Source organism: Peromyscus leucopus, chromosome 23 (genome assembly GCF_004664715.2).
Source record: "Peromyscus leucopus breed LL Stock chromosome 23, UCI_PerLeu_2.1, whole genome shotgun sequence".
NCBI classification, from domain to species: Eukaryota; Metazoa; Chordata; class Mammalia; order Rodentia; family Cricetidae; genus Peromyscus; species Peromyscus leucopus.
This window is the reverse complement of record NC_051082.1, coordinates 25,237,057-25,478,799: the sequence shown is the minus strand read 5'-3', so window position 1 is coordinate 25,478,799 and position 241,743 is coordinate 25,237,057. Positions and strand designations below refer to the sequence as shown.

General features: G+C 49.5%; 4 protein-coding genes across 13 annotated transcripts; 2 read left to right on the top strand and 2 right to left on the bottom strand.

Annotated features, from left to right (window-relative positions):
• Positions 1-9,904: 9,904 nt before the first annotated feature.
• On the top strand, positions 9,905-18,623 carry Ncf1 (neutrophil cytosolic factor 1). Its single transcript, XM_028870218.2, has 11 exons — positions 9,905-10,032; positions 11,800-11,880; positions 12,827-12,902; positions 13,035-13,200; positions 13,719-13,774; positions 14,146-14,268; positions 14,564-14,671; positions 16,625-16,742; positions 17,427-17,534; positions 18,069-18,214; positions 18,397-18,623. The coding sequence occupies exons 1-11, from the start codon at positions 9,961-9,963 to the stop codon at positions 18,513-18,515; spliced, it is 1,173 nt and encodes a 390-aa protein (XP_028726051.1). The 5' UTR covers positions 9,905-9,960; the 3' UTR covers positions 18,516-18,623.
• Positions 18,624-22,361: 3,738 nt separating this feature from the next.
• LOC114693652 (general transcription factor II-I repeat domain-containing protein 2) lies at positions 22,362-62,827 on the bottom strand. Of its 8 annotated transcripts, none has more exons than XM_037198284.1 (17): positions 62,436-62,826; positions 62,182-62,269; positions 55,542-55,639; positions 53,478-53,616; positions 51,145-51,264; positions 47,522-47,705; positions 47,156-47,184; positions 44,980-45,034; positions 43,864-43,907; positions 41,947-42,024; positions 37,968-38,044; positions 35,347-35,425; positions 33,011-33,088; positions 29,254-29,337; positions 27,622-27,805; positions 27,186-27,214; positions 22,362-24,342 (listed from the first exon to the last, which is right to left on the bottom strand). In XM_037198284.1, the coding sequence occupies exons 3-17, from the start codon at positions 55,632-55,634 to the stop codon at positions 22,766-22,768; spliced, it is 2,850 nt and encodes a 949-aa protein (XP_037054179.1). In that variant the 5' UTR covers positions 55,635-55,639; positions 62,182-62,269; positions 62,436-62,826; the 3' UTR covers positions 22,362-22,765. The 8 variants fall into 8 exon arrangements, with proteins under 8 accessions (XP_037054179.1, XP_037054181.1, XP_037054183.1 ...); XM_037198286.1 differs by having other exon boundaries at positions 35,347-35,409; positions 37,968-38,024; positions 62,436-62,825; XM_037198288.1 differs by lacking the exon at positions 33,011-33,088 and having other exon boundaries at positions 62,436-62,827.
• Positions 62,828-66,864: 4,037 nt separating this feature from the next.
• Positions 66,865-98,952, top strand: Rcc1l (RCC1 like). Of its 3 annotated transcripts, none has more exons than XM_028870132.2 (11): positions 66,870-67,872; positions 72,524-72,653; positions 75,778-75,906; positions 76,765-76,831; positions 78,287-78,338; positions 79,677-79,761; positions 81,187-81,368; positions 87,553-87,640; positions 89,225-89,398; positions 91,425-91,510; positions 98,046-98,952. In XM_028870132.2, the coding sequence occupies exons 1-11, from the start codon at positions 67,321-67,323 to the stop codon at positions 98,121-98,123; spliced, it is 1,623 nt and encodes a 540-aa protein (XP_028725965.1). In that variant the 5' UTR covers positions 66,870-67,320; the 3' UTR covers positions 98,124-98,952. The 3 variants fall into 3 exon arrangements, with proteins under 3 accessions (XP_037054178.1, XP_028725965.1, XP_028725966.1); XM_028870133.2 differs by lacking the exon at positions 66,870-67,872 and adding an exon at positions 70,378-70,490; XM_037198283.1 differs by lacking the exons at positions 91,425-91,510; positions 98,046-98,952 and adding an exon at positions 90,229-90,462 and having other exon boundaries at positions 66,865-67,872.
• Positions 98,953-102,716: 3,764 nt separating this feature from the next.
• Castor2 (cytosolic arginine sensor for mTORC1 subunit 2) lies at positions 102,717-145,591 on the bottom strand. The gene is made up of 9 exons (XM_028870134.2): positions 145,127-145,591; positions 119,517-119,587; positions 112,333-112,526; positions 111,986-112,118; positions 111,476-111,599; positions 109,920-110,030; positions 109,512-109,594; positions 108,872-108,966; positions 102,717-108,748 (listed from the first exon to the last, which is right to left on the bottom strand). The coding sequence occupies exons 1-9, from the start codon at positions 145,237-145,239 to the stop codon at positions 108,683-108,685; spliced, it is 990 nt and encodes a 329-aa protein (XP_028725967.1). The 5' UTR covers positions 145,240-145,591; the 3' UTR covers positions 102,717-108,682.
• Positions 145,592-241,743: the final 96,152 nt, after the last annotated feature.

Genomic DNA, 241,743 nt, shown 5'->3' with positions numbered 1-241,743 from the left:
TGCTCCCCTGAGTGTTGCTTTCAGGGGCGCACGCACCCCTTCAGCGCCCACCTCCTTCCCACCAGACCCTCCTCTCAGCTTCTGCCACCGGCGCCAAGGCTGGCGGTCATGCTCACTTTGGGGACATTACCCATGTCATAGCACACAACAGAACTGTCCCTGGGCCAGACCCGGCTTGTTGACAAGTAGGTGGCGTAATGGCTTCCTGTGCTGGGGGCCTGGTAGATGATGAGCACCGTGGTGGTCGGGGTGGAGAGGGTCGTGGGCACCAGTTCTCATGGCTGGGGGTGTGGTCCGTTAGTAGACGCATGGAAGCCTGAGTTCAGTTCCAGCCCTGCGTAGGCCAGGTGTGGTGTATGGCAGTGGGGGGTGGGGCCGGGTCTCTGTGACTTAGTAAGTTCAAGGCCAGTCTGGGTTAAATTAGACTTGGTCTCATTTAAAAAAGAAAGAAAAGCTTGGTGGCATGCACTGTCGTATTGGAGCTCAGGAGGCTGACACAGAGTTGACCCTCAGGTTGCTCTGCTGTCTAAGTGACCTGACCCTTAGGTGGCCCCTCCCCTGCCCCCCTCCCCCATATCTTGTGGTCTGGTTTTGAGGAAGGCCCAGTGCCGAAAGCTCCCCTGACACAATGCCGATTTGTAAAGTGTTTCCTGCGGCCGAGGGAACGAAAAACAAACCTCGATATGTATTAGTTTCAGCTTGTGCACCATGTCCAGGCAGCTCCCCTCGTGATCGTGTGAGAGAAGGGCAGAGGCCCCCCCCTCCCACGTCCAGAAGCTTCGGTGTCTCCAGCTGGGGGATGTACTGTGCGCTGCCGGCCCCCCGGAACTGCCGCTAACGGTCACGAAGAATTTCTCCGTGTAAAGGGCTGCGTAGAGGCCAGCTGGTGCAGCCGAGCGTGGCAGAGCAGGCCTGAGATCCCGGCACTCAGAGTGTGGGCAGGAGACCAGGGCCCGGCTGTGCCTCCAAAACAACAAAACAAAAATTCAGCACGTGTTCACAATATCAGATTGAAAGCCAGGTTAAGTGGTCCATGCCTGTCAGGAGACCATGGCCGAAGAATCAGAGTTCAAGGTCATCCTGGGCTAGTTTTTTTGAGACCTTGTCTCAAAAAAAAAAAAAAAAAACCCAGTACTAAGATGCTTTGAGCTGAGCATGGTTGGAGAGGCCTGTGATTCCAGCCCTCCAGCCCTCCAGCCCTGTGGGAGGCAGAGGCGAAAGTCCAGGGGCCCCATACTCGGGCCTGCAGCATGTTGGAATCTAACACCTTGGTGACTGCTTATCCATCCCACTGAGTAGTGGCCTCTGCCCTTTGGAGACAGTCTGGTGGGTTCTTGTGTGCATTGTGCAGAGACAATATGTCCCATTCCTGATCTGTACCCCTCCCAGTCATATTCTGAGGGAAAGGCGTTTGTGTAGCCCACTCTGTGCTGTAGGGGATCCTCTCTCTCCCCTGTCCTGGGGCTCCCCTTGGGAACAGCAGACCTCTGCCCCTGTGGGTGACTGCAGGCATTCTCCTGGCTACAAAGATCTGGGAATGCTTACTGCCATGGGGCTTTTGCCTTGGCTGAGCATGCACCCCGAGACAGAGCTGGGGAGCAGGCTTAGGTCTGGGACACAGAGCCTCAGCCAACGTAAGAGAACTCAACACTACAGACCTAGCCATAGCTTCTGCAGTTGGTTTTTTAATGTGTATGGGTGTTATGCCTATGTGGATGTCTGCGCTGAGTGTCCCTGGTGCCCACCAAGGCCAGAAGAGGGCATTGAATCAGTCCTGTGGGACTAGAGTATGCTGGGAATTGAACCCAGGTCTTCTGGAAGAGCAGTCAGTGCTCTCAATCATGGAGCTATCTCTCCAGTCCTTCTCACCCGCCATTTCACCTGACAAGCAAGGCTCACTTCTAGCCTGGGTCCGGGGTGCCAGGCGGGCCGACACACCTGCTCTAGTTTAAGACCCAGGGCTAGGTGGCGCACGCCTTAAATCCCAGCACTCTGAGAGGCAGAGGCAGGAGGATCTCTGAGTTTCAGGACAGCTAGGGCTGTTACACACAGAGAAGCCCTGTCTGGAAACTGCTGCCCCACCCAAGGGGTGTGGAAAACTGGGTGCCTAGGACCCACATGGTGGAAGGAGAGAACCCCTAGTTTTCCTCAGACCTCCATGCTATTACATGCATGTGCTTTGCCCCCCACCCAATAAATGTAAAATGAAAAAAAAAAAAAAAACTGTTGGCTGGGGATGTGGTTCAGTTGGTAGAATACTTGTTGAGCATACACAAAGCTGTGGGTTCTATCCCCACATAAACTAGGTAGGCATGGTGAGACCTTGCCGTTCAAACCGTTACCATCCTGGAGCACACAACCAGCGCTTCTGGTGACCATTGGGGAAGGGACAGATCTTGTCACAGAGCTCATGGGGTGACAGGGAGGCAGGGTGCCCCAGTACACTCACTCCCACGTGACAGTTGAGGGTGGGATGTGGCTCATTTGGTAGAGTGCTCATGAAACGAGGCAGTCCCAGCACTCAGAAGGTACTCAGAAGATTCATCCCCAGGCCAGCCTGGGGTACATGAAACCCAGTCACAAAGCCATCTGCTTAGCTCCGTTTTATATGTAATGTTTAGGAAGATGAGGCTGAGGGATGACTGACTTGACCCAGGGTACACAGTATAGGTAGAACCCATTACCGTAAGGTAATTCCTTATCACACTGGGCGGTGGTGGTGCACGTCTTCAATCCCAGTACTCAGGAGGCAGGGGCAGGCGGATCTCTGAGTTCGAGGCCAGCCTGGTCTACAAAGCGAGATCCAAATAGCCACCCTGACTCCTGGCCTGGGCACTCACCCCCTCCACCACCTCCCCCAATGCCAGTCGGCTCCAATATGACCACTGCTTGCTAATGGCCAGCACTTGCCAGGCCTCACCCTCGACCTTGTTTGCAGCTCACAGCGGTCCGTCCATACAGTGGGTAAAATGGCTGTGAGAGCTTGAGTAACATTGCCAAGGGACACACTAGAAGCCGAGTCTGAGCTCCAAATAGTCTGATGAGTCAAGCTGCAGGACAAAATGCCCACAGCCTGAGTCTATTGGAACCCTGGTGGGGACCTGGGGAGCAGGGAGTCCCCAGTGTTGGAGCTGAGGGGTGTCCTGAGCTGGACTCTCCAGCTACTGGATGCTCTGCGGAGGCCTCACACCCCTCCCCCACCAGCAGAAGGCATCTCTCACCCCATGCTGCCTAGCAAGGAGTCTCCAAGTAGGCAGAGAGTTGGAAAGCCACATTTCCATGAGCCTGCTCATCCAGCCTCAGAGCCCCAACCATGAAACCCTGTCCACGCTCCCAGGGGTCCTGGGAAAGCTGAAGGTCACTGGTCACTCAGCAAGAAGCAGCAGGAGGCTGGGTGGTGGTGGCTCACGCCTTTTATCCCAGCACTCAGGAGGCAGAGCCAGGTGGATCTCTCTGAGTTCGAGGCCAGCCTGGTCTACAGAGCGAGATCCAGGACAGACACCAAAACTATATAGAGAAACCCTGTTTCAAAAAACAAAAACAAGTAAACAAACAAAAAAGCAGGAACTAATGATGAAGGCAGGTTTGTTTCAATCTGGGGAAGCCCCATGTTCCCTCTGATGGAAGGTCCGTGAGGCCACCTCCTTATCCTCATCCCCGACAGCAAGCAATTTTTCATGATGTCTTGTTTGCCTAGACGTGGGGATTTCCTGGTTAAGGAAATGGCCAGCCTGGCCTCAGGTCGAGGGGAAAGCCAAGTGGCTGAGGGCAGTGGAGCCTGTCGGGTGACAGACCAAAGTCCTAGGGCCAGAGCAGGAAGCCCTGAGGCCTCTGCCTGGCCTGATGGGAAAAACTCCTTTGAGACTTATGCCTGCTAACTCCCTGGAATTGTGTCCTCATTCGTTCATTCATTCATTCATTCATTCATGTCACTCCATGGCCAATGATTAAAGGATATGGGCCCAAGGGGCCGGAGAGAGGGCTCAGCACTTAAGAGAGCTTGCCATTTTTCCAGAGGGCCTGAGTTCAATTCCCAGCACCCACCTGTAGCTCCAGGTCCAGGGAACCTGGTGCCCTTTTCTGGCCTCTGTGGGCACTAGCACACTAGTGGCATGCATGCATTCATTCATTCATACATACACACACACACACACACACACACACACACACACAAGTAAAAATAAATCCTTAGCTGCGGATGGTAATACACACCTTTAATCCCACCACTCGGGAGGCAGAGGCAGGCAGATCTCTGTGAGTTCAAGGCCAGCCTGGTCTACGAAGTGAGTTCTAGGACAGCCAGGACTGTTACACAGAGAAAACCTATCTTGAAAAAAAAACAGTAAAAATAAACAAATCTTCATTAATAAACAATATGGGTCTGAGTTTAATTCCAGCTATAACCACCTATGTATTTCTCTGAGCCTCAATTCCCTCATCTGTGAAGTGGGGGAATAGTCCCTACCCCTCAAAAGACTTGTCATGAGATGTGATCTTAAGCGTAAAACACATCCAAGTGCCAGGTGTAGTACACACACTTGTAACATCAACCCTTGGGAGGCTGAGCAGGGGGAGGCTAGCCTGGGCTACAGAAACCTTGTCTCAAGTCTGAGGCTGTCATTTTGTTAGTAGAGTGCTTGTCTGTTGCACATGAAGCCCGGGGTTCCAATCCCAGTCCACTTAAACTGAACAAGATGTGTACGCTTCTAATTCAAGCTCTCAGGAGGTGGAGGCAGGAGGGTCAGGAGTTCAAGGATATCCTTAGCTAAGCAGAGTGTGAGGCCCCCTGGGGCTGCAGGAAACCATCTCTAGAGAAGATCCAGGAGGGGCGGACACAGACCCTCAGGAGACTAATCCTCACTGCCGACTTGACTGGATTTACAGTGGCCGTGGGCGTAGACCACTGGCTGTTTTGAGAAAAGTTGAACTGAGGTTGGAAGACCCACCCTGAATGTGGACAGCACCATCATCCCATATGTAGCTGTAAGTTTTCTCAGGTCTTGCCCGGCCCCGTGGTCCCTCAGCCGATTACAAAATAATCATTCAGAGGCTTAATATCATTTCCAAACTGTATGGCCTATGGCAGGCTTCTTGCTTGCTAGCCCTTATAGTTTAAATCAACCCATAACTATTAATCTATGTGTTGTCACATGTTCTGTGGCTTTACCTGCATCCCATTACATGTTGCTCCTAGGATGGCAGTCTGGCGTCTCTCCTACTCTGCCTCTCTTTCCTGTCTCTCTTCTTAGATTTCCTGCCTGCCTCTAAGCTGCCTTGCCATAGGCCAAAGCAGCTTACTTTTTTTTTTTTTTTTTTCCGGTGCTGAAGACCGAACCCAGGGCCTTGCGCTTGCTAGGCAAGTGCTCTACCACTGAGCTAAATCCCCAACCCCAGCCGCTTACTTATCAACCAATGGGAATAACATATATTCACAGCGTACAGAAAGACATCCCCTGTGGGAGACCAGCCCCCGCATTTATTTACCCCAGGAACTCTTGAATGAGGAATAGGAGACTTGGAAGTAGAGGGGAGAGAAACAGAGAGAAACACAGGATAGCCTCGGGTGGGCCTGGATCCTTACCCACCGGCCCAGAACTTTATTCCAAAGGTCCCTTTATAACAATGCCAAGGGGTGGAGCAAAGGACCTCCCCCTTGCTAGGTACAGTCATCTAGTCCCCAGGCCCGTGGTCCAATCAACCTCCCATGCAGTCCTGCTGGGTACAGCCACTAGGAAACCTAGTAGATTCCAACAGTCCCCCAGAATCCATGGGCTGGGGTCTCTGACTGAATAAAAAGGAGAAAGTAAACTGAGCACCAGCATCCATCTTTCTCTGCTTCCTGACTGTGGATGCCATGTGACCAGCCGCCTCAGGTTCCTGCTGCCGTGACTTCCCTGCTGTGATGGACTGTACTAAAACAAAACAAAGAACATCATCCTTTCTCCAGTTGCTTTATCACAGCCATGAGAAAAGTCGCCAGTACAATGTCACAGTGGTGGCTAATGGCTGTCTGGAATAGTTATGGCTTTGGACTGGAGAGATAGCTCAGAGCTGAGAGCATTGGCTGCTTTGGTGGAGGACCTGCACCCACATGGCTGCTCAGAACTTTTTACAACTCCAGTTCCGGGAGATCCAATGCAGCAGGCATACACACAGAGCACAGACATGCCTGGAATCACTCATACACTAAAATATTTTTAAAAATAGTCATGGCTTTATAATACAAATGAGTATAATACAAATGGGTTAAGTTAAACTAAGGGCTAGCTAGCACTTTTCTATATATCTCACAATATATATATCACAAACATTTAAAAAAAAATGTTTCCTGGGCTCAAGAAATGGCTCAGTGGTTAAGAGCACTGACTGTCCTTCTAGAGGACCCAGGTTCAATTCCTAGCACCCACATGGCAGCTCACAACTGTCTATAACTCCAAGATCTGACACCCTCACACAGACATACATGCAAGCAAAACACCAATGCACATAAAAATAAATTAATTAAAATGGTTTCCCCTCTAAAATATCTTTTATCCATGACTTCCTTTACCTGTTCTCCGTATTTTGGGGGAGGCAGGAAGTTTTATTTTGTTTTGGTTTGGTTTTTTTTAGAATTTTTTTGTCTTATATTTAACACTTTGTCTGTTCTTGTCCCTGTCTCTCTCTCTCTCTCTTTCTCTATGTTTATATGCCCATGGAAGTCAGAAAAGGGTGTCTAGTCCTCTAGAGTTTACAATGTGGCTAAGCAGCCATGTAGGTGTCTGGGACAAGAGCCACTGAGTCATCTCAGGAGGAGGTTTTGAACCTATGACCTGGTACATGTTAGGCACATTCTTTTCAACTGAGCTACACTCCTCATCCTCACTTCACTTTTTAAAAAAAATGGGGGCTGGGAGATGGCCCAGCGGGTAAAGGTATTAATCCCCAGGCCCCACGTGTTAGAAGGACAACTCCTGTAACTTGTCCTCTGACCACCACACCTGCATCCTGGTGCGCATGACCTGAGCCCTGCCAAATAAATGTAATTTCAAAAATATAAAAGCCTGAGAGGGTGGCAAACACTTGCTAATCCCACATTCAGGAGGGAGGAGGAGATAGAATGATCTGGAGTTCAAGTTGAAGGCTAGCCTGGGCTACATGAGACCATCTCCAAAGACCAAGAGATGAAATAAATAGTTCACATGCATTAAAATGAATATCTTGTTATGACAAAAAAGAACCATTGGCCCTGCTTATAGAGGTTATTACAAGGTCAAATGCTTGCCAGGCGGTGGAAAGGCACAAAGCGACACAGACAAACCCTGTCAAGAAAAACAAAAACAAACAAACAAACAGGTCAAATACTTTGAAAAAAAAAATCACTCTTTGCAAGGGGCCACGAGAGAACAGGGTGAGGTCTCAGGAGGGCAGTGGGAAGAGGGCTGTGTGTGGCCTTGGGCCACTGGTCAGGCCACTGTCTCTGTTATGCAAGCACCCACAAGACAAGAAGGAAGTGCCTCGGACGTGATAGGATGGTTAGCCTGCCACAGGTCCCCAGCAGGAACTTTCCACAGCCCGCTCCCTCCAGGCCCAGGTGCACAGCAGGCCTGGTGTTTTTGCTGGACTTTCCTGACTCCGGAGTCTGGGCCAGAGATGAGTGTGTCCCAGAGTTCAGTGGCCAAAGGGAGTTAGCATGTGAGGAGAGCTGGCCAGTGTGTCAGCCACTTGAAATCTACCCCTTATCCTCCTCGGCTTCTTACTGTACTAAAACTCGCCATTGGTGCTGGGTGTGTTAACACAGGTCCCCCACTCATCTGGAGACGGAGACAGCAAGATTAAGAGTTCGTGGATAAGCCGGGCGGTGGTGACGCACGCCTTTAATCCCAGCACTGGGAGGCAGAGCCAGGCGGATCTCTGTGAGTTCGAGAGGTCAGCCTGGGCTACAGAGTTAGTTCCAGGAAAGGTCCAAAGCTACACAGAGAAACCCTGTCTCAAAAAATGCAAAAAAAAAAAAAAAAAAGAGTTCGAGTCTAACCTGGGTAGCTTAGTCTCCAAATGACAAGAAAGGTTGGTGATGTCACCCGGTGGTAGAGCCCTTTGCTTTTGAATCACCCCACCCCCACCCCTACCCCCACCCCCGCCCCCAGACAGGCTGGGGACGTGGCTCAGAGGCAGCATGCGTGCAATCCTGGAATCCCCAGACTGCATTACAACCGGGTCCTACCCACTTGCTCTGAGTCCCAGCCAGAGTCACGACGAGGAGGAGGCCCAGCATTGGTTAGCTGGGCTTGCTTCTGGAGAAGGCCACGGGTGACCCGGGTGACCCGGCAGCCTCTGAACCACCCAGTATAGAGTAGGTACCACCCCTCAATCCTTGCCGCTTTAAAAGCAGGGTCTCACTATATATATATATCTCTGGCTGGCCTGGAACCCTCAGATCCTGCCCCTGCCACACTGGGGAGACATCCCTGTATACTCTGCCCAGCTGCTTCCCTGTCTACACACTGAGTCCCTCCCGACTGAGAGCCCCCACCCAGTGCCCCCATCCAGGCTTGCTCCTCCCAGGAAACCTCTTTGTCAAGTCAGCTCAGGGCGAGGCTCTGAAGCCTGCTGACCTTGGTTGGCTTTTCCATGGTCTCTCTTCCATGGCGTGGGCTCCACACTTGCCACCATGCCTGGCTCCCATCTCCTCCTCTTCATCTCAAGTCCCCTTCCAAACAGCTGCCTGAGGAGAAAAACTCTGGGGGACCATTATGTGGTCAGGTGGCGATGTTTCACCCCCGAGAGTGTTTGTGTGGGTGTCTACATGTGTGTGTGCAGACGTCAGTTCTCGGGAGTCCCCTTGGATTCTGAGACAGGGTCCAAAACTGAAACCTCACCTGGAAGGCTGGCCTGACTGGCCAGTGAGTCCCAGGATTCCTCCTGACTCTGCCTTCCCGGAGGTGCTGGGATCCAAAGCACACACCAGGCCAGAGGGACGGCTCTGTGGCTAAGAGTTCCTCTCTTGCCGAGGAGCTGGGTTCCCTGTGAGCATCCATGTCCGTAACTCCATCTCCAAGGGGTCCAGTGCCTCTGACCTCCACAGAAACCTGCCCTCACGTAACACCACACACACACACACACACACACACACACACACACACACACAACTAATAAAAACAAAACTTGGAAAGCCCACGCTACCATACCCAGCTTTTCTTTAAGGTGAGCCCTGGTCCTCTCTGGGTGGTGGTGATGTACCACCCAGAGGCAGGAGGATCTCTGAGTTCGAGGCCAGCCTAATCTACAGAGCAAGTTTCAGGACAGCCAGGGCTACACAGAGAAACCCTGTCTTGAAAAAACAAAACAAAATCGGAAAAACAAAAACAAAAAACACTCAGGTCCTCAGGCTTGTATGCCAAGGACTTAACCGGCTGAGCCACGTCCCCAGGGCCGTGGTATTTTTAAAGACAATCTCGTGTAGCCCAGCTGAAACCGGCCTCTAACTAACTCCCGATTCTCCTGCCTCAGCTTCCCGAGCGCTGTGATTACAGTGTATCTCCGTGCCTGGCGGACTTGCTGCTTTGGGTGAGGTTATTCAAAGGCCTCCGGAAGGGGAAACATCTGAGTAGAGACTTAGCGAGCTTGAGGCGGAGAGATAGATATACACAGGAGCCCAGGACAGGAAAAGGGGGCAGGGCGGGTGCAAAGGTCCTGGGGTAGTTCAGAACTGCAGAGAGGCCCACGAGCCCGGGGCTGGGGGATAGGCCTTACCCCCAGTACCTTAGTGCCCCCCGGCTGCCCGGATGCCCCAGCCACCCCGGCTGCCCCAGCCACGCCATGGGAGCTCCAACAATCCCCAGAAAGTGAAAGACTGAGCAAGAGTGTCCGGGCACTCCCCGCCCCCACCCCACAAGCAACAGAAACCACTTCCTCTTTTCAGTGTATTTAAGGCTCAGCGCCGCCGGCTATAGGGAGAAGTGGCCCCGCCACTGCCCAGCCATGGGGGACACTTTCATCCGCCACATCGCCCTCCTGGGCTTCGAGAAGCGCTTCGTTCCCAGCCAACACTATGTGAGTAGCGCTGAGCGGAGCCCACGGTGGGGATGATGCTGTCATCCTGGTGCTATCCAAAGGCAACCTGGACCAGGGGAGGGGATGAGGGGGATGGGGCGCCAGGGGAGGATATAAGGGGTGTGGGACCGCTCCGGCATGGATATAAGGGGGCACCTCTCGGGCACCGGGTTCTTGTCTCTGGGCCTCAGGCTTCTTATCCAGGACTCTGCCTTTCTGGGCAGACATCCCTGTGCACCCCTCTCAATGGCTTCCCTCTCTGTCCCCATACTGAGCCCTGATCCATGCTCAAGCGCCACCACCCTGTGTCCAGTGCTTAGGAGCAAGGCTCGCTCCTCCCAGGGAGAGGCCCGGCAAGGAGAGGCTTGTAGACTGTAGCCGGCTGTCTGTCTTCTACGATGCTGGCCACAGAGTTTAGCTCCCCAGGAGATGACATCACCCGGAGGGAGGGAAACTGTCCCCTTTGCCCTGGGGGAGGCCAGCTGGAGAAATCTCTGCCCGTGTCACTGGGCCTCTGAGGGGCACCTGGTACTTGGGCGGTGTTTGTGGGGGACATGTAAAGCGTTATGTGCTGAGTTCATCTCCCCCTTCTGCCCGCCCTCTCTGAATATAAATAGTCTGAGTCATTCCAGAATGAGCGTGAGACTCTGGAAACCAGAGCCACACCAAAAGAGAAGATTGCGGTCGTTCTAGGGGTTTCCTTCACATCCTCCAGTCCTCCCCCACCCCAGAGACAATCACCGGGGTATGTTTAGAGGCTCACAGTGTAGCTTAGGTTAGCCAGAACTCAGGGCAAACTTCCCACTTCACCTTCCAAATGCTGGGATTGCAGACATCTCTCTGTCTCTCTGCTCCTCTCTCTCTGTCTCTGCCTCCGTCTGTCTCTCTCTCTCCCCATGTGCCTCTCTGCCTGTCTCTGCCTCTCCCTGTCTGTCTCTCCCTCTCTCTGCCTCTGTCTCTCTCTGATTCTATGTCTCTCTCTGTCTCTATCTCTGCCTCTCCCCCTCTGTCTCTGTCTGTAGCCCAGCCTGTCTCTCTGTCCTTATGTAGTCTCCAACAACCTGAACACTTCCCACCAAGCCCCACAAATAAGTAAATAATTTAATTTTGTGTATTTCACCTGCATGTATGTCTGTGAATCAGGTATGTGCAGTGCCCATGGAGGCCAGAAGAGGGCGCCAGATACACGGGCACTGGAGTTACAGGTGGTTGTGAGTCCCCAGTGTGGGTGCTGGGAACCCTGGGGGCGCCGGCAGTACTGTCCCTCCTGTTAGCACAGTGGGAACAAGGTTTCCTGCACCTGTCATTCGAAGCCTAGCTGGGGACTGTGGCTAGAGCGCTTGAAAAACAGAAAGAAAGGAGCTGATGAGATGGCTAGCGGTATTTACCACCCTGTCTGATGATCTGAGCTCACTCCTCAGGACCCAGCAGGTGGGAGGAGAAAACGGACTCCCACAAGTTGTCCTCCGGTCTCCAGCTGCACCCCATGGCATGCATGTGCACATGTGCGCGCGTGCGTGCACACACATGCACTGAGAAAACATGAAAAGGATTTTCTAACGCACCGGAAGTTGACCACGTTGGTTGGTCTGCTTCTCAAAGCTCCCGAGTCACCGAAGCTCATGCCCATCCTGTGACCCAGGCTACCCCCCAAAGACTGCCTCACCACAACCCCTTTGGCTCCCATCCAAGGCTAAAAGGCAGCCCAGGGGCACAGCGTGGTACTCGTGGGTGCTGAGTGCTCCCCATGCTCTGATGTCCCCTCAGGTGTACATGTTCCTGGTTAAGTGGCAAGACCTGTCGGAGAAGGTGGTCTACAGGAAATTCACCGAGATCTACGAGTTCCATGTGAGTGTGGGGGTGCACTACCCTCAACTGCGGCTCTGCCTTTGCCCAGCGAGTATCGAAAGAGGCCAGCCTGGTCTACGTAGTGACTTCCAGGGCCAGCCAGGGCTACAAAGTGGGATCCTGTCTCAAAATAAATAAATGGCCCAGAGGTGGTGGCACACGCCTTTAATCCCAGCACTCGGGAGGCAGAGGCAGGCGGATCTCTGTGAGTTCAAGGCCAGCCTGATCTATAGAGTGAGTTCCGGGACAGCCAGGGCTGTTTGTCTCGAAAAGGAAATACATAAACAAATGAGACAAGGACAGACAGACAGACAGAGACAGGTAATATTTCATATGCAAAGGCACTGGGGCATGATTAGCCTGGAGTGTCCACAGGTGGCACTGTGAACAATGTAAACAAAGTAAGAGAGATTGGGGGGCGGGGGCTGAAGAGATGGCTCAGCGGTTAAGAGCACTGGTTGCTCTTTCAGAGGTCCTGAGTTCAATTCCCAGCAACCACATGGTGGCTCACAACCACCTGTAATGGGATCTGGCGCCCTCTTCTGGCCTGCAGGTGTACATGCAGGCAGAATACTATGTACTTAATAAACAATAAATCAGAGGGAGAGAGAGAGATGGGGGGAGATGTGTGTAAGGCAGAAGGCAGCATGTGTGGAGCTGATGGTTTCCCTTCCCAGTGAGTGTTTTGAATGGCTCCAACTTAGATCTCTTGGAGTACCTCCCCTTTTTTTTCTCACGTATCTTAGGCTTGGCCTCAAACTCACTACACAACCAAGGATGACTTTGAACTTCTGATCCTCCTGCCTCACTTCCGGAGTGCTGGGGTGACAGGAATGCACCCCCACACCCAGCTTATGCAATGCTCAGGGTGGAACCCAAGACTTCAAGCATGCTTGGTAAGCACTCTGCCACGGAGACCCAGCTCAGGATTTCTTCCTCTATCTAGAAAATGCTGAAGGAGATGTTCCCCATCGAGGCTGGCGAGATCCACAGGGAGAACAGGGTCATCCCACACCTCCCGGGTGAGCAGAACTGAGCCCCTCAGTAGGGTCCCCCTCCCCAAGGCCCCTCGCCTGCTCCCCGAAACCCCTTCCCATATACAGTTGGACTTGACCTTGTGTGTATACTCATGGGTCTCTGGGGCCCCCACCCAGCACCCAAATGGTTTGATGGGCAGCGTGCTGCCGAGAGCCGCCAGGGTACGCTCACAGAGTACTTCAACGCCCTCATGGGACTGCCCGTGAAGATCTCCCGCTGCCCACATCTGCTGGACTTCTTCAAAGTGCGGCCTGATGACCTGAAGCTGCCCACAGACAGCCAGTGAGTAGCCACCTCCCTGGGGAGGGGACAGGAGAACGGAATACAGAGGATGGGGAGACCCAAGTTCGGAGAGGATGAGGGACTGACCCACAGGCACACAATGCTCTAAACCTGGGACCTGGCCAACGCTGCGTCTACACAGACTCACGTCACCATGGGGTTTGCTGGAGGCCCTAGAAGGGCCCCTCCCTGAGAGCTGATGGGGGCCCCTCCCAGGCCAAGCATCTCTATCTAGCTGGTGGAGGTGGCCTTTGCCACCTCCCTTGGGTCTGTAGTGGGCTGTGTTTCCTCTATGCCCCCCCCATTTCTAAGTCTGGCTATGTAGACAACCCCTCATTCCTAAGACAGTCTGTGTCTCACCCCCAGCTCCCAGGGCCGGGCCCCTGGAGGCCTTCTCTCTGTGTTGACCATCTTTCCCATGGTTCCTTTTGATTCTGGGAAGTCCTCCTGCAGCTCTAACTGAAGCTTTCCCTTCCCCAGTGGGAGGGCCTGCTCCATATTGCCTGTTCTCTCTCCAGGGTGAAGAAGCCAGAGACGTACCTGATGCCCAAAGATGCCAAGAGTAACGTAGCTGGTGAGAGGAGTGTCCCTCATCTTCTCCTCCTTCTCTTCTTCTCCAGCCTAGATTTCTCCTATTCATTCTCTGTCCCTGCCAGCCCCGCCTATCCCTCTCCTGTCTAGCTATTGGCTGGTCAGCTCTTTATTAGACCAATCAAAAGCCTTAGGCAGGCAAGGTGAAACAGATGCAACGCATCTTTACATCATTAAACACACATCCCTACATCATTAAACCAATGCAGCATAAACCGACGTAACGCACCTTTACACAGTTAAAAGTAATATTCCGCAGCATGAACAAACGTAATTTGTTAAAATAATATTCCGGGAACGGGGACTGCCCTCCGTGCTGGGTCCACTCACCCTGCCTGTCCCCGCTCTGTGCAGACATCACAGGTCCTATCATCCTTCAAACCTACCGCGCCATCGCCGACTATGAGAAGAGTTCCCGCACGGAGATGACAGTGGCGACTGGAGACGTGGTGGACGTGGTGGAGAAAAGCCAGAGCGGTCAGGCTCCCCCTCCCGCCCCTGGTCCTGGGGTGACAGAGCCTTGAATTCCATGCAGGGGCTCTAGCAGCCTTTGGCCTCCAGCTCAGGCCTATCCCATGCCTGGAATGCATCTAGGGGTACCGTCCTACCTGCTCCTTGCAAAGAGCTCTGAGCTCATGCTGATGGGGTGGGATTCGGGGGTGGAGTCTGGGGACAGGACGAGCATTCCCTTCTCTGTATCCTCCCCACCCTCGTGGCTGAAGGAGGCTGCCAGGCGCCACCCCTCACTTACCTCTCTGTGCTCTTGACATAGGCTGGTGGTTTTGCCAGATGAAGACGAAGAGAGGCTGGGTCCCTGCATCCTACCTGGAGCCCCTTGACAGTCCTGATGAGGCAGAGGACCCGGATCCCGACTACGCAGGTGCTTCCTGCCCTCTGAGTCAACATGGGGTGTGGAATGAAGGAGAGGAAGGGATACGGGGGCACGAAGAAGCCAGTACTCCTGTTATTTTTAGCTTGGAGTTCTGGGTAGATGGTGATATTGTTAGAAAAATAGGACGCACCGGGCAGCGGTGACACACACCTTTAATCCCAGCTCCCGGGAGGCAGAGCCAGGCAGATCTCTGTGAGTTCGAGGCCAACCTGGGCTACAGAGCGAGATCCAGGACAGGCACTAAAACTACACAGAGAAACCCTGTCTTGAAAAACCAGAAAAGAAAAGAAAAGAAAAGAAAAATAGGAGGCAGAGAGAGGGGCAGGCAGGAGAACATAGTGAGGACCCTGTGAGCAGTGTGGAGCCCGGTACAAACGAGGGGGAGCAGAAAGCTGAGCTGACTGAGGCTGGGAAGGAGGGCTTCCTGGAGGCAGTGTCATCATCGATGAACAAGGAGGAAACTGGCAGCTCCGGGGCTTGGATGGTCTGCACTGAGTTTGAAAGCAGAATTGTTTGGTCATGTTTTAAGATTGAGCAATTCCACCTGGGTGTGGTGGGGCACGTCACCTCACTCCGGTCACCTCAGCTACTCAGGAGCTCAAGTCTAAGGCTGCATAGGCAGGCTGCAGGGCATGCAGGACCCAGTCAGCAACACGGGGACACCCTGCTACAAAAACAGTGTGTGTGTGTGTGTGTGTGTGTGTGTGTGTGTGTGTGTGTGTTTCTAGTTTTCTTTTCTTCCTTTCTTTTTTGAGACAGGGTTTAGCCCTGGCTGTCCTGGAACTCACTCTGTAGCCCAGGCTGGCTTCGAAGAACTCAGAGACTCACCTGCCTCTGCCTCCCGAGTGCTGGGATTAAAGGCGTGTGCCACCACCGCCCGGCTCTAGTTTGCTTCCTATTACTGTGATAATCACTGCGACCAAAAGCAGAGTGGGGGAGTAAAGGGTTTATTTCCCTTACACTTCCAGGTCACAGTCCATCACTGAGGGAAGTCAGGGCAGGAGGGCTGCTTATCAGCTTGCTCATTTTGCTTTCTTATACAATCCAGGGCCACCTGTCCAGGGATGGCACTGCCCACAGCGGGCTGAGTCTTCTCACATCTACCATTAATAAAGAAAATGCCCCATAGACTTGCCTACAACCCATTCTGATGGAGGTATATTCTGATGGAACCTCAAGAGAGGTTGCTACTTCCCAGATGACAGTTTGTGACATAACACTTAACCAGTGTGCCTACACACACACCACACTACACACACACACACACACACACACACACACACACACACACACACACACAAATGCTATGAGTGTAGCCCGGTAGTAGAGCTCCTGCCTAGAATCCCCAGTGAGGGGCTGGAAGTGTGGTTCAGTGGTAGAGCCCCTGCCTAGACTCCCCCAGTGAGGGGCTGGGGTGTGGCTCAGTGGGAGAGCCCCTGCCTAGAATCCCCCAGTGAGGGGCTGGGGTGTGGCTCAGTGGGAGAGCCCCTGCCTAGAATCCCCCAGTGAGGGGCTGGGGTGTGGTTCAGTGGTAGAGCCCCTGCCTAGAATCCCCCAGTGAGGGGCTGGGGTGTGGCTCAGTGGGAGAGCCCCTGCCTAGAATCCCCCAGTGAGGGGCTGGGGTGTGGTTCAGTGGTAGAGCCCCTGCCTAGAATCCCCCAGTGAGGGGCGTGTTCAACATGGTTCAACAGTAAAGCTCTTGCACTGCATGTTGCAAGCCCTTGGTCCCATCCTTATATCGTTTAAAGTAAAATCTCTAAAAACCTAGAGAGGGAAACCAAGAAGGAATAAATAGATCTGAGGGGACCGAGGAGGGACTCGTGTGTCTGTGGTGGCTGCTGGACAGTTGGAGGGAGCCTAGCACCTAGGGAGCAGGGAGCAGAGTGCTGGGAGCTGAGTAGACAGACTCTCCCCTCACTGGGTGCTTCCTCCGTGGACCAGGTGAACCCTATGTAGCCATCAAAGCCTACACTGCTGTGGAAGAGGATGAAATGTCCCTGTCTGAGGGTGAAGCCATCGAGGTCATTCATAAGCTCCTGGATGGCTGGTGGGTGGTCAGGTAGGAGAGGGCCCCCCCCTCCCCCCCCATACATCTACCTGGGTAGGCTCTGAGTCAGGCTTGGCTATGTGATTCTGGAGTTCTCCTCTCCAGGACCTTCCGAAATCAAGCAATCAAAACCAAAAGCAAGCAAGAAGGAAAATGACATGGACACTCTCCCCAATCCTCCCCCCCCACCCCAGACAGGGTTTCTGTGTAGCTTTGTGCCTGTCCTGGATCTCGCTCTGTAGACCAGGCTGGCCTTGAACTCACAGAGATCCGCCTAGCTCTGCCCCCCCCACACCCCCTAGTGCTGGGATTAAAGGCGTTTCTCTCTCTCTCTCTCTCTCTCTCTCACACACACACACACACACACACACACACACCTCCCCTGAGTGCTGGGATTAAAGGCATGCATTACCCGCTGCCCGCCAACATGGGGACTCTTAAAAGTGTCCACAACGCACTCCTCGGCAGAATACACCTCTAACTTTCTCCCCCTGCCCAGCCTTGGAAGGGAGGCCTGGGGGCGGGGGAGACTTGTGTTGCTACAGATGAGGAAACAGTCTGGCCTTTTGGGTGTGGATGTTTGAAATCTCTTAGCCTGCATTGGTCCCCCTGGTTGAGGCACCCTGAAGGCCTCCAGCTCTGTGCACACCCCCCTCATGACTACTGCCTGAGCCTCCAGTGTGGCCCATCTTGCAGGAAAGGGGATGTCACCGGCTACTTCCCATCCATATATCTGCAGAAGGCTGGGGAGGAGATGACCCAGGCCCAGAGGCAGATCCGAGGCCGTGGGGCACCGCCGCGCAGGTGAGAGAGGGGGCCCCGAATGGGCAGGCCTGAGGGAGACCTATGGGGGGGGGTGTCATAGGTTCCTGGCAGGGTAGGTATCAACCAAATTTAGTGCCGTGCCTTCGCTGTTGCTAGATGTGGCAGACACCGGGATGGAGGGGAAGGCCGGGACAGAGAGATAGGGAGGAGCCCGCTGATGCTTAGTGTCCTTTGGGATGGTCAGTGAGGCCGGGGCAGTCTCAGAGTTGATGGCCAGAGCGGGTATGGGAAACAGGCCTGGGCTCTGAGACAGGGTAAGATCCGTGACCCCCAGTTCGTGTAGGTTCTCCTGCCTGCACCCCACTTGCTAAATATAGGCTTAGGACCTGAGGGGGTGCCACAGTCCCTCTGCACCTACTGGCTGAGGCCAGACTTAGGATTTCAGGGTGCCACCCTCTCTCCGCACCCTACTTTTTCTCAGGCCAGGCTTGGGGTCCCAGGGGTGTCCACTCCGTGTCCCCTGTCAGGGGACAGGGACTCCGGGGTGCTGACACTTCCATCTTGCTGGGCCAGGTCGACCATCCGCAACGCGCAGAGTATCCACCAGCGTTCTCGGAAGCGCCTCAGCCAGGACACTTATCGCCGCAACAGCGTCCGATTCCAGCAGCAGCGCCGCCGCCCCGCACGACCCGGGCCGCAGAGCGCAGAAGGCGCAAAGAGTGAGAGCCCGAAGGGGCGGAGCCAGAGCTGGAGGGCGGGGCTAACTCCTAAGGGGCCCGGGTGCAAGGGGCGGGGCAAGACCAAGTTGGGTGGCACGAGGTGGGGGGAGATCAGGACTAGAAAATACGTGCAGCTTAGGGCTAGGAGGCGAAGCCTCATAAGTCCCGACCTTCCTTTGTAGACAATATGCCGTCCCAGCACACCAAGGCGCAGCCCGCCGTGCCCCCGCGTCCTAGCGCGGACCTCATCCTGCACCGCTGCACAGAGAGCACCAAGCGGAAGCTGGCATCTGCTGTGTGAGGGCGTGTGGCGCCCAGAAGGCGTCCCATCCCTATCCCTGTATATACTTGTATATAGCCTATGGTCAGAGGTTCCTCCCTTGCCAGAATAAATGTTGTTTGGAGTGGACGGAGACTTTGCAGCGTAGGACAGGGCTGGGCTTCGCTCCAAGGATGTTGATAAGATGGGAGGGGAGAGTGAGCGCTGCTGGGGGAGTCTGCAGGTACAGAGAAAGATCAGGTTGCATGTTGCTTTAGTCTTGGCCAAGAGCGAGTTTGCAGAAGGCCAAGTGCATGACTATGGCCCGAGACAGCAGTTCTCAACCTGTGGATCAAGACCTTTATACAGGAGTCACCTAAGGCCGTGGAAAAAAAACAGATTTGTATATTATGATTCATAACTGTAGCAAAATTACAGTTATGGAGTAGCAATGAAAATAATTTTATAGTGGGGGGGGTCACCACAACATGAGGAACTCTTCACGGGTCTCAGCGTTAGGAAGGCTGAGAAGCACGGCCCTACAGGAAATGCCCAGCTGGTAGAGGGCTTGACTAGCATGCACCCAGGGCCTGGCTTCCATCCCCTGCACCCCATAGTCGGGTGTGTCAGCGGTGCAGCATCTGGGAGGAACTCAGGCTCATGTCTGTCAATTCAGAACCAAGAGGCAAGAGAAGCGATGTTAGGTTCAAGGTCGGCCTGGGCCATGGAGTGAACTTGAGATCGTGTTGAGCTACAGCGTGAGACCCTGTCTCAGACCGCTGCACCCCAAAATGCAATCTTGGCATAGCGGGTCCTGGGGGTTATGATGGAAAGCAGCAATTAGTGGACAGTGCCCACCACTGTCATGTTCTAAGACCTTGAGAATGGTTCCTTCCCCAAAGGCAAAGAAACTGCTGGCTAATCTTATATCAGCTTGAGACAAGCTAGAGTTATCTGAAAGAGGGGACCCTCGGTGGAGAAAATGCCTCCATGGGGCAGGAGAGATGCCTCAGCGGATGAGGGCTGAGCCGCTTTTCCCGAGGACTCAGGTTCAACTCCCAGCATCCACATGACAGTTCACACCTGTCTGCAACTCCAGTTCCAGGAGATCTGACACCCTTACACAGGCATATATTCAGGCAAAGCACCAATGCACATAAAATAAAAATAAATACACATTTAAAAATATTAAAAAGAGGAATGCCTCCATAAGATCCAACTCTAAAGCTGGATGTGGTGGCACATGCCTTTAATCCCAGCACTTGGGAGGCAGAAGGAGGTGGATTTCTGTGAGTTCAAGGCCAGCCTGGTCTAAAAAGCAAGTTCTAGGACAGCCAGGACAACAGCGAGAAACCCTGTCCTGAAAAACAAAAACAAACAAACAAAAAAAAATCAAGCTGTAAGGCATTTTCTTAATTAGTGATTGATGTGCGTGGGGTCATCATCTCTGGGCTAGTGGTCCTGGGTTCTATAAGAAAGCAGGCTGAGCAAGGCATGTACACACCCCGGTCAGCAGCACCCCTCCATGGCCTCTGCATCAGCTCCTGCCTCCAGGTTCCTGCCTTTACTTCCTTTGATGATGAACAATGATATGAAAGTATAAGCCAAATAAACCTTTTCCTTTCCAAGCTGCTTTTGGTCATGGTGTTTTGTCACAGAAATAGAAACCCTGACAAAGACAGAAAACGTGATGCAGAATGGAGCCACACACCTTACAAAAAAAGACAACTTTCCTAACAGGGTCTTGTGGTACAATGCCTGTCATCTCAGCTGCTCTGGAGGCTGACACAGGAGGACCACAAATTCCAAGACAGCCTGAACAACTTAGAATCTATTTCAAAATGAGGCTCAGTGGTAGGAGCACCTGCCCAGTGAGGGGCTGGGGTGGGTGTGGTCAGTGGTAGAGCACTTGACTAGAATCCCCCAGTGAGGGGCTGGGGTGTGGCTCAGTGGTAGAGCCCCTGCCTAGAATCCCCCAGTGAGGGGCTGGGGTGTGGCTCAGTGGTAGAGCCCCTGCCTAGACTCTCCCAGTGAGGGGCTGGGGTGTGGCTCAGTGGTAGAGCACCTGCCTAGAATCCCCCAGTGAGGAGCTGGGGTGTGGCTCAGTGGTAGAACACCTGCCTAGAATCTCCCAGTGAGGAGCTGGGGTGTGGCTCAGTGGTAGAGCTCCTGCCTAGAATCCCCCAGTGAGGGGCTGGGGTGTGGCTCAGTGGTAGAGCACTTGCCTAGCACATATGAAGCTTAGAGTTTAGTCCCCCAGACAATGGGGTTTTTTTTGTCATGAGGTTCTCAAATGGTTGGCCAGTGGCTAAGCGAACATGGACTATGCTGGCCCCTGCAGAGATGAGGGAGAACTAACCAGTGTACGGATGATTCTTGGGACAATAATTCAATCACCAGAGAATTGAGAGGCCCGAGGAAGCTCCTGGAGCCCACTGGGTGGGGATTTTACAGTCTGCCTACTGAGAAAGCTTGGCACTGACCACTGTCACACAAAACTGGAAAAGTCAGGCCCTGCCCCAGCTCCACCCTTGTTTATTCATGCTCACAATTGTTTAATGCAACATAAGTCCAGTGGTGGCGCACACCCTTATCCCAAGCACTTGAGAGGCAGAGCCAGGCAGATCTCTGTGAGTTCGAGGCCAGCGTGGTCTACATGGTCAGAGCTCCAGCCTGGGCCAAGGATACATAGTGAGATTCTCTCTCTCTCTCTCTCTCTCTCTCTCTCTCTCTCTCTCTCTCTCTCTCTCTCTCATTAGGTAGGTGTGTCCTTGTGGGTTGGATTTGTCTGGGCCTCTCCAAACCCCATCCCTTGACTGATGGACATCAATGCCTGGTCTCAGGAAATCACAGCACATCAAGAACCAGCCTCCAGGCCAGTCCCCTCCCCGTTTATCTGGCCATACAACTCCACAGACATCTCATTGCCATGGTTACTGAAGAACACCCCCACAGAGTCCATCCTCTCCCACAGTGGCAGTGCTTGTCAGCCCCCACAGTCCCAAGTCACATTCCAGGGTAAAGGATTCTGGAGCAGACGTCATGGAGCGTTCCTGTAATCCCAGATCTCCATCCCACCCTCCCACCTCCACCCCGAGACAGGGTTTCTCTGTGTAGTTTTGGTGGCTGTCCTGGATCTCGCTCTGTAGACCAGGCTGTCTTTGAACTCACAGAGATCTGCCTGGCTCTGCCTCCTTGAGTGCTGGGATTAAAGGTGTGTGCCGCCGCCGCCACCACCACCACCACCACCACCACCACCACCACCACCTGGTTTGTAATCCCAGATCTTTTAAGGCTAAGGCTAGGTCAGCCTGGTCTGCATAATAAAATTCTGTCGAGGACGAGGAGGAGGGAGAAGGGCAGAGAAAGGATAGAGGAAGAGTGAGGAAGAGGAGGGAGGAGGAAGGAGATGGCAGCCTTTAAGCCTCAACTTACCTGTTAAACCCTGTGTTAGTTACCCTCATTTTCTTTCTTTCTTTTTTTTTTTTTTTTTTTTTTTTTTCTTTTTTCTTTTTTTGGTTTTTCGAGACAGGGTTTCCCTGTGTAGCTTTGCGCCTTTCCTGGGACTCACTTGGTAGCCCAGGCTGGCCTCGAACTCACAGAGATCCGCCTGGCTCTGCCTCCCAAGTGCTGGGATTAAAGGCGTGCGCCACCACCACCCGGCTAGTTACCCTCATTTTCTAACTCACTCCTGACAGGTCTAGCTCCAGGCACACAGCTCAGGAATTGCAGAATACAGGACAATCGTCTCCAGACGATTAAATTCAGGAGGTTTGTAGACCACAGGCCACAAGCTGGTAAAATGGGGAGACACATGTATGTGCGTACACCCCCTCAAAACACACACACACACACACACACACACACACACACACACACACACACACACATCTTTCACAGTGGTTTATTGAAGACTGCATTATGAACAACACAGGTCAGTCAGCAACAAGAAGCACCAAACACTGGAAATACCTGCTATGGGTTTTACTGAACTATAGCCAGGTGTCAAATGTCATCCGAACAGGTGTGATATGCAAATTAGGATCCCAATTAGGACTCTTCTTTTATTAAACCAAGAGGTTTAATAGTCTGCCGTTCTCATCTCAGAACCTATTAGGACTGGAACATTCTAGGTCTCCACACACAATTTCCACTCCTTCCCTTTCTCTTCGAGGACTTCCTCTGGGGTCTTGATACTGATCCGGAGCCCAGGCTGACCTCAAACTCGAGCTCAGATCCTCCTGCCTCGGCCTTCCCGGGACTGGGGCTTCAGGCTCCAGCCCCCTCCCCCCTCACGTTGCTGCCTGGAGCCCGGAGCCCCACTGCGCCTCCTTCTTGCTCAGCTTCATGATGGAGAAGAGCTGCTCGCAGATGTGGGTGCTGCTGAACATGGACAGCATCTTGGCACAGTGGCTCCTGTATTTGGGGTAGCTGCTCCAGAGGTGCTTGTAGAAGTCCGGGACGCCCACCTTGTCGTACTTGGTCCGTAGCACCGTGTTGCACTGGAGGTCGATCACCTCCATCTGGAGCTCCTCGCGCACGCTGTCAATCTTGGTGGCGAATGGGGAGCTGAACAGGGTGAGCTCGTTTTCCCAGGCCTCAAAGTCCGACAGCCGCTTCTGGAACTCAGCCTTGAGTTCCACGATCTTGGGGATGTAGTTGAGGCCGTCGCTCTCGCTCCGGGAAACCGACTTCAGCGTGGGGAAGTGGGCCAGGTTGTTTCTGGCCAGGTGCGTCTCCCAGAGGCACAGTTTTGCCAGGAAGGCCCGGATGAAGTCGTACATCTGTGTCACGATCTGCGAATGGCCTTGGAGGGAGGCGTCCAGTGTGTTGAGGTGCATCGTCATGTCCACTAGGAAGGCCAAGTCCAGGATCCAGTCCCGGGAGCTGAGCTGGGGCATGGGTTTGCCCCGGGAAGACATGAACAAGTCGATTTCCTCCAGGGACTCGAAGAACCTCCTGAGGACCAGGCCACGGCCCAGCCACTTGAGCGCCGTGTGGTACAGCAGGCTGCCGTACTGGGTGTCCAGCTCGTAGAGCAGCGTCGTGAAGTCACCGTGGTTCAAGCCGCGAGAGCAGATGCTGTTCACCGACTCCACCACCACGTCCATGACGTGGCCCATCCTTAACTTCTGGGCGCACAGCCACTCGGGGTGAATGATACAGCGCACGGACTTGAGGTCGGCTCCCTTGCAACACGAGGCCACCCTGGCTCTGAGCTTCGTCACCAGCCCACTGTGGCCGTCCACCATGGCCGGGGTGCCAGTGGAGGCCACGCTCACCAGCTTGGACCACTCAATGCTAAACTTCTTGAGGCTCTTTTCTACGTGCAGGAATATCTCGTTCCCGGATTGGGCGCCTGTCATGGGCACAGTGTCCAAAAGCTCCTCGGACACGTCGAAGTTGTCATCGACGCCGCGGATGAAGATGGCCAGCTGGGTGGTGTCGTTGATATCCGTAATCTCGTCGATGGCAATGGAGTACGCCACGAACGACTGGATTTTCTGTCGTAACTTCCTCCGCAAGTTCACGGTCAGGTCTTCCACGGGCTGCGTCACGGTGCTCACGGGTGGACTCGCGTTGGCGAATGCCTGCTCGGGGCCCACGATGTCCGAGGACCCCACGAGGTACTTCTGCAGTCCCCTCTTCAGGTCTCGAAGCTTCTCGTCCCGCGCCGGCCCCGAGTACTGGTCATAGTGCCGGCTGTGGTTGGTCTGGTAGTGGCGGCGCAGGTTGTACTCCTTGGACACCGACACGCTTTGCTTGCAGATCAGACACGTGGGCATGCTCTGCACCTCCACGAAGAAATAGGCTCGCTCCCACTTTTCTTGAAACACTCGGCCCTCCTGGTCTATCTTCCGCTTTCCCACTTTACAGAGACACGGAATGGTGATTTTGCAGCCCCCTAGCCCTTACCCTGTCTCACTGTATTTTTCAGAGGGTCTCCTGATACCTCCTCTGCTGGCTTCAAACTCACTAGCTAGCCGACCTTGATTTTTCATCCTCCTGCCTCCTCTGCTTCCTAAATGTGAGATTATAGGCATGTGCCCCCATGGCCCACATCTCTCGGGGTCTCTCTACATAGCCCTGGCTGTCCTGGAACTCACTCTGTAGACCAGGGTGGCCTCAAACTCACAGAGATCCACCTGCCTCTGCCTCCTGAGTGCTGGGATTAAAGGCGTGCGCCACCACACCTGGCTCGCTCTCAGGCTTTCTTGAGAGGCTGCCTTACTCTGTAGCTCAGGCTGGCCTTGAACTCCTAGCAGGACTCCTGCCTCAGTTTCCTGAGAGCTGGGATTGCAAGTGTGTGCCACCTTGCCTCACTTCCAAGAGAGATTAGAAATATTAAAGCAGAGGAGATAGATGACTTAACCTGCTGTAGATCTCAAAAGACCCGGGGTAGACTCAGACCCCCACCTACCTCCTGTTGAGTAGTGTGGTTAAGTGTGCATGTGTTGGTGGGGTTTGAGTTTTTTTCAGCTTTTTGAGACACGGTCTCACTCTATAGACCAGGCTAGCCTAGAAGTCATACAGTTAATTCTCCTCGATCAGCCTCCCTAGTGCCGACATTATAGATTAGACGTAGGCCAGCACACCTGGCTCCGTGTGTTGGTGTTTGAAGCCACTATAAAGGTAACACAAATATGAAGATTTATCTTAAGAAAATGTAGTTGGGCCGGGCGGTGGTGGCGCACGCCTTTAATCCCAGCACTCGGGAGGCAGAGGCAGGCGAATCTCTGTGAGTTCGAGGCCAGCCTGGGCTACCAAGTGAGTTCCAGGAAAAGGCGCAAAGCTACACAGAGAAACCCTGTCTCGAAAAACCAAAAAAAAAAAAAAAAAAAAAAAAAGAAAATGTAGTTGGATTTGTAATAGCCAGAACCTGGAAACAACCTAGATGCCCGTCAATGGAAGAATGGATGAAAAAAAAAATGGTACATATACACAATGGAGTACTACTCAGCAGAGAAAAACAATGAAAGCATGAAATTTGCAGGCAAATGGATGGAACTAGAAAAAAATCATCCTGAGTGAGGTAACCCAAACCCAGAAAGACAGTCACGGTATGTACTCACTCATAAGTGGATTCTAGATATAAAATAAAGAACAATCAGACCACAACCCATAGAACCATGGAGGCTATATATATAGCATGGAGGTCCCTAGGACGACTATGGCTTATAATAAATTTCGGTTTTACTCAATTATTGAAAAAAAAAATAGCCAAATGAATGGAAACACATGAACTATGAACCAAAGGCTGAGGGGCCCCCAGCTGGATCAGGCCCTCTGAATAGGTGAGACAGTTGAATGGTTTGATCAGTTTGGGAGGCAACTAGGCAGTGGGACCAAGTCCTGTGCTCATTGCATGAGTTGGCTGTTTGAAACCAGGAACTTATGCAGGGACACATGGCTCAGTCTGGGAGGAGGGGACTGGACCTGCCTGGACTGAGTCTACCAGGTTGATCGCAGTCCTCGGGGGAGGCTTTGCCCTGGAGGAGGTGGGAATGGGGGGTGGGCTGGGGGGAAGGGAGGGGGTGGGAGGGGGGAGAACAGGGGAACCCATGGCTGATATGTAGAACTGAGTGGTATTGTAAAATAAAATAAAAGGAAAAAAATACAACTGATGTCACAAAAAACCAAAACCAAAAAAAAAAAAAAAAGAAAGAAAAAGAAAATGTAGTTGGGCTGGGGTGGAGAGATGGCTCAGAGGTTAAGAGTACAGTCTGCTCTTCCAGAGGTCCTGAGTTCAATTCCCAGCAACCACATGGTGGTTCACAACCACCTGTAATTAGATCTGGTGCCCTCTTCTGGCCTGCAAGCATACATGGAGGCAGAACACTGTATACATAATAAATCTTTAAAAAAGAAAATGTAGTTGGGTAGCCAGGTAGTGGTGAGCATGCTTTTAATTCTAGCACTTGGGAGGCAGAGGCAGGCGGATCTCTGTGAGTTTGAGGCCAGCCTGTTTACTGTCTACAGAGTGGGTTCCAGGATAGCCAGGGCTACACAGAGAAACCCTGTCTTGAAAAACAAAACAAAAAAAAACAAAACAAAAAAAAAAAAAAAAAAAGAAAAGAAAAAGAAAAAAAAATGCAAGGCTGGGGGGTGGTAGAGTGCTTGCCTACTCTGCATGAAGCCCTGGATTTGACATCTAACACCATCTAAAACCAGGCATGGTGTCATGAGTCTGCAATCTAGCACTTGGGAGGTGGAAGCCGGAGGATTGCTGTGAGTATGAAGCCAGCCTGGACGACACAGTGAGTTCTAGGCCAGCCTGAGACTGCAGGAATGAGACACTGTCTCAAAACTCCAAACAGCTGGGTGTGGCGGTACATACCTATATCCCAGCACACAGAAGCAGAGGCAGGTGGATCATCGGGAGTTTCCAGGCCAGCCAGAGCTGCACACAGGCGGTCTGCACACTGGGACTCTGCCTCACACAGTTAACCAACACCAACCACACCAAAGGTAACTAAAACGGAATGTGAGCCAGGGCTGTGGATGTAGAACAGAGGCAGAGTGCTTGCCCAGGACGTGTGAGACCTGGGGTGTCATCTCCAGCCCCGCCTCAAAACAAGCACACTAGAAAGGCCTTGTGCTTTACTACTGGAAGGCTCCAGGCTGCAGGCATGGGACTCTGTCTTAAGTACCCACCAAGGCACTCCACAGAGCACCGAGTCCTGCAGTGTTCTGACTTCGTAGAGTACTCACCATTACTAAGTTCGAGTCCAGGGAGTGGTCTGCGGGGAGACACAGGAGAAAGAGGGAGGGCTTGTCAGAAGCGAGGCTGAGGGCGCTCGTTACCCACAATGCTCAGCGAGATGCTGGCCGCCAAACCTGAGACCTGACTGAGTTCAATCTAGGGGCCCACATGGGGGAAGGGAAGAACTGACCTCCACAAGTTGTCCTCACACACATGCCATGACAAAGCCCCTCGTAAATAATTGTAATAAAAAATTAATAAAGGGGACTGGACTAGAGACACAGCCGCCAAAGCTGAAGAGGGAAATGCCTTGGGACATCTTGACTCTCAAATGAAGTGCGGCTCCTTCCCGCCCAGCTTGCCTCCCTGGCGAGTTCCTGAGCTGTCCACTCGGCAGCTGCCCATCTCCAGCTTCAGTCTCCCGTGGAGCTAGGACTCGCTCACCTAATGACAGTGAACTTGATGAAATCCGCGGCATCCAGGATCCTTCTCATGGAGCTGATCTCCAGGTACCCGGGAGCTTTGAACACCACCCCTGGGGGCATGCCGTCGATCACCACGCAGCCCGGGTTGAAGGTGATTTTCCTGTAGGGAACCTTCACAGGGAAGTCCACACCTATGGCCTCCCCTGTGATGAGAGAGGTGGGGTGTAAACTGGATGAATCTGTGGCTTCCAAAACTCTGCTCTTTGAGTCAGCGTCTATGGTAGCTCAGGCTGGACTTGAATTCATAACAATCCTCCTGCCTCAGCCTCCCACATACTTAGATTACATGTCTTTAATGTCAAGATTTGAGCTGGACCTGGAGGCACATGTGGGGGGCCATCCCACCCCCACATTTCCCCAGAGTACTCTTGAGTAGGAGCAGCAGGAAATATTAGAAGTAAAGAGGGGAGAGAAACAGAAAATACAGGACAGTCTTGGGAGGGCCTGGATCCCAATCCATCGGGCCCTGATTATCTCTGCCCTAGGGTTTTTATTTTTTATTTTTTGAGACAGGGTTTCTCCATGTAGTTTTGGTGCTGTCCTGGATCTCACCCTGTAGACCAGGCTGGCCTCGAACTCACAGAGATCCGCCTGGCTCTGCCTCCTGAGTGCTGCGGTTAAAGGCGTACGCCACCATAGTCTGGCTCTGCCCTAGGGTTTTTACACTTGATCTTAGCCAAAGGCCGAGAAGTGATGCCCTAGGGTTTTTAAAGGAATGCCAAGGGATGGAGCAAAAGACCCTCCCCCAGCACAGCCAAGTGCAGACTATCTCAGACACCTGGTACACGGGCCCATGGTCCAATCATCCTCTTTATGCAGACCTGTAGGGTAAAGCCACTAGGCACACACAGGGCTCCAACAGGCACACACACATAATCGCTGCTACTTGAGTAGTTGTGGGTAAGATCCCCGAGTCTAAGTGTCGGAGGTCAGCTGGGGTGACACAGTGACATGCCAGTCTCCAAACCCGGCAATGACTCAGCTGAGCGTAGTGACACAACACAGGCCTAGAATCCCAGCTACTCAGGAGGCTAAAACAGGAGGAACAGAAATTCAGGGACTGCTTACTCTGCCGAGACTTTAGAAACACCTGTAACGGTACAGGCCTGTACTTCTGGTACTTTTCAAGGCTGATGCAAGAATGTCTTGACTGAATTCAAGATCAGCCTAGGCTAGATAGCCATATCCTGTCTCAAAAATAAGTAAGTAAAAAGAAAAAGTATTTTGGCTAGAGATTCGAACAGGACTAGAGTACTTTCAATGTTCAGTACTTCAAAACGTGGTGGAGGAGGTAAAGTTTATAAATTTGGAGAGTACAGAACTGGAAAGATGACTCAGCAGTTAAAAACCCTTGCTGCTCTTCCAAAAGACGGAGTCTGATTCCCATCACCCATGTCCGACAGCTGGCAACTGCCTGTAACGCCAGCTCCAAGGGATCTGACGCCCTCTTCTGGCCTCCAAGGACATTGCACTCACATGTAATACACCCCACCCCCACCCCTGCCCGCCCACCCCTCAACACACACACACACACACACACACAATTTAACAAATACATACGTTTGGGGTATATAACAAGACAGAAGCTTACCAAATTTTTTGCTGAAGAGGTAGTTCACTTGCTCTCGAAGCTGTTTAATTTTCTCAATGCCTGACAGTCTCTCCTTCTCATTATCTACAAAGAATTGGGAGAGACAAACCAGGCTCATTCATACATTTTCCCCCCTCCAAGACAGATCCTAGCAGAAATGCTTGTTGGCCCTTTACCTGCTGTGGTGGTTTGAATAGGTATGGGCCCCAGACACTCCTGTGTTTGAATGCGTGGCCTGCAGGGAGTGGCACTGTGAGGAGGCGTGGCCTTGTTGGAGTGGGCGTGGCCTTGTTGGAGGAAGTGTGGGCTTTGAGGTCTCCTATGCTCAAGCTACGCCTAGTGTGGCACACAGTCTCTCTCCTTCTGCTGTCTGTGGATCAAGATGTAGAACTCTGAGCAACTTCTCCAGCACCGTGTCTGCCTGCACACTGCTATGACAATGGACTAAACCTCTAAACCTGTAAGCCAGCCCCAATTAAATGTCTTCCTTTATAAGAGTTGCTGTGGTCTCTTCCCAGCAACAGAAACCCTAACTGAGACACCCGTCTTGTCATTTGGTTATCTGAGCACAATAACTGAGCATTTGGGAAATGCACAAAAGGGAAGCCGTTACAGATGATAGTTTTCCCAATGACAACTCTATAGAAACATAGCCCATATTACTTTAAAGAACTTATTTGTGTTTATGTGTGTGCTGCATGCATTCGGGAGCCGTTTGCTGAGGGTGTGGGATCCCCCCAAAACTAGAAGTGGGTGACAGCAGATGTGGGATGAGAACCAAACCCAGGTCCTCTGCAAGAGCGGCACTCCCTCTCGGCCCTGAGCTGTCTCCAGCCCCTGCTGCAGCTACTTCTCGGAGGATCTTCAATGCTGCAGGAGACCACTGCCTTCAACGCTGTATGTAGCACAAACCTCAGCCCATGCAACATGACAAGAAAAGAAGAAGAAACGATGCTAGAACTAGAAGGGACTATTTCCAACACTTCAACATTTATTTTTTTTAATTAATTAATTAATTTTTTTTTTTGTCAGAGCTGAGGACTGAACCCAGGGCCTTGCGCTTGTTAGGCAAGTGCTCTACCACTGAGCTAAATCCCCAACCAAAAAATTTTTTTTTCCAGACAGGGTTTCTCTCTGTAGCCATTGCTGTCCTGGAACTCACTCTGTAGACCAGGTTGGCCTTGAATTCGAGATCTGACTGCCTCTGCCTTCTGAGTAATAGGATTAAAGGTATGTCCCACTATCTCTGGCTCTTACTTTAAAATTTTTTTAAAAGATTGGTGTGGTGGGCACATCTTGAATCTTAGCACTTGGGAGGCAGAGGCAGGCCTCTGTGAGTTTGAGTACAACCTGGTCTACAGAGTGATTTCCAAGATAGTCAGGGCTACACAGAGAAACCCTGTCTTGAAAAACCAAAACATAGAAAAAGAAAAAAATAAATAAATTTTAGAAAGATGGTGAGTGGAAGTGGGTCTGGGAATGGCCAGAGAGAAGAGTCAGCTGCTAAGAGCACTTGTTGCTTTTGCAGAGGACTGGGTTCCTTTCCCAGCACCCACAGGGCAGGTCACAACCTTTCTTACCCTCATCTGAACTCCAAGCGTGGTAGGCACGCACATGGTGCACATACATACACACAGGTGAAACTCATACACAGAAAGCAAATTAAAAATAAACACAATTTTAATGCCATGTGGTAGCTATGCCTTTAATCCCAAAACTCAGGAGGCAGAGGGGTGGACCACTCTGAGTTCAAGACTAGTCTGGCCTACATATGAGACCCTGTTTCAAAAAGAAAAATAAATAAATAAAAAAATAAATAAAACACTTTTTGGGGGGTTGGTTTTTTGAGACAGGGTTTCTCTGTGTAGTTTTTGTGCCTGTCCTGGATCAATAAAATACTTAAAAAAAAAAAAAAAAAAAGCTAATAAATAAGCCAGGTTTGGTGGCACATGCCTTTAATCCCAGCACTTGGAAGGCAGAAAGATCTCTGTGAGTTCGAGGCCAGCCTAGTATACATAGTGAGCTTTAAGACAGCCAGGGCTATACAATACAGTGAAACCCTGTCTAGAAACAAACAAACAGGGCTGGAGAGATGGCTCAGAGGTTAAGAGCACCAACTGCTCTTCCAGAGGTCCTGAGTTCAATTCCCAGCAACTACATGGTGGCTCACAACCACCTGTAATGAAATCTGGCACTCTCTTCTATATACATAATAAATAAATAAATCTTTAAAAACAAACAAACAAAAGCCAATAAATAAATAAATAAAATACTCAAAACTTCTGATTTTTACTACTTTTTGGGCAGGGGGTCATGTGGAGAGCAGAGGATTTCTCCTTCTACCTCTATGTGGGTCCTGGGGAGGAGCTTAGATAATCTGTCAGAGGCTTGGTGGCAAGTGCTTTTACCTGCTGAGAGAGCTCATCAGCCCTAATTTTACCTTTGAGTAACTAAAACAATTGCGTGGCTCAAGATTCAAGAAGTATACAACTGTGCATTAAAATAATTCTGGGAATAGGGCTGGAGAGATGGCTCAGGGGTTCAGAGTGCTTGCTGCTCTTGCAGAGGACCCAGGTTTAGTGTCCAGCACCCACACGGTGGCTCGGAACCTCCTGTGACTCCAGTTCCAGGGGATCCGATAACCTGATGTAATTTCCATGGACTCTTACATACATGTAGTGCACACACACACACACACATACTCAGGCCCATACACTACACAAAAAATAAAAAGTATGTATACATACACACACCCACACACACTTACTTTAGAGCCAGAAAGATGGCACAGTGAATAGACACTTGCCCCTCAACCTGGTAACTTGAGTTCAATCCCCAGGGCCTACATGGTGGAAAGGGAAATCAACTCCTACAAATTGCCCTCTGACCTCCACATCTTCACTAACATACTCTATGAAACACACACACACACACACACAAAGTAAATTAAATATAACTAGATGCCCCCTGCCCCCACAAACCCCGTTTCCTACTCTGGAGTAACCATGTAGCTAGACTGCTCCCCCAGTTTCTAGGAGGAGCTTAGACACACATGGAGAAAAGATGATTTACGTGCCCAGAAGTAAATACACAGCACCTCTTGATCCAATTCTGACTTCCTGGGAGCGTGAAGCTGACTGTAAGAACGGATTTTCCAGGTAGAACCTGGGCGTGGCTAGGAGAAGCTATACAGATTCGATGTGTGATACCTGCAGGGTTTAGATGCTCACAAATTCTCACTCTAGTTACAGTGAACCAGGAGGAACACAGCACCATGAGACTAACACCCATCAGAAAATCGCTAGGACAAAATGAAGACTGTAACACTGGGCTGGAGAGACGGCTCAGTGGTTAGGAGGGCTCATTTGCTAGGTTCAGTTCCCAGCACCCACACAAGGCAGCTAGCTCACAACTGCCTGCATTTCCAGCTGCAAGGGATCCAGTGCCCTCTACTGGCCTCCACAGGCACTGCACTCACACGACTCACACGACACACACACACACACACACACACACACACACACATAATTAAAGAAAAACAATCTTGACAACAAGAAAAATATCTAATCCCAGCACTCGAGAGGCAGGTGGAGGCAGGCAGAACTCTGTGATTTTGAGTCTAGCCTGGTCTACAAATCGAGAGCTGTTACACAGAGAAACTCGTCTCAAAAACAAAACAAAACAAAAAAAAAAAAAAAAAAAAAAAGAGAGAAAAGAACAATCTGACACAAATGATGACAGTCAATGAGTGTCCTACCTGGAACTGTCACCTGTACAATCCTAAGATCCTCAACGCCTGCTGCAGAGCTTGCAGTGTTGGACGGATTTGCATTTCCTTAAGAGAGAAGAGTTAGGATGAACAGAAAATCAGCAACTCTCTATAAAATACCCCTGATAGTTGATGAGAAGTGCAGATCAGACGTTTCACACCCGAGAACAGTATGGGGTGGTGGGGGATGGCTGACCTTGAAGGTCTTCGAGGGTGCTTCCAGAGGTTTAACTGAGGGAAGCCCCACCCTGATGCTGGGGCTCTATCCCAGGGACTGGGGGCCCAGACTGAATAAAGAGGAGAAAGTGAGCTGAGCACCAGCATGCATCACTCTGCTTCCTGACTGTGGATGAGATGTGACCCGCCGCCTCTGGCTCCGGCTGCCATGCCTTCTACACTGTGAAAGACTGTATCCCCTCAAACTGTGAGTCACAAGATACACTTCCTCCTTGAAGTTGCTCATTTTGTTTTTAGAAAAATATCTTTATTTATGTGTATGAGTGTGTGCCTAGGTGAGCACAGTGGAGGCCAAAGAGGGCATGAGATGCCCTGAAGCTGGAGTTACAGGCAGATGTGAGCCACTGGACATGGGTGCTGGGAACCACACTCAGGTCCTCCGGAAGAGCAACACACACACACTCTTAACCGCTGAGCCATCTCTGCATGCCTCTAGTCAGGCATTTTGTCACGGCACTGTGACAGTCACTACATGCCAGGTGGATGGCAGGGACTGGTATTGCACTTTGCAGCCTAACAGGATTACCAAGGAGAAAGGGACTTTACCTGACTCCCACCTGATGCTCCCCCCTGCATTTATTTACTTATTTTGCACATCAAAATGAACAACTTTAAAGCGCTGAAAAGCATTACATCTGTGGAAATATACATGGCTACAGAAAAAGACACTCGACATCATTTCACTTGGCTCTTGAATCGCCTTCCTCGGCAGACTGACACGGGTCTGGAACTAACCTCTTTTCCTGTCTGCACACAGCTGACTTGGAGGGACATTTACTTTCATCGCACACACTGTCCCTTTGGCTTGGAGAATGTATTTTCTTCGTTTTTAGAGGTACCCCGTGATGCCTGCTTTCCAAGCCCCACTGCTTAAGGCTGCCTTTGACTGAGAGTACTCTGCCTCTTTCCTGTGTTCAGCTCAGCAGAGCTGGTTTGGAAATAGCTCCAGAAAAGCCACGTGTGCAAGGTTCTACAGTATCACATCCCTGTACGGGGCCTTTTCTGAGAGTGTCAGGCTAGCCCAGTTCTGCTTAATGAAGTACATGGTGACATCTTCAAAATGACTGATTCTTGAGGTTCACCCATTAAGGAGACAGTTGCCATCGTTAAGTCTTTTTTTTGTTTTTTTGTTTTTTTTTTTGGTTTTTCGAGACAGGGTTTCTCTGTGTAGCTTTGCGCCTTTCCTGGAACTTACTTGGTAGTCCAGGCTGGCCTCGAACTCACAGAGATCTGCCTGGCTCTGCCTCCGGAGTGCTGGGATTAAAGGCGTGCGCCACCACTGCCTAGCTAAGTCTTTTATTCTTGTTTAAAGGTAAAATTATCAGGACCAAGGGCTTCAAGTATTCTTGCTAGTTTTTCACAAATGGAGGATGAGAACACGACTCAGTGACCCCCACAAACCAAACCCACAAACATTAATTCTAACTATAGTTAAAAGGACTATTAATCATTCATATGGGGGGGGGCAGAGAGATGGCTCAGTGGGTAAAGGTACTTTTCCTGTAAAGGTGGTGACCTTAGTTTGGTCCCCAGAACCCACGTAAAGGTGGAAGAAGAGAAGTGACTCCACAGAGTTGTCCTATAACCTCCACATGCACAGAGACATGGGCATCTGTCTCAGTTAATTTTCTATTGCTGTGATAAGCCACTGTTGCCAAGGCAACTTATAGAAGAAAGAGTTTATTGGGCATAGAGTTTCAGAGGGTTAGAGTCCATGACCATCATGGCAGGGAGGCATGGTGCTAGGGCAGTAGCTGAGAGTTTACATCTTGATCCACAAGCACAAGGCAGAGAGAACTGGAAATGGTGTGGGCTTTTGAAATCTCAAAGTCCACCCCCAGTGACAAACCTCCACCACCCAGGCCACACCTCCTAATCCTTCCTAAACAGTTCCACCAACTGGGGACCAAGTATTCAAACATGTAAGCCTGTGGGGCATTCTAATTAAAATCAACACAGCACCTAACACACGTATGGATGTGACCACATAATACTCTGGCTTCAATCTCCATCCTACGATAATCATTGCAGAAACTGTGAAAGCCACTCTGACCATGTGACAACCACAAGAGTTCTTGGTGACTCACCTTCCATTTTCACATCAGCCTCAGGGTCCTCATTTGTCCCTGAAGAGACCAGTGGAGTGGACTCTTGAAAAGAAAAGGTCTAAAATGACATTCATTATTAAGTAACCTCAGGTTCCAACAGTTTACTGTCCCCGTCCCACCCCTCACTCAAATCTATCCTTGCCCTAGGGTTCTGTTTTGTTTTGGGGCAAGGACTCACTTTATAGCTCAGGCTGGCCTCATTTTAGAATTTTTTAAAAAGATTTATTTTATTTTATGTATATGAGTGTTTGCTCGAATGCTTATTTGTGCCTATGTGTGTGCAATTCATGCAGAGGTCAGAAGATGTCAGATCTCCTGGAACTGGAGTTACAGTTGTAAGCAGCTATGTGTCTGCTGGGAACTGAACTCAGGTCCTCTGGTAGATCAGCACATGTTCATAACTGCTGAGCCAGCTCTCTAGCCCCAAGCCTTGAAATTCCATGTATGTTTTGTACATAGCAAACACACAGTGAATTTTAATTTTATCAGAGATAATTTCAGGATGGGGGACTTGGCTCAGTTAGTGGAGAGCATGTTCCATCCCTAGCAGTGCATAAGGATCAGATGTGGAAGGTCATCCTTAGTTACAAAAGGAAGTCTGTGGCTAGTCTAGGCTACATCAGACCTGGTCTCCACAAAAGTCCACATCATGACCTCATGTGGAATTCTCCTATAAAGGATGAGGGGAGACAGACGTTTCCACATACTACCAAACAATATCAAACTCTTCACATTCATGGACACTGAGTATTACCAAACAATATAGAGCTGCTCACATCCATGGACACTGAGTATTACCAACAATATAGAGCTGCTCACATCCATGGATACTGAGTCCTCTACCTAGTGCAGTGGGATTTCATGTGGTCACAGTGCTTCTTAATTTCTTTTTATTTTTTTATTTTTATTTTTTTTTGTTTTTTAGAGACAGGGTTTCTCTGTGTAGCTTTGCGCCTTTCCTGGATCTCGCTCTGTAGACCAGGCTGGCCTCAAACTCACAAAGATCTGCCTGGCTCTGCCTCCCAAGTATTGGGATTAAAGGCGTGTGCCACCACCGCCTCCCAGCTAATTTTGTAAGGGATTACTTTGGGGTGGTGAGGGGTTGCTGGAGAGATGACTCAGTTGTTGTTGTTTTATTTTTGATTGTTTTTGTGTTTATTTATTTATTTTTTTTGGGGGGACAGGGTTTCTATGTAGCCCTGACTGTCCTGAAACTCACTTTGTAGACCAGGCTGGCCTGGAACTCATGTAGATTCACCTGCCTCTGCCTCCTGAGTTCTGAGATTAAAGTTGTGTACCACCCTCCCACCCCTTAATGAGATGACTGAGTTGTTAAGAGCAATTTTTGTTGTTCTTACAGAGAATCCAAGTTTGGTTCCCAACACCCACAACTACCAGGAACTCCCTCTCCAGGGGATCTGACACCCTCTTCTAGACCCTGTGTATACCTGAACTCAGGTGCATACACATGTACACATACCACTAAAAATAAAATGAGCCAGGTGGTGGTGGCGTATACCTTTGATCCCAGCACTACAGGAGGCAGAGGCAGGGGATCTCTATGAGTTCAAGGCCTGGTCTACACAGTGAGTTCAAGGACAGCCAAGGTTGAAACCCTATCTTGAAAAACCAAACCAATAAAACAAACATCCTTAATTACTAGGATTTAGGGGGAAAAATGTAGGATATAATGGTCCACACATCCAATCCTAGCTCTAAGGAAGCTGAGGCAGAAGGATTTCATGTTTGAGGCCAGCCTGAAGTGTATGTTCAAAGCCTGTGTTCTAAAATGAAGAGGTCTGGGTGTGACAGTGCATTCCTTTAATTCCAGTACTTGGGAGGCAGAATCAGGTGGATCTCTGTGAGTTTGAGGCCAGCCAGGGATACAGAGTAAGACCTTGTCTCAAAAGACAAAAAAACAAAAATCAAAAACAAAAACAAGCCGGGCGGTGGTGACGCACACCTTTAATCCCAGCACTCGGGAGGCAGAGCCAGGCGGATCTCTGTGAGTTCGAGGCCAGCCTGGGCTACCAAGTGAGTTCCAGGAAAGGCACAAAGCTACACAGAGAAACCCTGTCTCGAAAAAAAACAAAAAACAAAAACAAAAACAAAAACAAAAAAGGAGGACCTGGCGTGGTGGTACATGCCTTTAATCCCAGGACACAGGAGGCAGAGACAGTCAGATCCCTGAGTTCGAGGCCAGCCTGGTTTACAGAGCAAGTTCCAGCACAGCCAGGGCTACACAGAGAAACCCTGTCTTGGAGAACAAAAAAAAAAAAAAAAAAAAAAAAAGGAAAGAAAGGCCAGACATGGGCTTCTACACCCTCCTCCTATACTCAGGGGTGGACAGGACTGATGCAAGTCTGAGGCCAGTGGCTACATGGTGAGCCCCAACCTGGGCTACCTAGATCCTTTGTCAACAAACAAAAAGACCTAGTGCTGTGATAAGGCCATAGGCCGAACTGGTGTGAGGTTCCCACTTATTGATCGTGAACAGGAAACACACAGCCCTTAGTGCTGCTTCCTACGACAGGCACGGCAGGAAGCTGCTTTCTTTATTTCCCACATGTTTAAGGGGAGGAGACGCTTTGTTTTCTAACCTTCAGAGGGTAATTCCATATCTGTGACTTCACTGCTGGTGGAAGAATGCTGGCTTCCTGGAAGGAGAATAAGCCACCTATAGCTCAGTGAGAAATGCAACTCACACAGATGTAACTGGGACCATGGAGACGGCTCAGCAGGTAAAGGTGTTTGCAGCCACGCCTGATGACCTGAGTTTGATTCCCGGGACCCATATTATGAAAGGGGGGAACTGACTCCTGAAAACTGTCCTCTGATTTCCCCTCAAACACAGTGGCACTACTCCCTGCCTTTTCCAGCCAATAAATAAATAAAAATGTAACATAACATTCAGAAGTCACTGAATGCAAGAGAAACATTTCAAAGGCCTGGATGTGCTCAGCAGGCAGAGTGTTTACCTAGTGTGCAGAAGTCCTGGATCCACCCCCAACACCACATAAAACTAGGAGGGGTGCCCACCTATAACCCTAGCACTCAGGAGGTAGAGGCAGGAGGATCAGGAGTTCAAGATTATCCTCTAGGACACAGTAAGTTTGGGGCCCACCTGGGCTACATAAGACCCTGTCACAAACAAACAAACAAACAAACAAAAAAATTCATTAAAAAGGGGAGTTACATACCTCAAGACCCAGCCATCCCACTCTTGGGCATATACCCAAAGAATGCTGATACATACCATAAAGATACATGCTCAGCTATGTTCATAGCAGCACTATTTGTAATAGCCAGAACCTGGAAACAACCTAGATGCCCATCAATGGAAGAATGGATGAAAAAAATGTGGTACATATATACAATGGAGTACTACTCAGCAGAGAAAAACAATGAAAGCATGAAATTTGCAGGCAAATGGATGGAACTAGAAAAAATCATCCTGAGTGAGGAAACCCAAACCCAGAAAGACAGTTATGGTATGTACTCACTCATTGGTAGATTCTAGATATAAAATGAACAATCAGACCACAACCCATAGAACCATAAAGGCTATATATATATAGCATGGAGGTCCCTAGGACGACTGTGGCATATAATAAATTTCAGTTTTACTCAATTATTGAAAAAAAATAGCCAAATGAATGGAAACACATGAACTATGAACCAAAGGCTGAGGGGCTCCCAGCTGGATCAGGCCCTCTGAATAGGTGAGACAGTTGATTGGCTTGATCAGTTTGGGAGGCATCTAGGCAGTGGAACCAAGTCCTGTGCTCATTGCATGAATTGGCTGTTTGAAACCTGGAGCTTATGCAGGGACACTTGGCTCAGTCTGGGAGGAGGGGACTGGACCTCCCTGGACTGAGTCTACCAAGTTGACCACAGTCCTCGGGGGAGGACTTGTCCTGGAGGAGGTGGGAATGGAGGGTGGGCTGGGGGTAAGGGGAGGGCGTGGGAGGGGGAAGAATAGGGGAACCCATGGCTGATATGTAGAACTGAATGGTATTGTAAAATAAAAAATATATATCAAAAAAAAAAAAAAAAAAAAAAAAAAGGGGGAGTTACAGAAGCATGGTGATCCTAAAACAATTGTATCACTACAAAGTCCTTTCTTTCCTACCTTAAACAATTGTTTTTACAGGGGCTAGAGAGATGACTCAGAGGTTAAGAGCACTGGCTGCTCTTCCAGAGGTCCTGAGTTCAATTCCCAGCAACCATGTGGTGGCTCACAACCACCTCTTTCTGGTGTCCTCTTCTGGTAAGCAGGCATACATGCAGACAGAACACTGTATACATAAAAATAAATCTTAAAAAAAAATGTTTTACAATGTCTGGGTGGTGCACACCTTTAATCCTAGCACTTGGGAGGCAGAGGCAGGTGGATCTCTGAGTTCAAGTCCAGCCTGGTCTACAGATCGAGTTCCAGGACAGCCAGGGCTATACAGAGAAATCTTATCTCAGAAAAAAAAAAAAAGTTTTTACATTAATTTATCTATTGTGTGTATGCAAAGGTGTTGGAGTGTAAGCCACAGAGCATGTGTGGAGGTCAGAGGTCAACTTGTAGGAGTCAGTTCTCTCCTTAGCACATGTGGGTGCTGGCGGGGTTGGCAGCAGGCCATTTACCCACGGATCCTCTCGACAGTCCTCTGTTTTTGCTGTTGTTATGGAAAAAATGTTTATTTTGAAACTATCTTAATTTAGAAACAGAAAACATCTTAGGCGGAGGAAAGGAAAGGACACAAGGCATACAGGCAAATCTGTCCATCACGAGCTTCTCACACCTCACTTGTTCACCAGCTCCCATGGTGAGGATGGATTCAGCCACCCACAATAGTGTTAGTTATAGGCACACGGATCAGTTTCACAAGGAAGCCGATGAATCCATTACAGCAAACCCTATTGCTGTGGCCACAGCAATCTTCTGGAATTATTTACTATACCCCATATTAAATGTTCATGGGGTATTTATCTGCATGTACATCTGCACACTGGAAGAAGGCATCAGATTCCATAGGAACACATTTATAGATGATTGTGAACCATCGTGTGGGTTCGGGGAATTGATCCCAGGACCTCTGGAAGAGTGGACAGTGCTCTTAACTGCTGAGCCATCTCTCCAGCCCCTGGAATTCTTTTCTATGTCTGTTGCATCTTTTAACCAGCTGGATTGGGTCCTTTACAAACTGCTGACTTGGCTCAATAAATCGAATTACCTCATCAACCCATGACTACACACACCATGGCACCTTGAGAAGCTTTTCTTCATTTTCTTTCTTTTTTTGTTTTTGTTTTTCAAGACAGAGTTTCTCTGTGTAGCCCTGGCTGTCCTGAAATTCTTTATGTAGACCAGGCTGGCCTCAAATTCTGCCTGTCTCTGCCTCCTGAGTGCTGGGATTAAATGCATTCACCACCCCTACCACCCAGCTAAACTTTTTTTTTTTTTTTGGTTTTTTGAGACAGGGTTTCTCTGTAGCCCTGGAACTAGTTCTATAGACCAAGCTGGCCTTGTACTCAGAGATCCGCCTGCCTATGCCTCAGGAGCACTAGGATTATAGGCGTATGCCACCACTGTCCCTTTTCTTAATTAAAAAAAATTTTTTTTTTATTTCATGTGCATTGGTGTTTTGCCTGCATGTACATCTATATGAGAATGTCAGAACCCTTGGAAGTGGAATTACAGACAGTTGTGAGCTGCCATGTGGGTGCTGGGGATTGAACTCAGCTCCTCTGGAAGAGCAGCCAGTGAGCACTCAACCACTAAGCCATCTCTCAGGCCTGCTTTTCTTAATTTTTGAGATAGGGTCTCATGTAACCTGGGCCTGAACTTGCTATCTAGTCAAGGATAACTTTGAACTTGTGATTCTCCTGCCTTCACCTTCTGAGGGCTGGGATTACAGGTGTGCTCCACAAATGCTCCACTGGATTTAAGATAAACTCAATTCACCCTATAATTCAAAAGGCAACTTGCTAGTCCAGGTCAACACACATACATCTGTAGTTATGTGTGGTATATTCCCACACGTGTGTGAGCACAGGTGTCCCTGTGCATGCACAGAGGTGAGAGGACAGCTGGTGTCCTGATCTATCACTCTCCACCTTATCCCCCTGAGACATGGGCTAGGTCATGCCCCGTGATCTTCCCGTCTCTGCTCCCCAGAGTGCTGCTGTTACAGGCACCTATGGCCACACCATGCTTTCTGCATGGGTGCTGGATGTAAGGATTCTGTCTTTATTACATCATTAGCCTGAGACAGTGTCCTGAAAAGCGGACGTGCCCGCCCACTCTCTTTTCTATTCTCTCTGTTCTTCCCCGCGGCGCAGTCTCTCTGTCTCTCTTTCCTTCCTCCTAATGAAGCTCTAAAAAGGTAACCATGGCTCGTGATTCTTCAGCCAGCCACGAGCGCCGCATTAACCCCTTCACTGGGGATCTGAACTCAGGTCTTCATGCTTGCACAGCAATTGTTCTTACCCTCTGAGCCATCTCCTGTCCCCTTGTTCCTCTCTATCATCTCTCATGTGAGTGGCGACTACCACTCCAGCTGTCAAGGGACTGGAACAGCGCGTTACCTTGCATGTTCCACTGATGGTAATTCGGATCTTCTGACTCCGTCTTGACTAACACGGCTGCTGCCTTCGGTGAAGTCCCTGAGAGAGCAAGAGACCACAGTGAGGGCTCAGGTAACCACGACCAACTAATGAAGCATCTGGCTTGGTGGGAATGGTGGCCCAGATCTGTCACCCCAAGACGTTCAAGATCCTCTTTGGAAGCAGGAGACAACAGCACATGCCCTTAATCCCAGCATTCCAGAGGCTGAGGCAGGCCAATCTCTGTGAGTTCAAGGCCAGCCTCATCTGAACAGCAAGTCCCAGGCCAGCAAAGGGCCTGGTCTTAGGGACTGAGTCTTAAAAATAAAATCCTCTTTGGCTATCAGTAAACTGAAGGCCAGTCTGCAGGGGCCTGCCTCGATGGCCTGAAGACTTCCTAGGAGACTCCACCTTTCAAAGGCCCCACCATCTCCCAATGCATCCCTGGGGAAAAGTGTTTAACATTGGCCCTGTGGGGAACATGTACGACCAAACTCTAGCAATAGCTCCGAAAAAACAAAAAACAAAGCCAAGAGGGAAAAAGTGAGCCAAGTGCTAGAGCTGAGAACTGGGCTGTGGGCATGCACCTCAGTCCCAACCTGTCGGCTTTCGGCTCTCAACTCCTTCCTGCTTAACACTGGTGATGGGCGCTTCTCCAGTCTCAATAGTCATTGGCTTGTGTCTTGGATGGTCAGAGATTTTAAAAAACCTACACCCCAAAGCTATGTAGGGGCTGGGGATATGGGCAGATGGCTAATAGCACTTGTTATGTAGTCATGAGGACTGAATTCGGGTCCCAGCACCCATAAAGCAGGCCAGGCATCCAACATACACTTGTAATCCCAGCACCAAATGGAACAGAGAGAGGATTGCTGGGTCTTTTGGGCTTCCAGCTTCCAGGTTTAGGAAAAGACTCTGCATCGAGGAACAGCTGGAGAGACAGGGGATGTCATCTAATACCTCATTATAGCCTCAGTAGACAGAGGTGTGCATACCTGCATATGCAATTACACATGTAATCCCACATCATTTATTTGCTTGTTTATGTACCTTATGTAGACGTTTCTTCCTGCATGTCTGCACACCAGAAGAGGGCACCAGATCCCGTGGGACTACTGTTATAGAACATTGTGAACCATCATGTGGGTGCTGGGAATTGAACTCAGGACCTCTGGAAGGGCAGCCAGTGCTCTTAACCACTGAGCCATCCCTCTTGTCTCATAATCCCACATTTTAAGACTGAGCTATATAGCAAGACTCTCTGCCTCAGAAAAAAAGCAAAGAACCCAAATCTGACAAAATTAAAAACTGAAGATGCTTTTTGAAGCCAAACTGTATTTATCTGAATTTTTTTAGATTTATTTTATTTCATGTGTATTATGCACACCTGGTGCCCGTGGAGGTCAGAGAGGGAATCTGATCCTCGGGAAGTGGAGTTACATACGGGTGTGAGCCACCATGCGGGTGTTGGGAACCAAACCCAGGTCCCCTGGAAGAACAGGAAGTGCTCCTCACGGCTGAGACATTGCTCCTGCCTTTGACTCATCTATTTTTCTATGTGTGTGGTGCATGCATGTGTAACGTGCCATGAAGTGCAATGTGTGAGGGCAGAGGATGGCTTGTGGGCGCTGGCGCTCTTCTTACAAGACGTGCATCCTGGGGCTTGAAATCAGGTCAAGGGCAAGTGTCTTTACCTGCTGAGCCATCTGGCTGGGGACCAAACATTTCAGATAAGCAGTAGTACTTCCCTAGTACCCCATAAATATGGCCCAAGTTACGGTTAATTACTTAGTTATTCTTAGAAAAAGACTTAAGTCATTTTTATAAAAGTAAATAAAAAGCAGCCAGTAAAATGGTAACCTGCTAAACATCTGACTGTCAGAGCATCAGTGTACCCACCAGAATCTTCCATGGGTTCCGTTTTCACACTGATGGGGCCACAGCTGTGAGGAGACAGGAACTCAAGTCAAGAAAATCAGTGGAGCTGGGCATGGTGGTGCCAACCTTAATCTCAGCACTCGGGAGGCAGAGGCAGGAGGATCTCTGTGAGTTCCAGGCCAGAAAGATGGATTACTGCTCTTCTAAGACTCAGGTTTGGTTCCCAGCAGCCACACTAGGCAGTTTATAACTCCCTGTGACTCCAGTAACAGGGGATCCGATATCCTCTCAAACATCCATAGGCACCAGGCACACACATGGTATTATACTCAAACACATAAAATAAAAAATATAAAACCCATTCCTGGCCTTTTCTTTCTTTTTCTTTTTCTTTTTTTGGTTTTGAGAGAAGATCTCATGCAGGCTGTCCTCAATCTAACTATGTAGTCAAGGATGGCCTTGAACTCCTGATCTTCTTGTCTCCCCTCTCCATCCTGGGGCCACAAGGCTTTGCCACTATTCCTGGTTTATTATTCATTCTATGCTTTTATTAATTTTTTTTAACTATCTTTTTTTTTGTTTTTTGAGACAGGGTTTCTCTGTGTAGCTTTGTGCCTTTCCTGGAACTCACTCAGTAGACCAGACTGGCCTCGAACTCACAGAGGTCCACCTGCCTCTGCCTCCCAAGTGCTGGAATAAAGGCGTGTACCAGCACCGCATTTTTTTTTTTAAGATTTATTTATTTATTATGTATACAGTATTCTGCCTGCATGTATCCATGCAGGCCAGCAGAGGGAACCAGATCTCATTACAGATGGTTATAAGCCACCATGTGGTTGCTAGGAATTGAACTCAGGACCTCTGGAAGAGCAGTCAGTGCTCTTAACCGCTGAGACATCTCTCCAGCCCCTTTTTTACTATCTTTTTTATTTTTATTTTTTGGTTTTTCAAGACAGGGTGTCTCAGTGTAGTCTTGGCTGCCCTGGAACTCCATCTGTAGACCAGGCTGGCCCGTAGATCCACTTAGAGATCTGCCTACCTCTGCCACCGAAGTGCTGTGATTAAAGGTATGCACCACTACCTCCTGGTTCATTCTATGCTGCTATTAATTACTATTTTATTTTATTTTATTTTTACCTGTCATTTGGTGATAGTGTCAGCCTCTGGGCACCTGTCGCCATCCCAAGGCCACCTGTGCAAGAACAAAAAGGTACACACTAGTCTCTCTCAGTACTGTGGGACAGGACTCACATTTAAGGACACATCATTTAAAAGCAAAGAACAGAGAATTCTCAACTCAAAGCCATCACAGAATGCTAGCAGGGGAGGAGGCTGGATTAAAACAGCCCTGCTTATTATAGCAGCTGGTAGTGTCTGCTGGAAGTGGGCAGACAGTGTCAGGAGTATAGGTGAGGAACCCAGCCTGGTCACTCCCCAGCTGGGTCACCTGAGCACGTCACTACACTGGCCTGTCTGACTCTTCATGCCATATCCAGTGGTTCCCAACCCCCAGGTCCCCAGCACAGGCTGAGGAGACTGCGGAAGAAAAACAATGCCCTGGACATGCAGAGAGGCTTAGAGTGTCATTTATTCCCTAAACAATACACTATTACCTTTTGGGTTTTGTTGCTGATTTTGTTTTTAAGACAGGTAGATCAGGCTGGCCTGAATATCCTGTGTAGCTAAGGATGACCTGGAACTTCTGATCCTCCTGCCTCCACCTCCAAAGTGTTCCACTTTCTTCTCTCCTTCTTGCCTTTAAACACTTCTTTCCTTATTTGGATCAGGACGTTTTGTTTTCCAAATTTATTATTTTTAAGTTTTATTTTTGGTGCCGAAGATTGAACCCAGAGCAGGGCCACGCCCAAGCTAGGCAAGTGCCCTACCACTGAGTTCTAGCACCTTAGCTCTGTTTTGTTGGTTTGCAATGAGGACTCATCATGGAGCTTAGGCTGGCCCGGAGCTCATTCTATGGCCCAGTCAGGCCTCAAACCTGTCATTCTCCTGCCCCAGTCTCCCCAGCACTGGGATGACAGTCCTTAGCTATCATGCTGGCCAGTCTAATATTAACCCCTCTTTCCTGCTACTGTGATATTGAGTATTCTTTTTTTTTTTTTTTTGGTTTTTCAAGACAGGGTTTCTCCGTGTAGCTTTGGAGCCTGTCCTGGAACTCACTCTGTAGCCCAGGCTGGCCTCGAACTCACAGAGATCTGCCTGCCTCTGCCTCCTGAGTGCTGGGATTAAAGGTGTGCGCCACCACCCAGCTCCTGTGGAGGTTTTCTTTCTTTTTTTTTTTTTTTTTTGGTTTTTCGAGACAGGGTTTCTCTGTGTAGCTTTGTGCCTTTCCTGGGACTCACTTGGTAGTCCAGGCTGGCCTCGAACTCACAGAGATCTGCCTGGCTCTGCCTCCCGAGTGCTGGGATTAAAGGCGTGCGCCACCAACGCCCGGCATCCTGTGGAGGTTTTCAATCACACTATTCTAGCCCCATCCCAACCCCAGGGATGATGCTGACATCTTAAGAGAACCACTGTTTGCCTGGCTCTTTGCTAAGCAGAATCATTTCTTCTCCTAGCCAGGGGTTTCAGAGACAAAAGAATGAGCCCTTGACCCCTCAAACCCAGTAACACTGGCCTGGCAGAGCTGGTACTCACTGACCAGCAGTTGATACCCTACATCCCCACACTTCTCTGGAGGACCAGGTGTCACTACAGAATCACCCCAGCCTGAGCTGTGATGGGTCTTCTGCTGTCTCCTCCTGTGCCGGCCTAATCCTCGAGTGTCACAGGTTCTCTCTTCTTTGTAGTGTTGATGAGAGAACCCATCTCATGCATGTTACACAGGCACTCTCCCACGGAGCCACACCCCAGCCCCTCACTGGGGGATTCTAGGCAGGTGCTCTACCACTGAGTCACACCCCAGCCCCTCACTGGGGGATTCTAGGCAAGTGCTCTACCACTGAGCCACACCCCAGCCCCTCACTGGGGGATTCTAGGTAGGGGCTCTACCACTGAGCCACACCCCAGCCCCTCACTGGAGGATTCTAGGCAGGTGCTCTACCACTTAGCCACATTTCCCAGCTGCACTGGGGGATTCTAGGCAGGTGCTCTACTATTGAACCACACCCCCCCAGCCCTTCATTGGGCAATCCTATAGGTAAGAGAGCTACTATCAAGCTACCACCACCTCCCAGCCCAGGTTGCCCCCCTGATGTGATAAAATGAAGGAGAATATGAATACATGCATCATCATCGTAATATCCGAATGGGTTCGGTGGTTCTGGGCAGCCACCAAGGATCAGAACCTGCTACTTACCCAGCTGGCTCTCTGCACCTAGGAAAGGTCTGCAAGAAAACCAACACCGTTACCCAACATGAACACAGGCAGAGCAGTCACACACAGTGAACAATCCACTTTTACTTTGTTGTAATTCTGGACGTAGAACCCAGGACCTGGCGCATGCCAGGTAAGTGCTCTATGGCTCAGCTCTGGCCTCAGACCATGGCAATCTTATCTATGTGTTTATGTATTTTTCAGTATATATCCCAGGCTGTCATTGAACTCACTGTAACCCAGGCTTGCCTCAGCGATTCTCCTGCCTCAGTTCCCAGCCTGTGTCGCCATACTTGATAAATCCAGCTTACCTTTAAGTAAACTGTTAGGGGATACAGAGCGGATTACCTGTTTATGATGAATGAGATCCCTGCTTTGTTCTCCAGAATCCACCTCAGGGTTGCAAGACTGTAATTGTCAGGGTGCTGAAAGGCCAGGCCTTCTGGAAGGCCCTGAACCAGCACAGCTGCCTTGTCCTGAAGCATCTGCTCATAGGGAACAGGGACCATGGCTGTCGTCCCCAGTGCTTTACCTGGAAAAGGAAGTGAGAGATGGTACTTAGAGGTTTCCGCCAGCCAGCTTCTTCTAGGGTAATAGACACTGGGACCTGTGGCGTGAACATACACTAAAAGTATGCTCTCTTTCTTTCCTGAGTGTGGCTGCAGTGTGATCAGCCAGCGTCTTCCCTGACTGTTGCCAAGGCTTCCCTGTCATGATAAACTCTATCCCTCTCGTGATGGCTAATCGTGGTTGTCAACTTGGACGCATCAGGAATCAACCAAAAGCTAAGAAGCTGGGCACACCTGTGAAGGATTTTCATGACTGGCTCATTTGTGGTGAGATGACCTCCCCTGACTCTGGGCCACACCTTCAGGTGGCAGCCCACATAAAAGGACATGGAAAAGGGGAGCTCTTGCATTTTGCCGGCTTGCCCTCACTCTCGCAGGCAAGTTCATCCATCCTGCTGCTGTGGCGTTCCTTCACTGATATTAGAACCTACTTCTTTGGGATTCTGACACAGCATGAAGACCAGTTAAGACATCCAGGCCAGTGGACTGAATGAACTACCAGGTCCTTGATTTTTCTGTCAGGAGACAGGCATTGTTGGATTAGCTGGACCACAGCCTGTAAGCCATTCTAATAAGTAATATATACACATAATATATATTACTTATATATAATATATATACACACATATATAATATACACACACACACACATATATATATATCCAGCACACACACACACACACACACACACACACACACACACACACACACACGCAAATGTAAGCCAAAAAAACTATTTTCTCCCCTACTTGATCCCCCTACCCAGACAGGGTTTCTCTGTGTAGCCCTGGCTGTCCTGGAACTCACTCTGTAGACTGGCCTCAAACTTAGAGAAATCCATCTGTCTCTGCCTTGCAAGTGCTGGGATTAAAGGCATGCACTACTTACTGCTGCCTGGCTCCAACTTGCTTCTCTTTTTCTTTCTTTCTTTTTTTTTTTTAATGATTTTTTTTAAAGATTTATTTATTTATTATGTATACAGAAGAGGGTACCAGATCTCATTACAGATGGTTGTGAGCCACCATGTGGGTGCTGGGAATTGAACTCAGGACCTCTGAAAGAGCAGTCGGTGCTCTTAACCTCTAAGCCATCTCTCCAGCCCCTCCAACTTGCTTTTCATGGTGTTGTATCATAGCAATAGAAACCCAAACTATGGTAATGTGTGTGTGTGTGTGTGTGTGTGTGTGTGTGTGTATGTATTTTCTATTCCACCAGTTCTGTTCCTCTAGAGAACCCTGAGCAATACACCTTTAAAGCAACAGGCCACAGTAAACCCTTTCTCATTTCCAGAAATAAATAAAAAAGTAGAGGTTGGAAGTGCTGAAGAGATGGCTCAGTGGTTAATAAGAGCACTAGCTGCTCTTCCAGGGGACCTGGGTTCAAGTCCCAGCATCCACATGGTGGCACATAACTGTGCGTACTTTCAATTTCAGAAGATCCAACATCTTTTTCTGACCTTTGTAGGTACCAGACACACACATATGTAGACATACATGCAGGCAAAACATACATGCAGGCAAAACACACATACACCTATAATTTTAAAAAAAAGCACAAAGTAGCTTTTCCTTCTCTACCCTGAAAGATCAATACAATTCCCAATCAAAGCTGTAAAATTATGGCTGAAGATCGACTCGCACACAGTGCTTGCTTAGCACGAACCAAGGCTCGGGGTTAATCCCAGTACTGCCTACGAAGAGGACTGGTGGTACACACCTGTACTCCAGCACCCACATGGTGGTTCACAACCATCCCTAACTCCAAAGGATTTGATGCCCTTTTGGGACTTTCACGGGCATTAGACACATACAGAGGCAAAAAGGGAGAAAAAACAGGCCATCCATTCATTCTCCTGGAGGCTGAACATTTAGTTAGTCCCAGGCTGGTCTCTGTCGAGAGCACCCCAATCCAGAGCTGAACTAACTCACTATGTGAAAACAAGTTGGACGGAGACATGGTGGGGTAAGTCAGCTTGCCTGGTGAGTGTCCACTCACCATTTGGAGCTGGGTCATCATCAGGGGCTGAGGGCCAAGGCACTAGAAGCCCATTCCTTACAGGGAAGTGTCGCCTGGGACCCCAGGCACCCTGTGCTGAAGGCTCCCACTCCCGGGCACTTACACAATACAGAAATGCATGAAGCTGTGTGGGGTTGGGAGAAACTCAGGCAGTATATTGTTATTATAATTATGATGCTTTTGTGGGGTGTTTTTCAGACAAGTCTCCTATTGCCCAGGCTGGCCTTGAACTCTTGATCCTTCTACTTCAGTCTGCTGAGTGCCAGGACTAAAGGTGTGTACCTCCATCCCAGCTTCTTACACTGTTTTCTTTTCCTGGTTTTCCTTTCCTTTTCCATTTTATTTATTTATTTACTTAACCCCAACTTACTTATTTGTTTATTTAGTTGTTCCCCCAGCTTCAAACTCACAGACATCCACCTGCCTCTGCTTCCAGAGTACTGGGATTAAAGGCCTGTGCTGCCACCACCAGGCTTATTTATTGTCTTTTTTTTTGAGACAGAGTTTCTCTGTGTAACAACAGCCCAAGCTGTCCTGGAACTCACTTTGTAGCCCAGGTTGGCCTCAAACTCACAGAGATCCACCTGCCTCTGCCTCCTGAGCGCTGGGATTAAAGGCGTGTGCTTGGCTAGTTCTCTTACTTTTGCTTTTGAGAAAGGTTGTCCATGGTGGCCTGAACCCCAGGTTGGTATCCAACTTGCAGTGATTCTCCTGCCTCAGGGTCCTGAATGCTAGAATTACAAGTGCGCTCCATCATGTCTAGCTTTCTTGTGAAATTTTCCTATACGGATGTGTGTATCATTGTACTTTGCTCATATTGGTACTTATTATACTCCCCTTTCTGCTGTATAGCTATCTGATGATTTAGAGGTGTTTTGTGTGTGTGTGTGTGTGTGTGTGTGTGTGTGTGTGTGTTTCTTTGTGATGCTGAGAATGGAACTAGAATCAATCCCCCAGTGAGGGGCTGGGGTGTGGCTCAGTGGTAGAGCCCCTGCCTAGAGTCCCCCAGTGAGGGGCTGGGGTGTGGCTCAGTGGTAGAGCACCTGCCTGGCATGCATGAGACTCTGGTTTTCCCCCACAACACTGCAAAATAAATATATAAATTAATGAGTAAATGAGTTCACAGGATCCTAAGTCATCTAGCTGATACAATTACACAATTCCTACATGGCTATTTAGAGTGCTCGTGGGCCAGAGAGTGGGTTCAGGGAGAAAAGTGCTTACTGGGCAAGCATGGTGACCTGAGATCAATCGATCTTCTGAACCCACCATGGAAGGAGAATACCAGCTTCCTGCAAGTTCTTCTGTAACCTCCATGTGTACTGTATGGCGCGCACGTTTGCGCGTGCGTGTGTGTGCGCGTGTGCATCCTCCCTGGGGACTTACGGTAACAAAGGCAGAAATGGTCCTCCACTGCTTTCCTGAGCAGTTGGGCTTCTCCGGAGCAGACCTGAGTCCCATTTTCAGGACACTGTGGCTTCTCTTCGGTCAGTCCTTCTCCCTGGCCTGCAAGCACAGGATGAGGATGGGTCAGAGCAAGCGTTCTTTCTGTCCCCTCCCATCTGTATTTCTGGTACTTGGGGGGTGGGGGTGGGGATGGGAATCATAAAATGGCCCTTTTACATCAGGCACTAAAGAGGAGGTTTTGTTTTTCTAAGGATGGAAGTCAGGGCTTCACACATTCAAGACAACCATTCTACTAACAGCGTTGTACCTCCTAGTCCTAAGAAGAGAGTAGTTTTTTGTTTTAAGTTTTTTTTTTTTTCAGAGCTGAGGATCGAACCCAGGGCCTTGTGCTTGCTAGGCAAGCGTTCTACCACTGAGCTAAATCCCCAGCCCCAAGATTTATTCTTATCTGCATGAATAATATATGTGGATGCATGTCCTTGGAGGCTAGAAGAGGACATCCGATCCCTTGGCGCTGGAGTTACCAAAGGTTCTTAGCAATCTGATGTGAATGCTGGGAGCCAATCTGGGTCCTCTGTATGTGCAGCAACCACTGACCATCTCTGGAGCCCCGACAGGGTAGCGGGTTCACATGATGACTAGGGCCAAGCATGGTGGTCACCCCTGAAATAAAGCTACTGCTCAACCCGTATGCCTGGGTGAGTACCGACATCAGTGACCCCAGCCCTTGGGAGTCTGAGGAAGGGGGACCAGCACAGGACAGCATTGACTCGAATCTCTCAGTTGACCCTGTCTCGAAAGGACAACAAATAACAAGAAAAATCCTCCAATCAGCAACTAAATCCCACACTATCCCAAGAAACTAGAGCTGGGCATGGTGGCATACACTTGTAATCCCAGCACTCAGGAGGTGCAGGCAGGAGGATCATGAACGGTCGGTAATCCTCAGCTACCTAGTGAGTTTGGGCCAGCCTGGGCTACATAAGACCCTGTCTCAGCAAAAGTAAAAATTACATGCCAGAAAAGAAAATCCCAGGGCTGTATGTCTGATCAATGCTGATGGGAAAATCCTCAACAGAATACTAGCAGGCTCACTCAACAATATTAGAAGGGTTGTATCTATCCCATTGCCATGTGGGATTGATTTTTTTTTAAATTTATTTTACAGATAAAGGTGTTATAGAAACTAGAGAGAAAGCTCATTGGCTATGGTTATGAGTGTGAGCTGGTCTTGCAGAGGACTCCGGTTGGTTCCCAGCACCAATATCAGGGCTCACAACTGCCTGTAACTCCATCTCCAGGGGTCTGGTGCCCTCTTCTGGCTTCTAGAGAACTGCATTCACATACACATAACACAAACTTAAAAACAAAAATAAATCTTTAAGTTAAAAAAAAAAAAGAAACTATGAAGCAAACCTTTTTTAAAATTTAGTATGTTTAATTATGTGTATCATGTATGTGTGTATGTGTGGTATGTGCACATGAGTCTATGATGTGACCATCCATGAAGGCCAGAGGTGTTGGATCCCCCTGGAGATGGAGCTACAGGTGGCTGTGAGCCTCCTGATATGGACGTTGGGAATTGAACTTGGGTCCTTTAGAAGAATAGCTCACATTCGCAAGCTGCCTGTAAACCCAGCTCCAGGGGATCTGATGCCTTCTTCTGGACTCTGGGCATTTACACTCACACACACACACACACACACACACACACACACACACACACACACACTAGAAGTAAATGTTTTTTTAAAAAAAAATCAATCAATGCAGCCAAGTGTTGTGGTGTAAACTTTAATTCCACCACTTGGAAGGCAAAGGCAGATGGAACTCTGAGTTCAAGGCCAGGCTGGCCTACAGAGTAAGTTCCAGGACAGCCAGGGCTCCACAGAGAAACCCTGTCTTGAAAAAACCAAAACCAAACCAAACAACAACAACCCCCAAAATCAATCAATGCAATATATCATGTTAACAGAATGATGAGCAAAAATCATATTTTCAGGCTAGGCACGGTGTATATGTTGTTAATTCATTCCAGCATGCAGGAGTCGGAGGCAGGAGGATCTCTGTAAGTTCAAGGCCAACCTAGTCTACACAGCAAGTTGCAGGTCAGCTAGAGCTACACGAGACCATCTCGAAAAAAAATTTAATAAAGTGAAATGTGGGGTTAAAACTGGGGTGCAGTATACAGTTCAATGGCAGGTGGAATACTTGCCTAGCATGTGTAAGGCCCTACATTCAATTCCCTTATAAAAGCCAACCCACCAACCAAACAGCACCAGAGACAAGAGGATACAACGGTGGCCACCTACAGTGCTGTGCGAAGTCTTTCTGGAAATCCTGTCTGGCGTTGACAAAGGCACAGCCTCGGTCTGTCCCCACCACGTACACATCCGTCTCGTACACGGCGATGCAGGCCACCTCAGCCTTGGACTTGGCCAGCTCTTTACACTAAGACAGAAAACACAAGGACAATGGTCTAGGATTGGTCAGGTCAGCTGAGGAGCTGAGGAGACAGAAGGAAAAATCAAGTACAGGAAAGATGGCACATGCCCAGGATCCCAGCACTGGGGAGGTGGAGGCAGGGGAATCAAAGCCTCTGTGATATCGAAAGTTCAAGCTCAGCCTGCGCTGGATGAGACTCTGTCTGGAGACTTTCTCCCAGACCTCCAAACGACTCCCTCATTCTCCCTTAAACATCTCTTTCCATACGCTACTTTTCATTGTATTATGAGAAATAGTAGTAGAAATAATAGTGTGTGTGTGTGTGTGTGTGTGTGTGTGTGTGTGTGTGCGCGCGCGCGCGTGCGCGCGCGCGCGCACTAGCACATCACAGTACTCACGTGAAGGTCAGAGAACAGCTTGCAGGGTCAGTTCTCTCCTACGCTGTGAGTCCCGAGAACTGAAGCTCCTTTGCCTGCTGAACTATCCTGCTGGCCCTACTTTATAGTTATTATATTTACCCACAGAAACACATACACACAGGATATAAAACCTGTGAGGGGGGCCTGGTCTGCCCTCACATCTTGCACCCCATTGTCTAAAAGAGGCCTGGATGTAGAAGGTCCATCATGGGTGCTTACTTGTCAAATGTAGGAATGGGTCTGTTTCCTCCCATGGTGTTGGGGGCAGATATTTCTAGTTTTCTTTCTTTCTTTTTTTTTAGGGGATAAAGAGGATGGTCTCATGCGTCCCAGACTGGCCTTGAACTCACTGTTACGCTAGCAAGATGCCCCAGTGGATAGCCTTACAACCTGACTTTGACCCACATGATGGAAGGAGAATATTAGTTTCCCAAAAGTGGTCCTCTGACCACTGCATTCTATGGCATACACACTGGCACATACATCACTGATAGGTGATGTCATTCTATATGCTGTGAATATGTGTTGCTCTGATTGGTTGATAAATAAAGCTGTTTGGCCAATGGTGAGGCAGAATAAGGTTAGGTGGGACATTCTAAAGAGAGAGAGAGGAAGGGAGCAGAGGAGACACAGCTAGCTGCCACCAGAAGAAGCAAGATGTAAGGTACCCGTAAGCCATGAGCCATGTGGCAAAGTATAGATTTATAGAGATGGGTTAATTTAAGATATAAGAGCTAGCTATCGAGAAGCCTGAGCCATTAGGCCATACAGTTTGTAATTAATATAAGCCTCTGTGTGTTCATTTGGGTCTGAGTGGCTACAGGACCGCAGGGCCTCAGGAGCAGGGCAGGACTGGGAAAACTTACAACTACACATCACATACACTAAATATAATATAAAAAGATCACACTAACCCTTATTCACACCTTTGATGACCTTGAACTTCAGATCCTCCTTTCTCTACCTCTCAAAGTGCTGGGGTTCACAGGTGTGTGCCACCACGCCTGGACTGAAGGATACACCCATACAGACAAGAGGGGATTTTATAAGAAGTGACAGTGGGTCCTGGAGAGATGGCTCAGAGGTTAAGAGCACTGGCTGCTCTTCCAGAGGTCCTGAGTTCAATTCCCAGCAACCACATGGTGGCTCTCAATCATCTGTAATGAGGTCTGCGGCCCTCTTCTAGCGTGCAGATGTACATTCAAGAAGAACACTCCATACATAATAGATAAATAAATCTTAAAAAAATAATGTGGGGCTGGAGAGATGGTTCAGCAGTTAAGAGCACTGACTGCTCTTCCAGAAGACCCGGGTTCAATTCCCAGCACCCACATGGCAGCTCACAACTGTCTGTAACTCCAAGATCTAACACCCTCACACAAACATACATGCAGGCAAAACATCAGTGCACATAATTAATTAATTAGTTAATTAATTAAGTGACAGTGAAGTGTGTCACCATACTTCAGCTCAACAATCATCTGAGGCATTGGTAAAACCGGAGTGTCTCACCATGGACTCCAGAGCAGACATGAGGAACGTCACCACTGTCCTGTCTGAGGACTCATCTCCAACGGGCAGGGTGGACACTGCTACCTGGGCCATTGTTCCTGTAAAAGAGGAACAAGGATGTGAGTGGTGTCCGTGTCCCAGTGATCAGAGGACTACAGTCCTGTGGGTATGAGCCGAGGGTCCATTATAGTTTAAAGGTTTCATCCCCAAGCTGGTGCAGGATGGAGATGCCAGAAGCTTTGGGAGGCGAGGCATCCCTAGGACATTGAAGGCAGGAGGCAGTCCTTAGAGGATACCCAGACCCTACCCAACCTGCAGCTCCCACAGCAAAGAAGCAAGGTACATGGAGGCAAGAATGTGTGGTGAGGTGGGTCCCATCATGGCAGACCAGGAAGTTCTTGAGATAAGAGCATTACATTTTTTTTTTTTTTTAAAGACAGAGTCTCATAAAATAGCCCCTGGTTGGCCTGGAACTCAATCTATAGACCAACCAAGCAGACCTCAAAATCATCAAGACCTCCCTGCTTCTGCCTCCTGAGTGTTGGGATCAAAGGAATATGCCACCACACCTGGCTGTTTTTGTTTTTATTTTATTTTTCAAAGGGGTCTTATGCAGCCCACCCTGCTGACATCGAACTATGTAGCCAAGGCTGACTCTGATTTCCTGACCCTCCTGCCTCTATTTTCCCAGTGCTGAGACTAGAGACACATACCACCATGCTTGGCTTAAAATGTCAGCCTTTAACAAAGAAAAAAGTGTGATAGGAGAGTGAGAGGCGCTCATCCTTATCAGTTGTCATCAATTCTGCATCAGGCAATAATGAACAAGCGCCAGTGTCCTAGTAATTATGCTTTATTTCTATCCTGTACATAACAACGCAGGGAAACTTTTCTTTCTTAAAATGGCTTTTATTATATTTACTTATTTTATGTGTAGGCATGTACACTAAAGAACACATAGGAAAGTCAGAGGGCTTTTTGAACTCTCTCTCTCTCACTCTTTCTCTCTCCCCCCCTCCCTCCAGACAAGGTCTCATGTAGCTCAGACTGGCCTTGAACTTATTACATAGCTGAGCTGGCCTTGAATTCCTGAGCCTGCCAGGAATGACAGGCAGGTGTCACTACATCTGGCTCCCAGGTTTCTTTCAAAAACGTTTCTGCATGCTGGGCAGTGGTGGCACACGCCTTTAATCCCAGCACTCGGGAGCCAAAGGCAGGCGGATCTCTGTGAGTTCGAGGCCAGCCTGGTCTACAGAGCGAGATCCAGGAAAGGGAAAGGCGCAAAGCTACACAGAGAAACCCTGTCTCGAAAAACAAAACAAACAAAACAACAACAACAAAAGTTTCTGCGTATGCACCTGCAAATGTGTGAGTGGGGGTGTCCCCCAGAGGCCAGAGGAGTGTCTCAGATTCCCCTGGAGCTGGAGTTCCAGGTGGTTGTGAGCCACCTCACATGGTGCTGGGAACACAACTCAGGTCCCCTGCAAGAGCAGCCAGCACCCTCTAATCACTGAGCCAGCTCTCCAGCTCCATGCCTACCTTTAGTATTGCTTTTGAGAAAAGGTCTCTGAAGCGAAAATCTAATTACTCCTATCAGCAAAAACCAGGAGTCAGATATCAGGGTAAAACCTGAAAGATCAGAGAAGCAGGAGAACAGCCACAGTCCTCCCTCCTTCTTCTGGTCCTCCAGTTAAAAGGGGCTGAGATCCTGTCTCCGCCCTGCCTTATCACTTCCTGTTCTTCTCTGTACAGACCTCCAGACCTCTAGGGTTAACTAGTGGCTAGCTCCACCCTGACTCCAAGCAAGCTTTATTTGTCAGAACACAAACAAAATAGCACACACCAGGTCTCTTTATGCAGTAACCCAAACTAGTCTCAAACTCGTGATCCTCCTGCTTCAGCTTGCTGAGGCCTGGCGTTACAGACATGTATCACCAAATCCGATGAAACTAAATACTTCGGGCCATCAACAAGTCTCACAGAATACAATCTCCCAGGGCCTTTTCTACCTACACATGAAGTGCCAGCAACATTCATTTAGATCACAGAATTTATACAGTAATTAACTTTTCCTTAACTGCTGATTACAGGGCTGGGCTGTGGCTCCGTTGACAGAGTGCTTTTGGCTATGACGCATGATGTCTGGGTTTCTATCCTCAGCATGGAAAAGAACACGTGGGTCACTTTTTGCAATCCCAGCACTCAGGAGGTGCAGCCAGACAGATCAGGAGCCAAGGTCAGAGTGGACTACACAGAGTTCAAGGCTAGCCGGGGCTACAATGAGACTGTTTCAAAAAAAAAAAAAGTTAAAATAAAGTTTTATTGGAACACATTTCCACCCTTCAGTTTAGTGCATGCCTGCCTCTGGATGCCCTTCTTGCAATGGCAGGGCTGCCTGTGAGGGAGAATAGGAAGAAAAAAAAAATCCTTGTGAATTGCAGCTGGCCTGAGACACTCCACGTGCAGCGAGAAGCTGGCTGGTTCTTTCATGGTCTCTGATCATGTGAGATGAGGTGGTAGATCTAGAAGCCGAATGCCTTGGGGCTATCTTCATGCCTTTTAATAGACACTCCCTATCACCTCCGTAGCTGGCCTCGTATCTTTATGACCACTAGACAAAAGTCTTGCAGCTTGAACAAAGCCCTTCGGTCCTTCGCCTCTACCAACCCCACGGCTAAGACCCGGTATGATGGTAAATGTGTGTCTGCTGAGCACTGGAGGCTGAGGCAGGAGAGATTCGGCAAGACGGAGGGAGTCAGATCTCTTTACACTAATGGTTCCCGGGCACCGATTCTGGGTCATTAGGCTTAGCAGCAATCACCTTGACTCCACTGTGCCACCTCTGTAGAACCTTGCCCAGTAATTATTTTTAGAAAGCTGGGCATGGTGGTCAGCCATCTATAATCCCAGCACTTGGGAGGCTAAGGGAGAAGGCTATGGAGGCCAGCCTGGGCTACAGATCAAGACTATCTTGAGAATAAATAATTTAAGCATGGTGGTCTACCCTGGACTCCCAGCAATGGTACAGGCTGAGATAGGACGGTTATAGCTTCAAGGATAGGTTGAGCATCTTAGGGACATCTTGTCTCAACATACAATTGAATAAGTTGGGGGCTAGAGCTGTGGCTTAGTGGTTATTAGCACTTGCTCCTCTTACAAGTTTCAGTTCACCCAGTTTTGAGTTTCCAGCACTCACAAGGCAGCTCACAACCATCTGGATCCAGTTCCAGGAAATTTGCTGCCATCTCCTGGCCCTCTCTGGCACTACATGCATGTGTAGGAAGACACACACAGGCAGAACTCATGAAGTAGTTAAAAAAAAAATCATAGCTTGCATTGGTGGCACACGCCTTTAATCCCAGCACTTGGGAGGCAGAGGCAGGGGGATTTCTGTCGAGTCTGAGGTCACCTTGATCTACAAAGAGAATTCTAGGACATCCAGGGCTGTTACACAGAGAAACCCTGTCTCAACAACAACAACAACAAAAAACCCAAATAAATAAATAAATAAACCTAAGAAACAAAATGTAAGCCTGGGGCTGTAGCTCAGTGGTTCTGGGCTCAGTCCCAAGTATAAACAAACACACAAAAAAAACAAAACACCCACAAAGCTTGACCCAGAAATTCTATTCTTTAGTAAACACCCACAAGAATCCAAAAATAAATACCCATTCCCTTGCACAAAAATAAACCCAGTGGTGCCATCCACAGCAGACAAAACACGCTTTATTTATTCTCCTACTTTTAAAAGACTGTTGAGTTACATGTGCATATTCTTTGGGGTGGGGGTGGGGGGAGACCAGGTGCCTGTGTAGGCCAGAGAGCTTTAGATCCTCGGATCTGGAGTTACGGAGGGTTGTGAGCTCCCTGCTGTGGGTTCTCTCGGAATTATACTTTGGTCCTCTGCAGGGCAACAAGCACTCCTAACTGCTGAGCCGTCTCTCCGGCACCTCCATTTATTTTTATAAACAAACAGGTCTTATTTATTAGGGTCGTAGAAAATGTTAACTGTATAAAGCTTAGAGTGAGAAATGACCACGTTTGAAAACAGCTACAAGGATCAAAGGAGAACACAGGACACTGATAAGCAGAGTTCCAGAACATACTAAACATGCTTGTATAGTCAGCCCACTAGAACTTGTGGGGTCAAATTCTTTTTTTTTTTTAAATTAATTAATTAGTTAATTTATTATGTATACAGTGTTCTGCCTGCAAGCCAGAAGAGGGCACCAGATCTCATTGGAGATGATTGTGAGCCACCATGTGGTTGCTGGGAATTGAACTCAGGACCTTTGGAAGAGCAGCCAGTGCTCTTAACCTCTGAGCCATCTCTCCAGCCCCTCATGGGCTTACATGAGGTAGTGGTTGTGAGTTGCCAAATGGGTGCTGGGAATTGAACCTTGGTCCTCTGCAACAGCGGTACTAGTTCATAACTCCTAAGCCATCTCTTTAGCCTCCTCTGTTCCACTTTTTTTTTTTTTTTTAAAGAAGTATCGGGGCAATGATGGTGCACGCCTTTAATCCCAGCACCTGGGAGGCAGAGCCAGGAGGATCTCTGTGAGTTCGAGGTCAACCTGGTCTACAGAGCGAGATCCAGGACAAGCACCAAAACCAAACCAAACAAAACCAAACAAAACAAAAGTAGTCGGCTAAGTACTTTTATCCTGTAACTCTCTGAAATCCTGCCTCAGCATCTCCAGTGCTGAGCTGACAGACACTTATACCACGCTACACTGGAATTGTTTTTCATTTCATTTTTTTAAATTTTACTTTGGGGGGCAGTTTTTTTTCTGACTTGCGTTATTTATATTTTAAAGGGTGGATTTCCCTGTATCTCAATAAAGCGGGTATAATTTAGAGACAAGGTCTCACCGTGTGGCCCCAGCAGACCTGGAACTTGCTACATAGACCGGGCTGTCCTTGAACTCAGTCCGCCTGAAGCCATGCACCACCACTGCTGGCTCATTTCTGGCTCTTTATGCTGAGTACAGGCTAGAATAATGTTTGGGGTACAACAGGTTAAATACATTATTAAAGGAAATTTCACTTAAAACATTTTTTTTGGGTCGTTGTACTAGGTGTTAGGGTCATAGGCCATCTTGTACTCTCAACCAGACCGGACACACGCCACATTCTGCAGCCTGGGTCCTTTCCTCCACTTCCCTAGTGTGCAGAGGTCTCAGGCTGCCAAGAGCCCAGACACGCCCCCCACATGCTGGCGCCAGCAGGCCAAAGCGTGATCTCAAGGGGCGGAGCCAGAGCGCCGTTACTAGGCAACCGCGAGGGCCCCGCCCCTTCCCGCAGCCAATCAAGTGCTTCCACACACAAGCGCCGGCACGTCAGGTTACTGCGTGACCTCCGCGCGCACCGGGGCCTCGTCCTTTCCCGCCTCCGCGCTCCCGTCCCAGCCAATCAAAGCAGAGATGGCCGTGGGGCGCCTTGCGTGCGCCGGTCGCGCGGCGGCGCGTCTCCCCCCCCGCCCCACCCCCACTCGGCCGGGCCTGCTCGCGGTGCGGGAAAGAGGGTTCGGAGCCGGTCTCCGGGCGCCTGAGCGTTCCGCCCCTCGCCCCGAGAGATGTCTCTTCCCCACCCCGGGGAGGGGGGGGGGTGGAGAACGGGAATTCCGGAAGCGGAAGTTGCGAGGGGAGCGGCGGCGGCGGCATACGCACCTGAGGGCCCTGCCGTGCGGGCCGCGCCGGGGGTCTGAAGCCTGGGCTGCGCGTGCGCAGCGGCCCTGGCCAGGCGGCGGGAGCGCGCGGAGCGAGGGAGGGTGGGCGGAGGGTGCCTCCTCCCCACCAGCCCCCCTTCTTTTTAAATAATTTTTTTTTTTACTCCCCCCGACCCTTTTTTTTTCCTGCCCTTATGTTTGCTTTCCGGAAGGTCGGGTTCCCGCGAGTGGCCGGAGCACCCCTAGTGCGGACGGCCACTTCCGGTGCGCCGCAGCGCGGCTTCCGCGAGGCCGCCCGCTGGAGTGCGTGGCGCGCACGTGTCCCCGCGCCGCCCCCTAATGTGCATGGCCTGTCTTGATGCACCTATATTTTTCAGTTTTGGCTTTGAGTGCGCTCACGCGCTTGTGGAGGCTAGAACCTTGCATTTCCTTTAGAAACAAAAAAAAAAAAATTGTGTGCCTAATGTCTGTTGTATGCTCATGCCTAGGGAGCTATTCCCGAGGCACCGTCTGCATTGAAGTATTCGGCCAGTATGTGGGTGTGCATCACGGGAAGGCCAGGAGAAGTCACGGGGGTCCCCTGGACCCCGAGTTAAAGATGGTTGTGAAGTTGTGTTACGCCCGGTCAATGCTGGAAGCTGATCTTGGGTCCCCTGCAAAAGCAGCAAGTGTTCTTAACCCTGAGCCATCTCTCTGGCCCCATTTTTGTGAAGGTTTTGGTTTCTTTGCTTTAGAATGTATTTGGAAATGGGCTGGAGAGATGGCTCAGCTGTTAAGAACTCTTAGGGTGCTTTCAGAAGACCAGAGTTGGATTCCCAACATCCGTGTTAGGCAGGTCACAAGTGGCTGTAATTCCAGCTCCAAAGGAGCAGTAGCCTCTGGCCTCTGCAGGCACCCACACGCACTTAAACAGTAAAATCTTAAAAATATATGTATTTTAAAAGATTTATTGCTAGGTGTGGTAGTACATACCTTTAATACCAGCATTCGCAAGGCAAATCTCTTTGAGGTTGAGGCCAGCTCAAGAGTTTCAGACCAGCCACCCCTACATAATGAGACCCTGTTTCAAAAATAAAGGAGAAATACCACCTCATTGATACCCGGAAAAGTTGTATGTACAGTCTCCATAGTTAGTATTTGCCCGTGTTCTTAGCCAGCTACTGTTGTGCCCTGGGCGCGACCACCCCCCCCCCCAAAGAGACCCCCCCCCAGAGACACAAACTCACCGAAAAGCAAAAGCAAGGTTTATCGAAGCAGGTCAAGCCGGGGCAGGGACCTCAGTCAAGCACCCGGACACAGCAGAGGCTGGAGGAGGTGCCCGCCCCTCTGCAAGCTCGGTTTTTAAAGGCAAAAGCCATAAGGTTACATCATGTAGGGGTACTAGTATGGGTACAATTCTGATTGGCTCAAGTTTTAGGGGCTTTTCAGAATTTCTGTGTTATCTTACTTTGTAGGTTTTAACCGGTTGTCAAAACTTTACAGATTACCTCCGGCATTGGGGCATCTGTGGTTAATCAATTGTTACCAGATAGTCCTTCAAACATCCTCACTTTGTACTTTGACCATCTCCGGCATTGGAGCATTCAATGGTTAATCAGTTGCTACCAGATGGCTCTTCAAACATCCTGACTTTGTCCTGGGACCTATGTCAGCAGCTCTGAGAATTTTGAAATTCAGGCCTGTTTTAAGCTGGGGTGAGGGGCTTGCTTGAAATGGGGGTGCTTTGGCCCTTTACTACAATGAATTCTTTCCTCCCAGGTCACAAATGGGTCACCTGTTGCTAGATCATGTGGTCTTTGCTCAGCTTGCAAATCACTTGCTCTTGGGACTTGTCAAAATCAAGCCCTTGTAACATGTGGCCTTCCAGGACACAGTGCTTGGTGGCTGCTCTTGCTCCCACACAAATCCTCTTCTCCCCATTCTCACAATGCTGCAACATTCCTACTTTCTGTCTCGAATCTGTTGTCTGCCCTCAGTTCTTGACTCATCTTACTTAGTCTCAGGGTTGTTAAATGCCATTTACATGATTTGTTTTGTTGTTATTGAGACAGGGTTTCTCTGTGTAACCCTGGCTGTCCTAGAACTTGCTCTGTAGACCAGACTGGCCTGGCACTCACAGAGATCTGCCTTCCTCTGCCTCCTGAGTGCTGGGATTAAAGACCTGTGCCATCACTGCCCAGTCTAGACCATTCCTCTGAGCTTAAGATCTAGGTAAGCAACTGGCTGTTTTGAAATCTCCACTTGAGAAACGATCGGCCTCTGTGGGGTGATGTCCCCATCTCCACCAGTCTTCCCTATCTCAATGTCACAGGTTTCAGCTCAGGTACATAACCCCATTGGCTTCGACAGCACCGTGACAGTAGGAGCATGTGCCGGGGGACCTGCTTCATTTTCTGGTAGTCAGGAAGCAGAGAAAATATAGGCAGATGTAAGGATACAATCCCCAGTGATCCACTTCCTCCAGCAAGGTCCTGTCTCTTGAAATCTCCCAGAATGTCCCAAATATAGTCATCAGCTGAGGATCAAGTTTTCAGTACATGAGCTTTGGGGGAGGATACTTTACCCCAGACCACAATAGCTGGTTGGTTTTTTTGTTTGTTGTTTGTTTGTTTTTTGAAACAAGGTCTCTACTTAGCCCTGCCTGTCCAGGTACTCACTATGTAGAACAGGCTGGCCTCGAACTCACAGAGATCCATCTGCCTCTGCCTCCTGACTGCTGGGATTAAAGGTTTAGGCTACTATACACCTGGGTAAATATATCCTAATTAAAACAAAAACAAAAACAAAAACAAAAATGGCCAGGCGGTGGTGGCACACGCCTTTAATCCCAGCACTTGGGAGGCAGAGGCAGGTGGATCTCTGTGAGTTCGAGGCCAGCCTGGGCTACCAAGTGAGTTCCAGGAAAGGCGCAAAGCTACACAGAGAAAGCCTGTCTCGAAAAACCAAAAAATTAAAATTAAAATTAAAATAAAAAAAAAAAGAAGAAGAAGAAAGGAAACTGTGATAGACACAAGTGGATGGTGTTGTCGGGACTCCGTGTGTACACACATGCACATGTACCTGCACGCAAGCCTCATTCATTCATGAGCAGGAGAACTTAAGGTTGGAAATGCCATTTATAGTTGAGTCTCTCCATTAGTTTATCAATTTCATGGAATCCTAATAATAAAACCCAGTGGGATTTTTTTTTAAATGCTACTTGATGACTTTTGAGTTTATATAAAAGTAAATGTTATGAAGGGCAAAGTCAGTTGTGTGAGAAGAGAGAGCAAAGCAGACGGCTTTGGATAACAATTAGAACATACGGCGGAACAGCCGAAACCGTGTCAGAGAACCTACTGAGCTTCTTTCCTCCACCTCTGTTTTTTGAGACAAGGTCTCATGTCGCCCAGGCTGGCCTCAAACTCACTATGTAGCCAAGGATGACCACGCAGTCCTGATCCTCCTGCCTCCACCTTCCAAGGGCCGGGATGATAGGCTTGCTCCAGCATGCTCAGGTTTGTCCTAGCACTCTCAAACATTGACGTCATGTTTATGGGAGACAATATATTATTTTGGGGTGATGAGGTATCCATTTGGCCTCACATAGTGGCACACACCTTTAATGCCAGCACTTCGAACCTGGTCTCTACCGTGAGTTCCAGGCAAGCCAGGGCTATACAGTCAGGTCTTGTTTCAAAAAGAAAAGGAAGTAGATGAACAGTTTTTAATTGCAGGGTGGTGTGATGACTCAGAGGGAAAAGGTACTTGTCTTCGGAGTATGGATTCTTGAACCCTTCCTTAGAACCTACATGGAGGGAGAGAGGAAACTCCTAAAAGAAGTTCTCTAACTTCCACACCTATGCTGTGGCGTGCATGCACCCCCCCCCATACACAAATGCATACATGAAATGTATTTTATTATTTTGTAAATTGAGGCTGGGCTTGGGAGTGCTTGCCTGCACTCCTGGCACCCTGGAGGTGGAGGCAGGAGGATCAGGAATTGAAGCAACGTAGAAATTCAAGGCCAGCCTGGGGTACATGAGACTCGGTTTCAAAAAATAACACAAATGTTTACTTTTGTGGGGCTGTGGAGAGAACTCAGGGCTCTGCACATGCTAGGCAAGCACTCTACCAATGAGCCACATTTCCGGTAACTAAATCTCTGAACCTGCTTGTTGTGGTCGGCTTCACAAATGGGAACAAAATTGGTGGGCAAGCACTGCCACCTAGTGGCCATAATTCACATTGTAACCATCCTCTTGTTTCCAATTTTCTTGTTTGTTTGTTTTTTTTCCCGATGCAGGTTTTCTCTGTGTAGCTCTGGCTGTCCTGGAATTCTCTCTGTAGACCAGGCTGGCCTGGAACTCACAGAGATCCGCTTGACTCTACCTCCCGAGTGCTGGGATCGAAGGTGTGGACCACCATGTCCAGCTTCTTGTTCCCAGTTTTACACCAAGGAAGACTTTTTTAGCGACTTTTTTCTTTGAGGTAGGGTCTCACTATGTCAACCTGGCTGACCTGGAACTCGCTCTGTAGTCCAGGCTGGCCCCAAACTCACAGAGATCCACCTGCCTCTGCCTCTGGAGTGGTGGGATTAAAGGCGTGCATCACCATGCCCTGCTGTCTTTGGCTGTCTCCTAAATGTAAAATGGTTTAGAACGTTGAGGATCCATCTAGGGCTATTGGAGTTTTCTTTTGTGCGATGGAGTTCTAGATAGCCTAGGCTGCGGCAGAAATCCTGATCCTCCTGAGAGGCATGACACCACACATGGGTAAGAGCTGTTGATTCTTTTGGTTTTTTTTCGAGACAGGGTTTCTCTGTGTAGTTTTGGTGCCTGTCCTGGATCTCGCTCTGTAAACCAGGCTGGCCTCGAACTCACAGAGATCTGCCTTGCTCTGTCTTCCAAGTGCTGGGATTAAAGACATGTGCCACCACTACCCATCAAGCTGATTCTTAAGTTTTCTTTTCTTTTCTTTTCTTTCTTTCTTTTCTTTTCTTTTCTTTTTTTTTTGTTTTTTTTGGAACTCACTCTGTAGACCAGGCTGGCCTCGAACTCACAGAGATTCGCCTGCCTCTGCCTCCTGAGTGCTGGGATTAAAGGTGTGTGCCACCACCGCCCAGCTAAGTTTTCTTAAGATGAATTATGAGGCTTCAGATATAGCTCAGTTGACAGAGTGCTGGTCTAGCATGCAGGATGCTCTGGGTTCTATTCCAGGAGTGCATAAACTGGGTATGCTGATGCCAGGCTGTGGGGGCGCACACCTTTAATCCCAGTATTCAGGAGGCAGAGGCAGGCAGATAGGTCTCTGTGAGTTCGCGGCCAGCCTGGTCTACAGAGTGAGTTCCAGGAAAGGCACAAAGCTACACAGAGAAACCCTGTCTCAAAAAACCAAAAAAAAAAAAAAAAGAACACTGTTTGCTCTTCCAGAGGACCAGGGTTCTATTTCTAACATCCACATGGGGGCTATCTGCTGCAACTCCAGTTCCAGAGGATCTAATATTCTCTTCCAGGGCCTCCACAGATACCATACACATGGTGCACAGACATACATGCAGGCAAAACAACCATATACATAAAATAAAGTCGCCAAAATAAAATACATCAACTAACCAGTGCTGGGTGTGGTGGCACACATTTTTAATTTCACCCCTTGGAGGCAGAGGCAGTTGGACCTCTGAATTTGAGGCTAACCTGGTCTACACTGCAAGTTCCCGGCTAATAATTATGGCTAAATAAGGAGACCCTGTCTCAAGCAAGGCAACAAAAACCATACTAACAGCTTCCCTCTGTTCCAGGCTGGCTTCCAGTTTGCACCAACATTTCTGCCTCAGCCTTAGAAATTGGGGTGACAGGTATGAGCCTCTATACCCAGCTACTGGTCCCCAATTTTGCTCCCATGAGATAGCATCTAGAACACTTCCTCTACCTCCTTTCAGTATTTACAAAAACAATTCCTGGGGCTGGGAGAGTGGGTCGGTGTTAGCCTATACCCTGAGTATGTGTGAGGTCCTGGGTTCAATTCCTAGCACCCCAGAAATAACTCCACACCAAAAAAGAATTTGAAAAGTGTCAGGAAGAAGCACAGGGCAACACTTCACACTGGGACGCTCCTTTCAGTCCCCTGCTCATGGATAACGATGGTAAGGTCATAGACTTCTCACACTCTTTGCTTTCATCTAGGAGCAGTCCTGGCTGGACCTTCTCAGAGTCTTTACCACCTGCCAATAGTAAACATGGCTGCATTTCCCTAAGCACGTCGCCTTCGGCCAGTAGTAAGCATGGCCGCATCTACTTCCGCCAGGCCAGGGGTGAAGGGTGGCGCAAGATGGCAGCGCCCATAAGCGGTGCAGGCGTGTCGCGGAGAATGCTGGCGGCGGCCGGGACTCTTCTGGGGCGGCGGCTGAGGTGGCCCGCACCGGCCCGCGAGCACTGGAGACCGGCCGGGCGCTCGCGGAGCCGGCGAGAGGCGGCCGAGGCCGAAGCCGACGCTCCCGTGTTCCAGTACGTGGGCGAGCGCGCAGCCCGCGCCGACCGCGTCTTCGTGTGGGGCTTCAGCTTCTCGGGGGCCCTCGGCGTGCCCAGCTTCGTGGTGCCCTCCTCGGGGCCCGAACCCCGCGCCGGCCTGCGGCCCCGACGCAGAATCCAGCCGGTGCCCTACCGCCTGGAGCTGGACCACAAGGTGAGGGCGCCGGCATCCTCGCGGGCTCCCTTAGGGGACGTTTCTTCCCTCCGCGGCCGGACTTCCGGGAGCATGACCTCCTAGTTCCTGGGCTTTGTGGAGGGAGGCATGAGCGGTGGCTGAGAGTGTTTATCTCAGTTCCCTGCCTTTGACTGCTGAGCTTACTTCTGTAGATTTTGGTGTCTTCGCATTTTCTGTGTGCGCTTTGCTTGTGGCTTCAGAAAGTGTGGTGTCTTCATTTGTTTATTTTTCTTGCCTCATGGCGTAGGTTGACAATCATCACACCAGGTGTTCTGCCCATCTTGGATCATTTGCTCAGCACCCCAGGAGCCCCACCGCCCAGTAACAGGGGATGAAAGGGAGTTCCAGGGAGGTTCAGTAAGGTCCAAGACCCCTCAGCTGGTAGCGAATAAATGATGGTATTTGTACTCAGGCTAGAGAGACTCCATGAGTTAAGTTAGGGGAGGAAGGAAGATTCAAAGCCAGAGATGTGTTGGCTGGAGTTAAGTGATCAGTGAACATGGGAAATGTCAGTCTGAGGAGTTAGAGAAGGTGGGAGGCTGCACGTGGTGCCTCGGAAGGGGCTTCCATGGAAAAAGGGCTCAGTAGGTCTGCTGTGGTGGCCAGCACCTGTAACCCAGGACTTGGGGATGGAACCCAGGGCTTTATGCATGCCGTGCAAGCACTTTGTCAACTGAGCCACACCCCCACCCTTGGGTTGTTTTTGTTTTTTTGTATACACTGTGAGATGAGGGTCTGTATGTTTTTGCTTGTAGCTACCTGGTTGTGCTAGTATCTTTAGTTGAAAAAAAAAACCAAAAACACATCCTTTCTTTTGGGAGTATTTATTGATACTTTATAGAAGTATAGTTTTCCTGGGCGGTGGTGGCTCACGCCTTTAATCCCAGCACTCAGGAGGCAGAGCTAGGTGGATCTCTGTGAGTTTGAGGCCAGCCTGGTCTACAGAGTGAGGATCCAGAACAGGCACAAAAAAACTACACAAAGAAACCCTGTCTCAAAAACTTAAAAAAAAAAAAAAAGAAAGAAAGAAAGAAAGAAATACAGTTTTGTTATTGTTTGAGTGATGGAAATCAAACCCAGGATTGTGTCAATGTTAGGCAAGCCTTCTATCACTGAGCTATACCTCCAGCCCTACAGGGTTTTTTTGTTTTTGTTTTTTTAAATATCAATCTTCTACCTTGTGACTTTGCCGAACTCGTTAAATGGTTCTATAGATTTTAGTTTTGATTTTTTCTTTTAATGTGTATGGTGTTACCTACATGCATGTCTCTATTACTTGTGTGCCTGGTACCCATGGAGGCCAGAAGAGGGCGTTAGAGCCTGTAGAGCTGGATTACAGATGGTTGCGTGTTGTGGAATATTACTTTAACTATGTAAAGACGTGTTACATTTGTTTATGCTACATTTGTTTAACAAGATATAAAGATGTGTTGCTTTGCCTGCTTAAGGCACATGATTGGTTTAATAAAAAGCTGAGCAGTAGGGGATGGGTGGGGCTGCCACGCAGAGAGAATAGGTAGGAGGAGAGAAGAGAGAGAGAGAACGAGAGAGAAATAAAGGGAGATGCCTGGGGTCAGGCAGCAGTCGGCCAGCCCGACGACACAGAGTAGGACATCAAGAAGGAAAGAAAGGTAAAAAGCTTTGAGGCAAAACACAGATGAAGAGAACCAGGTTAATTTCAGTTATAAGAGTTAGTGGGGCAAGCATAAGGTAAGGCTGAGCATTCGTAACTCGTAAGTCTGTGTCCTGATTTGGGAGCCGGTTGGTGGCCCAAAGGAAAGCCTGCTGCAGTTATGAGCCTCCATGGTAGGTGCTGGGAATCAAACCTGGGTCCTCGGAAAGGACTGGAAATGCTCTTAACCACTAAGCCACTCCCCGCCCCCTAACCCCCAGCCTGTTTTTGTTTGTTTGTTTTTGGTTTTTCAAGACAGGTTCTCTCTATTATGTAGCTCTAGGTGTCCTGGAACTCAGTTTGTAGACCAGGTTGACCTCAAGCTCACAGAGATCCACCCAACTCTGCCTTCTGAGTGCTGAGATTAAAGGAATGCGCCACCACTGCCCGGCTCCTAGTGTTTTTTATGAGCAGGTAGCCTGTGAATAGAGGCAGTTTAATGTCCTTGTTTCTAATTGGATGCTTATTTTGTTTTTTTCTCTTTCTCAATACTTTTTAACCTTTTATTTTTGTGTGGAAAGGTGTTCTGCCTGCCTGTGTGTCTGTGTACCACATTCATGCAGTGCCCTTGGAGGCAAGAAATGCCTGTCAGATCCTCTGTGATTGCAATTACAGATGGCTGTGAGCTACCATGTGGGTGCTGGGAATTGAACTCAGATCCTCTGAATGAGCAGCCAGTGCTCTTAACCAGTGAGCCATCATCTCTCCAGCCCTGGATGCTTATTTTCTTTTCCTTGATTGATTTAATGGGGGGGAACTTTTAGAACAGTGTTAAATTGAATTAGTAAAAGCTAACATTTTTTATTTTTATTTTGAGACAGAGAGCTGATATTTAACTCAAGTTGGCCTCAATCTCAGAGTGTAGTCCAGACTGACTTGAAAGTTGTGATCCCCCTGCTTCATACCCTTCACGCCGGGATTGCAGGTGTGTGCCACCAGACCCCGTCTTGTCTAGTCCAATTCTGGCTTGTTGGGAAGACATTTATGAACCTCTTCATAGACTGTGGCTGAAGTCCCCCTGGTATGCCATCCTGTCGGGTTCTCACTTTAGCTGACGCTGTTAGATACTGTTCAAAGCCTTTCACACATGAATAGATTAAATGATATCATGTGCCCATCAAATATTTGTTGAGTGTTAAATAAACAGGACTCACTAAGCGTGAGAATAATCATCATGTGCTAAGCATAATTGTGGTGACAGGGTTTCTCTGTGCCCTGGCTGTCCTGCCTCAAACTCTCAGAGTTCCTCCCTAGTGCTAGGTCTAAAGGCGTGCACCACAACTGCCTGGCTCTGGGCATAGTTTTCTTTTTCTTTTGTGTGTGTATGATGTTTTGCTTGTGTGTTTGTTTGTGTATCGCTTGCATGCCTGGTGCCACAGAGGTCAGAAGAGGGCATCGGATCCTGTGGAACTGGAGCTAGACAGTTGTGAGCAGCCATGTGGTGATGGGGATTGAACCTGTAACTCCAGCTCTAGGAAATCCAGCACCTTTTCTGGACTCTGAGGGTACCTGAATGCACATATAGACACAGACACACAAATAAAAATAATAATTAAAAAGAAATAATTAGCTAGAATTATAAAAAAAAATATGTTCCTGGCCAGTTGTGGCACATGCCTGTAAAGATAGCAGTTAGGAGGCTGAGGCAGGAGGATTATGAAGAGTGGTTCTCTGGCATTTTTGTTTAGGATTCAGTGAGGTTCAAAGGGGTTCTCTGAGGGAGTCTCTGAGGGGGTCTCTGATAACAGCTGAGAGATAGTGGGGTGACATTAGGCTGAGGAGTTCACAATGTATGTGGGGATGTGGGGATATCAACCCCTGCTAGCTGGGAGTGTAGTCGTTCTGGGTAGTGTGGAGATGATTGATTTTAGAATGAACCCTGGACTTGGGTTACTTCTGGCCCCAACTAGGACTAGCGCTCCCACCAGAAGTGAAGTTTCCATCTCAAGTTGAGTCCCCCCAGTCAGTGGAGGTGAGGACCGGTGATAGTTTAGGTGAAAGACTGAACGATGGTGTGGGCGCTGTTAATGTGTCTGGTTCACAGTAGCCATGGCAATGCCTCTGCATGGCCACAGGTTGAGGTGGCAGTGTAGCACGGGCTTTTGTTATATCATTTTGTGTGTGTGTGCTTGTAGATGCATGTGCCCAGGCCTGCTCATGCAGAGGCCTGACTGTCTTCCTCTATAGCTCTCGGCATTATTTTCTTGAGACAGGGTCCCTCACTGAACCTGAAGCCCTCCATCTTGCTGGGCTGACTGGATTGGCCAGTGAACTCCTGGGATTCTCCTGTCTCTGCCCCATAACCGAGGTTACAGACAGCACATGCAGCCATGCCAGACATCGACCTGAGTGCCGGGGATCTGAACTCAGGTCCACGTGCTTGCAGAACAAGCACTCTTACCTACTCTTACCCACTGAGCCACCTCTCCAGCCCCTCATTTCCTTTACAATTTTGAACATTCATTGATTTTTTTTTGTGTGTGTGTATACATGTGTTTGCACATGCTTGTGTGCCATAGCACACGTGTAGAGGTCAGAGGACAGAGGTCAGTTCTCCTTCCACCATATGGTTCTGGGGATTGAACTCGGATTATCAAGTTTAAGTGGCAAGTTACCTTTACCTTCTGAGTCATCTGGCTGGGTCTTGTTTTCCTGTTTTAGAACTATCTAGAGAGATGAATAGTCCATCTCAAGATACACAGCTGGTAGGGGGTGGGGCCAAGATTCACACTAAGACCTTTCTGGACTGTGTCATGGTGGGTGAGATGAGAGTGCCCAGTGCATGCTGTGTGTGTGTGTGCAGAAAAAAAATGAGAGACGATGGCCTTGCTTAGCAGACTGGGTGAATCCCAGTAGCTGTGGGAAGTACACAAGTGTGTGTAAATAGCTTGTCACTTCTTGCTGGAAGAACTGACATCACAAATCAATCTGTGGTGCATTGTGGGAACTCTTTTTCAGATCTCCTCTGCTGCCTGTGGCTATGGATTCACACTGCTGTCCTCTAAAACCAAGGATATTACGAAAGTTTGGGGTATGGGACTCAACAAAGACTCTCAGCTTGGATTCCACAGGAGCCGGAAGGATAAAAGTAAGCAGGTGTCCTTGCCATAAACTACAACAGCAGATAAAGAGGGTGTGTTGATGTACGCCTCTAATCCCAGCAAGGAAGAGGCCGAGGGAGGAGGAGCTTGAGTTTGAGGCCACCTAGGCTACGTAGTGATAACCTGAATCAAAAACTTAAGGGTTGAAGCCAAGTGTGGTGGTGCATACCTGGAATCCGGCCCTCTGGAGGTGGAGGCAGGGGGGTCAGGAGTTCAAAGTCATCCTTAGCCTTATAGTGAGTTTGAGGTCAGTCTGGATTACCTGAGACCTGTCACAAAACAAAACAAGACAGCGGGGTTGGAGAAATGGCTGCTCTTCCAGAAGCCCTGAGTTCAGTTCCCAGCAACCACATGGTGGCTCATGACCATCTGTAATGAGATCTGATGTACTCTTCTGGCCTGCAGGTGGACATGCAGACAGCACTCATCAAAACAAAACAAAGCAAAGCAAAACAAAACAAAACAAAGCAAAACAAGACACCAACCCAAACCCAAACAAGATGGAGTCTTAGGGATGTCTGCAACCCCTGGATTAAATTATTTTTCAGTCTCTTTGCTAACAACATGGAATGTTTGGGCAAAAAGAGACAAGCACTTGCTGTTCGCTGACCTGTTTGTCCCTTAGCATTCTGAAATGGCTACAGTGTGGGCTGTCGAGATGGCTCAGTGGGTCATGGTGCTTGCTGCCAAGCCAGAAAACCTGACTTTGATCCCTTGGGACCCAGGTGGCGGAAGGAGAAAACTGATTCCTCAAGTTGTCCTCTGACTGCCACGGGCATACTGTGGCACATGAGTAGCTGTACTCACTAAGTGAAATTTTAAAAAAGTTAAAAAGTTGACTGAAAATCTTAAGAGGGAGGCTTTACTGCAGCACTTGAAACTTTGATTATAATGTTAGAGGGAGGGCCTGCAGAGATGACTTGGTAGTTACCGAGTGTGTACTGTTCTCCTAGAGAACCCAAGTCTGGTTTCCAGCCCCTGTCAGGCGGCTCAGAACTGCTTGTAACTCCAGCTCCAGAGGGTCCAGCACCCTCCTCTGGTCTCCTCAGACACCACACTCGTGTGCACACATACACAGAGACATGCACATACACATAATTAAAAATAAATCTTTAAAAAAGTATTAGAACAGACGGGGTGGTAGTGGTGCACATCTTAAATCCCAGCACTTGGGAGGCAGAGGCAGGAGGTCTCTGAGTTTAAGGTCAGCCTGGTCTACATAGTTCTAGGCTAGCCAGGGCTACAGAGTGAGACCCTGTCCCAAAAGAACAGCAAAAAGTTAGAAATAATTTAAAGTGGGCTGGAGAGATAGCTCAGTGGTTAAGAGCACTGACTGCTCTCCCAGAGGTCCTGAGTTCAATTCCCAGCAACCACCTGGTGGCTCACAACCATCTGTAATGAGATCTGGTGTCCTCTTCTGGCCTTCAGGGACACATGCAGACAGAATACTGTATACATAATAAATAAATAAATCTAAAAAAAAATAATTTAAAGTGCTTTTTTTTTTTTAATTGTTTTTGAGACAGGGTCTCACTATGTAGCCTACTGGTCTGGAACTTGCTGTGTAGACCAGGCTGGCTTTGAACTTACAGAGAGCCACTTGGCCTCTATTTCCAGAGAGCTAGGATTAAAGGCGTGTGCACCCACTCAGTATAAAGATCTGGCCATGTTGTAAGAACAGGAGTAGAGGGCTGTGGCCGTGGCTCTGGTGTTACGGTCCTTACCCAGCATGCACAAAGCCCTGGGTTCCATCCCCATGCAGCTTAACTGTGGGTGTGCACCTACAGTCCCAGGGCTTGGGAAGTAGAGGCAAGAGGATTTGCTATGTAGATGAGGCTGGCCTCGCACTGGTGATTCTCCTGCCTCTGCCTCCTTTCTCCGTCTTTTTTATACGTTTAGTTTGGGTGTGTGTGAAGGGGGCGCATGTGTCATGCTGTGTGTGCTGAGATCAGAGGAACACTCGAGGGAGGTGATTCTCTCTCTACCATGTGAGTCCTGAGGACTGAACTCGGGTTGCCAGGCTCGGTGGCAAGGGCCTTTACCAGCTGTGCCGTTTTTCTGGTTGGCCTTTGTATCCTGAGTGCTGGGATTACAGGTATGTGTCACTGTGCCTAGCTGTGGCACTCTATCTGAAAAAAAATTGCTTTCTTTTATTCATTCCCTAGTCCTTTTAGACTACTTCTTCCCCTCTCATAGTTTTAGTTTAATTTGATTCATTCTCTCTCTCTCTCTGTGTGTGTGTGTTGTGTGTGTGTATGTATGTGTGTGTGTGTGTGTGTGTGTGTGTGTGTGTGTGTGTGTTGCTGATGATCAAACTTGGGGTCTTGTGCCGCTAGATTATTTTTCGGCCCATGAGATTGATTGATTTATTCAGGTTTTATTGAAACTAGGTCTCAATCTGTAGCTCTCCTGTCTCAGCCTCCTGAGTTCTGGGACTATTAGGGCCCACTTTCAAGATATCTTTTCTTTAAGATAGAGGTTTCTTTCTTTCTTTCTTTCTTTCTTTCTTTCTTTCTTTCTTTCTTTCTTTCTTTCTTTCTTTCTTTCTTTCTTTCTTTCTTTCTTTCTTTCTTTTTTTTTTGATTTTTCGAGACAGGGTTTCTCTGTGTAGCTTTGCGCCTTTCCTGGAACTCATTTGGTAGCCCAGGCTGGCCTCGAACTCACAGAGATCCACCTGGCTCTGCCTCCCAAGTGTTAGGATTAAAGGCGTGCGCCACCACCGCCCGCCTAAGATAGGGGTTTCAAGTAGCCCAGGCTGGTTTTGAACTCACTGCTTTGCTAAGGGTGACCTTGACTTTGGATCTCCTTGCCTCTGGGATTTATGTGGTGCTGGGAATGGAGCCCAGGGCTTTGTGTATGCTAGGAAAACACTGAGCTTCCGCCCCAATCCTGGAGATTTCTTTCAGGAGACAGGTACAGTGTCCAGGACCCGCCTGTGGTGTGGAGGCAGTAGTATGGGAGGGCAGGCTAGGAGCTGGGCTTCTTAGGCTAGCCTTGTGTGTAATGTGCATGCTTCTGAGTTACGGCTGTCTGGGTTCCTTCCTGTGTGTAGCAGTGGGGTTGGACAGTCGGGGTTCTGTACGAGCTGATGTGACTGGTGCTTCTGTTCAGCCAGGGGCTATGAGTACGTTTTGGAGCCCTCGCCTGTCCCGCTGCCCCTCGACAGACCTCAGGAGACGAAGGTGTTGCAGGTGTCCTGCGGTCGAGCACACTCCCTTATCCTGACAGACAGAGAAGGCGGTGAGTGGTCCTGCTGAGGGCTGAGGAGGAGGTGAGGGCATCTTGGAAACCAGCTTTGCTATTGGGCATCTCCTGCTCGGTGTGACATGGTGTCCCCCAGCAGACCCTGGGGGGCTCTGGAGGGTAGTGTTGGGCGGACTTGCTAACCCTTGTGCTCCCCGCTGTTTCGAAAGCTGTTACCTACTCTACCACTGAACTCTACCTCAGCCCTTGATTTTTTTCCAAGATTTATTTTTAGTTTTTATTTGTGTATATTTGAGTGTATACTATATATGTGTGGTCCCTGAAGAGGCCAGGAGACTGTATCAGATCCTCTGGAGCTGGGTGGTTGTGATTGCCCAGTGTGGGTGCTGGGAACTGAACTCAGGTCCTCCGGAAGAGCAGCAAGATCTTATAACTGCTGAACCATCTCCTCATCCCTGGCTTTTTTTTTTCTTTTTAGATTTTATTTTCAATTGTGTGTGTATGCTTATGTCTGAGTATGTTGGTAGGTTATGAGCATGTTAACAGCGGTCACTGTGGAGACATTATTAGTCTCAAATGCCCAGCTGAACAGAAGGGGCATCTATCACTGGGTTCTTCCCCGATTGCAGTTCTCTTGGGCTCAGAGTGTTGATTGTCTTCAGTCCCTGGAGGTGGAAGCGGGTCTAGAGGAGAAGCATGCCCGGGCCCTGCCACTCTCGTGGGCTGCAGAGGCTGCAGTGTGGGAGAGGGAGAGGAGCGGGCCAGGACTGCCTGTGTTAGCCGCTCCGCTCCTGCTGTGGTGGGGCCCTGGAGCCCTCAGAGCTAACCCTAACCCTAACCCTAACCCTAACCCTAACCCTAACCCTAGACACTGACAGCAGGGCTGTGCTTCAGTCTTCAGCATGGGCAACAATTCCCACGGGCAGTGCGGACGGAAGGTGGTGGAGGATGAAGTCTACAGGTGAGTCAAGAGCGCTGCTTTCCCCACACTGTGGCAGCCTGAAGGCTTCTCAACACCCTGGTGCGCACCTGAGTGCAGGTCGGGGTCCTTAATGCTGAGGGGGAGGGTGTGTGTGTGTGTGTGTGTGTGTGTGTGTGTGTGTGTGTGTGTGTGTACATGTTCTCATCATGTATGAAGGTCAAAGGATAATTTATAGGAGTTAGTTCTCTCTCAACCTCCCACCAGGTGGCTTCTGGGGATCGAACTCAAGTTGCTGGGTTTGGTGGCAAGTGCCTTTACCTGCTGAGCCATCTTGCTAGGCCCCTCAGTTTTTTGATTTTTCTTGAGACAGGGTCTCACTGTGTATCCTTGCTTGGCCTAGAAATTTCAGTCTCAGGTTGGCCTTGAATTTACAGAGATTCATTGGCCTCTGCCTCCCAAATGCTGGTGTTAAAGTATGTACCATTAGTCTGACTATTCTCAATTTACTTTTGAAAATGTTTTCACTTTATCAAATTAATTAAAAAATTCCCCTTTGTTTAGTCTTTTTAGTTTAGTGTTGAAAATACTTTCCCAAGCTGGGAGTAGTGGTTCATGGCTGTAATCCCAGCACTTAGGAGGTACAAGCAGGAGGGTTGAAAATTCCAGGCCTGGCTGGGCAGTTTATGCAGACCTCATCTCAAAAGATAAAAATAAAGGGCTAGGGGTGGGCTGTGGTCTCCTAAAGTCTGTAATCCCAGCACCGGGAGGCAGAGGCCAGTGGATCTCTGAATTCGAGGCCAGCCTGGTCTATAGGGTGAGATCCAGGACAGCTAGAGCTGCATGATAGAAAGACTACATCTCAAACACACACACACACACACACACACACACACACACACACACACACACGGGTGGGGACTGCAGCTCTTGGTTGAATACTTAACTTTCTCTCTGAGTGAGAACCAGGCATAACTGAGCAGTAGAGCGATTGCCCAAAGCTCCTCGGTTAGGGACTAGAGTGTGGCTAGGCAGTGGAGCGCTTGTCTGGCATGTATGAGAGCTGGGTTCCATCTCCAGCACCATTAAAACAAACAAACAAACAAACAAACAAACAAACAAACAAACGGTCTAGATAGATGCTCAGCAGTTAAGAGCGTTTACTGCTCTTGCTGGGAGTTGTGTCCCGAGCACCATGTGGGGGTGGGGGGGCTCACAACTCTAGTTCCAGGAGACACCAGGTCTGTGGCCTCCAAGGGCACCCGCACACTTGTGCACATACCCATACCCATAATTAAAAGCTGCAAATGAGGCAACCTTGGCTAACTGCCCCTCCCCCCCCGTTTGAACTTGAGCAGTTCTGATGTTGGTACAGGTGGGGACATGACTGTGCCGGGGAGGGGGGGAGGGCAGGAGGTAGGGTGCTGGGTGGGGCCCAGCCTGCGTGGTGCTCATGACTGCCTCCGTGGCTTCTCTCCGCTTTGTTCCTGGCTGCAGTGAGAGTCACAGAGTGCACAGGATGCAGGACTTTGATGGACAGGTCGTTCAGGTAAGAGGCTTGGGCCGAGGACCTCCAGGCCTGTTGAAAGGTTGCAAGGTGCACAGGGTGATGTCACATTTGTGATTGGGCTTCTCTGGATGTCTTAGGGGTACGGTCGCTGTGATGAAACGCATGACCATAAGCAACTTGGGAAGGGAAAGGGTTATTTGGCATAGGTGTCCACATCACTCTTCATCATTGAGGGAAGTCAGGACAGGACTCAAACAGGGCAGGAACCTGGAGGCAGGAGCTGAGCTCAGCCGAGGCTGTGGAGGGGACTGCTTACTTACTGGCTTGCTCAGCTAGTTTTCTTTTAGAATCCAGGACCACCAGCCCAGGGATGCCCATAGGCTTGCTTACAACATAATCTATCTCCCTTCCCCTCCCCTCCCTTCCCCTCCCTTCCCCTCCCCTCCCCTCCCCTCCCGTCCTCTCCCCTCCCCTCCCTCCTTCCTTCCTATTTATTTTGGTTTTGAGACAGGGTTTGTCTATGTAACCCTGCCTATCTTGGAACTCGCTCCGTAGACCAGCTGGCTTTGAACTCAGAGATTTGCCTGCCTTTGCCTCCCGAGTTCTGGAATTAAAGATGTGCCAAGCTTAGCCCATTCTTATGTTAGAGGCATTTTTTCAATTGAAGCTTCCTCTTCTCTGAAGACTGGCTTGTGTCAAGTTGACTTAAAACTAGCCAGGACACTGGATGAAGAGATTAGTAGAAATTAATTAACTTACCACAGGCCAGAACTGATGCTAGAATGTAGGAGCAGGGTAGACGTGAAGGGGATGTATGTAGCAGGCTTAGTACTCAGGTTGCAGTAGAGTGGAGTTCTTGAACTGGCTTCATAGTGCCATAACGAATGTGAGTTCAAGTCCCTGCTTCTCCATTTCCTTGCTGAGTGACTTGGGTAAGTCACCAGACTTCGGTGGTTCCATTTGTGCTAGGGCATCTCGACTGTTTGTTGCCATAGCACGGCTCCTGGTTGAACAGCTGTCCTGTGAGTTAGGAAAAGAAGCGTGGTATCTTACTGTCCTGCAGACATAATGTGGTGTGGGGCCGCAAGGAAGCCTAGGGTGTGGGTGGACAGTGCCTTCCAGAGAAGTGTGAAGGGGCAAGAGACAGCCGATTCCAACAGGGAAGGTGATGGAGGGGCTGAGGTTACAGAGGGAAGGTGGGGAGGGGCAGATGGGAGCTCAGTGTGGGGGTGGAGGAGGGAAGAGCTGATGGAGAGAGTAAGCTGTGAGGGTGATCAGGGGCAAGTCCACTGATCCAGTCCCCCAGTGCCTTCCACCCCGCCACCCCTCACCCCCAGTGCATAGGCTCTAACAGCACTGTGTCTCTGTGTCTGCCAGGTTGTCTGTGGTCAGGACCACAGCCTGTTCCTCACAGACAGAGGGGAAGTCTATTCTTGTGGATGGGGTGCCGATGGACAGACAGGTAGGTGCTTGCTGCCCCGTTGGGGAGGTGAAAGATCTTGGCCTGTGGCCTCTGCAGCAATTGTGGGCTGTAGGGCTCATGGTCTAGATTTGGGTCTTTTGCGTCCTTTCCGGTTCCTTTTGCTGCTGGTTTCCATAGAAACAAACCAAGAAGGTATCAGAGGTTCCTCAGCACCGTTGTCAGTAGCGGAGCCCGGGGCCTCATTCATCCCAGCGACTGGAGTTTGGAGGAGCAGGCTCGTCTGTTGCCTCTGCTGACTCCTGCTAGCAGTACTTGATCCCCTCAGGGGCTCAGTGACTGGATTGTGAACTCGTGTTTTATTGAGTGTAATTTGTGGGAACCTCCAGGCCCTGCATTAGAGATCATTCCTCTGCAAGGCATTTCACTGGCCCTGGCCTGGTGCCAGGGCTTCTGCTCCTCTGAGATCCTGGTTTACTCAGGAGTCTGTGGGTCAGTGCTGAGCTTTGGCTGGCGGCCCAACAGGGTCTCATGCTGTCTGGGTGGTCTCTCCCTCCTGGTCTCAGTGGCCTCTTCCCTCAGTCTGCTGAGCCTACGTGTACACGAGCCCATAGGTGCATGCCACTGTGCCTGGCTTCTGTAGCCCCAGCAAGGCCAGAGAGTGTTAGAAACTAACTGCTCCTTATGGGGCTGGGATGGAGCGCGCTGGTAGCTCCATCCCAGCACTACCACCCCAAAACAGCCAATGGAAGAAAGGCAGGAACTGCTTGTCATTTATGCAAACTCAAAGCTCTATCTAAGATTTTCTGACTTACCTTTTGGGGGTTGTGAGGGTTTGCTCTCTCTTCTTCCTTCCTTTCTTTTTTGACACAGGGTCTTTCTTTTTAGTCCTGGCTATCCTAAAACTTGCTATGTAGATCAGGCTGACTTTGCATTCACAGACGCCTCCTGCCTCTGCCTCCCAAGTGCTGGGAATAAAGGTGGGCACTGCCACATCTGTTGAGGGTCTGTTTCTTTTCCTTTTTTTTTTTTTTTGTTTTTGTTTTGTTTTTTGAGACAGGGTTTCTCTGTGTAGCTTTGGTCCCTGTCCTGAATCTTGTTCTGTAGACCAGACTGGCCTCGAACTCACAGAGATCCACCTGGCTCTGCCTCTCGAGTGCTGGGATTAAAGGCGTGCACCGCCGCTGCCTGGCTTGAGGGTCTGTTTCTAAGGCTGTCCCGGAACTACAGTATAGACCAGGCTGGCTTAGAACTCACAATGTACCCAGGCTGTCCTAGAACTCATGATCTTCCTGTCCTCAGTCTTTCAACTTGATTTAGACCTGAAAGTTCCTAGGGTGTTTAAAATATACCAGGTACGGCTTTGTTGTTTGTCCTCTTGGTTTGGGTGCAAAGTGCCCCCCACGTGCCTGTCCTTCCCTAAGTCTCCTGTGTCTGTGAGCTAATGCATGTTTCCTACTTTGCCAGGCCTCGGTCACTACAATATCACCAGCACACCCACCAAGCTGGCCGGAGACCTTGCTGGGGTGACAGTTGTCCAGGTTGCCACCTACGGTGATTGCTGCTTGGCCGTGTCCTCGGATGGCGGTATTTTTGGCTGGGGAAATTCTGAGTACCTGCAGCTGGCCTCGGTCACAGACTCCACTCAGGTGTGTAACCAGTGGGAGCGGAGGCTTCGCCATAGAGCTGTGCTTCAGGGGTAGCCTGGTGTCTCTGCTGTCTCCTCAGAGCCCCCAAAGAAGAGTAGATGGGAAGCTGCTGTGACTGGCTGGTCCTGGTTTAAGACAGTGTTGTTTTGTTTTTGTGAGCTTTTCATTTGTGTGTGGGTGTGGTGTGGGTACGTGTTTTGCATGTGTGCACATGCACACATGGAGGCCTGTGGTTGATTATTCTTCCATCATATTGATTGAGGCAGGGACTCTTAACCAAACCCAGAGCTTGTCAATAAAGGTATCATGCCAGCCGGCTCACTCTGGGTATCCCCTATGCTGACCTTCAGAGGCTGGAGTCACAGGCAGCCTCCTGGGGATCCAGTCTCCAGTCCTCATGCTGCAGGTAAACACTTTAACCACAGAGCCATCTCTAGCCAGGATGTGCTTGCTTTAAGACTGTTTTGCTACACAGATCTGGCTGGCCTCAACTTATAGCACATCTCTTGCCTCTGCCTCCTGAGTGCTGCCATTTCAGGCAAGAGACACCACATCCCACTAAGACAGTGCATTAAGTTTGTCTCTCCTCCTTTTTCTTTTCTTTCTTTCTTTTTTTTTGGGATGGGGGTGATTTGAAACAGGGTTTCTCTATATAGTCTTGGCTGTTCTGAAACTCCCTCTGTAGCCCAGGCTGGCCTGAACTCTTGGAGATCCACCTGCCTCTGCCTCCCAAGTGCTAGGATTAAAGGCGTGCACCGCCGCCGCCGCCGCCGCCACCACCACCTGGCTCCCCCCATCTATTTCTAACAGGGATATGAGGCAGTGTACGCATGTGCCCACGATGGCCTAGAGTGCCTCTGTCTTAGTGTAGCATGTGTGTAGTCAGGCTTGGTGACAAGCTGGGAGTTAGCCTGGGCTGCATAGTGAGACAACAGAACAAGCTGGGTGTGGAGATGCACTCCTGTAATCCCAGCACTCAAGAGTTGGAGGCAGGAGGAGTTCAAGGGCATCTCAGCTGCCCTTGAGGCCAGCCTGGGCTACATGAGACCCCGCCTCAACAAGTTAAAAGAAAATACAGCTTCCAGAGCATGCAGACCCTAAACATAAAGGCTATACCTGAGGCTGGCCTCTGGTTCATGGTCAGTCTCCCCAGTTCTGGGATGGCAAGTGTGTGCTGCTATGCCTGACTGGCTTTAGCATTTTATTAAGGATGATTTTGAACATAAACAAAAAGTAGAGATTGTTTGTAACATCTTTCTTTTTTTGTTGTGTTTTATATATGAATGTTTGTGTGTGTGTGTGTGTGTGTGTGTGTGTGTGTGTGTGTGTGTGTGTATCTGTAGGTGGAGGACAACCTCAGTTGTACCCCAGAAGACCCCAGAAGCCATCTACCTTTTTTTTTTCCTCTCGAGACAGGGTTTCTCTGTATGGTTTTGGTGCCTGTCCTGGAACTCACTCTGTAGACCAGGCTGTCCTCGAACTCACAGAGATCCACTTGCTTCTGCCTCCTGAGTGTTGGGACTAAAGGCGTGGGTCACCACCGCCCGGCCACCTTATTTTTTTGAGACAGGGTCCCCCCCTGAGACCTGGGACTCATTCATTAGGCTAGGTTGGCTGGATTCTGGGACTGACGTGTGTCCACCTCCCCTGTGCTTGGATTACAAGAGCAGACCCTCACACCCAGCTCTTTGTGTGTGTGGGTTCTGGGCACGAGTTAGAACTCAGGTCCTTATACTTGCATAGTAAGCACTTTCCCAACTGAGCTGTTCCAGTCCATAACTAATACTTTTCTATTCATCACTGATGTTACTTGCTTATGGCCAGTTCTTGGTGTTTAAATTATTATTATTATTATTATTATTATTTTTTTTTTTTTTTTTTTTTTAGTAGCCCTGGCTGTTCTGGAATTCTCACTGTATACCAGGCTAGCTGAACTCAGAGATCCGTCTGCCTCTGCCTCCCAGTTGCTGGGATTTAAAGTGTGTATCACCATGCCCACCTTGCTAATGGCCAGTTCTTAATAATGAAAGTATAATTTATAAATTGTTATTCACAAATATGAAGTGTGTGCAATTTAGTAATTTTTATTTATTTATTTATTTGTTTAAAGATTTATTTATTCATTTATTATGTATACAGTGTTCTGCCTGCATGTATCCCTGCAGGCCAGAAGAGGGCACCAGATCTCATTACAGATGGTTGTGAGCCACCATGTGGTTGCTGGGAATTGAGCTCAGGTCCTCTGGAAGAACAGCCAGTGCTCTTAACCTCTGAGCCATCTCTCCAGCCCAATTTAGTAATTGTTTCCCCAACATAGTATCTTTTTGATTCAGATTAGTAGGTTTTGGTTCATTCACAGAGCTTGCAGACTGGTGACATGGCCCAGCAGGTAGAGGGACTTGCCACCAAGACTTACAACCTGCGTTTGATCTCTGCTGACAACTGAGATCTGACTCTCACGAGTTGTCCTCTGACCTCCATTGTGCTCTTTGTCGTGTGCATGTGTATATACACACGCAATAATAAATAGATACATAAAGTAAATTAATAAAAACTGAACAGCTCGCAGTGGTGGAGCATTCCTTGAATCCCAGTACTCAGGAGGTAGAGGCAGGTGGATCCCTGTGAGTTCGATTCCAGCCTGGTCTACAGAGTGAGTTCCAGGACAGCCAGAGCTACACAGAGAAACTGTCTCAAAAAACATACAAACATGGGGCTGGAGAGATGGCTCAGCAGTTAAGAGCACTGGTTGCTCTTCCAAAGGACCTGGGTTTAAGTCCCAGCATCCACATGGCAGTTCCAACTATCTGTAACTCTAGTTCCAGGGGATCCATCACCCTTACATAGACATACATGAAAGCAAAACACCAATGAATGTAAAATTAAAAACAAGCAAACAAAAAAAAGGAAACAACAAAACAAAAACATTTATGGCTGGTTGGTGGTGGTGCACACCTTTAACCCTTTAAGCACTCAGGAGGCAGAGCCAGGCACTCAGGAGGCAGAGCCAGGCGGATCTCTGTGAGTTCGAGGCCAGGTCTATAGAGTGAGAGCCAGGACAGGCACCAATACTACACAGAGAAATGCTGTCTCGAAAAAACAAAACAAAACAAAAATAATACAAGCAAACACTAAAAATTTAAAGAAAAAGCTAACACTCCTCTTGCAAAGGTTTTACTACTGTCCAACTCCCAGAGCATCTTTATCATCCCCCAAAGCTCACACTGCTAATGGCTGACATTGTCACGTCTGTTTCTGTTTCTCTGCCCTGGCCTGTTCTTGTTTTTGTGGTCCTGGGAATGGCACCCAGGACCTCGAGTGCACTAGGTGGGTGCTCTACCACTGAGTTGCATTCCCAACACTTCACAGTTTTTATGTAATGGTGGGTCAGGAACCTGGCAGGGGCAGCAGGCTTCTTGTCCCCGGGCCTGATAAAGTTACAGTCATTGTGGGGTTTCCCTGGAAGGGAGCTGTCTCCAGCCTTCCTCGGCTGGTAGTTGTCAGGATGCAGGCTCTCTGCTGGACCGAGGCCCTGCTGCCTCACTGGGGCTTGGCCATTTGCTAGCTGCTGGCCAGAGCTTTCTGGATTCCTCGCTGCCGTGTGGTTCTCTCCACTCTGGAGGAGAGGGGTTGCTGGCAGTGTGGTAGCTGCCTCCATTAGATGAGCAGGTGAGCGGGCCACTGAGGCTGAATTCCGTGGTGGATCGTTTGAAGTGATAGTCCCTCACTTCTGGAATTTGTTCAGTAGAAGCAAGTCACCTGTGTTAGCCCACGCCCAAGATCACCCGTGGGTGTGGATAGCAGGAGGCCCAGACCCCTGGGAGCCACTGTGGAAGTGGCCAATACAATTTTGATTTCTTATTTTTGTTCTGAGACAGGATCTCTCTGTGTGTAGCCCTGGCTGTTCTGGAACTTGCTATGTAAACCAGGCTGGTCTTGAGCTAAGAGTCTGCCTGCCTCTGAGTGCTGGGATCAAAGGTGTGCACCATCACACTCAGCTTATTTTAACTTCTTTACACTTGTTTAGACTCTGTCTGTGTGCCCTGGTGTGTGTGGTCAGAGGACAGCTTGTAGGAGTGAGTTCTCTCCTGTATCATGTTGGTTCCTGGGATTGAACGCAGGTAGTCAAGCTTGGCCGTGAATGAGTTTATCTCAGAAACTCTTATTTTTTATTTATTTCCTTTTTTTTTTTAGACAGGGTCTCAGACTGTAGTTGCAGAATAGTGCAGGTATGAGCCACCACACCCAGGAGCATGGGGTCAGGGGTCGGGCCGTAACCGTCAAAGGCAAGCCTCTGCTGCCCTCCTACTAGCCAGGTTCCACCTCCTAAAAGTTCCCAGCCCTCAAAGCAGCACCACCGTTGACTGATCTAGTTGGTGGCATGGCCTGGGAGAATGGAGTCTAAAGTGAGGCGGACTATAACGTCTTACGCAATAGCCAGCTTTACTTTGAGCATCGGACAGTTTCTACTCAGAGGGTTAGGAAGAGTTGCCTGAGTAAAGTGTACAATCACAGGGATAAACTGTGTGTGGCAAAACCATGTTTTCCCTAGAGGCACATGAGTAACTCACTTTCATCTGCTGTATCTGGGAGGAACACAAAAACACATTTCAAGAACAGTTCTGTTTTGAAGAAACTGAGGTCACAAGACTCTTGTTTTCTCACAAGCATTTAGAATTCTCACACAGCCCCGTTCTTGGACCATATTCCAACACCGCGAGCTGGGGAGTAAGTTTCCAAACCTCAGCTGAGCCAGGGATGTGGTGTCACACTCCTTTAATCCCAGCACTCGGGAGGCAGAGGCAGGGGGGGCTCTGTGAGTTCAAGGCCAGCCTGGGTTACAGAGTGAGCTCCTGGGCAGCCAAAGCTATAGAGAGAGACCCTGTTTCGAAACAACCAACCAACCAAGACCACGAACACCCCAGTACAGCACAAGAGCCTGTGGGGCCATTTCAGATTCAAACATGGCAAGGACCGCATCATACAGTGGTTCACATCACACAGTGGTTCACATCATACAGTGGTTCACAGGGCCCTGCTGACCGGGCTTCCTTTTTTTTTTTTTGGTTTTTCGAGACAGGGTGTCTCTGTGTAGCTTTGCACCTTTCCTGGAGCTCACTTGGTAGTCCAGGCTGGCCTCGAACTCACAGAGATCCGCCTGGCTCTGCCTCCCGAGTGCTGGGATTAAAGGCGTGCACCCGGCCCTTTTTTTTTTTTAATATTGTTTTAAAAGATTTATTTATGTGTCTGAGTTCTATCTGTGTAGGTCTGTGCATGTTAGTGTAGGTGACCTTGAAGGCTGGTAGAGAGTGTTGGATCCTCTGGAGCTAGAGTTACAGGCAGTTGTGAGCTGCCAGATGTGGGTGCTGGAAACTGAGCTTGGGCGCTCAGGAAGAGCAGCAGACACTCCTAAAAACCATGTTATCTCTCTTCTTTTCTTAAAACTTTAATTTTGAGACAGGTTCTCACTATGTATCCCTAATGGTTTTGGAACTTGTTAGGTAGACCAGGCTGGCCTTGAACTCACGGAAATCTGCCTGCCTTTGCATCCTGAGGGCAGGGCTTAAAAGTGTGTGCCACCATGCCTATATCATTTTCTTTTTCTCCTTTTTTTAGGGTTTTAATTCATAATGCTGGCTAGTCTGGGGCTCTCTATGTAGACCAGGGCCTCAAACTCACAGAGATCCACCTGCTTCTGCCTCCTGTGCTGGGATTAAAGGTGTGCACCACCACACCTGGCCAGTCCTGACCTCTTAGAGTGGGCTGTGCTTGTCCTGTTCCCTTGGTGCATCTCTTCCCACTGGAGGATGCTCCCTTATCCCCTTGCCTAGATACCCCCTCTTACCCTTCAGAGCTCAGGAAAAGGGACCCCTCCCTCCCCCCCTCCCCTCCCCGTTCCCCATGTCAGGCCAGCCTCTTAGAGACTCCTGGAAATGCCCTCCACACTTCGGGCTAGCACATGGAACAAAGTGCTGAGTTTGATTGACACCTGCCTCCCTGAAGAGGGGAACTGGCCTCTGGCTCCCTTCTGTGTCCTAAGCCCTTGGTTAGGAAGCTTTAGTGATGAGAGGTACTGGGGAAACCTTTGTGGAGTTAATGAGCGAGCTGGGCCGTTAGCCATGGATTCCTCCCGCTCCCGGCTCCTTTGTTTTCCCTAACCATGCCGCCCTTTTCTTTGGTGCAGGTGAATGTCCCCCGGTGCCTGCCTTTCTCTGAAGTGGGCAAGGTGAAGCAGGCGGCTTGTGGTGGCACGGGCTGTGCGGTATTAAATGGTGAGAGCCACTTCTCGGCAGCTCCTGGAGAAACAATGGGAGATGAGCTAGGGAAGGGGCCGGTGTGTGTGCTTCAGATCCCTGAAGAGGGAGCGCGCCTATGGGAACATCTAGTTGCTGTCATTCAGTGATTACAGGGTAGGGGTGAGATTCCCGCCAGGTTAGGAGCTCAGGATACAGACGCATAGCCAGCCAGAGAGCTTTGCCATTTTAGAGCAAACATCTGGATCAGGAGCTGGCGATCAGACACAGGCAGGCCCCTATGTTTACTAGGGGGATTCCAGCAGGGGCTCTACCACTGAGCCGCTTGCCCGGGGTCTCACGCATGAAAACCCTGCTCTGTCACCCGCTCTGCCCCTAGCGGGAGGAGTTTCGCACTTGTTCTAGCCAGAGTAGTTAAGTGGTAAAGCCTTATGCAGAAGAACCAGGTACTGTCCTTAGCACTGTCCCAGAAAGAAAGAGGGAAGGCCAGGAGGGGTGGGGGAGGGGTGCTGAGAGGAAGGAAGGAAAGGGGGAGGGAAGAAAGGAGGGCTGGACATGGTGGTGCAGGTCTTTGATTGCCAGCACTCAAGAGGCTGAGGTGGAGGATTATATATAAATCCAGGCCAGCCTGGGCTATATAGCAAGACTGTGTCTTCAGCAAAGCACCTGGAGCTGGAGAGATGGCTCAGTGGTTAAGAGCACTTGTTTTTGCAGAAGATCCAGGTTCGATTCCCAGCATCCACATGGCAGTTCACAATCATCCATAACTCTAGTCCAGGGAATTTGGTACCCTGTTTTGACCTTCTCAGGCATCAGGGACCCATGTACACAGATACACATTTGAGCAAAAGACTCATTCACATAAAATAAATCTAAAAAACAAAATCAGACCCACCCCACAGCAAAACCAAAAACTTCTACTCCCCCAAAAGCAAATTAAAAGGCATTTCTAAGAGTTTTGTATTTTGTGATTTGTTTTCTTCTCTCTTTTTGAGACAGGGTTTCTCTGTGTGGCCCTGGCTGTCCTGGAACTCTCTGTAGACCAGGTTAGCCTTGAACTCAGAGATCCGCTTGCTTCTGTCTCCCGAGTGCTGAGATTAAAGGTTTGCACCACCACCCGGCTCATTTCTAAGAGTTTTAAGAATCTGATTAGAATGGCTTATGTCTGGTATGGGGTTGTGATCGGTGTGAAATTTGGTTCTGTTGGTGGGGAAAGCATCCACAAGATTTTGTGTGCCTAGTGGGTTTTATGGATACCCTCCCTCCCTCCATTACTCTCAAGAAGTGGGAGTTTCTGCTCTGAGTGGCTTCCTTCCTAACCATAGGCAAGTATTTAATTGGGGAGAGAATAATTTTCAAGCTGCTAGCTCAGTGTGGCTCACATATCTCAAGGTGATCCTCCTGTCTCCACCTCCTGAGTTCGGGGATTACAGGCATGCTCTGCCGTGCCTGGTTTATGTGGTCTGGGGATGGAACCCAGGGCTCCGTGCATGCTAGGCATGCCCTCTGCCCGCTGAGCCCCACGCCAGCCCCTGTTGTTTTCACAGCAAGGGAGGGCTCTGCTTGCCTTGACTCACACCTGCTGTTTTTGTTGTGACACAGAAGAAGGACATGTCTTCGTCTGGGGCTATGGGATTCTTGGGAAAGGACCAAACCTCTTGGAAACGGCGCTTCCAGAAATGATTCCACCCACGCTCTTTGGCTTGACGGAGTTCAACCCCGACGTCCAGGTTTCCCAGATCCGATGTGGGCTTAGCCATTTTGCTGCACTCACCAGTAAGTTACCCTGCTGGGCAGCCAGGCCAAAACCTGTTCCTTCTCAAACTGGGATAGCGCTCCGCTTCTGCTATCAACTTACATCCCTTTATAGCCATCCATTTATCCACCCATCCTTCTGTCTGTCCTTCCCTCCATTCTACCATCTGTATCTAACCCATCTCTGTCCATCCTTTTATTCATCCGTCCTCTATCCTTCCCTCTCTTCCTCCATCTGTCCTCCTGTCCATCCATCCACCCATCTGTCCATCTGTCTGCCCGCCCAATAGATTGATGTCTTCTTGGGATAAGTAAAGAGGGAGGCAATGACGAGGTGGTCTAGTCTATGTCAAAGGACATGTACCTTCCTTTCATGCTGGCACTGTGGTTTGGGTTCTTTGTTGTGTGGTCAGGCTTATGCTGTAGTGTGAGCATTGGGAGGCACCTATTGGGGGGTAGGTGGGGAGAAGGGTTAGCTGGAATGCTAGTGAGAACCAGGAGAGTCTGGGCCATGCATGGGTGAGCGACGCAGACATGAGTGTGCAGGCTGGCAAGTGGACTGCCTTACTGGCAGCAGAGCTCAGACCCTCCAAGGTGCTGGGGAGGGATGACCCAGAGGCGGCTGGCTGGAGGCTGACCAACAGGTTGTAGAGCCCTGAAATACCAAGTTGCTCCACAAGCGTCTGGACCGCGGTCTTCCTCATGCTCTGCTGCCACGCCTCAGTTCAGACGGCTGCTCTGCAGTCCCCTGGACAGCGGTTACTGTGTGTGTGCGGCGCTGCAGTGACTCCCAGGGGATTTGCTGCTGCTTGAGAGAAAAGCTTAACTGTGCCTTTTTTTCTCTTCACCAGAGCCTACATTTGCTTTTTCTGGTACTTCTGGTCTGCCGTGTAACTGACCTCCATGCCTAACTCAAATGACATGGCTCCTTTTCACTCTCTTCAGTTCCCATTTGTGAATCTGTAATGCGCTGCTCTCTGAAAATAAAAAAAAAAAAAGTCTTTTGACTTGAGATGTGACTCAGTAGTAGATCTCCTCCCTAGACTCCCCCAGTGAGGGGGCTGGAGTGTGGCTCAGTGGTAGAGCACCTGCCTAGAATCCCCCAGTGAGGGGCTGGGGTGTGGTTCAGTGGTAGAGCACCTACCTAGAATCCCCCAGTGAGGGGCTGGGGGTGTGGTTCAGTGGTAGAGCACCTACCTAGAATCCCCCAGTGAGGGGCTGGGGTGTGGTTCAGTGGTAGAGCACCTACCTAGAATCCCCCAGTGAGGGGCTGGAGTGTGGCTCAGTGGTAGAGCACCTGCCTAGAATCCCCCAGTGAGGGGCTGGGGGTGTGGCTCAGTGGTAGAGCACCTGCCTAGAATCCCCCAGTGAGGGGCTGGGGTGTGGTTCAGTGGTAGAGCACCTACCTAGAATCCCCCAGTGAGGGGCTGGGGGTGTGGTTCAGTGGTAGAGCACCTGCCTAGAATCCCCCAGTGAGGGGTATACCTCAGCAGTAAAGCTCTTTCTCCAAGGTGCAATCATTGTGTTTATTAGTTTGTTCATTTGTCCATTTTTGTCTCTTCTAGCAGGTGAAGAGTGCATGAGCACAGGAAGCATGGTTGTCAGTTGCTGCCCTGTCCCCAGTGCCCAGCACACAGACACAGACCCGACAGTTAGGAACCCACTCGCTCTATGCGTCCTCACAGAGCACACCCACACACTGAAACCCAAGCAGAACTGGTCGTCTGGCCTCACCGTCATTCAGGAAGGGCTGAGCTGGGTCAGATGGGTGGTAGCAGGTCATCTAGATGAGGGTAGAGGGCTGTGCACGGGAGCCCTGGACTCTGTCTACACAAAGACCTGCCTTCCCTAGGCTGGCTGTCCCAAGGCCTGGCCTGGGACCTGGTTTGGGGATGGAACATTCTCTAGGGTGCTTTTCTCTGAGATTCAGGTCAGAGGCTGAGTTGGACAGTAGGTTCTGCTTGTCCCTGACTCTTGGAAGCCATCCTCTTGACGGCTTACTCCTTGTGTAGCCCCAGCCAAGACCCTCATCTTCCTTCCTTTGCAGACAAGGGTGAGCTGTTTGTGTGGGGCAAGAACATCCGAGGATGCTTGGGGATTGGACGCCTAGAAGACCAGTACTTCCCATGGAGGGTAAGACTGTGCAGGGGTGGGCTGTGGAGGGTAAGACCATGCAGAGGTGGGCTGTGGAGGGTAAGACCATGCAGAGGTGGGCTGTGGAGGGTAAGACCATGCAGGGGTGGGCTGTGGAGGGTAAGACCATGCAGGGGTGGGTGGGCTGTGGAGGGTAAGACCGTGCAGGGGTGGGTTGTGGAGGGTGTGCCAAGGGAAGCAGAACCAGATACAGGATGGAGTTCAGGACCTTCTGTTGGCTGTGTGCCACCATCTAGGCTGGCCTCCAGGGAGGCTTATGTGGAGGTGATGGTCAGCGGCTGGACGTAACACCAGCCTCTAAGTGTGCAGGCCTCAGCCCTTCTGTTCCGTGTAGCCAGTGAATCCCATGTACTCAGTGCTGCACCTACTCAGTGCTGCAGTCCCCGAGAGAAGCTTCCCCGTGGGCCAGAGACGCGCCTCAGCTGGTAGAGCAGCTGCATAGCACGCGTGAATCCTTGGGATCCATCCTCAGCACCATGTAAACTTAGTGGGGTGGCCTACACCTTTAACCCTAGCACTACACTTGTGGAAGCAGAAGAATCAGAAGTTCAAGGTCATTCTTAGCTTCATGGCCAGTTTGAGGCTAGCCTGAGTTGTGTGAGACCCAATCTAAAAAAGAAAAGAAATGTCTTTCACGATTTAGGAACATTATAAAATCCAGTCTTCCAAGAAAATATGTATACAAGCACACGTGTGCATGCCGATTCCTCTGCAGACTTTTGCTGGTCTGGTCTGAGAGCCAGCACCCCCTTCACACATCGCCTCCCCCTCCAGCTTGTCCTCTTTTCGAGTGTGGCCTTGGAGAAGAGTGGCAACGCTTCCCAGGCCTGTCACTCACCGTGAGTAGGGATGGATTAGTTTCTTGTTGTTTTGACAGAAGCAGCTTAAGGGAGGGGGTTTCCTGGGGCTCACAGTCTGAGGGTGCACAGTCCATCACGGCGGGGAAGACGTGGCGGCAGGAGCAGGAGGCCGCTGCTCACCTCACATCCACAGTCAGGAAGCCGAGAGAGATAGATGCTGGTGCTCAGTCACTTTCTCCTTTGTATTCAGTCCAGGACCCCAGCCCATGGAGTGGTGCTGTCCACATTCAGGATGGGTGTTCCCACCTCAGTTAAGCCAACCCAGGGCCCCCCTTACAGACATGGCCAGAAGTGTGTCTCCTAGCTGGTTACCTGCTGAGGGCTGCTGGGGAGGAGTCCATGTCTAGGCTGCTGAACCCGACACCTCCACTCTCAGCATGCACACACCCTCGTGCTCCGACTCCTACAGCCAGAGCACTAGCATCCTGCCGGCCTCCTGTTGAGGGGGTGAGCCTGTCCGCCCTGTGCCGACTGCGTTGGCAGCACCCCGCTGCCCGCTCTCTTGCACATTGGTGAGCCCCCCCGGACTCAAGCCAGGCAACTGCACTGTCTCTCGTCACCTTTTGATTAGATGAAGGGAGGCTGGACAGGTCCATTAGTCTTTCGTTCTTGTAACAAATACCTGGGGTCATCATCTAACAGAGGCAGTGTGTGATTGGTTCTGGGTTTAGCTGTAGCTGGGGTCAGCTGACCCCACCGCTTCAGCCTTGGCAGGGCCGTACAGCATACATAGCAGGGGACACGTGACCTTAAAGCTGCCCCCTCATTGGAGGCTGGAATCAGAGCGGTAGAGAGGGGCTGGGGTCCTTTCATTACCTTCAGAGGCATGCTCCCTATGCTGGCTAGTTTTGGTTTTGGTTTTTGTTTTTTGTCTGTCGATTTGACACAAGCTAGAGTCATCTGAGAGGAAGGAACCTCAGTTGAGAAAATGCTCCGTAAGATGGTATAGGCAAGCCTGTAGAGCATTTTTTAAATTAGTGATTGATGTGTGAAGGCCCAGCCTGCTGTAGGTCATGCCACATCTGGGCTGGTGGTCCTGGGTGCAAAAGAAAGCAGGCTGAGCAAGCCATAGGGAGCAAGTCAGTAAGTCCCCAGCTTCTGCATCAGCTCCTGCCTCCAGGTTCCTGCCCTGACTTCCCTCAGTGATGGGCTGTGACATGGAAGCATAGCCAAATGAACCCTTTCCTCCCCAAGTTGCTTGTGGTCCGTGATGTTTCATCATGGGGGGTCTAAGGCACCCCCAATCCCTAACGTCCCCTCAGTAGGCCCATCTCTATAGATTTCTACCGTTTCCCGGTAGCACCGAGCTGAGGATCAAGCTTTCAACACTTGGGTCTTCAGGGCACACATGAGATCCAAACTATAGCCACAGGGTGGTGTGGGGCTCCCGTACCACAGCCCTTCTTGCAGAGTTGAGCTGTGAGACCTGAGGCGGATCCCATGAGGTCACACACACAAGTCACAGGTGAAGCCAGACTCAGATCTTTTCATTTGATGGGCATGGTGGTGCACATCTGTAATCCTAGCCACTTGGAAGGCTCAGGCAGGAATCAGGTCAGCCTGGGCTATATAGTGAGATATTCTCTTTCTCTCTGGGGTGGGGGGGAAGACTTGCTTAGCACAATAGGAGCCCTGGGTTCAGTCCCTAGCACCTCATAAACTGGATGTGGCGGAGCACACTTGTAATCCCAGGAGCAGGAGGTGAAGGCAGGACCAGAAGTTCAAGGTCATCCTCAGATACACAGGGAGTTTGAGTCCAGCTTGGGCTACATGAGACCCAGAGACCAGAAGTCCCCGCACGACTAGGGACAGGCTTATTGTGCAGTCTCTTCAGAGACCTGAGAGACACACGCCAGGGGGCACTGGAGTCTTAGGAGCCTGCTGTTCCCAAAGGTCCTCATTGACCACAGGTCCAGGCCGGCAAGCAGAGACCTAACAGCTTCCTGTGTTTTGGGTGCTAATGGCCAGAGCATCTGGGGAACGGCAGATAGGTGCTTAAGTGCAGTGGGCTGGGCGCGGACGATCGTGGCAAGGCACTTTCCCAGGAGGGTAAATAGATGATCTCAAGGGGCCTCGGAGGTTGCTAAGAACCCACCTGGCTAGGTCATCATGGGGCAGCCTGTCACTGCTGTTCTGGGGCTGGCCCCGGGCCGCACCTGCAGCTCCAGGCTGCCTCTGTCACCTAGGGCCCATTTCTGTTTGCTCAGTGGTCTGCGTGGCAGCTTTTTCCGAGGCGTTTTGTTTGGGGAGGCAGTGAGGCAGTGTGGCATGGTTCCTGCCTTCATCTCATCTGCCGTCGCCAGCAGCCCCTAATGGAGTGAAGCTCCACGGTCAGCACCTGCCACTGCAGTGCTGTTAGGCCAGGCCACCTGTTGCAGGCATTCATTTCTGCCCTAAACTCAGGAAATTGCCCAGGCAGGCATAGCTTCTCAGTAGCTGTCAGCAGGGAAGGACGGGTGGATAGGGATCTGGCCAGCTGATCCCGCATCCACATCTGGGTGAGCGTCTGAAGGCACAGTCATACAGGGTGTGCCTAGGGGGCCACAAGGCTGGCACGTCCCCTTCTGAATTGAGAGCCTGTGAGGAACATGAGATTTAAGTAGTTCTCAGTTGGGAGATGGGGTTATTAGGAGGTACTTAACACCTGGGTTTTTATTTATTTTGACAGAGACTCATGTAGCCCAGGCTAGCCTCAAACTCGTTGTGTAGCAAGGAAGTTTTCTGGTCCTTTTGGTTCTACCTCCCGTACCTGATTTACAGGGTGCTGGGGATAGAATCCCTGGGCCTCATGCTTGCTAGGCAAGTGCTCTACCCATTGAGCTACATCCCCAGCCATGGTCATTGTTTTCCACGGAAAGTCCTTTTCCAGTATAGCATTGCCTGTTACAGTGTATGTATTATAGTATACAGACATTACTATGATAATAGTAATAGTGCTTAAAAAGGAAAGTGGGCGTGGTGGTGTGCACCTCAGCTGTCAGGAAGCTGAGGCAGGAGGATGCTGCAAGTTGTAGGCCAGCCCAGACTATGTAGTGAGACCTTGTTTGAAAAACTGAAATAATTCAATGTATGGCATCACATGCCTTTAAGCCCAGCACTCAGTAAGCAGAGGCAGGCAGACTTTATAAGTTTGAGGCCAGCCAGGCTTGCATAGTGAGTTATAGGCCAGCCAAGGTTACATAGTGACATCCTGTCTCTAAAACAAACAAAAGGGGATGGGAGATGGCTCAGTGGGCCAAGTGCTGGCTGTGTAACTCTGAAGACTGGAGTTTGGATCCCCAGCATCCACGCAAAGCTCTGCTCCAGGGTGTAGTCTATAACTCAGTGCCCCATAGGAGTGGAAGCAGCCAGATCTCAGATGCTTGCTGGCTCGCCAGTCTAGCTGAACTCAATCTCTGGGTCCACTGAGAGACCTTGTCTCAAATAATAAGGTGCTTAGTGCTAGAGGAAGACACCTGGGGTCAGCCACTGGTTTCCACACTTACACACACTGCATCACACACAGCACACACCCATACCACACACCACATTCCACACACACTGCACTGCACACAGACACACACCCATACCACACACCACATTCCACACACACTGCACTGCACACAGACACACACCCATACCACACACCACATTCCACACATACTGCACTGCACACAACACACACCCATACCACACACCACATTCCACACACACTGCACTGCACACAACACACACCCATACCACACACCACATTCCACACACTGCACTGCACACAACACACACCCATACCACACACCACATTCCACACACACTGCACTGCACACAACACACACCCATACCACACACCATATTCCACACACACAACACTATACCTACACTACACACACTACATTCTGCACGCACACACTGTCTTAGTCAGGGTTATCATTGCTGTGATGAAACACCATGAACAAAGCAGCGAGTTGGGGAGGAAACGGTTGATTTGGCTTGTACTTTTGTATCACTGTTCATCATCAAAGGAAGTCAGGGCAGGAACTCAAGCAGGGCTGGAATCTGGAGGCAGGAGCTGATGCAGAGGCCATGGAGGGGTGCTGCTCACTGGTTTGCTCCTCATGGCTTGCTCAGACTTCATTCTGGGGTGTGTGTGTGTGTGTGTGTGTGTGTGTGTGTGTGTGTGTGTGTGTGTGTCTCGGATCTTATCCAAGGATGTTCCGACCCACAGTGAGCTGGGCCCTCCCACATCAATCACTAATTAGGAAAAGGCCCTCCAGGCTTGCCTACAGTCTGATATTGGAGGCATTTTCTCAACTGAGGCTCCCTCCTCTCTGATGACTAGTTTGGGTCAGTTGACATAAAACTAGCCGGTATGTATAGTACATACACTCCATTCCTTACATACCATACAGACTACTTTCCACATACCCACCACACACCCACCAGACACAGTACATTTACACACGTATACCACATGCACAACAAAAAAAGGAAGAAAAGAGAAATTAAAAAATAAATAGAGATCCTGGGTAGAGGCACTTGACACCAAGCCTGACTGACTACCTGAGTTTAATATCTAGTGTCCACAAGGTGGAGGAGGGAACCAACCCCCGAAGATTGTCCTCAAGTGTACCATGGCCTGCATGCATGCATGTATGTACCCATGTGCGCACACACATACACACACACATACACACACACACACACACACACACACACACACACACACACAAATAAGTAGTGTAATAAAGAACAAAATACTGAGGATTGAGGGACCAGCCCTCTGGGAAGCCCAGTGTAGCTCTGAGGCTTGAGTGTAGTTGAGACAGTCTAGGGTGTCCCTGGCGGGTTAGGCTCTAAGACAGCGAGCGTCCTCTGAGAATGGACAGACTCCAGTGCTGAGGTAGGGGAGGAACCCGACCTCCTGCTGCACTGAGGGCTAAGTCTTCCCGGGAGAAAGACCGGCCTAGACAGCAGCGTGGCCAGGCCTAGGTGGGGCCTGATGCCTCTTGAGACATAGCAGGAACTCTGCCTCTCAGCTGGCCATGGTGGGGGATATGTGGGCTCCAGCCCATGGCTGCAAGTGGGGTCAACGGGTAAAGTAACGGAAGTCACTGGGCCAGCGTGGCCATGTCCCCACGCTAGACCTACCAGGCAGAAGCCTTTCCTGTGCCCTTGTACTTAGTGACATCCAGGAAAGTCACTGAACACTCAGCCTTCAGGCAGGGAATCTCTGTGTCCTTCGCCAGGGCAGCCTCCCCAGGGTGGCTACTAGACATGATGTCATTGATGGACAGAGATGTCGGGTGGCCTTTTCCTGATACTCGTGAGCTGTGAATTAGTGTGGATAAGTGTCGGCATCCTGTTTGCAGGGGATAGGGCCACACTCCCAGAAGGCAAAGAACTTACCGAGAGGTGGGGCCGAGGGAGAGGTTCAATAGGTAGAGTGCTTCCTTAGCATGCACATAGCCCTCGCTAGGGTCTGTCCCCAGCACCACAGAAAGCAGGTGTGGTACTACATGAGTGTAAACCCAGCACTTGGGAGCTAGAGGCAGGAGGATCAGTTTATGGTCAGCCTCAGCTACACAGAAAGTTGGAGCCACGTGAGTCCCTGTCTCCCCGGAAGGGCTCCAGAGCCTGCCCGCCCTTCCTCTCACTGGGTCCCGGGGCTTGTTTTTCAGGTGACGATGCCCGGCGAGCCTGTGGACGTGGCATGTGGTGTGGATCACATGGTGACTCTGGCCAAGTCATTCATCTGAATCTCCTTCCGGGCCCATCCCGGGTTGCTCCAGCCTCCGAACTAGACTGACAGCAGCAGCTTGGCAGAGGCAGGGTGTGGCCGCCAGCACTGGGATACTGGGAGAGGGCCAGGGCCTGTGTGGAGCAGGATGCTTCTCACTCTGTATCCTCAGTGGGCACATTATCATAGGAGTCTGTGGACAAGACCCTCCCCTGCTGAGGCTCCTGGCTGCCGAGCTCAGTTCTGGATGGTCGCTCTTGGCTTGGTGTGCTCCTGAGGAGTTACCAGGGCACGAGACCCTAGGTTGGCCAGGCTGATGCCCTTTTCAGGTAACATGGTGGCATCTGGGGATGCGTCTTGCCTGAGATACTATTCTTAGGGGAAGTTCATTACTCATGGCACATTTGATAGGAAGAGATTGGAGATATGACAAAGCACTCAGGAGAACTTGTTCCCCTACCACAACAGGACGCACTTGGGCTGCTGGCTGGCCCAGCTCAGCAAGAGAGCCAGCTGCCTTCAGCTAGGGCCTCTCTGATCAGATGCACCCCAGACTCTTCATAGAGTGGCCAGTGTGAGCAGGCCTCCCCCCATGGCCCTACAGTATCCTAGCCTTGGAACCTCCTCGCTGCCTGGCTTTGAACAGTCCAGAAGCCCCTGAAGAAAAGCTGCAGGCCAAATGCTTGTGGGCTGAGGGCTGTGGAATCTTGGCTGGAGGGCCAGCCTTGGAGTAGGAAGCCTCAGGAACTGGGAAAATGCTTGTTTTGAAGAAAGCTTGTCTTTTGCTTTCAGAACAGTGTTTGCAAAGCTCTTTTGGAATAAAGTCTTTTTTCTGACTTTTCTAAGAATGGACGTCTTATTTTCTCTGCAAGAATTTACACTTCTAGAAAAAGAGAACCCTCAAAATCACAGCTAATTTTGTCTGGCTTAGAATTCCTATTACTCTTCCCTCTGTGGGCACATTTGTGAAAAGATTGCCTACAAAAACTATCAATGAATAAACCCTGTTTGTTTGTGGGGTGGTGGTGGTGGTGGTTTTGGTTTCTCTGGGTAGCCCTGGCTGTCTCAGAACTTGCTCTGTAGAAACTCAGAGATCGGCCTGCCTCTGTCTCCCTCCTTAGTGCTGAGATTAAAAGTGTGCACCACTACTGCTTGGCCATTTGGTGGATTTAAAAAAAAAAAAAGAATGGAGGTCTGGTAACTGTTTTACTCCATCATTTTGAGACCATAGAAGAGGCAAACAGAAGGCGATCCTACAGGGATGTGTGTGCGTGCGTGTGCAATTGAATGTGTGCATCATGTAGAGGTCAGAGGACAGTGTCTGTGTGTATGTGTGTGTGTGTGTGTGTGTGTGCAGCTGCATGTGTGCATCATGTAGAGGTCAGAGGACAGTGTCAAGTCTCACCATTCCTCAGCTGCTATCCATCTTACTACTGAGACGGGGTATCACTTTGTAGACCAGGCTGGCCTTGAACTCAGCGTTCTGCTTGCCTTTGCCTCCAGAGTGCTGGGACTAAAGGTGTGCTCCACCACACCCAGCTCCACCTTATGTTTGGACGCAGGATCTCTCCCACCCTGAAACTTCCCAAGAAGGCTGGCTGGAGAGTCCTGTTTCTATTTCCCCAGGGACGGAATTACAGGCCCCGTGACACCATGTTCACCTTCTTTACATGGGTTCTGGGGATTGAACTCAGACCATCAGCTTGTCAGGCAGGCACTTAACCCACTGAATCATCTCCCTAGCCCTTGGAAAGTATTTTCTGAACAGATAGATTCTTCAGCTGGGAAAATAGCTGGCGCCTGAGTCACTAATTAGGATCTTCCGCGCTGCCTGCTGCACCCCACCTGCTCGCTACTTGTTCACTCTGCAGGTACTTGTGGGCCCCTTAAGTGCAGGCGTGGGGTGCACTGAGTCATATGGGTCGAAGAATCCCTGCTCTGTGCAGCTGGTCCTTGGGGAGGGAAATGGACATCGTACAAAATACACGGAGTATGGTAGCTGTGGTGGAGGAGAGCAAAGGTTTACCCCAAGTACCTGACTGCAACAATTTAAAGGAGGACTTAATTGGGCTCCCAGTCTTAGAGGGTTCCAGTTCAGCATGGCAGGAAAGGCATGGCAGGGGCTGGGGGCTGGAGCTCGTGGGAGAGGCCTCTCACATCATGGCAGATCAGGAAGCAGCATCCAACAGGAGGTCGGAGCTGGACCGCCACCTTAAGGACCATCCCCAGCGACCTACTTGTGTTGTCCGGGCTCCACATCTTTTAAAAGTTTAAATGTGTGCGCCACACATTCAACACATGAGCCCCCGGGGGACATTTCAGATGAGAACCCTAACATGGAGAAAACCTAACAAGGAAATGGGATGTGTTGGAAGGTTGCAGGTTAACGGTGAGAGGTCAACAAGTAGGATGTCATGGGGACCAGCTGGCTGGTGTTGGAGGAAATGGCTGTTTGGGCAGCTACAGGGCCCCTCACCCAGGCGGATGCTGCCCCCGATTCTCTTTTAGGGCTACTCAGGCTTACAATGGGAAAATTTGCTGTGAACTTGAAGTTGAGGAGCTGGAGAGATGGCTCACTTAAGAACACTTACTGCTCTTCCAGAGGACCCTAGTTTAATTCCCACATCAGGCAGTTCACAAATGCCTGTTAACTCTTAGCTCCAGGGGACCTGACACCCTCTTCTGGCTTCCAAAGCATCTGTATGCAGGCAGGTACACATGCTCCCATCACCACATACCTGTGATTTAAAATGTTTTTAACTTAAAAAGTCCTTAGGAAACAAAGGGGCCAGGACTGCAGCTCCGGTAGGGTCCTTGATTATAGCATCCACGAAGCCCAGGGTCCGATTCCCAGCGCCTCCTGAATGGGATGTGGCAGCACATTCCAGTAACTCCCGCGGTGGCAGACCTCGAGGCAGGAGGATTAGAAGCTCAAGGTCATCCTTGACTACACATTGAGCTTGAGGCCCTGTCACAATGAACTAAAAAGCAAAACAAAGCACCTTGACCATAGTCACCTGTGTACAAAAAGGGGCATCCTTATCTTTGAATTTTCCTTAAAGCCGGCTGAACCTGTTGGGCAGCCTGGCCATGCAGCGGCTGTACCCCTTTGCTTCTGCTCAGTTGCCGTCCGTACTCGGGTGTTGGTCTTTGTCTCTTTGGTCCTTACCCCCCCCTCTCCCCAGCACCTGACACCCGGAAACCCTGCTCGGCCATTATCTTGGTTGCTCATTCTGTTCCCGCGAGAGGTTTGCATATGACTTGTCCTCTCCCTGTAGTGAGCATGTGAGCGACTCCCTGGACAAAGCGAGTCACCCGCCTCTTCCTAGGTATCCTCTTGTTCTCACTCTTCAAGATTTATTTACGTGTATATGTGTTTTGCACGCGTGTGCGTCTGTGCACCATCTGTGTGTAATGGCCATGGAAGCCAGAAGGTGGCATAAAATCTTTTGGAACCAGAGTCAAGAGAAAATTCTGGGCTAAGTGCTAGGAACCGAACCCATCTCATCTGCAAGAACAGCAAGGTCTCTTTAACCACGACGCCATCTTTCCAGCCCCCTCTTAAGTTTTTTTAAAAGATTTTTACATGTATGAGTATTCTGTCTGCACATATGCATAGGCATCATGTGTGTGCAGCACTCAAAGAGGCCAGAAGAGGGCATCAGATCTGGAACTGGAGTTACAGATGGTTGTGGGCCACTGTGTGGGGGCTGGGGGCTGACTGGATTGAGAGTTGTCTAGATTTGCAAACACATCCCTGTCTGCTTCTATGACGACATGTCCAGAAACATTTAGATCAGAAAGGCTCTGACCTCATGAATGGATCAATGACTCGATGGAAGCATCATTTGTTGGCATTACTGGGAGAAGGTGAAAGGTAAGAGGTGGTCCTCTATTGACAGGTCACTCACTAAAGATGTGATAGCTTGCCCTGGCCTTTTCCCATGTTCCCATCTCTGCTTCTTGGATGCCATGAACAATCCCTTCTCTGCAAGTTCTCCTTGTCATGGTGCTCTAACCTCACTCAGGCCCATGGTCACAGACTGAACCCCCTGAAACTTTGAGCTAGGACACATCATTCTTCCTTTTAGCTTGTATTTATTTTATGCATATGGATGTTTTGCTACATGCATGTCTGTGTACCACATGGGTACCTGCAGAGGCCGGAAGAGGTTGTCAGATCCCCTGGGACTGGAGTTACAGATGGTTGTGAGCCACCATGTGGGTGCTGGGAATTGAACCCAGGTCCTCTGGAAGAGAGCAGCAGCCAGTGCTCTTCACCGCTGAGGCACCTTTCCAGCCCCTTATTTTATCGGGACAAGGTTTCACTATGTAGCTCCGGCTAGCCTGGAACCCTTCTGCCTGAGCCTGCTGAGTGCTAGGATACAGATAAGTATCATTTTAAGCCACTGTTGGGGGCAACTTACTACACAGCATCAGGTAGCTGATCCGAACCCCCTCACTCCCGGGAGCTTTTGAGACTCAAGGTGTTACAGCTGAGGGTTATCCTGCTGCCTCTAGCCTGTGACCTATGTTCTCCAAATAATACGGAAAGGAGGGAAGAAATCAAGAGACGATCCTGGATAAATCAACATAAAATCAGACAGCAATCCGCCAACATCATCTTTTTTTCCCCTTCATTTAATGAACACTTTACAAAGTACAAAATATACTGTCTTTTTCAGGGGGAACATTAGGTACTTTTTTTTTCTCTCCATCATACAGTACACAACTCTCAAGGGTTTTGTTTCTTTGACAAAAAAAACGAAAGCATGAAGGCCCTGGAGGTGGAGAGGGGAGAACTCCAGTCCTCCCCTCACCCAAGCTGCAGGACCGATGAAGTACCACGGTTGCTGGTGACCTGGGCATGACGTGCCAGGCGAGGGTCGGCTGGGGCTGTGGGCAGGGCGCCCACACCTGCTCCCCTGCCTCAGGATAACGGAAATGATTTTGGCATACAAGAGGAGGGCTGGGAGAACTATTGTGAACATTTTCATCTCCCTGTTGTTTGGGGGTTGACCCTGCTCCAGCTCTTCCTGTGATACAGGTAAACCGAGGCAACAGAAAGGAGAACCGCGCTAGGCTATGCCCGCGGAGACCTGGATTCTGCCCGTTGCTGGGGTCTTCAGCTTTGTGGACCCCTTTTCCAGGATGAGTTCCTGGAAAGCAAAGGGCTCCTCTTGTCTCCAGCCCCTCTCCCTGCGAATACTGTCTTCAGAAATGAAACGTTTGAAGAGTCCCATGGGTGGGCCTGGGCCAGCTCGGGCTGCCTACATGGACTGCCCCCGGGCCTCGGAGGGTAGAGTCTCCTGGGGATTCAGAGAATAGGAAAGGAGCCTATCCCATCAGAAGAACTCTACGTTCCACCCCGGAGCCAGGGCCTGGATCCCCCCCATCTGGTTAACTCTGAGTGGCAGTGGGTTAGGCTGAATGGCCAAACACTGCATGAAATAGCTCACAGCTCTGATAGGCTCTGCACATGTGTGCACACACTCATGCCTAATACATGTACACATACACACACACACACACACACACACACACACACACACACACACACGAATATAACCACACAGAACAGCATCCTGACACATGGGCCACCTCGCACTTCTGACTCTCCCAGTTCCCTCCTCTTCCACCAAGTGCCACAAACCCTCACCACCAAACTGATGCTCACAGGCGCCATGGCCTCGGGCCTCTACTGGTGCCTTGTATGTGGGGCCCACCCGGGATCAGTTAAACGTCTCCGTTTGCTGCTTCAAATTAGGAAATGGACATGAACAAGAAAGCAGAGATGTATGAAAAGGTTAGGTCTATCAAGTTAGCTCTTCTCCTCCACAACAGCCCCACACCTCAGAGCAAGGCTGACCGGCAGTCGGCCATCTTGGCCTCGCTCCCCTCCTGGATGTCAAAATGGAGGTCTGCCACCCTTCCAGGCTATACTTGGACCCTCAGTACAATACTCATCCCGTGGGAACTCAAAGCTATAGCCCACCCCTGTTGGGGAGCCCCCCTATTCCTCACCCAGACTCCCCTCACCAAGTGCTGACCCCACCTATGGATCCCCAATTCTGCTCACAGAATGAACACGGGTGGGCGAGGGGTGTCCTGTGATGCCTAATAGGCATCTTGACAGGATCCAGAACTAGCTAGAAGACCAACTTCTCCCTAAGTCTGTCAGGGAGACTGGATTAATTGAGGTGGGAAAACCTACCCTGAAGGTGGGCGGCACCCTTCCAAGGGCTCTTGGACTGAATAGGAAGGAGAAAGTGAGCTGAGCACCAGCATCCATCTCTTTCTGCTTCCTGACTGTGGATGCCACGTGACCAGCCGCCTCACGCTCCTGCCCCCATGCCTTCTAATCACTCAAGAGTCAAAGTAGACCCTCCCTTCTGCTCCCTCTGTCAGTTGCCTTAGCCAAGAAGAGCCTGTGCTGCCCCCATCCCATCCAGAGGCGCTGGCATGTGGTCCTGAGGCGGCTGGGGACTTTTAAAGGCCAGCCTGGGAGATGTGGTGGGGAGGGGCTGGTAGCGGGTGGTCCAGATCTTTGACGACCATGGACCAAAGGGGTGGGCTGGCTGTGCACAGGAGAGCTAGCTCCTTCCCACCTGCCTGAGCATCTTTCGGACTTCCACAGTTCCTTCCACCGTACTACAGGGGGAACCACCTCCCCGGCCTAAGAGGATGCTTCAGCAACACTGCCTGATGGGCAGCAGCAGACTGAACCGGGTTCCCTGACCCCCGCCCATCACACTAGGAACCTGTTGCCTGCAGCCGGTGGAACAGGGTAAATGCTGATGCTCCAGAGGCTTGGGGAAGCGGGTTTTATGGGGTCGGGGCTGCATACCTCTATAGGGGTGTGTGTGTGTGTGTGTGTGTGTGTGTGTGTGTGTGGTCTTTAGAGACCCTGTGGAGGAAAGGAGTATACACTGGGCAATGCTGCTGAGATCTGGGGGAGAAACAGATTTCTTGGGAAGCGGGTTTGCTCCAGGGTGTGGGGCTGAGCCAAAGTTGGGGAGGGGACTTTGTAAATGGGGACACTGAACGGTCTCATTGGTCTGCAGTGGACAGGAAGTCAAAACTACAAGTGATATTTGACTTTTTTTTTTTTTCTTTTGAGACAGGGTCTCATGTAGCCCAGGCTGGCCTTAACTTGTGATCTGTCTGCTTCCATCTCCTGAGTGCCGGGCATTGAATCCAGAGCTTCATGCATGCTAGGCGAGCATTATCCCACTATCCACGGAGCCACACCCCAAAGTGAACTTTTCTAATTAGAGTGTCTTTCAGGCAGATACCAACCCCTGGAGTCCATGACTTGGTAGCCCTGCCCAAGGGGGTCTGACTGTGTTTCCCAATACTCTACCTTAACAGCCCATTCTCCTAGCCTCCCTGCGGGCCAGGAGACTCTGCTGCTAGGCCCTGGGAGTGGCTGGGGGAGCACTTGCCTCGAATGCACAAGGCCCTGCCTACAATCCTCAGCACTGCGGGGAAAATACAAACAAAATCCCCCAGAGAGCCTTGACTGCTGACTGGCATGCCACTTGGGTCACCTCTGAGGCTGGGTCAGCAGGGGCTGGAGTGACCCCCACATTCATAAAACCAGGAGATGCCAAGAAGTGGGGAGACAGCACTAAAAACACAAGAGCAGAGGGCCTCAATGAGGACTGTCCCATCTCCCAGGGCTGTACAGACTCTATCATGCCTATGTTACCCACAGAACACAGAGACCCAGCTTCTTCACAAGGACCCCTGTAGCTAAATAGTGGGGTCTCTGGAAGGCTGGGCAGGCAGACCCAGGCCTCAGCTCCTCTCTAGACACACAGTTGGGGGAATATGTGTGATGTTTTGGGTCCTGTGGAGTCTGCCCTAGGGAGAAAGCAGGGAAGAGAACCTGAGATTCCTAAACTAGCAGGAATTAAGGAAAAAAAAAAAAAATCAGCCAGGCGTGGTGGCGCACGCCTTTAATCCCAGTACTCAAGAGGCAGAGGCAGGCAGATTTCTATAAATTCAAGGCCAGTCTGGTCTACATAAGGAGTTCCAGTACAGCCTGAGACCCAGCCTCAAGAACACAACTAACACAACAACAAAAAAATCAGGTAAGATGCCAGGCCTACAGCTTTCTATAGAGAAGGGACTCTGGGAGGGAGATCAGAACACAATGGGTTTACCAGACAATGTTTTCGGAGTAACCCTGAGGGAGGGAGCCACTGTTAAAATGTAAAAAAATCCCAATCCCCCTTCTGGATCAATGTCCCCTCCAAATAAAATAAGAGCATCCAGAGCGCTAGGCTGTGGGAATGGGGGTGCAGTAGCTATAAAGCAGACCACGCTGGCCCTCTAAACCTGTCCCAGATGCAGTAGGCTGGTGGTTTTGTCTCCCCTCCAAGCTGGCCTCAAGGACCCCAGGGCTTTTCCAATCGTTGTATTGCCTACATATTCAAATTAAAAATATATACGGTGGCTCAAAATGTCCCCGTGTGTGCGCACATGAGGTGGGGCCCTTGCCTGTGTCCTGCGCACACAGAATATATTAACATATATATTGCTCAAGTATATATGCTATTTACAGAATATATCTCTATTAACATAAAACACGTATTTATAGGTGTGTACAATACACAGTTTCATCCTAGCAAGTCTAGGGGGGGCCACACAACTGGGGGGGGGGCGGGGGGCCAGCACACTTACACGATGGGAAGGGATAGCTGGAAGGCAGGACAGAAGGGTTACAGAGAGGTGCATCCTGGACAATCAAGGCCTTCCAGGGTGGGAAGAAGGGGACTCAGGGCCCTCACTATGGCCCCTGCCTACTTGGCCCTTACCCTTTTGGGACCAGAAAACAATCGATAAGATTTGGTTGTCTTGTGCAAAAGGAATTCAAAAACAAAACAAAACAAAACAACAACAAAAAACCAAACCCCACCCGAGGTAATTTTGATTAGCATGCTGGACTGAGCTTCTACAGGGTTCTAGAATACATCCTCCATCGGGGTACGCTCCTGTGGCCCAGGGAAGGGAGGAACACAATTCGTACAGAGACCTTTGCAGGAGTAAATAAATAAACATTCCCTCCTCTGACCTTGTTGGAGACAGCGTAATAGAGGCCCGAGAAAACACCCCCAAAAGCCTAAGTCTGGTGGATCCCATAGTCCCAGCTCATGATACCACCCTCAGGCACTCTTACCACCTGATAGGCTGGGATGCCCCATAGGGGGTGCTATGGGGGCCCTGGTGTCTTGTGCCAGAGCCCGGCTCCCAATAACCCTCCTGAGAAGACAAGGCCAAGATTCTTAGGAAACATCTTTGCATTTGCGTCTGTCCGCAGAGACACACGGTGCTGCTAAGTGCCACTGAACTCTGGGCACCCGAATAAGACTCAAACAGGTCCCATCTCCTCCAAACAAGACTATTCCTTCCCCAGCCACCTGTATGCAAAAAAAACTGAGTAAAAAAAACTGCAAATGCGATTTTCTTTCTTCCCCCCCTCTCTCTACAAATGCTCAAGACAGCTGCCTCCCAGGTATCACCACGGCCACAGACTGCTGGGTGTATTTTGGGCAGGTGTGTGAACTGGGGGCTTGAGGCCTCTCTGTCCCCTAAAAGTGGGGTAGAGAGGATGAAGGGGGGAAACTCTTAGGCTGGTCTAAGTGACAGCTGGGGAGGTGGACATGGCCCAAGGCACTCTAGGCCTGGGCTGGTGGGGATGGCCATTGCTGGGAAGAAACTGAGTCTTTGCTGGCCCACATGTTGGGTCCAGGGAGAGCGAACAGAGGACGGAGAGAAGCTGGTGCTCTAGGCTGGTGGGAAAGGAGGTGTCCTGGGATTCCTTCCTCCTCCGGGGACAAGGGCTCTTGGTGGGGAGGTTGTCCCAGGACCCCTTTGGCAGTTGTCATGGGAATCGACACAGGCCCTGTGTGGCCAGCAGGTGGGGTTCTAGGGTCTTGGGTTTGTTTCCCCAGCTTGGTCGTAGGGGGCCCACCGCTACTGTCTGAGGCTCACTGGCCATTATGACCTGAGGGTGGCCTGCTGGCCTCCATCCTGAGGGAACCAGGCCCTGTTCCTCTGATATGAGAGAAGCACTGTACCATTCACCCTGGGTGGGCGGGCTCCTCACGGAGGCTTCCCCGGCTCTGCACACCCAATCTTGCTCCACCAGCTTCCTAAGATGTCCCCAGGTGCATCAGGACCCCAGTGTCTTGTGGGAGGCGCCAACTTCCTTTGGTGTTTGCTGTGGGCTGTAGGTGAGGCCCTGGGCTGTTCCCAAGCCCCCCAGGCCTCAGAGACCACTTTCTGGGGTGGAATTTGGGGGAGGAAGATGGGCACATCCCCACGGGGGGGAAACTGAGTCATTATTGAAAAGGCTGGGGACGCTGGAAGGCTGGAGGTGGATGTGGGGATGGCCTTGGCTTGGACTCAGGCCTGGAGGGAGTCAGGAATCAGGGGAGTGTCCCAGAGGCCCCGTCCTTAGGGTCCTGGGGCCGATCTTTCAGTCCACAGGGAAATACTGCAAGAATAACCTTCATTGGGGAAAAGGCCCATGTAGGCTGTGGCAGAGAGGAGCCCGGAGATGAGCCTCTTCTAATGCTTCCCTCCTTGACTGACCTTCAGGGCGTGGATAACACCACTGATATTCTCCTCTGGAACCTACAGGGCAGGAAGCAAAAGAAAGGGAAAAACAAAACAAAACAAAACAAAAAACAAAGTGTGTTAGCCCAGGAACCTGTTCCCTACCTGAGTAATCCGTGCCTGTTCCCAGGGGCTACTCACCAATGCATGGTCGAACTTGAAAGTACTGATGTAATATGCCGGGATGTCTGCAGCTGCCAAGGGCTCAGAGATCTGGGCTACAATTCCACACTCGTCTAGGGAGACACAGGTGCTTAGAGCCCAGGCAGGTGCTCCACCCCTGGCCCCTCACTGGGGGATTCTAGGCAGGTGTTCTACCACTGAGCCACACCCCAGCCCCTCACTGGGGGATTCTAGGCAGGGGCTCTACCACTGAGTCACACCCCAGCCCCTCACTGGGGGATTCTAGGCAGGTGCTCTACCACTGAGCCACACCCCAGTCCCTCACTGGGGGATTCTAGGCAGGTGCTCTACCCCTGAGCCACACCCCAGACCCTCATTGGGGGATCCTAGGCAGGGGCTCTACTGCTAAATTCTCACTTCCAGCCCCAGTGTCTTAATTTTTCAACCGAGGGGTAAATAAGAGGCCTCTGGTCAAGTCCTCTCATTGGTTTCCTGAGGCCTTCATATGCTTCTCACACCACAGGCAAGGGATCTGTCAGAATGGGGGCTTCCGCCTCTTTTAGCCTCAGTCTCCCTGTTGAGATCACCACGTTGCGTGGAGCTGCCCGGGTACCCCAGGAGTGACTGCACACAGGTGTTGCCCCCTGCCCCGGCTCACCGAATCCCAGGGGTTGTCCTCCTATCCGCACCATCTTCCAGAGCTCTCCGGATGCACTCGTGAATAGCAAATGACTCGGGAACCTTCAGAGGAAATCAAAGGAGTCAGAGGAATCAGAGGCTGGCGCCAACGGCTGTTCCCCCAGCTCTGGGGAACCTTCTCTGCTTTATGGGGGGGGGCACTGTAGGGCCAGAGAGGGAAGGCAATGCTGGGGGTAAGACCCTGGGGACAGCTGGCACTGGGACCAGGGTTCGAATCTCTACATTGGCACCATCATGCTGTGGACCCTGGATGACCCCTGCACCTATAGGAACCATCTCTGATGAAGGGAGCATCAGACTAAGAAGAAGACACATGCTCCCACCCAGGCCCCAGGCCCCCTTAGCATCCACACAGGGCCCTGCCCACCTCTGCTGGGTCTGGACATCCATCACCAGTGAGATGTAGCCCTCAATGAGTGAGAAGGAGAAGAAGCGGATGTGGCCACAATCGTCACTGGCAGCCATGGGGTCCTTCACTCTGGGGGATCAAGAGGGGAGCTGTGAGGGTGAGGCTCCTGCCACAGCCTCCACGCTATCTGTCACCCACCAGTCTGGCAGGAAAGGGTTGTCTTGCCTTCACCAAAAAGCTCATGACTCAGGAAGTCACAGACCCTGAATGTTACATTACTGACCTGCCAGGTAAGACGTGACCTCCAGTGCCATAGTGGCATGGTGGTTATCAGGGTAACCAACCACTCTCTGCTTGAATCTAGGACCTGCTGCCCAGGGGGAAATTCATGTGTACAAGTTTACACGTAAAATTCATGATTACATGACCATGTTTACATGTACTGTAAGCCTGGTCAAAAGCCTATGGCTTTGGAGGTCACAGGCCTCAGGGGGGAAAAAAAAACAACCTATTGTTATTTTGCCTTCTAGATACTTATATTCAGACTCGTGGATTAGTGCTGCTCTCCACCGTAGCCAGAGAAACATTCTTTCTCCAGGAGGTGGTAGTTAACGTACAGACTTACCTGGTCAAAGTGCTGTTGAGTGCTCAGCTCTAAATGGGACCTCAACCCTACCACCAAGGTTCAAAACACATCATGAGAGGGAGGGTGGCCAGAACTTAAGGACTAGATGATAGGCACACATATGTCTCCCCCGTCAGTCTGGTTCTTGGGTAGACCAGTGCCTCTCTCCTCAGACTGGGCTCTTTCCTGGCTGGTTTTGTGTCAACTTGAAGGAAGGAGCCTGAGTTGAGGAAATACCTCCATGAGCTCTAGCCATAAGGCATTTTCTCACTTAGTGACCAACGGGGGAGGGCCCAGTCCATCCAGCCCTTGGTGGGTGGAGCCATCCCTGGGCTGCTGGTCCTGGGTTCCATAAGGAAGCAGGCTGAGCAGGGCGGTGGTGGAGCACGCCTTTAATCCCTGCACTCGGGAGGCAGAGCCAGGCGGATCTATGTGAGTTCGAGCCCAGCCTGGTCTACAGAGTGAGTTCCAGGAAAGGCGCAAAGCTACACAGAGAAACCTTGTCTCGAAAAAGAAAAAAAAAGAAAAAAAAAAAAAGAAAGGCTGAGCAAAGCCAGGGGAAGCAAGCCAGTAAGCAGCACCCCTCCATGGCCTCAGCATCAGCTCCTGCCTCCAGGTTCCTGCTCTGCTTGAGTTCCTGTCCTGACTTCCTTTGGTGATGAACAGTGATAAAAAGTGTAAGCCAAATAAATCCTTTCCTCTCCAACTTGCTTTTCGGTCACGGTGTTTTTAACGCAGCAATAGAAACCCTCAGGAAGACAGGCTCCCAGGTGGAACCTTGGACTTGTTTCTAGGGCAGGTCTGAATCTCCCCTTCAGATTAGGCTGCCGGGCAGACTGTGCTCCCTCCTGCAGATTGGACTTATGGGTAGAATAAGGTCAGGGCTCCCAGGTAGAATGGTATCTCCATGTCGTGTGTCCCCCCACCCCCTCCAGTCCCCAGCACCTACCCATTGGAATAGAACATCACATCCATGAGAAGTGTGGCGACGGCGGGCAGTGTGTCAGGGTCCAGGCTGGTGACACAGAACCTGTTGCTTGGGCTGGATAAGGGGTGGATGACTGGTCTCTGGACTGAAAGAGCACAGGACAGAGGTATTAAGGCCAGAGTGGTGCTTCTGTGTATAGGAGTTGGGCCAAGCCTCAGACTTTGTTTAACACGGCCCATGAGGCTTTCTCACCCCCAGCATACATACACACTGCACTCATTCTTAAATGTCCCTTCTGGGCTCTGAGCCTTTATCCATGCTGCTCTGGCTGCTGAGAAAGTCCTCCCAGTCCTTCAAGCTTGAACTCCAAGTTCCCTACTATAGGGAGTCACCCTGACACCATGAGCTGGGCTGAGACGGGAGCCTTCTCTGGCCCTTGCGGGCTGCTCCACACGGAATCCAGGGAACACCAGGCGGACTCCGAGAGCCAGGCTTTCCGGCTGGGGGGCACTCCCCTCCACCCCAACTCACCCATCTTGGGCTTCACAAAGCCATTGGTGATACTGAGGTTCTCGGCCGCTACCGTTTCTCCATTGACAACCCGAAGGATGGTGAACTCCGAGGACAAGGTGTGAGTGACAAAGGGCAGGTCACGCTCGCGCACCTGAGGACGGGAAGCCAGAGTCCCTGAGCCCCAGCTCATCCCAATTCCTGCAGTAGTGCACAGGGCTGAGGTGGGGGGCAGAGCGGTGTTGGGACAGAATAAGGAGCATGCTAGAAGCAGCAGTATGTGTGTGTGTGTCACATGGAGAAGGCAGGGGGTGTGCACAGCCAATCTTTGACTATATGGGAGTGTGCGCACCCTAGCTTTGACTCACCAGGATGAAGTCGGTCTGATAGGTGGACAACATAAACACGGAGATGTTCTGGTCAGCCAGTGGGGCGATGACAGACTTGGCGATCTTTGTCACACCGATGGGCTGGGAGCTGGAGAAGCTGCCGCCACCAGACACCACGTTCAGGGCCAGCCAGGTGGCATCAGCCACGCTCAGGTGCTCAGAGGAGGGCAGCTCTGCAGGGGGGTGGGGCACAGATGATGATGCTGGTGACTGCCTGGGGCCTGGGTGTTGCCCGGCCTGGCTGAAGAGGTAGGCAGAAGTGTGTGGATTGGCTGAGGCCCTAGAGACTGTCTTTAGGATCTCAGTTTCCTCATTTAAAAGTATTTTTTATTTATTTATGCGCATGTGCGTGTCCTGGGTGGGTAAGTGCACATGAGTGCAATTACTGAGGAGGCCAGAAGAGGGCGTCAGAATCACTGGAGCTGGAGGTTAGAGATGTAAACCACCATGTGGGTGTTGGGGTCCTCTTAACTACTGAGCCAACACTCCAGCCCTGAATTTCTACTTCAATTAAAATTTTGATTTTAAAGACTTATTTTTTCTTTATAAAATAAAAAAACTTTTATTTTTAATGTATATGGGTGTTTTGCCTGCATGTATGCCTATATACCACGTTTGTACCTGTTGCCTTTGGGGGGGAGATTCCCCGGAAGAGGGGCTCTCATGGGGCGGGAGTTAGTTACAGATGGGTGGGAGTTAGTTACAGATGGGTGTGAGCCACCATGTGGGTGCTGGGAATTGAACTCAGGACCTCTGGAAGAGCAGCCGGTGCTCTTAACCTCTGAGCCACCTCTCCAGTGTAGCTGTTTTGAAACAGAAACATTCCCTTCTGGAGGAAGGCTCTGGAAAATCCAGAAAGTCAACAACAAAACTCTCGAGGCTCTGGGCATAGTGTTACCGACCTTTAATTCCAGCCCTCAGAAGAAGGCGGAGGCAGGCAGATCTCTGTGAGTTCAAGGCCAGCCTGGTCTACAGAGTGAGTTCCAGGACAGCCAAGAAAACACAATGAGGCCATCTCTCACCAAAACAAAACAAATTAAAAACTACCCAAATCCTAAATCTCATAGCGCTCAGGAAGACCCTGAAACGTACAAGACTCAGAAAGCCCCTGAAATAGTTGCTGGGGGACAGGGACTCTGGTGGAGCTCCCTTCAAGTTGTGCAGGGAGCTCCAGGGAATCAGCTTTCACGAGTCACCACCCATGCTGGTGAGGGCTTTTGGTCATGTGGCTGCCTTTGACTCATCCATGGTCCTGTAGGTAACCCCAACAGACTTACTGGCTCAATTAGCTAGACTTAGGTGGAATCCTTTCTTGGGTCTGCTGTGGGTGGCCTATCTGGGGTGAAGAGATTTCTGTCCCTATCGCCCCAGGAAACATCATACAACACCACGTACACAGTATCTCCGTGGATATGAGCCCAGAGACTCAACTACAGGATTCTTCATAAAATGCCAGGCTCCTGCTGAGGCCACCCGAACTCCGTTCCTGGCACAGAATGGGACAGAGATATGGCAAGAAGTGGAACTGGGATGCTATGCACACTACAAGGACCCTGCAGAGGAAGCATGCCTGTCCCCTCCACACGAATGTTTAAAAGGGACCAGCAATTTGCCCAGTTATCTCTAGACTGGGAGCAACCAGGCCAAGATTCACAGACAAAGTCGGGTGGAATGGACACCTGTAAACTGAACACCCGTAACCCCAGCTTCTTGGGAGGCTGAAGCAGCAGCAGCCTGAATTCCAGGCTAGCCTGGGCTACATAATGAGCTTGAATTAAAAAAACAAAAAACCAAACAGACAAAAGAAGGGCTGGAGACACAAGAGCGCCTGGCAGAGCACCTCTCTAGCATCCAGAAAGCCCCGGGTTCCAGCCCCAGCACCACATAAAACCGGAAATGCTGGGCCTGCCTGTAGTCTAGCACTTGGAAAGTGGAGGCAGGAGGATCAGGATCCCTGATGCTACCTACCAGTCTGAGATATATCTGATGGTGCCTTGAAAAAAAAAAAAAAGATAAATAAAACAAACCAAGCAACCAAATAAACAAAAAAGAAGATTCAAACTTAGTGGACATAAAAAAAAATTCAGGTCAGCTGGGCGGTGGTGGTACATGCCTTTAATCCCAGCACTCGGGAGGAAGAGGCAGGTGGATTTCTGTGAGTTCGAGGCCAGCCTGGTCTACAGAGTGAGATCCAGGACAGCCAAGGCTACACACGGAGAAACCCTGTCTCAAAAAGCAAAAACAAACAAACAAACAAAAAATAAAAATAAAAAAAAAATAAATCCAGGCCCTGTCTTAAGGACTAACAGGAAGAAGAAGCAATGTGTCCCCAAAGAGATGGGGCTGGGAGCAGGGCTAGAGAATAAGAGGGGGAGGGGCCGGCCCAGCTTTCAGAAAAGATGGCTTGGGAGGAGGGGATGCTGAGTGAAGTCTATCAGAATCCTATCTGCCTAGCTCAGTCGCCATGGTGACCACAGCCTCGGGGAAGCCCATTGGTCCTGCTGACTCAGAAGGGCCTGTGGTCAGCCAGTTAGTAATGAAGGGGGCAGCTTCGCAGAAGAGAGAGACAGAAGAGGAGCCGGGGAGGGGTGACCCCTGGGTCTTGGGTTTCTCTGACTACCTGTTGCCTAGGAGGTGGGCTCTGTGTTTTATACCTGTCTCTCCAGGAACAAGATTCCCAAGCCCTGGCCCTGCCCAGACCTTGCCTTGGCTCAGTTCTGGAATTCTTTTCTTTTCTTTTTTTTTGGTTTTTGAGAGGGTTTCTCTGTGTAGCTTTGCGCCTTTCCTGGAACTCACTCTGTAGCCCAGGCTGGCTTCGAACTCACAGAGATCCGCCTGCCTCTGCCTCCCGAGTGCTGGGATTAAAGGTGTGAGCCACCACCGTCCGGCTGCCAGTCTTTTTTTTTTTTTTTTTTTTTGAGACAGGGTCTCCCACTGAACCAGACTGGTTGGACAGTGAGCACCAGGAATCCTCCTGCCTCTGTAACTCTCATGCCTGCCCGCCTTCCGTCCATTCTTCCTTTTCTTATAAGGGTTCAGGGGATCTGAACTCGGGTCTTCATACTTGCTTGGCCAGTACGTTACCAACTGGTCCATCTTCCCAGCCTCCTGCTTTTAGACTTCTAGGGAGCCCAAACTTAATAACAAAGGGCTTCTTGGCGGGTGGGTGGCATTTGAAGCCCCTACTGTCTCCTGGGAATTTCTGCGAGCCTGGGTATCCCAAAACGCAGCTTTGTGAGGTGGTCACCCTTCACCCCTGATGCCAACCACAACTCCTGCTGGTGGCAAGTCAGGAGGGCCCAGACAACAGCAAGTGACTCACACCGCCATGTATTCCAGAACCAAACAGACAATGCCTCACGCACAACCGCAAGCCATTTTGGGGGAAGATTCTGGAATGATTGTAGGGCACGCCATGTTCAGTGATGAATGTTCTAGGTATGACAGTGACAATGACATCAGACAGACCTACTTACTACAGACTTTTATTTTGAAAAATTTCGTGTGTGTGTGCGTGTGTGTGTGTGTGTGTGTTCATGTGTGTGCAGGTGCCCATGGAGTCCAGAAGAGGGCGCCAGATCCCCAGGAGCTGGAGTTACAGGTGGCTGTGGGCTGCCTGATGTGGACCCTGGGAACTGAACTCAGGTCCTCTGCAAGAGCAAGTGCTCTTAACTCCTGAGCCGTTTCTCCAGTCTAAAGACAAGGTCTCAGGTAGCCCAGGCTAGCCTTGAATTTCCTCTGTTGCTGGACAGCTGTCTCTTCATCTGTAAAATGGGCATTTAACTTTACCCTGGGGGCCGCTGGAAGGATCCCAAGGTTCCTACTGAATGCAAGGCTCTTTGGCTAGCGATGAGACCCTCCTGCCTTAGTGGCGGAGACTATCTCAATCAAGACATACAAGTTGGTTTGATTTTTTTTTTTTTCAAGGACAGATATCTCTGGAGTATGCTTTTCCCTGGGGGAGGCTAAGGGTAATTCTAAGTCCCAAGTCATGATTTTATACTCTTGTTGGGGATGGAATTTGGAGCTTTCAATATGGAAGGCAACCGCTCTACCACTGAGCCACACCCCCAACCCCTCACTGGGGGATTCTAGGCAGACGCTCTACCACTGAGCCACACCCCAGCCCCTCACTGGGGGATTCTAGGCAGATGCTCTACCACTGAGCCACACCCCAGCCCCTCACTGGGGGATTCTAGGCAGGTGCTCTACCACTGAGCCACACCCCAGCCCCTCACTGGGGGATTCTAGGCAGGTGCTCTACCACTGAGCCACACCCCAGCCCCTCACTGGAGGATTCTAGGCAGGTGCTCTACCACTTAGCCACACCCCAGCCCCTCACTGGGGGATTCTAGGCAGGGCTCTACCACTGAACCACACCCCAGCCCCTCACTGAGGGATTCTAGGCAGGGGCTCTACCACTGAGCCACACCCCAGCCCTTCACTGGGGGATTCTAGGCAGGTGCTCTCCCACTGAGCCACACCCCCAGTCCCTCACTGGAGGATTCTAGGCAGGATTCTACCACTGAGCCACACCCCAGCCCCTGACTGGGGGATTCTAGGCAGGAGCTCTACCACTGAGCCACACCCCAGCCCCTCACTGGGGGATTCTAGGCAGGAACTCCACCACTGAATCAGATCCCCAGCCCTTTGTGCTTATAGTGGTTTGAAAGAAAATGGCCTCCATAGGGAGTGGCACTTAGGAGGTTGTGGCTTTGTTGGAGGACGTGCATGCGTCACAGTTAGGGGTGGGCTTCGAGGTGTCCTATGCTCAAGCTATGCTCAGTGTGACTCATAGTTGCTTCTGCTGCCTGCAGATCACGATGTAGGACTCTCAGCTCCTTCTCCAGCACCATGTCTGCCTGCATGCTGCTGTGCTTCCTGCCATGATAATGGACTAAATCTCTGCAAGTTGCCCAATGAAATGTTTTCCTTTATAAGAGTTACCGTGGTCATGGTGTCTCTTCACAGCGATAGAAACCCTAACTAACAATGCTTGAACACAAGGCTTTCCAACGTGACTCAGGCTAGCTCTGAAGTATTGATCCTCCTATTTCAGTCTCTTAGATCCTGGGGTTACAGACCTGCGCCTCCCTTTCTGTCTCTCTCCATAGACTTTTGAAGACTTAGTTTCCCCCGAACTCCAACACCTGTGAGAAAGCTCAGTGGCTCCCCTCTGCCCTGTCATCAATACGGTGCATGGAAGAACAAAATGGATGTATTTCCATTTGCAGAGAGCCTCTGGAAAAAAAATCAATGTAAAGCTGGACACTGGATATTTGGGGGTGGGGCTTAGCAGTACAGCACATGCCTACCACGGGCAAAGCAGTGAGAATTATCTCCAGAATTGCAAAAATAAACGACTAAATAATTAAGCAAAGCCTAACACATGCCATTAACTTTTGCTGTTTTTTTTTTTTTGTTTTGTTTTTTGTTTTTTGTTTTTTATTTTTCAAGACAGGGTTTCTCTGTGTAGCTTTTTGCCTTTCCTGGAACTCACTCTGTAGCCCAGGTTGGCCTCGAACTCACAGAGATCTACCTGTGTCTGCCTCCGGAGTGCTGGGATTAAAGGCATGCGTCATGCTGCTGTTGTTGTTCAGACAGGGTCTCGCTGTGCAGCCTCGGCTATCCTAGAACTCACTATGTAGACCAGGCTGGACTCACTATGTAGACGGAACTCACAAAGACCTTCCTGCCTCTTCTCCCCAAGTACTGAGATTACAGGTGTGTGCCACCACACCTGGCTTGTCAATAAACTGCTCTAATAAAGAAGTAAACATCAGGTTTTTGCAGAGGACAGGTGGTGACTGCTACTAGGTATAAAGCTTCATTTTGAGGTGATTAAACATCCCACTCCCCGGAATCACTAAGGGGCAAGGGATACTGCAGAGTACTGGCCTGGCACCCACAAGAACCAGGGTTTTGCCCCAAATGTGGCATAAACCAGGTGTGCTAATACACACTTGTAATGTCAGCACTTGAGTAGAGACAAGGAGGATTGCAGATTCAAAGTCGTCTTCAGCTACATAGAGAGTCCGAGGCCAGGCTCGGGTACTCGAGACTGTCTCAAAAACCAAATCAACAACTTGCTACACTTCTACTTCAAAAATGGTGGTTAATTTTTGAAAACTTATTATTTTATTAATTTATGTGTATGCGTGTTTTGCCTACATGTTTGTCTGTTCACCACATGTGGGCCTGGTGCCCAAGGATGCCAGAAGAGGGCGTTAGATCTTCTGGGACTGGAGTTACAGATGGTTGGGAGCCATTACGTGGTGTAAGGAATCAAACCCAGGTCCTCTGGAATTTCAGCTTGTGCTCCTAACTACCAAGCCATCTTTTTAGTCCCCCCCAAAGGATAAATTTTATGATAACCAAATAATATTTAAATTTAAAAAATGGAGAAATAAGAATACAGAGATGGCTCCGTGGTTAAGAGCCACTCACTGTTCTTGCAAAGGATCCGGGTTTGGTTCCCAGCACATCACAGCTCACGACAGCCTGTAAGTCTAGTTTCAGAGGATCTGATGCCTTCTTCTGACCTCCATAGGCTTCCACACGCACATGGTACACATACATATATTCAGGCACACACACACATGCACACTACCTAAATAAATAACAAAGTGGTTTTGTATCAAACACATTAAAAAAGAGAAACAAGAAAAAAAAATTAGTCAGGCATGATGTCACATTCCTATAATCCCAGCATTTGGGAGGCTGCAGAAGAGGAGGATCCTATGTTTGAGGTAGCCTGGGCTATAGAGGGAGACCCTATCTCAAAAACAAAGAACAAACAAACAAACAGACAAGGGCCAGAGAGACGGCTGGGCAGATGAACGTGCTGGGCACCAATCCTGATGACCTTAGTGTAACCCCTAGAACCCACATAGTAGAGGGGTAGAACTGACTTCCACAGGTTGCCCTCTGACCTCCACACCCATGCTCTGGCATGTGTGTGCACGTATACACAAAATAAACCTATAACTGTAAAATGTAAAAAAAGCCATCACCACCAAACTCCGAATCTCCAACCAAACAAAATGAAATACCCCAAACAGCTTCCTTCCCCCATTAAACAACAACAACAACAACAACAAAGAAAATAGAAAAGGAAACAAGGAGGTGGGCAGGTGGCCTGACTTGTGAGGGGAGACACTTACCTAGGAAGCCCTCCTCATCCACGATGATGGTGTAGTCCTCGGGGGTCTCTGTCAGACTGAAAAACTTGCACCTGAGCAGAAAGGCAAGAATATCTGGTTAGTCTAGGAAGGTCCCCTGCTGAGTTACAGATGAGCTCCTCACTAGGGGATTCTAGGCAGGTGCTCTCTCACTGAGCCACACCCCAGCCCCTCACTGGGGGATTCTAGGCAGGTGCTCTACCACTGAGCCACACCCCAACCCCTCACTGGGGGATTCTAGGCAGGGGCTCTACCACTGAGCCACACCCCAGCCCCTCACTGGGGGATTCTAGGCAGGGGCTCTACCACTAAGCTACATCATCAGGTCCCTTGTGTACTCTCTGGTAGGTGGTGGCGGCGGCGGCAAAATCTTACATCTCTATCAAACCCAAAGAACTATCCACTAAACAGAGTGACTCTTTTTCCTTTTTCCTTTTTGGAGACAGTCCAGGCTGGCCTCCAACTCATTCATCACTCATGTGAGCAATGCTGACCTGCAGCTCCCAGTCCTCCAACCCAGTAAGGGCTGGGATTACAGATGTGCACCACCACAGCTGGCTAAAAGAGCAACATTTGCGATGTGTAACTCACACACCGCAAACCTGATGTTCAAGGGGCCGAAGAGACGGCTCTGTGGTAAACAGCACTTAGCGCTCAAGAGGGTTTGGGTTCGGTGCCAAGCATCCCTATCAAGTGGCTTACAACCGCCCGTAACTCCAGCTCCAGCAGAGCCAACCCCCTCCGACCTCCATGTGGTGCACACAGACTCCCACAGGCACATTCATGCACACACTTAATGCGTAAAGAAATTCTGAAGCGGAAGATGCCTGCTTGGGGACAGGGGACATGCACTCCTTGTCTCCCTGATACTCTGACTTGGTCACCAGCACACACACACTCAGCTCCCCTCCAGCTCCTTCCCTTGTCACTGATTTGCGTCTGTGCAAATGGGAGCAGGATGTGGTGCACATGTGGAGGTCAGAGGGCAGCTGGCAGGGGGCAGGTTCTCTCCTCCTTCCACCACGTCGGTCCTGTGGGTTGAACTCGGCTCGGCAGACTTGGACACGGTTCCTTTCACCCAACCTCTTTGGTTTCCCGGGGACATCTCTATCCATGTGTCTGTCCCACAGCCAACTTGTAACTCTTTACGAGACAGGGCTTCTCTGTGTAGCCCTGGCTGTCCTGACTCTCGCTCTGTAGCCCAGGCTGGCCTTGAACTCAGAGATCCGCCTGCCTCTGCCTCCCGAGTGCTGGGATTAAAGGCGTGCCACCACCGCCCGGCCAACTCGTAGCTATTATCTAGACAAACACAATATATAACTGTCTCAAAGGATAACGCTAAACCAAGACCTTGTACGTGGCAATCGGTACTCTTGTGGGGTTCCTTCATAGGGGCCCCACATTCTCAGAGAGAGCCTTGAAGCTCTCAGCTTCCAGATGGCTGAAACAGGTGCATGTGGGGAGGGATGGGGCCTCCCAGCTGCCTGAGAGAGTCTGGTATACAGGAATGGGCGAGACACTTATTCCAGCCACCCCCCAAGGCTGTAGGGACACTCCAGAAATAGACCGGACACATTGGTCTGGAGGGCATAAACACCAGCCGACAGCAACCTGGGCCTCTGCGGACATGAGGTATAAATAAATAAGTTGTTGAAGTGACATGTCCCAGGGGGCCAGCCAGCTGTTGGGTGTCCATCTCAATTCGATGTGCACACTGCCTCAGAGAGGACCTTTGGGACAGAGGAGACAGGGGGACCTTGTGCTCTCACTGGTCACCAAGTGGCCTGTGTCTGTGAGCTTCACCCCACCTGACCCTCTAGGACAGCAGTTCTCCACCTGTGGGTCGTGAGAGATTAGATATCCCGCATACTAGATGTTTACATTATGACTCACAACGGCAGCAAATTTACAGTGATGAAGTAACCAATAAAACAATCTATGGTGGTGGGGGGTCACCACAACATGAGGAACTGTATTAAAGGGTCACAGCCTTAGGAAGGTTGGGAACCTCGGCTCAAGGACATTGATATTTTCCTTCCCTTTATTGTATGTGTGATATATACACATACTCGTGCTAATGCATGTATGTGTATATATATATATCTCAGAGGCCAGGGGAGGGTGTTGGGTGTCCTTCTCTGTCCCTTCCCTCTTGTTCCTTTCTGGCAGGGTCTCTCTGGAACTTGGAGCTCGTGCATTGTTTTGGATAGCTGGCTGCCAGCAAGGCCCACTGATATCTTGTCTCTCTATCTCCATCCCCCACAACAGGGCTTTTCAGGCAAAGGCTACACTATACCTGGGTGCCAGGTCCTCATGGTTGCACACAGATCCAGGATAGCCTGGAACTTGCAGCAATTCCCCTGCTTCAGCTTCTTGAGTGCTAGGAGTACATGTGTGAATTACTGTATCTTACCCGCGTGCGCATGTGTGTATCCCAGGACAACCTTAGCTGTTATCAAGGTGGGTGATACTATTCATACTTTTTTGTTTGTTTGTTTGTTTTTTTGTTTTGTTTTGGTTTTTCAAGACAGGGTTTCTCAGTGTAGTTTTGGAGCCTGTCCTGGATCTCGCTCTGTAGACCAGGCTGGCCTCGAACTCACAGAGATCCGCCAGGCCCTGCCTCCCAAGTGCTGGGATTAAAGGTGCGTGCCACCACCCAGCCCTTAACATACTTTTTAAACATTATTTACTTATGTATTGAGTATGTGGGTGTGCCATACGGTGTGTGTAGAGTTCTCAGGACAATTTGAGGGAGTTGGTTCTTTCTCCGCATCATGTGGGACTGACTGAACTCAGGTCATCAGGCTTGGTGGCTAGTCCCTTCCTCCACTGAGCCATCTCCCCAGCCCTACCTACTACTAGCTTCTTTTTTTTTTTGGTTTTCCGAGAAAGGGTCCCTGTTGTAGCCTTGGGCGTCCTGGATCTCGCTTTGTAGTCCAGCTGGCTTTGCACTCACAGAGATCCAACTGGCTCTGCCTCCCAAGTGCTGGGATTAAAGGTGTGCGCCACCACGGCCCAGCTCACACTCAGCTTTTTAAATGGGAGTTCTAGGGACCAAACATAAATTCTTACGCTTTACTGACTGAGCCAACCTCCCAGGCCCGTGTTCCTCTTTCTTCACGCCTCTCCATGATGTGAGCTCTGGTGAAGAATGTCACCAGCCTCTTCCTTGGTCACACTCCTTTACTGCCCACCTGCCTAACTTCTCGGCCTCAGGTCTTCCGATGCTGTTCTTCCCACTGCTGAGTGAACCCTCCCCCCCTCTTCAGAGACTTCCTGCTCATCTTTATTACCTCAGTCAAGCACCGGGGTTGGGGGGGGTGTTGAGGGGGTGGGGGTGGAGGGAGTGGCGGCGGCGGGGCAGGGTACCAGCCAGCAGCTATCTCCTTTTCCTCAGCTCAGAGAAGGTCCTCATTGATGGTATTCCAGTGTGAAGATGTCTGCAATGGGACTGGAGGACACTGGGGGCGGGGTTTGGGCCGGCCATGCATCACAATGTGATGGGGGAGTCTGCTCATACTGTGTATGTGAAGAACTCCCTTAATGGTTAGGCAGTGCCAGCTTGGTATCTGGTAGAGCACACCCGACATCCGGGCACCACGGAGGACTGCTGATGTTTGAGACTAGTCACAGTGTTGGGTGACACTGTGAGTTCTAGGCAGCCTGAAATCAGCAAGTGCCAGGCCCTTTCCAGTCTTCAACTTCTGACCCTTCTGCATCTGCCTCCTTGGTGACGGGATAACAGGTATGCTCGATGACACCTTGTTTTTTTTTTTCAAGTGCCAAGGATGAAACCCAGGGCCTTGCAGGTGAGGCCAGCACTTTATGGCTGAGAAATGCACTTGGCTCTTCCCTAGGAGTCTAGTCAGGTGCTCTACCACTGAGCCACACCCCCAGTCCCTCACTGGGGGATTCTAGACAGGTGATCTACCACTGAGCCACACCCCCAGCCCCTCACTGGGGGATTCTAGGCAGGTGCTCTACCACTGAGCCACACCCCAGTCCCTCACTGGGGGATTCTAGGCAGGAGCTCTACCACTGAGCCACATCCCCAGCCCCTCACTGGGGGATTCTAGGCAGAGGCTCTACCACTGAGCCACACCCCAGCCCCTCACTGGGGGATTCTAGGCAGGTGCTCTACCGCTGAGCCACGCCCCCAGCCCCTCACTGGGGGATTCTAGGCAGGTGCTCTACCACTGAGCCACACCCCAGCCCCTCACTGGGGATTCTAGGCAGGGGCTCTAATGCTGAGTGAGCCCCACATCCCTAGCTGGCATCCGTTCCTTTCTTTGCCTTGTACTCTGAGTCTGGACAAAAGTTCTCACATTCTTCTTCCCTCTCCCGATGGGACGGCAGACCCAATGAATTTCCCATGTTCCCTGCTCCGCGCAGCAGCCCATTCATCCTCCCAAGGATGCCCAACTTTCTGTCAACACAGGAAGATAAGCACACAGGAAGTCAACCCTTGCCCATTAAGCAATCTGTGGTCCTGTGGCCATCTCCCCACATCCCAGACATTATTAACTGCAAATGACATTCCCTGGAGGGCCCAGCTCGGGTGTTGCCCGAGGCTGTTGACCAGTTGCCTAGTAACTCAAGTGCCCTAGTCTCTGGGTCAATGCCACTCAAACTCCCCGTCGATGGCTGTGTTCTTTTATCGGTCTGTCGGCAGTGGCCTCTCTGTCCAATGCCATCTTTAGATAACCTTCAACTGTTCCTCCAGCCTAGACATCCCTTCCCGCACACATGGCTCCACTTCCTTCCCTCCAGGCCTCCCCTAATTCCCCCTAGCTGGCTCATCGAGCACTCTTAATTTCTAGAGGGTCCCTCTCAAAACCCTGTAACTGTGCACAGCTTGGCTTCTTAAGGCAGGGTTTCTCCATGTAGCCCTGGCCTCTGTCGATCAGGCTGGCCTCGAACTCACAGAGATCTACTTGCTTCTGCCTCCCGAGTGCTGGGATTAAAGGCGTGCGCCACCACCGCCTGGCCTGTTTGAGTGTTTTGTTTGCATGTGTGTTGTGCCCTGTGCCCAAGGAAGTCAGAAGAGGGCATTGGATCTCCTGGCTGCAAATCACAGTGCCCCTGCTGGGAACAGAGCCTGATTCCTCTCAAAGAACAGCAAGTGCTCTTAACCTCTGAGCTATCTCTCCAGCCTCTTCCTTAAAAACAACAACAACAACAACAACAAAAGACTTATTTTATTTTTAATGTATGTGTATGTGTGTGGGTCTGTGCATGTGAATGCAGGGTATATGTGAATGACCACAGAGATCAGAAGAGGGTGTTGGATCCCCTAAAACTAGAGTTACAGGCAGTTGTGTGCTGCCCAACGTGGGTGCTGGGAACTGAATTGGGGTCCTCTGCATCAGCAGCACGCACTCATAGGCACTTTGTCAGGCTCAGGTTTCCTCCATACTAAAAAAGGGTGTCCTTCCTCCACATCTCTCCCTCAGGTCACAAGCCGACAGCCACTGACAGCTGGATGGCAGTTAGCTCTTCTCCACCCCGCTAATCTCACCAATGACCTCCACAATCCACATCCGATGGCTGTGACATCCTACCATCCTGCCCTTGACCTCTGGTTGGGTCCCTTATCTAGCCGACCAGAGCCCTTCCAGAAACCCTGAGTTCCCCACACAGTCTCCACCTTCTCAGGCATGGTCACTGTCGTCTGCAGGGACTTCTCTCCAGTGGGTGACAGTTCTGGAGCATCCTGGGGCCTTGCTAGCCTTGGACCACCCACGCTCCCTCTTCCATCCCGGGTCCCTCCAGGCCTAGCAGCTCTCCTGATACTTGCCTCTCTGTGCCTGATGGCTGCGGTGAACTTTCTGAAACTCCATTTACCTCCTCTGCCTCCCTCTCTCCTTCTTTCCTCCATCTTCCTTTTACTTCCACCTCCCTCCATACCCCTTCCTTTCCCCTTTCCCTTTCTTCCTATGTAGCCCAGGCTGGCCTGCAACTCAAGATCCTCCTGCCTCAGCCTCTAGGCCAGGCTCCTACACAAATGTCGAGTAGCCACCCTCTCCCGCGAGTAAGGACCACTGTTGCCTGTTTCTCAATGAACCTGGAAGATCACCGAGCCTGCAGCAGGGCCTCACCAAAGATGGCTATGCATTCCCTCGCCCTTAGGGGATTGACAGGTAGTCGCACAAGTCAGTTGGTCTTCAAAATTCTACTGCTGTTCCCTTTGGGCCTGGCTGGAGTCAACCACCCAGGCCAAGCCAAAGCCTAGGGCTGCTTAGATCAGGGGCCCAGGAGCTGAGTCACCTCTGGGCACATTCCTGTCTTCAATCACTGCAGATGCCTGGGTGGATGGCCTGGCTGCCTCTGGAAATTCGATCTGTTTACTCTCTGCTTCTTTCACCCAGCAGAGAGAGGCCCTCACCAGGGCCTCTCCCCAGGGCATCCTGGGCCACAAGTCCCCAAGCCTGGGCTAGGCCAAGCTTTGGTTGACAAACACACCACAGGCAGAAGGCAGCCAGGGAGGGTGAATGGGAGGCAATATCTGCCGGAGAGCCTTCTTTTGAGATGTATAGACCAGAGAATCACAGCAGAAGGAAAAGATGTACAAGTACTCATTTAATTAGTGGCATAATTTATCACAGGGTCCCTGTTGAAACCACAGAAGACTGAGGAGATGGCACCGTGGGTTAAGAGAACTTGTTCTGCATGCTCAAGGACCTGATGCCCTGCACCCACGTAAAAAGCCAGCTGACAGATCCCAGGAGCTGGCTGTTCAGTAGGAGACCCCATCTCAAGACAACAAGATGGAGACCGATAAAGGAAGACACTCGACGCCCTGAGATGCCTTCTGCATAAGCGCAAGGCACAGCACATTCATGTGCGTGCACCACACACCACACTTACACACAGACGCACACCGCAGAAGGCTGGATGTGCTGATATAAGCCTAGAAGCCCAGCACTCGGGAGGCTGAGGCAGGAGGGTCTCAAGTTGAACTCCAATCTAAGCTACAGGGCAAGACCCTGTCACAGAAAAGAGGAGGGACTTCCTGCCATCATCCTGACAGAAGGCAGTAGGAGACAGAGGAAAGGGGTAGGACAGCAAGGATACTCTAGGCAGCCTCTATTTGCATGCACCTAGGAATGGGAGGCTCACTACTTTTCAAGGCAACACATCCTCTCCTGGCTTTTAGAAATCCTATGTGGTCAGTCCTTTTTTTTTTTTTTAACATTTAAATGCTGTTTCAAGCTTGTAAAGCACCAGATCGCCACCTGACTGCACCTGGTGAGATCTAAACCACCTGGTGGAAGGCTGGGGATAAGAGCAAGGAGCTAGGCCGGGCGTTGGTGGCGCACGCCTTTAATCCCAGCACTCGGGAGGCAGAGCCAGGTGGATCTCTGTGAGTTCGAGGCCAGCCTGGGCTACCAAGTGAGCTCCAGGAAAGGCGCAAAGCTACACAGAGAAACCCTGTCTCGAAAAACCAAAAAAAAAAAAAGAGCAAGGAGCTAGTATGATCCCAGAACTTGTGTGAAAAGGCCTGTTGTGGGTCCTTCTGACTTGTCATCCCAGCAGGGGGGTAGCAGAGACAGGGAAGCCTAGGGCTCACTGGCCAGCCAGCCTAGGCTATTTGGTGAATTTCAAATTGCTGAGAGATCCCCATCTCAAAAAACAAGATAGACCGTGCCTGAGGACCAGCAGCCACAGTAAACCTCTGGCCTCTACGTGCGCACGTGTACACATACCCCCCCCCCACTCCAAAGGGCTGAGGATGCGGCTCAGTTGGTGGAATGCTTGCCCAGCATGCCCAAGGCCCTGGGCTCTATACCCAGGATCATATAAAACTCGGTGTGACGGTCTACGCTTGTAATCCCATCGCTCGGGAGCTGAGGCAGGAGGATCGCTGTGAGTTCAAAGCAAAGCCTAGGCTGATGTCTGACTAAGCCCTCTACCAAACAATAAAACACAGGGGTGGAGGGGCAGGCTGGAGTGTGGGATGGCGCCCCTTCCTGAAGTCTGGGTCCTCCTGGTCACTGCAGGTTCCTAGTAAGTTGTCCAGTGAGAAACTTTAGGGAATCTATGGTCATGTCCAGTGTCCCCCACATTCCTGAGAGAGCGTGCCTAGTTTCAGGGAACTGTGTTAATTTAAGGAGCCCAAGGCTGGGTGTGAGAGGGTGCATGTCTATAATCCCAGTGTCTTGATGGTTCACTGAGTCACCCCATGTGACAATTAAACTTCACTAGAGAACCTGGGATGCTCCCCAGGAGGAAGCTGGGGTTCTAAGTTCTTTTTCTGTAAAAAAAAAAACTTATTTTTAAATGTGTATATGTGTGCTTGTCTCTATGTATGCACACACGAGTGCAAGTCACATAAAGGCCAGAAGAGGGCGTTGGATCCCCCAGAGCTGGAGTTCCAGGAGGTTGTGAATCATCTGACATGGGCGTTGGGAACCACACTGGGGTTCTCTGGAAAAGCAGTCAGTGCTCTTAACTGCTGAGCCATCTCTCCAGCTCCCTGTGGTTCTCAGTTCTTGCTTTCTCTTGGACCTTCTCTGGGTGACTTGTGGTCGTCAGGGACGAGCCACATAGTTCAGCCTCTGGCACTGACATTTATACCCCCCATAGAAGGTGAGGGGAGAGGTGGATAAATGGGGCATTTAAGATGCCACCCTCCAGCACTTAGCACCAGTCCAAGACAGTGCTCTTTGCTCGAGCAAGAAGTTATTGTCGCATTTCTTTTTTTTTCCTCTCCCTCTCTCCTTCTTTCCTGGTATGAGTCACCACACCTAGCTTTTGTATTTATTCCTGTTTTGTTATTTTAAGTAGGATAAAATAAAAAAAAATAATGAAAGAGGACATGAAGTTGGGAGGGGGAGCTGGTGTGGAGAAGGGGTCTTACGGGAGAGCAAGTTGGGGTAGATGTGAGTGGACATGGTTCTGATCATGATACTGTATACATGTATGAAATCCTCAAAAGTCTTTATTAACCCCCAACTCTGCTTCATAAAAAAAAAAAAAAAAATTCTGAATCCATGGACCAATGCACTGGTAACGTCAGAACCCTCATGATCCAATCACTGCCCCAAAGCCCTGGTGGCTGGGAATCAACTTTTAACACGTGAGCTTCCTGGGAGCATTTTGGATTCAGATAAGCACAGTTCTGTGTTCACGAGAAAAAAAAAATGTCCTCTGGCTGGGGATGTGGCTCAGCAGGCAGAGGGATTGCTCAGCATAATAAAGCCTTGAGTTCTACCTCTGGCAACCCATAAACTAAGCGTGGTGGTGTACGCCAGTAATCCCAGCACTTAGAAGGTTGAGACAGGAAGATCAGAAGTTCAAGGTCATCCACAGCTACATTCTGAGTTAAGACCAGCTTGGGCTACATTAAAAAAAAAAAACCAAGGCCGGGCGGTGGTGGCGCACGCCTTTAATCCCAGCACTCGGGAGGCAGAGCCAGGCGGATCTCTGTGAGTTCGAGGCCAGCCTGGGCTACCAAGTGAGTTCCAGGAAAGGCGCAAAGCTACACAGAGAAACCCTGTCTCGAAAAACCAAAAAAAAAAAAAAAAAAAAACCATAGCTGTACTCAACAGGTACAGACTTAATTTGTGGCCCTTCCATGAATCCATGTGCCTATGGCTATATGTGTCATCTGTCCATCCACCTTATTTATCAATTATTTGTCCACCTACCTATTTACCTATCATTCATCCATGGATTGATAAACAGCCTTTTAATCATCCATCCATCCAGATGAGATGTTAGAAAACCATGATACATTACTGTACTAACACTATGTTATTAGTAACCAAGGTACTGAGAAGTCCTACCTTTAGTCTAGTATGAAGACCTCAGACCCAGGGGGCCTGATGGTTTAACCGTCAGTCTGAGCTGAAGGCTTGAAAACCTGAGGGGCCATTGTTTCGGGTGTTGGGACCTGGAGTCCGGACACCCTGGAGTCCTGATGTCTAAGGGCAGGAGAAAAGCATCCCAGCTCTAGACTGCAAATTCCCCCTCCCTCAATTTTTTTCTGGGTAAACTCTCCCCAACCAAGACGCATTCCCCCCCCCCACAAGGTGGGGAGGTTATAGGCAAATTTTCAACATCCAGTCACACTCCAGCCCCTCACTGGGGGATTCTAGGCAGGGGCTCTACCACTGAGCCACACCCCAGTCCCTCACTAGGGGATTCTAGGCAGAGGCTATATACTGATTCATGCCCTCAGTTCTTCTATTTTGATATGGGGTCTTACTAAGTTACCCAGGCTGGCCTTGAATCTACCATCCTCCTATCTCAGCCACATGTGCAGTTGGGATGACAGGTCTTTAAAAAACAAAAACAAAAAAACTATGGTAAAGCACCTAGAATATATACCTTACAATCTTAACTCTCTGCACAGTCCTGTGGCAGAAGGGACAGTCACTGCTGTGTCACCATGAAGGCCACCTAACTCCAGAACTCCTTCATCTTGCAGAATTGAAACCTAACACCCTTAAGCAATAACTCTCAGACCCTCCCCCAGCCCCTGGCAATCACAGACACATTGTCTTTATCACTATTTTTAGCACTTCTTTTGTAAAGATTTATTTTTACTTTTATGTGTATATACATATGCTTGTGAGTGTATGTGCCCATGGGGACCAGAAGAGGGCATCAGATCCCCCAAGCTGGAGTTACAGGTAGTTGTAAGTGGCCCTTTGTAAGACTTGGAACTGAATTCAGGTCCTCTCTTAGAAGCATTATTATTATTATTATTATTATTATTATTATTATTATTATTATTATTTTCCCGAGACAGGGTTTCTCTGTATAACAGCCCTGGTCGTCCTAGAACTCTCTTTGTAGACCAGGCTGGCCTTGAACTCACAGAGATCTGCCTGTCTCTGCCTCCCTAGTGCTGGGATTAAAAGTGTGAACCACCACCGCCCAGCTACACTAAGTATTCTTAACTGCTGAGCCATCTCTCCAGCCCTTCTATGATTATTTTTGAGACAGGGTCCGATGTAGCCCAGGCTGGCCTCAAACTTATTGTGTAGCCAAGGATGGACCTCCATGCAACTCCTGATCCTTCTACCATCACCTCACACATGCCGGGACGCCACACCTGCCTAATTTGTCTCTACAAAGTGAACTACTGAGGACTTCAAAAAGCAACACAGCCTGCCTTCTTTGTTTTCTCCCTCACTGGCTTCCATCTCAGCATAACGTTCTACAAGTGTATCCAGGCTGGGGCAACTGTCAGCGCGTCCTTCCTGAAGGTGGAGTGTGCTTCATCATACCCGTGTGTCGCAAGTTTACGCCTTCGCCTGTTGATGGATATTTGGGCCTTATCCCTCCCTATTTTGGCTTTTGTGAATCATGTTGCCGGGACCATAAACGTCTAGGCCCCACACGATCCTCCTTCCAACTCTTCAGGATGTATACCCAGAAGTGGAAAAGTAATTCTTTTAATTATTTTTCCCTCTCAGATTTTATATATATATGTGTGTGTGTGTGTGTGTGTGTGTGTGTGTGTGTGTGTGTATATGTATACACACACACACACACACACACACACAGGTTTATTTCTGTGTATGTATGTGTACATGCACATATGTGTGGAGGCCGGAAGACGGCTTCAGATCCCCTGAAGCTGCGGCTGTGAGCCACCGTGTGGGAGCTGGCAGCAGAATTCAGGTCCTCAGCAAAAGCAGCAAGTGTTCTTAACTCCTGAGCTGTCTCCCGAGCCTCCTTGCCTAGATTTTTTTTTTTTTTTTTTTTTTTTTTTGAGACAAGGTCCCATTATGTAGCTCAAGCTGGCTCCAACTCGCTCTGTAGACCAGGCTGGCCTTCAATTCCTGCTTTAGTTTGAGTGTTGGGATGACAGTTAGCTATGTTCTACTATACTTCTCTATTAAAAATTTTAAACGTTTATTTCTTTGTGTGTGTGTGTGTGTGTGTGTGTGTGTGTGTGTGTGTACGTAGACACGAGTGCAATGGTGCATGTGTGGAGGTCAGGGACACCCTGTGGGAGCTACTTTTCCACTTCCACCACGTGGACACCAGGGATTGAACCCAAATCACCAGGCCTGGCAGCAACTGCTAGGTCATCTTGCCACCTCGACTTTTACAGTTTTGGAGAAAGTGTCCCCACTACTACTAAGTATTTTACAAAGCATTAACAGCTTACAAGGGTTCCAATCTTTTTACCTCTTCGCCAGTACTTTATCCATTTCAAGTTTACTGTTTTGAGTTGTTTCTTGTTTTTGTTTTTTAAATTGAAATGATGTGTTCCTGTGTGTCTGTGGGTACCTGAGGAAGCCAGAAGAGGGTGGTGGATTCCCTGGAGCTGTCCCAGGCAGTGAGCTGTCCAGAGGGTGCTGGGAGTTGAACTTGGATTCTCTGAAAGAGCAGCCAGTGCTTTAACCCTGGGACTCTCTCTCCAGCTTGTTTTATATTCTCAACAGTTGCCATTTGATGGGGGTGAGTAAGGTCCCAACTCTACTTAGGCAGCTTTCCTCTCTGGCCTCTGTGTCTTTTGTTTTTGTTTAAGAAACGGTATTATGGGGCTGGAGAGATGGCTCAGAGGTTAAGAGCACTGGCTGCTCTTCCTGAGGACCTGGGTTCAATTCCCAGCATCCACATGGTGGCTCACAAGCATCTGTAATTCGATCTGGTGCCCTCTTCTGGTGTGTAGGCAGAACACTGTATACATAATAAATAAATTAATCTAAAAAAGAAAAGAAAAAGAAACGGTATTATGGAGTCCAGGCTGGCTTCCTACTCTGTGTTACCAATGACCTTGAACCTCTGATCGTCCTGCCTCTACTTCCTCAAGGCTGAGATGTGCGGTGTTGGGGATGGAACTCAGGGCTTCATGCATGCTAGCAACTGAGCTACATCTCCAGCCCCCATGTAGGTCTTATATCTGTCAATAGCAGCAAATCACAGGATGCTCCACCAAGCAGCAAAAGAAAATGCTATTCTCTGACAGGGAGGAAGGTAAGAGGAACAAACCATTGTCAACCGGGGCCTTTCAGCAAAGTGACAAAGAAGGCAATCGTCTTCAAAGAGCTGGGGAATGTCAGAACAAACGGTGTTCAACAAAGATCCTGAGTTTAAAACCAAATTATTTGATCTCTTTCTCTCTTCTTTTTGGAGGCATGGTCTTGCCGTGTGACCCAGGCTGGTCTTGAACTTGTGAGCCTCCCGCTTCAACCTCCCGAGGACTCAGTGTCCTCACAATATGGAGGTTGGCTTTCTACCAAGCAAAGGCTCCAAGAGGTGGTGAGCGTATTCTTCATGACCTAGCCTCGGGTGCTACCAAACACAGAGTCCCTGAGGCACACATTGAAAGGGGAGAGAGGAAGGGGCACAGAAGCTTCCGCATGAAGCATGTTGGAGTCATCAGTCATTTTAAAACCATTGCAGAATCTGAGTATGGTGCTGAGTGTAATTCCAGCACCTGGGAGGTGGAGGCAGGAGGATTATAAATTCAAGTCTATCCCTAGCTACATAGCTAGTCTGAGGCCAGCCTGGGCTACAAGAGACCCTGTCTCAGAGCAAAACAAACCTATCTGAGATGTTTTAAAATAGGGCATGTGGGAGACAGGCAGGGCAGAGGGACAGTTAAAATGCCAGGTGTGACGGTTAATCTTAACATGAAAATGACTGGACCAAGAGGCACTCGGGAGACTGGTAAAGGGCACTCAAGGGGCGTCTGTGTGGCCAGATTGGAGACAAGTAGGTCACAAGGGCTCTAACTGGATCGATGACTTAATCTGTCGCTGGATTGAAAATCTGAAGAGAGGGACCCGTGAAGTTCAGCCGATAAAGGCATTTGCCACCAAGCCTAGTGACCTGGATTTGACCCTGGGACCCACATCGTGGAAGGAAAGGACTGACTCCCATAAGCTGCCCTCTGACTTCCATATGCACGCTGTGGTGTGGGCATAATACATACATACTAATACACACACACACACACACACACACACACACACACACTAAAGGAATTTGACTAGATGATGGGGATGCGATGGAGCTGTAGAAGGCGGGACCTGGATGGAGGAAGTAGATGGGGGCTGTGTCCTTGGGAGCTGTATCTTGCTTCAGTCCCTTCTGCCGTGGGATGTCTTTCTCTACGCTGTGAATATGTGCTGCTCTGATTGGTTGGTTAAATAAAGCTGTTTGGCCAATGGTGAGGCAGAATAAGGTTAGGCGGGACATTCCAACTGGAGAGAGAGGAGAAGAAAGGAGAGGCGGAGGAGGCGCTGAGAAGCACCGCCAGGAGAAGATGTAAAAGTACTGGTAAGCCACGAAGCCATGTGGCAAGACACAGAAATGGGCTGAGTTAAGTTATAAGAGCTAGCTAGCGAGAAGCCTGAGCCATTAGGCTATACAATTTGTAAGTAATATAAGCCTCTGTGTGTTTACTTGGGTCTGAGTGGCTGCGGGACCGGGCGGGATTCAGGAAAACTTCCGACTACACTTTTCCTGTTATAGCTCCATTATTCCCGGTCCACTGTGATGTGAACAGCCTCTCCACACACTCCTGCAGCCATGAAATGAGCTGTTTTGCCATGCCCTCCCAGGATAGACCCAAACCTCTGAAACCATAAGCAAAATAAAGGCTTCCTTTCATAGGCTGTTTATGTCAGGGCTTTTGACACAAATCTGAGTAAACAATCGTACCAGGTAAGGAATGTGAGCCTGAAAGAGAAGGCCAGGCTGAGAGCCTGAGGAGGAGGATGAGTCTTCTCAATACATGTGTGTTTGTGTGTGTGCGGGTGCATGTGTGTGGTGGTTTGCCTAAGAACAGGCTCACAGATTTGAATGCTTGGTCATTAGGGAGTGGCACTACTTAACCGGGATTAGGGGGCGTGGCCTTATTGGAGGAAGCGTGTCACTGGGGGCGGGCTTTGAGGTTTCAAATGCTCAAGCCAGGCCCAGTGTCTTTCTCTTCCTGCTTCCTGCCGATCCGGATGTAGAACTCTCAACTACCTCTCCAGCACTGTGTCTGCCTGTATGCTGCCATGCTTCAAGCCATGATGATAATGGACTAAACCTCTGAAAATGTAAGCCAGGCCCAATGAAATGCTCTCCTTTATAAGAGCTGCATGGTCATGGCTGTCTCTTCACAGTAACAGAACACTGAGCAGGACATGCACAAGTATGCACACACGTGTGGTCCTGTGCAATGCAGAGGCTGTCATTTTTTTTTTTAAATATTATGTATACAGTGTTCTGCCCGCATGTATGCTGTATACTAAAAGGCGGCACCAGATCTTACTACGGATGGTTGTGAGCCACCATGTGGTTGTTGAGAATTGAACTCAGGACCTCCTCAGGACCTCTGGAAGAGCAGCCAGTGCTCTTAACCACTGAGCCATCTCTCCAGTCCCTGAGGCTGTCATTCCTTAGGAGTTGCCTACCTTGTTATTTTGAGCCAGGGTCCCTCATTTGCCTGGCCTCTCACTGAACAGGCTAGGGTGGCTGGCCAGCCAGTTCCAGGGGCCCATCTGCCTCTGTCTCCCTAGCACTGGGATTTCACATGCCCCAACATGCCTGTTTTTTGTAAAATTGGGATTCTAGGGATCAAACTCAGGTCCTCATGTCCTTTACCAACCGAGCTACTTCTACATACCCATTTAAGGATCCTAGCACAGTAGAGATATGGCGAGGGATTTGCAATAAACATTGATAATTGGTCTCTAGCAGTCACCTCTAGGTGGAAGTTTGGACCCCCACCAGGACCTCCCTTCTCAGGGGGCCCCTGTCAAGCCTGAGGGGTGTCACCGTCTACCACTGGCAGAGACCATCTGTTCTTTTGTTTGTTCTCACGGACAGTGTGTGAATGTGTGCACATATGTACGGTGAGTGGTGTGGGCATGGTGTGTACAAGGTATTACGCACATGGTCGTGTGCGTATGGTGTATGCATGTGTGCACGTGTCTAAATGTGCACATGGGGGCCCGAGCTGGCTGCCTTATGTGCTGTCTCGCTCTTCCACCCTATTCACCGAGGCAGGGTCTGTCAATCAAACCCAAAGCTTGTTAATATGGCTACTTTGGCTACTGGCTTATTCTGGGGATCCTGTTTCTGCCTCCAAAGCTGGAATGGCAGGTGGGCTATCACACTCACCCAGCATGTATTTATATGGGTTCTGGGGATCTGAACTTCGGTCCTAGAACTGAAGTTACAGGCTGCTGTGAGTTGCCAGGTGGGTGCCGGGAACCAAATCCAGGTCCTCTAGGAGAGCAATGATTGCTCTTAAACTGCCGAGTCAAATCCTTAGCCTCTCTTTCTTATGTGTGCAATAGGTTGTGCGGAGTCACGCTTGACTTTTTAGATGGGTGCTGGGGATTTGAACTCAGGTCCCCAAGCTTACACAGCAAGAGCTGGTACCCTCTACGTCATCTCTCCAGCCCCTTATCATCGTATTTTAGAGATAAAGTCTCTCACCAGGGATCTGGGGCTCTTCCATTAGGCTAGAGTGACTGGTCAAAGAACTCCAGGGATCCACCCGCCTGCCTCCCTCTTGCTGGGATGACACACGCACGCTACCATTCCTGGCTTTTCCGTGTGGGACCTGGGGATTGGACTCAGGTCCTTACGCTTGCTGGGCAAGTACTTCACCCACTCAGGCGCCTCCCCAGCCCCTTGTTCTAAGTCATTAAATTCTGACTGCGACTTCAGCTACGGCAGGTCTCCCCCATTTCCAGTTAGGAAGGTAACGGCACCAACAGGACAGGGCCAAATGGTCCATGGCCGAACTTGCCAGGGTGTGGCTGTCTTGAGTTTCCCTGGGAGGCCCCTGGGGCTAGTCTGTCTTTCCCTAAATGTCCTCAGACAGTGGCCTCAGCCCAGCATACCCAGGCAAGTGCTAAAGATCTAGACACACTTTGTGTACATTTAAGCTTTTCTTGCATCAATGCCTCTTTAGCTGCCGGTATCCAGCAGTTTGTTGGCAAGACCTTAATAAAGCAGTAATGCAGGGACCAGCACAGGGCAGCATGAACCAGAGACCTTAAATGGAAGCCCAACCCAGGTGGCAGTTATGGGGTTTCCTATAGATAGCTATGGACCAATCCATGAAATGGGCTTTTTTTTGTTCGTTGTTTTGTAGCACAGGTTAGACTCAAGTTTATGCTTCTCCTGCCTCAGTCTGCCAACCCCTGGAATCCTAGGCCCACGCCACCATGTGCCCGGTAAAACATGTGCTTTCTATGGTGGCACTTTTCAAAGGTTGTAACAGGGGTTAGGGGTTTGGCTCGGTTGGTAACGTGCTTGCCAGGCAACCACGGGGATCTGTGCTCAGATTCCCAGCGCTGAGTTTGTAAAAAGGCAAATGTGTCAATGCATGCCTGCGATCTCAGATCTGGGGAGGTGGAGTTAGGATCCCTGGGCTCACTGGGCAGCCAGACCAGTAGAATTGGGGAGCTCCAGGTTCACTGAGAGACCATGCCTCAAAAACAAGGTGGGGAGAAATAGAGGAAGGCACCAGCGGTCAACCTCTGGCTTCTAATTGCTGGGACAGACAGCAGGGACATGTCTCCATGATAAAGCACCTGTCTAGGATTCTCTCCTGAGGGCTGAGGAAGCACCTTAGGGGTACCATGTCTGCCTATAATCCCCCAGTAAGGGGCTGAGGGGATTACTCAGTGCTAGCAGGCTTGTCCAGAATCCCCCGCCCCCATGAAGGGCTGGAGTATGGCTCTGGTATAGCGCCTTCACACATACACGCACACATAAGCATACACCAGACACAGACAGACAGACAGACAGACACAAAGACAGCAGCATGTCCCTTGCCTTCCAGTGGTGGCCTTGCCTATCAAGAGGCTCCCAGCGACAGGAGTCCAGGCTAGCCTGGGCATCTGGCTGGGTGCTCGGAATAACAGGTTCTCCTGATCTGAATTCTTGAGTGCAAACCATAGTCACTGCCACCCCTTTCTGGGTATTCTGGGTCCTTCCTATTCTGTTCCTTATCAGTAAAATCAGGCTTCCACTCCTCGGGTCTGCTGTATCGTTGGCATGACCTAACTGATGGGAGGGTCACAGAAGAGCCTCGAATGTACTACGCTGTCACAGACTCCATTTCCGGAAGGGCCTGGCTACAAGGAAAAGAGGGAGGGGTCTGCTTTTCCAGGGTGACAATCTCCGGCCCCTCTAACCAGGTCCTGGGTTCTGAGGCTGTGACAGAGGCCAGCCACACGCTCTCTAGAGAGCAGAGGCAAGTGCTGTAGTGAGAACCACCTTGATCAGGGAGCTCACGCCGCGTGTCCCCAAACCTCCCCACACTGTGGCTACCCTCTGTCACCTGGAGGTATAGCCCAAAGAGTCTGCCCCGTCTCTAGGCTAGAAACTTTCATGTAGTCAGCCCCACCTTAAAGGGGTGGATCCTGATTGGTCCATGCTGGTCTTGTGCATGGTCATGTGACACAGCTCCAACCAGTAAGGTGAGAGGGTCTGTGCCAGGCTTGGTGGGGGCAGGGAGAGAATAGGATCTGAGTACTTTGTTGGAGGACACTGTTGGAAGCCACAGCACTTGCTCTAGCTGGATTTCTCACTGTCGACAATGAAGCTCTCCCAGCTGCTCCACAGGAGGACACACACAACTATCGTTAAGGATGGCCAGTCAGATAAAAAAAAAAAAAAAAAGATCTTGATGACATCATCACATCTTCAGGTTAACTGATATCGAACAGCCCAGCTCCTAGCACTTTTGGTGGTTCTGAGGGGTGTAACTCTTCCAGAGTGAGTGTTCTACCTGCTAAGCCACACCCCCAGCCCTTCACTGGGGGATTCTAGGCAGGGGCTCTACCACTGAGCCACACCCCCAGCCCCTCACTGGGGGATTCTAGGCAGGGGCTCTACCACTGAGCCATGCCCATACCTGTTGCTGTTAGATTTTAGGCATGTGCTCTACTACTGAGCTACACCCCCAAACCTTTTTTATTTTATTTTCCCAGCCAGGACCGTACTAAGTTGGCCAGGCTGCCTTTGGAGTCATTCTGTAGCTCAAGCAGGCCTTGAACTTGTGATCCTCATGCCTCAGGCTCCTGTGTATTTGAATGACCACCGGTCCCAGCATGAACCTCTTCTCTTCAGTTTATTCTTCTGACAATTTCACGCGTGCATTTAATGCACTGCTGTCATTTCCAACCCGCATTACTCTCTCTCATCCTCTCCCTCACACTGAGCCTTTTCTTTTCACAGACACCCTGTCCCACATCAACTCCCCTCGCTTCCCTACTTCCTTAGGGCCCGTATCAAATGCTCCTTCCTTCACTGCGGCAGTTCTCAACCCATGGGTTGCAAACCCTTGGGAGATTGCATATCAGATATTTACATTACAATTCCTAGCAGAGGCAAATTACAGTTATGAAGTAGCAATGGAATAATCTTAAGGTTGGGGGTCACCACAGCACGAGGAACTACACGAAGGAGTCGCAGCATTAGGAAGGTTGACAATCACTGGTTCACTGATTCCCAATTCTGCTCAATAACAACCTGCCATACTCTGTCTTCTCGGTTATAAACCGCCATGCCAAGAACACTTTTTTTTTTAGTTCTTCAAGACAGGGTTTCTTTATGTAGCCTTGGCTGTCCAAGAACTCACTTTATAGACCAGGGTGGCCTCGAACTCACAGATACCCACTTGCCTCTGCCTTCCAAGCGCTGGGATTAAAAGCGCGCACCAACACCATCGCCTGGCCAAGATCACTTTTTAAAAGGTTTATTGTATTTTTAAGTTATATGTACAGGTGTGGATATGCACATCAGTGTGGGTACCTATAGAGGCCAGAAGAGGGCGTCAGATCTGGAATTACAGGTGGTTATGAGCCACTCAGTGTGGGTGCTGGGAGTTGAACCTGGGTCCTCTAGAAGAGCAGAATGTGCTTTTAACGACTGAACCTTTTCTCTAGCCCTCCACCCCAGAACACTCTCATATCATCCCTATCTGTTAAGGGTTGGTTGTAAGATGACCTCCGTAGGCTTAAACACTTGGCCCTTGAACAGAGCTCAGGCTACTGGTTTGGGAGGTCAGAGAGTCTTTAGGGTACGGAGTCTCCCAGGAAGAAGTGAGTCACGGTGGGCAGGCCTTGACGCTTTTATGGCTGGGCTCCTACTTCCTGTATGTCATCCACTTCCTGGTCTGCCATGACGTGAGAAGTATTAGCATTAGCGATGGTCCCTCAGTTATGAATTCCACCGTGCCTTCCCGCCATGAGAGACCGTCCTCTCAGAGTGTGAGCCAGAGCAAACAGTTCCTCCTTCACAGCTCTGAGAAAAGTTCGCTGACACAGGTCCTCTTCCCACACCATACTGTATACAGTCAAAGTTTTCTTTAATGTGTACACGCGGGTGCATGTGTGTGCGCAAGCACACGTGTGTATGTCCACATGGAGACCTAAGGTTGACATCAGGTTATCTTTCCTCCGTTGTTCTCTGTCCTCCTTTTCTTCTCTGCCCCCTTTTTCTGAGACAGTCTCTTCCAACCCTGAAGTTCACTGCCCCCCTATTTTAAGGCTTTATTTTTAATTGTGTGTGTGTGTGTGTGTGTGTGTGTGTGTGCATGTGTATACATGATTGTGGGTCAGAAGAGGGAATTAGATCCGCTGGAGCAGGAGTTACAGGTGGTTGTGAACTGCTTGATATGGGTGCTGGGAACCGAACTCGGGTCCTCTGTCAGAGGAGCATGTGTGTACTTGACCACTGAGATATCTTTCTAACCTCCAGTCCATTTTTTTTTTCTTCTTCAAGACAGTACTTCTCTTTGTAGACCAGGCTGGCCTTGAACTCACAGAGATCCAGCTGTCTCTGCCTTGTGAATGCTGGGATTAAAGGTGTGTACCACCACTGCCCGGCCATTTTTTTTTTTTTTTAATGTAAGTGCTGGAGAATCCCAACTCATGTGATGCACGCTTGCATACGGGTGTTTTACCGGCTGAGCCCTCTCCCCAGCTCCGAAGGCTACCCTTGACTTAGCCACATATTGCTAAGATGTGAAGAAACGGAGCTGCCAAGGGTAAGACGAAATGAACATGGGAACATCATACAGCTGAAGCCAGGAGTGGAAGCTCACTCCCAGGACTTAAAGGCCGGAGAAGGGCAGTTATCCTAATGAGTTCTAGGATATGAGGGAGGTGGAAGGGAGGAGAGAGACCCAATATGAATAAGAATGAATGAATGGCCGGGGGTGGTGGCGCACGCCTTTAATCCCAGCACTCGGGAGGCAGAGGCAGGCGGATCTCTGAGTTCGAGGCCAGCCTGGGCTACCAAGTGAGTTCCAGGAAAAGGTGCAAAGCTACACAGAGAAACCCTGTCTCGAAAAACCAAAAAAAAAAAAAAAAGAATGAATGAATGAATGAATGAATGAACATAGCTGGATAGAAAGTAGGGGGACTTTCACCAGGCTGCTTCCCACCTCTGCCTTCAACATGCCGTTTTGCAAGTACTTAGGGACCGTGTGATAGATTTCAGAGCCAATCACAGAGCTAGAGATTTGACAGCATCTCTGAAGAACAACCTGGGGCTGGGTAACATGAGGCACACCTTGCAGAAGTGGAGCCTAGTTACCCTGCTCCAGCTTTCTCCCACACACCTGAGTACTGCTAGGTTAAGGAGTCAGAAAAACACTGAAGTTGGATGTGGTTTTCCAGGCCTATCTTCCCAGCCACTTAGGAGGCCGAGGGAGAAAAACTCCTGAGTTCAGGCTTGTCATGGCTATAGAGTGATTCGAGGTCAGCCTGGGCAACTTAGTACGGCCCTGTATCAAAACAAAAAACTGAAAAAGGCTTGAGGAGTGGCTCAGTGGTAGAGCTCCTGCCTAGAATCCCCCAGTGAGAGGCTGGGATGTGGCTCTGTGGTAGAGCCCCTGCCTAGAATCCCCCAGTGAGGGGCTGGGGTGTGGCTCAGTGGTAGAGTACCTACCTAGAATCCCCCCAGTGAGGGGCTGGGGTGTGGCTCAGTGGTAGAGCACCTGCCTAGAATCCCCCAGTGAGGGGCTGGGGTGTGGCTCAGTGGTAGAGTGTGCTTGCCTTGTATGCAGGCGGCCCTGAGTCCAATCCTCAGTGCTGAAAAAAAAAAAAAAAAAAAGAAAGAAAAAAAAGAAAGAGGCCACAAGGGAATATATGAAGGTCAGTGGTTTGATCCTGTGCTCTTGAATCTTTCTAATCAGCATACTGTGAACAGAAGGGCTGGGGGCACTGTTGAATATGAGCCTCCTCTGTAACCTGTGCTGGCAAAAACAGAGCTTCATCCACAGAGATGGAGACTTGGGCTCTATCACTGATCTCATGACCTTGAGCAAGTTAATCCCTGAGCACCAAGCTCCTTCTTTGTAAAAGCTATGCCACCGAGTTGTCTCGGTCCCTGTATACACTAGGATATATGTCATGTGCATGTCTGCATTTCTATAGAAAGAGAGACTAGATTCTCCTTCCTGCCTAACTCCTACTAAGATGTCACATATAATCTAAAGCCTCTTCATTCAGGTAGGCTCCCAGGCTGCCCCAGCCAGTGTTCAGTCTCCCCTCTTTCTTTATTTAAAATCATACATACACACACACACACACACACACACACACACACGTTTATATTATATCAATGCGTGGGTATGTGCACATGAGTGCAGGTACCTGCAGAGGCCAGAAGAGGGCACCAGATCCCTTGAGCGGGACTTCCTGGAGGTTGTGAGCCACCTGGCATGGGTGCTGGGAAGAATGAACTTAGATCCTCTGTAAGAGCAGTCATCAGTCTTAACTGCTGAGCCATCTCTCCAGGCCTGGGCCTCCTTTCTTCTACCCTGCTGGACCATGTTTCTTAACTTCAGCTTTCCAACTATGTCCCTTTCCTTCCCTAGACTGGGCACTTAACTCGGCAGAGGGAGGGGCAGCCTATCTCTACATCCCTTGGGCTCAGAGGTACCCAGGCACCGAGTGAGCATCCTCCAATGTCATTCCAGTCTCTTCCCCAGCTCTACCTGCTCCACTCCAAGGAGACGTGGGGTGGGGGGGGGGAGCGAGGGGGGAAGGAAGTGACTAAGTCTGCCAGGAGGTGGAGGCAGGGGAGTGCTTGGGGAGGAGGTTCAGGGTGGTGATGTCACTGGTCCTGAGGACCAAAGTGGAATTGACAGGGGTGGCGGGGACACTCTAGGAAGAGATAATCGACGACCACGTACAGGTGGGAAGAGGGAAGAGATGGCAGGCAACCCGTGGGGGTTACTAGCGTATCGGCTGGGGGTGGGGAGTGGGGGATGGCTAAAGACAAGGATTCTGGATCCAGGTTCCTCAAAAGGCCTTGAATGCCACAGCAAGGACCTGGCCCTACAGACACAGTGACTTGTCTCTTTTAAGCAGTCAGTGTGATATCCTGGAGATGCCTGGTTTGCAGAGAGATGGGTGCTAATGGGAATCTGGACCACTGTGGTGGGGGAGAAGAATCAAGAATTACTACCTGCATGGCTCACTGCTGTAAATAACAGCCACACACCACCATCCCTTTCCAGGCCCAGTTGTCTTTACATGAATTGAACGGCCCACCCCCAGCAGGCAGCTCCTTGAAAAGGAAGTGGGCCTGGCTGGGCTATGTCCATTTCACAGAGGGACAAAAAGAGAGACGGAGAAGGACGGTGACCTGGCCCCGGGGCCACTGGGGCTGATTCCAACACGAAGCCACGCCTGGGCTCAGAGTGCACAAGGGTAGTGGTTGTCAGCCCTCAGACCGGCTAGGCTCAGCGGTTTCTGGAGTCGGAGCCTGGAGACAAGGAGGTGACCTTTGACCTCTCCGTCATCTTGCAACCGGTCACTTGGGCCTATCCTGGAAGGAACCTTGCAAGGGGACAGGGTTTCCCTGGGGTCAGGTGGGCCATTGTGAGCTTGTCTCTGAGTCTTAATTTGAGACCTTCGACTTGGACCCTGGGAGCAGCAGATGCCCATAAAAAGGCCAGTCCCTTCACCAAGGCACAGGGCACAGACAGACTCCTGTCTGTCTACCGAATGTCCCTCTAAAAGCCCTCTTTCCTCCAGACTGAGAAAGAAAAGAACCAGAGAGCTGGGGGGGGGGGGGGGGGATGCTGAGGCCACAAGTTGGGAGTCTGTTACCTCCAGTCTCTGGGTCCTAGGGATTGTCTAGGGGTGGGCAGAGGGCAGGTGGACGTAGGATTAGCAGGCGTTGACAGAGAGGGACTTTCTGCACTTGGGGGTGGAGGTGGGGGGGAGCGTGTGCAGAAAACGAGCAGTTACCTTTGTTTTCAAATGACCTGTTTAATGATTTACCTGGGGCCATCCAAGGAGCAAGGGGTTCTGCTCAGGCAAGGGAGGTAAAGATTTCAAACCGTGGGTCCCCACAGATAGAGCAGCCCTCGGAGGAGAGAGTAAACAGACGCAGAGCTACCTAGCTGGGCTTCAAAACAATAGTCCTGACCGAGCTCCGAAAGGTTGAAGTCAGGTCCCTGAGCAAGAACTTTGAACAGGCTCTTTCTCCTGAGCCCAAGCCCATCGGAGGGAGACAAGACAGCCTGGGAAGGGAGGGAGGGAGGGAGGGGGTGTGTTTGCATTTGACTTCATCTTGGCCCCAGTAATGTATTCATTTCTTTGGCAGGGAGGTTGGAGCATCTTCGCCTTAACCGCCACCCCCCTCACACCCCCCCCCCAAACCAGACCCATCATAATGGTAAGCCAACAAGGTTTAAGTTAACCATAGCTTGTTCCAGTTCCCACTCCACAGGGGGAAAAGGGCAATTAAAAAAAAAAAAAAAAAGATAACCCGACTCTAATCCAACAGGAGTTTATGAAGTCAAACGCACACCTAGCAATGGGAAAAATCCAAGATTAAAAAAAAATTTTTTTTTTCTCTTCTTTTTCTTCTTACCTCCCAAGGCCTTCCACTATTTTTTTTTCCTCCCCCTGCAACATCCAAGCCCGGCCTCCAGGCAGATCCATAAACAGGCCTGCTCCTCCCCTTCCATGGTTCAAAATCCCCCCCCCCTCCCACTTCGCTGGACCCCCAAAGAGAAAAGAAATCAGCGACCCTGTCCCCGCAGCCCCTCCCCCGCTGCCTGCACCTCCTCTCCCCTCTCTCTCCAGGCACCTGGAGATAAACATCTACTAATGATTTTATGATTTTTCTGTTCTGGGGTAGACGAGCTCAGCGCCATCCCTCCCCGCTTGCCGGTGGCTACAGGGGGGCCGGCCCAACCAAGAGGAGGGGAGTGGTGGTGTTGGATGGATGGGGGGATGGGGCGTGTTTAGTTTGTTAATTTCCACCTCCGGATCCCCACACCTGTTTTTCATTCATTCATTCATTTGTTCATTCATTCATTCATTCACGGATGCATCACAGAGGCCATTTGGGGAGGTTACTAGAGATCTCAGGGAAGGGAACTGAGATGGGGGGAGGGTCGGGTGTTGGTGGCAGCAGTTGGGGGCGCAGTGGGGTGGGGGGGATCTGGGTGGAGGGGACCCCCAACTAGAGAGCACAGGGGTGGCTTTGTCCGATGCGGGAGGATGGCAGAGATCCCGGGGGGTGGGGTGGGGGGGAATGAAGTTGTTTTGCACTGCGTCCCCCCGGGGTGCGCCTCTTTGTCTGTCCCGGGGCGGGTACCATGCGCCCCCCCATCCCCTCGCCCCATACTCTCTTTCTCTCACCTGGTCTTGGAAGACAGGAAGGCAAGTTTGATGAGGCCGTAGGTGAAGAGCGGGATACTCTCCTTGGCGACACTGGCAACTTGCAGTCGGTGTTCCAGAATGTGCAGTTCCATCGTCCGCCCAGGGCTCCTCCACAGCGGATCATCCGCGGTGGCCCGAGTTGCGGGGGGGGGGACGGGGGACGGGGACGGGGGACGGGGACGAGCAGCGGCCCCCGCCCCCTGCGCGCCCCAAGCCGTGGGGCAACCGGCCCAGGGAAGGGGGCCCGGAGCTCGGTGCTGGGCTGATTTGTACTCGATCCAGAAAAAGGAAGCTTGGCAAGTTGCAAAAAAAGGAGGCCTGGGGAGGACCTGCGGGGTGCAGCGAGCTACGGGGTGGACAAGCAAACAGCGCCCGGCGGAGCGCGGCGCCCGGCGCAGCAGCAGCTGGTGTTCGCTGTAACAAACAACTTGCCACTCAAACGCCGGGCCCGTGCTGCGCAGGCGCTGGCCGCGGAGCCACGCGATGCCTGTCGGGATTTGTAGTCCGTGCTCGCGCTTTTACGCGGCCCTTCCCCCTGGACTACTCCAGCTTGCTGATGTCAAGCCAGGGGGGCTGGGCTGCTGAGCCACGGTGCACCCGGAATGCAAGATTTCGGGGATCCCCAGGGACACAGAAGAACCCTATGGTACACATAGGGAATTCGGAGCCGACCTAAGCTTAGGTGCATGCTCTGTCGTCGCTCAAACTCAGGATTAGGCGCTTTCTTTGGGGTGTCAGGCGAGCTATCCCTTTCCTCCACAAACAACTCCAGCGTTGGAGAAGGCCTGAGCCGGCCAGGGGAGAGATTTAGAGGGATCGGTGATTGTCGTGCAGCGAAGCCAAAGCAAAAGACAAGGCTTGGGTTAGACAGAGAAGGGTGCCGGGTCCTTATGGAGAGGTGCTGAGGGCTGAATGAGAGCACGCAGGCAGGGGGAGGGGGGGGTGCTCAGAGGGAGAGCTGCGCGGCCTTCCAGGCAGAAGGAACACCGTGTCCAAACGCAAGGAAGCGTGAAAGCCCCCACGGTACTGTGTTTGGCTTTGTTGCTGCGGAAAATGTGAGGGAGGCGAGAGATAAGGCAGGCACGGGAGCCAGGACCCGGGTCTCCGGGATCATGGGTGCACGGCGGCGGCGGCTGAAGTGACTGTGGATCTCGGGGAGGGGGGAGGGTGCGGGGGTGGGGTGGGGGAGCGGACCCGAATCTGAATGAGAGTCATCCTTCGTGTTTCTCACCCCAGGTTTGCATGCTGTCGGGGGACCTGTTCGGCAAATATCCCCCCGCCCCCACCCCGCCCCGTGAGCCTTTCATGGTTGACTAGGTTTAGAAATCCTTTAGGTTAAAGTTACTGACTAGTGTTTTTGCCCTCGGGCAGAGTACTTTGCGGGGGGGGGGGGGGATGTGGTGGGGTCGAATCTACCTGCTGAGGCGGACAGGAAACTCTTTTTTTTTTTTGGAGGGGAGAAAATCCTGCCTGTCAATCTCACATTCGCAGTCCCCTTCTATTAGGGACTTGCTCTGCTTCCTCATACCGACCAGGGAGTGAACCCTAGAATCTGGAGTATGTCTCATGGCCTGTCCATCCCTCTGTTGCTTTGATTTCACTAAAGATTGGGCCTTCGAGATGGCTCAGCGGGTAACGACACTTGCTGCCAAGCTTGATGACCTAAGGTGGATCTCCTGGACCCAGACCTTGGAAGGAGAGAACTCTTCCAAGAAGAACCTCTGGTGGCCACATGGGAGCCGCGCGAGACACACACACACACACACACACACACACACACACACACACACATATCGTTTAAATAATTAATCTTTCGATTTTTATTTTGTTTTTGAGACTGGGTCTCATTTATCTCATGTTATCCTTCGACTCTTCATATAGTTGAGGATGACCCTGAATTTCAGATCTTACCTCCATCTCCTGAGTTCTGGGATTACAGGTGTGCAGTGCCACATCTGTTTATGCCATGGTAGGGATGGAACCCCGGACTTTGTACATACTAGGAAACACTCTGGTTTTTTGAGACAGGGTTTCTCTCTCTGTGTAGTTTTGGTGCCTGTCCTGGATCTCGCTCTGTAGACCAGGCTGGCCTCGAACTCACAGAGATCCACCTGGCTCTGCCTCTCGAGTGCTGGAATTAAAGGCGCCGCCGCCGCCACCACCACCACCACCTGACTAGGAAACACTTTTAACTGAGGAATCCCAGTCGTCGTCTTCTTCTTCTTCTTCTTCTTCTTCTTCTTCTTCTTCTTCTTCTTCTTCTTCTTCTTCTTCTCCTCCTCCTCCTCCTCCTCCTCCTCCTCCTCCTCCTCCTCCTCCTCCTCCTCCTCCTCCTTCTCCTCCTTCTCCTCCTTCTCCTCCTTCTCCTCCTTCTCCTTCTTCTTCTTCTCCTCCTCCTCCTCCTCCTCTTCCTCCTTCTTCTAGTGGTAGTAGTTTTGCGCCTTTCCTGGAACTCACTTGGTAGCCCAGGCTGGCCTCGAACCCACAGAGACCCGCCTGCCTCTGCCTCCCGAGTGCTGGGATTAAAGGCGTGCACCACCACCACCCGGCCCAGTCTTCTTCTTCTTTTTTTTTTTTTACTTTTAACTAAAAGCTTAAAAAATATATATTTTGTGTCTATAAGTGTTTTGCCTGTATGTATGTATGTATGTATGTGCATCACAAGCATGCTTGGTGCCCAGAGAGTCCCAAAAGTGTGTCAGACCCTCAGGAACTGGAGTTACAGATGGTTGTGAGCTGCTCTGTGGGTGCTGGGAATTGAACCCCGGGTTCTCTGGAAGAGCAGCCAGTGTTCTTAACTACTGAGCCATCTCTCCAGTCCCTTATTTACTTTAGAAAAGATTGGTTTTTATTTTCACTTACGTCTCAGCATCTCTGTGTGTATATGTTGTGTCTCTATTGGGGGTATGTGTGCCCTGGAAGACCAGAAGCGGGTCTTGCATCTCATGGAGCTGGAATTACAGGTGCTCATGAGTCACTTGACATGGCTGCTGAGATTCGAACTCAGGTTCTCTCTTAATCACCAAGGCAGCTCTCCAGCCCTTCTTTTGGTTTTCTGATTTTTTTTGGAGACTGGGTTTCCTGTAGCCCAGGTTAGCCCGGAACTCTTGATTTTCCAGCTCCTACCTCTCAAGTTCTTGGGTTGAGGGTGTGCCTCTACCACACGTAACAGACCATCCAGAGACTATGTTTCAAGCTGGGCATGCAGCTCAGTGGTAGAGCGCTTGCCCAGCATTTACTAGACCCTGAGTTTGATCCCCAGCACTGTGAATAAATAAAATGAAATATTGGGCATGATGGCACACATCTGTATTTCAGTGCTTGGAGGGCGAGGCAGGAGGATTGTTGCCAGTTGGAGGCCAGCCTGGGCTACGTAGTGAAGTCACAGCAGACTTTGGCTACATAGTGAGTGCCTGTCTTGAGAAACCAAAACTAACTTAACTAAAAGAATCTGTCTCCCTCCTCCAAAAATCTCTGTTCCACAAAGGCAATGATTTGGGGGGCTGGCGAGATGGCTCAGCAGGTAAAGGTGCTTGCTGCCAAGCTTTAAGATCTGAGTTCAATCCCCATGACCCACTTGGTGGAAAGAGATAACTCTCTCTCTCTCTCTCTCTCTCTCTCTCTCTCTCTCTCTCTCTCTCTCTTTAAATAAATGTAATAAATAAAGGCAATGACTTTTGGCTGCTCTCTGTTCTGCTCTCACTTTTAGCAACAGCAACTGGTATATGAGGGAAGGCCACTCATTCAGCGTCTAGGGAATACATACATGCAGAAGCTTATGCCTTTCCAATGGACTTGACAGATCCAGAAGGCCCAGATAGAAATGTATCCAGGAGGCCAGCTTGGTGGTACATAGTCATCATCCTAACACTTGGGAGGCAGAGGATCAGGAGTTCAAGGTCATCGTCAGCAACGTAAAGAGTTCAAGGCTAGCCTGGGCTACATTATGAACCACCTCTTTCCCTCCCCCGAAATGCATTCAGGGCCCTAAAAGGCAAGCTATGGCTAGAGTGAAGGTGGCTGGGTGTCAGCCAATCAGAAGGGCACATGAAAAAAGGAATTGTGCCCATAGGCACAGCATCACAAAGCAGCTAACAGGTGACGAGGCAAGACAAACAGGGCTCCAATCAGGATCGGGCCGGTTTTCTGACTCCTGTTCCCAGTGGGCCAAATCAGTATTTTCCAATCTGCAGGCTGTGACCTGCAAGTGGATGGGGAAATCAATGTTTCAGGACACGACTAGCATAAAAACTGAGAATCCAGAAGAGCACAGAAAAATGCCCATGGTAAGGAGAGGTTACTCTGTCACCAGAATTTATGATTTAGTCACGTGGGTATGACGTCTGTACAGCCGTAGATTGGATCTTGACATAAAGGTTTCTGTTTGTGTGTGTGTATGGGGGTGGGCGGGCTGGGGATTAAATGTAGGACAGCCTCCTGAGTGATGCCCCCTATCCCAGCCCCTCATTAGAAGATTCTAGGCAAGTGTTCTACTGCTGAGCCATGGTTCTAGGCAAGCTCGCTATAGTTAAGACCCAATTCAGAGGGTTAGGGATTTAGCTCAGTGGTAGAGCGCTTGCCTAGCAAGCGCAAGGCCCTGGGTTCGGTCCTCAGCTCCAAAAAAAAAAAAAAAAAAAAAAAAAGACCCAATTCAGCTTAGCTCAGCTCCCTCACTGAGGGTTTTTTTTTTTTTTTTTTTTTGGTTTCTTGAGACAGGGTTTCTCTGTGTAACAGCTTTGGAGCCCTTCCTGGAACTCACTCTGTAGTCCAGGCTGGCCTTGAACTCACAGAGATCTGCCTGCCTCTGCCTCCCGAGTTCTGGGATTAAAGGCATGTGCCACCACTGCCCGGCTTTCACTGGGGGATTCTAAGCAGGTGCTCTACCACTGAGCCACACCCCAGCCCCTCACTGGGGGATTCTAGGCAGGTGCTCTACTACTGAGCCACACCCCAGCCCCTCATGGGGAGGAGCAGATTCTACGTAAGTTCTCGAACACACTGAACTATTGGCCTTCACACTGGAAGATTTACAGCATCCACACTGCCACTGAACTACATCCCCAACCCTTGACTTTTTGAGACAGGATCTCTCGCAGCTTATTGTCCTGACCAACTGACATTATAACTCAACGTTATTTTATGTCCTTTACACTTAAAAGCTGACACACCATTGAGACACTGGAAAATATGCCAACACGAGTGGAAGAAATTGGCCAATTGTCCTGTTTTCCCTGAGAGCAAGATGGTTTTTCAGGATGGGGGATTTTCAGTTTAAAAAGCACAGGCCATTCTCTGTGCAACCAAGGTGAAGGTGGCCACATCACTTGAAAGAAATTTAGTTATGCAAAGTCATAAGAACCTACATTCAGCCCCGGTGAGCTCAAAAGGCACCCGGGAGTTCAGAGACTCCATGTGGGAAAATAATGTAAGTATTTCACAAGTATTTTTTTTTTTTAATTTTGATTTCCCATTGAAATGATGATATTTGAGATATTGGGTTAAATAAACTACATTGTTGAAAGTAATAAGATCACCTACTTTCCATTTTAATTTTCTTAAAGATTTTATTTTTTATGTGCGAGTATGTCTGTCTGTCTGTGTGTGAGTATGTGCATGTCCGTGCAGGAGCCTGTGGAGACCAGAGGACGGTATCAAATCTGCTGGAGCTGGATTTACAGGTAGTTGTGAGCCCCCAGACAAGGCTCCTGCCTCCTCAACATTTGTATGTTTTATGATTTGTTTCATGTGTTTGTGTGTATACGGTATGTAAGTAAGTGTGTATACGTGTGTACAGGTGCTTCTGTGTGAGTATGTGGAAGCCAGAGGTTGCCATTAGGAGCCTCCCTTGATCACTTTTCTTATTAATTGAAACAACATCTCTCAGTTGAACCCAGAACTCACCACTATGATATGACTGGTCATGCTAGCTGGTGTGCTCTTGGGAACACCCTATCTCTACTTTTTGAGTGAGCACTGGAATTATAAGTGGGCTGCCATGACCACAAGGATTTTGTTTTGGTTTGGTTTTTTGGAGGCAAGGTCTCTTTGTTATATAGCTCTGGCTGTCCTGGAACTCACTGTATAGACCAGGCTGTCCTGGAACTCACAGAGACCCACCTGCCCCTGCTTCTGGAGTACTGGGATTAAAGGCGTGTGCCACCACCGCCCCAGACTTTTTTTTTAGTTTTTTTTTTTTTTTTTAATGGTGGTATGAGGATTGAGCCCAGAGTCTTGCTCATGCTAGGCAAATGCTCTGCCTCTAAATTATATCTTCAAACTCCCCACAAGGAATTTATGTGCATCCTGGAGATCTGAAGTCTGGTCCTCATACTTGCTGCTTATGTGAAATGTGTCTTAACCACTGAACTATCTTCCCTAGACTTGGTCTTGTGTAGCCCAGGCTACCCTCAAATTCACTAGCTAAGAATGACGTTGGACTTCCAATTCTCCTGCATCCTCTTTTTTTTTTTTTTCCAAAACAGGGGTTTTCTGTGAATTTTTGCGCCTTTCCTGGAACTCACTCTGTAGCCCAGGCTGGCCTCGAACTCGCAGAGATCCGCCTGCCTCTGCCTCCCGAGTGCTGGGATTAAAGGCGTGTGCCACCACCGCCCGGCTCTCCTGCATCCTCTTACCCAGAGCTAGAAGCACAGGAGAAGATTACAATACCCAGTTCTTTTTATGTCTTTGTAGTCAAAATTATATATGGCTTATTTTAAACTGGATAGCTCTTTCTCATGGGGGTTTTCAAATTGTGGTTCATGATGGCATCACTTGAGGACTTTCTGTGAAAACATCACTAATGACTTGGTTATGGTTTGCACCCCAGCGCTCATCCTGTGTTGGATGTGATCATTGTGGTATGTTGATTGTGGCTAGATCTTTACAAAGGTGGGTTTAGTGGGAATCCTTGGGTATCAGAGGTGTTTTCTTTTCTTTCTTTCTTTTTATTTTTTTCCCAAGACAGGCTTTCTCTGTGTAGCCTTGGCTGTCTGGAAACTCACTCTGTAGACCAGGCTGACCTCAAACTCAAAGAGTTCTATCTGCCTCTGCCTCCCAAGTGCTGGGATTAAAGGCATGAGCCACCACCACTTGGCCAGAGGTGTTTTCTCAGAAGGGATTGTCAATGTAGGTTTTTTTTTCCCTTCAGTGACTCCCTTAGTCCCTTGCTCTGACTTTCTTTAAAGGAAAAAAAAAAAAAGATTAAAAAAATTGTCTATGTGTGTGTGTGTGTGTGTGTGTGTGTGTGTGTGTGTGTGTGTGTGTCTGTACATGAGTTTGTGTCTGTGAGTACAGTGTGCTATGAGGTTGGAAGAGGCTGTTGGACCCCCACCCCCAATCTGGAGTTACAAACAGTTAAGAGCTGCCTGATGTTGGTGCTGGGACCTGAACTTGGGTCCTCCGCAGGAGCAGTCCACGCTCTTAACCACTGAGCCACCCTTTCCAGCCCTAAGTTCTAATAACTTACAAGGCAGTTTTGCAGGGAGACTAGAGCACGCACAGACAACGACGGGTCAGTGATGGGCAAACCTTACCTCCACTGGGTTGTTTAGTTACGAGCGCCCCTTTATTACGTTAATTAATGCGTTAGTCAATGAACTAACTCTGTGTGTGTGTGTGTGTGTGTGTGTGTGTGTGTGTGTGTGTGTATGCACATGTGCACAGGTGCCATGGTGTGTGTGCCAAGTTTCCGGACTCTGTTCTCTCCTTTTACCAAGGGCGTTCCGGGGATGGAATGCAGGCCGGCCGTTAGGCTTGACACCGGGCACCGTGACCTTTGAGTCTTCTCACCAACCCCTATGCAAACTCCTTGCCCTCTGTTTAAATTAAGGACCCGAATGGATTACTGGACCTCTATGTACCTCTTCCCAATGTGGCCACATTGAATAAATATGCCACCTTTAAAAAAAATTTTTTTTTTGGTTCCCCACATAATTGCAAATTGCAGACAGGGTTGAAAGAGCATCACCCTTTGCCATCCCTTCCTCACCGACATCATGAAAGCCTTGCTGGAAATACGAACTCTATGAAAGTCCGACTGTCAGCCTACTGACTAGGAAGCCCTGGGATGCGTCCTGCCAGGTAGATAGGTGAATAGGATGCACGCTCCCACTGGAGAACCATGACCTGAGACAAGAACAATGTTGGCACATGATCTAACATGGCTACTTCTGGAGATGTGGTTATGATGAAGCCGGATGGGGAAAGTGAGGTCATTTCCTTTACAGGCCATTCTCAGTCCATACTTGGCTTTACCTAGTGGCCATCTGTCGTCCATGGCAGCCGCCTGACATTTATATACATGGTTTCCTAGGTTACAAGACTTGTCTTGTACGGTGGCAACTTCCACAATCCAAAGTAACACAAAACTATTGGCGGTGATTTGAGTGAGAATGTCCCCCCCAGAGGCGCGTGCATTTGAACACTTGGTCCCCTGCTGGTGGCGCTGTTTGGGGGAGGTTTAGGAGTGTGACCTTGCTCCAGGAAGTATGTCACTGGGGATGGGCTTTGAGAGTTTAAAGACTCACAAGACACAGACACAGACACAGACACAGACACACACACACACACACACACACACACACACACACACACACACACACACACGTTATTTAATTTGTAAGTTGTCAGAGTGGAGAGCATCTGACATGGAAGTGGTCACCAGCTCAGCTTCTGAGGCAATGAGAGCCACATAGCCAAGAGGATGTCACAGAGGCGGATGATAGCCGGGATGTGTAGATCTGCAAAGGGAAGTTAGAGTTGAGAAGATGGTTCTGAGAGCCAAGCTGGCTGCGTATATCCTTAAGCCTGTTCTCTCTCTCTCTCTCTCTCTCTCTCTCTCTCTCTCTCTCTCTCTCTCTCTCTCTCTCTCTGTGTGTGTGTGTGTGTGTACAGTGCAGTGCATATACCCAAGGAGGCCAGAAGAAAGTGTCAGATCCCCTGAAGCTGGATTTACAGGTGGCTGTGAGCCATCCAATGTCATTGTTGGGAACTGAACCCAGGTCCTCTGCAAGAGCAGTATGTGCTCTTAACCACTGAGCCATCTCTCCAGCCCTTTAAAGAAGGAAGGGAAAGGTCAGAAGAACTCTGTTCAGCCAGTGAGTCTTTTTATGTTCTCAGGTTCTTTCTGGATCCTTCTTTAGTTCTGGCTCTGAGTCTCCTTCCTAGTGTGACGTACAATGCTGAAGGCCATGGGGGAGTCCCCACAACCCCCCATGGCTCCTGAGGAGGGGAGGAGAGTGGAATCTGGGGGGACCCTGACTGCAGTCAGCACCCTTTCTCATACTTTTTGACAAAGTGTCAGGAAGCCGATATGGCTCTGGTTGGCTGGAGGCACGCCCGTCCTCTGACCTCTTCCATCTGGAGATACCACACAAGCAGTGATCACTAGTTCCCCAAGTACTGTGGACTGGATCAATATCAACAGCTGTACTCCTAGGTTTCTGTCAGTTTGAGATAAACCCAGATTATATCTGGGAAGAGGGGATCTCAACTGAGCAACTGCCTCCATCAGATTGGCCCGAAGACAATTCCGTGGGGGCATTTTCTTAATTAATGATTGATGGGGGAGGGCCCAGACCGCTGTGGGCGGTGCCATCCCTAGGCTGGTGGTCCTGGGTTCTATAAGAAAACAGGAGCAAGCCAGTAGTAAACAGTGTTCCTCTGCAGCCTCTGCTTCAGTTCCTGTCTCCACATTCCTGCCCTGCTTGAGTTCCTGTCCTTACTTCCCTCCACGAAGTAAACTGAAATTAAACCCTTTCTTCCCCAAGTGGCTTTTGGTCTTTGCTTTTTTTTTTTTTTTTTTTATCACAGCCATAGAAACCTAACAAGGACAGCCACGTTTACTTCTTCCATCTCAGAGACAGGCCTCTTGTGATGTGTTTATGAAGTGTTCCTCCCCTCCCCACATCGGTTTCCCACTTGACGGATTCAGTCATTGAGGAGTGACTGACTCTGGAGAACTGTGACCTCACCAATGGATCAACACAGTGACAGATTTGTAATTTAATGACGTTATTAGGATGTGATAGTTATGCCCCTAGCTCCTCACTGGGGGATTCTAGGCAGGTGCTCTACCACTGAGCCACACCCCAGCCCCTCACTGCAGGATTCTAGGCAGGGGCTCTACCACTGAGCCACACCCCAGCCCCTCACTGGGGGATTCTAGGCAGGTGCTCTACCACTGAGTCACACCCCCAGCCCCTCACTGGGGGACTCTATTCAGGCGCTCTATTTCCAAGCTCTCAATCTACCTCTCCTTTTACCTTTTATTCTCGACATAGAATTTCACTAAATTGCCTAGAACGGCCTTTCTGCTTTTCATCCTCTTCCCTTCGTCTCCTGAGTAGCTGGGATGACAGGTCTGTAACCATCAGGAGGTCCACCATGAATCATCCTGCAGACCTTAAATGGATACCCTATGAAGAAAGGCTACCGCGTTTCTGTTAATACACTGCTCCCATCAAATTCATCTTAGGGCCCCGGGGCGCTGGGTTACTCACCTTCCTGTCATTGTGATAAAATAGCCAAGGAAAGGGGCTTCAAGGAACAAAGACTGATTTTACTCACAGTCTTAGACCTTTCAGCCCCCCCCACCCCCAATTTGGATGCCCCGCAGCGTTGGGCTTGTATAGAGCAGATCGTCGTCCTGGTGGGGAGGTACGGTAGCATAAGGCTGCTTACCTCACGGTGGGTGGGAAACAGAGACAGACAGAAGAGACCCAGGGTCGTGGATAAGACTCGCTGTTCAAAGACTCACCACCAATGACCTGCTTCCCCCAGCCAGGCTCCGCCTCCTAGCACCTGACCAATGAGGGGCTAGGGGTCTGACTTAACCTGAACAACCTGCCCAGAATCCAGAATCCTTCAGCGGCGGCGACTTCATTTCCCCCAGGTTCCTGCTACTCGTACAACTAAGGGTGCTTGCAGTCCCTTGAGGGTGGCTATGTGCGGCTCCTAAGTGGCCGCTTCCCTTCTCTATTGCTTCTCAGGCTCCTGGGTGGAAGCAAGGCTCTATCCATCTTGGGGGGGCCTCTTGGAGCTGTGTGAAGGGGCCCTAGATCCACGGGATGGGAGCTAGAGGTCCGGTTCACAGCTGGATGTCTCTCCGCTTGGCTACAGCCTCCTCCCGCAGCTCTGGCCGCTAGGTCTTGCTGATGTGACATTCTTGTTCTAAATACACACCGTAGCGCCTTGAGCAGATTTGCGGTCCCTTGAGGGTGGCTATGTGCGGCACCTAAGTGGCCGCTTCCCTTCTCTATTGCTTCTCAGGCTTCTGGGGGAGCAACTGGGGGCTGGGCGGGGCAGGACATACGAAAGGGCTGGTTCAGATGGTAGCATGACCCTGACCCTAGGTCCCAGCCCTTTAAAGAGGGACTCTCCTGGAGTTACAGCGATGTGTCCTGGATGTCTGATAACCAAACCATGGTTCACATCTCCCAGGGTTGATGAACACTTCCTTGAGCAAACCACTCGGCACGTGGCTCCACCAGCCTTTCCTCTGTCGTGGGGGGCAACACAGGACACACACCGCTGGAGTCGCTATTCTTTGAGTGTATCGCGGAGTTTTCTAGGTAGAGCAGGGTGTCCCCACCAGCAGGGATATGGGAGCCCACGGCAGCCAGATAAGCGGTTTGTTCTCCAGCTGTGCCATCAAGGGCTCCAGGCTCTCAAAAACCATCCAAGAAAAGACTTCAGAGATAGTCTAGCGGTTGGTAGAGTGCTTGCCTGCATACATAAAGCCCTGGGTTCCATCCCCAGCACCCCATAAACCTGGGCACGGAGGTACACACCTGTAATCCCAGCACTCAGGAGCCAGAGGCAGGAAAGTGAGGCGTTCAAGATTATTCTGGGCTATGTTGATTTTGAGGCTACATGAGACTCTGTCTCAAAACAAATAGACAGTCAGACAGACAGACCAAGGAGCTTGGAAATTAGCCAAAAATAGCTAGGCTTTGGGGAGGCCCAAGCTGGGCTCAGAACTTGCCATTTAGGATCTCAAGATTGTCCTGTTACCTCGACTACTCTGTGATCCCCAGTGCTGATCCATTTCCTATTATTCTAACAAAATACCCATTGCTGGAAAATGTATGAAGACAAGGAGTTTATTTGGTTTAAGATTCTAGTGGCTGGAAAGTTCAAGCAACATGGGCCTGGAGAGATGGCTCAGAGGTTAAGAACATTGACTGCTCTTCTAGGTCCTGAGTTCAATTCCCAGCAATCACATGAAGGCTCACAACCACTTGTAATGAGATCTGGTGCCCTCTTCTGGCATGCAGGTGTACATGCAGACAGGACATTGTATACATAATAGATAAATAAAGCTAAAAAAAAAAAAAAAAAAAGAAATTTCAAGCAATATGGCCTCTGGCAAGGAACCCTGTTACTACATGGTAGCTAGCCCTTGAGAGAGGCAGAAACCACAGAGGGGCCAGGCTAGTTCTATTAGAACAGCCCGTCCTTGTAAGAACAAATCCCATCCCAAGAGAACTAAATCCTTCCACGAGACCAGTGTTACACTTTGTAAAGGACCCAGGATCTTCCATAGCGACTACCTTCCAAAACCACAGTTAAACTATAGAAACCATGCTGTATAATTATTTTAAATTTTTATTCTTTTAAAGAGTATTTATTTGTGTGTGTGTGTGAACACATATATATGTGAACTTGCATGGAGGCCAGTAGAAGGCGTCAGACATTCCCCTCTATCACTCTCCATCTATTTATTCCCTTGAGGTAGGGTCTCTTTCTAATCCCTAAGCTCACATCTTTCTCAGCTGGACTGGAGGCCTGCAAACCCCATCAATTCCCCTGTCTCCAGCCCCCCTCAGAGTTGGGGTCACAGGTGTGTGTGAGAGAGAGACTTGTTAGGCTTGTTATATGGACACTGGAATCTGAATTCCCATCCCTGTATCTTAGCTGCTGAACCATCTCTCCAGCCTCTAATTATTTGTATAGATTGCTGGATTTGATTTGCGCGCGTACACACACACACACACACACACACACACACACACACACACACGTTGTGTGTTTGCACACATGCATGTGTGAAGAGGTCAAAGGACAGCTGTGTGGACTCAATTCTCCTTCCAACTTTGCTTGTTGGGACTTCAGGCTGCCAGGCTTGCCCGGCAAGTGCCCCTATCTGCTGAGCCTCTCACTGGCCCCATGATTCACGGACACTTTGTTGAGGGTTGTTTTACCTCTGTGTTCATGAAGAAGTCTGGGCTGTAGTTTCCTTTTCTTGGGCTTTGCTGTTAGGATAGCGCTGGTCTCATAAAACCACTCAGACAGTAATTCTCCCTGCTCCTGTTTTTGGAAGAGATTGTTGTGAACTGGCATCGTTTCCTTCTTAAATGTTTGTGAACCCATCTGGGCCTGGTGCTTTCTGTTTTAGAACATTATTAGTTGTTGATTCAATGCCTTTCATAGACAGATACGCATGAGGAGTCTCTGTTTCTTCTGTGAGTTTTGGGTAGACTGTGTTTCAGGGAACTGATTCACTCCATCTAACTATCACATTTATGGGTGTAGAGAGGGGCATAGCACCCTTTTATATTTATTTCATTTGCTTAGTGGTGTTGGGGATTGAACTCAGCCTTACGTATGGCAAGCATTTGCTCTTCTAATGGAGCCCCCCCCCCCAGACTTTTACTGGGGTATCCTAGGCAAATGATCAATGAACTACATATCCAGCCTTTAAAAAAAAAAAAAAAAAGAAAAAGAAAAAAAAAAAAAAAAGAAAAAAAAAGACAAAGTTCTCAAATTGTGGTCCAGGCTGGCTTTGAACTCCCTATGGAACTCAGACTGGCCTCAAACTTACATCAGGATGGCTGTCTCATCCTCCTCAGTGTTGGGATTACAGGCCAAAGACACCACACTGGCTCAACTTAACTATGTTGTACCTGGGGCTGGAGAGAGAGTTCAGGAGTTAAGAGCGTGCATGTACTGACTTCAGTTCCCAGCACCCGCATCAAGAGCGTCACAACCACTCCAGTTCCAGGGGATCTGGCGCCCTCTTCTGGACCACTGCAGGCACCTGAACTAACAGGTTCCCACTCCCACACAGACACAGGCGTGTATCACAGTTAAAAATAAAATAATACATCTTTAACTATAACTCACCCGATTTCTGCTCGCCTCACCTGTCAATTTCCGACAGAGATAGGCTGAGGAATTCAACTGTAATGCGACTTAAGCTGTTTCTCCCTGGACTTCCATCAGCTTTCGCCTGTGTAGTTGGATGCTCTGCTATCAAGAGAGCGAGCAGCAGCTACTGGGTCCTCAGTCTCTCCAGCATGCAGATGGCCATCGTTGGAATGCTCAGCTCTTGTCTTGTAGGCCGATCGAATAAATCCTCGTTTGTTGTATCTGTTAGTTATTCCTCTGTTGCTGTGATAAAGTACCACGGCCGAAGGCAATCTAAAGCAGAGATTTATTTTTTGGCTTACAGTTCCAGAGGGACAAGAGCCCATCCTAGTGGGAAGGCATGGCAGCCGGAGGCAGGCACCGCAGCTGGAGCCGAGAGATCACATCTTCAACTGCAAACCGGACGCGGAGAGAGCAAACTGGAAGTGGGGTGAGGCTGTAAGGCCTCAAGGTCACCGCCAGGTGGCAGTGAACATCCCCACGGGAGGCTTTTGTGGTACCTCATTCCCTCATCAAACAGCGCCACCACCTGGGGACCAAGTGTTCCGACAGCTGAACTACTGGACATTCCACACATTTACAAATCAGTGTGTAATTCTTCTTCTTCCCGTCAATTTTATTTTAAAATTTATTTTATTTACTTTACTATATTTATTTTCTATTATGCGCGCTCGAATCAATTCTCTCCTTCTACTATGTGGGTCCCAGGGATTGAACTCAGGCCACCAGGCTTGTGACAAGGATCTTTACCCACTGAGCCATTTTGTGGCCTTATTTTCTTTTATTTGCTTTGACATAGAATCTCACTCTGTAGCCTAGCCTGGCCGGGAGCTCATGATTCTCCTGCCTCCACTAACGTGCACTCTGGGATTACAGGTGTTTGCCACCATGCCTGGCTTGTTGTTCTTATTGCAGAGGAAACAAGGCTTGCTCAACACCACACACATTTTATATGTCTAAATCAGATTCTAACTAGAGACTTAAAATATTCTCAACCTCTCTATTTCTCAGTAAAGTACAGTGGGTGATCAACTGTTGACTTAAAAAACACTTAAATTGTATATTCATTATTTGTATGTTTGAGTTGTGTGTGTGTGTGTGCGTGTGCACACGCGCGTATGTACATGTACACATATCACGGTGCACACTGGAGGTCAGAGGACAACTTGCAAGAGTCAGATCTCTCTGTCCACTATGTGGGTTTTAGAGAACGAGTTCAGGCTGTCAGATTTGGTTGCAAGTGTCTCTACCCACTGAGCCATTCTGCCAGCCCAAGTATTGACTTTTAAGAAGCAAAATACCATGAAGCCTGGGTGAAGTGATGTTTGCTGATTCTTCTTAATGTCCTTGTGCTCAGATCCCGTCAGCTGTCACTCCAGTCTGTTCCCAGTTGGCTTGGGGAGGCAGAGACAGGCAACAGTGTTTTCTTTTCCAGGCAGATGGTGTCTAATTCTCAGCTCATAGGCATATCGGGGTCCCTGAACCTGGGGAGTTCCCCTGCGGTCTGGCCTGTGTCTAGCGTCCGAGTAGCTGGCTTGAAGGTGTTGGCAGAGGGATGCAGGCCCTGGGTAGAGAATAAGGGATGCAGCAGATGGAGGCAGAGCTGTTGTCTTTCTGGATGGCTGTCCCCGGGAGTCAGATGTCCTTGGTAGGGGTAGTTCTGTGATCTCACAGGGGCAGGACAGGGTGGATGTAATGTTGGCCAGACAGACCTCCTCTTCTTTGTTTAATTTCAATCAGTCAGTCAATCAATCAATCAATCAATCAGTCAGTCAGTCTATCCGTCTGTCTGCCTGTCTACCTACCTACCTAGTGTATGTGTGGCCACATGCTTGCCGTGATGCATGCGTGGAGGCTGAGCAGGTCCTACTTCTCCAGCTTCCATGTGCCCACCTCTAAACCAGGAACAAGAATTCAGGCATTGTGGCAGACACCTGGAATCCCGGAACGCAGGTTAGGTGAGGCAGAAGAATCATCATGAGTTCCAGGCCAGACTAGACGATGGCGTCGTGAGTTTCTTCTGTCTCAAAATAAGATAAAATAAAATAAGCCAATGAAATGGTTTAGCAGGCAAAGGTGTTTGCTGCCAAGCCTGAATGTAATCCCCGGGACCCACATAGTATAGGAAGAAGAATGACTCCCACACGTTGTCCTCTGACCTCCACACACGTACCATGGCATGCCGGTGCACACACATGATAAATGAATAAATAAATAAAAATAAATGTAGTTTAAAATAAAACAATAAAAGGTGCTTGTCATCAAGCCTGATGACCTGAATTTGATCCCTGAGACCCACATAGGGGAAGGAGAGAAGGGACAGAGTGTGCCACTGTACCCAGCTAAAATAACTTGACTGCTCACAGTTCTGGACTGAAGGTCCAAGGTTGAATCTTCAGCAGAGTGAGTGTTTGGACGGGGCCTGCTCGTTCTTTACAGATAACACCAATAGTGGAAGAGGTGGCCAAGCTCCCTGTGGTCTCATTTATTTATTTATTACATGCGGTGGTTTGAATGAACATGGTCCCAATGGATTCACAGGAAGTGGCTCAATTAGGAGGTGTGGCCTTGCTGGAGTAGGTGTGGCCTTGCTGGAGGAAGTGTGTCACTGGGGGTGGGCCTCAAGGTTTCAGGTGTTCAAGCCAAGCCCAGTGTCATTCTCTCTTCCTGCTGCCTGCTGCTCCAGATGTAGACCTCCAACACCATCTCTGCCTGCATGCCACCATGCTTCCCCCCATGATGTTAATGGACTAACCCTCTGAACCTGTGGGCAAGCCCCAATTAAATGCCTTCTTTTATGAGAGTTGCCATGGTCATGGAGTCTCTTCACAGCAATAGAAACCCTAACCGTGACATTACGTTCATTTATTTATTGTAGCTGTGTGGCTGCCTATGTGGAGGTCAGGGGACAGCTTGTGGAGGAGGGTTATCTCCCTCCATCATTAAGTCCTTTATTTCCTGAGCCATCTTAATGGTCCAGTCTTCTTTTATAAGAGCACTAATCCCATGCATGAGGACACTTCATTATCTCCCCCAAAGCCCTATTTCTTAATATATTGCACCAGCGACTAAGTATCAACATATAGATCTTGATGTACAGATATCCAGACCATAGAGTTCACACCTATATCTACTATATTGGTCTCTTGCTCTGTAGCTAACAGGGTCTGGGAAGAGGTGCTGTAGGAAACAAACATATAGGACAAGCCATTAATATTCTGTGGCTCATTGTTGCTGGGAAAGAAGGCATCAGAATCCTGGCATGGTAGTGCCTGCCTGTAATTCCAACCACTGGGAAGCTGAGGCAGGAGGATTGCTGTGAGATTGAGGTCAGCTTGGGCTACATGGTGAGATCCAGGATAGGATGGGGTAGCAAAGTGAGTCTCTCTCTCTCTCTCTCTCTCTCTCTCAGAAATATAGATGTTTAGATGATATAGATAGGTAGAAGATTGCTATATTATGAATAATTGATATATAGATGATAGATAGCTAATTGACAGAGATGAAGGATTATAAATAAATGATAGATGGATTATAGATAAATGATTGCTTGACTTATGGATAATTGATAGGTGGTAGATAGATTATTATTAGATTGTAGGTAGATGATAGATAAGTGGTAGATGATGGGTAAATAGATAATGGATAGGTGATAGATAGACGATAGATGTTATGTAGGTAAATAATTGATAGTAGATTGATGATTAATGAATGATGTGTGGTAGATGTGGGCTATTTGTACACTGTGTAAAAATGTGTTTCTGTGATTGGTGTAACAAAAAGCTAAATGGCCAATAGCTAGGCAGGAGGTATAGGTGGGACTTGTGGGCAGAGAGAGAACTCTGGGAAGAAGAAGGCGGCAGGGTCACCAGCCAGATGTGGAGGAAGCAGCATGAGCAGTATGGAGAGATGAGGTAATGAGCCATGTGATAGAATGTAGATTAATATAAATGGGTTAACTTAAGTTATAAGAGCTAGTGGGACAAGCCTAAACTAAGGCCGAGCTTTCATCATTAATGATAAGTGTCTGTGTCGTTATTTGGGAGCTGGCTGTCAAGACAGAGGAAGACTTATTACAATAGGTGGTTACTTGATGGTAGATAATAGGTGATTGATAGGTGATGGGTATATAGATAACTGGCAGATGACAGTCTATGAACAGGTAGATGGTAGATATAGACGGACAGACAGGTAGTAGATTTTAGTTTTGTGGACCGTGATATTATGTACTGGAGGAAGAAAAAACTGATTGGATTCAGAAAGGGAAAAACACCAGAGCAGGGTCACACTGCTCACCATGGCTGTCAGCCGTGGCTCTGAAATGAGGTACACAAGGCTGATGGATACACAGTGGTGTGTGTGCATCACTTTCTGAAGGATGCAGTCTTGATGAGGGGAGACCATGCTTCTGGGCCTCAGGTGCTGGGTCAGTGGTCTTGCTCCATCATCTTTGGGAGAGAGCCCCTGCGGCAGGGTCAACGTCTTTGACCTCTGTGTGAATAATCTGGACCTTCAGCTGGGAAAGGGGCCAGGTCAATGGCAGGCTCTGGCAGGCCTAATTGGAAGGTGGATGGGATAGGCCTGACGGCTGTGCCTTGACAGAAGGCACATTTATCACTCGGTCCACAGAGCAGGGTACCCTAGGGACGAGGGAGTTCATGAGGCCTTCAAGAGGCCAGCCCTGTGGAGGATAGGGGAAGAGAAGGGAGGGGAGGGAGAAAGGGAGGAGAGGAAAAAGGGGGGAAGAGAAGGGAGGGAGGAGAAGGGAAGAGAAGGAAGAAGAGGGTGGAGCAGGTATCTACTCCATGGAGAGGAAGGGAGAGTGGGCAGGACTCAGAGGCACAGAGGGCACTGGCAGGCTGCAGTCTACCACCGTCTCCTGCCTGCTGGATAAAGCTTCGTCTCCTTTTCTTGTTTCCTTTGGTCTCAGACTCAGGCTTCCTGGTAAGAGCTGGGAGCTGGCCAGCTGGAATAGTGTCCTTTCTAAGCCCGAGCTGGCTCGGTCAGCCCTTAACGGTCAGGTCTGCATGGACTCCAGCTCCATGGTCACATCTTGGGCTCTGTCCTGGGTAGGGGAGCTTGCTGGCTAGGTTAGTAGCTGCATTCGTTTCTTTTTTCTTTTTCTTTTTTTCTTTTTGATTTTTCGAGACAGGGTTTCTCTGTGTAGCTTTGCGCCTTTCCTGGGACTCACTTGGTAGCCCAGGCTGGCCTCGAACTCACAGAGATCCGCCTGGCTCTGCCTCCTGAGTGGTGGGACTAAAGGCGTGCGCCACCACCACCCGGCTGCATTCATTTCTTATTGTTGATGTGAGGGGGACTGTAGCTGTGTGGATGTGAATTAGGATGAGAGACAAACGTATTTTCCCTTTGCCAGTGAGTATCAGTTGCAGATAACTTCTTGGTTAGAGGTGGCACCCCATGTCCACTTCTCCCTCTCAGTGCTGGGGCCCCATCTGGCTTGAACCTGTGCAGGTCTGTGTGTGCTAAGCCTGTCCCTGTGTTCATATATGCATCCATCCTGTCTTGGAGTCATTTCTCACCTCTGGCTCTTACAATCTTTCTGCTTCCTCTTCCACATAGCTCCCTGACCCTGGAGGGAAGGGGTTTGATAAAGACATCCCATTTAACCGGGCGGTGGTGGTGCACGTCTTTAGTCCCACCACTCGGGAGGCAGAGCCAGGCGCATCTCTGTGAGTTCGAGGCCAGCCTAGTCTACAGAGCGAGATCCAGGACAGGCACCAAAACAACACAGAGAAACCCTGTCTTAAAAAAAAGACATTCCATTTAGGACTGGGTGCTTCAAAGTTTCATACCCTGCACATTATGTAGCTGTGAGTCTCTGGGTTAATTCCCATCGACTGCAAGAAGCAGCTTCTCTGATGTGGGTTGAGCAAGGCATTGATCTATGGGTATAGCAGAATGTCATTAGGAGTCTTTTTACTGCTATATTCCTTTAGCAGAATTATAGTATTAGGTTTCCCCCTAGACCCATAACGTGGCGAGTCTCAGGGACTTGGACACTTCAGTAGTGTCAGGTATGGGTTCTATCTCATGGAGTGGGACTTACATCCAATAAAAATGAGTTGGTCTGGTGGGGAAGGGATAAAATCACATCAAAACATATTGTATAATTTTTTTTCAATAAAAAATAATTAAAAAAATTAGGATTGAAAACGGTCCAGGTGTTGCTGGGTAAAGTGGACAGGTCTGTAAACCTAGCATTTGAGGGGCTGTAGAAGGAGGAGCATGAGTTCCAGGCTAGCTTGGACTACACAGCAAGTTTGAGACTAGCCTAGGCTACATGGAGACTTTGAGGACTGGACTCCACAGGGAGGTCTGGGCCACAAGCCACAGTGCGATGCCTGATATCCTGATATCCTGATATCCTGCAGCTGGACGCTGATGGTTTGTGTTATGTTGGATGGGATTTCAGGTCTTCCTGGATTTCAGAACTGAAAATGGCCCCAGATAAACAATAAGTATTTGGAAGGACAGAGAGGGTACTTAATAAGAAGTGAGGATGACACTTAGGGATGTCCTCTGGCACACACACACACACACACACACACACACACACACACACACACAGAGATAGATAGATAGATAGATAGATAGATAGATAGATAGATAGAGAAACACATGCATACAACTTTGTCTAGAATCCCTCAGTGAGGGGCTGGGGTGTGTGTGGCTCAGTGGCAGAGCACCTGCCTAGAATCCCCCAGTGAGGGGCTGGGGTGTGGCTCAGAGGTAGAGCCCCTGCCTAGAATCCCCCAGTGAGGGGCTGGGGTGTGACTCAGAGGTAGAGCCCCTGCCTAGATTCCCCCAGTGAGGGGCTGGGGTGTGACTCAGTGGTAGAGCCCCTGCCTAGAATCCCCCAGTGAGGGGCTGGGGTGTGACTCAGTGGTAGAGCCCCTGCCTAGAATCCCCCAGTGAGGGGCTGGGGTGTGGCTCAATGGTAGAGCACCTTCCTAGAATCCCCCAGTGAGGGGCTGGGGTGTGGCTCAGTGGTAGAGCACCTGCCTAGAATCCCCCAGTGAGGGGCTGGGGTGTGGCTCAGAGGTAGAACCCCTGCCTAGAGTCCCCCAGTGAGGGGCTGGGGTGTGGCTCAGTGGTAGAGCCCTGCCTAGAATCCCCCAGTGAGGGGCTGGGGTGTGGCTCAGTGGTAGAGTCCCTGCCTAGAATCCCCCAGTGAGGGGCTGGGGTGTGGCTCAGTGGTAGAACCCCTGCCTAGATTCCCCCAGTGAGGGGCTGGGGTGTGACTCAGTGGTAGAGCACCTGCCTAGAATCCCCCAGTGAGGGGCTAGGGTGTGACTCAGTGGTAGAGCCCCTGCCTAGAATCCCCCAGTGAGGGGCTGGGGTGTGTGTGGCTCAGTGGCAGAGCACCTGCCTAGAATCCCCCAGTGAGGAGCTAGAAACCTGTAGGTGTGGCTCAGTGGAGAGTGGTTGCCTAGCATGTGCAATGCTCGGGGTTAAATCTCTAGTATTGTAAAAATTTGTTTACAAAGTACCCACTCTGGTATTTTGGGCTATGTCAATAAAATATTTAGACACACAGATAGACTCTTTCTAATGATGGTTTGACTTAGACTTTTTTTTTTAAACCTTACAATGGTAAAACACTTATGTGAATTCAGTAGACACTTGCATAGTTACTTTTATATTGCTGTGGCCCCATTCTGGACAGAAGTAACATAAAAGAAGAGAGGCTTATGCTGGCTCATGTCTTCAGCTTATTTGGTTCACCATGAAAAGTGTATTAGTTACTTTTTAATTGCTGTGATAAAATACCGTGACCAAAAGCAACTTAAGGAAGAGAAGGCTTAAAGTTCCTGAGGGATAGAGTCCATCATGTTGGGGAAGGTGAGGGTGGGGGTGGGGGCAGGGGCAGGGGCAGGGGCGGGGACAGGGTTGGGGACAGGAAGATTGGCTGATGACATTTTTTTTTTTTTTTCTTGGTTTTTCGAGACAGTGTTTCTCTGTGTAGCTTTGAGCCTTTCCTGGGACTCACTTGGTAGCCCAGGCTGGCCTCGAACTCACAGAGATCCGCCTGGCTCTGCCTCCCGAGTGCTGGGATTAAAGGCGTGCGCCACCACCGCCCGGCCGCTGATGACATTTTCATCCACATACAAAAGAGAGGGAGAAAAAGAAATGGGGCGAGGCTATAAACCCTCCAGTGAGGGTCCACCTCCTAAAGGTTCCAGAACCTCAAACAGCGCCACCTACTGGGGACCACGTGTTCCAAGCCTGTGGGGTGCATTTCTCATTCAAAGCTCTGGAGCAGGGAAGGCATGATGACTGCATGGGCTTGGTCAAGGTTGGCTGGTATTTGCAACGTGGCATGTTCACATCAGTAGATCAGGTGGCAGAGCAATCAGGCCAGAAGTTAAGCCAGGTGACAGCCTTCAAATGCTCACCCCTAGTGACCTATTTCATCCAGCCCTACCTCCTGACCCAGAGGTTCCACAACCATCCCAAAGAGTGCCACTGGCTGGGGACTGAGTGTTCAGACACAATAAGCCAGATGGGGAGAAAAACCATAACAGAATCACATTTCAGATTCCGAATTTTGTTGGTTTGTCTGTGCTGGCAATTTGCAGGATGATGTTTCTGTGATGTCAAGGAGCCCCATTCCCAGCCAGTCACACAATCACAAGGGAAAACAATTGATGCTTTACATCCTATTGTGTTGCTAAGCAACGCTATTTGGTGGGGGTAGATATAGGAAAGCCATCTTTGACTTACAGTGCTTTAAAGTTTCGCCAGGTCTCTTGGCTCATAGCTCCTCCATAAGCCGAAGAGACCATGAAGTGTATCACCAGGAAGTGGCTTCTATGACTTTGGAGGCTGGAGAGTTTCTTTACCTACTACATGTATGATGGAGACCCAAGAAGACCAATAGTAGACACACCATTGTGAATACAGAGGACTGAGACCCTGCTGGTGTGTGTGTGTGTGTGTGTGTGTGTGTGTGTGTGTGTTGGAAGTGTAGTGGGTAGCTCTTCCAGCTTTGATCTGGAAGTTCCAACCCCCATTGAGGCTTCAGTAACTGTCATGCCTACAAGGCAGGGCTGAGAGAGGACCCTGAAGACCTGGATCTGGATGCACCGGCTCTCTTGTTTCCTGGACCCTGGATGCTGGAGGTAGACTAAGCAGAGTTCTCCAGAGAACACCGCCAGACTGTGCTACACCTTTCCCAGACCCTGTTACCTACCCCTTCACTTGTAAGTTACCCCACAAAATAAACTTCCCTTTTAATTACGTGGAGTGGCCTTAATAATTTCACCAATAGGGAAGGGCGGGTAAATCCCAGCCTAAGAGAAGGGGACAGGGTCCCAATTCAAAGAGGGGAAGGCAGGGAGGAAGGCGAGGAAGAAAGGAGATGAGAGAGGAGAGAGGAGAGAAAGAGGAGGGATGAGATGGAGAGAGGAGAGGAGAGAAAGGAGAGGGAAAGAGAATAAGAAGGAGGAAGGGAGGGAGAGAACATGTATATGTACAGAGGTCAGAGGGCAAACTCGGGTGTACTTTCTCAAATGTTGACTACCTATTTTGAAAGACAGTTTCTCACAGGCCTTGAACTCTCCAAGTAGGCTGGGCTGAGTGGCCAGAGAGTCCGGGGATCTGTCTGTTTCCATATCTCAGCTGATATTGCAAGCTCACACCACAGCATCTGTTATTTTATTATTTGTTTTGTTGACGTGTTTTGGGGATTGAACTCAGATCCTCATGCTTGTGAGGCAAAGACCATACTCGTTGAACCCATCCCCTGAGCCCAGGTAATTTAAACTCTGCTGCTAAAAGTGTGTGTGGTCTATGACCAGGCACTAGGGCATCGTTTGGAGCTTTATAGACTCCAAAACATACCCCAGATCCCACAACCTGCCCAGTTTACTTATTAGTTGAGTTTTCTTCTCTCATGGGTGAGTTGTTTACTGGAAGTCCCCTACTAGTCTACTACCCAATGCCCTTATACATGAAAACTCTAGGAACTTTTAAAGAGATTTATTTATATATATATGTGTGTGTCTCTGTGTCTGTGTGTTTGTGCACATGAGTGCAGGTGCCCAAGGAGGCCAGCAGAGGGCGTCAGATCCCCTGGAACTGGAGTTGCAGGAAGTTGTGAGCCACCCAATATGGGTGCTGCTTGGGAACTGAACTCCAGTCCTCTGAAAGAGTAGCAAGGGGCTCCTGACTGCTGGGCCATCTCTCCAGCTCAACACCACATTTTCTTTTTGAGGCAGCTGGCCATGTTGTATATGCAGTCAGGAAGGAGAGAGAGAGAGAGAGAGAGAGAGAGAGAGAGAGAGAGAGAGAGAGAGAGAGAGAGGAGAGAGGAACGACACTGTCCAGCTTGCTTCCTTCTTATTGAGCCTGGGACCCTCGTTAGTTCATGGAATGGTGCCATCCATGTTCCACCTCAATTAACTCAGTTAACTTAATTCCTCACAGATATGCCCAGAGATTTGTCTCCTAGGCAATCCTAGATACTGTTAAACTGACGATCATCGTTAACCATCACGCCAATGAAAAAACTAACCCAATTCTACAGCTCTCCTTAGGCCAGTCGCTTTTTATGGGGTCGGGGGAGCAATGTGAGCATATAGATTTGAGGTCTCACCTTAGCTTCCTCATTCAGCAGCTGTGTGGAAGGTTACTTTCATTTCTCTGGCTGTTAGTTTCTTTTATTAGGATACAGATGCTCTCTCCACTCATCTGCATCCCTATGGCAACTGAAGGGGTGAATGCTGATAAACCCGGGGCAGTCTATCTGCAAAGACTCTCTGCTGGGACAGGGGAGGGGGAGGGACCGCTGCTGCCTTCTCATGCTAGAAGAGTTCACTGCTTTGTGGTTGTGCCAAAGTCCCTGACCAAAGCCGCTGGAGGAAGAAAGAGTTGACTTTGGTTCGTGGTTCCAGAGGATAAAGGTTGGGAAAGGCACAGCGGCAGGGCCCTGGAGCAGCTGGTTGCATGGCATCTGCAGTCAGGAAGTAGAGGCGAATGCTGGTGCCCAGGTCATTCTCTCCTTTTTATTCAGTCTGGAACCCCAGCTCATGGGATGGCGCTGTCCACATTCAGGGTGGGTCGTCCCACTTCAGTTTACCTGGTCTAGAAACTGCCTGACTGATTTACCTAGGGGTTTGTTACCATGGTGACTCTAAATTCTATCAAGTGGACAATCAATTACTAACCATCAAATATGCCTCATCCTTTATTTTGATTGTGATAGTTATCGATTTATTAATTATGCTAATTAATGGGTTTCACTGTTACATTTCCATGCATGTATCTTTTTCTGATTATCCCTTCCTTCCTTCCTTCCTTCCTTCCTTCCTTCCTTCCTTCCTTCCTTCCTTCCTTCCTTCCTTCCTTCCTTCTTTCTTTCTTTCTTTCTTTCTTTCTTTCTTTCTTTCTTTCTTTCTTTCTTTCTATTTTTGAGATAGGGAACAGAGGTGTGTAACAGACCTAGCTGCCCTGGAACTCTCTTTGTAGACCAGGCTGGCCTCAAATTCACAGAGATCTGCCTGCCTCTGCCTCTGGAGTGCTGGGATATACCTGGCATATACTTATTTTTCTATTCCTTTTTTTTCTCCTTTGTTGTCTGGCCCCCCCAGCCCCCTTCTACTTTAATATTTCTTTGATGTTTGGTCACCTGTTTTCAGTTTACACAATGGCACTTGTCTTCTGGACTCTGGTTTATTTTACTTAGCGTGATGACTTCCGAGTTCCATACATTTTCCTGCAAGAGCTTATTTTATTCTTCTTTATATCTGTATATTACTCTATTGTAGATACATACCACATTGTCTTTTGTGTGTGTGTGTGTGTGTGTGTGTGTTCTGCCTGCATGTATGTCTGTGCACCATGAGTGTGCCTGGTGTCCTCAGAGGCTAGAAGAAGGTATCAACTCCCCTGGAACTAGAGTTACAGGTGTTTGTGTTCCACCATGTGGGTGCTGGGAACGGAATGCAGATCCTCTGGAAGAGCAGACCACGTTCTCTCCAGGCCCATCTCACAGTTTCTGTATCCATTCATCTGTTGATGGACACACACCTAGGCTGACTCCATGACTTGGCTATTGTGAATAATGCTGTGATAAACATGAGTGTGTCTGTGGCATGCTGATTTAGATACCTTTGGTTATGTATCTGGGAATGGTATTGCTGGTTCATATAGCTGGTTTAGATTCCATGTTTAGTTTTTTTGAGGACCCTTCATACTGATGACCACACTAATTTATATGCTCATTAATAGTATTAAGGTTTTCTCTATCCTCATATGTATATACTATATCTATATCTATCAGCATGTACAGTCCCCTCCCCTCCCCTCCTTCCCCCAGACAGGGTCTCTCACTGTTCTGAAATTAACCAAGTAGCCTATGTGGCTTGACAGCTAGTTCTCCATATCCACGGTCTCTTTGACTCTTATGCTGGGTTATAGCTGCATACAGCCACGCCCAACTTTTTACACAGGTGCTGTAGATTCAAACTCAGGTCGTCAAGCTTACAAAGCAAGCGTTCTTGGCCACAGAGCCATCTCCCCAACTCCTTGTGCCAATGTCTTGAAGTATTTTCTTCTTTCCTTCTTTCTTTCTTTTATCTTGTTTTTGAGACCGGGTCTCACTGTGTAGCCCAGGCTAGCCTGGAACTCACAGAATCTCTTATCTTCGTCTCCCAAGCACTGGAATTACAGGCATGCACCATCATGCCCTGGCTTCCTTCCATAGTTTCAAAGTCTCAGGTCAGACCTAGTCTTGATGGAGAGAAGTTAGGAGTTTGAATTCCTAGCCTTGGAACATGGGTCATATCAAAGTAAATAGAGGCAGCTCCAAATGTCTGTGCCATTAATTAGCAGGACCGCTGCACATCTCTCATCATGGAGATGGTGAGGCTTGCTCAGGAAAAGCTGTGGAAGAGCCAACTGTCCAGTAGCTCAGCAAAACACCAATCCTGCACCCAGACATCAGCTCCCTGGAAGAACAACTGCTTTCCATTGTCTTTCCAAAGTGCGGGTTTGGACAAGCACACAGAGGTCTCTGCTATGTGACTGTATTCCTGGGAAGATGCGAAATGTCTACACACCTTAGATAGGAAACTAATGATAGATCAAAGTAAAGATACCACAAAAGTCCAATTTGGTGGACCAGTGAGGTTATTGGGGTTACTTACAGGAGGGTAAGAATGACTTTTTTTTTTTTTGGTTTTTCAAGACAAACCTGTGTAGCTTGCGCCTTTCCTGGATCTCCCTCTGTAGACCAGGCTGGCCTTGAATTTACAAAGATCTGCCTGCCTCTGCCTCCCGAGTGCTGGGATTAAAGGCGTGCGCCACCACTGCCTGGTGACATGTATCTTTTATGGTTACTCTAGTCATTTGCTCATTTGAGTAACTTCATTTTAATTTTATTTCTTCTTCTTCTTCTTCTTCTTCTTCTTCTTCTTCTTCTTCTTCTTCTTCTTCTTCTTATTCTTATTCTTATTCTTATTCTTATTCTTATTAATATTATTAGTTTTTGGAGACAGAGTCTCACTATTTAGCCTTGGCTGGCCTAGAACTTCCACATAGATCAGGCTGCCCTCAGACATATCTCTGCTCCCAAGTTCTGGCATTAAAGGCATGTACCACTAGTCAACTTTTCAAAAATATATATTCTTTGACAACTACACATATATGCATGTGATGCATTTTGATTATATTCATTCTATCACCCTCTCTTATTTCTCTCCCAATCCTTCTAAATTTCACATATATATGAATATACATGTATATAATACATATATGTGTGTGTGTGTGTGCATTTGTGTGTGTGGATGCCAAAAGCAGCCCCTTAGAAGATAGAAAGATAGACAGACAGAATAAATTGAAAAGGGGGTTATTTTTTTTTATCCCACCATCAATGGAAGTTTTAAAAGAAAATTTACTTCATTTTTAACTATATGTATGCATATGTGCACATGAGTACTGTGCCCATGGAGGCCAGGAGAGGGTATTGTAACTCTCTGAAACTGGAGTTCCAGCTGGTTGTGAGTTAATGAATATGGGTGCTTGGAGCCAAACATGGAGCAAGTTCTTGTTACCGCTGAACCATCTTTCCAGTCCTCAATCAATGAAAATTTTGTGTCCTGGAAAATACCATCTGTGTGTGAATTTCATAGTGACAGTCTGGGACAGTGGTTAGTGCATCACCAAATTCAAGGCTCCAATTTTTTTTTTTTTTGGTTGTTTGTTTTTCGAGACGGGGTTTCTCTGTGTAGTTTTGATGCCTGTCCTGGATCTCACTCTGTAGACCAGGCTGGCCTCAAACTCACAGAGATCCACCTGCCTCTGCCTCCTGAGTGCTGGGATAAAAGGTGTGTGCCAATGCCGCCCGGCTCTCAAGTCTCCAAAGCTCTTAATTCAGCCTTAGGAATGAAAGCAGAGGAGATGACTTAGAGCTGGGTCTGCCAGTCTGTCAGGAGGATGGAGAAGACCCCAGTCAGAGAGTGGGCCAGAGACTGTTGCCCAGGAAACGCCTGCTTCATATAAAGTACTCTGGACAGAGCATATCAGCCATCCTGTCCTTCATCGTCCCGATTCTTGCCTCCTCACATCACAAGCCTTCCATTCTCCCTCTTCCTCTGTCACTTATGAACAGAAGCTGCCCTGCAAATGTCTCACATGAAATTGGATTGGCAACCCTTGGAGAGATGGGTTCATAACGGGCGCAGGAGTAAGCCAGGAAGGCTGACAGAACAGATTTTTATAACCGTGCATTCCTCTGGGGTGAATTCAGCGTTGCTCCGTCCTACACACAGAGAGAGGGATGGCTGAGTCCAGTTCTGTCCAGGACCTTGGCTATGACAGTGAGGCCTCGGGGCTCAGTGCCAGCCTCCCGGGTGGGGAGCTTGGAGCAGCCTGTTAGCCATGAGCCACCCATCTGCCCATGCACCTGCTCTGAGAGCAGACCCCACTGAGCCCTGGCGGCCGGGTTTCCTGAGCCGGCGCCTGGCATTGCTCTCCTGGACCAAGCTCGCAACATCTTTCCACAATAAAACCAGGATGGAAGTTAATTGCCTCCATCACTCTGCGATGGAATGGCCCCATAAAATCTTTATGAGGTGCAACTGTGGGGGCTTGAACGGGTGGCCGGTTGCTTGGCTAGAGGCTACAGCTAACATCTGGGGGAGGCCCCTGATAGGAGGTGTATGAAGATTTGCTGATGCTGAGCTTTTGGGTCTGATTTGTTTTGGCGATGTTCCAAGGCATTCAGGAGGCAGAGTTAACTGTTCACAGGGCTGCTTGCTGGTGGCTACTGCATTTGCGAAATGTCCTCAGGTTCTCTCCTCTTTACTCCCTCCCACCCTTCCTTCCTCCTTCCCTTCCTCCCATCCCTCCCTTCCTCCCAACATTGACCTTTGGCCTCCATACACAGGTGAACAAATGTGCATGTGGGTGCCCGTGATGAACACGTGCATGCACACATACACACACTCAGACACAATACCATCTACTCCCCTCATCCCCGGCTCCCTAAAGCTCCTCCCGACCCCTCCCCGCCCTCCAGAGCAGCAGCTTCTCAGTGGACATGGGTGTTGGGAACCAAACTCAAGTCCTCCACAGGAGTAGTTCATGCTCTTAAGCCATCTCTACAGCCCCCTTGCTTGGCTTTTTAAGGGCAGATCCCAGGGCTCGAACTCAGATCTTCTTGCTTGCTTCTCGGCAAGCAGTCTACAGACTTAGCCATCTCCCTGGTTCCATAAAAGAGTGAAACTTTCTGTCACTGTGACAAATACTTGAGAAAAAAACAACTTAATGGCATCTGGGACTGTTTGGGATCACAGTGTCTGATGTTTTGGTCCACAGTCAGCTGGTCCAGGTCTTTCTAGACTTGTACCAAGGTAGGAAGGACATCATGGTGGCAGAGTTGTCATGGGGGGGGGTGCAAAACCACTCACTTCATGACAGCAGGGAGCAGAGAGTTACAAATGGGATTAAGACAAAAATAGCCCCCAGGGACACCCCCAGTCACCTACATCCCCCAACTAGGCTCTGCTTTCCAAAGTCTCTATCACCTTCTAAAGGAGGGCCACCACTTGGGGACCAAGCCTTCAACATGAACTTGTTGGGGACATTTCTTTTTTCTTTTTTGGTGTGGTGTGGTGGTGGTGGTGGTGGTGGTGGTGTGTGTGTGTAAAGCCAGAGGATGAAGTTGGGTGTTTTCCTCTACAACTCTCCATCTAATTTTTCTTTTATTAAAAAATGTACGGAGCTGGAGAGATAGCTCAGCTCCTGCTCTTCTGGAAGATCAGAGTTCAGGTCCCAGCACCTATGCCAAGTGGCTGACAGCCTACTGTAATGCCAGCTCCAGTAGGTTTGACACCATCATCTGGATTCTCCAGGGACCCAGACATGGACACACACACACACACACACACACACACACACACACACACATCAGAGGATGACTTTTGGATATCAGGCAGGGTCTTTGCCTGCTTCTGCGGCTACACTAGCTGGTCCTTCTCGATGCAGAAGTTCGAGATTCCAGGTGTGCATCACCACATCTGGCTGTTGTGTGAGTTCTGGGCCTCAAACTCTGGTCATCACGCTTGTGAGGCAGGTTCTTTTATCTGCTGGCTCCGCCCCTTGCTATTTTGAGATGTGGTCTCTCACTGAACCGTTTCTGCTCGACTGGTTAACCAGCACACCCCGGGGATTCTTCTGTCTGTCCGCAGCGCTGGCTTACAGAGGTATGTCACCATGCTTGGTTCCTGGGCTTTTACAGACGCTTGGGATTTGAACTCTGGTCATTATGCTTGCTTAGTAAGCACTGTGCTCACCGAGCTACCTTCCCAGCCCAGGGAGGGACAGTCTTCATGTAAACCCTAACAGCTACTGGGGAGAGAGCGTGCATCTCTTCTTACACGTTACAATGGGAATCAATTCCGGGTCTTTTAAAAATGCAATCCAAGCAAATTTAGGTGTGGGAGTCATGTAGGACTCAAATGGCTCAGCGGAGCACATTCTAGGAGAATGGAGGGTCACGGCTGATGCTGTTGACAGGGTAGATTCATTCATTTACTGTGACAGGCTTTGGACAAGAGAAATAAAGTCTCTGGTAGTGAAAAAAATCATAATATGGGCTTGTATTTAAAAACTCAGAAGGATACAAAGAGAGTAAAATCAAAGAGCATTGTGCTGTTTGAAAGGCTTGAGCAGAGAGTTCATGGTGTATGATTTGGATTATATGGTTAAATTAAATTAGGTATGGCTGGGCATGGTGGTACATACTTCTAGTCTTAGCACTCAGAGGTCAGAGGCAAGTGGATTTCTGTGGGTCTGAGGCTAGCCTGGTCTACACAGCAAGTTTTGGGTTAGCCAGGATAACACAGTGAGACCCTGTCTCAAAAGAAAGATATAAAGATCCTTCCAGTCTTGAGTCCTTATGTGGCAAATGGCAGCCTAACTGGGAGTGTACATTAACTGAAAATGTAACTCTGGGGACAAGTGACAACCATCTGATTTAAGGCAAGACTCCAAAGCTGTTGCTGGTTGTTTTGTTTGTCTCTCTGTCTGACCACATACACAGCCATTCCTGAGTTCTCATCTGTTTCCGAGGGCTGCTTGATTCTAGATTTCTGAATCTAGAACCACAAAGTTGGTTGTGATTTTTGCCAATTTCTTAAGTACTGGAGATACAGGACTCAGAGTTATTGACTAGAATCCCCCAGTGAGGGGCTTGGGGTATGGCTCAGTGGTAGAGCCCCTGCCTAGAATCCCCCAGTGAGGGGCTGGGGTGTGGCTCAGTGGTAGAGCACCTGCCTAGAATCCCCCAGTGAGGGGCTGGGGTGTGGCTCAGTGGGAGAGCACCTGCCTAGAATCCCCCAGTGAGGGGCTGGGGTGTGGTTCAGTGGTAGAGCACCTGCCTAAAAATCAGAAGGTCCTAGATTAAATCCTCAGCAGGAAGAAAAAAAAAGTTCTAAAACAACCAACATTTGGTGACAAGAATCAGATTGTTTGAGGATTTTAGGGTATATTAACTGCTTTTCTTTTTGCTATGACCAAATACCCAACAAGGGACAACTTAAGGAAGGAGAGAAATTTATCTTGGCTTAAGGTTCAGAGGCTATAGCCTGTCATGATGGGAAGGAATGGCCATGGGGCCAGTTCCTGTCTGTGATGTCACGGGCTGCTTGTTCTTATCTATGTGAATAAGGAAGCAGCGATATGACAAAATACCTTCATATTATAAAGAAAAGGGGCTATGGGCTGGCAAGGTGGCTGAGCAGTGAAAGGGACTTGCTGCCAAGCCTTATGGCCTGAGTTTGATCTCTGGAACCCATGTAATGGAAGGAAGGAAACTCTGACCTCCACATCTCTGCCCCCAGGCACCTACCCTTACCCGTCTACACATACACAAATAAATAAATGTAAAAGAAAAGCGGTTGACCTAGCTCCACGTTTGGAGACTGGAAATCTGAACAGCACATTGGTGGCTCTGGAAAGGGTCACATGGAAGGTGTTATAATGGCGGGACTGTGTGCAGGAGAGAGAGACTGCATGGGAAGATCAAAGCCACAGTGACTGAGGAAGGGGATAGAAGGATCTTGCACTAGGCTCTGCCTCTTAAAGATACCAGTACCCTCATATCACCACACCAAGGACCAAGTGTCCATGAACCCTTGACAGACGGCTTAAGCCACACTTGAAACACAGGTGCATCTTCTTGTCTGTGCCATCCTTATCAGTTCCCCCAAGACAGGAGAAAGGCTGAAGCTTGTGCCCTCCCAGTATGCCAGATTTTCCAGCTCAGTTGTCCTGATTTCAAAATTCCTTATCTTCACTCTGCATACCATAAAAATGTCCCTGAAGTTTGGTGTGTGTGTGTGTGTGTGTGTGTGTGTGTGTGAAAGAGAAACAGAGAGACAGAGACAGAGACAAACAGAGACAGATCACACACACACACACACACACACACACACACACAGAGAGAGAGAGAGAGAGAGAGAGAGAGAGAGAGAGAGAGAGAGAGAGAGAGAGAGAGAGAAGATCTTATGTAGCCCAGGATGGCCTCAGACTCACTTAAGTAGCTGAGGATGACCTTGGGTTCCTGAGCCTCCTGCCTCTGCCTCCTGAGTGCTAGGATTACAGGCATGCACTACCATATGTGGTTTATGGGTGCTGGGGATCCAACTCAGGACCTCACACATGCTGGACAGTTGCTCTACCCACTGAGCTACATCCTCAATCGCCAGAGGTTTTTAATAGTTTGGGAAATTCGTACTTAAAGGGGTAAAGCCAGTAAGCATCCTAAGTAAAATCAGTGCTCACAGAAAAATGGAGACACATGATGTACATGTGACTACAGAGCCTCATATCTGGTTATGGGAACATGGGATACACTTTTGAATTGTAATCATAGGGACCCAGATGTATAGACAAGCCTAACAGTTGCATCTCAAGGCTCAGTGCCTACTAGTTGGTTCTTGTGAAGGAGTGAGCAGACACCTATTGACCCTCACAGGGCACTGAAGATGGACCAGAGATCCCCTCCAAATTTAGCTTAGTGAAGTGATGGATTTGTTAATGTTTCCTTCTTTTTGTTAATGTTTCTTATGGAAGTGTGGGTGAGAGGTTACTTACAGGAGCATGGATGACTCAAAGGCAGCTGCATCACCAAAGAGCCCACCTCAGTAGAGGTGACTCACAAAAGCTGTAACCTTGTAGTTTTCTGCCCAACTGGCAGACAGCACAGAGAGCCATTTCTCCTCAGTAATTGTTACTACTTACATAACCTCGGTGGTGGAGGTGGGGCTTGTGAGTCTTGTAGGGACTGCGAGCTTCCTGAGCCTTGTGAATTTCATTACCTTCCTGAGCCTTGTGAGTTTCTTTTACTTCCTGAGCTTTGTGAGTTTTGTTTACTGCCAGAGCCTTCTGAGTTTCATTTACTTCTTGAGATTTTTTTTAAACTTTGTATGTTTTATTTATTTCCTGTACTTAAAGCCCTCCTCCAGGTGGGGATATTTTTAAAAATGTTCTTATTCATTCATATTCATTCATTCATTCATTCATTCATTCATTCATTCATTCATTTATTATGTATACAGTATTTTGTCTGCATGTGTCCTTGCAGGCCAGAAGAGGGCAGCAGATCTCATTACAAGTGGTTGTGAGCCACCATGTGCTTGCTGGGAATTGAACTCAGAACCTCTGGAAGAGCAGTCAGTGCTCTTAACCACTGAGCCATCTTTCCAGTCCCCAGGTGGGAATATTTTAATTCAAAGAAAATACCTACATTTCAGTAACCCTTTTTGAAAATTAAAAAAATTTTTTTTGAGGGGGCTGAATGGCTCAGTAGTTAAGAGCACTGACTGCTCTTCCAGAGGACCTGGGTTCAATTCCCAGCACCCACATGGTGGCTCACAGCTGTCTGTAATTCCAGTTCCAGGGGACCTGACACCCTCACGTAGACATACACAAAGGCAAAACACCAATGCACATAAAATAAAAATAAAATAAAAGTTTTTTGAGGTTATAATTTAATTACAACATTTCTCCCTTCCTTTTTCTCCCACACCCCCTGCTCTCCTTCAAATTCATTGCTTTTTCTTAAAATTAATTGTTAATTACATGCATATATATATTTATATATACAAATATATTCCTAAATATAACCTGTCCAGACCATATAGTGCTACCTGTATGCACATTTTCAGAACTGACTATCTGGGACTGGACAACCAATTAGTATGCTTTTCTCTGGGGAAGGCTACCTCGCCTATTCTCAGCTTTCCTCAGCTGTCCTCAGTTGTCCATAAATCTTTGTACAGGCTTGAGGCCTTATGGGCTTTTCTTTGTCCACTTTGGCAGGTCCATTGGTTTTGTCCTTGGGTTTTAAATTTTTTTTTAAAAAAAATTTATTTTTATTTTATACACATTGGTGTTTTGCCTGCAGGTATGTCTGTATGAGGGTATCAGACCCCCGGGAACTGGAGTTACAGACAGTTGTGAGCTGCCATGTGGGTGCTGGGAATTGAACCCTGCTCCCCTGGAAGAGCAGCCAGTGCTCTTAACTGCTGAGACATCTCCACTTACAAAACAAAGAGGTTAATTTTGGTTCATGGCTCTGGGGGTTCTTCAGTCCGAGGTCTTGCGTCCTTATAGATTTAAACCTCTGTTGAAGGCAGCTCATCATGGTGGGTCCTTAGAGCAGCAGGAGGGAAAGGGTGTGGCTTTCACGTTCCCAGCAGATGGATGACAGAAGAGACAGGCGAACCACATTTGCTGCTTTTAGACAGATCCCTGGAATTCTGTTTTTCTTGGTGTATAGTTCCATTTAGTGGGAGTGGTCTATTGCATCTAAACTCGGCTTTATTTCTCATTTTTGCAGGCATGACTCTCCATGGCCATTTCAAGTCCTAATTATAAGATTTTTTTATCAACATCTTGTAAGAAATGGAGCACTGTTGACTTTGGGGTGACTTCTCTGTGCTTGCTGTATACAGAGATTTTTCCCAGCTACTTTCCCAGTTCCTCCTGTTCCGTACTCTAACACTAGGTGGCAGTGGTTCCCTATTAATAACCCAGTGACTGCTGCGGTTGCAGACACCTAGTAGCTTGGGAGGTAGGCTGAGGAAGGGCAGTGTGAACCCCCAATGGGAGCACCCCGCCCCACTGTCTGTCACAGTCCTCAGGGGACACAGACAGCACTCCCCATACAAACCCATTGCTTTTTCTGAGAAAGGGAAGTAACTCTGGCCTCCAAACAGTGTGTAGCAGGCTGAACAATGGCATCCCAAGATGTCTTCAGGGAATCCCCAGAGCCCGTGGATAGGAGCTTACATGGTAGCAGGAACTCTGTAGAGGTGATGATGCTGAGGATTGTGGGATGGATATCTTATCTTTGGCTATCCAGAAGGGCTCAAAGGAAAGAGGGGACAGAGGGACCAGACAGATGTGATGACATGTGGTTTTGGAGGGTGGGCCACTTATACTTAAGCCATTGCCCTTGGAAGAGACACTGGAACAGAGGAGAGGAGAGAGGCAGTGGGGGAGGGGGAGGAGGAGAGAGAGGAAGGGGGCAGGAGAGGAGGAGGTGGAGACAGAGGGGATGATTTGAAGACCATCATGCTGGCTCTGATGGAAAGATCAGAAGCCTAGAAGTAGGTGGAGGAGGGAGATGAGGAGGGAGAGGAGGAGGAGGAGAAAAAGGAGAAGGTGGGAGAGGAAGAAGAGGAGGGAGTAGAGGAGGAGGAGGGAGAGGAGGAGGAGGAAGAGAAAGAGGAGATTTGGAGATCCTGCTGACTCTGATGATGGAGGAAAAAGCCATGAGCCTAGGGTTGCAGGCATTTTCTAGGACCCAGAAAAGACAGAGAAATAGATTCACCCTCAGAGTCCCCAGAAGGAAGCCAGCCCCAATGACACCTCATCCTAGAACTTCCAAGGCCCAGAATCATTCGAAAATCAACTTGTATTGTTTCAAGCCGTGGGATTGTTCATTACAGCAGCCTTGAGAAGCCAATACCTCCCCTATCCCTTTCTCTTCCTGCTCCTTCATTCAACACTTGGTCCCTTTATGTAGGTCTCAGGGAACATGGGACTTCCCTAGGAGAGCCTCCTTATTCCTGATAGACCCTTGTAGATCCTTGATTAGTTTGTAAGAATTACAGCGTAGTAAAATTATTTCCATGTTGGCACAGGATGTTTGATGTTTATATCCCTGGTTATAACATCAGCTCCAAGAGCATGTGGTTGAATTATTCAGTTTCTGGTACCAACTACAGATCTGGACTTGACAGGGGCTGAAAGGGTGTTTAGTTTTATTGAATTTCTTGAGATAACATCTCCTGCATCTCCAGCAAGCCTTGACTTGCTAACTAGTTGAGGCTGAGATTGCCCCCCTGATCCCCCCCCCCCCCCACCTCTCTGCCTCTGACATGGGTACAGGTGTGCGCGACCATATTTGGTTTTCAAGGAGTGCTTGTAAAATGTATAACTAGTCTAGCTTTCATCTGGTCCCTTCTCATAGGCAGTAGAGCACTTCCCTGGAAGGGAGAGGCTGGGGGGCTTATCTGTAGCATGCTTACCTAGTCTCCAAGTGAGGGGCCAGGGGTGTGGCTTAGTGGTAGAGTGTGCTTGCTTAACATACAAAAGGCCCTGGGTTCAACCCCTCATACATACACACAGAAACAGTCATACACACACACACACACACACACACACACACACAGAGAGAGAGAAACAGTCATACACACACACACATACACACACAGAAACAGTCATACACACACACATACACACACACAGAGAGAAACAAAGTCTCTCTCTCTCTCTCTCTCTCTCTCTCTCTCTCTCTCTCTCTCTCTCTCTCTCTCTCTCTCTCTTATGGTCACTATAGTTTGGATCTTAAATACCCCCAAAGACACAGTGTTGGGGACTTTGTTCTGAAGGGGCTGCCGTGGGAGGAGGTGGGAGAACCTTCGAGAGATGGGGCCCAGTGGGAGATCTTTACGTCACTGGGCTGTGCTCTTAAAGGGGAGCGTGGACCCTCCCCCTCTCTTTTGCTTCTTGGCCTCGAGGTGAATAATTTTACTTTGCCGTATGCTCCCCCACTGCCCTATATCACCCCCACCGGTGGCCTAAACGCGACAGCTCTGTCCAGGTATGGACAGAACCCCTGCGGCTGGGAACCTAAATAAACCTCTTTAGAAACGAATAACCTTGCTCCTATGGCAGGAACGAGGGCATTCTAAGGAGACCCCCCCTTCCCTTGGCTATCAGACCACTAAACAACGGACCCCCCCCCCCATGGGAATTTCCCCAGGAGTCTCATGCTGGGAGAAGGAAAAGGCTGAAGCCTGGTGTCAGCCTAAGGGGAGCTTGTCTCCAGGGAGAGATTTCTCACTGTCCTGATAACCATTTTGCTAGAGTACGAGGCAATGATGGATCATTGATGGGCGGGACCAAACCTTGACCAGGACTGCGCGTGTGCGCATGCTCTCGAATGCATGTGTGTGCCGGTGCCTCCTGATGCCAGAAGAGGGCGTCAGATCCCCTGGAGCTGGAGTTACAGGTGGTTGTGAGCTCCCTGACATGGTGAGGGGAGCTGAACTCCGGTCCTCTGGAAGAGCAGCAAGTGCTCTTAACTGGAGGGCGATTTCTCCAGCCCCGCCACATCTCTCTCGGCTGTTTAAACCTACACATCACATCAGGACCCTCAAGATGGACTTGGGGTCGGAACCTCTTTGTTTGGTCGTGGTCCCAGTGTGGCCACATTGAGCAAATCTCCCTTTTCGGATTTTTATTATTAGTTTGTCTCTTTAATTGTCTTATTTAAAAAAAAAAATTGACTCACGCATTTGTGTGTGGGCACACACACGTGTGGTTGGTCAGAGGATAACAGGAGGCAGTCAGTTCTCTACTTCCAACTTGTGTGTCCTGGGCATTGAACTCATATCATCAGGCTTGGCTGCAAGCTCATGTATGTGCAGAGCTCTCTCTCTCTCAAGACCCTACCTAATTGGCTTATTGAGCATAGGAGGCTGGGTTTAGCTTGCTAGAACCTGCCAGGGGCCCAGGCTCTGACCCCAATAACGCCAGTAATGGTAACGATCTCAGGTGTTTTGTCTTCAGTGTTAGCAGCTGGTAACCAAAGGGGCTCACCAGGGACCAAGACCCTAGCCTGACAGGACTCCTCCAAGTGCTCGGGAAGACAGCGGTGTGTGTGTGTGTGTGTGTGTGTGTGTGTGTGTGTGTGTGTGTGTGTGTGTGTGTGTGTCTGTGAGACGTCACAGGGCTAGTCACTAAGGCTGAGCTACTACTCATTAGTCCGGGGATCATAGTGGAGATGACCACTAGGGGGCGCTCCCAGTCCATGAAAAAGTCTGCAGAAGCAGCCCAACAGCTTGGAAATACCCTGGAACATACAGACTGTTCTGGTGGGCTGGGAGGAGTGGGAGAGGGGGACGGAAAGGGGAAGGAGAGGGCTCCGGGAGGTGGGGGGGAGGCTTGGGTTCGAGCTCGGTGGCGTGCTCACCTGGGCACCAGTACCCCCGCCATGGTTCAGCCTGTAGCTCATGAGCAGGGGCGTCCTATTAGCCCATTAGGTCAGCGGCACCTCTTGTTTTAGGGCAGGATTGGATGGGTGGGTGGGTGGGGTGGTCTTTCGTGTTAGCACAGTCCTGGCTCGTGATCCAGGCTCCCCTCACAGTAGCTGGTGGAACAATGGTTGTCTGCAGGTCCGAAGGATGCAGAGGGCTCTGAGACGCACATTCCCAGGCTCAGCAAGGAGCGGGAACCTTGAAAACCAGGGGTCTCTCTGGCCCCTGCGGCCCCAAAAGAACAAATGACAGACTGTAGAGGGGGTGAAGAGACCATAGTTCTTCGGTCTCAATTTCTCCCTTTCTTCTCTTCCCTTCTTTTCTCTCCCTTTCCCTCCCTTTCTTTCTGGTAAGATCTCATGTAGTCCAGGCTGGCCTTGAACCTGTCCTGTAGCTGAGGGTGATCTTGATCTTCCTGCCTCCACATCTCAAGCGTGCCATGTCCAGCCCTCTCTCTTTCTCATGAATGGGTGTGGTGCACCTCTTTGCGCGTGCCTGTGTGTGTGTGTGTGTGTGTGTGTGCACATGGAGGCCAGAGGGTGTCTTCTTTGATTGACTGAGCCTGGGTCTCTCGCTGAACCCAGAGCTCATTGTATTAGTGTATTAGCATCACTAGCCAGCTTGCCCCTTTAATCCCGTCTCCGCCTCCTGAGTGCTAGAATCCTATGTACCCCCCACTTCCACCCAACTTTTCTGTGGGTCCTTGGGGCCTGTGCTCTTTCTCTTGCTTGTGTGACAAATGCCTTATCCACTGAGCGGTCTGTCCCCTTAGCTCTCTCTCACCTTCTTTCTAAAAAGGCTTCAGGCTGGAGAGATGGCTGGGTGGTTGAGAGCACTGGCTGCTCTCCCAAAGGGCTGGGGTTTGTTTCCCCGTATCCCCATGGCTGCTCACATCTGTAACTCCAGTTCCGGGGGAATCCAACATCCTCTTCTGACCTCTTTTGGGCACTGCGAACACACGGTGCACGGATATACGTGCAGGTGAAACATCAACACGCATAAAATAAAAATAGAGGGTTAGATAAATAAGAAGTCAAGTCTAGCTATCAATCCATGTTGGCCTGGAATTTGAAATTCTCTTGCCTCAGCCTTCTGAAGACTAGGATTACAAGCGTGCCCAAGCACACTTGGCTCATATTTCATCCCCTCCCTCCAGGAAAGTCCTGGATCTCACTCTGTAGACCAGGCTGGCCTCGAACTCACAGAGATCCACCTGCCTCTGCCTCCCAAGTGCTGGGATTAAAGGTGTGGGCCACTGCTACTGTCCTGCCCAATGATAATTTTCTAACCCATTTCATAGACTAGGGCACTAAGACCCTGCTTGACAAATTCTCAAATTGCCCAATATTCAAAAGTATTGCACTTGTAAATGGGAAAGCTGTCTTGGGAGGGTGATCCTCAATGATATGATATGATATGATATGATATGATATGATATGATATGATATGAGTTTTGTGAGGCCCTAAATCCTCAGCCCTGTGTGTGTCGGGAGCTTGGGCAGGAAGGAAAATGAGCCGGGGTCTGAGTAGACCTCGGCTCTTAGCCTCTTCCCTTCCCAGCTGAACATCTTCAGTGGACTTTCTCTTTCAGATGAAAATCACAGCAGAAAGGGATTTATTTGTACAACTGGCTTCTCTTTAAATATCTCCCTGCGTGTTGAGTCTACAATCCACCTGTCAGCCCTTGGCGCGCAGGAGCTGTGTGCTATTGATCCAGACGTTGGCTGTACCCAGCATGGTACTTGTATAGAGCAAGCATTCAATCAATGTCTTCTGAATGTAGAGATAATGGGGAGAAAATGGAGGATCTTATCTGGGGGCTCCCCGGAAGAGAGGCTGCAGCATGTGGGAAGAACAGGGCTCCTGGGGGCTGACAGAGGGACAAGATCAGCAAGGGCTGAAGGGAGGGACTGAGCTGGTTCTTGGGAGGTGGCAAGCAGGGAGGTAATTGCTTCACACCTGGAGGTACATGGGGGAGGGGCGGTGGTTCCTGTGGCCATCATCTGTTGTTACTCGGAACAGGAAGAAGAGGGAAGAGAGGAGAGTGACCATTTGCCCCGGGCTCCTATTGGTCAGAGAGCTTCCTGCCTCCACCTCAGGGGTTAACTACCCCTTTCTTGGACTGAGATGGGGCTCAAGAATCCAACAATGTTAAAACACCTGCCTAGAATCCCCCAGTGAGGGGCTGGGGTGTGGCTCAGTGGTAGAACCCCTGCCTAGAATCCCCCAGTGAGGGGCTGGGGTGTGGCTCAGTGGTAGAGCCCCTGCCTAGAATCCCCCAGTGAGGGGCTGGGGTGTGGCTCAGTGGTAGAGCACCTGCCTAGAATCCCCCAGTGAGGGGCTGGGGTGTGGCTCAGTGGTAGAGCACCTGCCTAGAATCCCCCAGTGAGGGGCTGGGGTGTGGCTCAGTGGTAGAGCACCTGCCTAGAATCCCCCAGTGAGGGGCTGGGGTGTGGTTCAGTGATAGAGCACCTGCCTAGAATCCCCCAGTGAGGGGCTGGGGTGTGACTCAGTGATAGAGCACTAGCCTGGGCCTGACATGCATAAGGCCTGAGGTTTCATCCCCAGCAACGAAAAATGTAAATAAATGCAAATCGGACAATTAGTCATTTCAAGACTCGGAGGTCAGTTTCTATTGGATGCCTGTCATTTTTGCTCCATCCTGAATCCACAGAACCTGTGCCAGCCTACTTCTGTCACACCCCTGTGTACACGTCCCTCTTCATCTTTCTAGTCTACTTTTATCCTCCCTGTATCTTGAGCCCGCTCCGGGCCCTGCACCCCCATCACCCCTTCTCTCTTGGTGTGTTGTTTCAGCATAAGCTGCTTCAGCTATTTGTGGAATGTGGTGAAGAATAAATAAACTTGGGAAGCTGTTACATAGAGCTAATAATAAGAGCAAGACTTCGCGGAGCCCTTTTCTACATGGATGGGAACGCGCTCAGCCCTTTCATGAAGTAACTCACCCGATTGCCACAAGTCACGTGTAGCAGCCTCTACCTGTGATTAAGTCGATTCCATCGATCAAGACACCAGCATAGGGGCTGGAGAGGTGGCTCAGCAGTTAAGAGCACTGTGCTGCTCTTGTAGAGGACCTGAGTTCAAGTCCCAGTACCCACATCAGATGGCTCACCATCACCTGTAACTCCAGCTCCAGGGCATCTGACTCCCTCTTCTGGCTTCCATAGGCACCTGCACACCAAACACAAACACACACACACACACACACACACACACACACACACACATACAGAAAGACAGACAGACAGACAGACACACCTTTTTTTTTTTAAAGGAGCTAGTAGGATGAGGGTGTTGAATGCTATGACCCGGAACAGGTCAGTACAAACAGACAGTCCTTAATTAACGCCCAGCCACCACCATCATCCCCAGAACACAGGAGTGTGGATAGCACTCCTTAAATCCCTGCCTCTTGAGTGTGTGTGTGTGTGTGTGTGTGTGCGTGTGTGTGTGCGTGTGTGTGTGCGTGCGTGCGTGCGTGCGTGCACATGCACAGGGTCTCACATAACACGGGCCGGCTTCGAATTTCTCATGTAGGTATCCAAGGCTGCCTTTGAACTGATCCTCCTGCCTCCGCCTTCCGAGTGCTGAGATCACAGGTATGAGCCACTGACCCTGGCTTGGGCAGTGCCGGGGATGGAACCCAGGGCCTCGCACATGCTGGACAAGCTTCTGCCGTGCCCAGCCTTCCACCACCCCTTCAGATGGCTCCAGAGAAACCCCGCCAGGCTGGGCCTGGTAGCCCACAGCTATAATCTCAGCGCTCTGGAAACTGAGGCAGAAGGACAAGAACGTGAGCACAGCCTGGGCTACATAGCGACACACCCTATATTGGAAAAGAGAGGAAAGGGGAGGGGAGAGGAGGGAAAGGAAGGAAGGAAGGGAAGAAGGGAGGGAGGGAGGAAGGAAAGCAGAAGATGTTTGAGTGTGCCTGTAATCAAGAATGTGCTTGCATTCAAGAAGTCTAGACAAGAGGGTTGCCTCTAGTTTGAAGCTAGCCTGGGCTCCGTAGTAAGTGCCAGGTCTTCCAGGACTACAAAGCAGGAAAACAGGGAAGAAAGGGGGAGGAGGACTAGGAGGAAGAAGAGGAGGAAGAGGAGGAAGAAGAGGAGGAGGAGGAAGGGAGGAGGAAGAAGAGGAAGAGGAGGAGAAGGAAGAGGAAGAGGAGGGGGAAGGAGGAAGAGGAAGGGGGGGAGGAGGAGAAGGCATCCTCTGCTAAGTGTTGAGAGCAGGTCCTGAGCAGTTACTAATGAAGGCTGGCCACGATCCGTGTCCCATTAGCTAGCTGGAACCATGTCTGTAACACTCACACTGCAGGATAAACCGCCTTGACTGCACGCTAGCCGTGGATCTCACAATGGACTGCGAATCAAGTCTGCAGAAAAGTGCTGTAGCTGTATCTGATTTCCATATGGCTGTGTCTGCACTCCGTGGCAGCCCCACGTTCCGCCACAAGCAGCCAAGAGCTTGTCTCCTGATGTGGAGTGACACTAGCTGCCTCCCTATTTCAGTCACCTCTGTCCTAAGGCCCCTTCCCGTCACTGTGCCAGAGCCTTCTAGGACAGCCTACGGAGCAGATGTCAGGGAAGAGCTGGGACCCTGGACTGGGGAGCTTCTGGAAGCAAGACCATCAGTCACATTTTGCTGTCTACCCCACAAGCTCCTATGCAGATGCTCCTTGGCCCCTGAGAAAATGTAAAGGGCCCTCAGAGTGTCTGGTTTCAAAGGCCGATCTCCATCTTGCTGACAGGGAGAAGTAGAAGGCAGCCGTGGCTTCCAAATTGAGGCCGTCCAGGGCCTGCCTACGAGTAATAGAATCAGCCTGGAGAAAGTCCTGGGGAGCTGGATCAAGTGAGAGGTGGCCGGGGCTCTCCATGCTCTTCCAAGAGATTCATTCACCTCCGTCTCACACACATCTGGCACACGGAGAACAGCAGACATCAGGCACCTGCTAGGCACCCCATGTATACAGGAACACATGCCTGCACACACAGTCGTACCACATTCATCCGCAGCTGACATCCACATGCATGCACGCACACACTGCGTACCATGCTTATACATGCACACACAAAAGCAGCACTTGCACAAAATACTCCTACGCCTTCTACATCCCTGACAGACGTGGCATAAATGAACACACTATGCAGCACTGCATGTATACATGCACACACAGCAAGGGTCACATACGCAAATTGCCAAAATGCCAACTGCATACCTGACATGCACAGCATAAATACACAGGTATACCTCTGCGATGGACACCTGGAGAGATGGACATATGCTTATACACACAGGCAGATATACATGTGCATGCACACCATGTATCACACGCACATATTGCTTGATGCCATGTGCATGCATATACATACATGCAGGTGTGCACTGAATACCACATTTATACCTGAACATATAGCATGGAGCATGCATATATAATGCTCTACCACTGAGCCACACCCCAGCCCCCCACTGGGGGATTCTTGGCAGGTGCTCTGTCACTGAGCCACACCCCAGCCCCTCCCTGGGGGATTCTAGGCAGGTGCTCTACCACTGAGCCACACCCCAGCCCCTCACTGGAGGATTCTAGGCAGGGGCTCCACCACTGAGCCACACCCCAGCCCCTCACTGGGGGATTCTAGGCAGGGGCTCCACCACTGAGCCACACCCCAGCCCCTCACTGGGGGATTCTAGGCAGATGCTCTACCACTGAGCCACACCCAACCCCTCACTGGGGGATTCGAGGCAGGGGCTCCACCACTGAGCCACACCCCAGCCCCTTACTGGGGGATTCTAGGCAGGGGCTAGAATCCACACATCCACACATCCAGTTCTCCCTTCCTTACCTCTGCCCTCCCCCTGCCTCTCTCCCTTCCTCTTCTGTCTCCTCTCTCCATTTCCTTCCTTCCTTCTTTCTTTCTTTCTCTCTCTCTCTCTTCCTCCCTCCCTCCTTTCCTTCCTTCCTTCTTTCTTTCTTTCTTTCTTTTTTTTTTTTTTTTTGGGCAGGATCTCACTAGGTAGCCCAGGCTGGCCTCAAACTTGGGATCCTCCTGTCTCAGCCTCCAGGGTCACAGATGTGCACCACCATGCCTGGCCCACATCTTCACAGGTCCTTTGTTTTTCTAGAGGAGAAAAAAATATTTCCTTAAGAGCCAATAAAAAAAAGTGCATTGATTTAGCTGTGCAAGTATGTGTGCATGTGAGTGGGCATGTGCGTGTGTGTGCGTGTGTGTGCGTGTGCATGTGCGTGTGCATGTGTGTGTGTGTGTGTGTGTGTGTGTGTGTGTTTCTGAAAGTCTGGTATGGAACTTGATATATAGCTGAGGATTACCTTGAACTCTTAATCCTCCTGCCTACACCTTCTGGGTGAGGGGATGACAGGTGTGTACCATATGCCTGGCTGTCAGTAGGGTTTTTCAACTGGAGGTTGCCCTACAAAGACATGCTTGTTTCTCTCAGACTCAGAGAAGCATCTAGGAGAAATGTTCTCAACCTGTGGGTCGCGACCCCCAACGGTCACCTAAGGCCATAGGGAAACACAGATACTTAACTTCTGATTTGTGACAGTGGCAAAGTTACAGTTATGAAGTAGCAATGAAAATAATGTCATGGTTCTATCTACGCCAGAATTTTGACTCGCTCCATCTTGTGCAGGTCTTGGGCAGGTCACCGTAGCTGTTGTGAGTCCATGATTTCAATAGCCGAGTCAAGTCTAGAAGTTTGCATCTCATATCAGTACATCCTCTGGCTCTTACATCCCCACCCCCTCCTCTTCCCTGAGCCTTGCTGGGGTGAGGGGTATTGATAAAGACCAAGGCTGGGGGCACTCTGAGTCTATATGGGTATACACATAAATAGTTAGAAGGCACTTTGAAAGTTTGACATCTTAGCAAAATAACAAATTAGGAGGGCCTATGACTTCTCCAGCCATGGGTGTTTGACCAGGGTTACACTGCCAGGCATGGAATTCCCTCTTGTGGATCAGGTCTCAAATCCAGTCAGAAGGTGGCTAGTCACCCCATAACAGTCACGCCAACTATTTTACCGGTAGACACATCTTGTCTGATAGGTTGATATTGCAGCATGCAGGGTCTAGCATTGGCTAAGACCAATGGTGGCTTTTCTTCCCAGAAGCCTGCACAACCCCTTCTGGCACTATGAAAGCTGGAAGATGTCAGCCAATTTTTCACGCAGCACATCTTTCCTGTTACCACATTTACAAACTATTTCTTCATTAGGCTTGGCTGACAAGGGCAGTGGCTCAGCTTGGTCTCTCTGCTCTTAGACAGTTCAGGACCCTCCGTCCCTTAGGGAATGGTGCCGCCCATAGTGTGCTGGGTCTCCCCTCCCCCCATCAAGGAACTGTCAAGACAATCCCCCACAGGCCAACCCAATGTAGCCAATCCCTTGTTGAGACTTATTCCAGGTGACTTATTCTAGGTTGTGTCAAGTTGACAAAGCTCACCATTACCCCTTGTGAGTGTGGGAACCTGAGTTTGATCTCTACAGACCTTGTTAAAAAAAAAAAATCCAGGTGTGGTGGCACTTGCTGTAATCCCAGGTCTGAGGGTGTCTTGGGGCCAGAGTGGCAGCAGCAATTTGTGTGTCAGGATGAAAAGAAAGGTGCTCGTGCATCTCTGTTGTAAACAAGAGGTGGGAGACTGATAGATGACTTGGGCTGATTCTCCACTGCAGTCTCTTTGCGGGTCTGAGGCTCTCCCCTGCTGGCTCCTTCTGTCTGATGTGACATCTCACTGAAGACACACAGAGTAACAGCTGGCGCTGTCAGCAGGGTAACTGCCTCTCCGCTTGCTCTCAGTGGTACCTGTCAATGCCGATGACATGTGAGCCCTGGCGGTGACATTGATCCCTCTTCCACTGAGAAGGGGACAGGAGCTTGGGGGCCCTGGTGATACTTTCTCTGTCCTGAGTGGAAGCTGCAGGATTTCGTATGGGGCTCATTTTAATTTAATCAGCGATAGCCAGGAAAAAAAAAAAAAAAAAAGCAAAATTTCTGAATAAGCTTGTCTGAGGAGCTACAATGTCATTAACATGTCAGATGTCAGTGTTATTCATTTTCTTTCTCATTTGTCTCCTCCTCCTTCATCTCCTCCTCCTCCTTTCCCTCTACTCCCCTTCCTCACCTATCCATTCTCTCTTCTCTTCTTCGTCCCTTCTATCCTCCTCTTCCCTACCTCTTTCTTCTTTCCTCTCCTTTCCTTCCTTCCTCCTCCTTCTTGAGACAAAATTTCCTATGTACAAGGATAGGAAACTATCCTCAAATCACTATGTAGCCCAGGCCAAGGATGAACTTGAACTAATCCTCCTGTCTCCGTCTCCTGAGCGCTGGGATTACAGGCGTGCACCACCATGCCTGAGTTGTGTGGTGCTGAGGATGGAGACTAGCGCCTCATGCCTGTTAGGCAAGTGCTCTACCTACATCTTTATCCATCTACTCTCTCTCTCTCTCTCTCTCTCTCTCTCTCTCTCTCTCTCTCTCTCTCACACACACACACACACACACACACACACGGTTTCTCTGGCTGTCTTGGAACTCACTTTGTAGATCAGTCTGGCCTTGAACTCAGAGATCTATCTGCCTCTGCCTCCCAAGTGCTGGTAATAAAGGTGTGTGTGTGCCATCAGGTCCAGCTCCTCTGGTCTCTTTCTTAGAAGAGAAGTTGTCGAACTGTATGTGATGGTGCACACCTTTAATCCCAGCCCTTGAGAGGCAGAGGCAGATGGTCTCTGTGAGTTCCTGGCCAACTAGAGTTACACAGTGACAAAGTTACTTAAAATAGGAAGAATTTGTTTAGCTCATTGGCCAAGGTACTGTCCACCATGTCAGGGAAGTCTAAACTGTAGCATGAATCTTAAAAGTTCTTATTAATAAAATCAAACCCGAGGCCAGTTATTGGGGTCAATGCTGGTAGATCAGAGAGACAGAACAAGCCACAGCTAACCTCACCTGGCCAACTTCTCAGCTGGTCCTGTTTCCTCAGACTGGAAGCTTCTGTGTCCTCATCCAGAATGAATCTCAGCTGAACTGCTGCTCGAAAGCCTGAAGCTTAGCCAGCCACATGCTTAACCAGCCACATGCTTAACCAGCCAAATGCTGAACCAGCCAAATGCTTCTAGTTTCTGGTCCTCACGCCTTATATATCTTTCTGCTTTCTACCACTACTCTCTGGGATTAAAGGCTGGCTTTCTGGGATTAAAGGCGTGTGTCACCATGCTTGGCTTTTTCCAATGTGTCCTTGAACTCACAGAGATCCAGAGGGATTTCTATCTCTGGAATGCTAGGATTAAAGGTGTGTGCTATCACTGCCTAACTAGTGGCTTTTCTGTTCTCTGACCCCAGATAAGTTTATTAAGGTACACAATGTTTTGGGGAACACAATACCACCACACTAAACAGCAGGAGCATGCGGCACTGGCCTCATGGCATACAAAGCCAGTACAGCAATGAATGCATGCAGGCTTGAGCTCCACTCCCTTTTCCATTTGTATGGCTCAGGATGCCTCTTCCAGGGAATGGCCCTGCCCACAGTTAAAATCGGTGCTCCTTTGGGCTCAGAGGTTAAGAGTACTCTCTGTTCTTGCAGAGGACCTGAGTTTGGTTCCCAGCACCTGCGTCATGTGGCTCATAACTGCCTCTTCTGGCCTCTGTGGGCACTGCACTCACATGCACATACACTGCCCTCTTGCGTAATTAAAAAAATAAATTTAAAAAGGCTCTTTTCACATCAACCAAGATAATATCCTGTAGTTGGGCATGGTTGCAAATGCCTTTAGTTCTGGCACTCAGGAGGTAGAGCCAGGCAGATCTCTGAGTTGGAGGCTAGCCTGGTCTACAGAGTGAGTTCTAGGACAGTTAGGGCTACACAGAGAAACCCTGTTTTGCAAACCAAATGGACAGAGGCCTATATCCCAGGTGACTGTAGATCCTGTTAAGTTTAACAACTAACACTAAACATCACAATGATTGAATGGACTTGTTGTGAGCAGACTCACCAAGCACAGAACTAAGCCAGCTACTGTGGCTCTGTGATTGGGCCTTGGAAAATATTCAATGGCCAGAATATATGTTTTTCTATGAGGGGCTCAGGGGCTCATTTGTGGGCTAGAGTGGGCTGAGGTTCTGTAAGAACTCAGGCAAGGGGATGCATGGTTCAGGAGAGCAGAAAGAGGAGGTAGGCAGTCCAGCTGGCAGCTCTGGCCACATACATGATCTAACTGTTCGCTAAATGCCCTGCCTCCCATTGGTTTCATTGCATTTCCTTCTCACAGCATCTGTATTCCAGGCCAGCCTAGAACTCACAGCCATTCAACAGCCTCCTGAGTGCTGGAGTTATGGGCATAAGGCACCAACTATGCCCAGGAGTACTCAGACCTCCCCTCCTTCCTTTCTTTCCCTTTCTGTTTCTTTTATTTTTAAAGATTTATTTTTAAGGTTTTAAAAATATGTCTTTGTGTTTATAAGAGCATGTGTATGTGTGAGTAGATGCATGCAGGTACCAGCAGAGGCCAGAAGAGGGTGTTGGGTTCCCTGGAGCTAGAGTTACAGGCAATTTATAGCCACCCAAGTGTGGGTGCTGGGAACCAATCTTGGGTTCACTGCAAGAGTATTAAGAGCTCTTAACCACTGAACCATCTCTTTAGTCTGCCTGCCTGCTTTCTTTCTTTCTTTCTTTCTTTCTTTCTTTCTTTCTTTCTTTCTTTCTTTCTTTCTTTCTTTCTTTCCTATGTGTGTGTGTGTGTGTGTGTGTGTGTGTGTGTATGTGTGTGTGTACATGCACCTGTACATGTTGTGTATGTATGGTGTGGCAGTTTGAATGAAAATGACGCCCATAGCTTCATAGGCTTGAACGCTTGGTCTCCAGTTGGTGGGACTATTTGGGGAGGATAAGGAGGTGTGACCTTGTTGGAAGGGTGTGTCACTGGTGCCAGCTTTGAGGTTTCAGATAAAATTTGTGCCATCCGCAGTGTGCCCTTCTCTGCCTCCTACTTAAGAATCAAGACGTGAGCTCTCAGCTGTTCCTGCTGCCACGCCTTTGTTCCACCATCGTGGACTCTAACTCTGAAACCATAAGCCCAATTAACTATTTTCTTTTATAAGTGGGCATTGGTCATTGTCTTAGTCAAGGTTTCATTGCTGTGAAGAGACACCATGACCACGGCAACTCTCATAAAGGAAAGCATTCAACTGGGGACTGGCTTACAGTTCCAGAGGGTTTGGTCCATGATCATCATGGCGGGAAGCATGGCGGCACACAGGCAGACATGGTGCTGGAGAGGTAGCTGGGAGTTCTACAGCTGGATCCGTAGGCAGTAGGAAGTGATGGCATGAGCTACTGAGACCTCAGAGCCCACCCCCTAGTGACACACTTCTTCCAACGAAGTCACACCCATTCCAGTAAGGCCACACCTCCTGACAGTGTTGTTGTCTCTGGACCAAGCGTTCAAACACCTGAGTTTATGGGGGCCATTCCTGTTCAGACCACCACAGTCATGGTGTTTTGTTACAGGAACAGAGAGGTAACTGACACATATGGGCATGCGTGTTGCACTGCATGCACATGTAGAGGCCCAAGGACAGCCTTGGGCAGTCTGCTCTCTGCGTCCAACTTTCAGTGGGTTCCGGGGATTGAACTCTGGTGGTTAGGCTTTCCGTGACAAGCCCCTTCACCCACGGGGCCATCTCATTGGCTCTCTCACAGCTTCTTGTTTTGAGGAACTTAACTCCTTTCTGTAAATGTTTCTCTCCTCAACTTCTTGGACCTCTCTTTGACCCCATCCAGTCTCTTACAAAGAGATTTACTGCTATGTTCTTTTAAGCAGGGTAAGCCAGAGGCAGCAAGGTGAGGAGAGGCAGGAAAAAAAAAAACACAACTCACCCATTAATACATCTCACTCCCTCCTGTCTCATTGTTATCCAGGGCAAAGCTTGATGAGGGCCTCAAGGGGAATGTGAGCGCTGTGCTCCGGGGGTCTTGGGGTGAGCAGGCTCCACGGGACTCACTCAGAGGCGTGTTCTCACTGCTAATCCATCTGCCTGGTTCAGCCTCAGCGCAGAGACCTACAGCTGTGCACACCATGCCGGGGGTCAGCTTACAGATGCTCCGTCAGATGACTTTGATCCGTGAACAAATCTGTTACAAGCCGGTTAGACCTGCAACCATTGTTGGGTGATTTAGTGCCTGGAAGGCTGTGAAGATAACAGAAACCTGTGAAGGCAGGCAGGGTTCCTTCCTGGTCTTGGGTGAAAGGTCACTTCTGGGTGGGCAGGGTTAATCGGGGGGGTCACAGGCTACCTGGGATGGGTTAGGCTTATTAAATGCATCTCTCTTTGGCTGACTGGCTGCATGGATAATCTGGGGTCCTATGTTAGGATCAGCATCATGGAGCAGCTCAGAGAATCTTGCTTGATTATCAGTCAAAACTCTGGGTGCCTGCACCCTGTGATTGTATATATATAATCACACATACACACATACACAAAAAATATATTTATAATATATAATATTATATTAAAACAAGTCTCAATATATACACACATATATTAAAATTTATCTTTATTTATATATTTATATTTGCCTGTGTGTCTGAGTGTGTACTCTGTGTGTGTGTGTGTGTGTGTGTGTGTGTGCCTGCAGAGGCCAGAGAGCATCAGAACCCTTGGAACTGGAGTTACAGGCAGTGTGAGTGCTGATGTGGGTTCTGGGAACCAAACTGGGGTCCTTCGGAAGAGCCGTATGCGCTCTCAACAGCTGAGCCATCTCTCCAGCCACCCTGCCTCTTTTTAGACACCAGACACCCTGCCTCTTTTTAGACAGGACCTGTTACAGTTTGAGTGTGAACCATCCCCCATCTGCTCATGTGCCTGAACACTGGGTTCCCAGCAGGTGGCGCTGTTTAGGAAGGGTGCTGAACCTTTAGAAGTGGAGCCTTGCTGGAGGACGTAAGTCAATGGGGTGTGCTTGGAGGGTTTATAGTTTGTCCTCATGTTTTGTTCAATCACTGCTTCCTAATTTTGGGTACAATGTGACAATCTGTGGTCTCTGCCTTCAGCCATAGGCCTTCCCTTTCAGCTGCCTTTTCTGCCCTAATCTCTCTGGAGGTGTAAGCCAAAACAAACCCTCTTTCCCTTAAGTTCTTCAGTCAGAGTATTTTATCATAACAACAGAAGAGAAACCCAGACGGTCCCCCACAGACATGTCCACAGGCTAACCCGATGTAGACCCTCCCTCACTGAGACTCTCTTCCTGGGTGATTCTAGGTTGTGCCAAGTTGAGAGTGAGAGTTAATCATCACACTCCCGGGATTCCATCAAAGCTATAATGCTATCAATGGATAAATTCATTGATGTGATCAGATACTTCATGACCCAATCACCCTTCCTCACAAGACCTCACTTCTGGACAATGCTCCCTGGGGGGGGACTATGATGGGTTGGATCTGAGACATTGCCCATAGTCTTGTGTTTGAACAGCTGGTCTCTGGCTATTGATGTCATTGGTAGGTTGTAGGATCTGGTTGATAGAGGTGAGTCACTGGGGTCCAGATATCCAAGGGTGATCATTGCTTCTGGTCCCATTGTCTTTCTGTTTAATATCATGGTCCCACCACCAGGGGCTGACCCTCTCTAGCTGCCATGTCTTCCCTGCCACGATGGATTAAAATTTCCTGAAACACTGAGCCAAGACAGGTTCCAGACACCATGGTGTGGGATCTGTAAGCCATGTAATGGCAAGTGGAAGGTGGGGGCTCTGTAACCCACGTAATGCACTGACTCTAGAATCCCTTCCATGCACTCACCACAAGCAGCCACTCTCCCTAGGCATTGCTCTCTGGTGAAGCGAGGTCTATTTGGACATCTCCACATCCATGGCTGTGCAGCTGTTCTCTCCTTGAGACCTTCCCGGATGTGTATTAATGCTCTCCTCTTTTGCTGAAGATTCCCTCTTGGGTTGCAGATCACAAGGACGGAGTTTCATAGCCCGGCACAAGGGAAGCCATTCGTCTCCTGCGATGATGCTTTACGAGGGCGCCCTTCACTTGCTGAGATATTAAAATGACAGTATATCAGCATTCAAGATCATGCCCGAGCTGCGGCTGCACCAACGTTTGGAGAAGCCCTGGAGGTTTCCTAGCGAGTTGCCCCTCATCCTCTCTATTCCAAAGGTACTTAGATGCCCTGAGAGGTATGCCTTGGAGAGAGCAGAGGGGAGGGGAGGGGAGGAAGGAAGGGAGGTAGGGAAGAGAGAAACAGAGCAGGGCAAAGAGAGAGAGAGACACACACACACAGAGGAGAGAGAGAGGAGAGAGAGAGAGAGAGAGAGAGAGAGAGAGAGAGAGAGGAGAGAGAGAGAGAGAGAGAGAGAGAGAGAGAGAGAGAGAGAGAGAAGGGATCGAGAAAAAAGAGAAGAGGAAGAGAAAGGAGAGAGGATGCAGGAAGTTTTGAGATGCAGAAGTTCCCAACTTGGGTGCTGGGAATTGAACTCTGGTACTATGCAAGAATAGCAGGTGCTCTTAAATGCTGAACCCTCTCTCTAGCCCCTTGATGAGGTTTACCGTAAGACTTTCCTCCTTTCTGCTCTGCCACTCAGCCTCCTACAGAGCTGTGTGCTCAATACTGGGGCAGCTTAGCCACTGTTAAAATGATGGCTTGTGTTCCCCCATAGGGCAGCTATCTGAGAGTGTAACTCTCACGTCATCTACTGTGTGGGAGCCTCTGCCATAGGACTTGGTGTCTTAGTCACTGTTCTATTGCTGTGACAAAACACCATGACCAAGGCAACTTGTAGAGAAAAGCATTTAATTAGGAGCTCGCTTATAGTTTCAGAGGGTTAGTCCATTATCATCGTGATGGGGAACATGGCGGCAGGCAGGGAGGCATGGTGCTGGAGCAGTAGCTGAGAGCTCACATCTGATCAGTAAGTTGTAGGCAGAGTGGGAGAGACTGGGCCTGGTGTGAGCTTTTGGAACCTCAAAGGCCACCCTTAGTGACACATCACCTCCAACAAGGCCACACCTCCAAATTCTTCCTAAACAGTTCCACCACACTGGGAATCAAGAATTCAAATATATGAACCTAACTATGGGACCATTCTCTTTCAATTCACCATACTTGGGTTCACTGTGGAATGCGGAAACTGGTGTAGAACCTGGTATGGAAGACTTGATAATGTTTGTAAAAGAATAAAATAAAAGAAGGGGATAGCTGGAACAGACCATGGTAGGTAGAACCCTGGGGTGTTTGTTCATGAGCAGACTGTTAACCATAATTCTTCCTGGGGTCCTTTTGTCAGTGGCAAAGGGAAGACACACAGCTCCAAGCTGCGGCCAGTTGCCTGAGGAGTTTCTTTAGTCTTTTAGAACTCAGGTAAAGCCAAATTCTTGACTTCGTGGGAGAAAAGCATCTTAGGATGAGCTAGTTTGAAGTAGTTCTCTAGAGAGAACTGATAGAATGAATTTGTATCTATTAACAAAAGGGATTTATTAGAGCAGCTTACGGGCTGTGATCCAGCTAGTCCAACCCTGGCTGTCTCCTGATGGAAAGACCAGAGGTCCAGTCATTGTTCAGCCCCGGAGACTCGATGTTTCTGCAGTCTCAAGCTGGTGCTGGAGTCCCAGAGGCTTCCTGGAGAGCTGCTGGTCTTTGGTCTATGTTGGAGTCTCATGGAAATAGATTCTAATATCAGTGAAGGACCGCCTCAGCAGCAGGATGGATGAACTTGCCAGCGAGAGGGAGGCAAACAGGCAAAAAAGCACAAAAGCTTCCTTCTCCAGGTCCTTTCATGTAAGCTGTCACCAGAAGGCATGACCCAGATTTATTGTGAGTCTTTAGCCATCAAAGGATCCGGATTTAAGGTGAGTCTTTCTACCTCAAAGGATCCAGTCAAGAAAATCTCTCACAGGAGTGCCCAGATCTTTGGGTTTTAGTTGAATCCAGACAACCAACAGCAGCAGTTTTATGTGTGTGTGTGTGTGTGTGTGTGTGTGTGTGTGTGAGTGCATGTGCATATGTTTGTGTGTCTTCAAATACATGTGTGTGCATGTGTGAGGAAGCCAGAGCACAATCTTAGGTGTCATCCTTCAGGAGTCATCCACATTATTTATTTATTTATTTATTTATTTATTTATTTAAACTTTTGTCTTGAAGACCGAGTGGGAGATGAAGATCCACATGCCTGCCCAGGGCTCTCCACCCTGGTCTGGGAGGAGACCATATAGGCCCACCCAGTGCCCGCAGCAGATAGGAAAGTTGGGGCCCCTGGGTCATGAGAGTATGGAAAAGCAGGCCCTGCCCCTCACCAGCAGCAGCACAGTAACACCGATCCTGCTGGCGGGTGAGTGGGTGAGTCTGCCCTGAGGCTGGGAGAGCTGGCCCCTCACCACTCATCTGCCATGTCGTGCTGAGGGCGAGATGCCCTCCTCCCCTCATCCTTTGCCACCTGGCAGGTGAGAGAGCTGACCCTGCCCCTCACCAGCTACAGTACTTGGGAGAGCAGGCCCTGCACTTCACCTGGGCAGCACAGTAGGGCTGACCCTGTTCACAGGGGCATGGCTAAGCTGGCCCTGAGAATGTGAGCATGAGAGGTCTGGTCAGTGGCATGGGTGAGGGAGAGAAGGCCCCCTTCCCCCAACCTGTGGCAGGTAAGGAGAGCTGTCCTTGAGGTCACAAGACCAAGAGAGCTAGCCCTGCCTCTCACCAGCTACAGCTTTCAGGAGACTGGCCCCTGCACCTCGCCTGGGCAGCACAGTAGAACTGGTCCTGGTGGTGTAGGGTGTGTGTGAGCTGAGGGCACGAGAGAATCGGCCCTGCCCCTTCCTGCTTGCTGTGCAGGGTGAGCTAGACAGGGCAGTGCTAGAGAGCTTACGTTGGTGTTGAGGATGAGGGAGAACTGGCAGGCTGACCAACCCAGCAACTACCCAGGCCCAGAACCAGGACTATGAGTTGGCCAATCCACCCCATCTATGATCTGCTGGAGCATGTGAAGGGGCCAGTCTTAAAGTTTCAGGAACTCCATGACACAGGACAGCAGGATATCCAAGAGGAGTCCCAGTGAGGGCCCAGTATTGATAGTGCAGCAGACGCCTCAAACCAGACCAATGACTCATTGCAATGAACACTCGCAAGTAAGGTGTATGGACTAAAGGGTGTACTGTGTGACTCACTGGGTCACACTACAGCTCCCATGATGAGATTTTCTTTTCTTTTCTCTTAAATTTTATTTTATCTTGGGGGCTGGAGGTGCATTGCAAGGGCAGAGGGCAGATATGAAGGTACAGGGAGATGCATGATGTGAAATCCACAAAGAATCAATAAAAGGTTAAACTAAATTTTTTTTCTTACAGTTTTGTTACTTATTCTGTGTGTATGTATGTGGGCATATGCATGCATTGGAGTGTGTGTGTAGGTCAGGGAACACCTTTCAGAGGAGTTCTTTTTCCCTTGTTACCAGGTAGATCCTGCAAATCAAACTCTGATTAATGGCAACTGTCATTATCTGCTGAGCCATCTGGCTGGTGCCTACTTTTTTTTTTTTTCCCTTGAGATACGTCTGTAGCTCACCAAGTAAGCAAGACTGTCTGGCCAGTGGGTCCTAGGGTTCCTCGTTTCCACCTCCCCAGTGCTGAGATTAGATTACATGTGTGTACCATCACTCTGGCCTTTTTTTTTTTGAATGTGAGTTCTGGGGATTGAACTCAGATCCTTGTGCTTGCACAACAAACACTTTACCAAGACAGCCATCTGCCATCCTCAACTCCCCGTGCTTTCTCTCACTATTCCCTGAAGCCCAGCCAACCCTCTTCCTGTGCATGCAACCGTCATCCAACACAGACTGCTTATCGCTTGCAGAGCTGTGCTTGGAGCTGAGGGTGCTGATTCAGGACAGCATCTCCATCATCAGACACTCCTAGCAGCTGCCCGTGGATGCCAGCAGATGCGTCTATTTCCTGCCAGTGGGAGCCTTTCTATCACTGCTATGAACAGTAGATAATGAAAGCCAGGAGAGATGGCCAGGGGAAAGCTGTGTGATGAAAACCCACAGCTTTGACCAGCGCTCTCGGCATCGAGAGGCCGGAGATCATGGAGAGTTTTACTCCAAGAAAGCCGGCTCTAATACTTTCAAAAGTAGCCCTCGGCTAAGAGGGCTCAGAACAGAACCCTGTTGAGCTCACAGAGCTGTTTGTTGTTGAACCACAGAATTGCGTCGCTCCAAGGGGCCTCGGGGTCATCTTAGCACAATGGAGTGGAAAACGCAGAGCGACACTGGAGGATAAAACCTGCTTGAAGTGGGATCCTTTCAGTCATCTGAGAGAATTAGAAAAAGGGCACCCCTTTTCAGGCAGACACAGCCCTGTGCTAAGGGGCGTGAGGTCGGGAGCCGAACACAGGCTGGATGTCAAGCCCCCACTTGCCCGCTCAGATGGGTAATGTTCAGCAGTAAATAACCTGCCTGGCTACGCATGGCAACAATGACGTCAGCGTCTTACCGCCGCTGACCTGGGATCAGAGACCACGTTTGCATCTCTCTTCTCTTGTAGGGAGCTGAGATAGAAAGGCAACCTCTCCACACGCTGTTCAGAGAAGTGAGGATGTCAGCCTTGGGGCCATCCATGCCCCGCCTTTTCACTTACTTGTTCTCTCTCTTTCTCTCTTTCTCTCTGTCTCTCTGTCTCTGTCTCTCCGTCTCTCTCTCTCTCTTTTTCTCTCTGTATGGACATTTCATGGTGCATGTATGCAGATCAGAGGACAACTTGTGGGAGTCAGTACTCTCCATCCACTTGTGGGTCTTGGGAATCGAACTCAGATCACCAGGCTTGGCAGCAAGCTCCATTACCAGCTGAGCCATCCTCACTGGTCCTCATTTCTTTGTTTTGGAGATGGCTACTTGCCGTAGAGTCCCAGAGTGCCCTAGAACTCATGATGTTTCTGCCTCCATCTCTATACTTCATTTTATATATTACTAATTTCTACTTATTACTATTTCATTAAGGATTTTTTACCCATGGGGATATGCGTGCTTGTCTAGGGACACCTCAGGTTGATGTCTGGGCTTCTTCCTAGATCACTATTCACTTTATCATCTATCTATCTATCTATCTATCTATCTATCTATCTATCTATCTATCTATCTATTATTTATGGTTTTTTGAGTTTCTTTATTATTTACTATTTATGTGTAGCTTTGGGGCCTGTCCTGGAACTCACTCTGTAGACTAGGCTGACCTCGAACTCACAGATATCTGTCTGCCTTTGCCTCCTGAGTGCTGGGATTAAAGGTGTGCGCCACCACCGCCTGGCTACTCTCCACTTTATTGAGAGGTGGGGCTCTCAATTGAATGGGCAGTTGGCTTATACAACCCAGGCTACCTAGCCAGCTTGCTCTGGGGGTCCCATTTCTGCTTCCTGAGTGCTGGGATTCAGGACAGTTGGGCCACAACCTTGTCATAGCATTTATGTGGATTATGGGGATCCAAACATTGCTCCTCACAGTTGTACAGTGAACAGTTTACCCGTGGATCCCTCTTCTAGTGTATGGGTTTTTTTTTTTTTGGTTTTTCGAGACAGAGTTTCTCTGTGTAGCTTTGCACCTTTCCTGGATCTCGCTCTGTAGACCAGGCTGGCCTTGAACTCACAGAGATCCACCTGCCTCTGCCTCCCGAGTGCTGGGATTAAAGGCATGCACCACCACTGCCCGGCTAGTGTATGTTTTTTAAAAATTAGTAGCTGTATTCAGTTTGTACAATAACAGAATTATGTCTACTTCATCTTATCAAGAATTGTAATTACTTAGAAAACTTATAAAATAACAGCTCAGTATCCAAGTATATTAATTACTTTTACTGTTGCTGACATTGTAGAGTTGGATAGGAATCATGTTTTCAATTGATGATGGGTCTTGGGATGTGATAAAGTACTTACCTAGCATGAGCAAAGCTTTGAATTTAACACCCCAGGACCACTAAATAAAAGGAAGGGAGAAATAAATAATACAAATTGCATTTCTCACAGTTCTGGAGATGACATAGTTCAGTAGAGTGATTACCTACAATCTGCCAGTAGGAGTTTTGGGGCGTGGCTCAGTGGTAGAGCACCTGCCTAGAATCCCCAGTGAGGGGCTGGGGATGGATACTATGTGTAAGTCAACACCTGTTTCTCCTCAGGGTTGGGAATTTCAATACGGATCATTTTATTTATCCTCCAATAACCCCACTCCCCATTTCTTTTTTTTAAATTTAATTTAATTTTATTTTACAATATAATTTAGTTCTACATATCAGCCACGGATTCCCTTGTTCTCCCCCCTCCCGTGCACTCCCCATTTCTTAAAATCATAATAGTCAGTAGACCACAGATTAGGGTTCGTTTGTATTTCTGTATGTTTGTGTTCATATGGGTGCATGCGTGTGTGCACATGTACATGGAAGCCAGGGGTCAGTCTTAGATGTCATCCCTCACATGCCATCCACATGTATTATTTAAGACAGAATCTCTTCATTGGCTTGGAGCTTACCAATTAGCCCAGAAGGTCCTCCTGTCTTTGTCTCTTCTGCTCTGGGATTCTAATTGTACTTCTACTAACCTGTTTTTATTTATTTATTTATTTTTATTTATTTTTTTAATATGGTTTTTAGAGATTGAACTCAGGTCCACAAGCTTTCGTGGCAAGCATTTTTTTTTAATTTTAATTTTTAATTTTTTACCAACTGATCTGTCTCCTCAGTCCTAGTTTATGGTCTTGAATCCAGGTCTCTCACGTTGCATGGCTTTCCATCAGCTCCTGTCATCCATTTCCCTTTCTCCCCTACCGCTTGCCTGGCTGAAAGATGCTTGTCAGGTTCTGTTAAACTCGGGCCCTCTGCTCTGTTGAAACAAGCAATTGGTGGGAAGACAGCCTTCCTCAGAGGGTCGTAACTACACGCAGCAAGAAGCAAAGTGGCCCCTCAGGAATACACTCCGTGCATGGGAACCTTTTTTCTTATGGATTCTGCTATTAACACTTACTGGGAGTTTACTCTGGAGGGGAATTTGTCAGGGAACAGATCTTTCTTGGAACAGATTTTGCTGAATGCTGTCACATTCCTGGGTGGGGGCCTGTCACTCCTCCTTGGGCATTTTTCTTTCCTTGGCTCAGCTGTCCTCGTCTATCTGGGGCCCTATGCTTCTTTCCCATGGAGTCACAAGTCTGCTGATCAGACATAAGATGGTTGATGACAGTATAAGAAAGTGAATTAGAGTGTCCCTAATTGAGATGGCAAAAGGGGCTTGTCCTCTCCTCTTCCTTCTCTTCCCCTCCCCTCCCCTCCCCTCTCCTCTTCTCTTCCTTCTCCTCCTCTCTCTTTCTGCTGTGATAAAACACCATGACCAAAAGCAGCGTAGGAGAGGAAAGGGTGTGTGTTTGGTTTACGTCTCCCAGTTACTGTCCATCATTGAGGGGAAATTAAGGCAGGAACTGAAGCAAGTACTCAAACATCACGTCCCAAGTCAAGAGCAAGAAAGAAATGAATGGATTCTTGCCTGCTTAGTACTTAGCTTTCTTTACCCTCTTAAATTGTTTAGCACCCCCTGCCCAGGGAATTGTTCTGCCCACAGTGGGCTGAATCAATGAACAGTTTAGACGGTTCCCCCACAGACACGACCATAGGCCAAACTTACCTGTGTAATTCCTCACCTGAGGCTCTATTCTCCCATGAGTCTATGTCAAGTCGACATTATTTATTTATTTATTTATTTATTTATTTATTTATTTATTTATTTATGTTTTTTGAGACAGGGTTTCTCTGTGTAGTTTTGGTGCCTGTCCTGGATCTCGCTCTGTAGACCAGGCTGGCCTCAAACTCACAGAGATCTGCCTGCCTCTGCTTCCCAAGTGCTGGGATTAAGGGTGCCTCCCCCCCCCCCCCCCGCTGCCGCCGAAAGTTGACATTTAAAACTAATCAGCACAGGGCATGAGATACATCTTTTAGATGATACCTGGCCATAGCCACATCTCTTTCAACTTGTCTCTATTCCCTATTGGTCTCATCATTGTGACCACACACCTGACATGAAGCTACTTAAGGGAAGAAGGGCTTATTTGATCTTACAATTTGAAGGTTTGAGGGGATACAGTCCAACCTAGCAGATAAGACATGGCAGTAGGCAGTCAGGTGGCTTGGACTTCTCACATTTCAGTGGAACTGGAAACAGAGAACAGACAGGAAACGGGGTCTTCAGACTTCCTCCGAGTAGACCCCAATACCTAAAGAGTTTATAACAGTGCTAAAAGCTAGAGAACAAGTGTTTAATTTTTAATTTAGTTTTGCAGTAGTGGAGAATGAACCCAGGGCCTCATTCACTCTAGGTAGGTGTTCTATATTGAACCACACCTCCAATTCTTCATGAAGATTCTAGGTAGGTGTTCTAGTACTGAGCCATACTCCCAGCCCCTCACTGGGGGATTCTGGGCAGGGGCTCTACCACTGAGCCACACCCCCAGCCCCTCACTGGGAAACTCTAGGCACGTGCTCTACCACTGAGCCACACCCCCAGCCCCTCACTGGGGGATTTAAGGCAGGGGCTCTATCAGTGAAACACACCCTAGTCCAGAAATTCATGTATAATTACAGTTTCATTCTAGGGCGGATAGCTTAGAAGATGCATGGGATGATGTGTGTCCGGCAGGCACATTACTGTCCTCTTTTGGGGTGTCACTATCCCATCTTAAGGACCAACTTTGGAAGCTCCTTGGGATTAGTGCTTACAGAACTTAAAAATCTTGGGTTTCATTACACAGGCCTAAGTGATGACTTTCATGGTAGGCCACATAGTTGAACACAGTCCTGGTTTCTCTACCCTCTCTGGAGCTAGGCATCAGATGAAAAGTTCCATACTGCGATCTAATTGGCTTTTCTGGAATCACAATCCTGAAGCTGCCTAGGAGCCGTTCTGATGTGGGTTTCAAAAGATTCATTTTGAACAGTAAGAGACTGTTCTGTCACTCAAGGAATCCTAAGGGTTGCTAGGGGTGATGGGTTCTGATGAGACAACTTAGTCAGCAAAGTGCTTGCCATTTGAGAATAAGGACCCGAGTTTGATCCTCAGAACCCACACGAAAAAGCCAAGTGTACCAGGGAGAGACTGTGATCCCAGTGCTGGGGGTATGGAGACAGGAGCATCCCTGGGACTCACTGGCCCACCAGTATAGTGATTGAGGAAGACACCAGAGGTTGACCACACACACACACACACACACACACACACACACACACACACTACCTGGGCATGGCGTTACATGTCTGGTGGTACATGCCTGGTTCAGTGCTTGGTGGACTGAAGCAGGAAGACTGTGAGTTCAAGGTAGTCTGGGCTCCATAGTAAGACTATGTCTTACAGGGCTGGGGATAGCTCCCATGGTAGAGCGACGACGGCCTCACACATGTCAGGCCTGGGCTCCATTCGCTAAAACACCAGAAAGAAAATCCCATATATTTATTCAGACTCTGCACTAATTCTCACCCATGCAAGAGGATGCCAATCCAGGCTTTACCTTTGGGAGCAAAAGAACCATGAGGCTGACTTCTCAACCTCTGCTCTCAAGCCCAAGGGCGGGAAGAATGGGTCTTGGATTTATTTATTTATTTTTATTAAAGTGACTAGCACCCAATGGGGCTACAATAAGCATCCCATGAAGTCCTGGGGTGAACACCTGTTATCCCTGTTATCAGTCAAATCTGAAATGTTACCCCACAAAACTGAAGTGTTGAAGTCTTGGCCCCCAATGTAGCAGTGCTCAGAGTCAGGGTCTTGGACCACATGAGGGCTCTAAGCTTATCAGTAGATTTATCTATTGATGGAATCATAACTTAATGGCGATTGGGATGTGCAGCCTGGTTGGTGGATATGGATCTTGGAGGCTGAGGCCTTGAAGGGTATGCACACACACACACACACTTATTTTAAGACAGGGTTTCTCTGTGTAGTCTTGGCTGTCATGGAACTCTCTTTGCAGACCAGGCTAGCCTCAAACTCAAAGAGATCTGCCTGCCTTTGCCTCCTGAGTGCTAGGATTAAAGGCGGGTGCCACCACTGTCCGACTGAAGTGTATAATTTGTTCATCGTCTCTCTCCCTCTTTGTCTCCTCCTTCCCTTCTCTTTCCTGTCTACCGTAAGGTAAACAAGTTAGGCTTCACTACTTCCTATTCGCCATGGTCTTCTGTCTCACATAGGACCAGAGACATGGAGTCAAACGAAGGTGGACAGAAAACGTGAGCCAAATTAAACATCTCCTCATAAGTTGATCTGCCTCAAGTACCTTGTCACAGCAACGGAAAGTTAACACAAACTTTTGCCTGCCAAGATTTGTCGGCAAGTCTCCTTTTTTATTTCACTTTCCTCCAAACTTTGCAGTGTTATTTTTCTGGAAAAAGCGCTATGTGATCTGATTTTTTTAAAAGTTAAAATGTATTAAAGATTCATGCTGTTTTGAAGAGTATTTTTGAGAATTTCCCAACATCCCTGGGAGATAATTGGTGTCTCTCCAGGGAATCTTTGGGGCGAAGGCTGGAAGTGATCTCGTAAATCACTTGCGCGCCAACAGCAGTTTTAATTAAGTTCTTCCCCGCCCTCTCCAGAATCAGATGTTTATTTCACTAAAATGCATGGAGGTTTGTTGACAAGTGACACATACCATTTTATTCTGCAGGGATTTTTTTTTTTTGTTATTAGAAAATATTCTCATGGAGACCTTGTTCCCATGTTAATTAATTGGTCAAGTCAATCCGGGGTCTGAGAATCAGCCTATGGGGGAAGTCACTGAGGTTAAGGGCTGACCTTGACCTCCAGGAGAGGCGGAAAGCCGTGGCGCTCTCTCTCTCTCTCTCTCTCTCTCTCTCTCTCTCTCTCTCTCTCAGTTTTTTGAGGCAGGGTTTCTCTGTGTAGTTTTGGTGCCTGTCCTGGATCTCGCTCTGTAGACGAGGCTGGCCTTGAACTCACAGAGATCCGCCTGGCTCTGCCTCCCGAGTGCTGGGATTAAAGGTGTGCGCCACTGCCGACCGGCTCTGCTTCTCTTTTAGGCTACTGGTGTCTTGTGTCTTTTTATTTCCTTGCTTCTCATCTTCCATCCTGGGAGGTGCCATCAATTCCAACGCTCCTAAGTGTGATTCTTAATCTTTGCTGTCCACTGGGATGGATCTAAGTCACCTAGGAGACACATCTCTGGGTGTCTGTGAAGCATTTATAGAGAGGTCTCACTGAACTGGAAAGACCCACTCTGAATGTGGGTGGTACATCCTATGGTTTGGAGTCCTAGAGTGAATAAAAGGGAGAAAGTGAGCCGAGCACCAGCGTCCATCTCTCTCTGCTTCCTGATCGTGGATGCCACGTGATCATCTGCCTCATGCTCCTGTTGCCTTGCCTCCCCCATGATGATAGACTGTACCCTCCATCTGTGAGTCACAATGAACCCTTCCTTCCTTAAGTTAGTTAAATTCTCTCATGTATTTTCCCTACACAATGGGAAAAGTACCTAACACATTAAGATTATAGATCTCGGGACTGGAGAGATGGCTCAGAGGTTAAGAGCACTAGCTGCTCTTCTAGAAGTCTTGAGTTCAATTCCCAGCAACCACATGGTGGCTCACAACCGTCTGTAATGAGATCTGGTGCCCTCTTTTGGCCTGTAGGCATACATGCAGGCAGAACACTGTGTATGAAATAAATAAATTAATCTTAAAAAAAAAGATTACAGATCTCCAGCAACTGGAATCCCCTTACATAGCCTGTAAATCACCACAACATGTGGACAAACCCACTTTCCCCAGAGTCCCACTGTGGAACCCATAAGCAGTTCCCAATGCAATCTGGGATGTCAGATTCTGTTATGGTTCAAATCTGGAATGTCCCTCACAGGATCCTGTTTGGACACTTGGTCCCATCCAGTGACGCTGTGTTCAGAGGCTGTAGCCTAGCTACCAACAGAGGCTAGCTGGGGGTGGTGCCTTGAAGACTATACAGCCTAGGCCTGGTCTAGTCTAGTCTTTCCCTTTTTTTTTCTTTATGAAGACTTTGTTTATTTAAAATTATGTATGTGTGTATGTGTGCGGTTTTGTGCACATGAGTGCAGATGCTTGAAGAAACCAGGATGGGGAACTGGATTCTCCTAGAGTTGGAATCACTGGTCTTTCTGATCTGCTAAGATTTGAGCCACGGTGTACTATGAATGCCTGCTGCTGTGATGGAGCGGCAGCCTTTTGGAGTTGCCGCGGCCACGGCGCCTTTTCCTGCTGCTCTGGACTCTGAAACTGTGAGCCTGAATAAATCCTTTCTCCTTCAAATTGCTGCTGTCGGGAATGTTGCCGCGGCAGCGACCAGTAGGAATGGGTCCAAGCTGCACGATTCAAAGAGCTGTATGTGGGACACCCCACCCCCACCCTCCGCTTCTGTTCCCAGCCCGCTATGATATGAATAGCTTCTACCACACCTTTGGCTGCTGTCAGCTAAGCCCCGCCCCAGGCTTTCCCTGCCAGGATGGACTGGACCCCTCCAAAACCATGAGCCGAAATAAATCTTTCGTCTCTTGTTTCTGTCAGGTATTGAAATGGCGGTGATCCAGAAGTATCTACCATGACCCCTGTCCCATTTTTTACCCTTCTGCCGTGTGGCATGGGATGATCGACAAGACCTTGGATTTCCTAGCACCCCTAGCTATGAGAATTAAATATCTGTTCTCTTTCTCTGTATCTCTTTCTCCCTCTTCCCCCTTCCTCCCTTAGTTCTAATGATCCTCTTTTTATTATTTTTTTTCATTTTCATGTGATGTGATGTGTGTGTGTGTGTGTGTGTGTGTGTGTGTGTGTGTGTGTGTGTCTGTGTCTGTGGTGCGCTTGCCACAGTGTGCGTGTGGAGGTCACAGGACAACTTGGGGGAGTGTGTTCTTTCTTGCTTCTGTACGGGTTGTGGGGATCAAACTTAGGTCGTCTGACTTGGCGTCAAGTGCCTTTACCCTCTGAGCCACTTCGCTGGCCCAGTGTCCTTTCTGGGCCAGCGAGATAATTTCTTAGGCATTTCAGGCTGGCCTCAAATATGCCTTGTAGCCAGGGCTGACTTTGATCCCCCGACCCTCCTATCTCCACCTCCAGAGGGCTGGGATTCCAGATGTGTACTACCATGCCTGCTTTAAGCCTCCGATTTCATAAACTCCCAGGTTTTTCTGTTATGGTAGCACAAAGTAAAAGTCGACCCCCCCCCCCCCCCCCCGCACAATGTTCATTACAAAAGCACTTATAACACCACAGCTTTGCGGGAGAGTCTAGCGCCTTTGTCTCCCAAGAAGGTCTGGGGAGGGCTACAGGAGGCCAGTTGTTTTTGCGCTCCCCTCCGCAGGACCCAGACTGAGCTGTGAAGAGTCATCCGCCTGCCCTGGTGGTGCTTGGCTGAGTCGGAGGATCTTCCAGCTGGGCTGCCTTCCAGGCAGGCAGGTTGGATCCAAGTCCCTTTTGCTTTTCATTTTCGCGCTTGGACCCAGGTGCCTGATGGATTGAGGGCTCGGCGGCTCCCTCCTCCAGGAACTCTGCCTAGCACAGCCGGGGCCTGTACTGTTGTCATTAGGAGGTATAAAATCCTAATTTATATTGCTGGGAGGGTAATTTATACACTAATGTAAATTTCTTTTACTGCTGATTTTTTGAGCAATTGATGTGCGATTATTCCCAGCTCCCTTCCAAGGCAATTCTAAAACCGTGGCTGCTAATACCTTAATATTCTCCGTGATTGCCAGCCATGATATTTTTCCCGGATCAAATGGATCCAGTGGGGTTTGACATAATTGGGTTAAAGATTTTTTTTTTTTCTTTCTGAGGCTTTAGACTTGTTAGGCTGAGCAGGGAGGGGGAGGTGATGGGCAGGCTTTTTGTTTGTGTTATACTTTACTGAGTTGTGGAACTCTTTTGTCGTGTGTGTGTGTGTGTGTGTGTGTGTGTGTGTGTGTGTGTATGTGTCCTGCGTGTGCATATGCGTGGCATGTGTGTGGAGGCCACAGGACAACTTTGGTTGCTGCTACTCGGGTGCTTATCTACCTTCTTTCAGTGTTTTGGTTTTTTGGAGACAGGATCTCTTCACTGAACCTGGAGCTTATCAAGTGGGTGAGGCTGGCTGGCCTGTGATCTACCCACATCTCCAGGAATCCTGTCTCTGCTTCTCTAGGGCTGGGATTATAATCACATGCCACTGAGTCTGGCCTTTTTAGTTAATTACATTAATTACATCTTTTTTTTTTTTTTTTTTTTTTTTAAACTAATGTGAGTGCTGGGGATTAGAACCCAGGTCCCTGTGCTTTCAAGGTGAACACTTTACTGACTGAGCCATCTCCCCAGCTCTTTGTTCTGTGTTTTGAGACAGAGTCTTGTGTAGTCCAGACCGGTTTTGAACTTGCTGTGTAGCCGAAGTTGACCTTCAGTGGTTGGTTTTTCTTTCATCCACCTCTTGAATGCTGGGATTACAGGTGTGTGCCACCATGTCCAGCTCACTAGGGTTTTTGAGACGGAGATCTCAGTATGTAGCCTAGGCTGACCTTGAGGTGGTAATCTCCCTGCCTCAGCATCTCAAATGCTGTGGTGATTGGCGTGTGCCACCATGATGCAACATTGGAGTCTGGATGTTTTTGTGAAGCAAGACTTTGTGAACATGAAATCTTCTAGAGGTTTGATTCTGCGTTTCCCAACTATCCCAACTTCAAGAACATATTTCTGTAATATATTAGCTTTGGGGTTCAGCAACACTTCAATCCCTCACTGGGGGATTCTAGGCAGGTGCTCTACCACTGAGCCACACCCCAGCCCCTCACTGGAGGATTCTAGGCAGGTGCTCTACCACTGAGCCACACCCCAGCCCCTCACTGGAGGATTCTAGGCAGGTGCTCTACCACTGAACCACACTCCAGTCCCTCACTGGGGGATTCTAGGCAGGTGCTCTACCACTGAGCCACACCCCAGCCCCTCACTGGGGGATTCTAGGCAGGGGCTCTACCACTGAGCCACACCCCAGCCCCTCACTGGGGGATTCTAGGCAGGTGCTCTATCGCTGAGCCACACCCCAGAACTCTTTACTTTTTATTTTGAGTAAAGATTTCAGTAAGTTGTTGACTCCCTGTTTTGCCCAGACAGATTTTGAGCTCATACTTTTCCTGCCCGTGCCTTCTGAGTGCTAGTGTGATAGGCCCATGTCACCACTCCTGTTTAGAATTAGTCTTAATGCACAGAGTTGACTGATATCACACCTACACAGAGCTTCCAGCTGCTCATTCATGACAATTTTACAAGCTTTAGTTTCTTCCTTTTGCATGTGGATATTTCACTTATTTATTTTTAATGAAGTGTATGTTTATCTCTGTGTGGTTATGTGCACGTGAGCGCAGGTGCCCATGGATGCCAGAAGAAAGAGTCAGATCCTCTGGAACTGAAGTTACAGCCAGCTGTGAATCATCCAATATGGGTGTGGGGAACCAAACTTGGGTTCTCTGTGAGAGCAACAAGTACTCTTTAACTACTGAGCCATCTCTCAGCCCCTCTTTTAATTAATTAATTATTTGTTTATTTGTTTGTTTGAATTTAATAATCACACTTGTGTGTGTGTGTGTGTGTGTGTGTGTATGTGCTGTGTCTTGGTATGTGAATGCATACATCCTATGGCCTGTGAAGTCCCTGGTGATTCTTCTCTCTTTCCTGCCCATCTCTCTACAGGAGTGTCGGGACTGCAGATGTATGCTGCTGCATCTGACTTTTCTTATTCGGGTTTTAAGGGTTGGGTTCAAGTTGTCAGGATGGCACAGCATGCGCTTTATCTTCTGAACCTTCTCACTAGCCTGAGGCATGTTTTGAATAGTCACTTGTTTTGACAGAGATGATAGTCATGTTTTAGATAAAACCAGTCTCCTTCTCCCTGCTGGGTCCTATCCAACCTGCCCAGTTAGTTGGTAATGCCTGTCTGAACTGACCTCCTTCTCTCTCTGTCCTTGTTTAGTGGATTCTGAATATCTGATGTTACTGATGACGGTCATATCAGCTGTCATTCCTCAGGACACCACATATGCTGTTTTAAAAAATTATATCTGTTTTTTATTTTAAATTATTTAGTTACTATTTTGTGTGTATGTGGTGTGTGTATGTGGTGTGTGTGTGTGTGTGTGTGTGTGTGTGTGTGTGTGTGTGCCATAGCACATGGGCTCATGCATGATAACAGGTTTATGGAGTAGGGTCTCTCCTTCTACCTTTTATGGGTTCTGGGTATGGAACTTCGATTGCCAAGTTTGTGCAGCAGGCACCTTTAACAGCTGAGCCACCTCACTGACCCTTCACCTTGTTTTCTGAGACAAGGTCCCTCATTGAACCCGGATCTCACTAATTAGGTTAGGCTGGCCGGCCAGTGAGCACAGGGATCCTCCTGTCTCTACCTCCCCAAAAGGGATTACAAATGTGCATCACTATGCTTGGATTAAAGAAAAAAATTTTTTTTTCTCTTTCTGTCTACCTACCTATGTATCTGTCTGTCTTGTCTATATGTATCTGTGTTTGTGTGAGTATATGTGGTATATGTGTAATCTCTCTCTCTCTCTCTCTCTCTCTCTCTCTCTCTCTCTGTGTGTGTGTGTGTGTGTGTGTGTGTATGTGTGTGTGTACATGAGCTTATTGTGTGCAGTGGCCAGAGGAGGATGCTGAGTGTTCTGCTGTATTAGTCTCCACATTGTTCTTTTGAGACAGTGTCTCCCACTGAACCTGGAGCTAAGCTGGCAAATTCATGATTCAAGGTTATGACGACTAACCTTGGTTGTTAAACTTGATACCCCTGGAAAGAGAGAATCTCAGTTGAGGAACTGCCTCCATCAGATTGCACGTTTGTGGGGGAATTTTCTTCATTTCTGATTGATGTAGGAGGGTCCAGCCCATTGTGGGCCTGGGCTACGTGAGAAAGATAGCTGAGTATGAGCCAGAGCAAGCAGGCCAGTGAGCACTACCCCTCTGTGGTTTCTTCCTTAAGCTCCTGCCCTGGCTTCATGATGGACCATAACCTGTAAACTAGAAGAAACTTGCCTCCCCCAAGTTGCTTTTGGTCACAGTATTTATCACAGCAGCAGAAAGCAAACCAGATCGGAGCCTCAGTGATCCTCCTGTTCCCATGCTCCCATAGGGCTGGGGTTCCAGGTGCATATAACCACACCCGACTTCTGTGTAGGTGCCTGAGATTCAAACTCAGGCCCTCCTGCTTACAGAGCAAGCACTTTATCGACTGATAGATGCCCCCAGTTCCTGAATTCTGCATTTCTAAAGGACATAGAGAGTGGACTAGTGACAGAAGAGGTTCACCCTAGAGGTTTCCCAGAGTCTGTGGTGCATTTTGATTGTGAACTTGCAATCAAGTTTGAGAGACACCTAGGAGATTTGTAAAGCACACTTCTGGGTATGTCTCTGAGGGCAATTCCTGGGGGAGTTTGCAAAGACCCACCTTGAATATGGACAGAAGCATCCCACAAGCTAGAATAAGAGGGAGTAGGGATGAAACTCGCCGGTATAAAGACGCTCTCTTTCTGTTCTCTGTGAGACGAGCAGCCTCCGCCATGTGCTCCCACTGGCATGATGACCCACCTTACCCTGGCCCCGATGTAACAGAGCCAGCCCACCCCAGCCTGAGCCCTCTGAAACCCTGAGGCCAGTTAATCCTTTCCTCCCTGCAGATTCTTTTTAGCCTCAGATATCTGTCATAGTAAGGAGATGTCTGGGTAACACAGCCTCCAAGAGGGCTGGAGGCGCTGCTAGGCTCAGCTATAAAGGACCCACCAGACCACTCATAGCTTCATTTTCTCTTAATTAGTTCTAATTTCCCTGTCATCATTATGTACTGACATCGAAAGCCTTCAAGTCCCTGTAAGCAGTTGGCAGTAGCTGGCCTCATTAATCTTGCCCATTCCTGCCGATTGAAGATTCCTGTTTGCTTTAGAGACGAGGCATGCACTCGTGTATACTCCTCCCTCGTGTATCTCAGTTCTATAATGCAAACGCGACCAAGGGTCTCTCAGCACCCTCCTTCTGTCCCCTTGCCCAAGTCCTGGCCTGGGACAAAGTGGTCACTGTCTGATGGGAGGTTGGGAGGGCTATGTCTGTGTCCCATGGTACTATGTTCTTGGGGACGAGGATACAGAGTTATCTTGACCTCCAAGCCCCTGTGAGGCCATTTCCTGAAAGGATTAGTTGAGAAGGAAAGACTCTCCCTCAGATTAGGCAGTAACTTCCGGCAGCCCAGGTATAAGGAGTTTTGAGGGGAGAGCAGGGCTGCTTGCCTACCTGCCTTCCCTTCTCCCTGGTGAGTCCATCTGCTGACATGACACTCCAGTTTCTGCCGCCTTCTGATGTGGACTAAAGACACCAGCAGCTCTTCAGGAGTCCTGCAGCCCTTCAGGGGTTGTATTTTCAACATCTTTTTAAAGCTTTTATTTCTTTCAAGACAGACTCTCATGAGCCCAGGCTGGCCTTGAACAGGCTGTGTAGCCAAAGATGACTTTGAACTGCTGATCCTCCTGCCTCTGCCTTCCAGTTTATGCATGGCTGGGGTGCTGAGGTAGAACCCATGGCTCCATGCTTCTCGAAGAAGCTGGGTTCTGATGGCGATGGTGTGGTTACTTTTTCTGTGGCTGTGATAAAACACGCGACCTAAAGCAGCTTGCAGGAGGGCGAGTCCATTGGGCTTATGGTTCCAGAAGAATGAGAGTCCATCATGGTGGGGAAGCATGGCAGCGGGCAGGCATACTGACAGGAGCAAGTGGGTGAGAGTTTACGTCTTCAGCTGTAAGTGTGAAGCAGAGAGAACACTCTAGAAGCAGGGAGTGGCCACCAACATTCAGAGTGTTGCCCTGCTCCCTCTCCAAACAGTCCCACCAACTGGGACCAAGTGTTCCAATGCCCGAGCCTATGGGGTCATTTCTCATTCACACCACCCCTGCATCCTCTTCTCCTCCTCTTCTCCATCCCTTCCTACTCTTTTACCCTTCTTCTCCCCCACCACATGTTTTACCCCTCCTTCCCTCTGCCCATCACTCCCCATTTCCACCTCCTTCCCTCTTCCTCTTCCTCCCTCCCCTCCCTCTTCCTCCTCCTTCTTATCCACCCCATCCCCTCTCCTCCTCCTGCTCCTCATCCCTCCCCTCTTCCCCTCCTTCTTCCTCCTTAACCTTCCTCCTCTTCTTTTTTCTTGTCCCCTCCCAGCTTCCCCTCCTGGATGTATCCTCCAGATGAACAGTCCTTGCTGAGACTAGAGGAAAAAAAAAAACCCAGCCAAATGTTGTCTTTCAGGGTATGGGGGCTATTCTTGCTCATCAACTTGACTACATGTGGAATGAACTAAAATCCAAAAATGGAGGGCACACTTGTTAGGGATTTTTTTTTTTTTTTTTTGCTTAATTTGAAGTAGGTAGATCCACTTCCAATCCAGACCTTGGAGGTAGGAAGCACATGCCTTTAATCTGGATCTTGAGTCAGGAAGATACACCACTAATCTGGGCCACACATGCTGGAAGCCTGTATAAGGGCATGGTAGAAGGAAGGTTTTTTGCCCTTTGCCTGCTTTTTTCACCTTTTTAGCAAGTCCATTTCTTTACCGGCATTAGAGTCTATCACATTGTGATTCCAGCACATACTGAAGATCAGCTGAGACATCCTGTCTCATGGACTGAATAAACACTGGATTGTTGGACCTTCTGTTCACATCCAGCCGTTGTTGGATTAGCAGGACCACAGCCTATAAGTCATTCTAATAAATCCCCTTTCTATATATGGAGAGACATTCATTCTAACCCTGGCTAATACACAGGGTAAACTGATATTTTTTTCTTGCTGGTTGTTAGTTTTTTGATACGAAATCTGGAGATGTAACCCAGACTCATCCAGAACTCCCAATGCTCCTGCTTCACTCCCCCACCCTCCCGAGTGCTGGGATGATAGGCGTGAACCACCATCCTCATCAAATTGGTGTCCCTTGATTCCTAGGCATGCATCCTGCTTTGTTGGCGATGCCCACAAATAAGGAGACCCAGGTTCTGCCTCTGGGAAGGAGAACTCTGGGCTGGGGCCCGGCTGGGCTCAGAGGCATCCATTCCAGAGTCCTTTGCTTGGCATTCCTTGTCTCCCTTGCTTCTGGATTCCCCTCCAGCTGCCTTTGGTGGCTCAGCCCAGCTGCTGACAGAGGTGATTACAGCCTGTGAATGATAACATAATTCAGTGCTCCTCAAGGAGAGTCACTATCAGAAAGACTTTTTTTTTAAAGAGGGGAAAAATATATAATATAGTGGTTGAAAGGGGCTATCTTTCTTCCTAGAAGAACAGTTATTAATCTCTTCCTAGTACATTTTCATATCATTCTAGACATTTATTTCCAGGCTGTGATATTATAAAACCAGGCTTCTGTGTCAGTTTTGATGCGGTGTAACACGCCGGAACATGAAAAGGCGTAATTACCGCCGTGGCCATCGGAATTGCTAACGAGAGCCTGACATTTTCAAATCAGCCCTAGTTTTCAGTGATCAGGAAGCAGGGGGGAGGGGGAGGGGGCGGCCTCAGCTACAACTGCTGCATGTCAATGAGGCAGGTCAGGCTCTGAGCACAGCAGAGGGATGGGGCTGGGTGGGCACATTTAGATTCTGTGAGTTGAATTTACTGACCAGCCCTGAGGGACCAATGTGAGGGGGAGAATATTTGTTTCAACACAGACTTTGGCTGTCTGTCTAAGGGATAAGGTGAGTGTGTGTAGGGAGTGTGTGTGTGTGTGTGTGTGTGTGTGTGTGTGTGTGTGTGTTAGTATACTCTGTAGAAGCTGGAGGTTAACTCCTTAGATGTCTTTTCTCATGAGCCATCCACATTTAAAAAACTAATTTAAAAGTATTTATTTTATTTTCAAGTATGTGTATGTGTGTGAGTCAGAGAGAGAGAGAGACAGAGACAGAGACAGAGACAGAGATAAAGAGAGAATATGAATGCAAGTGTCTACAGAGGCCAGAAGAAAACATTGGATTCTCTGGAGCTATGGTTCCAGGCCATTGTGAGCCAAACAGTGTGGGTGCTGGGAACTGTAGTTAGCAAGAGCAGTAAGTGCTCTTAACTATCACTCCAGTCTTATATATAAACATATATGAATATATATATACATATATATCTATATTTAACATTTATTGCGCACACACGTTTGTATGTATGTGCCCACCACAACACACTTATGGAAGTCAGAGAACAACTTTCAGGGGCCGGTTCTCTTTGTTCATTATTATGGGTTCAGGGGATCAAACTCAATTCTTAGGATTGGTAGCAAGGTCTTTATCCAATGAGCTGTCTCACTGGCTCTACTTTGTTATTTGAGGTAGAGTCTCTCAGTAGAACCTGGAATTCACGAAATAGGAAAGAATAGCCAACCGTCAAACCCCAGGGTTCTGTATCTGCCTCCCTGCTTCCTAGTGCTGGGATTGTACATCACCATAGCTGCTTTTTTTTTTTTTAAACATAGGTTCTGGAACTCAAACTCAGGTCCTACTGTTTGAACCATCTGGGTTATCTCCCAGCCTTGGCATACCTGCATTCTTTGAGTTGAAGCCGGCAGAAAATATTGAGAGAGCAAAGGCGTTTCTTCACCTTCATACTGCTTGTTCTGTTAGCTTTAACCATCCATTTGACACAGCTTAGAGTTACCTGTGGAAGGAGTCCCAGTTGAGGGGTTTCTCAGATCAGATTGGCCCATGGACATGCCTTTTAGGGATTGCCTTGATTATTAATTGATGTAGGAGAGCTCAGTCCACTGTGGGCGGCACCATTCCCTGGGCAAGCGGTCCTGTACCGTATAAAAAAAGCTAGCTGATTGTGAATTGGTGAGCAAGCCAAAAGCAGCATTCCTCCATGGTGTCTGCTTCAAATTCCTGCCTTGACTTCCCTCAGTGATGTATTATAATGTGAATTAGACTGTTTCCTCCCCTAAGTTGCTTTTGGTCAGAGTATTTTATGACAGCAGCAGAAAGAAAACCAGAACCCCAGACGACAGGAGGTTTGCCGTATACTCTTTGGCTTTAGTTCTTGCTTCTCCACCATGGAGATGATTCGAGACTCCTAGTGGCTGCCCAAAGTCTGGAATGTTCCTGAGTCCTCTCTCTCTCTCTCTATTTTTTCCTCCAATACATAGCATGTTTTGACTTGATGGTGAAATATCCCTCACAGGCTCTTGTATTTAAACTCTTAGTCCCTAGCTGGGTGCTCTATTTTGGAAGACAATGGAAACTTTGAGGCAGGAGGCATGGCTGGCAAGAGAAGGTCACCAAGGGACTTTGGGAGTTAAAGCCAAGCCCCACTTCTGTCCCTCTTCCTGTTTCCACCAGTGTGTGAAGAGCCTCCCTCAGACACCCCCCCCCATACCTTCCCACCATGTTGGACTGAGGCTGTGAAGCCAAGAGAAATCTTTCCTCCCTTAAGTTGCTCCCATCAGGTATTTTGTCACAATGACCCAAAGACAAGTTGATACAACTGTGCTAGGTAGCTTCTGTCACTGTGAGAAAACGTCTGGGCAAAAGAAGATTGTAGAAGAGCATTTTACTGCTCAGCCACACCTCCAGCCCCTCACTGGGGGATTCTAGGCAGGTGCTCTACCACTGAGCCATATCCCCATCCTCAGCTATTTATTTATTTGTTTGTTTTTATTTATTTTGAGATAGGTCTTACTTAGTTGCCCAGATTGGCTTTGAACTCATTCTATAGTCTTGGCAGGCCTTGAACTTGTGATCCTCCTGTGTCCATGCTCCTAAGTAGTTGTAATGCAACCTCCAAAGTCAGCAGATTGACAAGGAAAGATCTTAAAAAAACCCAACAATTTTATTTTACATCCTGACTTAAGTTTTCCCCCCCTCTTCTCCCAGCCTCCCCAACTTCCCCTCTGCCCTCCCCAATCCATTACTCCTCGGTTTCTGTTCAGAAAGGGGCAGGCCTTCCATGGGTATCAACAAAATATGGCATATCAAGTTGCAGTAAGACTAAGCGCCTCCCCTTGCTGGGCAAAGCAACCCTGTATGACGAATAGGGTCCCCAAAGCCAGCCACAGTACTAGGGACAGCCTCTGCTCCTACTGTTAGGAGTCCCACAAGTAGACCAAGATACACAACTGTCACATATATGTAGAGGGTCTAGCTTGGTCCCGTGCAGGCTCCCTGGTTGTCTGTTCAGATTCTATGAGCTCCTATGAGCCAGTTAGTTTTTTTTCTGTGGGTTTTCTTTTGGTGTCCTTGACCCTTTCCTCCATCTCTTCAGCAGGATTCCCTGAGCTCAGCCTAGTGTTTAGCTGTGGGTCTTTGCATCTGTAGGAAAGCTCTTACTTAATGGGTCTTACTTGGACAATTCCTATGCATAGTGAGGTATAGTGAGAGTCCTGTTCCATGTCCCTTGTGGCTCAGGGATGGGGCCAGTGGTGGCAGGCCAATCTGGGTTTCTCTAATATCTTTGGCCTGGTGACAGGTGAAAGAAACACAATATAGGTCATTCAGGGCCTTGACAATACTCTTCATAGGCCAAAGATGAGAAAGAAAGTGCCCTGTTGTGTTTATAACTGAGAATAAGACTCTGTGTGTTATTCATTTGGGAGCTGGGTGGCCGGCCCTCCAAAGAGCAAAAACAAACAACAACATGCCCTCTTTGGAGACATCCTTCTTCCATTACTATTTCTTTCCATCTATCTTTTGCATCTCTCAATTTTTCTATCTCCATCCACCCACCCATTCACCCACAAGTCCATCTCTCTGTTATCCATTTATACATCTATCATCTTTCCATTCCCCCACCCATTCACTCATCTGTCCCTCTATTCACCTATGCATCTGCCCATTCACTTGCCTCTGGCTTGCTACAGAGGGCATTTAGGATGAAGACAAATCTCACTGGGAGCTGAGTTTTCTCAATGTGGTACTGGAGGTGGTCACTGCCCACTCTTTAGAGCTGCTTCTCTCCACCAGGGCTCAGTTTCCTTGTCCATAAAAGGTGGAGTTGGGGGCTGGAGAGTTAGCCAGTGCTTAAGGGCATTTGTTATTCTTGTAGAGGACCTGGGTTTGATTTCCACTACCTACAAGGTGGGTCACAACAATCTGTAATTCCAGCTCCAGAGGATCCAATGCACTCCTTTGACTTCCATGGACACCAGGCACACATGTGTGCACATACATACATACATACATACATGCAGGCAAAATACTCATATACATAAAACTAGATAGATAAATCTTAAGAAAAACAAAAGGCCAGAGTTAGACCAGATGTTCCCAAGTGTCCCTACAAGTACGTGGAACTTGGGAACCACCTCGATCCTCTCTAGCTGAGGATCCAGGCTCCCTTTCCAGCTTGAAAACTGTTTTGCAGCCACAACTGGGTCTCTGGGGCAGTGGGGAAGCCAAGAAGCCAAGAGGCCACCTGGCACGGGTGAGAACTGGGATGATTTGTGAGGCCATAGCGGAGGGTGGTAGGACTGGGGTTTCCCGGGGCGGCTGGCATAGTCTGACATCTGCTATTTTTCACTCCAGTGTGACTGATTGGCTCCAGATGGGCCCCCGTAGACTGCTTTCAGCTGTTCTTGGACGCGTGCCAACTGGCTGCGTTTTATCTTAGAGACCTCTCGGCGGCAGAGGACTTCATCCTAAACGGCTAGAGCCAAGAGGCCAGCGGATGCTCCAAGAGGACCCTGATTCCAAAGGACCCCTTATTCCCCTGAGCAGTTACCCTCGGTTCAAAGACACGCCTGCCCTAGGTTTTGCCAAGGGAGGGCTGCTGCTGTGTTCGGCAAGGCTGGATTATGGCAAAGCTCCCAGCTTCGGGGAGGCTGCGGCGTTAGGTCAGCCAGTTCTCTGGGCTAATGCCTGTGTTTCTTCTGCCGCGCATAGGAAATCTGACCCCACTGAAGGGACTTGGGCAGAGTTCCTAGTCTCTAACATTGTTTTCCCCCCACAGATTCCTTTAGACTCTATTGGCTCATAACCTTGGGGACAAAACCATTTGCTTTCTGAGTCTTTCACAGAACAGCTTGGAGGAGGGAGAAAGACCCCTGGCCAGAAGTCAGGACACTGAGTGGAAACAGGAGTCAGTAGTTTCCAGGCCAAGTGACTCGGGGCTGGTTACTGAAGACACGTCTCTGTTCCTTCGCACATGCACGTGGACGTGCATGTGTGTGCACGCGGAGGCCAGAGGCTAAGGCCCAGGGTGTCATTTCTTGGGTGCCATCTATCTTAATTTTGAGACATGCTCTTTTGCTGGCCTAGAACTCCCTGACTAAGCTGGGCTGGCTGCCGGTGATCCCAGTGATCTACCTGTTTCTGCCTTTCCAACCTGGAAAACGAGTGTGTGTCCCTATGCCTCTCCGGCCTCCCTCCCTCCCTTCTCTCTCTCTCTCTCTCTCTCTCTCTCTCTCTCTCTCTCTCTCTCTCTCTCTCTCTCTCTGCACCATAGTCTGTGTGTGGAGGTCTGAGGACAGCTCTGTAGAACTGTTCCTCTCCCTCCACTTTTTTATTTGGGTTCCAGAGTCTGAACTCAGGTCGCCTGGCCTGTGTAGCCAGTCTTTATCCACTAAGTCATTCTGCGGGCCCACACCTGGCTTTCTCACCTGGCCTCTGGGCATGGAACTCAGGTCCTCCTGCTCGCAAGGCAAGCACCCTTACTGACAGTGCCATCTGCTGTTACCTTTTCAAAATGGATGATCAGATGTCTGAAGGGATGAGCACCCCTGCACCCCCACTGTCTTCAACTTCCTAAGGCGGAAACACAAGTAGGGAAGGGGGAAATGCTATGGAAATGCCGTTTCAGGGACAGTGTCTCCGCAGTGATGGACTGAAGTGTAAGGGTTTGATGTGGAACGTCCTCCATAGGTTCGCACGCTGTCCACCTGGTCTCCAGAGGGTGGCGCTGTTTTGGAAGGTTGTGGGAACTTCGGGAGATGGAGCCTCACTGGAGGAAGTAGCGCTCTGGGTGAGGAGTAGCGGGGGAGACCTAGGGGTAATTTTATCCTTGTCTGTTTCTCTTTTAACTCTCTGCTCCCTGATCAGCCATGATGAGAACATTTCTTTCATCCCATCTGCTCGACATTTATGGACTGAAACCTTTGAAACATGCCCCCAGATAAGTCCTTTCTCTTTAAGTTAGGCATTGAGTCACACTGATATAAATAAGCAAGCCACCTTCTGTATGGGGATTTGCTAAGTGTATTTTCCTTAGATACACTGGGCTCTGACCTTGCAGGACTTGGGTGAGCAAGACAGCAGGGGTAGGTCACTGTGATCCCTGTAACATTTTCAGCACGGATAATAAAGTTAGCGACCTGGTTTTCACCTCTTCATTTTACTACATAGCTCCCCCCTCCAGGCTCCCCACCTGAGTCTACTTGGGTTACTATAACAACAATATTATAGGCTGGTTGACTTGAACAGCAAGCAGATATACTTGAAGTTCTGGAGGTTGGAAAACTCCACGTCTGGTGAGTATCCAGTTCCTGGTTCATAAACGGATGTCCTTCTATGACACAGAACCATGAGCTCTCTAGGGTCTTCACCCAAGGGCTAAGGCCATTTGTTAGAAGTCCACCCTCATGACCTCGTGACCTCTCCAAGGTTCCACCTCCTAAAATCAGCATATTGGGGATTAGAAAGTCAACATGTGAATTTCAGTGGGGGCACAAACATTCAGTATGTATGATGCCCTCCATGATTGTAGGACAAAGTTGACCACTCACTGATTCCATTGTCGCCTCTTCCTCCTCCTCCTCTCTTGTCTCTGGACTCTTTTTAATGCCATACATTTCTATACAGAGCACTGGGCTTCATAAAAACATTTTTCACTCAAGAAAATACAAACTTTAACTACGTTGTTCTGGCTCATACTCCTCCCCCACCCACTTTCTGCTCCCCCATCTGCCTTTTTGAGTATTTCTTCTTTTCTTTTTATTACACTTACGTTTTTTTTTTTTTTGTGTGTGTGTTTATGTGTGTATGTGTTCATGTGTGCATGGGCATGCCACCACATTTGTGTGGAGGTCAGAGACAACTTGAAGGAGTCAGTTCTCTCCTTCCACCAGATGGGTTCTTGGGATCAAACTCAGGTCATTAGGCTTGGCAAGCGCCTTTACACACTGGGCCATTTCACTTGCTCCAACATTTTTGGGCATTTTTTCCCTTAATTTATTTTTTATTTTATGTGCATTGGCGTTTTGCCTGCATGCATGTCTGTGTGAGGGTGTGAGATCCCCTGGAACTGGAGTCACAGACAACCATGAGCCACCATGTGGATGCTGGGAACCGAACCCAGGTCCTCTGGAAGGGCAGCCAGTGCTCCCAACTGCTGAGCCATCTCTCCATCCTTCTTTTTTTTCCCCAAATAATATTTTTATTGATTATTTGGAAATTTCACATAATGCACCCCAATCACATCCACTTCTCAGTCCTCCCAGGTCCACCACCTACCCTTGTGGCTCCCCCAAAACTGAAGAAGAAAGAGAAAAGAAAACAAACAAATACCCAGGTCAATTGTTGTTGCCAATATACTCACTGGTGTGTGTTCAAACTCCCAGTGGGCAGCCCCTTAAAGTACAATGAGTCCTACCCTAGCATTGGTGGCACACGCCTTTAATCCCAGCACTTGGGAGGCAGAGCCAGGTGGATCTCTGTGAGTTCAAGGCCAGCCTGGGCTACCAAGTGAGTTCCAGGAAAGGTGCAAAGCTACACAGAGAAACCCTGTCTCGAAAAACCAAAACAAACATGTGGTGATATTGTGTTCCCCAAAATATTGTGTACCTTAATAAACTTATCTGGGGTCAGAGAACAGAAAAACCACTAGTTAGGCAGTGATAGCACACGCCTTTATTCCTGGCATTCCAGAGATAGAAATCCCTCTGGATCTCTGTGAGTTCAAGGCCACATTGGAAAAAGCCAAGCATGGTGACACACGCCTTTAATCCCAGAAAGCCAGCCTTTAATCCCAGAGAGTGGTGGTAGAAAGCAGAAAGATATATAAGGCGTGAGGACCAGAAACTAGAAGCATTTGGCTGGTTAAGCTTCAGGCTTTCCAGCAGCAGTTCAGCTGAGAGCCATTGGGATGAGGACACAGAAGCTTCCAGTCTGAGGAAACAAGACCAGCTGAGAAGTTGACCAGGTGAGGTTAGCTGTGGCTTGTTCTGTCTCTCTGATCTACCAGCATGGATCCCAATAACTGGCCTCAGGTTTGATTTTTTTTTTTAAGATTTATTTATTTATTTATTATTTATTTATTTAGTATACAGAAGAGGGTGCCAGATCTCATTACAGTTGGTTGTAAGCCACCATGTGGGTGTGGGAATTGAACTCAGGACCTCTGGAAGAGCAGTTGGTGCTCTAAACTTCTGAGCCATCTCTCCAGCCCGTCTCGGGTTTGATTTTATTAATAAGAACTTTTAAGATTCCTGCTACACAAACCAACAAACAAAACACTGAGTCCTTCCCCACCTGCACCCCCACCAGAAGCCATCAACTGTGAAGAGCTACACTTCAGCATCCCTATCACAATTTTTAGAGTTCTCCTCATTGGCTTCTTATCTAGACTGTTTCCCTTTTTGTGGGGGTGGGAGGGATGAGAAAAGTTGTCACAGAACCCTTCTATGTCTCTCATCCTCAGCTGTGTAGTGGGAGCACAGATCACGGAAATACCCATGACCTTTTGTGGTAACATGGCCCTCAGCCACAGCACAGGCCAAGGGAGCCATCATGGCCCTCAGTGGCAGTACAGATCATGGATCTCAACATGGATTCAGGTGGCCTTACAGACCCCAGAAATCCATTTGGCCTTCAGTGGTAACAGTCGCCATAGACATCCACATGGCCACAGATATCCACACAGCGCTCAGCTGAAGTTAGAACATAGAGACCAATATGGCCTTTGGCGGCAGCATGGACCATGGATATCAACATGGCCTCTGGCAGCATCATGGAACCACAGACTCTAACATGGCCCATGGTGGCAGCATGGACCACAGCCACCATCATGGCCCTGAGTGGCAGCACAGGCCATGGACATCAACCTGGTCTCTATCAGCAACATGGCCCATGGACATCAACATGGCTTCAGGTAGCATTGTGGACCATGGATATCTCCGTGGTCTTTGGTGGTGACATGGGCCACAGACATCAACACGCCCCCCCCCCCACCACGGCAGCACCACAGACACCAACATGGCCTCAGGTTTTCTGAGCATTCTTAAAGAAACATTGTTCAAATTGCTTGAGGGTTCAAAGATTTAGAAATTTTTAAGAGTGTGTGTACTTGAGACCAAGTTCTTGTTAAAGATAAAAGTGTGGTCCTGTCTAGTTCCCCACCCCCTATTATTTTCGTGTGTGTGTGTGTGTGTGTGTGTGTGTGTGTGTGTGTGACATGTGTATGGACACGTGTGTGAGTGCAAGCAAGTACAAGCCCAGTATGTGTATAGAAGCCAGAGGACAACCTCGTCCTTGGTGTTCATCCTCTTCTTCCAGATGTTCGAGACAGGGTCTTTTAGTGTTCACAGCTGCCTAGCTGGCCCAAGAGGCTTTGACATTCTCCTGTCTAGGTCTCCCATCTAGACTGAAAAGCACTGGGATTACAGATGGGCGTACTGCTATGTCTGGCTTTTACCTAGATTCTGGGGATCTGAACAAGGAGCGGGAGCTGTGTGTGTGTGTGTGTGTGTGTGTGTGTGTGTGTGTGTGTCTTTCTGTCTGTCTGTCTGTCTGTCTGTCTGTCTGTCTGTCTATCTGTCTTGTACAGCAAGTGCTTTGCCTGCTGAACTATCCTCGGCCCTATGCTGATTCTTTCTAACCTCCCTTTGTCAACCGGGGAGGAAACCATGACCACACCTTAGCATCCGGGATTTCTGTAAGTCTAATACTGGCTTTCTCAGCAGATATCTGAAACTCCTCCTCCAGGGATGGCCCTGCCCTGTGATTTACGACTGGCCTAAGCAGACTTGGTTGCCTCAATGCTACCATCACAGATCACTCAGCAAGCAGAATGAAACTGCCTGGATCACTTACAGTAAGTAACTCCTGATAATTCCAAAGGAACAAGGTGTTTGAATTACACCTCAAAATGCTTTGGCCAAGTCTTTCTGTTCCTATACTTGCCTGTCTATGCAGCCTGGACTCCAATTGACTCTTATCTTTCCTGAAATGTACTGGCTCCCAATCCCAAGCAAGGACAGAAGGGTGTGTTCATTCAGTGACCAGTGTCCAAAGAATGCAGCCCTTGTGCCTTGCTCCACCCAGATCATGGCTTTCTGATCTGAGGGCCAGACAAGCTTTAACTGGGACTGTGCCACGAGCCCCTCTCCATTACTGAAAAACAAAAAAAGATGCATGGAATGGACTGGGGTGTGTGGCTTAGTCAGTAGATGCTTGCCTGGTTTCCATCCCAGCATTGCATAAACCAGATGTGGGGGCTCACACTTGTAATCACAGGACTTGTGTGTGTGTGTATAAAAAGGAGGATTGGGATTTCAAATTCATCCCCAGCTTCATATAGAGTCTGAGGCAAACCTGGGATACATGAGATACTGTCTCCAATGATGCATGGGATGTCAAAACGAGACCTGCTTCTTAGTCTAGGCCGGGGTAGAGAAAGGTAGGATGACTTTAGTGTCGGTCAAGTGCAAATCATCCTACATCCATCATGTCCAGGTTCTGGGATGATCAGTCTGCTCCCAGTGCGTAAAGGCCACACACTGTCTTTGCATTTGCTATGTAGCCACATCTTCATTCTCAGTGCCTTCTCTTCATCATATGACTGCTGGGATTCCAGGCATACACAACAATGCTCGGCTTTTTTTTTTTTTTTTTTTTAGGATAAAAATGCATAGAGATTTCAGGGTAGGCTGTTTGTCCCCAAAGTCATGTTAAGGCTTTAATTCCTCGGTGCAACCAAGTCAGAAGGAGAGGGCACTGAGCATTGATAAGGTCCTGAGGATATTGCTCTCATGAATGGGTCTTTCTCAAGGGACTGAATTAAGTCTCCAAAGCATTAGTTCTCAACCTGTGAGTCGTGACACCTTTGGGTGTCCAACATCCCTTTTACAGGGGTTGTCTAAGACCACTGGAAAACACAGATATTAATATTGTAATTCATAACTGTAGCAAAATTACAGCTATGAAATAGTAACAAAAATAACTTTATAGTTGGGGTCACCACAACATGAGAAGCTATATTAAAGCATTAGGAAGGTTGAGAACCACTGCTCGAAAGACTGGATTAGGTCAAATGCTCTACCACTGAGCCACATCCCCTAACCCCTCACTGGGGGATTCTAGTCAAGTGCTTTACCACCAAGCCACACCCCAGTCCCTCACTGGGGGATTCTAGGTCAGGGTTCCAACCATTGAACCACATGCCCAGCCCCTCACTGGGGAATTCCAGGCAGACGCTCTGCAACTGAACCATGTCCCCACCCCATCACCGGGAGATGCTAGGCAGGTGCTCTACTATTAAGCTGCACCCTCAGCCTATTGCTTTTGTTTTTAGCATTCACCAAGTGTCTCCGCAGTCATTCGATTCCATCAGTATGCAGCTCGATTTCTGTTTTTAATCATGACCGCAGGAACAGAAATGCATCTTGTTGTGGAAGTGTTACCTCCATCAGACAAATGCCGAACTCCGCCGCACCGCCATCGTGCTGTGATCTTTCCATTTATTAAAAACAGCACTGAATGCTGCGATGTATTAGTGGTCGCCTGGAGAGGAGGAGGAGTAGATCAAGAGGAAAATCAAGAAAATATGCAGACAGTCGGCTTCCAGACGGGCAGAGAGCGTAAGTGGAAAGATTTTGTGTTATTTTCTTTTCTTTGATTAGCATGTAAGGATTGGCCCTATTAGCGGAGTGTGAGGTGTTATTTCAACACACGCATTCAGCTTTCTCTCTCCTCACCACTCCCCCACCCACTCGTGTGTGTGTGTGTGTGTGTGTGTGTGTGTGTGTGTGTGCACACGGCGTGCCAGAGGTTGATGTTAGGTGTTTTTCTCAACTGTTCTCCACTTTATATATTAAGGCAGGGTTTCCCACTTGAATCCAAAGCTCACAGATTTGGCTAGTTTAATTAGCCAGGTTGCCCAGGGATTCCCCTGCCTCTACCTCCCCTGCATTGAGACCAGAGATAGGATGCCACATCCACCTGGTATTTACGTGGGTGCTGGGTGTCCAAGTTACAGTCCTCATGTTTTTATGGCAACTGCTTTACACATTGAACCATCTCCACAATCCCATTTGTTTTGAGACAGGGTCTCCCTAGGAAGCCCGGGCTGGCCTCAAACTCACAATCTCAGCTCAGCCTCTCAAGTGCTGGGATTAGACATGCACCTAGTCCTCTCCCTTTCTTTTATTGTCTCCTTTACTCTCTTTCTCTCCTTTCTTCCTTCTCGCCCATCCTTCCTTATTCCCTCTCTCTCCCTTGAAGTTTTGCTGTTTTTCTTTTCTGGACACAGGATCTCATACAGCCCCAGCTGGCTTCAGACTTGCTGGGTAATCCAGGCTGGCTTTGAACTCCCGATGCTCCCATCTCAGCCTCTCCAGGGCTGGGATTACAGGTGCGCACCATCATGCCTCACTTCCTTTTCTTTTCTGCATGGCTGGAACCTTTGAACGTCTATCTGTTTGGTCTTCGTAGAGTCTATCACAGCTTATTGTGAACTACAGTCTTATCTGTGGCCTTGAACACCGGAACGTATTTCTTCTGGCTAACCGCATTCCCACATTCTCTCAGCCTTTAGAAATCACCGTTGTAATCCTTGCCATGCTGGGGTGTGCTTTCTGGTGATGTCGCTATCACTAGGTCACTCCTGCTCCTGGTTAGTAACCCCTCCCTTGCACCACCCCCCAGGGGAGTAGTTACGCGATGCCCTTCTAGCTTCCTCTCCTGCTACCCTTGAGTCTGCTGAGGTCTCACAGCCTCTCCATCAGAACTGTAGCCCTGGCAAGAATGAATGCTTCCTTCAGCTGTTGCAGCCACCTCCCTGAGAAGCTTCAGGCCTGTGTATTCCCGGCTAGTGTGTTTTGCAGGTCTGAAATGGAGGGGTGATGGCCTAATCCCATGTTCACATGAGAGTTAAAGTGTCAGTGGTTGCAGATTGTGTGTGTGTGTGTGCACGCGCGTGCACACGCGCGCGTGTGCACACGCATGTTCATGTGTGTGCCAGTATGCATGTGGAGGCCAGAGGCCAGCATTGACTGTCTTTCCTCACGTGCTATCCACCTTGTGTTTTTTGAGACAGGGTCTCTCATCGGCCTGGAATTCCCCAAGTAGGCTAGGATGGCTGGCCAGCAAGCCCCAAGGATCCACCTGTCTCGACCTCTCAAGCAAGCAAATTATTAGGGCATGTTACCATGCCCAGCTTCTTTACATGTCTTCTGGGAATTGACTCAGGTCCTCAGGCTTGTGTGGCAAGCACTTTGCCTGCTCAGCCTTCTCCCCAGCTCCTCTACTGCAGTCTAACCCCTCAATCCGACGTTCCGTCTTCATCCCGAAACCTCTTCCTTCTGCACTGGTTCTCATTTCTTTAAGAAAAGCTTGAACCTTGCTGTGCCTCTGTCTGAGAATCTTGGAGGCTGTCTCAGGAGCCCCATTTGCTCAGCACATCACAGTCAGTATATCAGCACACGGCTACAACCATGGCCACGTATCAACATCTGGAGAGCGGCCACCTGGCCTGGACCTCACCTCTCTTTGTCTGGACCATTTCACCATCCCTCCTATTTATTGCTTGTCCCTCTGCCTGCTTGCTTCATTTTATATTTTAATTTTTGGAACCCAGGGCCACAGGCATGCTAGTCAAGGACTCTTAACACTTAGCTCCACAAGAGCCCAGTTACACCCTCAGCACAGAGCTCCACCCCAGCCTAGTGCTCCGCCCCCAGCCTAGTGCTCCGCCCCCAGCCTAGTGCTCCGCCTCTGCCCATAGCTCCACCTCAGCCCACGGCCCACCCCCAGAATAGTGATCCACCCCCAGTTTAGAGATCCACCCCCAGCTTAGTGCTCCACCCCCAGTCCATAGCTCTGTCTCTACCTAGAGTTCCACCCCTAGCCCAGAGCTTCAACCCCAGCCTAGGGCTCCACCCCCAGCCTAGTCCACTACCTCTGCAGGAGCTCCACAGAGTCACTTCCAGCTCAGTGCTCCACCTCCAGCTTAATGTTCCTCCTCCAGCCTAGTCTACCACCTCTGCCCAGAACTCCAACCCTAGCCCAGAGCTCCACTCAGATTTCTACTGCCAGCTCTTGGCTCGGAGAGACTTCACCCCGCTGGAGCCTTAGCAGAGGGTGAGTTCTCTGTTGAAAAGGGAGTCCACAGAACTTCATGCTCACATCCTAGGCCCCAAGCAGCCTTCATTCCTTTTTCCTTTGAGAGTCCAGGGTCCTGATTGCCTTCTCGGGGGGGTTCCGAGAATTCCCACGTAGGAAGCAGGACCACTCAACACGACTCCTGCTGCTCATGTAGCTAGCGAGGTCACCACACTCAAGGGTGGCTGTTACTGGCCGGCACCCCCAAGTCTTAGTGTATCCCGGTACAATACGCACCTGTTACCAGTAGATGGCACTGTGGTTGTTTCCAAGAGGCAGCGGAGGCTTTGGAGAAAGAAAATGTCCAAATGGCTGTAACAGCTGCACTTGGAACCTGCAGGGAGCATTCAAAAGCGTTAACCCCTGAGTGGTAGGGAAGCCGCGGGGGGGGGGGGGGGGAGGGGGGGCGGGGCGGGGCGGGGGACTGGAGGCAGCGGGGGATCTTAACCCTGGGAAGCCCGGCCAGAGGAGCGAGGGCTAGCTGGCGGAAGGAGAAAGCCAGGGGCTTTTGAGCCCGCCCCTCCGCCACTCCGCCACTCCGTTGGGGGTGGTTTTCTAGAGAGGGAGGCAGCAGGGAGCCCTGTGCTGACTGTGTGTGAGACTGCCCTGCGTCTCCTTTTAGTACCCACTTTGGGCTACTGATTTAAATCGTGGCTTGTCTACCCATCTACAAGTGAAGCCCAGGAACATTTCTTGCTCGGTTTTTGTTGTTTTTCTGGACACCGGACGAGCATCACACGCCTTAAAATTGTTGTTGAGCCAATGCATAATCGATTGGATGGATAAATGAATTTTGGATTTGGCGGAGAAAATTCTCCCTGTGCTGAGAATCGAACCCAGGATCTCATTTGTGTCAGGCAAGCGCTGCATCCCTGAATTTCAGTCCTGAGAATCAGCGCCCCTCTCCTCCACAGAAACAATAGGGTTAAGGATGTTGCTTAATTGGTAAGTGTTTGCTGACAGTGTAGGAGGCCCTGGGTTCCATCTCCAGCACTGTATAAATGTACACATGTGGTGGCACACACCTATCACCCCAGCACTTTGGGAGGTGGAAGTAGGAGGTTCAGAAGTTCAAGGTCATGCTCCACTACTCCCGGAGTTCAAAGCCAGCCTGGAATTCATGAGACCTTGTCTCGTACATAGATAAATAAGTATATTTTCCAGATGAGAAAAATAGGGCTGGGGAGATGGCTCACTGGTTAAAATGCTTGTCGTGCAAGACAGAGGACCAGAGTTTGGATTCCAAGGACTCACTAAATGCCTGGTGAGTGTGGCAGCCTGCCTGTGATTGCAGCTTGCTTATAATCTCAGCCTTTGCATTTAGAGACAGAGGAGCCAGGCAGCAAACCGGTTAGAGAGGAAAGCGGCTAGCTACATCAGTGCGCTCCGGGTCTGACTGATTAGGTCTCAGGAAGAATAAGGCGAAAGACGGATTGAGACATATTTCAGATATCAGTCTTGGGCTCCACGTGCACACACGTGAGCTCTCACACACATGAGCATGCATGCCCACCTTACATAGACATGAAAAGAAAACAACAGCAATAACAACAGTAATAATAATGACAAACAGAAGGGGCTGTTGGGGTGTGATGCCTATAATCCCTGTAGGATGGGAAGCAGAGGCAGGAGGATCGCAAGTTCCAGGCCACTGCGGCCTACCTAACGATCGGTCTCAGCAACGGAGCAGGAGACAAAGCCAGGAATTTCAAATGTCAGCCTTCACTTCTCTCTGGCGCTGACCGTCTTCACCGCTTCCCTTGCAGTGTCAAGAGCTATCCAGTGTGCCTTCCCCGCATCACCTCTCCATCCATCTGTTCAGATCTGTGCCTCTTAATTCCCTCAGATCCGTATTTATCCCTCTTTAGCGATTTATCTCGATCACATCCTCCCTTGAATTACAAGGATTTAGTGGCTTGTTCCATCTTCCAGCTAGCCGGGGGTGTGTGAGGGCATCAGTTCAGGTCACCCAAGCAATGTGACAGCTGTTCTGGGCCAACTCCTCAAAGGTCTTTAAAGAAAATACGATTAAGGCTGACAGTATTTTCCAAAGAGGGCGTACCTAGGTCTGCACCCCTTGGCATCTTCTTCTCATTTTCTTTTTCTTTTTCTTCTAGTGCTTGGGATGGAACCTAGGGCCTTGTGCAAGCTAGGCAAGAGCTTTACCGCTAAGCTAGCCCCTCACTGGGGGATTCTAGGCAGGTGTTCTCACCACTGAGCCACACCCCAGCCCCTCACTGGGGGATTCTAGACAGGGGCTCTACCACTGAGCCACACCCCAGCCCCTCACTGGGGGATTCTAGGCAGGTGCTCTACCACTGACCACACCCCAGCCCCTCACTGGGGGATTCTAGGCAGGGGCTCTCCACTGAGCCACACCCCAGCCCCTCACTGGGGGATTCTAGGCAGGGGCTCTACCACTGAGCCACACCCCAGCCCCTCACTGGGGATTCTAGGCAGGGGCTCTACCACTGAGCCACACCCCAGCCCCTCACTGGGGGATTCTAGGCAGGTGCTCTACCACTGACCACACCCCAGCCCCTCACTGGGGGATTCTAGGCAGGGGCTCTACCACTGAGCCACACCCCAGCCCCTCACTGGGGGATTCTAGGCAGGTGCTCTACCACTGACCACACCCCAGCCCCTCACTGGGGATTCTAGGCAGGGGCTCTCCCACTGAGCCACACCCCAGCCCCTCACTGGGGGATTCTAGGCAGGGGCTCTACCACTGAGCCACACCCCAGCCCCTCACTGGGGGATTCTAGGCAGGGGCTCTACCACTGAGCCACACCCCAGCCCCTCACTGGGGGATTCTAGGCAGGAGCTCTACCACTGAGCCACACCCCAGCCCCTCACTGGGGGATTCTAGGCAGGGGCTCTACACCGAGCCACACCCCAGCCCCTCACTGGGGGATTCTAGGTAGATGCTCTACCACTGAGCCACACCCCAGCCCCTCACTGGGGGATTCTAGGCAGGGCTCTACCACTGAGCCACACCCCAGCCCCTCACTGGGGATTCTAGGCAGGGGCTCTACCACTGAGCTACACCCCAGCCCCTCACTGGGGGATTCTAGGCAGGGGCTCTACCACTGAGCCACACCCCAGCCCCTCACTGGGGGATTCTAGGCAGGGCTCTACCACTGAGCCACACCCCAGCCCCTCACTGGGGGATTCTAGGCAGGGGCTCTACCACTGAGCCACACCCCAGCCCCTCACTGGGGGATTCTAGGCAGGTGCTCTACCACTGAGCCACACCCCAGCCCCTCACTGGGGATTCTAGGCAGGGGCTCTACCACTGAGCCACACCCCAGCCCCTCACTGGGGGATTCTAGGCAGGGCTCTACCACTGAGCCACACCCCAGCCCCTCACTGGGGGATTCTAGGCAGGGGCTCTACCACTGAGCCACACCCCAGCCCCTCACTGGGGATTCTAGGCAGGGGCTCTACCACTGAGCCACACCCCAGCCCCTCACTGGGGGATTCTAGGCAGGGCTCTACCACTGAGCTACACCCCAGCCCCTCACTGGGGATTCTAGGCAGGGCTCTACCACTGAGCCACACCCCAGCCCCTCACTGGGGGATTCTAGGCAGGTGCTCTACCACTGAGCCACACCCCAGCCCCTCACTGGGGGATTCTAGGCAGGTGCTCTACCACTGAGCCACACCCCAGCCCCTCACTGGGGGATTCTAGGCAGGGGCTCTACCACTGAGCCACACCCCAGCCCCTCACTGGGGGATTCTAGGCAGGGGCTCTACACCGAGCCACACCCCAGCCCCTCACTGGGGGATTCTAGGCAGGTGCTCTACCCCTGAGCCACACCCCCAGCCCCTCACTGGGGGATTCTAGGCAGGTGCTCTACCACTGAGCCACACCCCCAGCCCCTCACTGGGAGATTCTAGGCAGGAGCTCAACTGCTGTGGGATGTCTTTCTATACGCTGTGAGTATATGTTTTGCTCCCATTGGCTAATAAATAAAGCAGCTTTGGCCTATGGTAAGGCAGCTTAGAGGCAGGTGGAAAATCCAAGCAGAGATACAGAGTGGAGTCAGGGAGATGCTAGCCCACTGTCCCAGGAGCAACATGTAATGGGACACAGGTAAAGCCACAGAACATGTGGCAACCCACAGATTAATAGCAATGGGTTGAGTTAAGCTATAAGAGCTATCTAGCTACCAAGAAGCTTGTGTCATTGGCCATGCAGTTTGTAATTAATATTAAGCCTCTGAGTGATTATTTTATAAGTGGCTGCGGGACTGTGGGTGGGAGAGATTTGTCAGGACTCCAGGGTGGGAGGGACCGGAGAAACATCCAGCTACACTCTACCACTTAACTACACCCCAAGACAGCCATTAGTGAATTTTAGGTAAATGCTTTACCATTGAATTATACCCATCAGGGATTTTGTTCAGTTTGTATATTGGCAGAAAGGAATGTGGACTTGGAATCTGTGCTGGATTTTCTCATTGCTGAGAAAAAAATACCTGAAACAGCTGAAGAGGGGAGAGCTTGATATTGGCTCATAGTTTCAGGTGACATCACTCCATCGTGGAGAAAGTATGGTGGCTGGCTGGGGGTGGGGTGGGGGGTGGGTTTGGGCAGCTGCTGCTTCTCACATCTACAGATCAGAAAGTAGAGAGAATGGACTGGAAGTGAGACCAGGATGTAACCCTCATGGCTCCCCCCCCCAACATCTTGGGGAGGGGTCGTGTGTATCTTGTTAATTTCAGGAACTTCTAGAGACTTTTGTGTTGTTTACTTCCTGAGTCTTAACCATCCTCCCTGCTCTTTCCTGGAAAGAAGGAAAGCTAAAGCGATTTCCACTCTGAGGAGATTTGTGTTCCCAATTTACAGCTGGGGAAAATTGAGCCTTAGCCAAAATAAGGCAACTATGGTAGGTTCTCCTTATCCCCCAGCTCTGAAGCTGGGTGTCTGTATATTTCTAACATTGTGTTTGGCCTCTACACTGCTGTATGAAAGAGCTGGGGAGAAAAGGCTGGCACTGGAGTGCTGTTGCAACTGCCACATGCAGAGTAGGAGGATCCTTCTCAGGAATAAGACAGGACTGCTGATTGCCTGTTTTTCCCAACCCCAAAGAAGGTACCTCTACTTGCTATACTGAGCCTTCTCATGGTGTTTTGAATGTGCAAGTTGTCCCTTAATGGTTTATGCGTTTGGACACTTGGTCAGCAGCTTACAGCACAATTATCCATGAGTGCACCCATGTGTGTACACACTCACACAACCGAGTGAATAAAAAGTATAGAACAGGAGCCGGAGAGATGGCTCCATGAGAAAGACAACTTGTTGCACAAGAATAAGGATCTGAATTCTAATCCCCAGCGCCCATGTGGAAAGCTTGGTGTGGTTACACACATGCCTGCAATACCAGTGTTATCAGGGGGAGGTTGTGGAGACAATCGTTGAGGTTTGTTGGCCGCTAGCTTAGCTCCAGGTTCAACAAGAGACCCTGTTTCAAGGGGATAACCTGGAGAAGGATGGAGCGGAAAGCTGGTCTCCTCCCCTGGCCTCCAAATATGCATGCATATAGCACACATACACAGGCACATGTGTATTTAAAAAAAATGATTTATGTTATGCATTTTGCCTGTATGTTTGTCTGTGCACCACTTGTGTGCTTGATGCCTGTAGGAGCCAGAAGAGGGCCCTGGGTTCTCTGGAATTGGAGTAACAGGCAGTTGTGAGGTACCATGTAGGTGCTGGGAACTGGACCTGGGTTCTTTGGAAGAGCAACAAGTGCTCTTAAACATTGAGGCATCTTTCTAGCCCCTCCATATGTATGTATATGTATGTATGTGTGTGTGTGTGTGTGTGTGTGTGTGTGTGTGTGCTGTGCATGTGGAGAGCAGAGCAAGACTTAAGGCAGGGTCTCCCACTGACCTGGAAGTTCATCATTTTTGGAAGCTGGGATGGCCATGGACCTCTCAAGGCATAATTGTCTCTACCTCTCCATGCTGGGTGACAAGCATTTGCAGCCGTATCCAGCTTTTGATGTAGGTGTTGGGGATTTGAACTCACGTCTCCAGGTCCTCATGCTTCTCAGCCCCTATTTTCATTTTTTAATGAACCATTATTAGTTAGCACTTAAAATAGCTTTCATGACTTCCTCCTGGTTAGGTTTTTGTCAAGGTGACACAAACCTAGAATTTCAATTGAGAAAGCGCCCCCAACAGATGGATTGCTGCGTCTTTCCTTCCTTGCTTTTTTTTTCTTTTCGAGATTTTTCTACTTATTTTTATTTTTTGTGTATGGGTATTTTACCTACATGTAGGCCTGTGCACCACATCTGCAGAGACCAGAAGAGGGCATTGGATCCTCTGAAATTAGAGTTACAGACAGTTGTTAGCCGTGATGTGGTTGCTGGGAAAAGAACCAAGCTCGTCTGGAAGAACCACCAGAGCTGTTGACTACTGAGACATCTTTCCAGTCCCCTTACTTGCTTAGAAAAAAGCTTAATTTTTTAGTTTATAATTTTTTATTTATATGTGTCTGTGTGTGTGTGTGGGGGGGGGTATGTGCACATGTGTGCAGATGCCCACAGAGGTCAGAAGGGGGCATTGGATTCCCTGCGGGCTGTTGTGAGCTGCCCCACATGGGTGCTGGGAACCAAATTCAGGTTCTCTGCAGAAGTGGCAGCTTCTCTTCTTTAACTTCTCAGCCCTCTCTTGAGCCCTTACTTTCTTCTTTCTCTCTCCTCACCACCCTGGGGCTCATCCTATGTCCGGTCCAACTAAACTGTCCTCATTAGGAAAGTGATGCTCGCAACCCATGGGAAGAGGTCAAGGGCGAAGACTTGGAAGAAAAGCATGGGATGCTCTTTACTTGTTGGGCTCTATTAAAAAAGAACAAGGGGAGCTGGGTGTGATGGAGTTGGCTTCCTCATGCCATCTGCTCTGGAGGCTGAGTCAGGAGGATCATCAGCTCAAGGTCTGCCTGGGTTACACAGTGAATTTTGGCCATCCTGGGCAACTCTGTGAGACCCTGTCCCCAAATTAAGAATAAAAGGAAAGGCTGGCAGGGTAGTTCAGTGGTTGAGCACCTGCCTAGAATCCCCCAGTGAGGGGCTGGGGTGTGGTTCAGTGGTAGAGCCCCTGCCTAAAATCCCCCAGTGAGGGGCTGGGGTGTGGCTCAGTGGTAGAGCCCCTGCCTAGAATCCCCCAGTGAGGGGCTGGGGTGTGGCTCAGTGGTAGAGCCCCTGCCTAGAATCCCCCAGTGAGGGGCTGGGGTGTGGCTCAGTGGTAGAGCCCCTGCCTAGAATCCCCCAGTGAGGGGCTGGGGTGTGGCTCAGTGGTAGAGCACCTGCCTAGAATCCCCCAGGGAGGGGGCTGTGTATGTGACATGAGCTACGAAGAACATGCTTAGGCATAATGCCTAGGGTACCAGTCTCCAAATGTGTGTTGTGTGCATGTGTACACACACACACACACACACAGGTCAGGGTCGGGGTTACATTTAAGCGTGTGCACAAAGGGAACAATCCTTCAGTAGCTGCATCTTGAGTGCTCTCTCCAGGTGTGTGAGCCGAAGCGCTTGCAGGTCTCAGCCAGACACAGACGCCTTCTAGCGTCTCTCAACCACATTGTCGTCTACGAAGTTAACACTTGAGAACTGTACAATGGAGTTAAAAACTAAATCTCTCTCTCTCTCTCTCTCTCTCTCTCTCTCTCTCTCTCTCTCACACACACACACACACACACACACACACAATCATGTTTTAAGTGAGCATATGATTTTAGGTAGGGACATATTGCTATCTATTCTGGGCCACATATGGCCAATGGGCTGCAGGTTGGACACCTCTTTAGGTGACAATGAAATGCTTGTCCCTGTGCCACACACGGAGTCTCATATGTATCCTCTTTTCATTTTCATTCTCATTGTTCCCTCTTCCAAAAGACATCAGCTGTGATTAAGTACCAGAGGCAGGATTTGAACTCAGGTCTGTCTGATTCTCACATCAACTTCAATGGCAGAGAAAGCTCTTTGACTTACTCTGGACAAGGCGAGCCAAGCAGATGCATGAGTTCGTGAACCTTGAGATGTAAAGGGGCAGGGACTGAGGATAGGAGCCTCTCTGGGTGAGTTTAGTGGGGAGCCAAGAGAGTCAGATTATTTGGGATGGATGCAATGGGCCGTAGAGAGCTCAGAAGTTTCTGGAAAAGGGGCATGGTAGGGTGCTGGGGAGATGGCTCAGCTGATAAAGTGTTCACTGCTCAGGCATGAGGGCTTGAGTTCAGATCCCCAGCACCTGGGTAAAAGGCAGGTATGATTGCACACTTCTTAATCCCAGAGTTTTGTGGGGCAGAAGGAGGAGAGGGGAAGGGAGGGGAGGGGAGGGGAGAAGAGGGGAGGGGAAAAGAGGGGAGGGGAGGAGAGAGGAGATAGGATGATCCTCAGGGCTTGCAGGTCAGCCAGCCTAGTTGAACAGAGGAGTTTAGATTCAGTGAGAAAAATCCAATTAAAAAAATAAGGTGGAGTGTGTAGACAGACTTTCTCATCAGGATGGCCTCCTCACAAGTAAGTGACACAGAGAATTTTTTTTTTTTTTTTGTTTTTGTTTTTTTGTTTTTTTGTTTTTCGAGACAGAGTTTCTCTGTGTAGTTTTGTTGCCTGTCCTGGATCTCATTCTGTAGACCAGGCTGGCCTCGAACTCACAGAAATTCACCTGGCTCTGCCTCCCGGGTGCTGGGATTAAAGGCGTGCGCCACCACTGCCTGACAACACAGAGACTTATTATTGATTACAAAAGCTTGGCTTTAGCTTAGGCTTGTTCCTAAATAGCTCTTATAATTTAAATTCACCCATATATATATATATATTATCTATGTTCTTCTATGTGGCTCAATTACCTTACTTGGTACTGTCCATCCTGCTTCCTCTGTGTCTGACTGACGACTCTCCTTTCTTCTTCCCAGAGTCCTCTCTGTCCCTAGAAGTCTGGCCTAACCTCCTCCTGCCTAGCTAATGACCATTAAGCTCT

Excerpts from the sequence above, each read along its gene's own strand:
- Rcc1l (XM_028870132.2), top strand. The coding sequence starts at position 67,321 with ATGGATAACGATGGTAAGGTCATAGACTTCTCACACTCTTTGCTTTCA. Across the intron at positions 79,762-81,186 it reads GGGTGCCGATGGACAGACAG|GCCTCGGTCACTACAATATC; the intron begins GTAGGTGCTTGC and ends CTACTTTGCCAG. Across the intron at positions 91,511-98,045 it reads ACCAGTACTTCCCATGGAGG|GTGACGATGCCCGGCGAGCC; the intron begins GTAAGACTGTGC and ends CTTGTTTTTCAG.
- Castor2 (XM_028870134.2), bottom strand. The coding sequence starts at position 145,239 with ATGGAACTGCACATTCTGGAACACCGACTGCAAGTTGCCAGTGTCGCC. Across the intron at positions 110,031-111,475 it reads GTGATGTTCTATTCCAATGG|AGTGAAGGACCCCATGGCTG; the intron begins GTAGGTGCTGGG and ends TTGATCCCCCAG. Across the intron at positions 108,749-108,871 it reads TCAAGTTCGACCATGCATTG|GTTCCAGAGGAGAATATCAG; the intron begins GTGAGTAGCCCC and ends CCTGCCCTGTAG.
- LOC114693652 (XM_037198284.1), bottom strand. The coding sequence starts at position 55,634 with ATGGCCCAGGTAGCAGTGTCCACCCTGCCCGTTGGAGATGAGTCCTCA. Across the intron at positions 29,338-33,010 it reads TGTACAGGTGACAGTTCCAG|ATAATGAGAAGGAGAGACTG; the intron begins GTAGGACACTCA and ends AATTCTTTGTAG. Across the intron at positions 27,806-29,253 it reads CCTCTTCAGCAAAAAATTTG|GGGAGGCCATAGGTGTGGAC; the intron begins GTAAGCTTCTGT and ends CTCTCATCACAG.
- Ncf1 (XM_028870218.2), top strand. The coding sequence starts at position 9,961 with ATGGGGGACACTTTCATCCGCCACATCGCCCTCCTGGGCTTCGAGAAG. Across the intron at positions 13,775-14,145 it reads TGCCAAGAGTAACGTAGCTG|ACATCACAGGTCCTATCATC; the intron begins GTGAGAGGAGTG and ends CGCTCTGTGCAG. Across the intron at positions 18,215-18,396 it reads GAGCGCAGAAGGCGCAAAGA|ACAATATGCCGTCCCAGCAC; the intron begins GTGAGAGCCCGA and ends CTTCCTTTGTAG.